This window comes from Alosa alosa, chromosome 1 (assembly GCF_017589495.1).
Source record: "Alosa alosa isolate M-15738 ecotype Scorff River chromosome 1, AALO_Geno_1.1, whole genome shotgun sequence".
NCBI lineage: Eukaryota > Metazoa > Chordata > Actinopteri > Clupeiformes > Clupeidae > Alosa > Alosa alosa.
Window position 1 is genome coordinate 47,611,581 of NC_063189.1, and position 221,590 is coordinate 47,833,170.

At 42.4% G+C, this 221,590-nt stretch overlaps 10 protein-coding genes and 2 pseudogenes across 20 annotated transcripts; 5 read left to right on the forward strand and 7 right to left on the reverse strand.

The window, feature by feature from the left end:
• The first annotated feature begins 8,237 nt into the window (after positions 1-8,237).
• Positions 8,238-24,417, forward strand: wnt3a (wingless-type MMTV integration site family, member 3A). Its single transcript, XM_048264719.1, has 4 exons — positions 8,238-8,311; positions 13,912-14,153; positions 20,725-20,990; positions 21,191-24,417. The coding sequence occupies exons 1-4, from the start codon at positions 8,241-8,243 to the stop codon at positions 21,668-21,670; spliced, it is 1,059 nt and encodes a 352-aa protein (XP_048120676.1). The 5' UTR covers positions 8,238-8,240; the 3' UTR covers positions 21,671-24,417.
• Positions 24,418-40,301: 15,884 nt separating this feature from the next.
• arf1 (ADP-ribosylation factor 1) lies at positions 40,302-44,482 on the forward strand. 2 transcript variants are annotated; one of them, XM_048263234.1, is made up of 5 exons: positions 40,302-40,437; positions 41,403-41,583; positions 42,365-42,475; positions 42,571-42,695; positions 42,808-44,482. In XM_048263234.1, exons 2-5 carry the CDS (start codon positions 41,439-41,441, stop codon positions 42,967-42,969), a joined length of 543 nt encoding a protein of 180 aa, XP_048119191.1. In that variant the 5' UTR covers positions 40,302-40,437; positions 41,403-41,438; the 3' UTR covers positions 42,970-44,482. The 2 variants fall into 2 exon arrangements, with proteins under 2 accessions (XP_048119191.1, XP_048119200.1); XM_048263243.1 differs by lacking the exon at positions 40,302-40,437 and adding an exon at positions 40,468-40,617.
• A 2,325-nt stretch (positions 44,483-46,807) lies between these two features.
• On the reverse strand, positions 46,808-52,161 carry c1h1orf35 (chromosome 1 C1orf35 homolog). The gene is made up of 8 exons (XM_048263184.1): positions 51,781-52,161; positions 49,751-49,901; positions 49,573-49,618; positions 49,393-49,475; positions 48,614-48,686; positions 48,348-48,430; positions 48,084-48,206; positions 46,808-47,548 (listed from the first exon to the last, which is right to left on the reverse strand). The coding sequence occupies exons 1-8, from the start codon at positions 51,875-51,877 to the stop codon at positions 47,284-47,286; spliced, it is 921 nt and encodes a 306-aa protein (XP_048119141.1). The 5' UTR covers positions 51,878-52,161; the 3' UTR covers positions 46,808-47,283.
• Positions 48,473-60,924, forward strand: guk1a (guanylate kinase 1a). Of its 4 annotated transcripts, none has more exons than XM_048263195.1 (8): positions 48,473-48,493; positions 55,493-55,606; positions 55,707-55,748; positions 57,461-57,557; positions 58,108-58,246; positions 58,341-58,425; positions 58,591-58,676; positions 58,849-60,924. In XM_048263195.1, the coding sequence occupies exons 2-8, from the start codon at positions 55,495-55,497 to the stop codon at positions 58,882-58,884; spliced, it is 597 nt and encodes a 198-aa protein (XP_048119152.1). In that variant the 5' UTR covers positions 48,473-48,493; positions 55,493-55,494; the 3' UTR covers positions 58,885-60,924. The 4 variants fall into 4 exon arrangements, with proteins under 4 accessions (XP_048119152.1, XP_048119169.1, XP_048119161.1 ...); XM_048263212.1 differs by lacking the exon at positions 48,473-48,493 and adding an exon at positions 51,003-51,234; XM_048263204.1 differs by lacking the exon at positions 48,473-48,493 and adding an exon at positions 52,164-52,364.
• An 85-nt stretch (positions 60,925-61,009) lies between these two features.
• On the reverse strand, positions 61,010-68,529 carry LOC125307276 (intracisternal A particle-promoted polypeptide). 2 transcript variants are annotated; one of them, XM_048263162.1, is made up of 10 exons: positions 68,465-68,529; positions 67,445-67,896; positions 67,106-67,317; positions 66,314-66,533; positions 65,735-65,890; positions 65,204-65,371; positions 64,871-65,008; positions 64,640-64,762; positions 63,189-63,409; positions 61,010-62,108 (listed from the first exon to the last, which is right to left on the reverse strand). In XM_048263162.1, exons 2-10 carry the CDS (start codon positions 67,809-67,811, stop codon positions 61,884-61,886), a joined length of 1,830 nt encoding a protein of 609 aa, XP_048119119.1. In that variant the 5' UTR covers positions 67,812-67,896; positions 68,465-68,529; the 3' UTR covers positions 61,010-61,883. The 2 variants fall into 2 exon arrangements, with proteins under 2 accessions (XP_048119119.1, XP_048119129.1); XM_048263172.1 differs by lacking the exon at positions 63,189-63,409.
• A 1,405-nt stretch (positions 68,530-69,934) lies between these two features.
• On the reverse strand, positions 69,935-70,819 carry LOC125294417 (annotated as a pseudogene).
• An 8,659-nt stretch (positions 70,820-79,478) lies between these two features.
• On the forward strand, positions 79,479-89,725 carry trnau1apb (tRNA selenocysteine 1 associated protein 1b). 2 transcript variants are annotated; one of them, XM_048251640.1, is made up of 9 exons: positions 79,479-79,649; positions 80,708-80,805; positions 81,137-81,236; positions 81,637-81,689; positions 82,039-82,170; positions 82,662-82,781; positions 85,219-85,456; positions 88,758-88,803; positions 88,893-89,725. In XM_048251640.1, the coding sequence occupies exons 1-9, from the start codon at positions 79,614-79,616 to the stop codon at positions 89,030-89,032; spliced, it is 963 nt and encodes a 320-aa protein (XP_048107597.1). In that variant the 5' UTR covers positions 79,479-79,613; the 3' UTR covers positions 89,033-89,725. The 2 variants fall into 2 exon arrangements, with proteins under 2 accessions (XP_048107597.1, XP_048107608.1); XM_048251651.1 differs by having other exon boundaries at positions 88,761-88,803.
• Positions 89,726-90,163: 438 nt separating this feature from the next.
• Positions 90,164-92,093, reverse strand: fitm1l (fat storage inducing transmembrane protein 1, like). Its single transcript, XM_048251662.1, has 3 exons — positions 91,829-92,093; positions 91,248-91,426; positions 90,164-90,949 (listed from the first exon to the last, which is right to left on the reverse strand). Exons 2-3 carry the CDS (start codon positions 91,424-91,426, stop codon positions 90,241-90,243), a joined length of 888 nt encoding a protein of 295 aa, XP_048107619.1. The 5' UTR covers positions 91,829-92,093; the 3' UTR covers positions 90,164-90,240.
• Positions 92,094-104,062: 11,969 nt separating this feature from the next.
• On the forward strand, positions 104,063-115,987 carry LOC125300106 (annotated as a pseudogene).
• A 6,180-nt stretch (positions 115,988-122,167) lies between these two features.
• On the reverse strand, positions 122,168-160,029 carry LOC125300090 (microtubule-associated protein 4-like). Its single transcript, XM_048251626.1, is given in 18 exon segments — positions 122,168-122,198; positions 122,863-123,052; positions 123,823-123,929; positions 124,017-124,098; positions 124,500-124,592; positions 127,134-127,205; positions 128,448-128,600; positions 128,602-128,690; positions 129,259-129,321; positions 129,807-129,933; positions 130,390-130,584; positions 130,811-131,229; positions 140,728-141,510; positions 143,428-143,622; positions 144,099-144,188; positions 144,339-144,449; positions 153,375-153,559; positions 159,913-160,029. Coding segments are annotated over 17 exon segments (2,955 nt in total). The 5' UTR covers positions 153,556-153,559; positions 159,913-160,029; the 3' UTR covers positions 122,168-122,193.
• Positions 160,030-162,062: 2,033 nt separating this feature from the next.
• Positions 162,063-195,296, reverse strand: kcnh2a (potassium voltage-gated channel, subfamily H (eag-related), member 2a). 5 transcript variants are annotated; one of them, XM_048257662.1, is made up of 12 exons: positions 195,173-195,296; positions 193,957-194,156; positions 168,371-168,793; positions 167,769-168,165; positions 167,185-167,384; positions 166,680-166,932; positions 165,888-166,081; positions 165,682-165,787; positions 165,234-165,512; positions 164,719-164,911; positions 163,970-164,147; positions 162,063-163,429 (listed from the first exon to the last, which is right to left on the reverse strand). In XM_048257662.1, the coding sequence occupies exons 1-12, from the start codon at positions 195,231-195,233 to the stop codon at positions 162,992-162,994; spliced, it is 2,922 nt and encodes a 973-aa protein (XP_048113619.1). In that variant the 5' UTR covers positions 195,234-195,296; the 3' UTR covers positions 162,063-162,991. The 5 variants fall into 5 exon arrangements, with proteins under 5 accessions (XP_048113619.1, XP_048113642.1, XP_048113634.1 ...); XM_048257677.1 differs by having other exon boundaries at positions 162,064-163,429; positions 195,166-195,204; XM_048257669.1 differs by lacking the exon at positions 195,173-195,296 and adding an exon at positions 194,353-194,375 and having other exon boundaries at positions 162,064-163,429.
• A 45-nt stretch (positions 195,297-195,341) lies between these two features.
• Positions 195,342-219,906, reverse strand: LOC125303397 (potassium voltage-gated channel subfamily H member 2; the record flags this gene model as incomplete). Its single annotated transcript, XM_048257188.1, has 4 exons — positions 219,666-219,906; positions 218,862-219,092; positions 195,906-196,073; positions 195,342-195,676 (listed from the first exon to the last, which is right to left on the reverse strand). Coding segments are annotated over exons 1-4 (810 nt in total), but the record flags the coding sequence as incomplete, so codon positions are not given.
• Positions 219,907-221,590: the final 1,684 nt, after the last annotated feature.

A 221,590-nucleotide genomic window follows, 5' to 3' on the forward strand; every position in this document is an offset into this window, starting at 1 on the left:
ATGCTGCTCACGCTTTCAAGTGATACAAATGTCTGATCTTGCCTCTATGCTCTAAAGGTGTTTGTGGAATGCATTCCATCTCCAAATAGGTATTGTGATCATTGGAAATATCTGGTTGACAGATATCATTCCATTTCATTTGGGATTAAATAGATAGTTTAAAGGGGAACACCCCAGGTATGAGGAAGGGACAGCTCTGAATGAGAGGATTTGGAGTCTAAGGACTAGTTCAGACCAAGCTGGTAAGCTATTGTTGTTGCACATTTCTCAGGAAAATGCAGAGGAATTCTTCAGCTAATATGCACTTGCGTGTTGTGACACGTCTGCCCCACTATGACCGTGTCGGTATGCCATGGAAATAGCACCAATTTTTTGGTTAAATGCCTCAAGGGATGATAAAGCAGGGGAGGTTGGTAGGTTGTTGGTAGGTTGTTAGGTTGTCTCAAGAAAGAGATGTATCTCAAGGTGATAGGTCTTAATGAGCTAACCTTGTCATAAGCTGCTGTTTAAGATTGGATTTGTGAAGGATTCTCTGAAGCTCTTGAGTTACAGATTAAATATTTAAATATTATACAAAAATATTTAATGGCTCACAGGTTTTCTGGTAAAAGTACTAAACTTTTTCCTTTCTGTTTAAGGTCCTTTCCCAGCATTTGGAGCTGTTCTTTAAACTGTCAGTTTCTTGTTTATGATGTCTTAGTCTTGTAGATGGAACACAAGGGGAATGCCTTAAGTCTGTCCACGTATGCCTTGTCTTCCGCTTTTCCTTGAATTTTCCAGAACTCATCAGAATAGTTAATGAATGTTGGCTTTGTGCTTCAGCCACAAGATTGGAGCAGTTCACAGGTTTCGAGATCGAGAGCCCCACTGTTGGGCGATGTACACAGACTGACACATCTCCAGCCGCCAGTGTTTGCCTTTCGGTCTAAGAACTCCCCCAGGTATTTAAGCACACATTGTGTTTCACACATGCGGCATCACCGCAGACATGCCACAGTGACCTGCCAATAACAACAGGGCGCTTCGCTCACTCTCTCTCTCGCTCACAGCACATCGCAGCAGTGTGACTGGAACACAAACACCTGAGCACAGGTCGCTTTTTGCACAGGAAGCCCGCAGTGGAAACATGGACAAAAATGCTTAACGCTTGGGATCAATTGCTCATGACTTGTGCCACACAGCGGCCAGCGCTGACCTAGACTGACCCAGCAATAGAGAGAACGCGGACTGGGGGGCTGGGAGGGGAGGGCTGGGCTCTCTGTCAGGAGTGTGACTGATGAAAGTCTGTGGGTGGTGAGGACATACCCTGTGGTCTCTCCACCCTCCACTAAGGGCAACCCCTTCCCCTAGGGTTCCATCTCTGAGCTACTCTTTGCCCTGTCCCCCCCCCCTCCCTCCCCTTCTCCTCTCCTCCCTTCCCCTCCTTGCCTTTCTCCGGTACCTTATCAGAGAAGTGACAGCTTAGGGAAAGTCCTTGTGAGGAAGAACGTCCTGATCAAAGGCCGGACTCAGATAAGCCCTGGTCATCTATGGGAGGAATGGCAGCATCCCACCCTTCCTGACTTCTGTTCCCTCTCCATGGATAATGTGAATTGACGAGGGAGAGGTGGGGGTGGGGGGGCTGCTGCAAATTGCCTTGGTCGTTCCCGATATGCTTTACCGAAACGTACAGTCCACCCTATTTCATCAGATATCCTGTGCCATGTGAGCTCAGTGGAGAGGGGAGGGGGATGGCAAATGAGGTTAATGACAATGCACAGCCTCTGGAAATGACAGCACGACACCAGGCTCTGTGCGCAGGCTGTGAGGCAGATTTGCGGGGAAGTGATGAGTCGATTTCTAGGTGTGTGCTCCAAGGGGTGTGTCTCATCTTACACCACTTATCAAGACCAAGTTCCCCTCCCTTTCCTTTGGAAACCTTTCAATGGCAAACAGGGCACAGCAAGAGGAGAAATATCACTGTTTAAACAGCAGGTTGTGCTCCTTTGTCACACATAATATTGTTTACCAGCACATAATGTTGCTGGAGAGTTTTCAAAAAAGAACATGCTGGCCACATTTCAGCAAACACAATAAAGTGTCGTGAAACATGAAAATGGAAAGTCATCTTATTCAAAATATGTCAAGAGGAAAACTGTGACTCTAAACTTTCATTAGTTTGAGGGTAGGCACTGATAAACCAACCAAAGAGTAAAGGAAAGCACTGTGTCTGGACAAATGAACTGTTTTGTTTGTCACAGTACTTCACAATGCAGATCCAACAATAGGTCACTAAACCCAATCACATTTAATCAAATATTGATTTAAGCTTCCTTTGAAAATCGCCGGCACATATAAGTAATGAGTAATCTGCAGTACACAGAGCACTTCACCATCCCTTGAGTCACTTCCTCTGCATGTTGTTAAACACTTAACAAACATTCAGAACAAGGCTGACATCTAGTGGCTGAAAATAAAGGTTTTTTGCCACACAGCACTAACACATAGTACTTTAAAGAAACACAACACAAAGTAGGAGTTCTTTCAGTTTAAAATGACAGATTCAAATTCATTTTCAATGCAACACTGATTTACAATATAGAAAATGGTGTCTGACTTTGCCGATTGGAAGCAAGTATGTTGAAAACTGACAAAAAGGTGAGTTCCTTCCTACATTGTGTTACTTTTAAAAGTCTTAATCCTGAACATAATTTAAATGACCTTGTAGTCCTTCCAAGCTTGGAGATAACACACTGTTAGTGATGGCATTTTCATTATTTGACACTCTTTCTCACATTCGTTTCGTACAGTTCCTCATTATCAGTCCTTTTGAATAACAGAGACATGGATTAAAAAAAAGAACTACCCCAGTGTCTGCATGCTATAGCAGTTATAAAAGCTATACGACATGCAAGAATACTGGAGGAATGAACAGTATCAGTTGGGTGCAAGAGGGTAAGATTTTTAGGTTTTATTGCAGAGCGCTGGTGCTGGTGTGCAGCTGATGTGAAGGGTGGTCTCACTTAGGAAGCTGGGCTGGATATGGCCATGCCTTTACATCATGCCCGGGTGACATCATGGTCCCGGTGAGGTCAGTATAGGCAAGAGGGCGCATGGACGCGCCATAATATTGACACAACGTCTGTCTGTTGCCCTCAGGAAAAAGTGAATGGCGAAGTGTGTTGAAAGAATGAAGATTTAAAGTCAACTAGGAGTTTGATGGAACACAGCTCACAGCCCTGACTCCTGCTTTTTCACTACTTTCCCGTTTTCCTGCATGATTGGTCATGTAAAACATGCCAAATAAAAGCACAATGAGCATTCTGACATCATGAAGGAATTCTAAATGTAATATCAGACAGTGGTATGCAAATTGTGCAAACACAATGTGTTTCTGATGGTTGCCATGTGAATGACCTTATGAGGAAAAACAAAATTGGCCCAGTCCTCCCTTCCTCAGCAATCACCATCCACCATTCAAGAATGAACCTCTCTCTCTCTCTCTCTCTCTCTCTCACACACACACACACACACACACACACACACACACACACACACACACACACACACACCTGCATTCATTTCTTTCTTTCAGGGGTGGTTGTTCCAGGCCACAGAAATCCTTGCAGTTGAGGTCACGTAGACTAATCAGGAAGCTGCAGTCCCGCGTAGCGCCGGGGGTCATCGGGTGCACACACACCTGCAGGCTACAGGTATTACATTCCTGCAGCTTAGCTCTGCTGCTGTGGAAGGCAGGTGAGCCACACAGGGCCAGCTAACCTTCACAGCAACGGGCTTGTTTGAAAAAGAACACTTGGCTTTCTTAATGTTGTTTAGCTGTTGCTGTTTAACACATGGTTTTCATCACTGAATAAAACCTAACTTACTTTGGCTACAGTGCCAAAGGTGACGGCAGGTGGAAAAAAGCCATGCATCACACTTTGACCAACCACCCACTTGCTCAAAGTATAAAATGTATGTTGCATGAGAGCCTTTTCTTCTCTAAGCCAAGCGCAAACATTTCTGTGGACATTAACCATGGTGAATTCACTGCAGTGAATGGGACTCGTTGTGAAAAACAGTCTGATTTCCTCAAGACCACCTCTAAGAGCTTATCCAGTTGCTGGTGGTTGGGAATGGTCATTTCCAGGTCTCTCGGTGAGAAGGGGTAAACAGAGGCCCTGTGATGATATGTTACTGCAAATGAACAACTCATGTGAGCATCTTCCAGTGCCAACATCTATGCCAACATCTCCAAAGGCAAATAGGGCATGAGAAAAGGAGACAAAAAACAGACTTAAAAATATGTAACACTTTTATTTGCTTTCATTTTTTCATTAATTGAAGCGAAATATGTAAAGGTCCTTCTGTACACAAAAGTTGTATTTCTCTCAAATATTCTTCACATACTTTATCAAAATCTGTTTTAGTGAGAATCTTATATTACTGGTGGTCCGATTGCTTGATTAATAGGTGGTCTGATTACTTGATCAGTAGCCAATGAGTTACCAGATCACTTGGTCAGTAGCCAATGAGTTACTAGATCCCACCCTCCAGCATCCGGCAATACACCCCGCCCTCCTGCTTTCAAATTCATTCCAAAACTAAAGCGGAATCTTTCAGAACTGAGAGCCAGACTAAGAGAACCAAACCTAAAAAAGACTTCTCGAAGAGGGAAAGAGGTTGACTTACTTTGTAAAATACAAAATTAAACAGTTACACATTTTAAATTATGTTTGTAAAACACTTTTATAAGGTCTTGACATAGATAAGAGTGCACTTGTTTGCAGAATTGTATGTCTTGGTTACAATTTCTTGGTTAAAAGGTTTTTGTTCTCAAATCCTGGGTTTTGATTCTCGATACATTAGGCATTAAATTGATGCCATAGGAACCTTTGCCCAGATAAGTCATCTATCTGGCAGGTGTGGTATATCAAACAATGAACAATGCTGGTTTCAAAACATTATTCCACAAGTGTGCCTTGGACTGCTCACTAAAAGTGTGTGTGTGTGTGGGGCTCTTCCCTTATCATGCTCTTCCCTCTTCAACCACCTTCTTCTTCTGCACATTCTCCTCTTGACAAGTACTTATGCCTTCTGCACTCTCATCCTCTAGTAATAGTATTTATTGATTGATTGATTGATGTGATATTAATTCATGGTCTCCTCTCCACTGTAGCTTGGATGTTGTTCTTCACAAGAAAATAAAATGCAAAACTCAAACTGCTGCTCTTGTAAATACGGACTCCAGCACATGATGATTATTTTCGCCCGGAGAGAAGAAATAATCTTTTCTGTTTGGCTGGTGGGGTGGCTATTAATTCTGAATAACGGCACACCTATAAAGTAGATCTGGAAAACAAATTTAATCACTGTTCCATATCAATGAATGGTAACTATAACAACCATTCATTCCATAACAGGACACCTCGGTGGCCGGTATCCGACGTGACAGACATTAACTCACAGTGTAAGCCTGGAGAAGATGTAGGCACCAGATGGGTGATGCACCCTCAGGAGCATGAATACAGGTTAGAGTTTTGTACCTTTAAACCAAAAATGGCACAGGACATTTGGTTTGGCCAGTCATTCAATCTTGCCTTATCTTATCGGAGGCCAGAAATATGTTAAGTCATTAAATCCCACATGTCTGACTAAACCGGTAGGCTAGTTTTATAAAATCATAAAACTAATTTATGATTCCATCCAGTAATTTATTATAGAGCAACATTTTAATCCTGTCCATGCAAACTATAGTTCACATTTTTGAATGTGTCAATGACACACAGCTTCTGAATTAAAAATGGTTTGAGGTTGTCAGAGATTTACAACTTCTTTTTTATTTGTAGGCCACCATCCTCAGTTTGATTTCATGATGTGATCCATCTCGCGACTCCTTCTAAGTAGCCTAGGCCCGCTACCTATGGTTGTTATGATATGCTGCAATTGCTGGATTTAACTACCTTTTCCACCTGTCTGCTCTAGCAACAGAAACATCACATCAAGCGACCAATTTGAGAAACTAGGATTCTCACAACTTTGGTAGCAGCCTTTCCTTTGTCAAGCAACAGAATAAAATCACCTTTCCCAATCTGTGAATAAAGGCATAACTTGCCTTTCAGCTCCAGAACATGAGAATGAACACCCAACTGTAATAGCCTATAATGTGTGTGACAATCATCCTAATCAGTAACCATAAGTCTGTGTTCCTTGGCCTAATTGACCTTTGGTGTTCCTCAGCCCCAAAACTGTTGAGAACCTCTATAGATACATGTAACTGTTATGTGTACCACTAGATGGTAGTGCAAGCAAAAACTACTTAAGGATGACCTTACACAAGATGTGAATGTGAGTGAGTGAATGAATGAATGAATAAATAAATAAATAATTGCATTCCTAATTATGACAATATGTGACAAAATTCTGTCCTTTGTGTAGGCCTACCATGGACATTTTATAAGGGTAAAGGCAAAGCTAGTGAAATTAAAGAATGCTTCTACTGATGTCAAAGATGGTTTTGACAACATAAACCTAAAATTTCATTTGAAGCGATATAGCGAAATTTGGGAAACGCTCATCTCGTCAGTAAAAACGAAAGAGCGTAGGCCTATTGTAAATTTAATCAACACCGCCGCCAGTTAGATCGTCTTCCAGTTCCACCTATCTAGGCTATTTGTTTGTTTTCTTGTAGTCATTACAATATCTATTATCAACTAAATGATCTAGGAAATGGTTTAGGCTACTCGGGAGTCGTTTGGTTGGGAAACCATACACCTGTTCTGCTACTTTCAAAGAGGAGATCTTAGATATGCATCAGTGTCATCGATGACAGAGACACCTCCACTTCCGTTTCTCACCTAACAGCCTCTTGACACTGAAAACTATTAGAAACACGGAACAAACTGAATCTTTCCTTAAACAGAAGCGAAAGGTGATATTGTTTCCCTTGAAATTCAGGAATATGACGGAGTCTCCTGTCATTCGGCTGTTTACAATGACGGAGAAAGTCGCTATACCTTTCAGCAGCCCAAAGGTAAACGAGATCTGCGATTCCAGTCCAAATATCCTAAATAAAAACGCACAACCTACACACACCCCAAATATCAAAGGGACATGTAATATTTCACACATCGACCGATCAGGAGTTTGGCATAGCCTAATGTACAAAACCCATTGTAAAACCATATAATTACACATTACATGCAAGCAATAATATAATAGTATAAATTATATTATTTTATATTATATTATATTATATTAAATAACATAATAGCCTATAATATAAACACCCATTCAACAGGCAAATTGACAAATGCAGGCTATTCTTTTTCAACTTTTTTTGTTTAACTGTTTAAAAATTAACTGAGTAAAATTTGGTAAAGAAGTGTGGAAGGGTGGAGCTTAGCTGCCACTCACAGCAGTCAGCTTTAATGTAAAAAAAAAAAAAAATCAGTTATGAACAAATACAAAACAATCACCAATAATGTAATCTGTGCTAATGATTTTTATTATAAAACCCAAACCGTTTTAAATATGAATATTCATTTAAATACGCATCTTAATTTGCTATGAAACTCTCTACTAAATCGTTTTGACACATGACATTTACATGGTCGTGGCTGTAACGATACTGCTCCTGAAAATAGAAATTGCGTTTTAGAGTGCTTTAAATCTACAATTTCTTAATGAAAACATCACAAACTAAGGGGAAACTAGAAGATGCCAGCAAGATTGAGAAATTCTCTAGCACTTCACAGATTTTTATTTTTGCATTTTAGCAGCTTCAAACCAGGGAGTGAAATCCGGAGAGGTTGTTATAGCTACCCAATCCACAGGGGTTCTGCTGTCTATTTAAACCCAACTGACCCCCCCCCCCCTTCCTTTAAACAACATTATATATCACACAGAGCATGCCAATGCCCACACGTCCCAATGAGTACTAAAACACTATCTTCTGAAAATTAGCTCATTCTTGTGTCTATGATCAGCCTGACTGACTCAGGGAAAGAGAGCGCAAAGGAACAGTATCATCAGAATTTCCCCTTTGGCAATACGTGCTGATTGGGTCGCAAAACCTACCCGCTTTTAACTTTTAATATTTGCTTGCTCTGTTCTGCCATGACTGGTCGCAGCACACTATTTGTCTGAATTGTCCTTGGGAATTAGACGAGAAGTATTGGTCAGCGCTAAACTTTTTTTGCCCCCTCTCATCGAAAACGTGTGTGCGCGCGTGTGTGCGTCTTTTGCGAAACTTTTTAAGGATGATATACCTTGGATGTTTCCTTTTTCTCTTTGGGATTACGCATGTCATGGCAAGTTATCCAATCTGGTGGTAAGTTTTAACACCATTTTTACTCCAAGATATTAATTAAATTACAATAGCTTGACACAAATGTTGGACTATTTTATCTCCACATTACACTGAAATTTGCGATATATTTCGTTTGTCCCTCCACGACTTCGTTAAACAAATGTGGTTTGTACACATGTGGATAGCACAACGAATCACATTGGGGATGCCATAGGCTACATTATCCAAGAAGAGTTTCTTAATAATCTCTTATTTCTGTACTGTGAGCTGAACCCATCAAATCGAATCTAGGTGAGACGGAAAGACAACATGTCAGCTACTGGCGTGATTGTCATCAAAGTCTGCTCACAGTAGGAGCGTGGTGATGCTGGGTTTTGTAAATATGATTCACACTATATATGCAAATATTTTACCTGAGGAAGTGTATCGCAAACTGTTTGCTTTCGATATTTTGTACACACAGCAACAGGTGCTGAACCTGAGGACCTCCTAACCACACCGCCCTCACTCCTGGTTTCGTTTCTCAAACATTTGTTTGTCCCGAGATTACTTGGTCAGATTTCATAATTAACTGTTCATATAATCATTGAAACTGGCTGGTCCCACTTTGCTGTCCCTTTTGCAGAAATCACAGTTTAAGTGCATTCAAATATTTCAAATAGACCTCCAACACTCTTAAAACGAATGTGTTGAAAACAACACAACTTGCGTTGTTTTTAACATATCTCTAGGGACAACACAGTTTGTGTTGTTTCCTTTTTTTATCTGTTACACAATATATGTTGAAAACAGATAAGGACAACACATTTGTTTTAAGAATGTAGTAAATACAAAACCTGATATAGCCTACCATTTCTTTAGAAAATAAGGGCTCAATAAGGTCAATGATATAGCTGCTGGTGTTTCACAATTGTGAATTATGCCTATACGCAAATCCTGTGGTAAACCACAACCCATCACAAACATGTAGTAGGCTAGCCTATCATGAAATATGACTGGTGTCTATTTGTGCTTAATAATTGAAATTGACGTTTGCATTTGGACATGGAACAAATAATTACAATTTATAAAAAGGCCTTGCAAGGTACAGTTGCAAGCTGAAACTGTACCGTCATTGATATTATGGACACTTTTTATGAATTACAGACAAGACATACTGCAGCCAAGTTCACTTAGCTCAATTTTAAGTGTGTGTGTGTGTGTGTGTGTGTGTGTGTGTGTGTGTGTGTGTGTGTGTGTTGCATGCATGTTGAGAAAACAGGCATGCTAGGATGAGACAATGGGCTTCTAGCTCCATTTTAAAACACTGTAATTGACCACATCATTAGTCACTGAACCAGTCATCCCAAGCTCTTTAATTGTTGCTTAGCTTTTGCTCATGGGGGGTTCAAGGGGACTGCTCTCTCTTTCTCCCTTCCAGCTTCTCCTCTGAGCTTTTTCCTCTCATAAACGGCTTAATCTGCTCCGGTAGAGACAGAAGAATCAGCAGCACACCACGGTCTACAGCAGTCGGTTATCTTTGAACCCTCCAATCTCCCATTGATGAAAGAGTATTGACAGCACATACTTTGATGCACATGCAAGTAGAATTTTGGAGGGGTTGAAAGTTAAAACAAGTTATTTAAGACTAATTTGTTTTTTCTTATTTTGTGACAAAAAGATGTCAATGTTTGGATCTGGGTAACCAGCGGTGCAGTTCTTATTTTCTCGTTCAAAGCCTTTGCCTCAGAGTTACTCAAAGAGCTTTTTTGTCCCTGACTACATCAAAACCCACCCACACAAGTGACAAGCAAGTTGGCAGAATTCCATTTAGTCAAAGTATCCAGCCTCTGGCAAAGGAATAAAGTCATCAAGTTTGTTTATGATTGGCGGTTGGGTCACAGCACTGATCCAATCTCAAGTGCAACATGGATGGCAAGAAAAGGGAAATTTCACTGGAAGAAACTCTGGCACATTCACTATTGCAGCCTCAGTTCGGGCACACAAATCCCCAACGGCTCAAGCTGTCTCCCTCCTGAGATAAGAGCTGGAACCCTTGGGGATTTGTCATCTCATCTTTGCACCTTTTTATCTAGTAGATATCACTTACAATTACATTTTCCTCCACCTCTGTTGACGGTGTTTGTTTGTTTGTGTGTACAAAACGATGTTCTTCTTTACCACGTGATGACCTCTGCCTGTCTCTGTTAGATTCCAGGCTGATTTAGCACTAACTCCAGAGGGCCGATTATTGATCAGTAGTGGTGAGCTACTCGAGAGTGTGGGTTTTCAACAAAGCAGGATCATGGCTGATGCTTTACCAACCCCCCCACACACACACACACACACACACACACACATACACACATGCACACACAGACACACACACACACACACACACAGACACACACAGACACACAGCTCCCTTCCTCCGAGCACCCCACCTCAAAAGATAAATACCTGGAGGTGAACGCTTGCCGCACATTCCTTCTCCCAAACATGCTCTCTTGATGTCAAAGTCGGCTCTGTGGCCGCAGGGCCCAAGAGTAAAGTGGTAATTCTGAGGCACTCCTGCTTGGGCATGCTGAAGTATGCATTAAACCTGGGCTGGATACACTTGAGATGGGGAAGGAACAAATAGAACAGAGACTAGAAAACAGCAGGATCCCTCAGCTTCTCCCTTTGTTTTTAATTACAAGGGCTTAGGAGTCTTATAGAGATGACATAAAATAAGACTCCTCCACATGGAAAATGGCAGCCAATATGGTCTTTGTCTGGCTTCAGAGTAGTTTTCCTCAGACAAAACATTGCTCTTAATAACGCTCCAACACTATCATAATAACGCTCCAACAATACTCAAGACTAAGCATGGATATACATGAACATGGGTGTGTGTGTGTGTGTGTGTGTGTGTGTGTGTGTACAGACAAAACCAAAGACAAGTTGATGTAGAGTATGTAGAGTGTGTGTGTGTGTGTGGGGGGTGTGTGTGTGTGTACATAAGTGTGTGAAGTCACAGGCACAGTGTCAACTGATCATGGCTGAGAGTGATGCTCTGTTGTTGCATTCTGTAATACTGAGGCATGGCACGCATTCAGACTTGTACTGTTTCTGTAACACAACACTAGTTTTAGATGCAGGCCTGGCGTCCCCTTAAATGATCATCTCAATTTTTATCGGGCATGACAGATGAGCGAGGCGGCACGCCGCGGCCTGGCGCGGGACAGCACGTGCCCTAGACAGCTTCCGCCACCGCCGTCAGCCTCAGCCATCCACCTGAGCGTCTCACTCAGCAGCACGCGTGACGACTCCAATTCATCAGGCCCTGGCAGGGCCGCGGACGCAGAGGAGTGGTGACTCCAGCAGTCAGCACTGCCGATTAATTATGCCGTTTGTCTTGGCTGAAATGTGCCTGGAAACCATCCACGACTGAAGTCACGCTACACTATGCCACACCACACTACTTCACACCACGCTAGTTTGTTCTCGCTAAAAGGGCAGATTGCAAATAATTGATATTTAATGCAGGATTTTTTCTTATTTTTTAGAAAAAAGGCAGTCTTTGTTTAAGTTCAGAGAACGGGTCACCTAGTCGCAGGAGGGAGTTTCATACCACTGATCTGGAGGTTTTGCAGCAGTCGAAGTTGCTTGAGGCAGTGGACTGTCAAGGGCCAGAGAAAGGTCAATTCGTAATAGAGTTACTTAGTGAACAAATCTTCATACTTTCAGCTGCACCCTGTCAGAGAGCAGCGAGGAGAGAGAGAGAAGAAAGAGGGAGAGAGAGAAAGAGGGAGAGAGAGAGAGAGAGAGGGAGAGAGAGAAAGGGGGAGGGAGGGAAAGGGAGAGACAGAGAGCTATTTCAAAGACTTTTGGTGCCTGTTCCTTCTTGTCCCATCTGTATTTCATAGATGATAAACTGAAAAGCTTGTTAAGCTCAGTGATTGAGAAACTCTGCGTAGCACACCTGACTCACTGTTCATTCATTTGCTCAGCGGATGTATACGAAGCTCCACCAAGTGGAAATAGTCAGATAGTTAGAGCATGGTTATGCATTAGTATACTCAAGTAGCTGAAAATCAAGGAACTGTTATTGCCTAACCATGATTATAAATATGCATGGCCATCCGTCTAACAGGTGAACGATTTTACAGTGGGTCTCACATTTAGCAAACAATGAGTCATATGTCAGTGAGTCAGGTGAAGGTCTCCGGAGCCACAGACAGTAGCCTTGCTGCCGTGGAGACCTCCGTAGGGGCAGGCCTTGGCCAGGTCATGCCTGAGGGCCAGGTAGAGCGCATGTTGTAATTAGTGATCAGTCTAGAGCAGAGCTGCCGGGGTCAAGACTCATTGAGCTTAATTGAGATGCTCAGGACTGCTCACACCTGTCGAGGCAGCAGGGTCCGGCTGGCGGCAGCGTCAGGAGTGATTGAATGAACCAGTGGCTCTGACTCATATCCTCCCAAGAAATCCCCAGGAGTTACGCTGATGGATTTGAGGTTAAGTGGAGTCCTAGGCCACATCTGGAAAAGAAAATGCTACTTGTTTTTTAATGAAACTGTAAAAGTTGTCAACAATTATGCTATACAATTATATTATACATACATACAGTAAATTTGAGAGATGGCATCAGTTTGCATTTATTTATACACTGGTATGTGCATTATATCTGTTAAACTGTCAAATTTTGGGGTATACAACAGAATAACATAACAACAGAACAAGTCTTTCAAGTTGTAGTCGAGTGGCCACACACAATTGCCTTAACTCATATTGAACAGGTTTGCTTGGTTATGTTTTTAGATTTAATATTGATTGATGAGGTCTCAACTGTATGAGTTTCGTAATTTTGTCTTTTCTCTCCTTAGAGTTAAATATGTTGTCACCTTTACAGCTCCCTGCATGTCTTTGATGTATGTTTGAGTACTACATGAGCGGTTCTTTCTTTAGTTATGTTAAGGCAATCATAGACTCAGCATGACTTATCATGGACCGTTTGTTTGCATTTGACACAATGCAAGCAACACATCACACCTGACAAAAGTCTGATGATGACATACCAGAGTCAGCGAGCGAGAGGCCTCCTCTTACCTCCAGTGAGCCTCACTCTGTCAGAATGCAACCAAGCAGAGGCACAACAGTATAATTGGAAACCAACACAAAACGTGTTTCCACTTGCTCCATCCCTGCTTAGAGCCATCAAAGGGCAGCCAGGTTCAGAATGATATAACTCAAGCATCCTCTGATGCTAAGCCAGGCTAATGTTCACCGTCTCATTACTCAAAGCCCAGCGGCCCGCTGCTCGTGTGGACACTGAGACGATGGCGGTGGCCTGTAATAACAAGGTGCCTTCCCCACACACTGTGAACCTTTGGTCTATAAATTGCTTGTGGTTCACCTGGGTCTTTCATGTCAGCCAGTGGGACAGCTTAACCGGAGGAGTGAGGAGGGCTGCATTTGAAATCCACACATCAAAATGACAGCAGACAGAGAGAGAGAGAGAGACAGAGACAGAGAAACAGAGAGATATAGAAAGAGGGAAATGGAGAGAGAGAGAGAGAGAGATGTTTAGATGTACCATGACACACCTGTTACTAACCCTCGTCGCCCCTCTGTGCCCCCCTCTACCTGTCCTGTCCACCCAGGTCCCTGGCGGTGGGCCACCAGTACTCGTCGCTGGGCACTCAGCCCATCCTGTGCGGCAGTATCCCCGGCCTGGTGCCCAAGCAACTGCGCTTCTGCCGCAACTACGTGGAGATCATGCCCAGCGTGGCCGAGGGCGTGAAGATGGGCATCCAGGAGTGCCAGCATCAGTTCCGCGGCCGGCGCTGGAACTGCACCACCATCAACGACAACCTGGCCATCTTTGGACCGGTGCTGGACAAAGGTAGCCAAGCTGTGTGGCAACGACGAATGTGTGGTGGAGAAAGAATGTTTGAATAAGGTCCCTAGCAGCTGTTCATAGAATATAACATTACCACAAGACACATCGAACATTCTGGAGGTTTTTTTCCTAAGATGAACATCAACTGCATGGCAAAGTACAGCATTATGCCCAAATGTGTGGTATGTCTACATAGTATTTGACACATCACTGAAAATAACCAGCCCGTACTATCAAAGATTGGCTTCTGCAGCCTCCAAGTTATGACATGTAATTTCTTCTAACAGCCTTAAACATTTCACACCAAGCATTTGGCACACTCAAATACACACTCAAATAAACACACTCTGACAGATACACTGATCTATGACCTCCTTGAGTTAATGAGGTGATGTATGTACATAGCAAGGGCGGAGGCCCTTGGTCTCTCCGAAAGGGAATTCCCAGCTATTGTTCCTCTTCCATTGGAAATACCTCCCGAGTCGTTCAGGCACCACCAGTTCCCCATCCCAAAAGTTTCTCTCACCCGTGAAGATTTGGTTTGGGGTGAATATCAGAATGAGCCATGCTTGACTTTAATCAATTGCAGATTTTTTGGTAATTGTTCATAATGCAAGCCTGAGCAGGGACTAGGATCAGAGTAAGGAGGGGCTGAAATTGTTTCTTCTTTTTTTCTCTCTCTCTACAGAGACTCATTTCTTAAACCTTTGTGTAAAATGTCATCTGATTGCAATACACACCCTGAAAGTGGAAGGGTAGCTAGGTGTCTAATCAACATCGTCCCTGTCTGGTTTCAGGTCTGTCCTTGTCACCTGAAAAAAGGACCTTTCTCTGTTGTAAATACCAGTGTGTTTGTCACTGTGCCTCTGGCATGTGACGACTGCATGCCCCCTTTGCAATGAGTAACCAGCAAGGGAAAAGAGGGATGCAAAGAAGGAAGAGGGGGGCCTAAACCTGTCAAGCGGTCTGGGGGGAGACTGATGTTTACTGTGGCGGGAGGTGGGGTTAGTTGGGGCAATTGCTTTTAATAAACTCTTGAGCAATTGTTACATTGATGGAGAAGGCTTGAGCTCAAGTAGGTGGGTAATGATAGGGGTTCACAGCCCCGGCCCATTGTGGTGCAAATAGCCTTGCCTCTCCCCCACCGCTTCCCTCCAGCCCAGATTGCAGGAGCCAAGAGTGGAAGGAGGAGGAACGGAGCCCATCTCTGGGGTCCAGGCAGCTTTAGTAAATCATTTTGATTGGATTAAGGTCACTGAGGCCCTTAATAGTGGGAGAGGTCAAAGCGGCCGGATTAAGTGCCTTTGTCAAGGGGTGGTGAGTGTGACTGTGGCCCTCAGATCATTTGGAGAGGGCTTAGAAGGAGTAACTCTTATTGAATTCCATTTCGTTTGATGGGCGCTCCAGCTCGGGCCCCGACATATCAGCAATTGTCCCGCCGGCCGTGTCTGTTTGTCTGTCGCCGCAGACGGATGTGTGTTTGTTTCCTCACGACCTTTTTGTTGGGCCCTGAAAAGGGACAGTGGACTTAACGCCTGTCTGTGGGCCCATTACTGCCAATCTCTTGGCTTAAGTTATGTGAAGGACGTTCCTCCAGAAGAGGAAGCAGTGGCTCTGGCCTGTCGCAGGCCTGAGGCCCTCGGGGCAGCGCAGTCCTGTGCGGAGGTCCCGTGAGAGAGCCGCTGTTGCTTACTTAGCGGGAGATCAAAGATGCTGAATCTGCTGAAGTGTCAAGGAGTGCTCTGAGCGGCAGACAGTGAAGGGTGGAATCGTATCTCGCGGTATGTTAATTATAATGCGGTCATTTTCAGAAAAAAAAAACCTTGTGTGGAAACTATGCATCATGAAAACATGACAGCATTTTAAGTCATATTTTTGGTGCAGGTTCTGACAAATATCCAATTGATCACGCCCTTTTTTTCACCTCCTACCTCTCTCACTCTTTCTCTCGTTCTTATTCAGAATTTCACATACTTTAGCAAGAGGCTTTAGCCATCATTTGCCATTTGTGATTTTTTTAAGAGAAATAATGGACAGGTGAATAGAAGAAACAGAATCTGTCCATTGCGATGAGTTATTTTCAATGGTGTCCCAAGTTAGTGCGGGTCCCTTATCTGAATGCTGACACCAACAGGCATAAGCCACACACAAAACCTGACCAACAGGAGTAGGATAGTGTGGGCACAGCCGGGCCAAGGAAGCAAGGCAGTAGTATCTTTGGTTTTGTTTGAAGCTGGCAGGTTCTTCCCTGCCTCATCCCGCTTCTCCCTGTCTGTCTGTTCCACAAGGCAGCCCGCGGCAGTGTCTGCGTCAGCGTTCATTAATTTACATTAACCAAAGTGTCAAAACACAGCCCTTTGGAATCCGCACAGGATGAAAGGGGAGCCTGTGCAGGTGTTCTCTAGGTGCCAGTGGATTCTGAGGGCCTACTGAGTACAACAGAAGACACTTAGAAAGGCCTTAGAGTTAGAATTGTTACTTATCTTTTGTTTCCCTTATAACTTATTACTTTCTTTGCAACTCACATAAGTGGTAAAAAAAAAAAAACATGCATTCCAAGAAGATTTCTATTTCACATCATTTGAGTGGCAACTAAAAATGAATCCCTGGTACACTAGGGGAAACGTAAATATCAAACTAAAATTAAACTTTGTTAAACTATTTAGTGAACATAGATTTAGAAAGTGTGGGTCTGGCCCGGTCACAGCTAGCAAATGGATCTGGACGCAGGCCCAGGTCTGAGAGAAAGTGCTGAGCAGCTCCATTTCAAGGCCCTCACTGCTGAGTTAAACTCACCCAGCAAAGGTCACGGAGCCAATGACCTCCGACCTGGAGAGGAGAAACTGTTACAATTTAGGATGTGCTAAGAGCTCCTTGCTTTTCATAAAATGCATGTTTCTTCATGCTGGGGGGAGGCCAGCACATCGGTATATCATTAACTCTGCTGAAGAAAGAAAGAGGGGGTGTGGTAAATGGAGTTGATGGGGGGACCTTAGCCCCACTCCCTGCTGGGCTCTGCTCGGAGCACAATATCTCCGCAACCATGAGATTAAGCCAGAGAGAAAGCGCCTTTCACCATTCACACGCCCTTTAGATTGTTTTATTAAAGCATCTGAATAGGGATTTCCCCGTCTGCCGACAAGCAAGGTCCAACCAATGCATAGTTCTCTGTTGCTATGACTTAACTTGGTCCTCACTAATCACTGGTGAGGGCAAATTTCATATAAAATATCTGGGGCCTTTGTGGGGCTAACGCGCCGTGACAGTGGCTGCACAATGGGGGATTCAAGCCCTCAGCAGGTAATATGGGCGACTCGCCATGCAAGGGTCCGGCTAAGAGCGTCAGAGGGTGGGTGAGGGGTCAGAAGGGAGGTGCGAGTTAGTGTCACAAGCAATCAGACCAATCAGGCTCCCTGTTGCATTCCTTTCTCAGGTATGCCTCGTCCTGTCCCAAGGTGGCATCTCGTTTTTTTTTTTTTTTTTTTGGGTCTTTCTGTCCCTCTCTTTCTTCTCATCTGCCCCGATAATCTGCTTTTCCTCCCTGCGCCCCCACTGGTCCCTTCTTAGCCGTCCCTCCGCTGTGCAGCGTCATTGTCGGCCGGCCACAAGGAACTGACCCACACTTTATTGGCTTCCTGATAATAAAAAGTGAGTGACTGAGTGGTTTTAAATTGAAGTTGAATGGTGGCCTTTCAGACAATTCACACCCCATAGTGACCACAAGACCAGGGCTGGGAAAGACAGAACCTTACCCCAAAGGATATGTGCTATCAGAACAACAAAGAAAAATACAGTTTTTCATTATTTCCTCTTTTATTGTATTGAATCGACCAGTTCAATAATGCTTTGACCTTGATTGTTTTAATCATATGCTTAAATATAATCATTGGCCTCCATTCAAAAGAACACAAATCCATAATGTTGACTGTTTAGGAACAGACTTGTAAGACAAATATCCATAGAGCTTGGATGAACTGTGAAAGCGCTGGGGTTTGGGGGTGGAAGATGCCAGTAGTCAGTCTGCCTCACCTCACCTCCCTCTGTGCCCCTGATTTCTACTACTAGTTGAAACCTGCTATAAAGGAAGCTTTAGGGAGCTCTCTCTCTCTCCCTCCTTCTCCCTCTCTCGCTCCCTCTCTCTCTCTCTCCCTCTCCGTCTCCTTCTTTCTCTCCCTCTCCCTCCCTCGCTCTTGCACTCCCTCTTTCGCTCCCTCTCCCTCTCCCTCTCTGTCTCCCTCTCTCTCTCTCTCCATCTCCCTCTCCATCTCCAGTGGGTCCTCTAGCTGCTCTCTCTCCCTTTCACTGTGCAAGACTGCACAAGATCCAGAAGTTTACATCGTCAAAACCTCGCCAATCTCTGCCATGTCATCATAGAAAATGTTGGCGGCAAACAATAGCATTTGGATTGAAATTAAATAAAAGCGAATAGTGAATCATAGTGAATAACTTTGATTGATGCAACTTAGAATTAATTATCACCTTATGACTAAACACCATTTCACTATCCACAAAAAACCTCAGGAAAGGTATGTCTTAGTCATGGGTAATGAGGCTATTACCCAACACTTGAAAAGTTTTCATTTGAACTGCAAAATGACTGGTAGTTGAGCTGCGGCACAAGCGGTTGCAGTACCCATACCACATCTGAATCCAGGTGCGCATGGAGACCCAGGTCCAAATCCAACCCACAATCATTTCCCAATCCCATCTCTCTCTCCCATTTGCGTCCTGTCACTATTCACTGTCCTATCTCAATAAATGCAAAAAAGCCCAAAAACAGATCCATCATTAACCTGCCCGTGCTGTCATCTCTTTGGATATGCCTGAGCCCCACTGACTCATATGTCAGCTATTCCATACAGAGCCATAGCTCTCCTAATTTAGTCAAAATGACAGCCTCTACATACAAAGCTGTGAGCCAGGGCAAAAATATCTAACCAGCTTATGGGACAGAACAAGTCATGGTTTACGCCTTCTAAGTTTGTATATATTTATAAGTAGGGCATTTTTACACTGTGGTGGTAGAACATAATGGCGTAAGAGGAGAAAACAGGTGATGAGACAGGTTAACAAGTCATGGCATCATGACCAGACATCAAAGGAACAAAGAGAGGGGTTGCTTGGCATGATATATGGGAGGTCTTCAGAAGAATAGGCCTCAGGCTGCCTTACTCAGGGATGATTTACGCTGAACCAACACCACTATGAGGGCACGGAGCTGACACCGCCAAACCACAACTTAGCGAGGCTAACACGGCAAAGAGCAAATAGCAAAGACAGGCCTTCCCAACATGGAACATTACCTGACAGTAATGTTAGATGCTATCTTAACATTGACAATTCACTTAAAGGATTAGTGTGACCAGCCAGTGTGCTTTACAGATATTTAGGGTCGACATTCATCTCAGTTTTTATCTTAGTTAAGGAACACGAAGTCTTGTCATAACAGGCTTAGCCAAGCTAGATGTACAGTATATTTTACTAGATTTTATAGATAAGTAACTGGTTGTCATCTGCATTGCAACAAATTGAAAATCTTGTTGATTTTCATTTCTTTGTGGAAAAGCATTAGGTCTTCTCAAGGATTTTTTCGAAATTGGATGAGGATATTCATTTGCCAAAGTTGTAATACTTTTGAAAAGGCATATAATGACTGCTATTTTAAGGCATTCAGCATCACCAAATAGTTTCACATGTGTAATTGTCACTTGTCAAAGAAGAGTGAAGAATGGGTGCCATAGATGATATGATCAAGGAACTAAATTCAGAAGTAAAGTTATGCATCAATATGTACCAGTTTTTGGGGGCATATAAGGCAACTTTATTTAGTGTGGTGACAGGAGAGAGTAAGGTGAAGGCTTCTGTCTCATTGCTAGCAGGTCATAAGGCCATGGGGGTCAAAAGTATGGTAGCTGTCATTTTAAAACAATATCAAGGAGATTTGCATTAAGTGCCATTTTCTTTCTAGTTTTTCCAGACTTTGTTTGAGCATGTAAGTTTGGGCACTGTAACACTGCGCTGATCTTCTCTGAAAATCTCCCGCCCCCAGACCTAATGAATTAGAAAGCTAAAATGAGCAGGCAAGGGCGTTCCAAGCTTTATGGGATTTTATCAGTATATCTAGTGGTCTAGGCCAACCTTTTTACCAGGTATTAGTTGCTATTCTAAAGGTCAGAACTTCTAAGGTTCTTGGCTTACTGTAAGAGGGTTGACTGCACTTGAACACCTTGACCTAGATTCAACAGAACTTGTGCAAACAAAGCGGCAGTGAACAGACACATGTCAGTGCTACTGTTTGGTACTTTTTCCCTCATAATTCTCTTGATGTTTGTGCCCATGGATGGTTACATATCTACAAGTTGTTGTCTCAGTCCACATTCCACGTTTGGTATGCATGGTATACAGGCCCACTCACTTGTAAAAAATGGGCACAACTCATGATGATGACAGACTAATCTTGTAGATTATGTTATTTGTTTACTGTGCTTTCGGTTTGTAAATGTGGTGTAACTGGAGGTTCATGCATGCACTTAATTGACCTTATTGTTTTTCCTGTGCCTTTCTACCAATCCAGCAACCAGAGAGTCTGCCTTTGTGCATGCCATCGCCTCTGCTGGTGTGGCCTTCGCCGTGACGCGCGCCTGCGCCGAGGGGTCGGCCACCATCTGCGGCTGTGACACGCGGCACAAGGGCCCGCCCGGGGAGGGCTGGAAGTGGGGAGGCTGCAGCGAGGACGTGGAGTTTGGCAGTATGGTGTCCCGAGAGTTCGCCGACGCCCGGGAGAACCGGCCAGACGCACGCTCGGCCATGAACCGGCAAAACAACGAAGCTGGACGGGTGGTGAGCTTCAGATCAATTGTGGGATGGGACTTTAGACAGTGTGTCTTTTTGAGATTGTTTCATTCAAATGTTTTTCCTTCCGTATTACTGTTATTGCTCAAAAAATGCAAGACGTTGTGAGATGTGTATTCTGCATTCGGTCACAGGTTATCAGCATTTCTAGCCTTTTGACCTTTGCCTCATCTCTCTGCCCCCCTCAGTCCATCACTGACCACATGTACCTGAAGTGCAAGTGTCACGGCCTGTCGGGGAGCTGTGAGGTGAAGACGTGCTGGTGGTCCCAGCCTGACTTCCGGGTGATCGGCGACTACATGAAGGACAAGTATGACAGCGCCTCGGAGATGGTGGTGGAGAAGCACCGGGAGTCGCGCGGTTGGGTGGAGACCCTGCGGCCCAAGTACACCTTTTTCAAGCCGCCCACCGACCGTGACCTGGTCTACTATGAGAACTCGCCTAACTTCTGCGAGCCCAACCCAGAGACAGGCTCCTTCGGCACCAGGGACCGCGTCTGCAACCTGACCTCACACGGCATCGACGGCTGCGACCTGCTCTGCTGTGGCCGGGGCCACAACACCCGGACAGAGAAGCGCAAGGAGAAGTGCCACTGTGTGTTCCACTGGTGCTGCTACGTCAGCTGCCAGGAGTGTGTGCGCGTGTATGACGTCCACACCTGTAAATAATGAGCCGTAAAAAGGCATAGCCTGGCAAGGCACAGCGCGGCCCTCCCTACTACTGACCAAAACCAAACTTCATTGTCCACCAAAACAGCGAGGGCGTCAAACACCCAGGGGACATTAGGATGAGATTTGTGTGGATAAAAAGAAAGACAGACAAACACTGGTCAAGTTAAGCTTACTACTCCATGGAGTCACCCACCAAGGACCAGGCACTCACCTCCATGGTCCTGTTGGTCATGTGATGCTGAAACATCATGGAAGGACATGACTTTCTGAAGGCTTTGCAACTTTCTCTCTGAGAACAAGGCATGGCTTCATTCTAACCATACCATGTTTGAGTAAATGAAACGTGAATAAGGATAATAAGGGTGTTGTACTCCTCGGACAAGTAGAAGTCACCTGGACAGAATGGGCCTCGAACACAGGGAGACATATTACAATTGTCGCATAGCCTCTGTGATCTAAAAACTGTTGATGAAAAATGCACTGACAACGTGACATCTCTTGTCAAAACCATCAGTGACAGTTTAAGTTCCATTTCAATACTGAAAGGTACTCAAAGCACATATGCTTTTTTTTCTGTATGAAATATTTTTTGTGAGTACAAGGTAGTTCTCGACAGGTGCAACTATATTAGAGTTAGCTTAAAGACTACACAGAAAGCATAATGTACTCATTTTACCTATGTGAGTGTTATCAAACATGTTGACTGAGTGAGTGAGTGTCTCTGTGTCGAGAATAGTGTTAGCTTTTTACTAACCTTTTGGTAAGAATGCACTTGCACCTGAGCGAATGTAGTGTTATTGCATTGTTTCTCTCTCTGTATGTGTGTGTGTGTGTGTCTGTCTGTCTGTCAGTCTGTGTGCATGCATTTGTATATGTCTTTCTCTGTGTCTGTCTCTGTGTCTGCTGTATGTACAGTATATATTTACTTTAACTGCATGACTCCATGCACATGTGTCATATGTGATGGCTTTTGTTGTGTCTTTGTTTTTACGTTACCTTAGCTTAGCTAAGTCTTACTGATAAGTACAACAACCAACAAACAATCTCCTCCTTATGAGATTATTTGGACCCTTTATTTTAACAGCTTGGTTCAGATGCATAAAAATACTTTTGCCTAATGCCCAATACTAAATTGATCCTGTATTAAGTAGGCTACTTTACTTTGGCTGCTGTCCAGGCAAGTGTCCTGACATTCAGGTTGAATGAAAGCCCATCAAGGAATTATAATGATCTGAGGGAAGGACTGGCACTTCATGAGAGGGAGAAAAGACAACCTCTTTGTGGTTGTGAAATGTAATCAGTATTAGTGGTGTTCCAAAATCCACTGTGTTTTACTAAATTTGTGGAATAGTGACAATGATGCTACACTAATAACTTCAAACTTTTATCAAGCAAATGTTTTTATGTAATGTATTTCTGAACCATTGCTGTACCCATTTCATACGTATCAATCAATAACCAACATTAGAATTCTGGACTTGTTAGACTGCTCAGGAAAGCATTAACAATCCTCATGCACCCAAATTATCAATGGCAGCACCATTGAAATTCCAACCATGAAATGCTGCTAATGAATTAACTGTGTGTGTGTGTGTGTGTGTGTGTGTGTGTGTGTGTGTGTGTGTGTGTGTGTGTGTGTGTACTTTGTGTTTGTGCATTTTCTTCTTTCTATGAAAGATGCTGTGTAGCTATAGTTTTGAACTAAAATGTGAAGTTTTCTACTAATTCAATTTTCATATAGCTATATGATATCCAAATAGGCATAACATACATGTAATGACACTGTCACTATCACTCAAATCTAGTGTCACTATTACACAATGTTTGGGAAATACATGTTCTTCAGATGTACTGGGTAAGCATTTTGGAAGGCTTTTGAAAACTACTGATTGCTTTGACAAATCAGGATTCTCATTTGATTAAGCATCCTTCCATATGCTACTTTAAATTATTCTAAGAAATATCCCTTTTAAGTATTAGCATTATACTGTTCTTTTATGGCAATTGATCAAGAGAAAATCTCTGTAAAATTACTCAGTTAACTTTGTATTACAAATGAGAGGTGCACTAGAAACAAAGAATCCTCTCATGGTGTATGTCATTCATAACAGGAACCTTAAACTTTCCAGACATTGGTGTATATACATCCAGCACTAAATAAAATGTAACAGTATTGTCAACTGTGTGAGACTGTTGTGTAACCATAGGTATACTACATGCCATATCCATGGGCCTAATGCATGTCTGAAACATTTAGAGCCCACAACAATTATCTATTCATTCGTTTGTCAGACCCAATCCCACTACTACTAATTGTAAGATGTTGTTTTACATCCTTATTTACCGACTTTGAACAAACTACTGAACAGACATTAACTCTTGACATTATGAAATATCATATCAGACCATATGTGCTCTATGTTGTCTCCATATGCCTAGCCATTGCTTGTGTTATGTTTTATGTGTTCTGAACATCGATTTGCATTATGTGCATGGTCGTTAAATCCAAAGTTTTGTATGAATTACTTGTGTGTTTCTATGGATTTTTAAAGTCTGATTTTGTATTATTTATTTTACCAGAAATGTATATATTAGGAAGATTATATATTTGCTGACAAAGATCCTTTTCTGGACAGTGTTTTTCCTGTGTAGCACTGTAACAGTTTTACCTCAATGCAGTTTTTGTTTGTGCATATTTTTGTTTAATTTGTTTTCTTAACTGACAATAAACAGACCACACTGTGTGTCTCACTGTCTTCAATAGAGCTATAGATGTTAACTTTATAACAAAATAAAAACAAAAAACAAATATATTTGCCTGGACTTTTTATCATCGCTTTCTTTTTTTCATGTAATACTTCAACACCAGGTAAGAACAACACCAAAAGAGAAGGATGTGAAATAGAGGGTGAGAAAGTCATCTGTTGTTTGTCTTGCACAGTTCTGATTGATGAAAATCTATGAAACTCACTCAGGCTTATTTCCATCAATTGCTCATAAATATGGCAACTGGATCAGGGCTGTAGTAGGTCCCTCGAATCCAGCCTTCAGTTTTTTTCTGATCTCTGGCTGGCTTCCAAAATATAGGTTGTTGTTAAGTGGCTCTTAACAACATGACTGCATTAGATCATCATGAGACACCTTCATGTGAGTAATAGTAATAGTTATTGTTACTCCAAAAACAATTGTTTGGCTCTACCATTGAGTAATACTGCTTTTTATTCCATTTCATTCAGTCGATTCCATGTCCATTTGCACTTAAACGTCCATTTGTACCACATTAATTGTAAGAATTAGTTTTTCAGAATGGTATATTCTCTTACATTTAATTCCAAAATCAGTGAGATCACAATTTATTTATTTATTTATTTATTTATTTATATAAATTCTACAGGCAGTCTCATGTTTCATTTTTTTTTTTGGAAAACAATTCTCCTTAGAGGTCACTGCATCTATGTGTCTATCAATAACAACACTATTATAAAGGATGTAAAAATGCAATTCTTCTCCTCACTAAAATTATGCACTTGAACATGTTGGTTTCCATAGACATACAACTTATATCTTATATCTATACCCTTTATGGGAATGGAAACAAGCAACATCAATTACTTTCAGAACTCTGTCCCCACTAAAGGCCACAAAAGTTCAATTGACACTGAATAAACATAATCTCTAGTCTTTTGAGATCTCGAAAGTCACTATTGTGACTGGCCTTTATAGGTTCTCACCCCTGCTGACCAGGGATAAGACAGGGGACCAGACAGATTCTAGAGCCCAGGAAAACATAAAGAATGGGCCAGATTAAAATCTGGAAAAGACATCAGTCATTACATTTAAAAGCTGGGAACAGTCCACATATGGGACAATGCTGTCATTCTCTGTGGATTTCCAAAAAAAAAAAAAAAAGAGTCCATGTTCCTAATAATAATTTGATTCTTTTGAGAGGCCGCAGAGGGGCTTCTGAGCCCTTAAAAAGATGAGAGGGCGCTGCCCAAGTGAGTGTAGGCTAGTAGCGAAAGAACGCTAAGCAGAGCAGAGTTGACTGCACTACATTATTGGTCTGACATGAATAGGGCCCACCAACACTACAGCTGAGCCGGGACCCCTGATAACTCATTCATCCCCTTACAATGTCCCAACCAGTGGCCTGGGATGAACTATCTAACAGCAGCATCCTAAAATATATTGACACACAACCCCCTCCTGGGGGTTCCCATTTATGCCTGCAGCCCAGTCATGCCGTTGGCATTCATACGCTGAGCTTTTGGGAGCAGCAGTTGGGACACCCATTGACACAAATGGCTGGCAAAGTCTATACACTATGGTGGTCCATCAGAATGCATACGAATAAAAAAAAAACTGGATTATGCTAAAGGAGAAACAAATCCATTCCTATATAGATTTGTCAATGGAGAAAAAAAGAGATTTTAGATGTTTTTTTATGAAAGAGAAATTATGGCATGAATGTTTGGAATGGTGTGGCTGCAACCAGGCCCTGTAGGTTGATGCTATCCTAGTATCACCCCAGCACACGACCTGTAGAAAAAGTCTGGCACTACCAGCCCCAGAGGAAGAAGATGTGTGGTGGTTCTCGGGTTGAAGGGCTTCCTGTCACCAACTGACAATAACCTCAGCAACCTTACCCCTTTCACACAGACGGAGGGAGAAACCGACGCACAAAAAAAAGCACAAGGCAATTCACAGGGTGAACAGAAACCCGGCCCAACAGCCTCCGCTGTCCTTGGGCTGAAGGAAATTGTCCCCCTTCCATCCAGCAAACCCACCAAACAAGCCTGTCACCAATGTGAGATACGCATTGTTAGCAGATAGTTGCTATAGGAGGCAACCCCAGCCAGTGTGGGAGATGGCACCAGGAGTGTGAGAACTTTGACACAGTCAGCCAGCCAAGAGGCACCACCCAATAACCATATAAATAGGAGACAATGGGCCTAATAGCAATCAGTGTCCTCCGCCTCCTTTTTATGTCTTGAATTTGCTCCTGTTGGAGAGGGAGAGGAGTCCACCGGGTTGTTACAATGGAGTCTCTGTGCATTTCAATAAACCTGTCTCCCCTCTAAGGAAGAGACAGAGCCCAAATACAAAGCGCTTCTTACGCAATGTGGAATGGCCAAAGAAACAGCAACAACAACAGAAAAAAAATACTCAAGTCACACTTCTGCTCAAACAGTTCTTTTGTGTTGCTCAACCAGAGGCTTTTGATCTCTCAGTTTCAAAGTTAGCTCCTACATATTCACATCATGACTGGATTCCTAGAAATGCACCATAAAACTTTTGGTGTATAATTGTGACAAACATTTTTGTACATTCATATATACTTTTTTCCTAAAGTTGTCAAATAATTTGTACATCAAGGAGCACATTTCACTTCAATGGCAAAGAAAGAAGAGCATATTCTGGTGGGTAGCACTGGAACTGTTTGAAATCAACAGCGTTACATGTACATGTTTTTAGATGCTAAGCTGTCTCTCTTATGTGGAAAGCACCTCACGAATGCAATGTTTTGACTGTATGGTCTGTTTTGATGGCTCATCAATTTAGATATGTTTGTATAAAAGCACATGGCTCTAACACGTAGAGTTAGGATTAACTGAAAACAACTAGATATAATAACTACAGGAGAGGTCATTTGCCACCATTCAGCTATGTGTTTTTAGCAATTTTATTTGTCTTTTTAGACACCTCACCTATGGTGGCAACGTGAACAGCTTGCACGTCATTTCTAAGGCAATAAAAAAATGACACATAATCAGTCAAAAGCACCTGTCAGTGTGATATTTAACACACCTTTGAGGGCTTCTGTTGCCACACATAAAGATGTTTCCACATCAGTGATACCAGATTCCCAAAAGAAACATTAAATTATAACATTACATTAAATGTAATCCTCTGTATCCCTGTATATTTATAAAGTGTAAACCCATCATTGAGGATCTGAAAGCACTGCATTCTGCAGATTGCTCCATTACACACAGAGCTCCGACTGGATATGCATGTAGAACAGACACATAATTATGACTGGTATGATGCATACAAATAAATGTCTCAAAAGACATTACCAGAATATGAAGTATTAGGTGTGCCTGCAGAAGTGCACACATTAAAATGATTCTCTTTCAAGACTAGCGCACTGAACTGTGTGAAAGATTTCTAGACGATTTGGTGCAGCTCGGGTCAAAGTGTTGCTGCTTTACAGGGCGGTGGATGGCCAGGACTCTGAGAGTGGCCTCTGTAGTGTGAGGTTTTTTTTTTTTTTGTGAGGAAGACTTTGAAGTGAGTGTTTTGATGTGCGTGTGCATGTCAGTTCAGAGCCAAGGGCTTTCTCTGACCTAGCAGAAGCAGGTTCTCCACTTCTCCACACAACACTTTACACCACAACCCCATTACCCACTGTGCTTCTGAAACTTTATGGACTGTCCTGATGTAAACATTAGTTAAAAGAAAAGGACTTTTAACTACAAATGGTGTTCTATATAATATATTGCTGTGCCCAACATCAAAGCAGAAATGTACATGTTTACTTTATTGCCCTGTGAAATTAACTGATAATAATTCTAGTTATAATCTGTAAAAATAGGACACTTTGCAATACCTTCTGTGACATACTAAATAGAGACAACCACATTCTTGGATGGCCTGTCATGGAAACACACAGCATAAAAAGTCTCTGCCACACAGCTATCATTTAAAGGCTCTCCCTCCCCTCTAGTCTGCGACAGCTGGGAGAGTCCCAAATACGTAAGCCTTGCGCAGCTCAGCCACCTGTGCTGGTGTCACCTGCAGGTACTGAGGCAGGTCATCAGCCTGCCTCTCCCGAGGGGAGACCCATCATCATGAGCGCGTGACGGCACCTGTGAAGTACTCTTACTTTGTTTGAAGTGCTTGTTTGTATTGTTGGGGCGAACAAAAGAATTTTGCCACCTTTGTGCTTACAAGGGGACATTAGTCAGAGATAGAGAGGGAGAGAGAGAGAGAGGGAGGGAGGGAGAGAGAGAAAGATAGAGAGAGGGAGAGGGAGAGAGAAGATGAGAGCAAGGGTGGCTGCTCACACCAAAGCAAAAGGATGGAGGGAGGGCAGAGGTGTGCGTTCCTTCCCTCAAGGTACAAATGAACAGAATATCCACAGAGCCACTCACCTGACTAATAAGGCCAAACGACAAGGCAAGAGATCACAAGGAGGGTGACTCGCTGTCAACAGTTCAGGTTACACAGTAGAACAAGGGGGGACGCCATGTCTCACTTCACAGACATATGTATCAATACAGCCAAAGATAATCAAGCATCATCAAACAGCTTCCCCCATGAAGGCAAGCACAACAGTTTGCATAGTAGATCACCATGGCGATTAGAACACTGACAGCTGTCATTGCAGTCATTCCAATCTCAATAATGTATTTGAAATTCTGTAATATTTCACTGGTTCTCACACACCACAGTTCTCTGTGAAGTCACTCTGCAAGCTACATGTCTACAATCTCCAGAACAAAACATGCAGAAATGTGACTCCAAAACGAGTAGGAAAATACTTGGAGAGATGATATAACCAGAGTGCTGATGAGCACATTTTGAGAACAATAACGAGATATAACCATATCACCATACAGTATCCTTCACGGACACTTGTGTTGTTATTCGCATTCAGATTTGCTTTCATGCCTTTTTGCCTTTTTCATGCCAGAAGAAGAACCTTTTCATGAGCGTGGTAGACAGTGGCCTGTCGTGTCATTGCCTAGGAGGAGCAGCTCCAGACCCTGAGCCGTAATCACTGCTCCACAGCAAGACCGTACCTACCTGCCCAGATGACACTGATAACGGGCCTGACACAGACAGGTGAGCTGCACTTAGAGAAGCTCGCTTCAGCTGAAGGGAGGGGAGGAAGGGCAGAGGTTGCCTAGAGGTCATACCGACAAGAGGGAAGAGGGGGAAGGGGCAGGGTGTGTGTGTGTGGGGGTCACCATTTCACCTCATGCTGTGTTGGGCAGGCTCTTTCAGTAATGACAATCCTCAGATCCCCCTCGGTCCTAAAATCTTTGGTGTAGTGTAGGAACGAAAATAGCCCAACAGCATTTAGGAGCCCTTTTCCTTACAGTTCCCTACAGTTGAAAATTCTGTTGTCGGTGTGAATACAGTAACTATTGCTAATATTACACATTAAAAAAAGGTTTAAAGTAAATAATGATGAGAGAGTCCTACATTAATATAAACTGTGTGTGCACGTATGTGTATGTGTGTGTGTGGCTGGCTGCGTGTTGGAGGGTGCATCAATTTCAAGGTGGCTAGCAGAGGGAGAGGAGGAGTGGGGTTATCATTAGTGGGGACTGGAGCTGTCCTCCGCTAGTTCCAGTAATTACTTCACAAAGGGTGGTGCCTGCCTTCCCACTGGTTTTCCCACACTGTTGGGCAAGCAGAGAATTCCAAGCCCCCCAGACCTGCAATCTCCTCAGTTTTACCCAGCAAATTACTAAGTAGTCCCATTCTTCACAGCACTGTAATTGCATTTTAGTGCTGTTTTTATTGATGCTGGCCAGGTCGGCCCCCCTCTCATGCTGAGAGGAATGAACCAGCCTTTTAGAGGAGCATGTAGGCTAAATGAATGCTAGCGTTTGTTTAATGAAAACAGGGGGAGACATCTCTTTCTTCTCACTCGCCTACCTGCTGTATGTAGTTACTCAGTTATTACAAGGGTAATTACAAATACATGTTGACACAATTACAAATCTATCAACAACTGGCTTCATTCTTAGTGAAAGTCGTGCCTACAGGGAACAAAATCAACAACAAACAGCTTTATTTGGTAACATGACCAAACCTGTTCATCATTTGTTTATCAGCATTACCTACACAGAAGTAATTTAACTTCAAAAGATTAGGTCTGTGTGATATTGAGCAGTTCACTGAAACCTTATTCATTTGACTATTTGACTATTGCACTCCACACAGCCACTGAAGAGCCAGCAAAAACAGTCAGTTATTCTCCACTCAACAGGCCATGGCACACACGTATTTGGTAATGTTATCTTACAGGATTGCATGCAGGCTTTGAAACAGGAGACAAAATGAACCAAATGCAGTGCAAATAAGTGTCTGTTGCTGATACCATGTTATTCATCCAGACTGTTTTTATTCTGCGCAAACTTGAATGTTTTTAAAAGATGCAGCATGAAGTAAATATATATAAAGCCCTAATGATTAATTCGGTTTATTTGATGAAAGTTCACAATTGGCTTCCTCTGTTTTGCAAATGAACTTAAAATGTCCCCACTCAAGTGCTCTTTCCCACCCAAACACAATATTTCTCTATGTCCTCTTGTAGAATTCATTAGTATCTATGTCCACGTAAAATTGGTCCAGATCCGCTCACTAAACATCTCATTACTGGATTTAAAGACACTCGGTTGCATTCTTGGCTCCATCAAGCTGTTCTTCATGTCTTAGATATAGTTGCTTTCTTTTCACTGAGCCCACAAATTCTCAACGTTCCTCTGCCGGACAACCACACAGTTGCTGTTTGAGATGAGAAAAGGAGAGAAGGAGAAAAAGAAGGAAAATGGCCTCGGGATTAGTGGATCTGAACAGGATAAAAGGATAATGGATTCTTGGTGTGATCCAGTTTAGTTTGAAAGATGGAGGGTCTTAACCAGGATTGGAGACTTCACACTGCTTTGTGCCATTATTTCCATCCAATGGCATTTGTTCTGAATTGCTAGATTTTGGTGGTCCCACAATTGCTGACAACCATAATATAAAATCACACACGTTCACCAGGAACACAAACACACACACACACACACACACACACACACACACACACACACACACACACACACACACACACACACACACACACACACACAGGCGCCCTCCCTCACACAAACCCAATGTGTCATCATGAAGAGTTCTTTCTTAGTAGGCCTCATACAGAGAGCATTGTGCCTACACTTTAGTCTATCATAGAATTAGCCTTGGTTGTCATTTGGGCAAATGTAGCAATGGTCCAATCAATGCAAAGGGCTCAGTGATCATCACAAAGAGGAGGTCTCCATGACAGAACCATCCTCTGTAATTACGACGGTCCTCCTTTCCATTCATCTTCCACATAATCTGTAAATCCCACTTTCACTAGTATCTCCGACACCTGTCGTGACATCAGGAGTGTCAGCCGGCCTGTCAGCGAGGTTCAGCAAAGCGAAAAGACAAGCTCCCCAAGCTACCGCTGCCGCTGCCACCACCACCACCGAGTGCATCAGCCAGAAAAAGGAGAGGCCACAGCAGCCCTGGCAGCTACTGAGGTATTTTATTTTGCCCTGAGGTAGACAGGTGCGCTTAAAAACAACACCGGGAAATATGCGCAAGGCCTCCGCAACAGAGGCTCAGATGTTGGATTAGAGACAAAACACTAATTTCAAGTGACACTGAGAGATCACTGGGACTCATCAATTACAAGAAGTTTGTTGGATTGAAAGGGTAAGGAACAAAATAAGCATTTGAGTTTATGTAATCATCATGTGACATTTAGGTTTAGTGCTCATGTAGAATGTGGGTTTACGTTCCCTCTCAAGGAGTTTACTTCCAGGTCAACAGCTCTAACCACAGACTGAACAATAGGAGTCGAGCGGAAATCTTATGCCAAAAAGGAACGATTAGTATCCTGTTCAAACCTTGTGGATAGAGGTGTCACTCACTAAGTAATAGTTCCTGGAGAGGAGTCAACTTCAGAACTAAAACAGCACCCACACCCAGACCACCGGGATCTGTCCCAATGACAGGTCCGAATGAAAGCATCATCAGTGCCCCTGCTCGCTCTCTCTCTCGCTCTCTCTCTCTCTCTCTCTCTCTCTCTCTCTCTCTCTCTCTCTCTCTCTCTCTCTCTCTCAAATCCCACATGGGGGAATCCAGAAGCAGCCTGTCAGTCTCCTGGACGCTTCAACTGTGACTGGAAATAAATAAATGGAATGAGGGTGGGCTACAAATCACCTACCATCAAAGTGACAATGGAGGCCACCATGCCAAGTGGAGAGGCCTTTGATTTCCGCCGGTCTAATCAGAGCCAGGCCTCCGCAGAGTCTGCTGCAGCAGGCTGTAAATACCAGGCCATTAGGCAGCCCAGGGACGGGATACGATTGCACTCTCCTTGGCTCCAATGAGTTTGTTTAATCAAGGTATAAACATGGCTGAGGCACGCAAATCCACTATTTAGTGCCTTTGTCAGGGCACACAGTATGTGGAATGTGCAAAGGGGTATATTTCTTAATAGTATATTTATCGAGTGTGTTGTATCTCTGTGAATTCATTGTGAGATTTCTGTCTAGCTGGTCATGGAGAACTAGCATCATGCCCAAATTTCCATATTACTGTTGGAATGATACTTTTTGTTATGCACTTACAAAACGACGATCTGGTTAAATAGTAAAACATAATAAATAAATAAAAATCCAAAGTGAAACTTACAAACTTACAACCTTCAACCTACAATCACTGTTCAGCAGTCAGTCAGCCATATCTGACATTTAGGTACAAAAAATAGGTACTATTATTTATTGCATAACCCATCTCATAGCAAAATGAAAAGCATATCTTAAGGAAAAGCAACCCCTAATATTTTAGATCTACTACTTTTCTAATGTAGAACAATTTTGTTATTTGGAGATAGTATCACAATTAAGAATACAGAACAGCCCTTCTTAGGGCTGATGGATTTGGGGTAGTTATTTAATTGGAATTTTTCTGACTGATATTGAGAATGTGATTTGATTTTTGATATAAGTTAATAAAAAATGACGTTAGTCCGCACACTGAAAACTCCTTATAAAAAAGATTTTAATCACCACATGTGACGTTTCGGGCTGAATGCCCTTCTTCAGACATGAAGACAGCAAGAAGACAAGGCACATACACACCAATCAAAAAGTCACCTGACAAATCACCTGTTACAGGTTATTATCTTAAAGTGCAAAGTGTCCATTAAAGTGCACAGTGTCCATTAAAGTGCAAGTGCAGACAAAGTCACATGACAATACTGTGTACTGTACATAGTGCCACAGACAATCTTAAAGTGGTGATAAACTACAGGCACAGTTAAGCAAAAAAGCCACAGCTTATATCACAGTAACATGACCTAGTTTAAGAAGTCACAGTAACATGGCCTATCTTAACAGAGTAATAAAATACGTCCAGATACGTAAAAATAAGTCCAGAAGAGCAAAAAACAAGCAAACAGGCCACAGCTTATACATCACAGTGATGTGACCTAGCTTAGGAAATCACAGTAACAGCTTGAGAGAGCAATGATCTGATACACTTAGACACAATCAATGACATACAAACAATAAAGTACAGAGAGTATCTGATAAATATTAGGCCTAGTTGAGCCTACAAAAAAGGTCGCAGATCAAATTCCTCATTCATTCCTTTGGGGGCTAGAGTGTCAAGCGTATATATCCAGAAGGCCTCCCTTTTTAGTAGTAGCGTATTGATGTCACCCCCCCTAGTGGGTGATTTGACTACTTCGATTCCCCAGTAGCGAAGTGTGGACAGATTGTGGGAGTTGAGGGTGAAATGAACTTCTACAGGGCTTTTGCAGTCATGATTTCTTATGTTGGATCTATGTTCAGATATTCTGATTTTCAATGGCCGCGAGTGGTCTTGCCATATCTCAGGTCAAGATTCACTATATGATACATTTAAAACATGCGATGAAGCATTAGGCTACCAATAAGATATCATAGAAATATGAACTACTCACACCCATTCACACACACATACACCGATGGCTGAGGCTGCCATGCAATGCATCAACCTGCACATTGGATCCAAGGATGAAAATGGAAATATACAAATTACATCTAATAGCTTATATCTGATTAGCTTGCATGCGGAGCATGGTACCTCTGATTGATGAGCATGACTGTCTGTCACATAAGGACAACATGAATTTAAAAATGCATATTGATACTCCTCATCCCCATACTCCGCCTAGAAAATTCTGCGTTCCAAGAGGCATGCCAGGAAGTTCATGATCTGACTACATGGTCCACATGGAGAATTAGCGTGGGGCGAAGCCCATTTCCTTATGTGACCAAGGACGGATGCAAAATGTTATGTAAATCCCCTTAACGACCTTTTCAGGCCACCAACAATCGCTACACTAAAGTGATTGGCAGCCGACACCGTGGGGTTCATTTATCCGGTGCCCCAACCCGTCTCGCTCCACATCGCCCCCTGCTGAGAGAGGCGTGGGGTAAAGTGCCCAGCGACTCTGTTTGCCAATGGGTAGAGCCAGCATGGACCCTCTCATGGCAGCCACAGGGGTTGTCGTCATAATGTTCCGTTTGTTTCCTGCCCCGCACCACCTCAGAACTTGGCCCTGGGCATCTTCGGGCAGATCGGGTGCCGAAGGGGAGGCGTCCACGCCTGTCCCTCTGGTTTCCCATGCGGCCCGGCCTCCCCTGGGCCCATTGTGCTCTTCACAGACGCACTGTTGTCTCGAGTGCCCCTCCTGGTGCTCACAATGGAAGCGCATGATATGGGCATTGCCATTGTTCGGCTCAGGATTGTTATGATGGATGCCCCTCGCCTTCTGAGGAGGGTTTGCTATGGATCCACACTCCACTTACCATTGGCCTCGCCTCAGAAGGGCCATCTTTTGCTTATGAGGCCATAATATCCTTTTGACAAGCACAAGCAGACACACACACACACACACACACACACACACACACACACACACAGGACCCTCACGCCAAGAGCCCGCTGTTCTCAAGCCCCTCACTGGGAGGTTTTCTCATTTCTAAGCTACATCTCCAGGGGGGGTGCTCTGGTTCCCTACTGAGCTGCAAGCCCCACTTCCTACTGCGAGGCCTGTTTTGTCCCTTGGCGGTCTTCCTCCATTCAAGTTCACCCTGACCAGCCTAACTCCCCAGTGAGGCCACGAGAGAAATCCAAGGATTTTCCTCCATTTGTCTTTGGATGACCAGACGAATAAGTAACTGTGAGATTGATGACTTACACCACAGTTCTGTGCCAGCTCATTTGAATAGATGCTGATTCTCATATCTATTCTTAGGCACTTTCTAAGGCAGTGATTTCACTTGCTTGCTTGATATGAAACATGATCTCAAAGAGAGACTTGTGAATGTGTGTGTATGTGTGTGTGTGTGTGTGTGTGTGTGTGTGTGCATGATTGCTATCTCTCTCTGTGTGTGTGTGTGTGTGTGTGTGTGTGTGTGTATAAATGTGTGTGTGTGTGTGTGTGTGTGTGTGTGTGTGTGTGTCTGTGTGTGTGTGTCTGTGTGTGTTTGTGTGTGTTATTTGGGGGGTATTTCTGTAGATGCTCTCCTCTGTTGTAAGACCTACATGGGCAGACCTGTATCATTAGGTTTTACAGAGGACAAGGAACAGTCATTGATGTGAAGAATTGGATTACTAAATACCACAGCTCGAGACTTACAGCTGCCATGGACAGAATCTACGCCTGATTACAGGCCATGGTATGTGGACTTGACTGATGGTTATCAACTGTGCAAATGATTGTATGACTTTGGCACCAAGGCATCCATTACATTATTGATTGATTGCATAATGGCTGCTAGTTAGTAATACAAAAATGCATTTTAGATTTTCCTACATGTATTTATTTTATATTTGTTATATGCATACCGGTAATCAATAAATTTGTTGGTATGGCACACAGTGAATAGTGATGGTATTACTTCTAGAACAAATACTTACAGGCTGAAATTAAACAACTTGAAGAATTTGAAACTTTACAACTAATGCTGTCTCTTCTTGATAACTGAGGCTAGGTTGGCAGGTGAACAAAAATGATGATAAAATGGAACATGCAACAAAGTTGAAAGCATGCCATGCAGGTGTGCCTCTGCAGTGGTCTGCAATTGTATTTTCCAACTTCATGAGCCATGTAACTGACTGTCTTATGGAAACACATTCTCTTTTTTTAAGTTCTTTACTGAATCAGTACAGCTTCAATGTACGAGCTTGTAAGATCATAATTAGTAAGATACCAGAGCTGTCCACATGGAAGTAAATTATTTTAGATTAGATTTAGTATTAGATTTTGAGAGAGGATTCAGTGCAATTCCACAGGCTAATAAGTAGACTCATACAAATATAAGTAATGCTTAAAGTTTGTACTTCTCAGGTGTTACTGCACCAACAACAACAAACTGCTAATCACTGTGTGATATGAGGCCACTATAACTTCCACCAGACCAGGTTTTAACATGAGGCTTTTGCACATGTTTCACGACTGAACAAAAGTATTGTTGTTTACGTGTAAGGGTATTTTCAAGAAATCACCCAAATATATGCAGGATGTTTGCATGTCCTTTGGATAGTCCACTTAGTATTCCATCAGTTTTCTTTATGGTTTTCTTGATTTGTGAAAATGCTGTTAAATTAAAGGTTCCTTATATTCTATCAGTTTGTTTTCAAGATCACTACTGTAACGGTCATGGTCCAAGATCCATAATTCAGATCTACTATATTTCAACTGAATATGACCAGATATATTTTCTCATTGATGTGATAGATCAGGAGTGGCTAACCAGTCCAGCCTGAAGAGCCAAAAAACATTCCACACTACTCACACACTACATCAGCAACAGTGAGTTATAGGCCTACGCCTAATAACATAATAACAGGGTTACAGTTTAAATAGCTCTTCTCTTTTTCATTAAAACTGAATGCTACAAATGATCATTTTCAGGAATGAGTAACAAGTAACAAAAATATCTGAAATACATCACAAATCCCCCCTCAGTCAATGACTTATTAGCATGACCAATGCTCCAATGTAAGAACTGGTGCCAATGTGACCTTTGAGGGTGTCGAGTGTTCCGTTAATTTTCTAAAAAGAAAATGAACAAAAAGACAACGAATCTGCTTCTCTGACAGACGTTTTAAAAAGCCTACCTTTACCTTGTACTTGCAAAGGTCATTGCCTTTGGGTAAACTCTTTTTCAGGTTTGAAGCTTTATAGGTCAGTTAAGTCATGGCATACCAAGTACCAAACTAACGTGTAGAACACGTTTTTTATACGGTGTTATTACAAAAAGACAAATCCTCCTTTTAAATGTCCTTCTATCTGCGCTTAGCTACGTTTTCCTGATTGCAACAGTAGCAGTAAACCAGGCAGACAAATATGCGTCTGCTTATGTTTCTTTTGAGGCTAGATTGATATCCATCGCATGACGGTAAAATTATTTTAATTACTGTAAAAATAATGAAATGCATTTTGATTTATCAGAAATATATTTCAAAAATAAAAAACCTCTTAAGTCCAAGGAGAAGTGAGAACATCAGGAGGATGCACAAGAGGAGGCAAAGAGCCATATGTGGCTTGCGAGCCACAGGGTCGCCATCCCTGTGATAGATCATTAGGTTCCATCTCATTACTTATTAATATCAAAAAGAGAACATAATTGTGCCGCAAAACTGCATGGTACTAGAAAAAAACTATTATTCAACTACACAAATGATTTATTCAATCTGACATGTCAAAATTTGATGTTGGATGTTATGTGCCTCTTTGGCCTATGGGAGGCGACAGGTCACCTCTAGTCAACAAGGTGAAACTCAAAAGTCTATCCACAATGTTAATATTCCACTTTTAGTCTGGATTTGGTGCTTTGAATCCGCTTTCTAAAGGTCGCGTTCGATGGATTAGAGTTCTGTTTTGGAAATCCTACTCCACATCTGATGAGCCCTCATTTCTCATGACACTATAGTTTTAGGATTTTGTAATTCTCTATTCAGTCCCATGTAGCAAACTACAAAATCATAGCACAAAAATTAAACCAAAAATGGAAATAAGATGAACACAACAAGACCTCTTCTTAACTGCACCCATTGTCATGAGTATTCTCAGGCTATAGCTGACCAAATTAAAGTGCCATTGCGGGTTTGTTATGTAAACACAGTCATGTCAACAGCCGTGTTTTTCAACTGGATAAAGTACATATCAGTCTCAAATAATTACAGGTTTAAATTGCTACAAGGACATGGTTGGCAAAGGCATCAACTGTAGCCATAAGATACAGAAAATATACCACTTGTGATTTGACCTTCATCCTCAATTGGTGGTGTATAGGCAAGGCAGGATTAATAATGCTAAAACTGATCATGCCTCAGATTCAGATCCTGTAATGTAAACACAAATGACCATGCAAACACAATCAACAGTGACCCTTCTGTTATATTTCCACACACACACAAAAATAATAATAATATTTTGAGTAATTGCATTGTAGTGCAGGTACTGAGAAAGATAAGAACCTTATAGGCTACAATACATACTGTCCTTTAAATAGGCCTAATGGTCAATGAACAATTGCAAATGAGCCATCAGGAATAGGCAAGACTTACCAGGAAGTTGACAAATCAAAGGACTGTATGTTCTGAGGAGGAAAATAACATATATTTATGTATTATATTTATTTTTTCCAAAAATGTCTGCTTGACGCTTTTAATCAAAATTACACTGTATTCTAACCAGAAGGGTGAAATTTGTGCACCTCTGTCACAGTAAGACTTTGCATCAGTTAACACCTGGCTTCTCAGCATACAAGGCCACTGTGTGCGAGTTTGGTCTGAGGGTGTGATTCCTGTGCCAGGGGAGACTCAAGGTTGGGTCGGTGGCCTCCACCCCCAGAATGGCAACAGCTGCTTTCCTTAGACCGTGAGAATACATCATAAAAAGCCAACTATCTGAGAGATCCATGTCCCTTGCCCTCAATTTATTCTGATGGTGTGGTCCACCAACATGAATATGTGCCTTTGTATGCAAAGAAGGAATAGCAGCAATATCATGTCCAAGCAGTTCATTAAACCACTAAAAGCACCTGGCAAGACCCACAAGGCAAGACCCGTCATGCAAAGAGACAAGGTGGTTGTGAAATGACAGGCTCAATTCATAACCAATTCAAGTTTGAATGAAAGATTCAAACATCTATGGCAGGTGCTGTTGTTTCACTGACTTGTTGTGCTTGACACTCAGTCAGTAGACCTCTTAGCCAACTGTAACTTGTGTGTTGTGCTTGACACTCAGTCAGTAGACCTCTTAGCCAACTGTAACTTGTGTGTGAGCTGAAACCTTCCATCAAGCTTAGGCCATACCTCCATCAGCATTGGAGTAGTCTGCAGTGCCCACCCAGACCCTACTCCATACCTCCATCAGCATTGGAGTAGTCTGCAGTGCCCACCCAGACCCTACTCATTGACGGATTATGAACTTTTGGGCCCCTGCCTAGATGTATTAATCCTGATTTGTTGATATTGAGGCAATGATTCCATGCAAATGCTTGGGTTTCAGGACCTCTTGGGCCCCTCGGTAGGCCCGTGCAGTAATCCATCCCTGACCCTGCTGTAGCTGAACCTGGAAATAAAGTAAAATTATCCCATCTTAAATAGGCGTCCTAAGTCAAAACATATTTGAAATGAAAAAAAAAAAAAAAAAAAAAAACTTTAGTGTAGTCTGGCGTGAGCACATACAGCTTAAGCTGATGCATGTTGCATTTGCATCCTTAGGCTACTCTACCGATAAGTGGAGCAGCCAACCCTAATGCATGAAGCTGGATATGAGAATTGGTCCTCCACCCCACAGAGGTAGCCTACTAGTGATGCTCTTATGCTTAACTGCTTACGGACGTGTTGACGTGGCCGACAAATCGCCATTTTGAGGAAGGGAACGCCTTGAAATCCGTTCAAACAGGGGAAACAAGCAAATAGTAAGAGAAGAAATTATTTGTAAAATAATTTACAGTGGTTTTGTTGTAGCTGATACACCATTTTAGAAATGTATATACTAATGGATATGAAGAGTCTTAGCTTGGTATTTACTAGCCTAGCCTACTTGGCGTTAAGCTCGCGACTCGTGACACTCGACTGAGATTTGTTGTCTGCAAGCGGTCAGTAAACTAGTTATGCTAGCGCGCTAGCTAACTCTTTGACAATGTCGAAAAGGCTACATTTAGGAACCAATGTCTGTCACTGCGTATTCATTTTCAGTATTGATTAATCGGATTTGGTCATCAGCTATATGTATTATGACCTCAATACACTGGCTAACGATAGTTAACCTGCTCTGCTATAAAGATTCAGTGGCAACATTGTCCCGCAAGCGCAAACGATGTTGCTACCTCTCGTTAACGTTACCTTGCTAGCTTAAAGATGAGAATGTTTTGGTCGCTGACGCTGACAGCAACATAGTCGCACTGAAATATGAAACATTCAAGGTGTAACGTTTGCGGTATTTGGTATCAAGCACCTTGCATTCATAACGTTAAAAGTAATAGCAAGCTAAAGTTAAGCTGCTGATGACTGAACTCTTTCAAGGCTGCAATGGTTGTTTGGATAAAACAAAAATAAGTAGACAAACGGATTAAGATAGCTTGTCCTCATTGTTTTCGTTTGTTGGTGTGAATTTACAAGTAATTTAACTCCACGCAAATCTCTTACACTCTGGCCAGATAACAATAGCTAACGTCAACAGATCTGACAAACTGTAACAAGTCGAGCAGCGAGGTCATGCAAATTCACGAGTTGTAGCAGAGTAGGCCTAGGCTATGTGTAAAAACATTGCGGAGATGTTAATTTCCCCTCACCTTATGCTACCTCACGATTAATGGGGTGGGTAAGGCGCTCCTGAAATTGGGGGATTTAAATGATTAATTTATGTCTCTCCATTTGGCAGATTTCCGAGGAACAATTCCATCCTTCAACCTGAACCATGGGTAACCTCTTTGCTAACTTGTTCAAAGTTTTTGGCAAAAAGGAGATGCGAATTCTCATGGTTGGTCTTGATGCTGCTGGCAAAACGACTATTTTGTACAAGCTCAAACTTGGTGAAATTGTTACCACTATTCCAACTATCGGTGAGTCACTTGGAATTATAAGTAGCCTATTGAAACAGTAGATTGTTATTATATAAGTATCTTTTGATCCCGTAAGGTAAATTTGGTCTCTGCATTTATCCCAATCTGTGAATTAGTGAAACACACTCAGCACACAGTGAACAGAAGCACACACTAATCCCGACGCAGTGAGCTGCCTACCACAACAGCGGCGCTTGGGGAGCAGTGAGGGGTTAGGTGCCTTGCTCAAGGGCACTTAAGCCGTTTCTACTGGTCGGGGTTCGAACCGGCAACCCTCCCTTTAGAAGTCCAAAGCGCTAACTAGTAGGCCACAGCTGCCCCTAATCATTATTTGCACGCATAAGTATATATACTCTTTTGATCCCATGAGGGAAATTTGGTCTCTGCATTTATCCCAATCCGTGAATTAGTGAAACAGACTCAGCACTCCGTGAACACACAGTGAGGTGAAGCACACTAATCCCGGCACAGTGAGCTGCCTGCTACAACAGTGGCGCTCGGGGAGCAGTGAGGGGTTAGGTGCCTTGCTCAAGGGCACTTCAGCTGTTCCTACTGGTCAGTGTTTGAACCGGCAACTCTCCGGTTACAGGTCCGAAGCGCTTACCAGTAGGCCACGGCTGCCCCCAACGTGTATGACCTTCAATAAAGTTTACCTCAAAGCTAATGAAACCATCTATGTAAAGTGCACAGGCAGAACAATGATGAAGGCCAGAGTTTCCCACTCCTGTAAAATAACTAATACTCTCTAGTGTGTAATTGTACCGTTTTCTCTGCCCAACAGGCTTCAATGTAGAAACTGTGGAATACAAGAACATAAGTTTCACAGTTTGGGATGTGGGTGGTCAAGATAAAATTCGACCGTTGTGGCGCCATTATTTCCAGAACACACAGGGTAAGCTTTGCCAACACTTTTTATGTTTTTTTGTTTTGTTTGTTTGTTTTCAGGAGAAAAGTTCAGATGACTGTATCATATACTTCTCTCATCAGGTCTCATCTTCGTTGTGGACAGTAATGATAGAGAGCGTGTCAACGAAGCCCGAGAGGAACTTATGAGAATGTTAGCTGAGGATGAGCTCAGAGAAGCAGTTTTATTAGTATTCGCCAACAAACAGGTATCTGATTCCCACCTCTTTGCACTGTATTCATCTCGAAAGAATGATATGTTCTGTGACATTCTGTTCTGTGCTGCTAGCTTGTTTGAGACAACTGTGCCTTTTTCCTCAGGACCTCCCTAATGCCATGAACGCTGCTGAGATCACGGATAAGCTGGGACTGCACTCCTTGCGCCACAGAAACTGGTACATCCAGGCAACTTGTGCCACCAGTGGTGATGGCCTGTATGAAGGACTAGATTGGCTTTCCAATCAGCTGCGGAACCAGAAATGATGACCGCATGTCCCATCTCTCCGTTGCTCTGTCTCCTCTCCATCGCTTTTACTCCTCGTGTTGAAAATCAAGCTACTTTGGGGTTGAAAACATAAGGGTGGCGGATGCCGCCCTCATCTCATGTCTGGTCACAGCAATATTTTACTAGTGGGAGGATAAACGAGTTGTAGCCATCAGGTCTCTTATTTAATGTAAATAGTCTTGTTTTGGTATGGGGCTGCCTGATGCACTCTTATGCAATATGTAACGTACTCAATATTTCCTTACGATGTTATTTAATAACCCTTTAACAGGCGTTTGATGGAACATGTTTAGGGAGTGAAAAAGGGAGAACAGGAGCAACCTCTAAAGGAATCAGTCTTCTTAAGCACTCCTGTCTCAGTTAGTAGATGCCTTTATGGATAAAATCTCCTCTAACACTTGTGTAAGATTGCACATGTACTGAAAAGTGGGGGAGCAGTTCTAATCATTAAAACTAAATGCCAGATGCCAGTGGATACTGTACAGATACACTACCTGCTACCTTTCCTTTCCTTAATTAATGACTATCATATAAAATGAATGAATTATGAAACAGTTGTTGATACCATAGTTACACTGTATCCTATTGAAAGCAAATGGTCTGTTAATGATCCAGCTTCAAACAGGACTTCTAGTCAGAACCTATCAGTTGTTGAGCTTTATCTGTCATTGGATGCTATTGAAAGGTGTTTTGGAGCGATTTCTATGCATTTTACGTGTGGGCTGTCAAGGTTGGGTGTGATGGCCTTTGCTTTCACCTGCTTTCGTGTAGGAGAACATCATTGTGTCTCAGGTTAATCATGTTCTGCCTTGTTTAAGAACCTGAATGAGCAAAACCGCATGGTAGTGATGGAATGAGTGAGGCTCCGATTGTTTACATTTTTGGCCTACTCAATGCACATCACCCTTGATAACTGGTGCCTAAGGCTTATGGGGGCCCTGTAAGATTAGTTGGTAAACACGTCACTGTCATTGAGCATTGCAATGAAATAACTTCTCATACATGTTGTTCAGTGTGATCTGAGTTCTCCAGGCCTCCATGGCTCTCCTCATGCCTTCTCTCATGTCAAAATCAGCACATGGCCCTCCATTGAATGTGGCATGTTTATAGCAATATGAAATCTATCAGATTTATTCTACACATACAGTGCCAGGGTGTACTTGTTAAGCTACTGGCTATGGTCTCCAAGTCAACTGTTAAAGTGTACTGTTTGATAGCTTTAGATACCTATTGAATGATTTACCACCTTACTATACAAGATCGTGTGATACGGAAAACTTGAAGCAACAAATCTATTTGTGTTATTTTGGTTTGCTTTAAAGTGCTTGACTTGGAGTTCAAAACGGTGTTAATCTTGTAGATTGGTTATTAGTGTGATTCCTTAACATGAATGTTTTATTTTTTACATGTCAATTTTTCTCAGCTTTGATTTTGACAGAAAAGCACTGTAATTAAAGCAGTTAGAAGAATGGTGTGCTGCTGGTGTTTTAAGGATGTTGCCATGTTTCTTTTTTATTTCCATGCAACTTTCTATATTAGTTTAAACCACTAGTTTACATTCAGCTGGCTCCTGTGGTTCATAGCTACCTGAACTTAGAGCCACTTTTGAAATAGGCAGACAGAAGACATGCATTGCTCATTAACTGATTGATCATTATCAATAGATAGTCATCAATGAAATATTTGATTTATTATTAGTTTTTTTTAATGGTCAGATCCTTTAAGAAGGTTAGGTCCCTAAGACTAAGGTTAACTTTCTCATTTAAAATCACTATGAAAAAAATGGTATGGCGCAAGCATTATTTTAGCTGGAGGGGATAGATTCCAGTACAATAAATTCACAAAGCAACACAATGAATGGAAGTAGTGTCTCACAATGTGATACAATGTTTTTAAAAATATTATTATTAACTGTAATATTGTCTTTTGTGCTGAAGACAGATTAACCTGAAAAAAACTAAATGACTATGCTAATGGTGGCAAAGAACAGTCAGTTCACTTGGAATAAACAAGATATCATTAGTCAAAGAGCAATCTCAATGGTGTCACTGAGCCATTTTAGAATGGCCTGGTTGAAAATAATCCAAAGATCTTTTCAAAAAGCTAAAGTTTACTGGAAATATTTATTGGACCTTTTGACCTCATTTGAGGGAAAGGGGTGCTGAAAATTATCAGGCCAGCAACATTCAATGTGTGTGTGTGTGTGATTGCCCAATTAGCTCTACAATGATCTCACTTGCAATAAAGGCAATGTGGAACAGCTTGCAGTGGTTCTGTCTATTACAAAGGCCAGATGCAATTTGCTTATCACATACTTGTATCAAATAGATATCTAAAATCCAGATCCAAATATTTCTAATAACATAAACATCTTATAAATTACTATGACAAGTATAATTTCTGACATTGCTTACATCAGAATAGAATTAAGAATTAATACAGCATCTGCTGCCATTCCATGTGGTCACATAACCCCATCAATTCTATGGGAAATAGTTGGGACTTCACACTGGGGATCTGAAAACGACTGCCATCCTCTGATCCTAATTATCTGGACTTGGGCTTTGTAGAAAAAATATTTTTGAGGCTAATGTTTTCTCCCACTGGCTGTGCCCTGCCATCGCTGGGCTCAACCTCCATTGTGGCTGCCTTCCCCCTTGTTCTCATGGGGGCTTTTCTTCTGAATGACTCTTCATGTAAGCTCCGCTGCGCTGCGTCGTGTCATGGAGCCCTCCACCTCCCGCTGGCTCCCATCCTCACTCACACACCCTGTCGCCCACCGGCCGGCTCCTAAACAACCTCCGGCGACAGACACCTCCCTGCTCACAGAGGCTTTTTTAATAAGTGACAAATGGAAATGGCTGGGCTCTGTGTGGTCAGCGGGGCCGGCCCAGTCGCCAGGGGTGTGCTGGGAGGACAAGAGGGAGGGAAACCAATCTAGGACAACGTTCCTTTGGCCTGATTAGGGTGCCATGGATAATGCAGCCAAGCCCGTAACGCATGGCAGGAGAGTATGATGGTGGGAAAAGGAGGGGTGCGCTCCTTCTCTTTCTCTCTCTCTTACAGGGTGTCTTTGTCTCGCCCACTCCCGCTGCTCCATCAGCTTGGGTTTGTGTGTGGCGCTCCTGTGCTACTGGGGCTGTATAAAGGGACCGGCCTGGTTTTTTGCACCCTCTCTTTTGTCTGTGCTTTGCTCTTTTTTAGTGCAACCCCAGGTGCCAGCCAGCAGAATGCCCCCTTTCACAGTGACTCAATGCAAATGCAAACACTACACTCTATTATGACCATTGGAGTGCATTCCAGTGCCGCCTCACCAGCCAGGGAGCGGCACTCTGGCCTGGACAAAGGGACAACTCTCACTAGATTGATTAAATAAGGGGAGGGCCAGTAGGTAGGTAGAGTAGCCCAATTAACACATTTCCACCCAGATGCCATGATAGCATCTCTTAATACTTTGCAAAAGTTTTTTCCACTTCATCCTACATTAGAATCCATGAAAGTAAAGTGACAAATTAGATTTTTTTTATGATACTGTCTGATTTGAACTTGAGTTCATAGGTCATGTTTTGCATTGTGCCCCACAGTGCAGTCTGTCAGAGCCTGTAGAACCTAGTAAGTCAATGGAGATGGTGACCTAGTCATCACAGAATCCAGTGTGAAAGGACACTGCTACAACTACCTTAATATAACATAGTTACTAATAAACAAATGTATACTCTTCATGCCAGTTTGTCATTTGGGACGGGTGCTAACTGTAGCAACTCAACTGTCCACCTGCAGACTGGTACAGACTGGAATGACAAACTAAAACTGGTGCATGCTTCCAACCTTCCGATTTTAATACACATCTACAATTTTGGTATAACAATTGTTTTATGAGGTCAAAAAAAAAAAAAAAAAAAAAAAAAATTGTACTTCCTATTCAATCTGTGGTAGTCCTACATAAAAACATTACACAATTAAAAATTCCCAGAGGCTTGCATTTACTGGCTTTCATCCTTTTTTGCTCAACTTTACTGCCACAGTGAAGACCTCATCAGCAGCCACAATGAGGCAGAGCTCGGTCACTGTGACATCTGATAACTACACACCTGACCATAGCCGTTTCCACAGTGTCTGTATGTTGACATGATGGGTAGTAGATCTTTGAGTAGAGCCAACTTGCCCGACTTGCTGTATGTCTCTGAGAAAGAGCATAGTTAAAAGCATCTTGTTGCAGTCTTTCTCTCTGCATTTCTATATTGGTGAGTAGAGTACGGAGGGTGTGTGTGTGTGTAAAGTTGACAGGGGCATTAGTCGTCTGAGTCCGTATCATGGCGCCACCGAAGGCATTGTGCTTGGGATGCTGGGGGGGACCTGCGCTTGGCACTGCGGTGAGGGTGGCAAGACCCCCCGTCAGACGAGGACTCGGAGTCATGCCGCCGCTGGCGTCGCCGGCTGGGAGGGGAGTGGGGGGGGCACTCGCCCTTTGCCCCCCTTCCTAAATGGCTGTCATGGGGCCTGGCTCCACTCTGACTGCTCCATGATGGATTATGACTATGGTGGTCCTTTCTCCGCCTGTGAGGCACAAAACACACCCAGACAATCAATGATTGGGAAAGGGGAGGAGGCTGGCTTGTGTGTGGCAATGTGAATGTGTGTGTGTGTGTGTGTTTGGGGGGGGTCGTTGGGTGCAGCACATGCTACTACTAACAAACATAAATGATCAGCAACATAATTTACTGAATATACAAGATCTGCAATACAGATGGCAATTTGTCCTCTCTAGCCCTTTTCACAGGTGCAGCTTGAATATTTCACCATCAAATTTCATTGTATTTTTGTGTACAATGACAAAAAAAGCTATTCTATATTGTTATTTGTTGGACATATGTCTACTTCTTTATCACTGTAAAAATGTATTGTCAAGTGTCAAAAACAAGAACCAATTTCTTTCCATCTTTCTGTGTACTTCAAATGAGTCATCAATTTCAGCACTAGCCCTTTACACAACTGTGCTTTGGCGCCCTCTAGTGTTGAATCCAATTGGTTACTCATTTTGGTATCCAGTCACCATCTCAGTCCAGTGGAGCATAAGGTACGGACTGGTTACCTCTTATAGTCATCGTCTGAGTTGGAGATAGAGGAGGATGAGTCTCGTCTGTGGCGCTTCTTCTTCTCTTTTTTCTTCTTCTTCTCCTTTTTCTTCTTTTTCTCCTTTTTTCGACTCTCATGCCTTCAGGTCATTTGAAAGACAAGATTATGATTACCAGACATGGAAGAGAGATGCTGCATTGTATCGACAACAACCACATGATGATAAATTATATAAACGATTATTTTACTTTTTAATTCAACAAAAGAGTAGCACTATTACCTTTGTTCTGAATCGTCTCGATCCTGAGTTCCGTCTGTAGTCTTTTTTGAAGAGGCTACTTGAGGTCCATCAGATTTTTGATGCTATAAAAATGCTCTTGATTATTTTCCTTGCATTACAACAAATACCAGCTTGCTGCAGTAAAGGTATGTATATTACAATGATATGGGTATTTGATTCCCAACCATTCATTTGATATACTAATGAATTCATACTACTTATCCCCAACATTCATAAACAATATGCAGACACAAATAAATGTTTACCGTGAAGACAGAGAGTCCCAGCTTTGCTGCCTCTTTCTCTTGTTGGGAGAATACCATATTTCTTGACCCGACACTAAAGACAGTGAAAAGTAACAAACTACAAAGTCATTCCTGCTTCTTGATAAAATGAGCATTTCGTTATGTTTAAGTCAGACCTCTTGTCTCCATAACAGCTTTAAATGAATGGTGCTGGGCACTGTTTATCCATGACATGTGACATGACTCGGCACCAAACATGTTTAATTCCAAACAATGTTGCAATAAATAATTGCTTCCCTCAAACAGGGGTTATCAGTACAAATCCTGGGACTTCCCTGCCTTGTAGGTAGATATAGACTCCATTATAGGAGGTACTGTAGGTAGGTAGGTACTCCATTCATCCCAAGGGAAATTATGGCATCCATTAGTGTATGTTATATGTATGCATGTACTATGTAGTTGTATTTGCTCCAACTCCCACCAGCAGACTGAACTCAACCATGGACTGAACTTCTGAATAGCTGGACAAGTGAATCCAGAGCCTTAGTGATGGAGTGTCAGTGTGCTAAAGGAGGACACAGAAGCAGGTCTGAGAACCCCTACGCTGGAGCATGGCAACCAGGTCTCTATGATCTAGGCCAGGCAGATCTAGTCCACGCCACAGATCTAGGCAACCCTTGATGGTTAATATTAATGATAATTCAAACAAAATAAATTCAAACAGCTGAATAGCAAGCATACAAATTACACAACCATTGGAGAATCTGGGGGACGGGATTGTAAAAGACAAAAGCCCTCACCTGGAGCTCCCAAGCCCAGAGACTCGATCCACATCCTTCTCATCTCCATCTCCCCCCTCTCTTTTGCACACGTCTGCCAAGTCCTGTTGGTCACATGACAGTATAGATATAGTATGAACATTGCTATAAATGGAATGTTGGAAATAAAAAATGACCTGTTCATTGATGTCTGGCACAAACCTCTTTAGTAAGACCAGTTGGTTGTTTCTTCACAACCTTGTGCCCCCTAAAAAAGTAATAAAAGTTAACTGCATTCAATGCTCAATTTAGACCTGGATGTTGTCTCGGTTAATAAGAAATCTGACAATAGAAAACAATATACACAACATGATGGAAAACATTAGAATGATTTCCTTACAATGCTGCCATCATTGCCTCCTTTTCAGCCTCCCTTACAGCAGCAAGTTCCTGTTCTTTGGTTAGAGGGGCCCCACTCTTTTTATCTTTAGCATACCATGTCAGGTCTTTTCCTTTCTGCCATCGACCAACAGGTGCCATAAGAGAATTCCCTGGAAAAATAAATGGGATAATTATACTGTAATCCTGCCCAGATTTGACCACAATTAAAAGAAAATATTCCTGACAATGAGTAGCCTATATTGTAATGGAAATACAAACAGTGTTTACAAAATATTAGACATGAGTACATGTAACCACAAAGATATGCAAAATATAAATATAAAAAAGAAACACACAGGTAACAAGGTCAGCAGTGAGTAACAGTGTGGACAGCATGTAAAACGCCTGAACAACAATAGCACCCAGTGTTGACAGTAACAAGGGTAACAATGTGTTATGTTAAGCACTAAGTCGGCCATTATTACTCATGTAATGAACAACAGGTGATCATAGTGACTGGACAGGAACATATTTTTAACATACTAATTAACCATATTTTGAAAAAAAAAAACTCAAAAAAAAAAATAATCATTTCCACTATAATTAAACATACCGGGGGACATTGCATGCTTCACCCCATCAGTAAGGGGCCATTCAGAGTGACACTTTTTTCGCCTCCAGGCAGAAATGATGCAACTGACCGTTACAACACACCTCACATTAAAATAATCAAGGCGCAAGCATAAAAAAGTGAGACTTCTAAAAACACCAGGGGCTCAAAGTTAAAAATAGTCATATTTTTATTAAGCTAAATATAACATATCATAGCAACAACATGTACACAATCAATGTACAGGGGGGTGTCCATTTTCATCAGAGTAACAGGGGGACAGAGTAACAGGTGGGACGGATATATTTTTATTTGAACAAATAACATGTGGTGGTGAGATGTATTATAAATAGTTATTTGCAATAATAGTTTAAAACTGAATTTGTTTGATTTGTATTACTTATGTTTGCTACTTAGGTTGACAAAACATGACCTAGGACATTACAGTTTGAATTGCTTGAGTCAGAGTAATTATTTTAAAGTGAATTAACCCTGAGTACATCCACCTTGTTTTATACAGTGTGTAGGGAATCAAATGGCACCATTTGTCAAGATTAAACCATGTGATGAAAATAGGCAAATACTTCTTGAGCAGTGACGTTATCACTCTAACGTTGCTGTACAGTCGACCCTACAAGATAAGACAGAAGCCTACTACAGGCGCTCCATAGGCAATCTGTAGTGGCTTCAGCGTGCCAAATTGCGTAAATCGACCACCCCTCTTCAGAGAGCCTCCTCGTATTGGCACCGCACATGAGAGCGAGACTTGCTGCTAACAGTACACTTGCTAGCACTTTCGACGTAACTGTTGGTAAAAGCACAGCGGAAACCTAGGGGGAAACAACCCATTAACCCCACAGGAAATGTAATGAGACACTGCATTTATGAAAAGGGTAAGTTGGCATAATTGATCATGTTTTTAGACCGTATTTCTAGTAAAACCATTCTGAGAGACTGATCCAGTTGGCACTACTGCCTTGCGACCTATCAGCTAACGTTAACGTGGCGAGGACCAAGGTTAGTGTCCAAACTCGTCACTTTCTCTGATCAATCTTGCGGTATTAGCTCGTGAGTGACCTTTTCTACTGACCTTTTCTACTAGTGACTCTCAACTTACCCAACGTTACATACATGTACTAATAACTTTTAAGGATAGCAGCTACATCGAAAGGTTAATGTTAATGTGAGGTGGTGCCACCAATATCTGATTCAGCTTAATGATAACGTTAGACTTATTACGCAGTGTTAACGTATTAGATGGTATTTAAATGCTAGCTGATGTGGTTTGGTCTCAATTTACCGTGTGCTAATCATTGATTATTTGCATGTAAAGCACACAGATCAACTGGCATTGTCAAACGTTACCCGCGAGAAAACAATAGCATGGGACATGGGATAATGTTATATCGTTAGCTAGCGAGCTAACGTTAGCCACTTACCCAAGTAGTTCTCTCTGTGTTTATCGGTTTTAACATCATCCCAATTGAATTGGTCTTGGCCACCTCTGACACCCCCAGATCTCGAAGAACCAAACATGGCTTGTTTAATCTTAGTTATTAGCTAGGTATAGAAGCTAGTAGAGTGCTTTTACACGTGGAAGTTGACATCTGCTGAAGGCCTTGTCGTTATCATCCGGGGAGTTTCTGGTTCTTTCTGCATAGACGGTAAAAGGTTATCTGTGGTCACCACTAGAGCGGCAATGTTTCAAGATGTCATCCGATACTTGTTCTCAAAGAAGGAAAACTTCACTTTTGTTAGCGCTGTTGGTATGTGACGACGCGTCCGTCTTCTTTAGCGAGATATTGTAGTAAATCCGGAGCTTTGGTAGATCACCTTTGTGTATCGTCACACCAACCAACGAGTTTATTTTGGCCCGCCGTGATGACGTAGATCATTCTCTAATGGCTTTCATACGGAAGGCTGTTACTTGACTGCAGTAAGAGGTGGTGGTGAAGACATTCTTCGTTTTCTGGAATACACATTTGCCTGATGTATATGAGATTTTTCTCCCGTATTGCTTCAGGTAGGTTGTTTGAAATTGCCTTCACTGTACTGCAGTCGTAGTAGACCTTATGGACTAGCCCGGTTTCATCACCGTAGACTGAATGCTAACGTTACTTGCTCTGTTCACCTCGGTACATTATCTCTTGCAATGTCTCTCGCAGGACTTACATGTCAGTTGACATAAACATTAGCGATGGAAATGCATACTTGACTCTGTTTATGTGGGTAATGTTAATTAAGTCATGTAGTGTTTGATCCCCAGGGTCTGATGATTGTCTTGAATTGCATCAGGCTATACTTATCATGAATATAATCTTACGTATTTTAAAAGTTGGCAACACAAAATAATACTTTTTTTTTGTAGATTGCAGAATAGCCTACTCCTAAAACTAATGAATTGGTTTCACATGTCAAAAGTCATGTGAATCATGTGCTGAATGGTCTACTATTCATTAAGATTTAATTACAGATGTTTTGGAACCAATTAAAAGAAATTGCATTAGTTTAAGTTCTGCTTTCAAAGCGTGATATACCATCAATGTAGTCTCACTTGAAATGTTTTAGAATATTCTATTTTGATACTATTTGAAGTAGACTACACAGTTTTAGTCTATCCTGCAGAAGTCCATGTTGAATTATGTTAAAGATGTCAGATGATTGCCTAAAATGCTGATTTAACTGAAAATAATCCTGAAATGAATGTAGGCCTGTATACACAAATGTCAAGTTTGTGTCAGATGCCAGTTTGTTCTTCAATAACATTAAATTGGGGTCTGTACCCAGGCAATACTACTTGATAGTCTTATTTTGAATAATGTAAAGTTGTCTATTGCTTCCAACCAAGCCACTGAACCCTAGCTCTGATTTTGACATGGCATGACATGACAGCCACCTTGAGCTGTAGAGAATGCTTCTGTCATCCGCAGCTGCAAAGGCGTAGGGTCATGCTGGCCCTGCTACTGCACAAAGACAAGAGAGCTTGTCTTGCAGCTATGTGTTGTTACCATGGGGTTTCAGTTAAGGTTTTAAAAGCAATGAAGTAGTGACTTAAGCCAGGACGCAGACCTGATGTAAGTTTTTGTAGAACTGCATAATTTTATCATTAAATTGCAACTATTAATGCTCTATTTTTTTCTCTCTCTCATATGCTGTCTCGATGTATTTTGTTGACAAAATAGTAAACATTGCCAAATGGATTATATTTTCTTTGATTAATTTACACATTACGCTTGATTTACTTTGACCCAGTCAGGCTGTGGTAGAGAAATCAATAGCTGGGTTTACAATGGTAAATACCCAGGGAGACAGTATAGCTTTTTTGATAATGATTAATTTCACCAGTTTCTGTGACAGGAGAAGCAAATAGTTGAAGCCATTTTAAGCATCCTTTGAGTTCCAAGGAGTCCTAGGAGTTTAAGTATCCTTCAAAATTGCTGGGCTACCCTAATCAGTGCTGTCCTGATATCGTAGGACCGTTGTCTAATTGACTAGTGCAAAAGACAGACACACAGCGACATTTCACTCCCACACAATGAAATACTTATGCCATAGAGGAAGACAAAGCACATGGTTTTGTTGAATTCCTCTAGTTTGAGTAAAACTCATAAGGACAAAAGCTATAGAACTAGACCTAAAACATCAACACACTAGTCTCATTTGCTATTTTCAAAAATAGAAATCCATTCACAGATGCACTGGTAGTATAGTATAGAGTCTTTATTGTCCTATAAGGATATTCTTTTTCACACACATCATTGTTACATTCCATGCAGGATGTACACAGCCTCATACATATAACATATAGCATATAACATGCAAATCATTACATGTTGGAAATGCAGGAAATGCAAATCATTACATGGGCAGGAAATGCAAATCATTACATGGGCAGCATCCTGATTTCTTCTAATGGTTCTGCAGTTCTACAAGTCAGTAGGCTGGTTTTCCTGGATAGTGATTGGAGGTTTGCTGGTACTTGCCTACGTATCAAGACGCATAACCACTCCTCTGTAATGTAGTACTGTAAGTCATTCAGGGGTTTGTTCCACCCTCACTCACTTTCAGTTCTTCCTCTACAGGTAAGAGATTCTTCAACTTAACCAGTGCTTCTCTAGTTAGGAAAAGTCTTAAAGGTAGTCTTTCGGCATTATTTTAGCAAAGAATTCTATATTAAACTCTTATGAGTAGGATGAGTCCTGTTATGAGTAGCTGGAGTTCTGTGTCTTTGCTATGAACAGCCTGTTACCAAAATTGTTGTTTGTACCTTAAAGTAATGTTTCCGTGGTTCATCAACTCGTAACAGGGTGAACGGCACTTCTGCATTCGCTTCGCGGCCCTCTATCGACACTATGTAAGTTTGCCAGATCGGGTAGCGGATCTAGTTCGATGGAATGAGACATAAGAAACTACAAATTTGACATGCATGATGTCGCAATACATCGTAGCCTACTTTCATAAAATCATGCAACATATTCTACCTTGTCTATGGACATAGTTATTTACAAAGCCGTTGGATAAACAAATAGCGTGCGTGTGACAGAGGAAAAGTTCTTTGGTGTTGCTTTAATGGGAACAGTGTCAAACTGGGCAGAGCGGAGTAGTTTTGCCAGGATTGCCTAAGTTCACATGGTGGTGCCATTTCCTATTTAAACAGGCTTCCTTAAAAATATCCCGCAGTTGTGGTACTGTTAGTTTGACTTGGTACACAAATCTGCTTTTTTAATTTTAAGCTGCTGTTTGTGTGTGATGCTGGCAGTTTCTGAGTGGAATATGATCAGTGATGATGTTTGTAATAATTTCCAGACCCCAGCTGAAGAGGCTTTAATTAATTGATTGTTGATTGTATTCACCTTGACAACAAGACTTCTTGCCATGGACCCTTACGTGCTGATTGGTGCTTGGTTGAACGTGTTGTGCCTGTTAATTGTGCTGTGTACCCATGAGTGTGACTAGCTGAGTGATTCATCCTCTTCCGTACTTCCGAGTGTTTGGGCACTGCCTCATCTTTTCTGTTGACAATTTGCCTGACACACCAAAAACGTTCAAACTGGTTCGGTTGCATTTTTTTATCTATCTTTTTTTGAAAAGACCCATCAGCCAATGTCCTTTCCCTCTTTATGGTCTAACTGGTCTCTCCTCCCTCTGCAGCAATGGCAGGACCGAGGCCAGTGGTGTTGAGTGGACCGTCAGGGGCTGGGAAAAGCACACTGCTTAAGAAGCTCCTCAACGAGTTTGATGGAGTCTTTGGCTTCAGCGTTTCCCGTAAGCATGAACCCTCTTGACTCTCTCCGCACACACTCTATTTGGGCAATGTGTCAGCGTTGAATTGAGTGTCTCAACTCATTTAACTTTCTTCCTCCAGATACAACAAGGAATCCCCGCCCAGGAGAAGTGAATGGCAAAGGTAATGTTTTTTAAATTTACCTTTGGTAAAGTTGACTAAAAACAGGTATAAAAAATAATCCGTTGGTGATTTATTGTAATCTTACAATGAAAACAATGAGGAAAAATCCACCCTTGAAGGGAAGCAAATGTATTCTGAGAAATAGGAAAATCTCATAAAGAAATAAATATTTTGAACAAAAACACGTTGCTCACAAATATTGGCACCCCTAGAAAAATCTTATATACAAAATTTAACAGAAGCATTTTCCTATCTAATTTCAACTTATTTAAGTTAACCACTGTTTAAAAGTTACAGAAAAAGGTATCATCATGGGGTCACCAAGTCCCCCAAAAAATCTTAGAGGGCATGCCAGGTAAAGACCTGTCCAGTCATTTAATTAACAATGTAAACGGCAGGAGTTACTGAATGGTACAGTGTCTTTGTCTGGAAGTGTGGTCTATTGTCAGATGAAATAATAATTGCGCTCTTTAGCTAGAAACACTTTAGGTGTGTTTGGCGTACATAGAAGAACGACTATACTGAAAAGAACCCCATACCTAATGAGAATTATGGTGGAGGGGCTGTGCTATTGTGGGACTGTTTTTATTTCCAAAGGTCTTAGGAACCTAATTACGGTGCATGGTATCATGAACACCAAAAAAACCTGGACATTTTCAAAGGAAATCTGTCAATCTCTGCCAAGACATTACAAGTTGGTCATGATTGGATCATTCATCAGGTCAATGAACCAAAGCAAATGTCCAGATCAAAACAAATATGGTTTACTGAACACAAAATCAAGCTTCGGCCATTGCCATCTCAGTCCCCTGATCTAAACTCCACAGAAAAACAGTGAGGTGAGTCTAGTGTGGACCTAGGAATCTGGACGATCTGTGGAGATTTGGTAAAGACGAATGGCCTTAAATCCCTTGCTTTGTATTCTCCAACTTTTTCGGATGTCATAGGAGAATATAACAAGCTGTTTTATTGGCAAAGGGAGGCTTAAGAAGGTATTACAAGCAGGGTTGCCAATAATTGTGAGCGACGTGATTTTGTTAAAAATCTTTATTTCTTTATGAGATTTTACTTATTCTCAGAATAAATTTGCTTCCCTTCAAGGTTGGATTTTTCCTATTTTTTTCATTGTAAGATTACAATAAATCACCAACAGATTATGTATGATACAGGTTTTTAGTCAACTTTAGCAGAGGTGCCAATAATTCTGGAGGGTACTGTATTTTATCACTCTTGAATCCTGATTCCTAGAAATGATGCTCAAAACAGACCAGAGAATAGGATGACTTGAATAGGATGAAGTATTGCATGGCTTGAGTCCTTTTAGACAAGTCCCTCCACTTGGCAGCCATATTTTAACACATTTTGGACACTTATTGGGCATTTATTTCAGGCAGAACAGCATTGGCACGATGTATTCACATGTCAACTTTTGGCGACGGAATATGTGTGATTGCCATGTGACTGCCATGTTTGCGTTACGAACTCAACTAACCCCATACATTTCAATGGGAGATTTTTTGCATGCTCTGTCTCCTAATTAGAACATCTCTGGAATACTTCCCTGACACCTGAGACATGCTAGCACCCATGGGTCTCAGCCCCCCCCTTCCAATTTCTGAGGTTGTGAGTCCAATCTGGTGCGGGGCTCATCTACACAAAGCAAGTTACATTTGCACATACATGTCTGTTTATGGCTTTTGCCTTTCCTGCAGATTACCATTATGTGACCAGGGAAGTGATGCAGGCAAGCATTGACAATGGAGAATTCATCGAGAATGCTGAATTTTCTGGGAACATGTACGGAACAAGGTAAAGATAACTTCTTATCACACAAAAAAGCACAATGTTGTAAAAAATTGTATTTTAATGTAATATATAGGAAAAACAAGGAATTCATTTAAGCCCTGTTTCTATTAAAGGGGAACTATGCAGTTTTTTTAGCTTAATTTACCTTAACTGAACAGCTTAGGAGTCATTGGAATAGTTATATGACTTTATTCGGGTTGAATGGCGGCCGCCTCACTTCCCTTAACGCCTGTGAGCAGAAAAGCAGAGTAGCGATGGAGTTTCTCAGGCATGCGTCATGGCAGCGCTGGGGAAACAAGCAGAACGCGAGTAAACCGTTGTCAGAGGAACAGGGAAAGGGGAAACAGCAGACTGACCAAGCAAGGTGTGTCGTAAAATGTATACTCTGAAGCTATAGGGGGAGCTCTGTAGCGGAAACTGTGAGCAAAAAGTGAGGGAACAGTAAAGAAATGGCCAAAATTGCATAGGGCCCCCTCAATATTGTTTGGCAAGGTATGGTCAGTGCTTTGGTTCTATATGCTCATGTACACTGTATATTCCACCCCAACCCCAGCAAAGCTGCCGTGCAGGCTGTGCAGGCAAAGAACCTGATTTGCATACTGGACATTGACATGCAGGGAGTGAAAAACATAAAGAGAACAGATCTGAACCCAATCTATATCTCCATCCAGCCCCCATCAATGCAGGAGCTGGTGAGTAGACAATAACCACAGCGCTGTGGCTGTTTTCATCTGCCTCGCTATTTAATGTCCCACCATACTAAAACATGATTTGTTTTTGCTGTAGGAGAAACGTTTAAGGGATCGAAAAACGGAATCGGAGGAAAGTCTACAAAAGCGTTTGAAAGCAGCATTTGTTGATATGGAGCTGAGTGAGTTGTTTTTTTTTTCATAGTTATTCCAAAATTATTTACAAATTCACAGTAGTTGTTTTTTTTTTCATAGTTATTCCAAAATTATTTACAAATTCACAGTAATTGTTTTTTTTTATTATTATGCTTACTAAAACAAAATGTTCAAATGTTTGCACCCTCAAGGTAAAGAAGATGGACTATTTGATGTTGTCATTGTAAACAATGATCTTAATGAAGCATATGGGAATTTGAAAGACACTCTTCTTGAGGTAAGAGTCCTATTAATAACATTGCCATTAACATTGCCAGGGCCACCAGTCTGCATACAATTGAAAGGAAATAAACATGAACAGGAAAGGAAATAAACATGCTTTAAACTAAACATGTCACTGTCACCCTTTTGATCAAATATCTTTTTTTTTCTAATCTTATTTTCCTCAGGAAATTGAAAAAGTAAAAAATACGTCCAAGGCCTAAGATACCACACAAGCCTCCATACTCCTCACCTCTCCACTCCAGGCTACAGCTACAGGGCTTCTCACATAAACATTCCGGCACTAGACTTCCAATCCCAGCCAGACTCTCTGGGCAGAATGCTCTGAATGAAAAGCAAGTTTGAAATCATGTACAGTGATAGTATGATGGTCAATAATCCCATATAATGATTTGTTTCTTTCCTGAACTAGTATAGCCTCTAACCCCTGATAAACCTATCTTTGTGGTGTCTATGCAGGGGCTGGTGTTCATTTATGCAGTTTTGGAATATTTGGGCTGTAAGTGTTGGCGTAGTTTACACATTCCAGGTATGCCTAGCATTTCTGTCTCTCATTTATCCCAGTAGGTGTCACAGATGATTTGTGGCTCTCCGTTTACCTGTCAGAATGCATTAGCACTAGCAAGAGTGTGAGGGAGGTGTTGACACACAAACAGCCATGTTTAAGTGTAAATATTGTTAAGACTTAGTGCTTCTTTAATTCCATTGTCATCTTTTCTTTTGATACCACCATGATTTTATTTGTTATCTATTATTTGCCTTTTAGTGTTTTCAACAAAACTAGATTCCTCATTAATGCAACAATCTGTTTTCATTATCATTATAATCAATGCAATACTTTCCTTAAAAGAAAACAACCATTTCTGACTCTGATTGCTGCGGCCTGATGTTGTTTCTTTAATGGATCAGTGTGCTGCCCTTTTGTCCAGCATTTTGTCTGAGGACGGTCATCGGTCCCAAGTTGATTGTTGATTGCTGTACTGTAAAAAATCCTGGTGTTTACCACTTGTCAGTAATGGGACATCAACAAAGCGTGCATTTCAGTTGCATGCCTACGGCAGCTACAGTATGAAACACAACCAGAAGTCATGCTATTCCACACCAAGAAGCCGACTTCCTTCACTTTCAGCAATCAGGTTATGGATCCTGGCTGTGCTCTGCTGCTCATGAACCCATGCAAGCCTGTTGATATGAAGCTTGTCTATTACTAGACACAGATGTCCTGCCAAGTGTCATGGACTTCTTAGTCTTCAGAGAAGACCCAACACCACATGGAAAGAGAGATCTGAATGGTAAACACATGACCAACATGCTGTTTTTAAAAGGATGTAAAATGTGTGTGGCTATTTATTGGGAAAGCCGTTATAATAATTGGGTTGTGTAAGGATATTGGAAATGGTCTACGTTTATGAGCGGAAGATGTTTTTTCTTGTTTGCTTTCTCCTAAATCTTAATAATGATCAGGTCTCCCAGGTATTTCCACAGTTCAAAGTCTACCTGTTCCAACAATTGCTTAACTTAAATATTTATGGATGTGATTTTCAGTTGTTTTTGGTTTTGTTTATTTATTGGACCTGAGGTTGTATTTTGTCATCAAAATGAATTGTGGTGTCATTATGTAATGTGATGCACCTTGTAAAGAAAGTGTATACATTAATCATGCATCATAGGCAGTTGATTCAGGAATGTAGTAAGAACATTTAATGTTATCAGAAAGGAGAATTCAAATGGATAAAAACTTAGCACATTTGGAATCCACAATACTTGAAAAGTGGTTCAACAAAATTCCACAAAGTTGTTTTTTTTTTTATTATTATTATTGTTGTAGCCATTGTCCTAACACTTTTTATACCTTTAGCTGTTTTTTTTTTTTTACGAAATGTTTGCTATTAAGAGCTTTAGTGATATGGAGTGCATTAGTAACTAATATTTAGAATGAATTAACCTAGTATTCATCGCTTGAGGCCAGAACATGCCTTTTATAACAGTGCTTTCACAGGGTCAAATGCATTCCTCTTTACACACTTAAGTCCTGTATTGTTTCTTGTGTATAAAAGCCATGCTGGCCACTGACACTTTGACATTGTAAAGGCCTCTAGTAGAATGGAATTTCAGTCATACAAAAGTCTCTATAACAGGATGAAAACTAACTCAACTACCCCCTCTGTCTACATATGTCTTAGTTGTGTTTGTTATTATTTACATTCACTGTACAATTCCAATTAAAGTCCAAGTTCTGAAAAGGTTTTGTGAGAATTCCACATTTTTATTTTCTCTTCATGTCCTTACCTTATCACAGCAGAGTGGTTTCCTCAAATAGATCCTGTGCTTCACATGGATTATGTATGAACATTTTCAATATAAATTAACAAGTGGGAAAACTTTTTTTTTTTTTTTTTTAACTTTGTGCAGAACAGAGCAAAAACAATGTCTTCAGCAGTACCATCAGACCAGGGAGACCACAGGTGGTCCCAAAGTGGCCCCAGAGAAATAAATATATACACAGAACAATGAGGTGGTTCAAAATATTATTTTAAATTCATGTTTGTCTGACAGGTGTTCCACTGCACACAGCTTCATCAGTTGTAACATTCAACACATTCACAGAGTCTTCACTATGTGAAAAGATATATTACTCTTTGAATCTAAATGAGCTGAAATGCTTTGAAAGGTTAGATTCTGTTCCCATTCAACATTTTGTAAGGTTGATGATGTGCTGCCATGTGTTCCACAAGACAACCTAAACTATGTTGTGTGATGGTGCTAAACTGAAATGGGGAGGCCTTCTTCATTCCAGGATCTGAGATTAGAGACAGGAAAAACCTGTCTCAGTGAGACAACACATACAATGTGCTAAAACAAGTAGAAAGTGAGATATGAAGTTTAAATAGTCTGGCAGCGAGAATGAGATGAAGGTTTACAGTCTCATGTAAACGCCCATCACAGACGGACGTGATGGCAACACTAGAGTTCGTTGGAGATTCTGTTGAAGGCAATGTACTCTGAAATGAAATGTTTGATCGTAAAGTTCTCCAAGTCTCTGATAATGATGGTGTATCAAAGTCATGAAGGACTGATTTTGTCTGCTGGTTTTTCACAAGGGCCCATCCACTGAAACAACACACATCCTTCACATTCCTTTGTTGTGTGCAAAGCGTCGGTCCATCTCGGGCCTTAAATTCACATTAGGCTCGAGGGCTCCTCAGAGCACAGCCACACCCCCATCACATCTGCTGGTGATCATGTTGCCGATCTCTGTCCAGGTGTCCAAGTGGGGGTCATAGATCTCCACCGAGTCCACGGTCACCGGGGCGGAGAAGTCTCTGCTGGACACGCGTCCTCCGACTGCATACAGCAGTCCGTTTACCGCCGCCACCGTAACTCCAGCACGTGCCACCGACATTGGCGCCACCTCTACCCACTTCTCCTGCAGAGAAGAGAGACATAATGCTCTGTAGTTCAATAGGCCATCATAAACAATCACACACACTTAATTAATGGGGGGTGTCATCGGCATCTGTCTCCATCATAAAATGACTTTAGTAAAACAAAGTGCAGTGCAATGCTGTTCTTTGTCTGATGTTATGTATGATAGTGTTTCAGCATGTGTAGTAGAGGGCACGTGGTGTGAGTATGTCCTCACCTCCTCATAGCAGGACTTCTCCAGGGAACCCTGGGTCTCGTTCCAGCCCCCCCACCCCCACCGTGTAGATGTGATTGCTTATCCTTATTTGTATTGTATCTTGTATTTTTTATTTCTTATAGTGTGTGTGTGCGTATCTCTGTGTGCCTGTATGTGTGTGTGGGAGTGCATTATCATGTGTAACATACTATATGTGATCCGTATCATCTGCCTGTTTAGTCTAGCCTAGAAATCTAGACGCACCCTAGCGGCAGCAAATGTCATTTGCTGCCAGGGTAGTTTAGCAACTCTCCGTTGGCTTGCGAGCTGGGAAAATTAAACTTCGATCAGGCCAATCACAATGTGTATAGGGTCGGTAGGCGGGCTTAATATAATGATGACAGAGTTGCGACGGTTCGGCATGAATTCCCTGCTACTTGAAAACAAAGAAGATGGATGTTGCTTTTGGCGAACAGCGTGACACGAGTTCAGCTTTTTTTAAGTTGGCAAAAGTTTGAACAACTAGCCAACTATCTCCGCTGGTGGGAAAACGCATGGAACTCATGAGTTGTAGCGCTATCCTATTGCGTGCAGACGAAATTTGAAAGACAACCATTTATCCCGCCCCTCTGACTGAGCACTGTGAATGGTGAGTCCCCAGACCCTACATCTTGATGTGGGTCTGGCTTGTCAGGCTATGTTTAGTCATTTGTTAAATGTTGTCAGGTGTCTATTGGATTCTGATCTATGCCCTGCCAGGGACTGGAGATGTAAATCAGACTGATGACGGAAATCTGGTACAATATATCAACACTGGAAACATTTATGTTTAAAATTGTACTTGGTACCTTAAAAATAGAAAATCCATTTTATATACGAGCTCACCTCCTCAGGGCAGTACTTCTCGACCGTCTCCAGGGAGCCCAGAGCCTCGTTCCAGCCCCCCACCGCGTAGATGCAGTTGTTGAGACTTGCCACGCCTACATAGGCACGCCGGGTCACCATGACAGGCAGGGCGCTCCAGCGGCACGAGATAGGGTCGTACACCTCGGCTGAGCGCAGCTCAGTGCCCTCGTCGCTGATGCCACCGATTACATAGATGAAGCCTGACCGCGGTCACAAGAGCAGTGTGGAGAACAACCATCATAAGGAATGGAGTTTATAGGACTGTCAATGAGGATAGGAGCAGGCTTCACTCAATTTGTCTACTTTTAAACTTTAAGAGTGCTAGCCTGGATAGTTATACATAAAGGACAGTAGGAGAGAGGCCGCACTATACATATACTCTTTTGTGCACACTGAAGAAGGCACACGCCGAAACGCGTATGCGCAAATAAAAGAGTTTATAGGACTGGACATGGGGACATTCAGAGACTGCACATTTACAATCCATTCTTTACACCTACCTTTTGAACAGAAACAGCAGTTTTAAAGAAGCCCTATGCAACAATTTTAGCAAAAATGACCTTAATTATACAGGTTGAGAGTCGTTCTGATGGTTCTACAACACTTTCTGGGTTGTTTGGTGGGTGCTTCGTCTCCCTCTATCGCTACGGAAAAAACGAATATGCAACTTTCTGAACCCGGACCGGGTAAATCCGGATGTAACTCGGCGGAAGTATCCAATCGCGCCTCGAAAATGTAGTCAGATTGTAGTTTCTAAAAAGACTGCAAAACGGACACCGACTTGGCTTTGTTGCTGTTGAAATTGTAAGTAGCCTACCCTTGGGTGAACTTCGTTTTTGTAATGTAGTTTGATAGTCTCTTGAGCAATGTGTTTGCTCGACCGTTTTATTGTGAGCCCTGTATGTATGTGTTTAGCTTGGTTTCTTGATGGCTAGCTTGCCAGCTAGTGGGGGTTTAGCGTAGCACGAAGCTGCAGGGGGAGCTATGTCATGAAAAATGTGAGCCCAAATCCGGCGAAAAAAAACAGAAACAGCGAAGGAATAACCAGACCTGCATAGGGCTTCTTTAAGAGTACTTCCCGAGATGCTTTATATGTGTCTGTATTATTTTATCTGACCACCAGATGGCGACAGAGACCAATTTCATCCAGAGCCATAATATATCTAGGGCTAAGATTTCATCTGGGTTTTTATGCAACAGCCTTAAACTGCACTCAAGGTGGTAGTACTTAAGTTATCTCAATCACAGGACTACTCTTGGTCTGTTCCATTTCAGTCAACTAAACAGAAGTGAATGGAAAGCAGGATTGTTGTATACAACCTTATTCAGTACCCAAATTCCCCTCCTGTACTGACTTAAAATAGTGTTACATTAGAGCATCAGAAGCTCACTGTTCTTAGTTGCATAACTGAATAATTTTATGTACTTACCCTGCAGCTCACAGCAGCCAAAATAGTAGCGAGGCACAGCCATGGTTCCTATGACCTCCCACTTATTCTCTGCAGGATCATACCGCTCCATGGTCTTCCCAATTTCTGAGCCAATCCAACCACCTTATTGAAAAATAATAGGTCGTATGAAGCTTTCCTTACTGATGCAACTGCTAAAGAAATAAAAAGTGTTTTGGGCATAAATATGCCAGTGTCTGCAGAGGAAGTTACCTAATGCATACAGAGCTCCGTGACACGGGCACACACCCACTCCACAACGCGGGAAAGTCAGTGAGGCCACTGCAGCCCACTGTTTGGTCACTGGGTCGTACCTCTCGGTGCAGTCAAATATCATTGAGTCCTTCTCACCTGTTAAACACAAACAATTAAATCTGACAGGCCATCCAATCTGCCACCGTGATAGGCATCTCTCGTAAGGGAAACAAACACTTTGCCAGGTATTTTCTAATCATAATATAATGTCACACATTCAAACACATTCATCTTGAAACAATTACTCCAACTCAAATAGCGCATGTCGGTCACCCACACATACACACACACCTCCCACCACGTAGATCATTCCCTCCAGCACGGCCACCCCCAGTCCACTGCGTGCCTGGTGGAGAGAAGAGACGGTGGTCCAGTACTGACTGAAGGAGTCAAAGCGCTCCACACAGCTCAGAGCCCGGCTGTCGCTCCAGCGTCCACCCTGCAGACGCGTGTACCCTCCTGCCAGCCAGCGCAGAAACACCAAATAAGGGAAGAACAGCAACAGACAGACACATAGATTATTTAATGTAGCCAGGGGATAATCATCCTCACACATCTTTCCATGTTCCATAGCAAAAGAAGGATGGGTGTAGCACCGCACAAAAGGCAGAAGCAGAAGTGTCAGTTAGCCGTTTCTGATTTCAAATTCCTCAGGATTGACTCAATTGACTCTGACCACCGGTCATTCCCCGGCCCCATCACTCTCTCTTATTCACTTCCTGTTTATCTCCACTGTCCTCCGCATGAAAGAAATATATCTTTCTATCTATCTATATATTTATCTATAATATATATATTCAGACTTGACACTCAAACACATACCAATAGCATAAAGGTACTTTCGGGCTTTTCTCCTGGGTCTGGTTTTGGCTGGCTGCAAAAGGCTGCAGATCTTGTTCTCCTTTGGGGATTTGGAGACCTCTGTGTAATCTTTCAGGAGTGTCTGCAGCGCCACTCGCAGGCTGAAGTCAGTAACACCTTGAGGAAAGCAATTCAAATCTTTAAAATACTTGCAGTTAATTAGTGTTTTACAATACAATTGTATTGCTAATGAGTAAAAGGTATACTTACATATCAAATGAAAAATAATTTCTAACTTTGAAAGAGAAAGACGTATATATATATATATATATATATATATATATATATATATATATATATATATATATTATATTTATATATTATATTTATATTTTATAGTGTATATTTCGGCACTATCAGAAAAGGCTAACTAAATGTATGCTGCCTCTCTCTACTGCATCTCTACAGTGTGATGGGAAACTCAGACAGCTTTAATGTGCTCAAAGAGACCATTTGCACGGCTCTATGTACAGCACAGAATATACAGAACAAACAATGCACATCAAGGCAAGGAGCGAGGTGCGTCAAAGACGCTCTCACCTTCAATGTATTTTAACAGCCTCTGTGGGGACAGCAGGGGGAAGCGCACTGCGTCCAGGACCTCCACCACATGCTTCTTCCTGCGGGCCACGTCCTGTAACACCCAGTCCATGGCAGCCGTGAACACCTGGTACTCGTCCTCGATCCGCAGCTCCTCACTGCGCAGGAGCTTCACCAGCTGGTCCTTGGTCAGGTTGGGGAACTCCTCGGCTGCACACACCTGAAGTGGAAGCAGATGGTCAGTGTGTTACGGCTCAGCATCCAATTGGATAGACCTAACCAATCAGGGCAATGAAATGGGTGAATCCTGTAGGGAGAACAGCCATAAACATCATTCTTATCGCTATTATCTGTTTGATTTTTTTTTTTTTTTTTAAGTTATTGTGCAGTCAATATCTAAACATTGTGCTTCTGTAGCAACACCCTTTTTGATGTAAACAAAATCAACTAAGGTGAATGATTAGGCACTGTTGCTCATCTGTCCATCCTCTTAGAAAGCACGCCCTAGCGATATGATTGGCCCGAACACCTCTAGTTCAGGCATAGAGACTTGCTAATGGAAGGACTTCAGACTGAATTTCCTGAACTCAAATGTTATGGGCTGGGTAAATTCAGGCTGGCCTCCAGGCTACCTTTTTTTCCTACTGCATGAGAAATTCATGTATAATACATACCGCAAGGCACGGCAAGTTTATTAAATATAGTGCACTGCATACACAGGGATAGAGAGAGAGAGAGAGAGAGAGACAGAAAGAGAGAAAGAGAGACAGAAAGTCACAACTCACATCTCACCTCAAGAAAGTGAACATGAATGAAGTTTTCTGTGAACTCGAGCAGGTCCATGCAGGCGATCTGCTCCAGGAACTGATAGATCCCGACACAGTTGGTCGCATCCATCTGCCCACGGAGGAATTCCCCACAGATAGCCACCACCTCGCTCAGCTGCAGCATGTCTGCTGCCACCATTAGCGCCTGCACGTTGTCCACTGTCACATCTATGGAGCCTATAAAGTATTTCAAGTTAACCATCATGAAGGACAGTATTTTTTAATTGATAGGCTACATCTTCTTAAATCCAGTCTCAGGAGATCAAAAAGCACAGGACAGAAAGACTGATGATCACATGTGTACCTGTATATATAAACTCCAGCAGCTTCTCAAACACCTCGGCCTCCACCCCTTCAATGCGCACCTCTTCCTCGTGGGCCTCACTCATGGCCCCTGAGAAGAGTGCAGCGAAATAGGGCCCGCTGGCAGCCAGCACCAGCCTGTGTACCCCAAAGAAACGGCCGCCCACACACAGCCGCACATCACAGAAGTCTGCGCGGAGGCGCATCTTGTTCATCTGAGCCAACAGCAGACGCGCATGCTGCTCTGCGGCGTAGAGAGCCCGCTCTGAAGTGTGGCCGGACATGACAACGCCCGATGTGTCACCCATAGAGTGGGACGCAGAGGCTGCCGTGGTGGGAGAAGTCTTGGGCCTGCAGCCCGAGGACATTGACCTGCTGACAATGACAGCAGCTGCAGGCTATCTCTCCTACCACTCCACAGTGCAGACACAGGTACACCATCCAACACTAGACCTGACAAAATATGTTTAGTACATTTCAAAATTAATTAGGGAAACATCATATGAAACAGTAATGAATCATATGAAAACTATATTCTACCAATGCAGTTTCATTTTCAGAAGTTACATCCTATATTGCAAAAAAACCTGCAAAAAAACCTGCATAAAACCTGCATAGTGCATCACCCTTTATTTTCATTCAGAAGTCATCGCTGTAGTTAGATGTCAATGCATTCTGCAGCAGGTCAAATATGGTGCATGCAGACGGGTGCACTTCTCTCAGTGCTATGCTTTATTCTTGGCGATTGAGTTTTCTTTATGAAACATTCTTACTTATCCATTAACGTGACGTTATCTTACTTATCTATTAACATGATGTTATCTTACTTATCCATTAACGTGACGTTAGCGTCCCTTTCCCTTCCCTTCCCCTCCTCCTCCCTTTTTCTACTCAACAACAACCGTATAGTTGGGGACTCCAGCTAAGACATACAGCTTTACCATAACATTTCATACCGGTGCGTTATTGCACATATTCTTCAATAATTTAGTGATGTATATACGTGTGACAATGAACTGACCAGTAAATTACAACTCTTATGACTCCTCCATCAGTAACAGCGCCTCCGTTGCGGCAACTTCCGTGTTTACAATCTATTGCTCCAGTCTCAGCAGCCCAAACGTATTGCTAGGCTAGACATATCGAGCGCAGAGTAACGCAATGATGGCCTGTTTAGTCTACTCAGAGAATGTCTAATAAGGGGAGAACTGCCACTCTCGGAAAACTTCCGGTTTCTGAACTGGTTGCAGTTCCTTCTGTGGTTCCACATGAGGGCGCTCGTCCACGAGTGCAGAATGCATGGAGGTCTATGGAGCTGTACCCCTCAAAATCCACTTTTCTCGGGATATAATTTTTTTCCAAGTAATTTGAGTATTGTATTCGAAAGGGGAGGCAAAGAAAATACACTTGGTTGAGTATTATATTTTTTAAAGTCACTTAATTGTTCTTAAAAGCCTTTCAAATGTGTCAATGACGTCATTCATTAGCACAATGCTAGCGTGTTATGTGCAACAACGACCCAACCTGTAAGAAATCAAAAGGACATAAGTACTCGTTCATTCAACTTTTGACCTATAACCCATGTTGAAGTTATACAAACTACAATCAAATCTAAGATTTGTCAACGACAATCAGGTGAAAGAGACAATTTTAGCCGTCTAGCTCCATTGACTCCCATTCATTCTGCACTCATGGCGATCGCCCCCAGTGGAACTCTGGTGGAACTGCATCCAAAATTCGGTACAATGGGACTTAATACGGAGTGGCAAGGCTCTATGCAGACGGGCTCTGGTCTACTGTAAACTAATAATTGTGGGGAACAAAACGAGGGTGGGTGGGGTTGCATGGTTTCTTATTATGACCGCCGATAGGTTTAGTCAGATTTTTTTTTTTTTTTTTTTTTTTTTTTTTTTTCATGCCCAAATTTCTGTCAATGATTCCCGGGACACTGAAAGACCGGGGTACAAGAAACTTGGTGGGCATGTAACCCCACATGGATAGCATGGAACCATCATTTTTCGTTTTGATCTGTAGCCCCCCCGCTGGACTGGACCCCCGAAAGGAGGGTAGGGCAGACACAGTTTTCTGTGAATATCTCGAAAACCGTAATAATAATAATAATAATAAAGCTTTATTTGTATAGCACCTTTCATACACAGAATGCAGCTCAAAGTGCTTTACATTTGAAGCATGTAACACAATAATAGTCAGTCAGTCATTATCAATCACTTTTCTTTGCTGTTTATGTTTTACTCAGCAACATATCAAAAATATAGAAAATGACGTCCATAAGACTGGCAGCCTTAACCCTCTTACCCCCACAAGCACGCCATATGGCAACTGTGGCAAGGAAAAACTCCCATATTCCAGGAAGAAACCTTGAGCAGAACCTGACTTAATAGGGGGAGCCCATCTGCTTCTGGCAGGCTGCGCCCTCCAATAGTAGCAGATGTAGAATAATCTGAAAATGTAGTCTACAGGATAAGATGAGTTAACTAAAAGCTTTCCTGTACAGGTATGTTTTCAGATCTTTTTAAAATATTTACTGAACTTCGCCTGCTTGATGTACAGAGGCAGGGTGTTCCATAGTTTGGGGGCATAATGGATAAACGCAGCTTCTCCACTTTGTTTGTGGAGCACTTTGGGTAATGATTAAAAGATTAGAATTAGATGATCTAAGTTTCCTTTGTGGTTGATAAGATATTAAAAGCTCAGAGATATATGAAGGTGCTATGCCATTCAGAGCTTTGTAAGTAATTAACATAACCTTAAAATCAATTCTATAGGAAATAGGGAGCCAGTGCAGTTCAGCCAACACAGGGGTGATGTGTTCTCTCTTCTTAGTCTTAGTTAAAAGTCTAGCCGCAGAGTTCTGTATGAGTGCCAATTTCTTTAGATGTTTTTGGGAAGACCAGTGAAAAGTGCATTGCAGTAGTCTAACCTGCTAGTGATAAAGGCGTGAATTAGTTTTTCTGCATCTTGTTGAGTTAAAAGGGCCGCACTTTGGCAATGTTTCTCAAGTGGAAATAGGCTGTCTGAGTAACTTTACTGATATGGGGCTTAAAACTTAACTCTGTATCTAAGATGACACCGAGGCTTGTTACTTTTGGTTTGACCTGGTGTGCCAAGTTCCCCAGATTACTAAGAATAATATCTCGCTTTAGTTTTGGTCCAACCAGAAGTACCTCTGTTTTGTCATCATTTAGTTTCAAAAAGTTTTGCTCATCCACTGATTAATGGAGGTTAGGCATGCAGTGAGGGAGCAAAGGCCATCTAGGTTAGTTGGCTCCACAGAAAGATACAATTGGGTATCATCTGCGTAGCTGTGGAAGTTTACATTATGCTGACTTATGACGTTTCCCAATGGAAGCAGATATAGAGAAAATAGCAGGGGACCAAGGCAGCTCCCTGGGCCACACCAAAAGGCAAGTCATGTTTTCAGATACATGATCTCCTAGACTGATATAAAAATCTCTGCCAGTAATGTAGGTTTGAAACCAGTTTAGAGCATTATCAGAGAGACCCACCCACTTCAGAAGCGTGAATTAGGATGCTATGATCAATGGTGTCAAATGCCGCACTCAAATCCAGAAGAATAAGGATTGAGACTTTGTTTGAGTCGGTAGCTAGTCTGAGATCATTGACTATCTTTACTAGAGCCGTTTCTGTGCTGTGATTTGATCTAAAACCTGATTGGAATTTTTCAAGGATACTGTAGGGTTTAGGAGGACCATTTTTTTTTTGTATGTTGATCTCAAGGGGCCATGTCAACCCATTCCATAACCACTCATTTCATGTATAGCCCACCTAGTTAAACACAAAAAGTAAAATGAGGTGTTGTAATTGAAGGTATCTGTGACCTAACATAGTCAAAACTGCACGAAATTGGAATTGTAGGATCATTATGACACCCTCTGTATGCACGCCAAGTTTTGTGGAATTCCGTTCATGGGGGCCACACAATAAATTAATTTATGTTACTATACACCAACTGGCCTGTAGGTGGCCGGAGACAGTTTTCTGTGAATATCTCGAGAACCGTGGGGCCTAGGAGGTCCACCTTTTTTATGTATGTTGGTCTTAAGGGGCATGTCAACCCATCCCATTACCACTTATTTCATGTATAGCGCCACCTACTTAAAAATTAAAAGCAAAAAAATTAGGTGTTTTCATCACAATATCTCTGGCTGACAAGGTCAAAACTGCACGAAATTAAAAGTGTAGGATCATTATGACACCCTCAAATGCATGCCAAGTTTTGTGTACTTTCGTTCATGGGGGGCCTTACAATAAAATAATTTATGTGTACATTTAGTGGCGATACACCAACAAGGATTCCCGGACACTGAAAGACCGGGTACACAAAACTTGGTGGGCATGTACCCCCACATGGATAGCATGGAACCGTCATTCTTCGTTTTGATCTGTAGCCCCCGCTGGACTGGACCCCCTGAAAGGAGGGTAGGGCGAACCACAGTTCTCTGTGAATATCTTGAGAACTGTAGGGCCTAGGATGACCAATTTTTTCCATATGTTTTGCCTCCAGGGTCATGTTAACCCATTCCATGTGCACACATGTGCATAAACAGATACACACACACACACATACATTTACAGTAATCATCATTATGACACATACTCACACAGTAGACATATATGCATGCATGCACATGCACAAACACACATATCATGGCAAACACACAAGCACGCAACATACACACACACACACACCCACACACATAAACATAAATTTGTACACGACATGCACATGAATTCAAGAATTTTTCCCGTCATGTACTCCCTGAATTTTTGGTCATTGATACCGGGACACCGAACCACGGGTACATGAAATTTGGTGGGTATGTAGCCCCACTAGACTTTTACGAAAATTTAATTTAGCACCGGGGACCACCACCAGCCCCCCCCCCACCCCGGGCTGGCCCCTCGAACCGCAAAAAAAAAAACTGTTTTCCTAAATAACTACCTGAACCGTGGCACTGAGGATGAAGAATCTTTTATGGTATGTTGGTCTCAAGGGCCCACATCAACCTGGCTCATAATCACTCATTTTGTGATTTGCACCCCCACCTCGGTAAAAAATGAAAATGCAATATTATTCTGCTTTAATTGCCCCTATCTTCAGTTAAGATATTCAGAACTGCACCAAATTGTATGTGTATGATTGACCTGGCATTCTCTGGGGGGTATGCCAAGTTTAAATGAATTTCATCCATGGGGGTCTAAAAATTAGGTTATGTGTACATTTAGTGGCGATACACACCAACAAGGATTCCGGGACACTGAAGACCGGGGTACACAAAACTTGGTGGGCATGTACCCCACATGGATAGCATGGAACCGTCATTCTTCGTTTTGATCTGTAGCCCCCCCCCCCGCTGGACTGGACCCCCCGAAAGGAGGGTAGGGCAGACACAGTTCTCTGTGAATATCTTGAGAACTGTAGGGCCTAGGATGACCAATTTTTTCCATATGTTTGCCTCCAGGGGTCATGTTAACCCATTCCATGTGCACACATGTGCATAAACAGATACACACACACACACATATTTTACAGTAATCATATCGGTATGACACATACTCACACAGTAGACATATGCGCATGCATGCACGTACAAACACATATCATGAGGCAAACACACAAGCACGCATTTATACACACACACACACACCCACACACATAAACATAAATTTGTACGCACACATGCACATAATTCAAAATTTTTTCCCGTCATGTACTCCCTGAATTTTTGGTCATTGATACCGGGACGCGAACCACGGGGGTACATGAAATTTGGTGGGTATGTAGCCCCACTAGACTTTACGGAAAATTTAATTTCATTGCCGGGGACCACCACCAGCCCCCCCACCCCCCCCACTGGACCCCGAACCCAAAAAAAAAAAAAACTTTTCCTAAATAACTACCTGAACCGTGGCACTGAGGATGAAGAATCTTTTTATGGTATGTTGGTCTCAAGGGCCCACATCAACCTGGCTCATAATCACTCATTTGTGATTTGCACCCCCACCCGGTAAAAAAATGAAAATGCAATATTATTCTGCTTTAATTGCCCCTATCTTCAGTTAAGATATTCAGAACTGCACCAAATTGTATGTGTATGATTGACCTGGCATTCTCTGGGGGTATGCCAAGTTTAAATAGAATTTCATCCATGGGGGGTCTAAAAATTAGGTTATGTGTACATTTAGTGACTGTACACTCATTGGCCTGTAAATGGCGATGCACACATATACACATGCACACACACAGGCACCCACATACTATCGGGTATTAGAGCGGCCGATACATAATTACAAATTTAGTAGGATTAAAAGAAAGCCAAAATAAATATTCATCATCATCATCATGGCTGCATTTTCAGTATTGGCGATAAGTAGTCGTTTGTCCACTAGATGGCGCGCATAGTTGCAGTGAGGCGTAATTTTGTTGGAAGTTAAAAGTGGGTTGGAAAAACAATGGGCGCTTCCTACAAGGACTGTAATTTACCGCAGCGGACATCTAATAAGGATAGGGGCGATGTTCACATGAAGTGTAATTCCCATTTCTTCTTGAAGCCCGAAATAAATCTGAGGATGTTTATCGGACATGCTTGGTTTTACTGCAGATACGTTAATCTTGTAATATCAATAAGGACCTAGGTAATGTTACCGTTAAGCGTTAGTTGAGTGATGGAGGCATTTGATTGATTGCATTTGTAGAAAACTATAAATGCGGTTATACCAAACAAATTGATAGCAGCACTGTTTGTATCTTTCGACTGTCATTTATTGCGTGCTACAAAATCATTCTGTGCAATGGAAGATTTACCAACGTTACACCCGGTCTGATAGTTTTGCCTATACATGCATGAGACTGAGACGCCTGTTTATTTTGTTTTAAGTGCGTGCATGGTGTGAGAGGGGAATCGATGTGCGTTGATTACAGCTTGGTAGTTGTAGTCTTGTGAAATTAAAAGCACGTGTGTGTGAAGTATCCAAACAATGACCCTTCATTTCATTATGGCTGCTTTAGCAACACACCTTAAGCTACTGTGTAGTGGGTCCCATCTAGAAGTGGCTACTTCATTCGCGCTTTCCTTGACTCATGGAGCTGCTTGAATGTTATTACAATTTTTAATGCGATATGGCAGTTTAAGTCCGCTTGATACTGTAAAGTAAAAGTAAGCCATTGGTTTCAAAGGAGATTTAATTTGTGTAAGCCAGCATAGCCTATTGACAATTTATGTTGTAAAATAGGCCTACCTTATAATCCTACCTGTAGCTTAGGGAAGCTAACAGCTTTCTATTAGGATCTAGTTTGTTAGTTACCGTTTTGTCATAAACTCCCTGATGCATTTTTGCATTTAGAATAGCCAGAGCGTGTATATCTCAATCGGAAAATTAAACAATATCGGTGCCTATGGACTAGGCTGGGTGAACCCAGCCTGATCTGCCTCGCTATTTATTTTTTTTTTTTGATTTCTTAAAAGATTGAGCTTGGTCTGATGAAAGCCAGACTAGCCATGGACCTCAGTTACACAATGCAAGGGAACATGAATCAGCCTATATTTGCACGAACAATAACGGACAAAAGCTCTTCAACTTTGGCCCGTTAAAATGTGTATGAACAGTCTAGCGACGCATTTCATCAAGGCCCATTTGGACATGTCAGTTATTTGCACCACTGGTTAGATGTAAAACAGCATTTCGTTTCAGACTAGGCTACTGTTACTTAATTTGTGCATTAACAATAACGTTTCAGACTACTGTTACTTAATTTGTGCATTGACAATAATAAAGTATTACATGAACTAAAGATGACTAAAATCTTATGTAGAAGAAGAAACATTCACAAAAAATCCATCCATCCAAAAATGACCTTTTGTTTTTGATAGCTGTTGAAAACGGCATGGAACTGACAGAGATGTTTTTGTTTATAAATACACAATAAATAAATAAATAAATAAATAACATTATGCTGATACCTTTTGCTTTTCCCAAATACAATGTAGCCTACAGGTGTAAGTGACCTTTCATCAATCCAGTTGCAATGGATGAACTGTAATGAACTGCCCTACTTGTGATTGTTTAGAGATTTTAAAGGTTACATCTTCTTTGGCTATTCTACAATCTATTCACCTTTTCAGCACCAGTAGGCTACTTTCTGTGCAGCCGCACACACACACTCAGGCATGCCAAACAAGCATACACAAAAGTTTCAAGAGTGGGGGATGGAGTAAAATATGGAGACAAATTGAAGTGTGATTTATTTTTGCGGAACGGATGTACAGGACTGAGCGGCGGTCATATTTTGTACCGCTATGCGGTACATCTAGTTATGGTTGTGGGTGGCATAGCTTTATGGTTTAGTGCATGGAGGTATTATATAAGGTTTAGTGTACGTTGAAGTGGTCTGCAGTGCCTTCAGGGGTTGTGTGCGCCATTATTGGCCGTGTGCTTCAACTTGATGTGATTCAATTTAATGAAGTTGTTCTGATATTGTTTGTTGCCCTTTCCCCTCATATCCCCTGCAAATTTGAAAGTAAGAAGTATATGACTATGACTTAGTTAATATAGATGTCTGCTTTTCTAGGCTACTGCTGGTTGTACTCATTTACAGTGCCTGCCAGATATTTATTAAGCTACAGATATTTCTATTTATAAAGTTTACATATTAAGTCATGTAAACTTTATAATTGTGTTTGCATTAGCACTGGCTATAGTTTATCGTATAAAAGCCATTTTTTTTAAATAATCAGTGTTTTAACATGTAAGCAGCAAATAATTGTGCTGTTTTTTTCTGGGCAGCCGTGGCCTACTGGTTAACACTTCGGACCTGTAACCGGAGGATTGCCGGTTCGAACCCCGACCAGAAGGCACGGCTGAAGTGCCCTTGAGCAAGGCACCTAACCCCTCACTCACCCCAAGCCAACCAAATTTAGCCCTGCCCACAACATTTGAGGTCGGGAAGTTCAGTCTGAAATTGTACCGTTAAGGAGCAACTATGCCCGAACCAGAGCTGTTCAGACCAATCAAATTTTCGAGATGGTCGGTCACCGGTACAATGATGGGCCGATCAGCATCAGTGCCTCATCTATCGCGTCATCTGATATGATAAAAGTATCACATTTGGTAAAGAAACTCACAAAGGAGGTCTGATCAGATTTAGAATCATAGACACCTCAGATTTGGCCCCTGGGGGCCATGGCAGCTATTTTTCAAAATGACAGATAAATATGTATTTTATTAGGTGGAAAATAATAGAAAACAGAATCTAACAACTAATACAGTTGCATATTTTACCGTAAATCTATGTAATTCTTCACACATACTCATGAACAAGGCCTTTTAATATTTTAATAATAAAAAATAAAAAAAGGTAGTATGTATTACGATGTCCCCTCTTGTAGCCTGCAGTAGGTGGCAGTATAGCCTGCCCTGGCCTACACAAAGACTGGTAGGCTACTCATACAGCGTCCTAAAATAATGGTATAAGTATAAGGTTTTTCAGAAGAACCAAAAATTGAATGATGATGATTTAGGCAACAAAAAAGGCTACCTACAGACAAATTATGCATACATATCTACCCACACCCCCTTTTTTATTACTATTTTTTATATATATGCACAAATTGTTGTTTTCAGTCACACAAATTGAAGACCACCAGTATGTGATATGGCGCCCCCCCTCCCCTTTAAATATGCTCAACATGTTTTCGCAGCCACACATTTTGAAGTCCCAGCCTAGCCTATGTGATAATGATAGCCTAGGTTGTATGTGACTCGGTTGAGACTTAGCATGAGCTGGTGCCTTCAAATGCAAATTATACATTTGTATGGTTTGAAAAAAAATGCTGTGAGGATTACATTTCACCCCCATTTTAAATTGTCTTGTTTTTACAGCCACAGAATTTGTAGTTCAAGAGTAGGCCTATGCAGGACCTATTACTGTCTCTCTGACACTGTGATCAGCAGCACCGGAGCGCCACAGGGAACTGTGCTCTCTCCAGTCCTGTTCACCTTGTACACATCTGACTTCTGCTACAACACTGAGTCATGCCACATGCAGAAGTTTTCTGATGATACTGCAATTGTGGGGTGTATCAGGAACGGGCAGGAGGAGGAATATAGGAGCCTGGTGGAGGACTTTGTGCAATGGTGCAAACTCAATCCTCTCCAACTCAACACTTCAAAGATGGTGTTGAGATGGTGGTGGATTTCCGCAGGTCTAAGCCCACTCTGCTACCAGTCTCCATTGAAGGGGTCAATGTCAAGGTGGTAAGCACCTACAAGTACCTGGGTCTTCACCTGGACAATAAACTGGACTGGTCAGCCAACACTGACGCACTCTAAAAGAAAGGGCAGAGCAGGCTGTACTTCCTGAGGAGGCTGCGCTCCTTCAATGTGTGCAGCAAGCTCCTCAGGATGTTCTACCAGTCTGTTGTTGCCAGCGTCCTCTTTTATGCAGTGGTATGTTGGGGAGGAAGCACAAAGAAGAAGGATGCGGGGCGACTTGACAGGCTGGTAAGGAAAGCTGGCTCTGTAGTGGGAGCTGAACTGGAGTGCATCACTTAATATCTGACAAAAGGACCCTGAACAAACTGATCAACATCTTGGACAATGAGTGTCATCCACTCCACAGCACTATTGTTAAGCAGAAGAGCCTGTTCAGCTGGAGACTTCGCTCACAGCCTTGCACAACAGACAGACTGAGGAAGTCATTCATCCCCAGGGCCATTGAACTGTTCAATGCATCACTTAAGGGAAGAGGAGAAATAGACTTATTTGCATAGTCTGTCTGCCTCTTCACCACCTCCATGTCTTGAACTGTCTGTCCACTAGCCACTTTACCATTGTCTTCTGCCTCACTGTTTGCGTGCTTTATTAGCACATATGCACAACCCCTCCCTCCATGCCACAGCCGAACTGTGACCACACTTATACCTGTCTTAATATATAGTTATTTATACATAGATATATAGACTTTATTCTTGCACTGTTGCACTGTTTGACTTACTTGTTTGACTTACTCATTTGCACCATCACCATGACACTCATTCATAAAGAGCACCTTACCTTACCTTATGCACAGAGGACCACAGGCTCAGTCCCTGCTTCAGTCATTGCAAGCGCACCTGATTGATTAAGTATATTAGTATATTCTTTATCTTCTACAGTCCTTATTGCTTAGTTATGTTTTTTTATATTTTATACTTTTAATTACTTTTTCTGCTGTTAGTGAATGTGTGTGTGTATGTTGTCTGTATGCTACTGTGATCTTGAATTTCCCCTAGGGATCAATAAAGTATCTATCTATCTATCTATCTATCTATCTGAAGGGGCAGCCGTGGCCCACTAGAGGGTTGCCGGTTCGAGCCCCGACCAGTGGGCCGCGGCTGAAGTGCCCTTGAGCAAGGCACCTAACCCCTCACTGCTCCCCAAGCGCTGCCGTTGAAGCAGGCAGCTCACTGCGCCGGGATTAGTGTGTGCTTCACCTCACTGTGTGTTCACTGTGTGCTGTTTGTGTTTCACTAATTCACCGATTGGGTTAAATGCAGAGACCAAATTTCCCTCACGGGATCAAAAAAGTATATATACTTATATATACTATACTATCTATCTATCTACTTATCATGCACTGGTACCCCCAAAGGTGGATTAGGCATCAATATCTAGCCTATGTCTTGTGTGAAAGTTGGCTAGGCCTACATGTAAGGATTCCATTTCACCCCCTTTTAAATAGGCCAATGCACAACTTGTTTTCGCAGCCACACATTTTGAAGTCCATCAGTTGGTCCTATGCAATTATTGTGTATGTTCTTAGAAATAAGATAGCATTTTAAGGTATTTTTTCATTTCTATTTATTTATTTATTTACAAAGTTTAATTTACCTTTGGTAACGCATTACAGTTTAAAATTAGTATTGTTCTTTATTATGAATTGAAAAACGAATAAATTCCGACTTTTATTTTGAAGGATTGTGGAATGGCTGGATTTATCGTCTCTGGCTCCACCCAGACTTGCAGTAGGGAGTCGAGGAAGTAACGTGAACAAGGCTAGGCCAGGTGGCGTTGTGGCGTGTGTATTGCAAGTGTGCCGGGCAAAAAAACTGAATAACTCGTAATTTGTCGAGTCCACAGTCAGTACCACGATGTTTAATCGGATGACAAGTCTTTGGATGGGTGATGTAAGTTCATAAATATCAAACGTTACTGATTCGAAATCAAAACATTTGGCAAGGTAGCTATCAGTCATGTCGTTATGTAGCTTCTAGGGCCTATCAGTAACTTTAACAGCTTGTAGAAGTAGATGTTAATTCTCAATATCGTTTCATGTGCCATGCTTATGTTATGCATTTCCAGTGTATTATTATTATTATTATTATTATTATTATTATTATTATTATTAAAACTCCATTTAAGACGTATGATGTATCTATAACACGTTAGCACGACCGTGCTTTGCTTGTATTGGTAGCAGCTAAATGGCTTCTCACTGCTAACGTTGGCTAACGTTGGCTAACGTTAGCCGCCAGAAGTAAGTTACTGCAAGTTTAGGCCGCGGGGTTAGCCATAGAGACTGACAGTAGAGAGTTAGCACTTAAATAGTGTGTGCAAATTTACGAGCTAACCACCTAGGTTAAAGAAGCTATTCTTCTTACAGAAGTACAAAGTATGCTTTACTCTAGGTTCACGTTAAGTTACCTGTCGATTTGGAGACATTAATCGATGGTAGGTTATTAGCACCATTAGCTATTTTTCCTTTTCTTTTTAGAGTTTTAGAGATACATTTTATGATAAAGTTAGGAAGTTAACGTTGTTCAAAAGAGCCGATATAGCACTTTTCTGGAGAAGATTAACGTTAGTCGCCTTCTTGCTACCAAGGATGGCATAGGTCAGGGGTTGCCAAGTAGTTTGGTCCAAGGGCCAAATTATGTCAAGCATGCCAAACCAAGGGCTAAAGCATCCAGGGTTAAACACGCATACACCCGCAAACATTAAAAAATGGAAGAATAATCATCTTATCTCAAATTTGTTTATCTGACTCTTGACCAAAACATTTGTTTACTGCACCTCGAAGCAAATTAACAACACCGTGACAATATGATACCTGCCCAATTATCTTGATACTGGTACTATAAGATTCTAGTATAGGGCAAAAGACAAAACATCAGCAAATGTACAGGAATGACCAACATGATGGAAAATATTTTGCCAATTGTAATCCTTTTTTTCTCTCTTACAGTTAGACCCATACATGGATGAAAATTTCATCAAGCAGGCATTCAGTAACATGGGAGAGACAGCATATGGGGTCAAAATTATAACACACAGGGTCACTGGGTAAGTGTAATTACTATTGTGTTCAGAGTGGATTTGTGTTACAAGCAATGTGTTTGATGTAGCAACAACCTATTACATATAATATTATTATTATTATTATTATTATTATATACATTTCCACTACCTTAGCCATGACGGCACCATGATTTTTGTTCTCCTCTTCCAGCATAGCTAGTTGAATTTCAAACTACATACTTACGTATGCATACAGGTATACTATTTGCAGTTTGTCAGTGTAAATATTAAATAACTGCTTCTGAGTGAGTGCCTCTCATGTGCGAAGATATCCATATTAGATTATCCATATATGACCATATTTTGTTATTCACAGAGGATCAGCAGGATACTGCTTTGTGGAGCTTGCAGATGAAGCAAGTGTAGACCGCTGTGTACACAGACTCAACGGGAAGCTGGTTCCTGGTTCGAATCCTGTAAGTGCAACTAGACCTAAACTAATTCCAGGGTACTTCAGAACAAAACAGTGAATATGTTTGAACATAGCTATTGGTACATACAGTGTAATCAGGATGACCTTCACCATTAACTTTTATCATCTGACAAGCTCTATAGCTCTCGTTGGTTCCATTGTTCTTCTTACTTCCCTTGTGGTGGTTGAGGCTGTTTAAAAAAAAAAATGATTCTTGTTTGAAGCTGCTGAAAAAACTGTTAGGAACTAAGTGAGAAATTGGATAAAGATAAGGTGAAGGTATGTATGTATGAGAATGTTTAATCACACTAGTTTTTGTTGTTGTCATTTTGGCAATGTGGTTATAGTACTGCATCGTCGTTCTGAATGGTGGTAAACAACTCTCTTCTCTCATTTTTGTGCAGCCCAGAAAGTTTAAGCTGAACTATGCTACCTATGGGAAGAGGCCAGAGCCAGGGTGAGTAGTCAGTGCTGTTGCTTGATATTTGTTTTTGTACAGTCATCTGAAAATGAGAGGGAACTACTAGAAATGTACTTCTGGTGACCTATTCTTGCTGTCAGTGTATTTCTCAAGCTCTCATCAGATTTTTGTGTAAGCCATAAATCAGTAGTATGATTTTTCTTTATATGTGTATGTACATACTTGAGGTCACTGGATCATGTACTTGATGAACTGTAGTATGGGTTGTTATGCCTGTATGGCAGAGGTTTCTCAACGGTTTCTCAAAATCAGTATAGCTTCACATGCATAAACATGACATTGTAATGAAGATGGTTTTATTGATTTGCTTTTTCTGTTCCTCTAGCCCTGAATTCTCAGTGTTTGTTGGGGACCTCACCTCCGAAGTCGACGACTACCAGCTTCACCAGTTTTTCTTGAAGAAGTACACATCATGCAAAGGGGCCAAAGTCGTCACTGACCCGTATGGGAACTCGAGGTATGCCAGGTCCCTTTCTCCACTGACACATCTGCCCATAGACTTTTCTGGTCCATCCCGTGATTGTGACCAAGACAGTCAGTTTTGGTGACTGCACTATGACATGGATCAAGGATTGGGAGCCCCAGCAATATCTTGAAATATTGTCTCATTCTCAAGTCTCATGTCTGCTGCCATGTTTAATTATGGTTTTCTTTCATTTCAACTCCTGTTTTATTCCCTCCTTTTGGAAAACGAGGACAGAGAATTACATGGTTGTGGTGTCACAGTTATGACAAATCTGCTAAAACTATTGTTTTCCCCATATAGGGTAAGCAAGAGCAACTCACAATTGAAGTGATGCTACTTCATATTAAAAGTAAAAAAAAAGTTTCAGTTCTACCATATAATTAATTTTTATTTCTTACAAATTACGTATTTATTTTGCATGATACGGCATGCTGTGAGGGGGAAGCGAGGCTGATGGCTCAGTGCTGTGTTTGATCCTCTAGAGGCTACGGTTTTGTGAAGTTTGGCGATGAGAGCGAGCAGAAGAAAGCCCTGGAGGAGTTTCAGAATGCCTCTGGACTGGGAGGAAAGCCCATCAGGATAAGCATCGCTGTCAACAAGAGGTATGATGTGACTTCTCTAAATCAAGTCAAAGAAGCTTCTTAAACTTGCCGTTTAGTAGGTAAATGACTTGGTCAAGCTCTCTTTATTGACTCTCTTTATCTCTGTTAAATCATGTTGGCACATTATATCCTATACCGTCTGTGAACTTTTGATTCTTGGTTCTGTCGCTATTGCATGTGAAATTCTCCAATCGAGCAGTGATATCACCGACTGCAACCCACTGAATACTCCTCTCACCCTAGCTTTCCAAGCACATAGTACAACCTATGGTACTCTTATAAGCCAAGCTTTTAAGATCATGTATCTACCACTCCTGACAATATTCAATACACAAACCCAAGTATGAACAATGAGATATTCAAGACCAATATAATAGCCTACGCACATGTCACGTCATTACAAAGTAATTCCTGATACACTGAAAGTGTTTCTTCATGCAACATAAACGAAACAGCAGCGAATTTGGAAGGGACATCACACCATATTCTGTTTCAGTTTCTAAGTTTGGATGCTGTGTAAAATGTGAATAAAAGTAGAATGTGATAATCACAAAAAGGACATCATATCAAATGTTGAAAGTGCCAATTTTGAGTCTTTCATGGAAAATATAAGCTCATTTTGAATTTGATGTCATCAAAAAAGATGGAAGGGGGGTGTAACAAAAGGTTGTGAAAGTTGTGTAACGATAAAGAAAGGGAAAAAACAATCTAAGAATAGTGCCACTCAATCTGAAATCGAAAATATAGGGATATGGGGATTTCATTGTCTGTAATACATAGCATGATTGAGATATTCTGAGAATCCAGAGATCTGGTGGAGTTCCAAACAAGAAGTGTGCATTCACAAACCACTCTGCCTTGATGACTCACCTGTGGAGATAGTCGACAGTTTCCGGTTCTTGGGAATACAGATCACTTCCTCCCTATCATGGTCTTTCGACACAACCTGCATTCTTAAGAAAACCCAACAGAGACTGTTCTTTCTTAGGAGACTTAAAAGCTTTGGGGTGGGTACAACATCTCTTATAAACTTTTACAGATGCACCATTGAAAGTATACTGACTGGTTGTATCACAGTGTGGTTAGGTAATCTGTCTGCCCAGGATCTCAAACTCTTAACAAGGACAATCCGGTCTGCCTCCAGAATCATTGGGGCCGACCTTCCTCTACTACAAAACATTTACCCTGTACGCTGCAGGAGTAGAGCAGAGTCTATCATCAAGGATGTCAATCATCCAGCCCATCCCCTCTTTTCATTACTCCCCTCTGGTAAACGCTACCGGAGCATTACCTCACACACAACACGTCTTAAGGACAGCTACCGGAGCATTACCTCACACACAACACGTCTTAAGGACAGCTTCTTTCCCCAGGCTATTGGAATATTAAATGGACAGTAACTTGAAATCATGAACATTCTTAATATAATTGCTTGTGTCATCAATATGGTACCTTATGTATCACAGAAATTTTATATATATATATTTATAATGCCTCAGTGCATTTCTTTCTTTTTTTTTTAAATCAGGTCTGCAGGTCATTAGGGGCCTGCAGGTCAGTGTAGGTCTATGGTCTTACATGTATGTATGTTGTCTTTTACATGTATGCAGTCTTTATGTAGGTATGTGGTCCATATGTCTGTGGTCTATATGTTTGCACAGAAGCTCTATGTAGGCTTTCTAATGGGTGCATCTCGACTGGTGTGTTTGGGTGTCTGTGCATGCTTAGCAGCACATATGTCTCGTTCTTTTTATGGTGCCCCCCACCCCTATACTGTTTATTGCCTATATGGCACCATTGTGCTTCTTAGACCTCCCTTTTTACCCTCCAACTTGTGGCACAAGCATTTCACTGTATTGCAAAGTATATGTGACAATTAAACTTTTTAACTTGAAGAACCAAACTAGATTTTGTTCAAATCTACACACCTATGGCTACTGAAAAAGTTAAGGTTCATTTAGCAAATGTTACTTTGAAGTATTAAAAAACATTGTTGTTTTAGAATTTTTGAACGAGATTGTTGATAATTAGCACGTTTACGATAAGCACCTTCATCTGTAGTTTCTAAGACTTTTCGCACTGTAGGGACTTAATGTAGTTCCTATATAACTTTTTGTGTTAGGGTTGTGGGTAAGGTGTTTTCCCTGCACATAGACACCACGAGCAACATACTTTCATGTTGATTGGTTAAGCACAGCCAACATAGACTTTTTCATTTTGCATTGATATGGCAGATTCATATGGCAAATTAAGCTTCATTTACTTTCCCACTCACCAGACCTGAAGGAGTAGTCTTATTGTACAATGTATTGTGATGCATTTAGAATGCAATAAACCGATTTAAAAGGCCTGAAGATTAAAAGCACTGAAATCTGTCACTGAAGCACTTGACAATTCTTGACAACCAAACTAATTCAGCCCTCATATTTTCCTCTAGCAACAAGTCCAGCAACTATCACAATCAAAATCATAACTACAACAACTACCAGCAACAGTACTATCAGCAGCCCTACCAGAACTACTACCCACAGTGGGGCTACGATCAGTACAACAGCTATGGAAACTATGGCTACAACCCTTATGGCAACCCTCCACCAATGCCACCGCATGGGATGATGCCTCCTCCGCCCATGGGAATGCCCCCTATGCCCCCAGACATGCAGCCTCCCACAGAGGTAAGAACTGCTCATCTGCTATAGTCGTGCAACAGACTGTGCATTGTAGTAGTGATAGTGTTGATATCCTGCTTTTTCCCCTGTACAGTTTTAAACCTGCGGTTTAAATCACTTACCATATCAGCATATCACTTACATTTCAGGACTCTAAAGTGAAGAAGTTTTCTTGTCTGGTGACTGGTGTGGCTTTAACAGTACTGTTATGTTTGTATTTTGTCCCCCTGTGCTGCTAAAAGATCTTCTAGGTCCTGTTATGCTAAGCAGAGGTGGAAAAAGTATGAAAATATTGTACTCAAATAAAAGTACCAATACTTTGATTAAATATTACTCAAGTACAAGTTAAAATACCGAACTGAAACTGTAATCAAGTAAAAGTAAAAAGTAGTTCATTTAAAATGTACTTTAAGTAAAAGTTACTTAGTTACTTTTTTTTTGGGGTTTACCAGAGACTTTCTAATGGGGAGATATAGCACTCAAAAAATCCTCCATAGTAATGCATGGGGTTAGTTTGTAACGCCAATATGGCAGTTGTCTACACATCACAACCCTTCCACGGCAAAATGTCGACATGTGAATACATTGAGCCAATCATGTGGTGTGCTGTGAAGACATCGTGCCAATCATGATTTGTGATCTTGCCGCTGGAGCAAGATTGGTGTCGTGAAGCCTTACGCACACGCATTTCTGCTGAAATAGATGCACGATAAGTGCCCAAAAAGCGTTGCAATATGGCCTGCCGAGTGGAGGGACTTGCCTAAAAGGACTTTGGTCCTAGCTCGGGTTGCTGCAGCCAGCAGCTAAGGCAGCAATATTCATGCTCCCAGTGTGTAGCGCTGTAGCTGGAGCAACTCGAGCTAGGTAAAACCGATTGTTTTAGTTTTGTTCATACCGACAGTACTCAGTGACGTTGAGAAATGGAGATCTATGTGAAAAAATGTGAGTTCTCCTTTAAGTTTGAGCAGTAGTTGATTTTCAAAGTTAGTTGCACTCATCCTTGATCGCTTTGCAGTGAACAGTAATCCAGCACAACTGAAATGCCTCTCACAGGCAGCTGAGGCAGGCAGGCCAATGTTGAGTTGCAGAGTTTTTTTAGATTTGGAAACGAGCAGAAGGTTCAGCACATTAAAGGGCGTCAGACTGGGGAAAGTGGGAAATATAGGGCCCCAATGGAGGAGAGGGCCCTTGAAAAGTGGAATACGGGGGGCACAACATTTTCACCAGGCATTAGCAATAACTTAGGTAATCCACACACAAAAAATCCAAACAACTCCATAAGTAGAGTCATGTGGAATAACACAGGGAAAAAGTATTGAACACGTTAAGAAAAAGCACTAAGGAAAGGGAAGGAACGAGCTGGAATCTGTAAGTAGTTAGAGAGTAGTTATCCTTTCTATCTGTGCAAATTAATATAAGCTTTGTTAGTAGCCTACATATTGATGGGCTATAAAAAGGTTTTTCATTACCAAGGTGTCACACAAGAAACATTTCATGATGGATAAAAGCAAAAAGCTCTCCCAAGACCTTTGCAACCTTATTGTTGCAAAACATATCAATGAAACTGGTTACAGATGCATTTCAAAACTTCAGAATCTTCTAGTAAGCAGCATGAGAGCCATTATCTGCAAGTTGAAGAAACATCACTGCATCATCAACCGGCCATGCACAGGATCTCCTCGCAATATTTCTGACCAGGGAGTCAGAAGGATAGTCAATTCCAAGGGCAAGGACCACTCTGAGAAAGCTCCAGAAAGACTTGAAGGCAGCCAATTCAATTAAATTAAACCGTTCTTGAGATCAGGATTCACAAGAGGGACCCCTGGAATCTGTTTAGAACAATGGGCCAAAATCGCACCTGATACTGCGACTAATAAGTTTTGTCATACAGGAAATGTCTTGAAGCTGTCATTACAAACAAAGGCTTTTCCACCAAGTATTGAAGAAATTTCAGTAGGCACGTTCAATACTTTTTTCCTGTGTCATTCCACTTTATTACACATAACTGTTATGTTTGGATTTTTTATATGTGTTAATATAATGTGTAGTGAAAAATGAATTGAATTGAATAGACTCACTAACCCTAACCCTATGAAGTTCAGGCTAATTACTGAAAAAAAAATTAAGTGTTCAATACTTATTTCCACCATATATTTATTTTACCTGAATATTTTAACTTCCAAATTAAATGTCAAAATGACAGGACTGACGATTTTGTATACAAAACATAGTGAAAACTGTCTAAGGTCACTCTCACTCTCCCTTGATAAAGAGCTAAATGGTTTAGTCCGCCTGCACGATAGTCTATCTTTTGTTTATTTAGTTTAGCATCGCTAGTAGTGGACTGCTAATTGTTGTGCTGCTGGTGCAATGTCTTTCTCCAATAAAGCCAAGTCAGGTTACCAAAAACAAAGGCAGAAACAGGAAAAATAGACATCAAAATGAGGGGAAACGACTAATAAACTTCTTTCCAAAGAAAGGTGAGCACAAACGTCAAAACACGAAATCCCATGGTGTTTGCTTGAATAGGCTATCTCCGCAATCATTAGTGCTAAAACGAACTGAGACAACCCATTGAAATAGCGGAAAATACTGTACACTTTCATAGGTTAGGCCATCACTTTCCATCACAGTCACTCCATCACTTTCAGAAAGACTGCATGGCGCCAGCTTGATTCATGTCCTGTTGTAGGGCGATTTTTTTCTCTCCCTTTCTGTTTTCAAGTTACTCTTAACTTTTTTTTACTCAAGTAACGGATGGGATTTTTGATGTAGCCGGCACAATACTTCACTCAAAATGTAATCAAGTAAAATTTAAAATACCAATTTTATAAACTACTTAAAAAATACAAAATACACAGAAAAACTACTCAATACAGTAACGTGAGTAAATGTATTTCGATACTTTCCACCTCTGATGCTAAGGGTGTGGTTTATTATTATTATTTACATGGTGTTTATTTGCTATTAGGGATGGTTAACCGTTTCATCTTAAGATTCCCTAAGAGTTTAACAAGAAATGACCAAAAACAAATGGTCTGTAAATAATGAATATAACTGAAATATGACGTAACAAGAATTATTGCCATGAGTCCACTCATGATGCAAACCAGCAGTTGGTTTGTGCAGGCTTATTTTACCATCTTTGCTCTTTTTTCAACTTGGGAACTGGAGGCAAGCCAGATTTAGAACCTCTACATTTAATAACAGCTGATGTATAACACTGGGAAGAACTTACACTGTATGTGCTGTGCACATCAGAAAATGTAAGTGCAAATCCTGTTTGTGTTCCATCCTTTTGCTGCAGCAGTCACAGGAATCCATAGACGAAGGTGAAGAGGATAATGCTGAGGGTAAGCCTGCCCTCATGTTGCCACTAATAATAGCCCATGTAATGTCCGCTAGGTCTGTTGTCCTCTAACAGAGTGTCTGTCCTTTCCAGACCCCAACCCCCAGATGGATGTGGACACTCTGAATCGGCAGTTCATGGAGCGCAGCGAGGAGCTCTATGACTCTCTGATGAGCTGCCACTGGCAGCCCCTGGACAACATCACGTCCGAGATCCCGGCAGCCAGCTCATGATGTGTCCCCTGTACTATAGCCTCTGTCCTGAAACCGGTGCCGCTCTTTTTATCAATCATCCCTTTTTAAATGCAACCGAGCACGGCACGCTTTCCAAACAATATCCAGTTTTTTTTTAAATTATTATTATTATTATTATTATTATTATTATTTGGATTGAGCATCAAACATCAACATGTTTGTGAGCATATTCTAGCCCTGAGTAATGTATGTAAAGTTTTCTTGATTCTTTTTCTTGATGTAGATCAGAAATGGCCTGATTTTGGTTGCCCCCAATGCAGTGCAAACATCAGTGGTTTATCTTTTTTTCTGTGTGTAATATTTTTTATTTCCTTCAGAGAAGACAAATATGGTAATTTGATGTAATTTGAGATACACAAGCATGTCTTTTGTGACTGGAGTATTGTGATAGACATACAGTGGATTTAGCTTTAAAGACATTCTTTGCCTTTCATGATGTAAGTGGTAATGTCTGGCTGATATTTTATATTTATACGACCAACATTTGGACATAAATGTGAAATGTCAGACAGCCCAAATCTTGCTTATGTGTTCCCTCCCCCTTAAAACATCCTTTTTTCCTCATGAAGTCATGCTGTTTTGTGTTATTTTTATTGCATTTTGAAGATATTTTTGTAATAAAATTCAAACATTGATTGGTGAATAACATTATTAAAAACACTTTCATATTCATTTATTTGTAGCTTTTTTGTTCCTTTATTGAAAATATATCTCCATAATGGCTGTTCATTTCCTTAGCATGCATACGGATCAAAATTGAACCAAGAGAAATTAGTGAAGTGACATGGCTATGCACTCTTTACAAAGCAACTCTGTGCTTATTTGATAGGGGCTGTAGTGATTAGCTAGGCTGTTCAGGCACAATAGATTGTAGGTTGTAAGCTGTAAAACCCTCAGCATATGTACAGTTTCAGCTGTTGATCACTCGGTGATGCTGCAGACATGCCATTTTGCTGAGTCGCTGTCATCTGAATACATTGCCCTTCTTCCTAATGTCAAAAGACCATGGCATATTAATTTACTGTTGGTACATCCTAGGTGTTGATAGTCGTATCGCTTTCATTACCAAGCATTTACCCAAGACCAACAACGGAACAAACCAGTTCAAAATACAGTGGACATAGCAGCTTTATTGTACCACTGGCTTGACAATTGAAGTGGGCCATCAGTTAATAAGTTGTACAGTTCTATTTGAGCGTTGCATTGTTTGCTTGGTCTGGCTCCACAGGCTTCCCATCCTCATCTTTCTTCTCAGTGGTCAGCAGTCCCACGCCTGGCCTTCCTGGGCAGTACCAACTGGGCCCGAGCCGATACCAGCCCTGGTAGAGTGCCCGCCAGCTCAGGCACCCCAGGGCCCCTCCCAGCAGCTGGGTGGGGAACAGGGGGAAGTAGGCCAGCAGGCATAGGAGCAAGAAGATCCAGAGGCTGAGCAGCAGCACGCAGAGGAGAAAGATGATGCGCATCGGCCCGCCCGAGGGTCCGCCCAGTCTCAGGTAGGGCCCGAACACGGCCGTCTCCTCGGCCAGCAGCAGGCAGCACAGGCACAGCAGGAAGGTGTCCTCCGAGACCTCGTAGCCGCGCCACAGCATGCCCGCGTTCAGGCAGGCCGCCTTGCTCTCCCCCTCCCGCAGCAGCAGCAGAGGTTGGGCGCTGTCCCCCGGCGCCGCTGCCGTCTTACCCTCCAGGGGCTCGCTGAGGAGCTCGTAGCAGCTACCAGTGGTGTTCTCCAGCACGCTCAGAACTCTCCGGAAGCCCTGCCACAGGCCTCCAGCCACGGCCAGCCGTGAGAGGTGGCGCAGGGAGAGGGTGAGGGAGCGGCGGACGGAGAAGGAGAGGAGGAAGACGAAGGAACCCACAAACACACAGGTCCATCCCAATGCTGACCGCAGAAACATTCTTTACAGAAAAGAAAAAGAGATGCAAGGCAGGCCTCATTAGCTCTCAACATTCATGTTACAGAGTATCTAGCTTTGAATATGACAGGCCTACCAAAATTTGGCGTAAGCTGAGTCAGTCTGAGTCAAACCTCTGTTAATTGGAAGAGCTCACTCGTTTCATTCATGCAGTGTGGCTGGCTGTTGCCAAGTCCAATAGTTTAATGACCATACAACTATACATTTGGTCTTCATAATAGCCCTGTGTAGCTAAGGATATTGACACCAATAATGGACTGCATGTGTTATGTTGTCCTCACCTGTATAGGAAATGTGTCTTCTTTGCAAAAACACTATATGGGGAGACCCACATGCTCAGTGCAGGTCCAAATATGACAAGGCCCGACATCAACAAATGAAAATGGCGGCGAATTGAGGCATGACCAAGGAGACCAGCTGCCAGGTCAGTTATGACCACCAGGAAAGAGTTCAGAAACATCTGTATTTCAGAAATGAAAACAACCTTTGATACTCTGAAATACTCTGAGAAGGTTGCTATACCCTAACTTCCACCAAAGGTTTTCACACAAAAAGTGCAGACAGTGATGGAATTCAATGGCCGTGTGAATCCACAAAATAAACAATCTCCCAAATGTGTGTTACAAGGAAACAGAAGCAGTCATAGAATCAGAATTTAGTATGGCATTAAGAAGTTACGATCCAGTAGCTTATGGAAAAGGACCATACACTGACATAAATCTTTTTGAACGCTTCACATTTCACAGTCTGTTCTCAGCATCAAGGGTATTTTTCATTCCGCAGGCAAACTTGGGACAAGTACTTCCTGGTTATTTCAAGTGTTTTTTGTCTCTGTTTCCAGATCTCAGATGTCTGTGCTGACCTTCACACACGCACTGCTCACTTTCCACCTCGGTTCCTCTTCTTAGCCACAAGTTTGTCCTCCCAGTGGTCACCTCCCACGGTCAATCCACTTGCTGTTTAATATTCCAGTTTACCATAGAGGCGGGGATCACAAATCCAACATGCTTCAGCTCCTCGAACAATTCCTTTACCCTCATTCACAGCCCCTGGACTCTCTGCACAGTTAGGGCATATCGCTCACTACGGCCATCCTACTACAGACCTCTAACCACCCCCAGAGCCCACTCTCGGGCAGTAACAGAAAAAGACACATGTTCGCGCCTCCAGTGTAGCCCCACACTGCAGGTGTCACATTCTGTCTCCAAAGGTCAGAGGTCATACAGTGACTGACATTTCCTGCCATTTTCTGTGTGTTGAGATGCATATCTTACACAAGCACATAAATGTCCTTAATAATTGCTGAATAATAAGACTTGAAGCAAAGGCGTGGTTTACAAATCCAGTGAAAACAGAAAAACATGTTCAAATGCTTTTGGTCAGAATACATTTATACTCCTACAGTAGAGCAGAAAATGAATGGGAAATCTTCATTCGGAAAATACTAGAAAGATGTTACACTGCTCATAACATGAGTAGTGGCATGAGGAATATAAATATCGGATGACTGACATACAGTAAATGGGGCTCTATCTAAATTTAGATCTAACCTCTGTACAGTATCTGTGTGAAGCTCTGTCACTGAAGCTTCTCTCCATTCTTAGACGCAGCTGTTGATGTCCAGGCCTGTTTCTGCCAATCACTGGAGCCTCCCTGGTGCCTTATGCCTTTATCCACCCTAACAGTTGTCCTAAACAATGCCTTCCCTCTGTTCCACCCAATCACATGCGACTCACCCAGCCCAGACCTACTACTTTGCAAGCGCAAATGCAAAAGTCGTCCAGGCACTAACAGCAGCAGCAAAACACAAAAGCTTGTTTTCATAGTTCTCTCATTTTGCACAATTTTTGTGTGAATGCAGTTTTCATCTGCAAACAAACCTGCTAATTATATTCATGTATAAGGGCATAGTCTTGTCTATTGTTAGTTTTTTTTTTATGTGGAAATGAACCATTTGTTTTTTTACCCACTTACCCAAAGTGATACCTTTGCATTTGTTTTTTGTTTTGGTATCGTATGGTATCAATCAATACTACTACAATACTACTACATATATTAATATACAAAATACATAGCTGTGTTTCTTTTCAACACACTGTCATCAGATTTTTGTCATGGCTGATGACTGAAGTGACTTTCCACTTCTGTTTTTACATAACTGCAGAGTTATTTGAAGACTAATCTTACTAGCTATTATGTTGACATACTCGCTGATTTCCTCTCAGTCATCATTCCCCTACCAGCCCTTGCTATTGCTGACATCTGTTGGAAAATTGATGTACAGCAGCAGGTGGGAAAACAGAATAGTTTTTAAATGTGATATCATATATAGATCACATTTTAATCAGATAAAAATAAGTTTTGATATTTTGTCCTTCAGAATCAGCTGTGTATTTTTGCAACTGATCTGGGACAGTAACCTATATATATATATATATATATACAAAGTTTCTTGGTAGGATAGAAAAACAGAAAAACGTAACGTTGTCATTAGTGGCTTTTATCTCCCAGTCATAGTATTGCACTTGTTGGAACCTGAAACATCTTCTGTCTTCCTAAAGGCTGATGCCCCCTACTGGGCATAATACGCCACTGCACAGAATTCAGAGTGCTGAGACACATTGCCTCCTTATTTTACCTAAACAAAGAAAACATAGCAAAGAGGAGAGGCCATGGCAAATGTGAAGTACAGTCACTGGAGATCCATCCAACTAGAATTTTTTAATCGAATTTATCAGCCAGTAGCTCATGGACTGGCTGCCTCAGCTGACTAGAACATGGCGGCATCATGTGAATGTGGATAATACAGTGATTTTTGAATGTTAAAAGTTCCAATTGGTGAATAAACTCTTTTGAAAGGTGGAGAAACTTTAATAAGAGGTGGATAAACTCTGTTTCTGAAATCTCAGAGGTGGATAAACTGTGTTTACTTGCGTTTAGCCTCCACTACACCCCTGATCATAACATAGCTAAGCTTTAGTGTTTTTTGACATGGACAGACATCAAAGCCAGATTCTTATTCATCAGTGTTTACATTCAGGTTTCTGGTAATTCTACATGGCGGCATTGAACCCCATGAGACATGTGGAGTGTGTTGAGAAATGGTTGCTCAAAAAGAATGCAGAGCCTCTCTCAGCTGTTGTCCTTGAGGCTGTACATATCTAACAACTGTCAGTTTCATCTGTCTTCAAAACCGAGTGTTAAAAAAAAACTGACCGTTCAAACAATGAGCTTAAAAACCTACTTATCATCCCTTTTCCCTGCTCCACTTTTTACACAATTGTGATGTACTTTGTGCCCTTCATTCCACCACCATCAACATATTAAATAATCTTTTGGGGTATGACAATATTGTTTTTATTTATTGAATGGTTTAACTTGGAAAAAGCATTCAGTCAATATTTTTTAACAGCAAAAATCAGGCTTCAAAGAATTCTCTGAATGTATACTCAATCACACTGTGCGTTTCACTTGTAGTCCTTGAGCAAGAGGGGTTGGTTGGTACCATCTGAGGGAAAATCTCATAGTGATTTTTGGCAAAGTATACCACCTAGAGTTAGAAAATACAGGGTACCCGCGGAGTCTTAAAAGTCGTAAAAAGTATTAAATTTCATTTTTCTAAATTAAGGCCTTAAAAAGTATTGAATTTCACCTCAAAGTCTGGAATTTTTCACGGAGGTCTTATTTTTTCAGATGATCAGTAGATTTAGTCTAATATCCTCACGTAGCGTGACAAGTTAAAGTTCTCCGTCGTACGACGGATTTCCGTCAATTTGATTTTACGAAATGTCATATTTGAGATCGATGCAGATCCGGTGAGAAAAAAAAAATAGGAGGGGGGGGGGGTCTATCACCTTTTCTTTTCCTTTTTTAAGGCAACTACAAATATTAGGTCCGATGAATGAATGTGTGTGATGGTAAATGTTTAAAGACCTAATAGTGTTCTTGAGAACTTTCTGTGTCTCAATCAGAGATCGCTCAAGAAGATACGTCAGCCATGAGTTTCGCTTTGTTTATGTTGTAGCTACACGCTTGTCTCATTGACCTGGGGCGGTTGCTAAAAAAAAAAAAAGAACACGTCTGGAGGACGGTCTGACACAATCGAGACGGCTGACGAGGTTGCCCAATCCGTTTAACTTTTTTGAATACACTATTGTGAGCTCTATGTGCGAATTCGGAGGCTGTGTTCTTTCCATGCATCAATGTAGACAATTTCTTACTATCGCGAACTCTTGTCAGGGGAGGTCATTCATTTTGGGTGTCACCTATGACTTGCACAGATAGCCTGCTATGCCACCCGATGTACTATTATTGTTACAGTTTTTAATCAATGCAACTAACATTATGTGTAAAGTGACGCAATATAAACCTATGCCTTCCGTCTGTTTTGACATGTTGGCTACAACAATGTTTTTCACAATTTGCGACGGAAGGTTTTGACTGAGCGTGTTAACAGTTCGCGACATTATTATTTTATGTTGAGTAAGGGGATCAGTCGTGTTTATGACGCGCAGACAGCCTTGTAGCCTATTTTGCTTAGGCCTCACTTTTAACGACAGTAGGTTGTGAGCGTATGTTGACAAAAAATAACCATGCAATTAAAATAGTCAACTTAAAACTTTGCTATTACTAATGTATAGCACAAAACCATAACCAGTAGGCTACCAGAACCTCGCATATTAGCGTCATGATTTGTGTAGCCTACGTTTATCTATGGCTGACCGTTTTTGCGCTAAGTAGCCTAGGCTACGCATGTTCTTTCATAGCGCAACACGACCTGTCCCTCACCATATCGCAACCTCTTGTCAACCTTATACAATCTGTTGCTGAAGACAAAAGCGCCTCTCTCCAGATTGTCGTTATCAGATGCGCAGACCTCCTGCATGAGCACACACAGTATTGCTGCTCATTGGAAAACTGAGTTGTCTGTAAAACTCAAAATTACCATGTTTTCATTAGATGCGGATGAGGCAACAAATGGAAATATGAACAATATCTAGACTGTTCTGATTCGTTACTTTGATGAGGAAATGTGAAGTCTTGCAAACTTGATTTTATAGATTTTACATGGTGTTGAATTGCATATTAACAAGAAAAAAAATCTCCCCTTTAAATACTTTTGGCCTGAAGTAATTAAATAAGAGTGTAAGTTAAAACCTTGCTACAATATTGCTGCAGTAGAAAAGAACAGCAATGGCTAATCAGCAATGGTCAGGGATGGTATTGAAATATTGTTTTGTTCATCAGGAAAACTCAATCTCAATCAAGAACACTCTCAATTCGCCTTATTCACATGGCGGCCATTGGCGGCTAAAACGAGGCTACAGGGTACACAAACCATATTGTTATGTTCTATGCATTCACCTGTAGGTGGCATCAATTATATAGTAACTTAAGAGTACCCTGTAGCCTCGTTTTGGTGTTTATTTGGTGCTTTACTTTGCTGTTTGCATCTTTTTGTAGGCCTACATTAAAAACCAATAGGTCGCGACCGCAAAAGGGGTGCTATCTCTATAGGTAGATATGAACAACGTATGACTTATGGCCTGAAAAAAGTTTTTTTTTTTCACTTTAATCCCTGAAATTAACTAGGTTCTATTCCGTGTAAATTTGTCCATGAAGCAGGACATTCAGTCACGTTAATACCACGACAAATCTTTGCGTTGCCACTGCACTGCTGTCATGTTCATGTTGGCATGTTCAAACACTTAAATAGTAATTATTTGAGGTTTAATCTTACCTTTGATATTATTTATTCAATCCGAATGGGTGCGATGTAGGTATTAAATTTCATCTGAAGTGGTATTAAAAAGGTCTTAAAAAGTCTTAAATTTAGGTCTGACAATTCTGGGGGTACCCTGAAATAAGTGATAGCATTACATTTGTAGTATCTTTTTGTGTGTTATCACCCTTTTTATGTCTATTATGTTGATTATTTGTATTATGTCAATATGTTTTTGTATTGTAAGTTTTCTGAAATATGATGTATGTATGTAAATGAGCCATTATCTAATGAAATGTAACTTATTATTAGATAAATGTAACTTAATATTAGATAAAGTCAGGTTAAAAATTCTTATGACATATTAGTGAAATATTATTCCCGAAATTCCTAAACTCTCCATTTGTGAGAATATCCTCATAAATTTGTTCAAAATTCATGTTATAGTTAGCCTCATATACGTTTTTGAACCCATGCTAAAGTTGACTAAAAATAGGATATAAAATCATCTTTTGGAAATTGATCTTAATGGTTTAAGTTAAACATGAGGAAGTATCCAACCTTTAAGGACACCAGTTTTCTTTGTGAATGAATAATGTATCATAAACAAATAAATGTTCTTCCTTAAAATACAGGAGTCATAAGTATTCACACCCCTGTGTTAAATTCCCATAGAGGCTGGCAGATTTTTATTTTTAAAGGTAAGTTATTTTATGGATCCAGGATACTATACATCCTGATAAAGTTCCCTTGGCCTTTGGAAATAAAATAGCCCCACATCATCACATACCCTTCACCATATCTCATGATTGGCATAGGGTATTTCCAGGGATGGATTACTGCACGGGCCTACCGGGCCCAGGCCCAGGGGCCCAAGGGGTCAGGGGGCCCTGAAGCCCAAGCCTTTGCATGGAATCATTGCCTCAATATCAACAAATCAGGATGTAGGCTATAAATCTGATTGAATTTAGTATTGGCCTTCCCCAAAATGCACCAGAATACAGGAAATCACATAAAACAAATTAAAAAATTTCTGGGGGAGGACCCCCAAATCCCCCCTCCCACATATACGACAATAAGTGGGGGGCCCTTAATACATCTGGGCCCAGGGGCCCGAAAGTTCATAATCCGCCCATGGGTATTTCAGAAGATCATCTCTCAATGCAAATCAAACCAGCTATTAGGCTAACTGAAATAAAACCATGCCAATCTCTCAAAGTACATTCAAAACACCCACTGCAATAACATTTCACTCTAATATGTTCAAAAAAAAAAAGAATAATTTTGAACCTGACCTTATCCAGTGTTTAGTTTTCTGTACTTAAAATGTATGCAAATTATTGCAAATTTCAGTAGATGATGGCTTTGAAGATTTGAAGACAAAAAAATATTGACTTAATATAAATGATCAGCTGTGGAAGTTTTGTGGGGATATCTATTAGTTATAAGTTTTAGCCTATTCACCTGTAAGATATCCCAATATACTGTAGACATATAGCCTACAATGGACATAAAGCGCCTGATAAAACACAAAAAGCTACCCCAAATGCAATGCTAAAACATCTTTTCTAGGGGTTTACCTTAAAACACATTCCTTAAAACATTTTAGTTTGCATTAAAGCTGTAAGGGAGTATACTAAACACCACAAAACGTGTTAATGAGTGGTCATTACTATGTATAAGACTTGCATCAATTAAGGCATTACATAAAACACTTTAGAAAGGTATAAATAAGGTGAATATGGTCTTTTTACATTTGTTAAAAACAAAATGTTTCTATTTTCATGTAATTCTGAAATGTAAAAATGCAATATTCACAGAATTCCAGTCTGTTCTGATCATTTTAATGCCATCAATTACAATTTATAAATTACATTTGGTAAAATGACAAATATAACCATACACTCACAACAAATACATACAATCAGGAAACAAAAAACAAGGATGTATAAAACACACTGTAATATTATGGAAATAAAATACTATTATTTCCATATACCCTTATAACTGCATCTTCAAGAAAAATGATAAACATTCACAGCAACATGGCACCTTTAAAACATCCAAAAAGACCTATAGTTCTACGGCGCTGAGCTAATGTTTCCCTTTGAACAACCATCCCGAGACTTTACCTCTAATCTTTTGCTGGTCCTCTGATGGACATTTTGGACAGCTGCACAGCCAGGCACACTCCACACTGTCCATATGCTGAAATAACTGTGCCTGCCCTCTCATGTGGTAATAAAATATGCACCAATGATATGCCTGGGGCTATTCTACCCAACAGTTCCATTTCAAACATACTTCCTGTATGATTGCTAAAAAAAAACCGAAAATCTTAAAATGCTTTCTGTAATAAAATTATTAGAATTTCTGAAGTTACATAATACATAATTGACTTGTGCTTACATAAATAAAAACAACATTAAGTTATGAAGGTATTCTAAGAAAATGTTTTTTTGAAATAATGATTTAATTAATATCTTAAAGCAAGAGCCCCTTGTGAAAATGATGAGATGCAAGTGAATGGCTGAGTGCTTTATATGCTCAAGCAAATAGATAGACAGACATTAGATTCTGCTAAGACATCTCACCATTCAAAAGACTTAGCCTACCACCATCACTAGCACTATTTGAGTGACACCACCCTGTTTAGCCATAAGCCACCAGTAATAACTTGGCCTTGTTGTACATTGTTTAAAAATACTAGACATGGCATGAGGGACTAAGGATCTCTGGTGCCAGGACCCATATACCCACGAGAGAAATATGAGAATGCACAGGAGCAGTGCTGCTCAATGTCTGGACTCCCTCAAGTGGATCCCGTATTCACTTCCACTATGGATAGTACAGATAGCCATTAATTGCTCAACACCTCCCCACGGGTTGTTTCCCCTACCTGGCACTATGTCCAGTCTCTGTGGTGGGACTGCAGATTTAATAGGCTGTAAGTCAAAATGACAACAACACAGGACAACATGGCTGAGAGACAGCCATGGTGAGAATTTACCAATCAGACAGGTTGCTGGAGACACGGATTGACACGTTCAAGAGAGATGCAGCTCATAAAACTACCTCACCTGTGTGTCGGACCACACTGCTCTCCAATGAACTCCAGGTTATTGTACAAACAAGGAGAGGTTAGAGGCACTGGCAGGCACTTGACCCTATCAAGCTAATCACCAAAGGAAGTGCCACTGATATGGCTGGGGCTACTCGGTGACAGGCTAGTGACAGGTCTGTGAAAAGCCTCTTCAGGGAGCAGACAGTGTTGGCTCCAACTTTGCAGAGGCCCTGGCCATTTCCTGATAACTAGATGAGAACTATCAACACACTGAGCTGTGATCACTTCCATACTCAACATACTGGTGTAGGACCTTTATGGAAAATGACTCCATGCTTAAAAATACACTCTAATTACATGCCACATACCATCATTACATTTCTCTTGAGTGCATAATTGTTTAATAAATATATATAAGCTGATCAGATGGGGTTTTTTGTTTCTTTTCAGCAACGTTCTTGCTCAAATTCAGAAAATCGGATTGGAGATGTATTACTGACTAGTGGATACCAGCTAAGGACGTCTATGCATACGGAACATAGTGGATATAAAACATTCAGTTTAATGTTTAACTCTAAACAGTAAAACCATTAGAATGTTGCATTTTCTATTAATAATACAATAATAAAACAGGATATGTTGACATGCTGACGTATCATTCAGGGCACCACCTGAAGCATGTCACGTTTCTCAGAGGCCATGGTAAGTCCACATGAAATATTGCATGCATTCACTATTGAGTGGCAGGCACTCAAAACATCTGGTAATGAGAGAGTGCCAGTATGAAGTTATGAGTTGACCACTTAGCCCCAACACAGGTGTCAATCAGCCAGTACATCCCAGTATGCTCCAGGGAAACATGGAGGAATGTGTCCATTTTGTGTGTGCGTATGTGTATGTGTGAGAGAGGTATAAATAAACCTCCAGACAAAGCATGATAAAAATGGCCACACTGAAAAGGTGCTCAGGCTCTCCACTGCACAAAGGGACAACAAATGTGACCTTGGTGCTCCCAGGAGAAAAGACCAGACGAGTCAAGTGGAGTATAATAGCCACGGAGGAGAGCGGGGGGGTGGGATCTGACCGGCAAATTAATAAACGTAAATGTAAATCTGAGAGAAGGGGAAATAAAGACATACAATAGGGAGTGGGAGTGGCGGGGAAGTCTACTGTGCTGATGTACAGTGGCGTCATGCCCATTGAAATAAAGGGGGCACGTGCCCCCTCGGATTTTTCCTCCCTGATAATTTTTTTGGTCGTAACTTTGTTCCTATTATGCTCCATAATAAGCCAGAGCCTATAACGACTCAAATGCATTCTTCTGGATGTGTAATAAACCGTACCAAAATAGCTGAAGACCGGTCAACATTAGCCCTTTTCCTAAAATTGGTGTCTGTGTATGTTCCCCTAACAACTCACAAGCGCATTGAGCTCGCAATGTTTTGCTTGTGTGAACTGTTACAGTTAACGCTACAGTTTGAACAGTTGAACTGTTTCAGTTACAGTTTAAACAGATACTACAGTCAATGGTGTTGAAGTGGTAAATAGTCTAGCTAAGTAATACAAAGTAGTGGAATTATTTGTGGTTGACCAGGAAATTTTGACTTGGCGATCAGTTAGAACTATGGATTTGATGTTGGCCGCGAACTCAGAGCATTAGTTAACGTTAGCCTACATGGTGTCAGTGTAACGTAGCATAAGCTACTCTTACACATATTACAAATATTTGGCACAGTCTCCTGTTTCAATTGTTTCCAGTATCATAGAAACGAGGGTGTTAAATTTGCAGTGACTACCAAATCCAACCTATTAACATTAGGCCTACCAAGGCATTGCGTTGGATGTTTCTCAATCTCCACTTGTTCTCTTCACGTATGTGGCAGCTAATCCATGTAGTGAAAAGGGAGACCCTTTTAAAAGGAGGCCTAAAGTTGTTTTATATAGGATCGCTATGACCGTGATGTAGAGGGCAAGAAAGTATAATAGTCTCTCTCATGTGCTCATATCTCAGGTTATCAGGTCACTTGCTCATGATGTGCAGGTAGCAACTTACGGGCCTAGCCTATTGCTTGCCATAATGGTAATGAAAAATATATTACTAGTAAAATATTCAAATATTTAGTGTTAACCTTACTCAGCAGCACTGAAACCTGTCAAACTTCGTTCAAAGTCCTTCATCACATGAATTAAGATTAAACTAATTTAATTTCTGAGCGCCACAAAGTCAAACCTCAGCAACTTTTTTAATGTAAGATTTTTCTTAGGTCACATATCAATCAAATCATAACAACTGCAATGGTACTGTTTTTAAAATCATGTGTAGGCCTAGTACGCCTAAATGTTTGTGTCTAAACATGCTTTAATGAGCTTACACTTTAATAAGCTGAATTTGAGCTAAGGCCTACAGTTCTTTCACCAACCTATGTGTTTTACATTAACTTACAAAATAGATACTTTAGCTTAGTCCTCAGATAGATGAGGGTTGCTGTTTGCTCTGTTAAGGTATTTCTGTCCCTTCCAAGGTATGTTTAGCCAGAATTTCAAAATTTCCAGGGGGAGAAATCTCCGGCCCCCCTCTAACATGACCCCCCCCCCCAAAAAAAATGCCTGATTGTGCCCCCTCTGAATTTTGGCCTGCATGACGCCCCTGCTGATGTGATAGACACATGTTAGTGGAACATATACAATCTGAATTCAGGACAAGTTGGGACGCTTTGTAAAATGTGAATAAAAAATGCTATGATATACAAATCATGTGAACCCTATTTAATTGAGAATAGTTCAAAGACAACATATCACCTGTTGACGGAGAAACTATTAATGGAAAATATGAGCACATTTTGAATTTGATGACAGCAACACGTCTCAAAAAGCTGGGATGGGGGGAAACAAAAGGCTGGAAAAGTTGTGCAATGAAAAAGACAACAAAAGGAGAAAAATGTTACAACTAATTAGGTGAATTGAATGGGGATAAAAAAACAGCATCCCAAAGAGACAAAGTCTCTTAGAAGTAAAGATATGGAGTCATTCATCACTCTGTGTAAATCTGTGTGCAAATTACGAAACAATATGAGAATAATGTTTCTTATTGAAACTGCGAAGGATTTGAGGATTTTATCATCAACAGCACATAATATCATTAATATTCAGAGAATCCAGAGAAAAAGGACACAGGGCTAAACAACATATTGGATGACCAGGGTATCTTGGACCTCAGATGGCCCACTAAAAGCAGACCTGTTTCTGTGAAGAAAATCATTGTATGGGCTCAGGAAAACTTCTGATAACCATTGTCTATGAGCACAGTTTAATGGTCCATTCACAAAACTGGAAAAAGTGGAAACTCTACCATGCAAAGAAGAAATTTTATTTAGACATGATACAGAAATACTACCATCCTATTGGAGCCTGAGCTCATGAAAAATGGACAGATTTAAAGTAAGAAAGAGGACTATTCAACTATCCAACATATCCAAATTGTTATTGTGGAGGTGCATTAGTGCCTATGGCATGGACATTTTACACATCTGGTAAGACACAATCAATTCTGAGTGATATACACAGGTTTTGAGCAACACACACTGTCATCCAGACAATATCTTTTCAGGGAAGACCTTGAATAATTCAGGAAATTGGCGAAATTAATTTTCCACATACAGTATTTAAACAGTATTTCTCCATATAGGAAGAGTCCAGGTACTAAAATTACCTATCTGCAGTCCAGACCTGTCTAATTGGGAGCATAATGGAATGGAAAAAAATATTAAGAAGTCGCCAGACTGTTGAGCAGCTGAAATCCTATATCGGGGAGGAATGGGTAGAGGTGAAGCAACACAGTGGTGAAAATGTCCCTTTCCCAACTTTTTGAGACGTGTTGATGGCATGATGAACATATATTTTCCAAAAAAAAATACAATTTCTCTTCTTCAACAGTTGATATGTTGTCTTTGAACTATTCTCAATAAGGTTCACATGATTTGTAATTTTTTATTCACATTTTACATAGCGTTCCAACTTCTTCCAAATTCAGGTTGTAGACTGTGGGAGAGATGGAACACACAGGAGGGAAGAATGCCATGTAAAGTACTGTTGTATCAGAGAGCTAATACACACATCACTGACTCAGAGGAGAGATATGCAGCATTCCTGACTGTGGACCACAGCAGCCCTGCTGAAGTAGGGGAGAGGGAGAATGTGAGGGAGTGTGTATCTGTCTATCGGGGGGGGGGGGATGCTGAGTGCTACAACACCTATGGGTGATATGGGTGCCAAGGAGAGGGGACCTCCACATGGCTCTGTCCTTGGCCTTATAGGGCAGGGGCAGCACAGCGGGGGTTATATATTTGATGCCCTTCATCACAGGAGACCTTACTGGACCCAACACAGTACAGTCGTCGCTCTTGTCCTTGCGTAGAGTGAGTCCTACTAAAGTGCATTTTCATGATAACATTATTTTGTGTGCAGTCTTGGTTTAAGACAAATCTGTTGTAATGTGATGCTGCACTGCAATTGTAATTAAAAGATGCTGTCTATCTTGAATGTGACCTTGACATGTCATTTTCAGGTAAAGCAACAAGCCTCAGCAGTCTCCTTTCATCTTTGGTGGGCTTTGAGCCAGCAGGTAAAGTCTTAATTTGTTTTCAGCAAGTTATTAACCATACTTTTTCTGAAATGTCACACTACTGAGATTAAAAAAACAAAACATGACAAACATACAAAACATAATAATATTTCTGCCAGAGCCAGAGCAAGATATAGATGAAAAGAGTTTAGGACGCATTTGAAGTCTTTGTTTTTCAAACCTCTTCCCAGACTAATCATGGGGGATGCAGAGATGTCAGTGTTCGGAGAAGCGGCTTCGTTCCTACGTAAGTCCGACAAGGAGCGACTGGAGGCCCAGACAAAGCTCTTCGACATGAAGAAGGAATGTTTCGTGCCAGACCCAGTGGAGGAGTTTGTCAAAGCTTCAGTCGTGAGCCGGGAGGGAGACAAGGTCACTGTGGACACTGCGAATGGGAAGGTCAGTGTTGAGGAGAAATCAGAAATCTAGATCACCATCTTTGTGTCAACTGAGGATTGCATTCACAAGGCAAACCACATGTGAATTAATGTTGCAATGTTTTTTACCTTGTCTCATAAATTGGAACACAGACTCTACAAAGAGCAAGCCAACAGATTTTCAATAAAACCATAAAGGGCATTGATTGTTAGCTTGAAAGGCATACTTCTTAAGCATTAAAAGAAATAATAAACCCCAATATCAAATGCCAGTTGAATTTCGCCACAGCTCAAGAACTGAGCTTACTTTAGCCTCTGAAAGACTGTACTGATTAATTGTATTATGTTGCATATTGCATTATGTATTGTGTGTATGTGTGTTTGTGTGTGTGTCATCAGTATTCAGTGTATCAGAACCTCTCAGACACTAATATATGAGCCAATACATTCTTCTGTTTCATTAAAAATCAGACTGTCACATTCAAAGAAGACCAGATTATGCAACAGAATCCCCCAAAGTTTGACAAGATTGAGGACATGGCCATGTTAACTTTCCTTCATGAGCCTGCTGTGCTGTTTAACCTCAAAGAGCGTTATGCAGCATGGATGATATACGTGAGTCTAAAAACATACATACTTTCAGGGCTTGCGTATTCTGTCACATCATGGTAAATGGTAAAACAAGGTAACTTTATTTAGTCGTTCCTCTACAGACCTACTCTGGGTTGTTCTGTGTCACTGTCAACCCCTACAAGTGGCTGCCAGTGTACGACAAGCAGGTGGTCACTGCCTACAGAGGCAAGAAGAGGAGTGAAGCTCCCCCTCACATCTTCTCCATCTCTGATAACGCCTACCAGTACATGTTGGCAGGTACATTGGCAATACCATGTAAGCTGTTGGAGCAATGTTGGAATCTAAATTTTTAATTCAAATAACCTTGTGGCTATGATTTATCTGCAGATCGAGAGAACCAGTCAATCCTGATTACGTGAGTTCAGCACCTTTCACAACTTGAAGCAGAGTTCAGTTATTCAGTTCAACAAACAACTTTCATTTCTTCACCTGTGTGTGTCCATTTTAACAGTAGTTACTATGTCTAATTGTTAAAGTTTTCAAGTTGCCATTCTGAAAGCATATTTCAGATTTGTAGATATTGATGGATTTCACTAAATTCAAACCTTGTGCATTTCACCATCCAGTGGAGAATCTGGTGCAGGAAAGACTGTCAACACAAAGAGAGTCATCCAGTACTTTGCCAGCATTGCAGCCAGTGGTGCAAAGAAGGATCAATCTAAGGTTCCTATTTTTAAGCTCTTGTATCTTTGTAGAGTGGTAAAAAACAAGATGTAAAAATACTATAAAGTCCCCATATGGCTTCAAAATCCATAACACTGATTTCATTATTTTGCCAGGGCACCCTGGAGGATCAAATCATCCAGGCTAACCCAGCTCTTGAGGCCTTTGGCAATGCCAAAACTATCAGAAATGACAACTCCTCAAGATTTGTAAGTCATTTAGTATTTGTTAACTTAAAATATATACATTCAATGTTTAAATACAACTCACAGTCCTCCTACCTTTTTAGGGTAAATTCATCCGAATTCACTTTGACACCAGAGGAAAGCTGGCTTCTGCTGACATTGAAACATGTATGTTTTTCTTTGAGTTCTCATCACATACACAACACCATATGGAAGCATGAGCTAAAGTAGAGCATTAGCTAGTATTAATGTTTATTCTATCAAAGTTGATGGTATGTCCCCAAAGAGTTTACTAATAGTAAATTACCGTTGGTTATGGGAACCTTCATGTAAAGTGTTTCTTGTGAAATGGTTACTAGGATAACTGTTTTGTATGTTTTAGATCTCCTTGCACCATATATAAAGATTGAACTTTTTTTTTTTTTTTTTAGGAAGCTTTTGATGTCCTGGGCTTCACTGTGGAAGAGAAGAACAGCATTTACAAGCTGACTGGTGCCATAATGCACTATGGCAACATGAAGTTCAAGCAGAAGCAGCGTGAGGAGCAGGCAGAGGCCGATGGCACTGAGGGTGAGTTTGACTCACTGACTGGTACTGTACCTCATGAGTTTAAAGGTTCCAATCAGTTCCAAAGACGTTAAAGGTTCACGGTCTATAAAAGTTTCCTTTTCAAATCCACAGATTGCGACAAATCAGCATACCTGATGGGCCTGAACTCTGCTGACCTCATCAAGGGTTTGTGTCACCCGAGGGTCAAAGTAGGCAACGAGTGGGTCACTAAGGGCCAGAATGTCCAACAGGTGAGCAGCATGAAATAAAGGCACCCTGAATGACCATTTTGTTCTATTTATATTGGAATTATGTTCATGTGAAACCTGCATTTTAGTTTGCTTTTATTGGTGTATTATGCCATTGGTGCACTCCTAAAGCAAACCTTGAAAAGATGTTAAATGAATGATGAACATTGGTCTGAGAATCATGCCAGTCTTCTGGAGGTGAAACAACCATTGGTGCAGTAAGTCATGTATGAAAAGATGTTCCTATGGATGGTGGTGAGAATCAATCATGTCCCTTTTACTAAACAACCATAAGAGCATTTCAAAAGTGCTGGAATATAGATTTTTGAGATCTTTAATTCACATAAGTGTACATAAGAATCCCCACACTTTATCTTTACAAATGTGCTGTATACATCTCTTTTGATTCATTTTAAATTGACCAAGTTATTTATGTTCAACACTTTTGAATGCTATAAACACTCTCATTGTTCTCATTCAGATTGTGCTCAATCGTTTCTTCATTAGCATAGTGACCTACTGACCAAACCATTTATGTTGCAGTTCAACACGTTTGAGCAACTATGCATCAACTTCACCAATGAGAAGCTGCAACAGTTTTTCAATCATCACATGTTTGTGCTGGAGCAAGAAGAGTATAAGAAAGAAGGAATTGAGTGGACATTTATAGATTTTGGAATGGACTTGCAAGCTTGCATTGACCTCATTGAAAAGGTTTGTGCCAACAATAGATCAACACATCAAAAAGTCAATTCTCACTGTAATAAGACCAACTTTGGGATCTGGTTATACTTACCGGTAACTGTCAGGGACGTAAAGTTAACTTACTAATACTGTTTTTTTTTTCAGCCTATGGGTATCATGTCCATCCTTGAAGAGGAGTGCATGTTCCCTAAGGCCAGTGATGCTACATTTAAAGCAAAGCTTTATGACAACCACCTGGGGAAATCCAACAACTTCCAGAAGCCACGAGTAGTGAAAGGAAAACCAGAGGCCCATTTCTCCCTGGTTCACTATGCTGGCACTGTGGACTACAACATCTGCAACTGGCTGGTGAAGAACAAGGACCCTCTGAATGAGACGGTTGTTGGACTTTACCAAAAGTCTACCGTGAAACTCCTGTCAATGCTCTTTGCAAACTATGCTGGAGCTGAGTCAGGTAATAGTGAAAGTGTAATGGCCTTAGTCCAAACTTTACAACAGTATGTAGACTGGAACAGAGATAGTTAAAGCAAAGCTTTTTTTTTTAGTAATCAAGGATCTTTGACTGTAATACAGGTTTTTGTTAATATTTGTCTCTGTATTACATTTCAGATTCTGGTGGAAAGGGCAAAAGTGGTGGAGGAGCAAAGAAGAAGGGCTCCTCTTTCCAAACGGTGTCTGCTTTGCACAGGGTACGAAAGCTGTCCATAATCAAACAGCATCTGCTGCCTTTCAAATGTGAGAAGCTCAGATTCAGTTTTGACATGGAGTCTAATCTGTTACAGGAAAACCTGAACAAGTTGATGACGAACCTGAGGTCCACTCACCCCCACTTTGTGCGCTGCCTCATCCCCAATGAGACCAAGACTCCTGGGGCGATGGACAACCCCTTGGTGATGCACCAGCTGCGCTGTAACGGTGTGCTGGAAGGCATCAGGATCTGCAGGAAGGGCTTTCCCAACAGGATTCTGTACGGGGACTTCAAACAGAGGTGACAATATTAAGTCTATTATAAACCATTTCCCATAAAAATAGTTCCATACTCTGTTTTGGGGACATAATTTTGTTTACATAGTGCATGAAACTGTGCTTTATTAATAATGAAATAACTTGTCACCACAATCCTGTTTCGGGAATTTGTATAAGATGTAAATGTATAATTGTGTACACATTACAGATACCGGATTCTAAATCCATCTTCAATCCCAGAGGGGCAATTCATAGACAGCAAAAAGGCTGCAGAGAAACTACTGGGTTCTCTGGATATTGACCATAACCAGTATAAATTAGGCCATACCAAGGTAAAAATATGGAATTTTAAAATGGTTCATGTATTACATGAAAATGTAAAAAAATTCATAAACAGGTTGCACAAATTTGCTAGAACTGATTTTTTGTAACATACAGGTGTTTTTTAAAGCTGGCCTGCTTGGTCAACTGGAGGAGATGAGAGATGACAGACTGGCTCTGATCATCACAGCAATACAGGCCAGATCCAGAGGTTTTCTGGCAAGAGCTGAATTCCAAAAGATCCTTGAGCGCAGGTTGGAGAAATCAAAAAGTTTAAGTTTTAAAATGTTCATGTTAAATATATCTTCAGTGTTAACTTTCATATGCTAATAACAGGGATTCTCTATTGGTGATTCAATGGAATGTCCGTGCCTTTATGGGTGTCAAGAATTGGCTTTGGATGAGGCTTTCTTTCAAGATCAAGCCCTTGCTGAGGTCAGCTGAAACTGAGAAGGAGATGGCCAACATGAAGGAAGAATTCCTAAAGCTCAAAGAGGCCTTTGCTAAATCTGAAGCTCGTAGAAAAGGAGTTAGAGGAAAAAATGGTCTCACTTCTCCAAGAGAAGAATGACCTTCAGCTACACATTCAGGCTGTGAGTTTGTAATCACCTATCAAATGTGTTCAATCAAATGTGAGAATTCTCGCTCTTAGATCTCTGTTTCCAAAGGTACTGTTGGGAAAAAAATGAAAATCAGTTCTATGCTACATGACTACAGTGCTACAAAGCCTCCGTATTCATGTCCCCAGAGTGTAATGCCTTTGAGAAACAGAGAGCAAAAATCACCGGACCTTCAGATAGCTTAAATTGTTTTTTGAACTGACAGGAACAAGATAATCTCTGTGATGCTGAGGAGAGGTGTGAGGGGCTGATCAAGAGCAAGATCAGTCTTGAGGCCAAAATCAAAGAGCTGACTGAGAGGCTGGAGGACGAGGAGGAGATGAATGCTGAGCTGACTGCTAAGAAGAGGAAGCTGGAGGATGAGTCCTCTGAGCTAAAGAAGGACATTGATGACCTGGAACTCACCTTGGCTAAAGTGGAGAAAGAAAAGCATGCCACTGAGAACAAGGTTTGTTTGTGTGTGTTTTTGGTGGAAGGGTGTGTGGGCATAGCTGTTTTTTTTTAATCACAATGTCTGGTATCATTTTCTAATTTCTGGCACTAAATTTACTTTTACCTTCAGGTGAAAAATCTGACTGAAGAAATGGCAGGCCTTGATGAAATCATTGCCAAGCTTACCAAGGAAAAGAAAGCTCTGCAAGAGGCACATCAGCAGACTCTAGATGATCTGCAAAGTGAGGAGGACAAAGTCAACACCCTCACCAAGGCCAAAGCCAAGCTGGAGCAGCAAGTGGATGGATGTAAATACACCAATATAGTCATACATTTTGTTTTGTTTTTGTTGTGGGGGTGTAAGACATTGTTTTGATGTTTTGTTATTCCCCAACAGCTTGAAGGCTCTCTAGAACAAGAAAAGAAGCTGAGGATGGACTTTGAAAGAGTCAAGAGGAAGTTGGAGGGTGACTTAAAGTTGACCCAGGAGAGTGTCATGGACTTGGAAAATGACAAACAACAACTGGAAGAGCGGCTGAAGAAGTAACCATAGAAATGGAATTGTATTTGTACTGATTTATTTAAAGATTGAGCCCAGCTTAACCTTCAGTTGTCCTCACTGACACAAATTATAACCAATTGCTACATCCACAGAAAAGACTTTGAAATGAGTCAACTCAACAGCAAGATTGAGGATGAACAGACAATGGTCATTCAGATCCAGAAAAAAATTAAGGAGCTACAGGTAATATTTTCAACTTACAGACTTATAAGAATGATTCAAAGCCATTTAATCCAAACAAACTCTAGGTTCTGAGACGATCATATAATGTATCTCAAACATAGGCCCGTATAGAGGAGCTGGAAGAAGAGCTTGAGGCAGAGCGAGCTGCCAGGGCTAAAGTGGAGAAACAGAGAGCAGACCTGGCCAGAGAGCTGGAGGAGATCAGTGAGAGGCTGGAGGAGGCTGGCGGAGCCACTGCTGCCCAGATTGAGATGAACAAGAAGAGGGAGGCTGAGTTCCAGAAGCTCCGCAGAGACCTTGAAGAGGCCACTTTGCATCACGAAGCTACGGCCGCCACCCTGAGGAAGAAACAAGCCGACAGCGTGGCTGACCTGGGAGAGCAGATAGACAACCTGCAGAGAGTCAAGCAGAAGCTGGAGAAGGAGAAGAGTGAACTCAGGCTGGAGCTGGATGATGTGGTCTCCAACATGGAACAGGTTGTGAAGGCCAAGGTAAGTCTAAAACGAGTCTAAACATAACGTTTATAAAGTGCAGGAATGCATTTAATGCATGTGCAGAATATATTAAAAACACTGAACTAAATAAAACAAAGGCAAATCACTTCCACACCTCAGGCAAACCTAGAAAAGATGAGCAGAACCCTAGAGGACCAGATGAATGAATACCGAACCAAGGCAGAAGAAGGCCAGCGCAGCATCAGTGATTTTACAATGCAAAGAGCCAAGCTTCAGACTGAAAATGGTACTGTATTATACATATTACTTCATGTCTTCTAAATGATCTGGATCATCCTGTGGTCGTCCTCTAAAAAATGTTTTTTTTACTTGCTTAGCTGAGTTTTCCAGGCGACTTGAGGAGAAAGACTCTTTAGTCTCTCAGCTGACCAGAGGCAAGCAGTCCTACACCCAACAAATTGAGGATCTAAAAAGACAGCTGGAGGAAGAAGTCAAGGTATGAAAAAGAGTTTGACACATCCGGGAATTAATGTTATAACAGTTTGTTATAGCTTATTTAGATACAGCAATGTCTGGATAATAAACAATGCAGATGCATAGGCTAAAGAGGCGCTAACAATGTAAGCTTGGCTGCTGATTGTGTAAAGTTTTTTTTGTTTTTGTTTTTATTTCCAGGCCAAGAATGCTCTTGCTCATGCAGTGCAGTCTGCTCGCCATGACTGTGACCTGCTCAGAGAGCAGTATGAGGAAGAGCAGGAGGCCAAGGCTGAGCTGCAGAGATCCATGTCCAAGGCCAACTCTGAAGTGGCTCAGTGGAGAACCAAGTACGAAACTGATGCCATCCAGAGAACTGAGGAACTGGAGGAGGCAAAGTAAGGATTTGAAGTTTTTCTTACACACATGCATCTGATAAGTAGCCTAAGTCAACAACCTTAGTGGCACACTTAATATTTAAATATTTACATATTTGATGCTGACTGTAACACAGGAAGAAACTGGCTCAGCGCTTGCAAGATGCTGAGGAAGCTGTGGAGGCTATGAATGCTAAATGCTCTTCCCTGGAGAAGACCAAACACAGGCTCCAGAATGAGACTGAAGATCTCATGGTGGATGTTGAACGATCCAATGCTGCAGCTGCTGCCTTAGACAAAAAGCAAAGGAACTTTGACAAGGTACATAGGACACAGCCTTTTGTAAGCTGAACATGAACTTAAGGAGGGTAGACTATGGCAAGTATTACAAAGGGCTATTTCCAATTTAGGTCTTGGCAGAGTGGAAGCAGAAGTATGAGGAGTCCCAGACAGAGCTGGAGAGCTCCCAGAAGGAGGCCAGGGCTTTGAGCACGGAACTCTTCAAACTAAAAAACTCCTATGAAGAATCTCTGGATCACTTGGAGACAATGAAGAGAGAGAACAAGAACCTCCAAGGTAGGCTAGGCTAGGCCTACCAAGAATTGTAAGCCTAACAACAGGAACACCACGTGAATCATCCTAGCACAACCTAATAAACACACTTCATGAACTTGACATTTTTCTAATTCTGCAAACAAAATGTAACATGTTAATAGGCTATTTTAAATCTTTATCTTCGATTTTTAGTTAGCCTAGGGGTAGAGGGAATTCATGCTATGCATGATAATTAGCCTACTATAGCTTTTTAGTTCATTGTATTTTATTGTAGCCTACATACATTTCGGAATACCCCTGCTTGTTGAATCCACTCATTTTATTTATTTATTTTTTCCATATTATATTTTTTGAGTCACTTATTTGTTCTAAAAAGCCTTTCAAACACGTCAATGACTTCATTCATTAGCAGAAAGCTAGTGTGTTGTGGGCAACAACGACCCAACCTGTAAGAAATCGAAAGGACGTAAGTACTCGTTCATTCAACTTTTGACCTATAATCCATATTGATCTTGCAGAAACCACAATCCAATCTTCGATTTTTCAACGACAAAAGGTGATAGAGACATATTTAGCCGTCTAGCTCCATAGACCCCCATTGTTTTTGCACTTATTCGTGATCGCCCCTAGCGGAACTGTAGCAGATTGCAGGTACAATGGAGTTAATAGGGAGTGATCCGGCTCTCCGTAAACGGGCTCTGACTCAACTGCTATAACGAAAGTGCAGGTCGGGTCCTTCTAATGCATTTATTACAGACGGGAAACCCTTTTGAAATTAGAATAATTAACTCAGAGCCGTATAGAATGACGCCCCCTGATGGCATGGCTGCCTGCACTGAACAACTAACTCCACTGTCTGGAACCTTCCAACCGTCAACCGTTTCCACAGGCAGGTCCAAATGTATGTAAGCCCTGTCAAATCGAAAAAAGGCCAAATCCCACCGGTAAAAGAAAGAAATAAAGAAGATAATAGGCTATGTATATAGGCTATAGGCTATGTTTTTTAAGGCATTTATAATGAAATTGAATTGGCGCAATAGAGAAAAACCTTTTTACATTTACTAAATTAAACCATGCACAGGGAGATGGCATAAACCTTATCTTATAATCTTCTGTTTGTTCACTCTATCCACAAAACATCTGAAGGAACAAATTCAGTGTAGAAATATTCATGTTGTGTAAAGCTAATTTGATAAAGATCCTTATCCCTGATAATATTAGGCTGCTCAATGTGATCAAACTATTTCTAATTGATATTTCTTTCAGAGGAGATTTCTGATATCAGTGAACAACTTGGTGAGAGTGGCAAGAGCATCCATGAGTTGGAAAAGATCCGTAAACAGCTGGATCAAGAGAAATCTGAGATTCAAGGGGCTTTGGAAGAAGCAGAGGTACAGTATTTTATCCCCAGCAATATGATTGGAAGATGGTTGGATGGATGGATTGTTTGATTGATTGATTGATTGATTGATTGATTGATTGATTGATTGATTGATTGACTGATTGATTTCCATCTTTGAAAAAATCTCACCAGACTTCCTTGGAGCATGAGGAAGGTAAGATTCTAAGGGCCCAGCTTGAGTTCAACCAAGTGAAGGCTGAAATTGAGCGCAAACTTACTGAGAAAGAGGAAGAGATGGAGCAGGCCAGGAGAAATCAGCAGAGAGTCGTAGACACTCTGCAGAGTTCTCTGGAGTCCGAGACCCGCAGTAGGAACGAGGCCCTCAGGATTAAGAAAAAGATGGAGGGCGACCTCAATGAGATGGAGATCCAGCTGAGTCAGGCCAACAGACAGGCAGCAGAGGCCCAGAAGCAACTTCGAGGTCTCCACATGAGTCTGAAGGTAAACCCCTTCTGGATAGAACACATCACACAAAACACGACAATAAGGGCAAAAGACAACAGCAAACTCTTAACTTTTGTCTTTCAGGATGCCCAGCTGCAGTTGGATGAGTCTTTTCGTGCCAATGATGATCTGAAGGAGAACATTGCTATCGTGGAGAGACGCAACAACCTCCAGCAGGCCGAGCTGGAGGAGCTGAGGGGTGTGGTGGAGCAGACTGAGAGAGGCCGCAAGCTGGCAGAGCAGGAGCTGATGAATGTCAGTGAGAGGGTGCAGCTGCTCCACTCACAGGTAAACCAAGCGCTCGAATTCCTGAACTTTAACAACATTATGTCAGTCATTGTCAGTCTTTGTCAGTACATTGTCAGTCTTTTCATCCAAATTCATCTTTTCAAAGAACACCAGTCTCCTGAACCAGAAGAAGAAGCTGGAGAATGATACAACCCAGCTTCAGACCGAGGTGGAAGAGGCTGTTCAGGAGTGCAGGAATGCTGAGGAGAAAGCCAAGAAGGCCATCACTGATGCTGCCATGATGGCAGAAGAGCTGAAGAAGGAGCAGGACACCAGTGCTCACCTGGAGCGCATGAAGAAGAACATGGAGCAGACCATTAAGGACCTACAGCACCGCCTTGATGAGGCAGAGCAAATCGCCATGAAGGGGGGCAAGAAGCAAGTGCAGAAGCTGGAGGCTAGGTAAGTTTTGATGCAACAAAATCATTCAAACTATATTAGGTTTTGCTTCATAATTTAATGTGAACTTTTTGCTTGTCTGATATACTGTAGGTGAGAGAACTGGAGAATGAAGTTGAGTTGGAGCAAAGGAAGTGTAGCGATGCTGTAAAGGGTATTCGGAAATATGAACGCCGTGTCAAAGAGCTCACTTACCAGGTATAAGGGTTTTTGTTCTCCTCTGAATAATTGAAAGTTCTTTCAAACCACCAAGCAATCTCCATTCAATTGCATACATTGAAGTGCATTTATCTTTACTTCTAGACTGAAGAGGACAAGAAGAATCTCACCCAGCTGCAAGACCTGGTGGACAAGCTGCAGTTGAAGGTCAAAGCCTACAAGAGAACAGCAGAGGAGGCTGTAAGTATCATCCCCATCCACTTTCAGACTCTCTGTGTGTGTACCAGAATATTGTCTTCAGGTCAGCAGTCAATGTTAATTCATTACTGATGTTATGTGGCACATCACAGGAGGAACAGGCCAACACCAACATGGGCAAGTTCCGCAAAATGCAGCATGAGCTGGATGAGGCTGAGGAGAGAGCTGATATTGCTGAATCTCAGGTCAACAAGCTGCGTGCCAAGAGCCGAGATGTTGGTCCCAAGGTTAGGAGCGCCCGCATAGAATACCTATTTCATTTTTATTCTCTTACTTATATGTTGAAATATTTTTTTTTTTTCATTTACATTTTTCTGTTACAGATAGGACACGATGAAGAATGAAGACATGAGATGACTCATATTACTTTGTGTTTTAAAGTAAAGTAAAGATTTAACAAACTTTGTGTAAAGTCGGTTGACTTAACTCTTCATTATGGTGGGATAACAAAACATTTACCTCTCTAATGTTAATGTCTTCAACTCTTATCTAGTGTTACTCCTCCCTGCATGCAATTTAGTAGAATAAAATACTGGAGAGAAATACAGCTTGATACCTTTCTTTGCATTCAGCTCTGTCCTCTGAAGTGTTGCATTTCAGTAGCTGCAGAGCTGCTCTGTTTTGGTTCTAAGTTGCTCATAATAAACAACCGGAGTTAGAGTCATAAAATGCAAATGTCAAGACTTTTTTTAACGTTTTTGTTATAAGACACATATCACAAAGATCAGCATCAACATTGCGACTATTACCGACTAAGAAGAGAAACTGCCAAGATATCTCACAGGATAAGGCATCAGCCATGATATATTATCATATAAGTATTATATGTGGGGAGTTTCAGTCTGTTTAGCCTGTGCATATTGGCCAAATTAACTGAATGGAATGAAAGGGTAATACTATTAGTGACTGCAACAGCTAAAAATGGGCTCCCCTCACCATTACACTGCTATGGTTATTGTATGAGCCAGACACATGCTATTTCTAAAAATCTGTTGATGTTCATTTCATGCAAATAACCCCCTAATATTTTAGGTATCCTTTTTAAAGTTAATGCACACCATCACTTGCAATACACCATTAGGCCACACAGAGGCAGCACATATCTGCACTGAAGCACAGCCCCCAGCAACTGCACAAATGTGATGTAGGAAACTAGGAGACAGAATATCTCTTTGAAATAGCACATTATGAAAGGTGCATACTGTATTTTGGAGGATGAGAAAACTCAGCACAAGCACAAATCTTGGCTACTCTCTCTCTCTCTGCCTCTGTTTAATTTACTGATTTGTTAATAAAATACAAATGTCTAACCTGTTATTTCAGATGTTTTAACTTTTAAGGTCAACTTCTCCACAAATAAATATTTGTCAGATTCTCAACTGCTATTATACTTTGCTGCATACATTTTTATTATCTTATCTTAAATAACACACCATGCATATCGCATCATCAAGGCTCATCCCAGGTTTTATCATGAAATATATCTTTCTTTATCATGTGGCAGTGGTCTGAGTGATAGAAATGTTCATTAGACTTTTTTAGAAATTGAGATCTAGTGAATACCAATAACCATTACAAAGACACGTAGCTACAGTAGCAGTTGTTGGCTTTCAGTTGTACATTAATATGTAATCATTTTGTGTTATTCTTGTGTTATTCAATGTAGACTTACTTAAACATTACTCACAGTGGTTAAATTAATAATTAAATCAACAATGGAAGGGGTTAAGTTCATTTTAGCATGATAAGATAAACAACCCTTACCTCTTGATATCCTGAAAAGCGAGCGGACTCTGTGGGAGCTGTGCCATGCAGCTCATTTCTTTCCCATCCCATCATCCCGTCTTCAGTGAGGTACAGGACTAGGAGTGCCCTCAGAAATGGGATGTCTATTACAGATAGCTGATGATATAAATCCTCACAGCCCTCTTGTATGTCATAGCCCCTTGGGATGTGTCTGGCTTCATTTCCGTCTTTCATTGACACTATCCATAGCTGTCGGGATGATGAGAATGTAGATTTAAATATGTATGTTTTTCTTTCAGAGAGAGTGATATCGCAGAGCTTGATGGTAGACCAGACAAGACTTTGCTCTGGCGTGTGGAGTCCATAGTCAGCCTCAGTCCCAAGTACAGTGGGGGTGTGTGCATCTTCTCTTGAAAACATAAGCTAAGGGCTGGGAATGAAGACTTCAAGAGATGTGATGAGCTCAGAATAGAACTTTTAACTATTGGATGAAAAGTGCTCATGGCCTGTCACTCAGGTGACCCCCAGCATTCTAATCTGTTATAGATACTGATGTATGTACACTACAGAAAACAGGAATTGTATAGAGCTATGTCGTTTTGGCATGTGGGTTAAATGTCACAATGAAAACAAAAACAATATTATAAAATTGTTTTAAAGTAATATTATTTTTTTCTTTTGCCAACTAAAAAAAATAATGTTATGTTTGATATATAAAGTAGTCTATGGATTTATGTATACACAACAGGTAAGTTATCAGTATGTATGTCCACCTTTGTCTCCTCCCACCTGTTGCTGTTAAGAGTGTAGCAACTATTGCCCTTCCTACTGAATGAGAGACATCAGGAATTTGACAGGGTTATCTTTATCGTCAAGCATGAAAGGAAGGAGCTTGTGTTGCATCAGGGAGCTGTAATGGAGAGCACACATGGCACATAAGCATGACTTCCTTATCATAGTAGAGAACAGTGAATCAAGTTGCCCTCTTGGAAGCTTCACTCATCAGCTTTCCCCCAGCACCAGGGTGTTGCCCATAGTGCAAATGCTTCATAAATGTGTCCCTTGCTTTTCTCTTTGGTCTTCCTAACACAACTCTACATGCAATGGATTAACAGTGCTACACAGATTTTGTACTGTGATTTCTGTATGTATTTTACCAATCCACTGATTGCTCTATTTTATGTAATAACAATGAAACAAATACCATTTTTGTTTGATTTTTATTTTATGATTAATATTCACATCACTAGTTAACAATTAAACACAATGAACATCTCTCAGAAAGAAAAATACATCTCAAAATAAAAGGGGAGACAATGAATCCAGTCTACCTAGACTGATGTCTACAGTCCATTGTCCACTGCATGCTCTTATGGTGTGTTAAATAGCAAGTACACACTTATTGTGCCTTTCGAGTAGATGCACAACTAGAGGGGCTCCTTGCTGGTTTCCAGGAGCAGGCTACCTACTGTAACACATGCCACAAGACAACTATAATTAGTCTCATATAGAGGTGGGAAATGGACATCTCAGCATTCACATTCACTGACTGTGTGTGTCGGGTGCAGCAGGTGCGGAATCACTGTTCCAGGGGGTTACTGATGACCTTTAACCTTTCTCGTGCACTTCCTGAATGCTGTCTGTTCCACACGGCCAGTTACAGGTGTTGTGACGTTTAAAAGCTCTCTCTACATAACACACAACAGAGTCAGGAATGCTTGTGGTGTGAACTTGAAGTAGAATTTGACTACACTTATGCGCAGTTGTTTGAGAAGTAGTTACTCTTCATGCAAATTTAATTTGAAACCCTAAGTAGGATGGGGTATATAAAAGAGCAATGTGCACAAGGCAGATTGTTAGCAAGGTGGTAACCCTGAAAGTCAGCACCTTTAAATCAGCTGTCCCTTAACTAAACAAAAGGATACCTCTAGCTATCTAGTAATTTATTTAGTGAGTGACTCATTGTTATCTTAATAACAGACTGAAAAAAATCCTGTATACATATACTGTATATTCCTTGCATCTTACTTAATACATTGCATTTTTAAAAACATTCTTGTTCATCAGCCCTTTTTAACAAAAAAGGCAGACACGCTTAAGAATAAAACACTGTCCAGAGAAAGTTATGTAAGAATCCACAGCTTTTCTTTCATCACATAAGTTAACATCCAATCAAGATTTGATTTTTTACCCTCGTTCCCTGTCGTGATTACTGTAACACTGTGTGTGTTGTCTATTTAACAGTGGGGACCTGTTGGAAGGGTGCAAGCAGTGACTGAGCATCCGAAAGGTGAAACACCCGGCAGACACGGAGAGAGAGAGAAGAACTGACTGACCGTCTGCCTAACTGACCGGCCGACTGACTGACTAACTGACTGGCTGGCTGGCTGGCTGGCTGATGAGTGACTGAGTGACTGAGTGATCAAAGCAGATAGAAGGTACTTTAAGCACAACAACCAAAGACAGATGCAAGCACTGCTAGGTGCACACTCACCACCAAAGGGACAAAAGACAGGTCAGCGGAGCACACTCACTCACTACTACACTCACGGGCAAACAACCTGGAGTTCTCACAGCTATCACACACACGCCACCTACGCACTACTCCATGGCTATACCGTTGCTGTGACTCCTTTCAATCATTTCACTCTTTTTTTTTTAAATCGATTCAAATCTAAAGAGAAGTCTGGGGTATTTTCTCACTGAATACACAAATTATAATAAGGTGCTTTTCAAATGATTGCTTTACTCCTACTGAAGTGGTTACTGAAAGCTTTCTACTTGGCCAACATACAGTATGCTACATTTGTTTCACTGATAATTAAATGACCACAATGGAATTGACCAGAGGAAAGTTTCAAAGTACTTTCTGTTGAATAGTAATACTTTTTGAGGGGTATAATATACCTAATGCTCGAATGCTAGCGTACTTGACAAGCATTACTGGTACACGGTCAGCAGCACTGTTATAAGAGGGCTCCTCGTCATCCAACCCTCCAAAACTTGGATCACTAGAGGATTTTAAAGTGTACAAAGCGCTCACACTGTGCCATTTAAATGTCCATACTCATCACAAATAAAACACAAGAAAAGCTCAATAAAATACTGTCCAGTACAATAGTAATTGCAAATAGTCAAAATAAAAATTCACAATCTTATATCTTGACATTTTGGGATAGGAATTGGTCTTACATCCTGTGTAGACCATGGTTCCCAATATTACCCTTTAGCACTTGACAAAAAACTGGTTGTCACCAGTCAGGCAAATATTATCCAATTTCTCATTTTGGTGATGCTTGTCAACATGTCTCCACCAACGAACTTACAAGTTAAACAGTGCTTTTTGACTAGCTCCCAAACCATGTCATTCCAGAGACAGGTAACATAGGTGGTTTATCTATTACACTGTGTGCCATTTTTAGAATATGCCTCCATCATTTGTGGTGTAAACAAAACCCCCTGCTCACTACCAGCAGGTTTGCTCTTACATCTTCCCCTCTCTCCTCCTACCTCATCCTGCCTGTACACCCTAAGTGGGGATGCATGTGCTGATCTTGCTGTACCATGGTGTAGCTTTTATGTACCTGTGCACTTGAGCTTTTTTTTTTGTGCCCCATCAGCCAAGACCACAATATTGCTTCGAGAGAAACGGTACAATGAGAGAAAGAAGTAGGCTGATGATGAAACAACATATGATACAGCTCATTTGTTACAGTAAATTCTTACGCAAACACGATACAGAGAAGTAAATATCCTACTGTTCAAAGAGCCTACAAGTTTCTAATAGTTCAGAGTGCTGTTTAGAGGGCGACCACGGGGTTATAATCTAAGTGAAGAATCAAGACCAAGACATGGGAAGAGGACAATGGGGAGAGACTGAGTGAATGTTGGCTGGTTAGTCCTATTTTATTAGGATTCAAAGACAGCCCCACATGCTCACGATAAAGGCTTCACTAATTGCCATAGTATGATGTAAGAAGCTACATCTCAAGTGAATTCTGGGGTTTCATTGGGGGGGGGGGGTGCTGGCCGTCAGGCGTGCTCAGATACGGCAGTAGCTGGTGTGTAGCATGTGCTTGGGTCAGTCAAAGGGAAAGCACTGGCTCACACCAGTCAAAAGGGCAGCAGTGAGAAGACACTAAATGCCCACAGGAAATCAGGGATAAGTGGTCTTAAGAAAGCAGCATGGACACAGGAAGTTCTGTGCCAGGACTTGTAGGAGAAGGTAGGATAACTACACTCGTTTCACTGACTAACCTAGCGTGACCTCATCCAGAAGGGCTCGATCTCAAACTTTTACCAAACACCTTATCCCGTAGATTTGAGAAAAAAAGCCTGCACAATCCCAGAGGAACCCATGTGTTTGAAACCGTTGTCTTTTCAATCTGTGCTGAGCTTCAGCAAGACATCAGAGCTTATGGAGATAAGTCCTAGAGGACAGAGAGAATGACAGTGATGGTAGAGGATAAATAAAGCTGAGTAAAAGGTGTATGTGTGTGTGTGTTCTTTTCTGTAAATGCCTGGAGTGTGTGGTAAAAAAATAAACAGTTGCTGTCCTGCTAGTGTGTGTTTTCTGTGTGTGTCTGTGTGCGTAGTGCCCGTCTGTCTCTGTGGAGACAGGTGACAGGTCAGGCGGACTCGGGTGAGGGTGGGCGGAAGATGGCGGACCCCAGAGAGACACTGAGAGAGGTGCTGCAATGTGGGTAGGGGAGGGGGTCGGGGCGGCTGCCACTCGGGTGGGGGAGGGCCAGGAGATGATGATGACGGCTGTGGTCCGTAAGGAGTCGCTCAGCCTCCCGCCAAAAGCTCATGGTAAGACTCAATCTGAGAGAGAAAGAGAGAGAAAAAGAGAGGGATGAGCAGTGGATAAAGAGAGAGAAAAGAGAGGGATGAGCAGTGGATAAAGGAAAGGCATGGATTGTTAAAGACCCCCTCTGTTGAAAATCAAGTTTTAACCTTGTTAACATGTCCGTTTGATGTCAGCTATTTTTACAAGACGTATGAGCGTAATAAGCAGTCAGTGTCATGGCTGAGGATTTCTGTTTTGGATGTACATTTCGACCAATCACAGCCAAGGTGGGCCAATTCAGGCATCAGTCCATGAGTGCATCATAAGAATAGAACCAATCCTGAGTACCTGAGGGTGGGACAATTCTTCATGAAGACACAAACAAGCTAACTAATGTGTCAGCTGCAGCAGCCACTAGCAGGTGAACAGTGTAAAGCCATTTAAGACCATGAAGGGATTTTTTCATGAAAACAACTTCTGAATGTACACTTTGGAGGAATAGATGAGTGATTTAGGGGTGTAATGAACTGCTGGAGTATAATAAATTATGTACAGATGTTCAGTGAAAAGGATTAAGTCTACACCCTGTTCTTTTTAGCAGTGATATCTGTAAGGTAGATTTAAATATATTCTCACACCACTGACAGCCAAAGTGTGTGGGTAGAGACAGAGCTCATGCTGTAGCTATGGGCCACCTACTTGTCCCAGTGATGTGCTTGTCCATCCCCTGTGGAGGGTCTCGGAGCCCCTCGCCCACAGATGGCACTGGCATGGGCATGGCGGCGCTGTCCTTCACCCCATTCTCCTTTGCCATGCTAGCTGACGCAGCTGTCTGGTTGGTACCAGGGGGGGATGGGCTCTCTCCTGCCTTCTCTTTAGCCCCTTCAGCCTGAGGACAGACGACATGCAGACGGATGAGCAGCTCAGTCAGTAGTAACCAGATAGAAACCAGGATGTGGAAATTTAGAGAGGGGCTCTGACTGGAAAATATGGGGACTATTTTCCTAACATTGTTTTATATGAATCACTCTGGTTAAAAAAAAAAAAAAAAAACTGGATAATGTAGGTAAAACATGACGAAAATGCAAGAAAAGGTCTGAAATGTAATTTAGCAAATCACATCTATGACTGGCCTCTGACTCACACCTATACAAAAGCCCCAAGCACCTCTGTGTTCAGCTTGCAATTTTGCTGAATCACTGAGGCCTTGTGTATTTAAAACAAGAGATGTCTGCCCTCTTGTGGCCAAAAATATGGCAAATGTAGAACAGACAGCAGGGTCTGGCTTATGCAAAGCATGTTATAATATTGCATTTGTGGCAAAGAAGACTATAGCCTATTCCACAAGCAAAATTAGCGGAAATCTGAAAGAATACAGTAGGTCAGACCTTCATCTATGTCCCAACATGAAAGAGATTCTGTCACAGGCCTGCCATCATTTCATTTTATGTGTGTGCCATGGGTGCGTCTTTGTGACAGCATCTTTGTGACAACATCTTTGTTTGCATCCACCAAATTTTCTCTTTCGTCAGAGGGATTTATTTGTACAGTTGAGATTCACCCTTTGAGGCTAATTTTATGAGGACTTATTTCAGAGTATACTGTCTGTATGCTGGTATGCTGGTATATTATGCGAGTGGGGAAAATGATGGTTTTTACCTTGCCATTGTCAACTCCTGATTCATGGCCAAGATTGTCCATGGATCCTATTTTAGACTTGGCCTTGATGTTCACCTTGTGGGATTCTATCTTCACATCACCACCTCCTGCCATGTGCAAAGCATTGCAGTTACAAGAGGAAAGTAATCTCCCATGCTATCCTCTAACCATACCATGCATCCATGCTTTCCCACCTGGTTTGTACTTAATATTGTCCTTGGAGCCACACTTGGCTGTCACTTTGCTTACATCCACCTTTTTAGTGAGAATCTGAACCTGTAGATAAAGATCACAAAAGGAAATGCTGATGACTTACAGTATATCATGTCTGTACTGGTGGCTCAGCCACTTCCTGAATGCCCACAGATTTTACTGTAAAAGCTTGCCATGATTTTGCACATTTCAGCGTTCAATTTCAACAACAATTCTAGTACTGTATGTGTAAAAAAATACAAATTAGTTTAAGAAACATTAGTATACAGTGGTGTATAAAGCATGCACATGCTAGGGGTTAAAATAGTGTTTCTTTTGTTTCATGCAACACACACACTCACACACACTCACACATCCAGAACCCAAATGCAGTGCACACAGCTGCAATCTGTTGCTATGTATTATATAGGGGTATATGCTGTACCCGACATCTGGGTCTGGGCAGTGAGACACAGTGCACTTACATTCCCTCCACCAGGGACATGCTTGATATTGTCCTTGGAGCCACAGCGGGAGGTGACGTGGCTGAAGTCCAGCTTTTTGTGAACTATCTGAACCTAAACACAGCACAACACCACAGAGGACACAGGGTCATTGGGGGCAGCCCAGCAGGAGCAAGGACATGAGGAAGGTGGTCGTGGAGGTCAAGGGCTCTACATACATAAGCCATAGTCATCCTCACTACGGAGGGATTCACTCATAATCATCATGTAATGGAATCATCATGTCACTGTCAGGGGGAGACGCAAATGGACTGAGAAGTATGTTCATGGAGATGCACAGCCAGTGGGGAGGTCATTTAAGCAAAGCACTCTGAAGACTAAGATGTGCCTACAGTAGGTGTGCGCCACAGGTATGAATTTATAGTCATGACTACCTGTGCATGTCAGCAGATAGGGTTGTCAATGTGCCACTGCTTTGAATTCTACAGGTATGTGTGACGATTACATGTGAATGGTTATAAAAGGATTCAATGATTCAAGGATTTTTTATTTGTCACATACATAGAGATATAGTTGTAAAACATGTAGTGAACTTTAATGTGCAGAGGTGTCTATTTATAAGGGTAAAGAAAAAGATTTAGAAGAATTTAATAAATAGATTGAGAGAGAAGGGGGTAAAAGTGCAGTGTGTGTAAGTGCAGTATGGCAAGTCCATATACTAATGTAGCTTAAAGAGTTTTATGTGTTAAGGATGCAGAAGGTTTGAGGAAAGAGACTCCTCCTCAGTCTTTCTGTTTGAGCCCTATGGGAACATGCTGTATGCCTGTTATTTTCCCTTAACATATTCTGTATGGTTTGTAAACAGCATAATAATCAATCTTTGAGAATATGATACTAATAGGGAGACTGAATGGTACTCTCTGATTGTTTGTCTCAGGGGAGTCCGTTCAAAAATAAGCAGTTGCATTTTCTTCCCAACATGGCTAAACTCCTCTTGGACACTAGGTTTCACACCCTCAATGAAGGTGTGTGTTGTGTGCTCAACAGTCACAAGTGTCGTTTTTCAGATTACTAAGAGTCATCTTCTTGAAAGGTACCTCTTAAGAAAGATATTACTGTCTACTACAGCTGGTGCTCTCAGCACGGAGGTTAGAGAAACTCAGTGGAGTGAACGCTCAGGTCTTCAACACACAGTGTGTTTCACGATGAGCGTGAGAGCTGAACAGGGGCAAAAGGGCACCATCATGATGATTATCCCACCATGGCTACTCTGACAGTGGCGGAGCACTGCTAAAGTATCTCTGGAGGCTGAAGCAGTGGAGTTAGGTGTAGCACCACAGTGAGACGTGCATTTATAAAACCCACAACATCAGAGCAATCAAAACATCCTGGGTCAACATGAGGAAGGGTTCCTATTGAGATATATAACCACATATACATCCACACATGCACACAACACACACACACATATACATCAAAACATATCTTAAAATATACAGTAAAAAGGATAATCTATAGTATAGTATTGTTAAGGCTGTGAGGCTGTATGTGTGATCCTGGGAATGTATGAACAGTAATTTCATTTTGATTGATTGGTTAAATCCAATCCAATTTCTATGTCAACAAATGTATTCCACAACAAGTTATTGATTGTGAATGGTAAAAATGTGAATCAGCTGATGTGAAATAAATCCATGTGAGATAACTATTCACCAGTTGTTCCCAGGGACAGTCACAGCCTCCTAACAGAGTGCAAGAGTTAAAGAGAGAAGACCAGCAGAGGAAATGTCTATAGAAATGAATTGATTATAAATCAAGCATTTTAAGTTAATCGCTTTAGATAAGGATAATTTCACATTGAAAAGTCATCACAATTGAGCACAGCTGTGTCAAGGCACACAGCTTTCACTTACACATAAAAGGTTATCACATCATCTACTTACTTTGTGTTTGTTGATGAACCACAGTGAGTATTTTGGTGTGTGTAAATCAATATATTTTTCAGTTTAAATTCTATATCCGGAAGATCACTGAAAGTGACACAATGTCTAGTATTTTGATAGCAAACGTGAAATAAATAGCATGAGAATCAAGCCATCACCCCTTGCCTAACCAGGCAGTGACAGAAATTGCTTTCTTCATAGCACACTGCACTAAGTAATGATTGTCTGGTAAAATGCTCATATAAAAGTATTGGTAATGTTGTCTGTATATCTATGTAAGTGTGTGTAACATCAGGGAGACAAAGCAGGGAGGTAACGGACAGTGCAGGCTAAGTGAACAAGTTAGAGAATGTGTGTGAAAGTGAGTGAGTAAGTTGTTAGTGATTGGGCAAGTGAACAATAAGCCAATCCAGGGGTGAAAGTTAGTGAGAGGGTGAATAGATGTGTGAGACGGAGTGAGTGAGTGAGTGAGTGAGTGAGTGAGCAAGAGAGAATATGAGAGTGTATTTGTGAGAGAGTCAGTCAGTGATTGAGGGAAGAAAGTGAATGACAGATTGTCTGAGTGAGAGAGTGAAGAATTGAGTGAATGTGTACATCTATGAGTGAGAGAGTGAGTAAGTGAGAGAGAGAGAAAGAGAGAGAGAGAGAGAGAGGGAGGAAGGGGCGAATGATAGAGTGAATACAAAAGGGAGATGGCGATGGGCGGACTCACTTTGCTCTGGCTGGTCTCTTTGGAGAGGGAGCCCTTTGCCAGAGCATCGCTCCTGCCCTGGGATGCGGACACCTGAGGAGACAACCACCCACGGGTCAGAAGGAAAAGCGGCCCCAGGATGGTGAACAGCAGGTGTGCATGGAGAGGAAGTGGGGAGGGCTGCCCCTTGCCAAGGCCGCTGGTAGAGCAAACTGCCAGCTTTTATTATTTATTTATTTTTTGGCACGCGGACATCCGCCACCGTACAGGTCATCACACAGGACTCAGGTGTTTTTTGAGAGAACATGAGGTGCAGGTATGTCAGCTGTATGGAGCCCCTGAATTCCATGGAGGGCAAAGTCAGTGCGGCAAGGAAAGGGTCAAAAACACACAGACAAGGGTCAAAAACACACAGACGAGAGAGCAGCCATTTTGGAGAGGGCAGGACAAACATGGAGGAGGTGTAGCCTGAGCTGAGATGCCCTCCCTGGCTGTCACCAGAGATGGGCTCTCTCTCCGTCGGAGTGGTGGCACTGCCAGTGACCTTTCTTACTCGCGAAGCCTCATGAACTCTGAATGCTGCGCTAGCGCATCCGAGCACACTGCATGCAACACGGTCTTGTTGGCTTTGAGTGCAGATGTGGCGCCAGATTTGTCGACGGTCATTGAACAGCGAGGAGGAAAAGCATGTGAGCTGAAATCCGCCCTGAGGGGTGAGACTGATTTACACATTAAAACTGCCACTGCTGTGCTTTGACAGTGATGGTGATTGATCAAGAAGAGAAAACAGCTTGTGGCAGGCTCTCTTATGGTGGCATAAACAATGCGGGTGAAATTTGGCATGATGCACTCGAGTATAATAAACATGGTCCTTCCTGCTAATACAAACATGATATTCCTACAGAATAAGCTCATGGGCACGGGCTGTTATTGTCAGATCAGCCGTAGAGACAGCTCACAGACAGACGAGTAAAAGCCCAAGCAATGTAAACATGATATTCCTACGTAATAAACTCATGGCCACAGGCTGTTATTATTATATGTCAAAATGTGCCCTCTTAAGCAATGTTAACTTAAATTGATATTCTTGTCTACCGTGGGATAGTGAGAAACTCATGGTCTGGAACATGTGAAGAAATTGACAATAAAGCTGACTTTGACTTTTGACTTATTGTACTGTATGTCAGATGAGCCGCTGAGGCAGCTCACAGCCAGACAGAAATAAAAGCCCAAGCAATTCAATTAATACAAGGTCATATTGAAAGTGGGATGAAACTTTATATACAACATGACAATTTTTGTATCGAAAACCAACTTTTGTCTTGGCGTACTCACCCTTCCACCACCAGGCTGGTATTTCATGTTGTCCGTCGAGCCGATTTTGGAGCGGACGTTCTTGAGGTCAGGCATGGGTGCGGAGAGGGGCTTCCTTGGGGCCCGTGGGACGGGCGGCTTCTTCTCGGGCACTGTCTGTTTGGGCACGGGGGGGCTTGGTGATACGAGAGCGGCGAGGGGTGCCATTGGTGGTTGCTGGTGTGGCAGAGTCAGGGGTCGGTGTCTGGCTCGTCTTGGGGCGAGCTGAGTTTAAGATGGAGAGAGAGAGGGGTAAGAAGAGGGGTAAGATAGAGAGGGAGTGAGCGAGGGAGAGAGAGAGGGAGAAAGGTGGATACAAACACAAAGAAATGAATGATGATATGTATGCACAATCAATGAGGAAAAATATAAAGCAGAAATAATCTGCCCAAATGCCTTATCTATATCTATTCCAGGGAAAAGAATAAATAATGAAAGTTGAGATGATTCCACCTGTTTCATATAGTCATCAGCATCTAAACTGATGACTAACAAACACTTCAGCAGCTAGCCCAGAGCTCCTGGCGGCTGGGTTCTATTTCCACTGCAGGGAGACATTCCCTTTTCCTCCTGACTCTTAACATCTGTCTCTGTCCTCCGCTTCTCTTAACCATGGAAAATACTGCTACGCAGACTTCAAAATGCCTGAAGCTGGTACTGTGCTGAGGTCAACCTTCGAACGCAGGGCTGTCTCTGCGGTCTGGCTCTCAGACTAATGGTCTCTGAGGTTGCTAGGTGCTTTTTTTGGGTGATTCTGCTGTGGGCGCTCAGTCAGATGCATGGCCATGCTTACCTGCTGTCGTCTTGGCTGTGCTGGGCTTCTTCGCCTCGCCTGGTTTACTCTCGGCCTTTGAGGCTGCAAGGCAGGGTACATTTGGATCACTTAGACTCAAATTCACCACCATCACATGCTAGTAAGGACTACAATGTGTGCGTGTGTGTGTGTGTGTGTGTGAGTGTGTGTGTGTGTGTGTGTGTGTGTGTGTGTGTGTGTGTGTGTGTGTGTGTGTGTGTGTGTGTGTGTATGTGCAATTGTATATCACAAAGAATTGTATCATTGACCTCTGCAGATATTCCTGGCAGATAAATGGCCACGGCTATATTGGAACATGCTGATCTGTTCAAATAGGATGTGATTTGTTTTTTTGTTTGTAAAATGTCATGTCATCAAATTGCATACACATCTACACACAGTTTGAATGTCTAGATTTCTTAAAGAATATATTTTGGGAAGTGTACAACAAATAGGCATCTCAATGGCTAATTCTTATGGAGAAACCCTTTAGGCCAGTCTCTTCTAGATCCGTGCTCTTAGAAGTATGGGAGCAGACTCATGACTACCTGAGGAGCGGCGGGCGGTGTGTGTGCCGGCTGGAGCCCCATTTTTGGGGGTGGTGGTGCGAGACGCAGGGGCACCATTGGCCTTGGACACTGAGGGTCGCTTCTGGGCAGTGCCATTGTCAGGTGTCTGATGAGATACACAGGCTATTACAGAGGGTCGAGGATATCCTTCAATCCTCATCACTCTTTCTCAACATCTTTCGACACTCACTCAATCACACACACACCAACTCATACACAATTATCCAAGAATAAAACACTGGTTGAAAATGAGACAAAGAGGTATGTATGGCAGAAAGACACATTTCAACAGAGGAAAAAATAACAACAAAATCGACTGGCAATTAAGGACTGATCGACAAATTGGACAAAACTGTGCTGCAGTTCTGTGAAGGAAAAGATGGAGAAAACAGAGAACTGTGTAGAACCATTTCAGAGAGAGAGAGAGAGAGTAGTAGAGAAATAGTCAGGAGGCAGGTCAAGAGCGTCAATGGCCATTACAGACCCTTCCTCCTGGACGCTGTCCCTGTAGATGAGACAGAGTCTGGCGTGGGACCACAAAGATGGGGTGGACCTGACTCACCTTCGCCTTAGCCTCACTGGGAGTGGTTCGCTTCGGGCCACTAGACGGGGTGCTGGCCTTGGGGGCCGGGCATTTTTTATCAGCAGCAGGCTTGACCGCAGAGGACGTGCGATTTTGGGCGGCAGCACTTTCTGCCGTAGACAGCGAGTTTGGTCTTGTTTTGGATGCACTTGTTTTGGTTGACCCTACAGTTATCTGTCAGTGTGACGTTTACACACGAGAGAAAGAAAACAAAACAGTTGCAAAGATGGTGAAAATGAAATCATGGAAAGCAGAAAAAAAAACCCAGCATGAATCTAATCAAAGTAAACAATGATATTAACAAAAAAAACCGCATAAATGATAAGCAGCCATTATCAAAATCAACAGCGCTAAGTGAGATGAACTGGAGCAAGTGCATGGCGTGTGCTCTGAGGTTTACCTTGGCCTTGTCTGGGCTGACCAGGTCTTTATTGCCATTAGCGGTCGGAGACTTGGCGGTGCCCTTTCCAGCCTTCTCGTTCTTTTCTGCTTTGGCTGCCTTGTCTGTCTTCTCGGTGTTGGCCTTCTCCTCCTTCTCCTTGTTGGTCTTCTCAGGCTTGTCCACCTTCTCGCTCTTCTCCGCTTTGTTGTCGTGTTTCTCCATCTTGTCGTGTTTATCCTCGTCTTTGATGATCTTCTCACTCTTCTGAGTCTTGTCCACGTTTTCTATCTTTTTAGTTGTGTCCTCTTTCTCCTTCTTCTCAAAGGTATCCATCTTCTCCACCTTCTCTGGTTTGTCTGTCTTCTCGAACATGTTGAAATTGTCTCCCTTGCTAAAGGGATCTGCTTTCTCCTGCTTGAACATCTTCTCATCCTTTGCTGTAAAGGGACAGAGGAAACATCTTTCACTTCTTACAGCATATAAAATATCACTCTATGAGCACCGCTGTCTTACAGCTCACATGAGAGGAGAGGATATATTCAGAGACAGCAGAATAACTCCTGGAAACATTTACATGCACTGTATTCACTTAGCTGACGCTGAATAACCACCTCATGCATTTCAGGACAGGTATAATGGACTGCTTGGTTGTTCAGCTATCCTCCCATAGCATCTTTGAAATGGTGCACACACCCCTACCTCTGAATAATGTTTTACTGATTCCCATATGTTACTGACTTTACTGAAGTGGGAACTCTCAAACGTTTCATGACACTTCTGAAGCCCCTTCTGAAGTTGGTTTTCGGTGCTGGGGCATCCGAGTGAGGTCACCGAGCGAGACTGAGAGGTTGGACTGACAGGAAAGCAGAGTGTGGAGGAGCACAGAGTGCACAAAAAAGCACATTGTTGGCACGGGTGCCTTACATAACCTGGCACTGCTCACCCCACAGAGACAGAGAGAGAGTGAGGAAGAGAATGAGGGGGGGGAGATAGAGAAAGAGAAGGGGAGAGAGGGAGAGAGAGATCAATGAGTGGCACAGACTAGAGGACAAAGTGGCACTAAGAGAGAAGAGAGGAAGAGGGCAGGATGAGAGATGACAAGGAGTGTCTCTTGCATCTTGCATCGTGAATCCTGTGTTTGTCTTTGACATTTTAACAAAGACAATACAGGATGGCCTCAGCTATTTTATTTAAAACAACTATGCTGCAGATGTAGAATGAGACATGGAGGGGAATACACATTTGTCCCCATACTCTTTATTGAGCCTTTTAGGCAAATGGCAGTCAAATGAATCCTTTCTGCTTTGATGACACATATGGTCTGCTTAGAGATGAAGCCAATCAAAATGAGAAAAAAAAAAAAAAAAAAAAGACTGAGCATGATATTCCCATGGAAACACCATGAGACACTGATATGTTCTAATTGGAATTATTATTTGATTTGTTTTGATGGTATATTATTGAATGAAATCCTTAAACACTGGGCGACAACTAGAGCTATCTTATTATTATCACCTCTAAACCTAGATACAAACACAATGACAGGGACCAAATGACTTAAATGACCTTCTAAACCACAAAATATGACACACCCCCAGTCACACATAAAGATACAGTACAGTACACATAATCATCATCCCCAATCACACACACACTCACACATACACGCACACATTCACACCCACACACACGCCTGCACAAATATTAGGAAAGCCTTGGGGGTAGAGCCAGAGGTGTTGGCAGCTGCGCGACCCCATGCCTGCCCTGTCTCTCTGCTGGCTGAGCCGCAGCATCTGGGCACACAGCAGAGGGCACCTTGAGCACCATCTCGCCGCTTCACTTCACTCAAAGGGGCTGTCATCCCCAGAGACGCTAGGTCTGCCCCAGCCATTTTACCACACAGATGCAAAAACAGCACTCCATCTCTTCGTCACCCCTACACCACAACGCACACACACACACACACACACACACACACACACACACACACACACACACAGCCTTCTACACACAACATCCAGCCAACCAGACAGTAAGCCACCTCGAGTCACCACCGGCTAGCTGCAGACAGGTCAGGGCGCTTTCACAACAACAACAACAACAACAATCCCCCCCCCCCCTGACACCCTGGGTGGCGTCCGTTTGCTGAGTCATTCCCTGTGATGCAACGGTAACAAGGTGGCTCTCGTTTCCTCTCTTCTCGTCTCATCTCATCTCCTGCCCAGTGGCCCCGGGTGCGTCACCTACCATTCATGGCTGCTTTGGCGTGATGGCTGCTGGTGGAGGCGTCGGGGGACACAGCTGCCGCGGGCGCTGCCTGGCCTGGCTCAGGTGTGGCCGTGCTGCAGGTGGGCTGTGGCTGCGGGGAGCTGCAGGTGGTCCGGCCGGGGCTCAGCGACGGGGCAGCCGCAGGCAGGAAGGGCTTCTGCTCCACGGTGGGGGAGCGTTTGGGGGCAGACTGCTGCTGCTTCTGCTGCTGCTGCTCGTGCGTGGCGGCGGGTTTGCCGGGGTACTTGTCCGGCAGCTGGGGGCTGGTGGGCACGGCGAGGCGGGAGGAGTCTGAAGTGGTGCGCGTCACCGTGTGGCGCTGTTGTGGCACATCTCTCGCAGCGCCACCTGCTGGCCACGCAACGCTCCTATCGTCATCATCGCTGCTCACATCCACATGGCTGTCGGCCACCACATCAATAACGCAGTAGTTGGGGCCCAGAGGCGAAGGCACTAGAGAGGGAGCCGAGCCGCTCGTCACAGCCCCGGAGGACACGCCCCCGGGCTTGGGATGGCCGGAGGTTGGTGGGGGCAGGTGCAGGGCGGTAGGGTGGAGAGAGATGGAGGCTCCCGGGGCGAGGCCAGCGCTGCTGCTTCCGTTGCTCGGGTGCGGTCTCCCGGGTGACGCCGCCGGAGACAGCGAGGAGGACGACAGCGGGCTGGTGGGGCTCTCCCCCACGCTGCCCAGAGACGCCCTGTTTCCCTGACAACCCGACACCTTGAGCTCCCCCTGCACTTTGCCATGGAGACCCTGTCCGTGCTGTTCCCCTGCCGGGGCGGTTGCCCGCGGGCTGCCAGCCTGCCCCTGGTGCCAATCCCAGCCCTGGGTAGAGGGCACTGGGCACAGCTCACTGTAGTCCGAGCGCTGAGAAGACATCCTCCCTCCTCTACGCACGTCTTCTGTCCTGATTTTGTTTTTTGGCTGCTGTCGTTACTGTTCCTAAAATCTATTTGTTTACCCTGTTTCTTAAGATGCAATTGTGAATGTGAGGTGAGCGTGTGTGTGTGTGCGTGTGTGTGTGTGTGTGTATGTGTATGTGTATGATATTTCCCTTTTCTGTACCTCCCTGCTCTGAACAACAGTGAGACTGGACTGCTCTCCTTGCGCTCTCACTCCCTCACACAAACACTCTCTCTCTCTCTCTCCCCCCTCTAATCTCTCTCGGCAGTCTCTCTCATTCTCTCTCTCATCCTGCTCTGACATCACGGCTCTGCCCGAGACTCATCACATGGCTGCCCTGATCTGGCTCTCATTGGCTGCCGAGGAGTTGCAAGCAATGCCAGCAGCCAGCAGCCCGCACACTCAGATACGCACACACACTCACTTACCACATCTTTCATTCAGGCATGGCTGATGATTTCTTCCAGAAGGATCTAAGCCCTCCAAACATATGCAAACACACACACACACACATACACACACACTTACAGACATAAAGTCATATTTAATATGGCATTTTAAGCTGCAAAACCAAAATTATGACTATTGTCTGCTATATTTTTTGCTGCTTTTCACAAAAGGCACCTCTAAAAGGTATACTGAATTTGAATTGGAGCATGTTGTTAGATGTCAAACATGTTAGATGAGAGTGAAAGTGACGACATCCGTGTGGACATCCATATCGCATGACTAGCAAGATGGACTGTCAGACTGATTGACTGAACATAAACTATAAGGGCATTTGGAAAGAGCAGACCTTTGTCAATGCCTAATGCACTGTCTAACAATGTTTACAAAAGTGAACTACAAATTGTGGATCCATCCCATGATCCAGATCCACTCCAAAATGTAATGAACTCTTCCTGAGCCCTTTCCGCCGAGTGCATTTTAAACAATCCTGATGACAGCTAGTTAGTCAGTCAGACGAACAAACCAACTGAACTGAAAACACCACCTCCTTGGCTGAGGAAAACTAACAGTTGTTCAACAAACTGGCTGACTTGGTAATTGATGTATGTCACTGTCATTTACATTACAATTACAGAGATGAGCTGCATTGCCATCTTAATTCAACACAGAAATCCACTAGCACCAGTACAGAAACACAAACGCACACACACACGCTGCAGTGCCACTCAGAAGCATCAGGGTCACATTACAGTAAGTAAAAAAGTAATTAACAGTGACATGATCGATAGATGCCAAGCTGAGTTATCTGCACACTGTTGAAGTTACAGTCATAGCCACTAATGGATTTCTATTCTGCGTTAGCAATCAGTCATTAAATATAATCCTGCCATGATCCTGCCATGATCTTCAAAACATGTCCCTGCACCAGTGCTCATCATTGCCAGTCATATTCCCTCCTACACACACACACACACACACACACACACACACACACACACACACACACACACACACACAAACACCAAACCAAGCAAAGCAAAGTATGACACAACTCTTTCATAGACCAAAGCCTCTCCATCCAATTACCCCAACACACACATAACAGCTCTACCCCCGTCTCAGATGGATGCCTGCCTGCACTGGGGCTCCACCCTCTTGTACTGGTCCAACACGTGACTCCGCTTTGTCACCACTGGCACCCTCCACCAGTCACAGCAACGCAATTACTGAGCGCATTCTCATCAAACATAAATGAGTGAGCATTATGTAATCTCTAAAATAGTCTGCCGTTTACAGTACAGGGGCTAAACAAAAGTGTGAGGGGGGTTGCATTATGCAAGTGGTACAAGTGGAGTGAAGCATTCTGGGATTCCATAGATTCTACGGCCCGCAGCTGACCTCCGGGATCTGGCAGGATCCCCTAGTTAGTTCTCATGCCGTCACAAATCATTTTTTTCCCCTTGGCCGAGCCAATAATTGCAATACGTAATGTGTCACTGCGCTGACAAAACATCTCATTCAGTCACAATCAGCCACGGTCTTAGTCTCAGCCATTATAGGAACGTGAAGGCAAGCCATTTCCAACTGTTCCCAAGCAGCACTGCCTCAGAATCCAGTAAAGTTAACCAACGAGGCATTACATACAGTCTGCTGCCCATCTACAGTCACCCTCCAGGCAGAGTGTTTCTACATGAACCGCATGTGCAGCTGGTGTGAGGGGCAGACGCATGTGAGCACCATAATTGGGGTGCAACTCACATGTACTACAATGCATCTGCTACAAAGCAACCTCATTCCAGCTCGGTGACAGAGCTCCCCTCCCCCCAAAAAAGAGACTCTTCTATCTGATTGTTTCATCACTATAATAGCTCTGACTCCTGTGAATGGACATTGTTACATAAGTTTGATGCCTGATGTATTCCTCTGTTTACATCCCCCAAAGACAGAACATTCCAGCGAGCCGCATGGCCCAGGCCCTTCAGCTTCTCTCTTTTCTGTGTGCCGGATGGAGACTATGTGCATCATCACATTTGGATAACATGTTCAGTCTCTCCTTTGATTACTGAGTTTTACTCATTACAATGAAAATATCAGGATTTCGTCACTTTGCCGTCTTAAAGGTCAGTGGCATCATTCTCGGCTATGTGTCATTCGGGCAATAACGCACAGATGGATGCATAAGAGCCTTGCTGAGCATTTTGGATGAGGGATAAAAGGCTCAATAGTTTACAAACCGCTTAATGTTCCCAATCATGCATGCTATTAGCATTCTAAAGCCAAGCTCAAAACGATTTCGGAAAAGAATGGTTAAAAAAATACTTAAGCCGAGGGAATGTGTTAAGAGAGTTGGTGATGAAGGAGGAGGTGGGGGAGGGGACTGGTGTCTGTCACTGAGTTTCTATTTCTGGACTCCATCCTCCAGTCACACCCCATTTCGTTCCTCAGCAGATCCTACCCACTGCATCTCCAAGGAAACCGCCTCCCATATCCATGGCAACAGGCTACCAGTCAAAGCAGTGATGGGGGGCTGTGTCATGACGGCAGTGCGGGAGAGGATGACATAGGAGGGGAGCGGGCATTAGGGAAGGGATGAAGGAGAACGCCAGGGAGTCGAGGTGACCCCCAGATGAGTAATTTATCATTACTATGTCGTCCCATGGACATCAAAAGATTCTGTCATTACCCGAGAGAAACAAAGCTAAAATAAAAAAGCAAAATCTCTTTTCCTCCAAAGTACTATTATGTTAGCTGATCATTTTAAGCTGTTTTGCTGCTATTATATACTGTACGTGGTATGTTTATATGCTGAGTGTTTATGTTTTTAGTTTGATTAGGAGCTGGCTTCAATTTGACATGTCCTTCTTAGTGGTGTGAGTTTAGCTGGAACAGGCCCAGGCATACGGAATTAAGCCCACTAAATCTCCCTGATGGCCTGATAAAGCTCCCCGTTTGGGTGATGGAGACTAGGCAAGGGGGAGAGTCAACCAATGTGTCAGATTTGATGAACTCACAGAGACCCATATTTGGATACCAAAGGGTCCAGGAAACCATGAAAACCACACAGTCTCCTGCAGTGGGGGATTTAACCACCCAAAGAGACATAACATTTTCTTTGAAACAGCCAGAATTGGGATTGTGGTGAAACATTGAGGGATAAGTCTGAGTAGTAATCAATAAATTAAACTGACAAGTCTGATGTGAATAGGATGACATATCTCCTCCTCAAGGATTTGGGATATTACTGTCAGAGTCAGATGAGCATCCAAATGCATTTTTTTTCCTGACCGCCTGGAGCAGACATTCATCCATCAATAATTAAATCACATTTGCCAGTGCTGAACACCCACCCCCATCTTCCTACAGCAGCCATCCTCTGACAACACCAACCACCAGCGGCATGTTGGGATGCATCCACTGACTTGCAGCCATGAAACACAGACACACACAGCCCTTCGACAGGCTCGAACAGTCTGGACACAGCCTGGCCAGAGGAACACGGAGCGCTGTGGGCCTGATCTGTGTCCGTCTTTGTTCTGGAAAGGTCACGAGGGGCTACTGAGGGGCTTTGTTGACCATACTGAGGAGGACCACAGTGCTGAGGGGGTTGTGGATACCAGGCACCAGGGCGGGTGGTCAGGTCACCACCCCCCTGCCAAGGCGCCACCCAGTGGGCATCTCGGCATGAGGCGATGACGCCCCCGTCCAACACTTGGCGTGGCAACTAGCAGAGACTGCGGCAGCACACCCTCCGACCGGCTGCTATAAAAAGACTTGCGTGTCTTACGTAAGCGTGAAAAAGGCCCTGACATCAATATTGCATTAGGCACAGGAAGAGGGGAGCAGAGGAGCAAGATGATGGGGTGGAGAAACACGGAGAGTATGGGGATGGAAACAGGCATCTAAATTTCTCCATCTATACATCCCTGTCATTTCCCATATACACAATGCCTGTGCCATATACAGCAACCCGCTATGCAATCATGATGTGTGATGTTGGGAGTAGGCGACAGACAGTGATGGATAAGGATCCTCCTCAGGCAAAGACAAACACTCGGCAATCCTCTGAAATGACCCTTACATTTCCTACGGCCAATTAACAAGAGTGGCTCTTCACTACAGAGAGTGTAAGAAACTACCGTATGTCATTAATTCCATACGAGTGAATGGAAGGGATGAATGAGAGACATAAAAGTCTCCTTCTTATTCAAAAGACTGCAAACAATTTCTGGAGCAGTATTGTTATCATGCAGGCATTTACTTCAAGACCATTTTGCCATCATTTTACCACAACTATCATTTCTGCAAAGACCAACAAATATAGAATAGGAAAATTGGCTTACCTACTCAATGTCCAGAGGTGCAGATTGTTGTGAACATTTGAGAGAAAACAGAAGAGAAAACAAAACAAACAAGAGATATTTAATGAGGACTGACATCTTTGGAAGTAATACACTGAATGCAAGAAATGAAATGGAATTTATGACAAATACTGCATACCATACTTTCATGAAAGAAGACATACCATATCATAAAATAATTAAAGACATTCAGCATTAGGCCTAGTTTGTGCACACACACACACGCATCAGAAAGGGTTATGCAATGACAGTACAGAGCAAGGCCAGAGCTACAGCAGAGACAGAAGAAGATCATTTAGAATAGCAGGGGTTAAGGAAAATCACTCAGTACACCCATGATTAGTAAGCATTTTGCCCCACATAAACAGCTACTGTCAAAACTGGTGCATTCTGGGGGATTCTGCAACAGAGGGGTGAGTCTAGCAATATCCCAAAAGACAGTCAAGAGCGATCTCGAACTAACACACAGCCGGGCGAGTAAAACGCACAGCGATCAGTGTGTTGTGACAGCACTGACAGATTTGGCTATCACATCCTTGCTACAAACATGGCATGCAGGAATCAAAGGTCCAAGCTATTTAAGATGGAAACATGGTGAGAGAAAGAGAGGTAAAGAGACAGAGAGAGCGCAGCGGAGAATTTAGTGCATTATTACAAAGTAACTATAGAGAGAGAGAGAGAGAGAGAGAGAAAGAGAGAGAGAGAGCTAGGCAGGATAGAGGGCCCACTCCATTGAGCCATGCACTACTTCAAGCATCCCACATACAATTACTGATTGTCCCCTCTTCTGTGTCACCAACCTTCCAGTAGGGGGGGCTCTGCCGGCAAGGGGTCCTGGTTCTCTGAGAAAGATGGGATGAAGGGTGGGGCCGCTGGGTTAAGGCTCGAGCTCACGGCGGGGCTGGGGGTGGCAGGCAGGGAGGGGTGACTAGGACCCGGGAGGACCTGGGACGTGGAGCTGGAGCTGGAGCTGGAGCTGGGTGCTGGAGTGGCCTGGGAGCTAGTGCTAAACACCACGGTGGTGCGGGGGGAGGAGGGGCGAGCTGCTGTGAGCTCCAGTATGGAGGTGCTGGAGGTGTCGGATGCTGTGGTGGTAGTGGTGCTGCTGGTGGTGGTCTGTGGAGAGGAGCTAGCAGCAGTGGAGGCCTGGGTGGTGGAGCTCAGCACGGCTGGGGCTTCGGGAGTGGAGCTACTGACCACAACGGTCTGCAGGGGGGCTATGCTGACGGGTGGTGTGGACATTGGGAAAGGGCTAACAGCTGAGGTGACCTGGGAGGGGGAGCTGAACTCCACAGTGACGTGGGAGGAGGTGCTTTGAGCTGCTGTGGACACTGCTGTGGCTGTGGGAGGGGGGGTCACTGCTGGGACAGATGGGAGTGTGGCGCTAACGCTTGAGGGGGTGGTGGTGAGGGTAGCGCTAAGGGCCGGAGTCATCTGGGACGTGGGACATGTGACTGGGGTGGACTGGGAGGGGGTGCTGGTGTCGGAGGACGTCTGCAGGACAGAGTCCAGAAACATGACCGTCTGGGAAGTGGGGCTGAGGATTGGGCTGGCGCCTTGGTCAAACTGGGAAGGAGGAGGCTTTGAGGAGGAGGACAGAGGGCAAGGCTGCTCTTTGAACTCTTTAGCGGAGTCCACAGGCAATGCAGGGGATACTGTGAGGGCCGACGGGCGAAAACCGGGGAACATGGAGTCATGGATGTCTCGGTCAGTGTAAGGCTCACCCGTGGAGGGATCGGTGCCCTCATTACAGGTCAGTGGGTCAGTGCTCAGGATGTCAGAGAAGGGAGAAGCCGACTCCGACTTGTAATCTACTGTCAAGGGGCACTGCGGGGGAGCACAGGCAGGGGACTCTTTGGAGAAGGGGGTCATGGGAACTACGCCTTCTGGGGGAGCCTCTCTACTACCACTGCTGTCGGGGAGGGCTTGTATGGGGGCAGTATGCTTGTCTTCTTTACCTGAGAAAGCATTTGTCCCGAGGAGACCAAAGGGTGCATGGTCCTTCTCCCCAGACCCCTCCTTCTTGCCAGCAGAGTCACCAGCGGAGAGGGCACTGGTGTCCTTCTGGTCAGAGAGTGCAGTGGTGTTTGCCTGACTGCCTGGCATGAGGGTGGATGTGGATGTGGATGGTGGTGGAGGTGGCACAGAGGCTGCTGCTGCTACAGAAGCAGGTTTGGGGCCGCTGTCCTGCTCTGCACCGAGGAAGCCCATGGAGGCCTGAGTCAGGGAGCCTGAGTCGGGGTCAGAGGGAGAGACGGCGCCCATGCCCTGCTTCACAGGTGCGCCCCACTCCTCGGGGAGCTTCTTCCTGCTTTTATTCCTCCTGGCCCTGATCCTGCCCCCCCCCCCCCCACCCCCACCCCCTCCCCTGCCCCGTATGTCACTCTCCCAGCTCTCCTCCTCCTCCACGCTGGGGGGCGAGGAGCAACCCTTCGGGGAGCCCTCGGCCGGGGCCTCCTCCGACTCGGGGGAACCCAGGCTCTCCAGGAGGTCATACACCTCCTCCCTATGCCTTCGCTTCTTCTTCTTCCTTTTCTGCTGTTTGCTGCCACTGGCCCCTTCGCTCCCCTTCTCCTCGCCAGAGGCGGGGTCTTGGGACAAAGACCCCTGGGGGGTGGAGGGCTCTGAGGGGCTCTGTTCCATCCTGTCGGCATGGTGACTGGTTCCCGTGGTGACGGAGGGGGCACTGGGTAGGGCCGTGTCATGCTTGTCCTCACCTGCCCAAGGGTTCCCCCAAACTTCTTGGTGTACAGAGAGGGAGAGGAAGTGTCACCACCAACATACACACACTATCTGTCAACAATCCCAGAGGACCTCCCACCATTAGAAAGGAAGACTATAAATCTGTCCAAACAACTGACCCCTGACAATTACCATACTAGCATAACTTAAGAATAAGCCTTTCAACTCCCCCCTCCCCTTTCATACCAACAAATCCATGAACGTAAAATCATCCAAAGAATGTCCTAGATAATCCCTTCTGATGTGCTTCTTTATAATGGATTATATCACAGCTCATTGCATCCAGTAAAAACATGCTGTTAGGTGGTATACAGATTGAGGCCCTTCAAATGTACTGACCAATCACACCATGACTAAAGGCAATTCAGCTTCATATATATTCTCAAAAAGGGAAAAAAACACAGGACTGTCCTGAGTCATGTAACACTGCAGAGAGCTGAGAGAAAATGTCTCAGACAGAGATGTGTTGGCGGGAGGAGCTCTGCGAATGGGCAAATGAGCAAATGAACTCATGGAGACATAACAGGCAGACTGCAGTGCAGCAGCAGCAGTGGCAGTGGCAGGCCGCGGAGGCGCACAGACACAAACAATGGAGGTAGAGGGAGCAGAGAGAGGGGTCATATGACATGGTCTGTCCCGCACCACTGATGCGGTAATGGCTGAGAGAAGGTTTAACACAGACTTGACACAAACAGCATCAAATATGAAGACCGACAATACAAAAACCACATTCAAATACAGTACAAATAGGACACACAGAAAATGTTATACACTAACTGCATTGAATGGGCACAGTAAATAACACAAATTTTACAAACGGTTGCTTTCCAATATTTTCGAAGCATGTAGCACAGCTGAGAACTCAGTTGGAGTCAAATTACTCAGAGCTATCATGGTCTTTGTGTTAATTCCGACTCTCTTTTCTCCAGTCCAGAGAGAGGGAGCACGGCCAAGATGTAACAAGGCAGAGCTGAGTGGCCCTGTGGCCCTCAATTGATTATGGGGCTATTTATAGTCATAAGGGTAAGGACTGCACTAACGGTCATTTATATTTCAAATTATATTGCTGTTTAAGAGCTGAAGAGTTCCTTCTGATCCACATCCTGGATCACTGCCAGAAGGTGCATTACTTTCTCAACCTCAGCACTGGGCAAAGCAACGGCTGATGAATCATTGAAATGGCTCTAAAAACACCTGCAGGGCTTCAACACAAACTGTGCAATGGGCCATAGCATAATTCTAGGAACAATTCAATAATTTCTTTCTTTATCTCTTACTGATTGAACTGTCATAGGTGGCCATGAATAGTTAAGACCAAATTGTAAGTTGCTTCAGTAAAGCTGAAATAGTAATATCGAATTGCAATGCTTTCTTATCGTATCTGCTATCATATTGGTGGATATGACTAATCATCAAAAAAACTCTAACCAGCATGAGGAAAGAAAGTCTATTCAATTAGTCTGCATTCTGCCTTTGGTTTTACCTACAGGCTTAGAGATGATGAAAGCACTAAGAAAGGTTCTGAGAGGGATCTGAAAGCAGTATAAAATGGCAGAGTTTTTGCTCTCCTCCAAAACAGCATAGATACAACTGTTTCATAACAACCTGCACTCCCTGGCTTCTAGCTGCCTGGTGGCAGCATAGGCTACTGCAAGTGAACTGGGGTAGTGACCCTAGCACTGCAAAGAAGCCCTCTACTGCAAGACATCAGCCACTACAACAACACAGCCCTTTATCTCGCTCCAAAAATCACCGCAGTATCTGAGGATTACTCAAATCCAAGCTGACTTTCCTTTAATGTAGCCTACGGTGGTTCTTATTCATGATAGCTAAAATAAACAGCAGTATAGGGCATGTTGTTACCTACTGCATGTAGGTACTTTAGTGTCACCTGCAGACCGAGCGACTGGTCTTACCTACAGAATTGTCCTGGATGTTGAAGGGGTTGGAGTCGTTGGGTTTGCCCAGCATCTGCGTTGACTTCGGGGGCTCTGTGCCAAACAGAGGCGAGGTCTTTGGAGGCTCGGCCATGCCAGAGGGCTTGCCTGACTGGACAGCAGTGACCCCGAGGCCCGTACTCATACCCATGCCCATGCCTGTCTGAGGGAAACCTGAGAGGAGAAACAGGAAAATATTATGAATTGATTTTTAAAGGGAAACTTGGCAGGATTTCCCCCTCTGCTGGAGAAATTGTGCATTATGCTATTTCAAACTGTGGGAAAAGGTAACGATAAAGCACATGGATTTGTTTACAAGCTAGCGAACGGTTAGCATAAGTTTGGCAGAACTGTGTGGATGTTACAAGGTAAGAAACACGATTTAAAACGAGTTTCTTGTTTCTCACTTCTCTTTCCGGGACGGTAGTCTTAATGTTGCAAGGTTGGTTTTCCGCCTGGGGATGCTAGGGGCAGCGGGGAAAGTCACCATTTTCACTGGAACAGGTCATTTAACCATCCGAATGATTTCTAAACGGGTTTATTACGTTGAAATAGTTGCCAAGTGTCCCTTTAAATAAAAAATATTATTATTGACTGATTTCTGCACTAGTGAATACCTACAATATCAGTTCCATTATAGCATTACAAACCCATAAAGGAGTCCATGCTGTTGTCCTTCATCTTGGAGCCCATCTGCTGGCTTCCCCACTGGTCAGGCATTCCCATCATCGAAACTGGACCTGGACAGGCAGTACCAAAATGCACACAAAGTCAGACATATGTGAGTGGTATTTTTTCTGACACACATAAACTGACTTGCTCGACTTGATCGAAAATCTGCTTAACTTTCTTTCTTTTTTAATGTAACCTGGCAGTGCAGCTGTTCTTACCTGACAGGAAGTCAGCGCTGTAGTTCTGTTGCACTGTGGAGATGGGGCCCTTCTCTCCCTGGGGCTCGAGCCTCATCCCCCCCATGTGCACTCCAGACATGAAGCTGGACTCTGTCTCAGAGGAGAACAACAAAGCCATCAAACAACAAACAATAACACCCCACAACTCAGAATGGTACACTCACACACATGCATTCCCATTCAGGGGCATTGACCTTTACTTCTTAAAAAATACAGCAGTACCCATTACATCACATCCAATCAGTGGCAGATGGACACACAGTCCTAATGAGGGCTGTGGCTGCAGTGACATCCCTTTGCAATCCAACAGGCGTGCCACTGCCTCCAGTGTGCTGACAGGTCTCATGGAATCCTGTTGACACGTCTGATCTAACAAGTGCCTGGTCAATGCAGATGCAGGCGACAGCAGAGGCAGCCCCTAAACCCAGACCAGCCAACACGCCACCACACACACCCTCCCACCACCCCTGCAGACGTCATGTGAGGATCGGTGCAGTGCTGGCCACAGACTGGTGATATTGAGATGAGGGGACAGGACGGGATGGACCATGGGCTTGTTTCTATGGTTACACAACCAGATGTGGCTGTCCGAGGTCCCCGAGGCAGCACTCTCTCTCTCTCTGTCTGCATGCAGACTGACTGACATGAAAACCCTGCTCTCGCTCAGATGTCAGCGAGCACATGAATGGTGCCCGCTGCCTCCTGAAGGCCTGGCTGTACCAGCTCCTGTTAACTGTGTGCTGATTGGTATAGGCTACATATATCTGCTCAAATGTCAAATTACATCAGCTTCTGTCAGGCAGCATTTTGTGTGTGTGTGTGTGTGTTCAGCGATGACAGCACAGTAGAGCATCTTAACAAATGCAGGAGGGCAGTGTGGTTGCAAAGTGAGTGATTACCACAGGAGAACACAGTAATTTAGCAGTTACCAATGCACAGTCTGACTGCACACACCCACACATCGTCGCTCAGACACAGTGATGATGAATATTCATGGAAGACTGGATGCACTGATGCTGGTGTTGCTGTCTGTGGTACAGAGGGTTGCCCAGGACAGCCATGGCCTAAAGGTGCTGTGTGTGTCTCACACGGCACACCCAGCATGTCCTGTCATTTGCATCTCCCTCTCTCTCTCTCTCCCTCTCTCTTTTCTTTCAGTCAGTACAGTTCTGTCAGTGCTACTTAAACATGAGAGCAGTGTTGCTGATGCCTATCTTGTCTAGCTAAAACACATCTCACACATCCACACACAGAGCCTGCAGCATAAACACCTCCTTTAAACACGTTGCAGAGTAGACACAATAAAACAAGCTATTATTCACTAGGAATCCCATTAGTCAAAATAGTTTCAAAAAACCTGGACGGAAGGACACTTGTAAGCAGTGCCCTTTCATAACCCATGATGCAACATTCTGCAGAGCATCCTTAAGAGACGTCTCAAAGAGGAAGAACAACTACGGGCTATGAATCATCTCTTATGCTGACATAGGCAGCCAAGGGTGGTGGGGGTGAAAAATGACTTGCACAAAGACATGAGAGGATGTGGCAGGCTCTCTGGGCGCAGACATCTATGTCAATTTTTAAGTTGTGCGATCCTTAAGGCCTTGCCTTCACTGTTATATAGAATTATAAAGAACATCTACTGAGTGAATTTTGTTTTGGACATGGTCAGTTTTTCGATATTACTGTAACATGCATTGCAATACATATCATACTGTGGCATTGTGATACATATTGTATCGTGAGGTTGAAGGCATTACATCCCTTGTAGAGACAGACATGTGTTGGTAGAGAAGGCATTAGTCCATTAGTATTATCTTGGTATTATGTTGCCATTTGTTGGTAGAGAGCTCATCATAAGTGTGGAGAGGGGTCTGGAACTCCACACAGCACTGTTGAGCCTTCTGGAAGTGTTGTGGGCCTAATTCTATAAAACATTGATGAAGGAAGGTGCCTGCTTGATAACCCCAGTGAAATGTTCTCGAAGGCTGCTCTGTTAGCGATTTGCACAAATAGATGAGAGGATGTGGCAGGCTCCCTGGGCGCAGACGTCTGTGTCACGTCAGGTAAGAAGGCCCTCTGGTCAGAGCCAGCCCGCTGAACATCAGACATTACATAATGCAATATTGACAAAAAGAGTTGCATCCCTGGTGGAGACACAGGGGGTATAAAACACAGGGTACTCTCTGAGGGCACATGTTTATGGCGTAGTTTAAGGTCAATATGAACATTTGTGGAAGAGGAAGATAAATGCATCAGCAATGTCTGCAGCAGGAGACGGAGTAAGAGCCTCGTTTTAAACAAAATTGAGGTGGTGGATATTTAAAATGTGTATAAACACAAGCATACACTATTCATGGGTTTCATCAGGTCCCTTTCCACAGGTGTATACAATCAAGCGCCTAGATTATGAATGGAAACTGCATGGTGCTTGATTAATACACCTGTGGAAAGAAACCTGATGAAACCCATCAATAGGAAACTTGCTGGTGAAAAATAATGCAGGGATGTGCAAAGCAGAAGGATGCCTTTGGAAAATGTTTATTTGAAAAATAATGACCATTGACAAATCCTGAATGTAAGATTTACAGTAAATTTGAGAGGGACTAAAGACAAAGATCGATAAGTGATATGGTCAGTTTATAAATAGCCAGACCAAACCAGGCCAACAAATATAAGGCCAAGAATAGAAGCCACATTTATAACCACAGGCTCATTATATATTATACATGCACAAAACATTACCAATTCAAGATGCTCCTGCATATGCTATAGGGCCTTCCACGCCCACCTCTAAAGTTGCTTAAGATGTTTTCAGGCAACAACATTAGTCTCAATTCTAGTGCTAGGTGTAGCATTAAGATTCTCTTTCTATGAAAAGATTCATCAGGGTAATGTCTGACTAGTGAAAAGTAGATAGGAGAATTGGATGAATAACAACATTCTGAAGATGTTAAGAAGTGAATCTGATCAAGACAAAATTTTCAAAAGCAAATTCAAAAGGCAGATTGTCAGGCATATAGTCCAGCCTCCAGCATGTCCTGGTAAAACATAAGCCCGTCATTAGCTCTGTATAACAATGCAAATGCATGAGGCTGCATCCAGGCCCCATCTGACCTTCCAATGAGCCACATATTGCAGCTCCTGACATCTTCACTGTGCAACAAAAACATCCATCATATTCACATGCTGACAGATGCCTTGGAGTCAGTTCACACAACCACACACACGCGCACACACACACACACACACACACACACACACACACACACACACACACACACACACACACACACAGACACACATTCCTACACCATTCATTGATTAATTCAATCAAGCAACATTATGAAGCGATTGAGGTTGTGCACAGAAAAAAGCAAAGAGCATAAGAAAGAGACAGCAGACAATTTTACTGTAAGATCTCTGTGGGCGACTTTTACAGTTTTTGCCCATTGCTTGAACACTATAGACACATGCTTAGACCAAAGTAACACAACTTGAAGCTTTTGTTACTACACCTTAAACACAGTGTAACCATACCTTAAACAAAAGCGCTGCTTTGCACTTTAGTTGCAATTCTGTAACACACTTGCTCCTTTCTGCAACACACTTGCTCCTGCACACTACACAATATTTCATACATAAGACACTTTGTTCATAAATGAAATCTCATGGGTAATATTGGGACAACACATCTATTCAAAACACAAAACACATTGGGTGATTGAAAACACTTAAACACACACCTGAAATACCAATCAGCCAGCCACAAATAGGCCTCAGTTGAGCCATTTTGAGGACTTTGTAAGCATGGAAGCAGGGAGAGCAAGAGGTAGAGGAAGAGGAATACAAAGAGAGAGAGGAGTAGGAGGTGGTCGAATGAAACTGTATGTATGAAATAGTGTGTAGTGTGCAGGAGCAAGTGTGCTGCAGAATTGCAACTAAAGTGCAAAGCAGCACTTTTGTTTAAGGTATGGTTACACTGTGTTTAAGGTATGGATACACTGTGTTTAAGGTATGGATACACTGTGTTTAAGGTATGGATACACTGTGTTTAAGGTATGGATACACTGTGTTTAACTGGATACACTGTGTTTACACTGTGTTTAAGGTATGGATACACTGTGTTTAAATGTGTTTAAGGTATGGATACACTGTGTTTAAGGTATGGATACACTGTGTTTAAGGTATGACACTGTGTTTAAGGTATGGATACACTGTGTTTAAGGTATGGATACACTGTGTTTAAGGTATGGTTATGTGTTTAAGGTACAGGTATGATAACTGTGTTTCCAAAAATATGTGGAAATGCATGGATTCACTGCTGTACTGGAAGAAACTGGAATCCATACATTTCCACTAGTCCAATTATTTATGAATCTGATCCCTATCATACCTGTTCATTAAGGTATGGATACACTGTGTTTAAGGTATGGCACTGTGTTTAAGGTATGGATACACTGTGTTTAAGGTATGGCACGTTGTTTAAGGTATGGATACACTGTGTTTAAGGTATGGATACACTGTGTTTAAGGTATGGTTACACTGTGTTTAAGGTATGGATACACTGTGTTTAAGGTATGGTTACACTGTGTTTAAGGTATGGATACACTGTGTTTGAGGTATGTGTTTAAGGTATGGATACACTGTGTTTAAGGTATGGATACACTGTGTTTAAGGTATGGATACACTGTGTTTAAGGTATGGATACACTGTGTTTAAGGTATGGATACACTGTGTTTAAGGTATGTGTTTAAGGTATGGATACACTGTGTTTAAGGTATGTGTTTAAGGTATGGATACACTGTGTTTGAGGTATGTGTTTAAGGTATGGATACACTGTGTTTAAGGTATGGTTACACTGTGTTTAAGGTATGGATACACTGTGTTTAAGGTATGGTTACACTGTGTTTAAGGTATGGATACTGTGTTTAAGGTATGGATACACTGTGTTTAAGGTATGGATACACTGTGTTTAAGGTATGGATACACTGTGTTTAAGGTATGGATACACTGTGTTTAAGGTATGGATACACTGTGTTTAAGGTACTGTATGCAGGCCCGTCGCTAGAAGGCAAGCAAACCAAGCAATTGCTTGGGGCCCCCCCAAGACAACGACTGGTTAAAAATAAAATGCAACGACAAACTGTGAGCGCCCCTTTGATAGTCAATGCAGTAAAGTGCAACGACACTGTTACCGGCAATACCGGGATCCCCCTCAAGGGGGCCCCTCTCAGTAGTCGCTGACAGCAGCCAGCCAGCCAGGTTTGTGGTCTCTGCTGCTGCCGTGAAAATATAAAACCTCGGCAGTCATAATGAAGCGGAGTTATGCGTCCGGAAGCCAGAAGAGAAAGGAAGAGGATGACAATAAAAAAACAAGATAGTGGTAAGTGATAAATTACACTGGATAAAATAGTTCTACTTGTCTTGTACAAATGGTGTAATGTCGCAGCAGGAAGGCTAGCCTAGCAAAAAATGTTTATGTTAACTACCTGCCTGACGACCCATGCTGCTTGTAACAAACTAGTTAGCGCAACTTTTTTTTTTCCGAACAGGACGGGATATGGTTACATACTGTAATATGTTTATTAACGGGATAAGGAAGACGCAGATCTGTTCCAGAATCACTGTTTATCGAATAACATTGCTATAGCTTTGTAATAGGTTTTGATGAAAGGGGCATAGCTTCTCTGCTATACTAACTATTCGACCATGATAATCTATTTACCAAATGGGGGTTAGGAAAACCACACGATAAATTCCGTGCGTCAAAGCAGACTGGAACATTCATGTCTAGTAGTATTCATGCACGCCAGCTGTTTACTGTCTTTAAAGCACCAGGTGCGTCTGTCTAATTCTCAAACAGCAGAATGCTTAAATGCTATGTTAAGCTACAAGTACAGTAGGCCTAGGTCAATGTATAACATTAGCTTGGGATGTTTTTACAGTAAGCATTGGTAGTTGTGAAAGCAGCTGCATATCCCTTCTCAATATCAAAATATGGAAATGCTAACATATCTTTTCTTTCTCCCTCAAGGTGCTTTGCTTAAATTTCTCAGCCCTCAGGCTCTTCCTAAGGATACCTCCACTGATGAAGATGGCCTGAAAGGTTAATCTTATGTGTGTGTGTGTGTATGTGTGTGTGTGTGTGTGTGTGTGTGTACTTGTATTTATGTTGGATTTTTAAATTGCTATACAACCTGCACTCTATAGTTTGAACAATGCATCCTTTTTCTGCATAAGATGGCAGTGTTTTATTTTCTCACTTTGTGAGAACTGAAAAATGTTAATGTGAGTGTGTGTGTGTGTGTGTGTGTGTTTAAGTATGTTGGATTTAGTTATTGTGCACTTTTTTACATTTATATTGGATTTTATGGTATGTTGGTGTTTTTGCAAATGTTCAAAACTAATGCACAGTATATATATGCAACTGCAGTATTTGCACTGTCAAAATGTTGTATTTATATAAACTGTGGGTGAACTTAAACTGTATGGCTATGCGGTGGTTCCTGTAGGCTTTGCGTGCGGTGGGGGGGGGCTCCATGTCCATTTTGCTTAGGGCCCCCAAATTCCTTGAAACGGCCCTGACTGTATGGATACACTGTGTTTAAGGTATGGATACACTGTGTTTAAGGTATGGTTACACTGTGTTTAAGCAGAGGCTTTCTAATGAGGAGACACAGCACTCAAAAAATCCTCCATAGAAATGCATGGGGCTAGTTTGTAATGTCAATATGGCCGTTACTACACATATCACACCCCTTCCTCGGCAAAACGTCGACATGTGAATACATTGAGCTAATCATGTGGTGTGATGTGAATACATTGAGCCAATCATATGGTGTGTTGTGAAGACATCGTGCCAATCATGTGTTGTGATCTCGCCGCTGGAGCAAGATTGGTGCCGTGAAGCCTTGCGCACGCGCATTTCTGCCGAAATGGATGCCCGACGAGTGCCCAAAAAGCGTTGCCATATGGCCGCTGAGTGGAGGGACTTGCCTAAAAGGACTTTGGTTTAAGGTATAGTAACAAAAGCTTCAAGTTTTGTTACTTTGGTCTAAGCATGTGTCTATAGTGTTCAAGCTATGGGCAAAAACTGTATATAGAATTATAAAAATCTGTTGAGTGAATTTTGTTTTGGACATGGTCAGTCCAACCAGTGTAACATGAATTGCAATACATATCATACTGTGGCATTGTGATACATATTGTATCGTGAGGTTGAAGGCATTACAGTACATCCCTTGTAGAGACAGACATGTGTTGGTAGAGAAGGCATTAGTCCATTAGTATTATCTTGGTATTATGTTGCCATTTGTTGGTAGAGAGCTCATCATAAGTGTGGAGAGGGGTCTGGAACTCCACACAGCACTGTTGAACCTTCTGGAAGTGTTGTGGGCCTAATTCAATAAAACATTCATGAAGGAAGGTGCCTGCTTGATAACCCCAGTGAAATGCTCTTGAAGACTGCTCTGTTAGTGATATTTTTTGCCCAGCAAGGTTGCTTTATTATGATTTTGTTTTTGTTGATAAATAGGCTTTGTTGTTGATTGGCTGTTGTGGGAAATCCCCTATCTACAGCAAAATGAATTTAACATCTCTGACTGTTGTGTATACTGCATCTAAAAAAAAAGCAATATCTAATAGCAATATTTAAAAAAAAAATATCCCCAAGACCTTCACAACTAGCCTGCAATTAGTCAAGTCAGTCATGTGACCATACCAGGGTCATTAGACTGTACTGCATGTGGCATGTAGTTAACACTTCTGAGATGTAAACACTGAAGTACATGTGATGAAAAATTACCGACATATTTATGCAACGTGAGGGTGAAAAAGTTTGCTGTCAGCCCGATTCAGCATTTTTCTAGGGTATGTTAGGTTTGAAACGGCTAGGGCACATGTCAGTTGACTGCTAGCATTGCCAATTTTTGCCACAAGTGGTTGATTCAACTGTGAAAATATGCCTCTGTGCACAATAAACAATTAATTTTGAGTGTAAACAAAACTGATGGCTATAGCTCCGGGACAAAAAGTGTGTACATGTCCACAGTGTGAGGGCCCAGCTTTCATGACACATTAGGCCCTTCCATTGTAGACAAAAGCTAAATAAAAGGCAGTTTGAAAGAGGCCAGAGGTTTTTTTTTAGGGAAAATCCTCTGATAAAGTCAGGGAAGTTGCCACCCAAGATCAAGTTCACATTCAGGAAAAGTCAGCCACAATAACAGCATGGTGGAATCACAATAACATTATTACCCAGTCATTCAGAAGAGACCAAGTCCTGAATCAAATATTTTTTTTCACACGAAGGAAAACACTTCTACAGTTGCCTCAAATCAACAGGGAAAAAAACCTCCAACCAGCACAGACAAAACAACTAGGAAGCGTTCAAATAACCGCAATGCATATAAATACATTATGGTGCTAAGTCCAGTGGGAAAGTCAGATTGTCAGCCCAGATAGCCCCGTGGTGAGGAAGGAAGACAGCACAATAAATAACAGAAGTGAAATGGTGGGTGGGCCTGTTCCTCAACATTGTCCTGCTTGGCTTCTCCGTTCCTTCGGGACCACCCTTTTAATTATTTAGCCCTATGTGTGCATGGTGTGCTGCTCCCGCTATGATACATTTCACTGTAAACACAGCATGCTTACTCACTCGTGCACACACACACACACACACACACACACACAAATGTAAACAAACATCTTTATAAGGTTTCACTGCAGGATATCCTGATGGTAGCTGCCAAAAACTAATGAGCATTTAGCAGCCTTCCTAAATGAATTAGTGGCTTTTTGTGGGTCTTAGGCTTCACTGACCTTTCCAAATGGACATTCTCCAAACCATTTTTAATAATTTATCTGGAGTTGTCAGGATGGGGACATAAAACTGATAGAAATCGGAGTCATTGCATTATTTAGATACAGCGTTAATGCCATTGGCCCATTACAGCAAACAGTTTGGAGGCAAGAGAGACAGATATGAAGTGATGTCCAAAGTACACGCTGCCTCACCTTCCTTCTTCCCATCCATGCGGTCCATCAGAGGCCGGTACTCGGCCTTGCCCACTTTCTCTCCTACTTTGTCGTCAAACGTTTCTGCTTCCAGTCCCGCCACAAAGTCCCTCTTCAGCAGAGACTCTGAGCCCATCTGAGGCTTCCCGTCAGTGAGAGCGTCACGCAAGCTCAAGTCCATACTCCTACGGGAGAGGGTGATGGTGTTAGAAGGGTTATGGATTACTACATACACACATACACTATTCACACATACTGCACAGAGAGCTGTTAATGGGATCCTATAGCAGAAACTAAACTCTCTCTCTCTCACTTTACAGTTGATTTCAAAATGCAGGTAGCTTGTGTTTTTTTGCGTGTCTGTCTGTGTTTGTGTGTGTCTTTGTCTGTGTGTGTGAAAAATAGACATTTCTGTTATTCATGACATAAAGGAAAAACAATGACGCACAACATTTAATGCCAATCCAGCATGCACTGTGCCCTGGCTTTTGTTCTTATCATTCCACACTGTGGCTTCCAGCCATCCTCGCCATTAGAGATGTAACACCAAAGGCCTGGAACGTGCTGTCTGGAGGGAGCCGTGCCAGATGTTCCCACACTGTTAGCATGCAATGCACAGAGCACTGTGGTTTTCTGAACCAATGGCACAGGCTGAAAATAGTGAGTGCCCTCAAGTGAATTGGATCTGTAGGGGGCCCGAGCTGCCGACTATAGTTACTAGCACGCACGCATCTCCTCTCTGTCTTTACGCACTTGGGTTCCTCCTCAAACAATGAACACATAGCTGGGTGCCATGTTAGCCCCTCACAGGAGCCCACACTATCCTACACACAGGCCTGCTGTTGTAGTAATGAGCTACAATCAAATACAGTGCATGTATTGCTCGAGGTGAGAGTATCTGGGAGGTAGCGGATCATGAAAGGGAGGGTGTGATTGTAGGGGAGTCGTAGGTAGCACCCCACAGCCGCACACCAAAGTGGCAGATGCACACCTGTGTCTAATGAGGCTTTTAACCGGGGCTTCAGGTGCGGCAGCAGGTGTTACCCGCTTCTCATGTCGCCATGTAGCACTTACCCAACTCACCACTTCGCAGCTGTGACCGCAGCCAACCATTTCAGATGGACGCATTAACTCACATCACCTCACAGAGAGAGAGAGATGGAAAGGGGGAAGTGCTCTTCAGACTAGGAACTGCCACAGTGGCACCACAGCGATACTATTATTTGGGTCATGATGCAATATTATTGTGATTCACATTTTACAATACAGCAAGTATAGCCATTCAATTCTGAGATACATTGTTAGTTATTTTCCCCCATACATTTTGCTTTCATACTGGGAGTCTCTGTTGCCATTTTGATCTAGTAAATTTGTTCTTGACAGACATCCCTTCCAGTTTCCACTGTGACACAAGAACAAGGAAGCACAAGAACAATAAAATAATAAATTAAACCATACTAAACTAGATGTACTGCAAAGTGGTACAAAGTATGACCGCCACTCAGTCCTGCACATTCTCTCCGCAAAAATAAATCACACTTGTGAACGAGTGTGTGTGTGTGTGTGTTTGCTTTTGTGTATATGTGTGCTTCTCTGTGTGTGTTTTCGCTTTTTTCGTGGAGGGTGTCATAATGATCCTACGCTTCAAATTCTGTGCAGTTTTGAACCTGTCAGCCAAAGATACTGTACCTGCTATTACAATGCCTTGGTTTTTGCTTTTTCATTTTTAACTACAGTAGGTGGCGCTATCCATCAAATGGTTATAGAATGGGTTGACATGGCCCCTTGAGACCAACATACAAAAAATGTGGTCCTCCTAGGCCCTACGGTTCTCGAGATATTCACAGAAAACTGTGTCTGCCCTACCCTCCTTTCCGGAGGTCCAGTCCAGCGGAGGGGCCACAGATCAAAGCGAAAAAGCGATGGTTCCATGTCATCCTTGTGGGCTACATGCCCAACACGTTTCTTCCCGAAAAAAAATCCGGAAGAAAAAAATATTGCTGCTCGGCGGTCATAATAAATAAATATCATGATACTTTATGCCATGGATTAGTTATAAGCTTACCAAAAAATCTCGATCTACCATGTGTCAACATCAATTGCTTTGTCCTTACTCTCATCCAGATACTGCACATGGCTGGACTCTGTCATCAGCTCAGCCCGCCAGCCACTCACAGTGCAGCCTGGTTGGGCCATCTTCCAAGCGCTTAGCTGTAAATTGCTGCTGCATTTGTCCAAGCTGCTGACAGTCAGTTCAGTGAGCAGCAATCCAGTGTGGGGTTTCTGTGTTTCCCCTTTGTTTATGTGGAGTGCGTAATCGTGGGTATCCATCCTCCCCCACACTGACACATTCACAAACAAATAAACCTCTCTCTCTGTCTTTCTCTCTTTATCCCTATCCATCTCTCATCATCTATTTCCCTTCACACACAAAACAATTGTTCATTGTACCAACTACACACACACACACACACACACACATTCAAACATCCCCATTTACACATGCAAATTGCAAAAATATATTTACACACACACACACACACACACACACACAAACACATACACACAGACGCACAAACAAACACACACACACACACACACACACACACACACACACACAAACCTACACTCAGTAAGAGTATGCAGAGAGGGGCCATCTTCACCCAGGCACTGTCCACAGGGTCAGGAATGGAGTGCAGTGAGGTTGCTTCCCATGAAGGGAACTCTGTGTCTCATTGTTTGATCAGTGACCACACGACGTACAGTAGGACAGGGCCGAGCATAACACACACTGGACGGCACACTGCATCGCTCCAAAAACAAACAAAAAATGAGTGAGACCCACACACAAACACACATACAAACAGAAAAGCCCCCCATCAAAACACACCCGGCCATAACCTCACCAAACAAGCATGCATTTAGGCTGGTTTAGGGGGCTGCGGACCCAGCCTTAAATCACAAATAACTGGCCATCTTAGACCCCTCGAAGGGCTTCTGAGCACACTCCGAAAGATAGATAGATCAGCAAAGAAGGGCAGAGAGAGGGGTAGAGAGAGAGAGATGAAGGGGAAGAGGGGCATTAATATGATTATGCAAGTCCATTCGTGAGCAAAAACACAGGATTAAAAACGCCTCTCAACCCATCCCCATCGACTGATGCCAATCCCTCCCCGGTTGATCCTGTATCCTCTCTCTCTCTCTCTCTCTCTCTCTCTCTCTCTGCTCTCTGCCTCTGTGCTCCAGTCCTGGCCCTGACGCTGTGCTGCCTCTGCTGCGCGCGCGTGGCAGCCAGTGGAGTAATGTGAGATGCTTTTTGATATGGTGCAATTCTACTGATGCCCTGACTGACGGATGGTAAGGGGGCAGGGGCCCAGCTGGTGCAGGGCTGTCGGAGGGATTAGAGAAGAGGAGAGCTCCCTTCTCTTCCCTCTGCTCTCAACAGGCACTCAACACCCAGCCCCCCCCCAACCCTTCCTCCAGCATCACAGCCATCATCCCCCAAAACACACACACACACACACACATCGCTGCACTGTATTTTACTGTACTGTACATGCTGTTTGAGTGAGTGTGGCACAGGGAATCACTCAGCAACAGCTGTTTGACCGTATGTATTGAGGTGTATCCAAGATTATTTGTCCAGAGTATCAAACTACTCCAAACAATAGTGTCAAACTGCTGTAAACAATACTGTTGTTTTAGGAATGCCATCTGGTTTTACTCTCTGACAGCAGTCACCAAAACTAGTGTGTGTGTGACTCTAGGGGCGATCTGTAATCTTCAACCACAGTGCGGCAAAGTCCACCTGTATAAACCTATCAGGAAGCTTCTAGTGAGACCTCCAATGAGTCTGCACATACACCATACTCTAGAGGGAGGGGGTGGACTCTTACCATGGATAAGTCGGGCAATGAGTTTGCATCAAATGCAAGACCACTTATAGCAGCTTTACACTGATGCTGATTCAAAATTTAGTTAGATAACATCATAGAACCACCAACAGCTGGACATCTAGTCTTTGGACTCACTTTACCTTTAGGACTTTTTCTGTCGTTTCCAGTTTTCTGTCCTGTGAAAGGCATATTCCAGTGGTTAACACTATATGACAAATCGGTCATCTCTATCACCAGGCAGGCTGCAAACCCCTTGGTGTCTTGGACGGACATAAAGGGTCAGCACTTTTCCACTTGAACGCATGACACAAGCAGTTCCTGTCTTAGGCTGACATCAGGTGTTATCTGGTCCTCTCCAGAGACACAAGAGGTGAATCTGGTTGCATCCAGTCTCAGTCCTACAGAGCTACAAACTGCTTTGGACTTCCTGTCTCCTGTGAGGTTGAGCTTGGATGTGCACATACAGCAAGCAGAGATCAATACAGAGACTATTGTTTCATGATGTAATATGATGCTGCAGATGTTTCAATAACATTACAAGCAGAGTATGGCACCCAAATCTACATTGATTAAAAAGCAAAGTGTGTAAACTCCCCAGCTGAAGTGATCTGCATTTGTGCCATCCCAAACTCTATTGTCTAAAGTTGGCACGGATGAGCAGAGAAGGCCGGTGCTTAGGTCAGTGGTAAGGGGAGGCCAATGTTTTGAAGTATTTGTGAACTTGAGGGGATCCCTTTGTCATTTGTGTCGCTACACAAACTCCCTGTTCTAACATTCCAGTATGAATTCACATAGGATGTGGGCTGGGAGAACTGAGCCAATGCATTCCATTGTGAATGAAAAGCTATTGAGCATGCGTTACTGACTGTCACTCATTGTGGTGGGCTTTAAGTCTCTGTGTCCCACTCTCTTTCAGCTATTCTGAGTAAGCACAAGGCCCCCCAAACACATCACCAGCTTCAGTACTAGCAGATGATTAGATAAAGGCTTTCTTTTAGTGAATAAATCAACGGTCGTCCAACCTCCTAGTCAAAGGAAATGCTCCAATCTTTCATGAATTTCACTGTTACTGTCATCAGGCACATGGTCCTCCATAAGACATTCTCTCCATCTAGTCATTTGTTTTCACCATGTTAATGAACAGCCTCTTGTGAGGATTTCACACTTTTCCAACGATAAAATAATCCCATGAGCGAGCATCCACTGATGAACACACTGGACCTGGGTCGCTGCAAAAAGGAAAGGGGCAAACGTCGACTAGGATTATATTCAGACGTCGTCGCTTTGTAAAAGGGAAATCGTCCATGACAGTACGCCGGGCATCACAACAGCACGGCAGGCCCCGACCTGACACGCCGACAGAGCACTGGCCAGCCTGATGCACACCACCGTTTCTATTGCAACAAACATATGATGTCACTGTGGATTTTGCTCAACTCGTAATGAGAGAGTAGAGTTAGGTGAAAATAAAGTCTTTCATTCCAAATAAACGGTTTGTTTTGTTTGGAGCCAATGCCTGGCAGGATGCAAACTTGGGTTTTGTTTTCACTTCAGACTCACAATCGGCAAGAATGGCCAATTTGTGCCACTAACCTAAAGTCGTCTTGCCCGCCCACCGTATCTATTTAAAACTATTTGTATCAGCAAATATTTACGTTTTAGAGGGCACGGCTATAGGCCTATGCCTTGAGCACAGAAGCAACCCACAAATCCAGATGCCAATACGCAGTAAGCTACACTACATCAACTGAGTTTCATGACAGACCTTAAAGACAAGGAGGAAATCATTACAGCATGGCATAACTCCACATTATCGTTCGATCCAAACACGTCTCCATAAGTTATGATTTGACGCAAAGTTGATCAGTTTTACCCAAAGGCTACCCAAAGGCTTTAGGCCAAGAGTCTGGAACACACCGATGAGGGTACAAAATGTGACAGCACAACATCCTTGCTTATCACAGGAGTGTCTATCACATACTGCCTAAAGAAAACAATGCAGTCAAATTGTTCATCTATAGGCTACGTAAATACATAGTTTACCAGAATAAAGAAACATCCAAAGCTATCAGCAGTCTAGATCAATGGGACGGGTGCACGTCTAAACCCATTTATTAGGCTTTTGTTAAGCTATCATATCCACATTTAAGCATATTCCCCTCTATTGACATTCGGTGGCCATAGGTACAAGTTTTTGGTGAATTGACGCGTTAGTCTACACTGGTTATGTAACAATAACAATATCAGATGAGCTCGCATGCTCTCGGAGTGCTGCGGTGGACACCTGTCCTCAGCCAGAGCATCTCCGCTGAACTGCGGCACCGCGGCAACAAAGGAAAATAGCTGCATTGCATAATCGCCAGAGTAGATTGAATTAAACGCAAATATATTTCCTCTAAGCCACCCTGGAGCAATGCTACAGCAAAGAAAGAGCAGGCTCGACAACAAATAACTGCGACTGTCACCAAGATTGCGACTGCACCCTGCATCGACGGACTGTGCCTCTAACAAACCCTCCCTCATCAATAATTTAATTTAATCACTGGATATGTCATCCAGTAAGAAGACATATATCTAGCATTTGTCGATTCAAATTGAAGGCAGCTGATAATTACAGAGTTTAGTTTTAAAGGGGCACTCACCCGTTGCTGTTTTACAAATCAGTTATCTGTCGTGGATGTCGTTGTAAAGAATCAGAACCGCCCTCTCGTACAGTGCGCCTGAATGACTGCAAAGCAACACCCCACCTCTTTGCAGAAGCAACCAATCTGAATTTAAGGAATCTGCTGACTTGTGTGTGATCCAATCACGATGGACTATTGTGATCGCTAAGGAAGGCAGCCTTCGCTAGGATTAAAATTGTAGCGTTGCTAGCAAATGGATGGTGCTCTCCTAGATATGGAAGGACAGATCACTTGCTCAATGAGCGTTGTTTCCTGAAGCTGAGAGACAATGACTACACCCAATCGACCCGAGAGAACAGTTTGTTCTGCTAAACTCAAATAAAGAATGACATAACATCCACCAGAAACCAGCATCAAACATCCCAGAAGTTAGTGGGGAAGAATATAGAACCTGCAGGGGCGTGGTGCCTGGCATCAAGTCAGCTACTGTATGCATCCGTTTTGTAGGCCAATGTAATAGCTACAGTAGCACAACAGTCACCTAATTGCAAAATATAAAAATTACCATGACATTTGACCCTAATCCTAGCACATTGGAACAAACTTTGCTTGGGTATATTGATGGATAATCTGTTGAGAAAGTCTGCAGATTCAATATGAGGCCAATCATAGCTTTCAGCAAATGAACAACCATTTATTATTTCCTTATTCAAGGCTGCATGGTTTCTCTTTCTCTCTCTCTCTCTCTCTCACACACACACACACACACACACACACACACACACACACACATACACACACACACTTTGGACTTATAGTCTCAGTCAAAACAGTTATTATCAACATAGTAAATGTGTAACAGGGCAATCAGCATTTTTATTATTGGTCACATATTATGTTATAACCGGACATGCTTCTTTTTTTTACTATGTGAATTTATGTGTCGTTTTCCAATATTAACAGAATAATGTCAGAACTGTTCTGTGCTCAGCACAATGATCATTGCTACAGTATTATAAAGGCAATGACAAAGCAGGGGTTTATTTTCACCTCGTAAGGGTGAGCCACAGTCTAAACTCTCTCAGGACCTTGATGGGATTGCCTTACCTTAATCAAGCAGTCACATGACCAGTGGTGTCAGCATACATGCACTCCAGACAGTTCAGATGAGCACATCAGAAGTTAGACACTTCATAGAGAGTAACTTTAGAAAACTGATTGTATCAGCATAACCTTCTCAGCCTACTCATGCTACCACCAGTTTTAGAAATAACCTGTCGAGCCAGACCAGTTTCCATATATTGTGTCTGAAAAATTGATGTTGATACACTGTTGGTCTTGGGAGTTGTAGTCTTTTAGGGACAACATGACTTTGGACCTAAGGATTATGGTGTAATGCTGATTTAACCTTGGGCATAGTGCCTAATCCTCAATAACATGAAAGAAAAAAAAAACACTTTAGCTCGCTGTAAAGTCATGAGCATCTACATGTGCTTCAAGTATGACATGGTGGGTCACTTCTATTGGTAAAAGATGAGCCTGTGGAGACATGCTATTCTTCAGGGTGAGATTCTGGCGCTATGTTGTGGCTTATACACGATTAGAGGATTACCGGTCTCATTTGATTCGCTACATATTATCTCTGGAAGATCAACCTAGTGGGGACACACTACTGGAAAACTCTAAGTGGCTGGAAGTCTTGGGTTTCTCCATATGTCTTCTTATTTGTTAATAGCTCAAATTATGCTGTATCCTGTTTATGTAAGGTTAATTGTATGTGACTTATCTGTCAGTAGTTTCATTATGTGTTTATATAATTCTAATAGACATGTGAATTAAACATGTGTACATCCATTACATAATTTGGCTATACTTGAGCTATGGTAATCCCTGTGGTCAAAAGTAAACCCTGACTTATTAGATTAATGGCAACAACAGGACTTAATTACTATCCCATCAATAAACAAACACACTATCTAAAAGTGCAAGCAGATTATACACATAAATCAAAACCAATGATATTGCTAAACATATCACCAAATAATGATGTAATAACAAATAAAGAGTAGGTAAATAAGGAAGGGAGGCTTTGATAGAAAATTATTTGCCCAAATCACAATATCTGACAATAACAAGATATTTATTTTGGAATCAGGATAATTTATAAAATCATACATATTACAAGAAAATCATGTTCATAAATTCATTTATTTCAAGGATGCAAATAAGTTATTTTCAGGTATTTAAATTTGTTACCTACATTTTATTTAATCAATAAATACTCTACTTATACTGTATATTGCATAACATTCTATGACACATGTACAACTATATTATAACAGTAATTATTCTCAAGAAAGTTTATGCTTGCAATGTTAGAGTGCCCTCTAAACATGCTATAGCTGAGTATCATATTATACTATATATTTAGCTTTGGTCAAATGTACAATTCAATTATTCTAATTGTGGCCTTTCAGTCAGAATGCATATCTACATATTATTTTCTGACAGCAACTTTTTTGTCAACAAGTGAATCATAAGAGAATTATAAGAGAGTTTGCTGTCTAAATCAGACACATGTTAAGTAATTTCCACTTTACTCACATTTCTCATTTTAAACTGATGGAAAATGCAGTGTGAATGTACCCTCTGATACTTTGAAGGGCAAATGATAGAACTTTCTGTGCGGCATACCGGTAAAAGTTATCACATTAGTTTTCAGAGAGAATGGAAGAGTTCACAAGGTGCTGGCCTTGTGGCTTGTTGCATTGATCCATTCACAGGACAAAATGTGAATGGGATATGTTCTTCATACAGCATCAAAACACCCAACTAAATAATGACAATTAAAACATAGCTATCATGAGAATTACATCACAGAGCACAACACAGTGATTGTGTTAGACCTGCTAACACCTACATCTGACACCACAAGACTAGCTCCACTCACACAGGGCCATCAGTGTCAGCAGTGACTCTGTCCTGCTTTCATTACAACTTATGGCTAACGTACATTGTGATCAGTGAACACTCTTGTTGATGGCTTTAGTTTCCACAGATATGCCCAAAATAGTGAGTTGCCCAGCAGATCCACGTCCTAACTCCCTGGGTCCGAGGCATGCCTCTGAGGGCCACTGGGGTCATCCAGGACAGACTGCTGACCTGGCAAAGAGAGCCGCCTTTGATATCCGGACAGGCTTGAGCAGGCTGACCTTGTCTCTGACCCCAATTCTGCCTGGGGGCCAAAAGGGTAGCAGTCCATGGGTATATGCTCCGAGTCATTAGCTAGGCTTTGGGCTTGACTCTCTATAGGGTCGTATACATTTATTGATATACTCTCTGAATTGATGTCCGGTGTTACATCCAGGCGGTTCAAGTTAATATCACTTTCTTGGTGGATTCCAAAGATACTGTGGTTCAGGGCCTGATTCTTTGGTAGATCTTGAGGAGGAAGTACAGACGTCTGTAGTTGCATAGCCGCACCAACATCAGAAGGATTAGAAGACCCCCCATGGAGTTCTTGCTGTGCTAAAACCTAAAGTGGAGATACGCAAGGCATGAAGTATCAAAAGAAACATTTAGAAAGGCAAATGTTTATCCGGAGCAGGAGGAAATCAGAGTGAAAAGGAATCAGTCACATGGTTCATAGACACCCATACAGACAGTAACTAATGAAAACATATTTGATATTTCACAAAAAAATGCTGATACAGCTATCCCTTAAGCAGTTCCAAAAGAAGGGTACCGCACATCCAAAAAAGACTTTATCAGGTGTCAGGTCTGAAGTGTCAACAGTGAAAGGAGGATAGAGGCCTGCACACTGTTTTAAAAGCTCCCAGACAACTTTATTTTAGCAACATTTCGACCCATGAGGGTATTCTTCACGTTGCTAAAATAAAGTTGATAAAGTTGTCTGGGAGCTTTTAAAACAGTGTGCAGGCCTCTATCCTCCTTTCGATACAGCTATCCCTAACCATGTGCCCTAACCAATCCTGACACTATTAAACATTTTTAGGTATAATTGGTGCGTTGGAAAAAACATTTGGCAAAAGAAGCGTAGGATTCCCCTTATTACCTGTCTCTCTGTGTCCCGCACAGGGACAAAATGCATCATACTCTGGTCCAGTGTGGGAGGGGTGGCCAGGATCTGAGATGGTGATGACACTGAGCTGTATGAGGGGGGAACTACAGCCATCTGTCTCTGCAGCAGCTGCATGATGGCCCCAATGTCTGTTGACATGCGCGTTTCCAGCCTGGAACAGACACATACACGCACACGCACACACAACACACGCACCCACGCACGCACGCACACACACACACACACACACACACACACACACACACACACACACACACACACACACACACACACACACACACACGTTAACAGGAGCAGTCAAAGTCCCACATTAGCACTTCTTCAGAGGTTCCAGGAGCTTGGCAAGGTAGTGGCAGAGATGTACACGTTTGTTTTAAAGGAAGTGAATGTTCCACTATGTATGGTTTGTGCCATGAATTTGCATGCCAAAAGTGGCGCAACAACACACAGATGAAATCTAACCCATAATACAACCTCTGGCAAGAGACTGGGATTGGGGTTACTGTTAATTAAACATTGAAGGGAAGAGAAAAGTTGGTTGAGGGCTGGAACTGTTGCTCTGCTTTGTGTTTGTGGTAAGATGCCTTCTCTTCCCCACTAGGGGGCAGTGAGCCCGTGCCGAGCCCGTGCTGCTGAGCCGTGTTGATAAACAGCGAGGTCCTGCACCAGTCTGGCTCAAAGTCATGCAGCCCTGTGATCAGCTGGACAGCCGTGTCACTAACCTGTTGAGCTGACGCTGCAACAGCTCCAGCCGGTTCTCTACTTGGCTGCGCTGGCGGCGTGTGTAGCCGTGCAGGAGGGCGCTGGACGGAGGGGCAGGGGGCGCAGTCAGGCTGCGGCTGGGAACCTCCTGGTACTGAGGGCTGCGGTTCTCCCCCCAGAAGCTGAAGATGTTGGACACCCCTGAGAAAGCCCCTACAGTGCGGTAGTGGCACCACGTTAATGCAATGTGGACATGACAGAAAAAAAACTTCACATCGTCACAGAGATGTTTTGGGAATATATATGAGTACATATTGTGCATTCTAATCCTCAAGACCGTAATCGGAAACATATTACAATGAGTAGATGGTGAATTAAACAAAAACATTGTGAATACAAACAAAACCATCACTATGACAAAATATTAACCAGGAAGTTATCATATATGAAGTACTAAGTAGACTACTACGTTTTGATATAATGATTAGCAATGATAAGCTTAACAAAGATGGAAAAAATACCCAGTCCTCCTCACCTGACAGGGCGTTACAGCTGTTGCTGCTATTCTCCTTCTCCAGCTCCGCAGGGTCACTCATGGTCAGCGGAGTGGACTGGCTCTGGGAGGGGAACGTCAACACGGACTCCTCTTCCTCCTCGTCATCGCTACTGGAGCCATGAGGAAAAGAGCTGGGCCCACCGTGCCCTTTGACCTGGGACTTGGGCTGGTCTCCGGGGCACTGGCTGCTTTGATGGGCCGCGTGGCGAGCGTTTCTCTGGGAGTGTGGAGAAGCCCCCGGGCTGCTTGGATCTGATGCTGAAGGCATGAATAACATCTACTATTAAGAGGCTTGCAGTTGTGATGGAATTACAGGAAATTATTTGCATCAATTTGAGATTGTTTGCATAAATAGGTAAGACTTTCAGAAGTAATCTGAAAGTCTGGTTCATAAATACTCTACATGTAAAACTGAGGTAGACCTTACCTTTGCGATTCTTGCAATATAAGGAATACTTATTCCTGCTATAGTTGTGAGTGGGACTATTGCTGTCTGAGTCATCACTGCTTCCTGAACTCACAACCATGTTGGTCTGAAACATGAGGACACATGATCAATTTCCTGGGAGCTGAAATTGCATCCACTTACTCAACACTCGTCAGATGAATTCAGTGGTGCAGTGAGGGACTCACATCACGCAAGTTAAAAGTGATTTCCAGGTTGCTCCAGAAACAGTCTGAAAACTCTGGGTACATGTTCAGAACATCCTGGACATCCTCCCTCTGGATCTTGTGCAGGTCGCAGTAGGTCAGCGCTCGGACATCTGCAGTGGACTTCCCCGGTCTGGTGTACAAGTTTATGGGCTCCCCAAAGATGTCATTCTTCCCTAAAAAGTAAAAAAAAAAAACACCTACAGTATAGCTTTTTCAAACCATACTGAGCATTTCACCACTAGATGTATATTTTAAGGCCAGTAGAGGGTGCTAAGAGCATTACAAATACGGTTGCACTCTTATCATTAGCAATGATACGGTTACACTGGTGGATGTCAACAAGGGCAACTGGTTTCCAAATTCTGCTATAAAGGAAAGCTCTTCTCTGCTACTTTAATCTAAGCAATCTGCAAAAGCACAGGTAAACATACATTTGGTATGCAATATTTACAGCCATGTAAGAGGTTTCCATACATGTAGCACCATGATGAACCACAAAAAGCCTCAGCAGCAAAAAGCCACTGCACATTTTTCTGATGCCAACCTATGGTTGCTGAGTGACATTCAAATGAGTTGACGGTCATACTCAAATTTTGCAGTGGTCTCTTTATTTTGAGTATGACCGTCAACTCATTCAAATGTCACTCAGCAAACGTAGGATGACATCAGCAAAATGTGCAGTGATCTCTTTTTACAGAACTGTATATGTGCCCCAGCAGAATTATATACCAGCAGAAAAACCTTCATCTGACCCCCACACAGATGTCTCACCCAGAATGGCCACCACCACGTCGTCACGGAGGATTTCGATGGAGCCGCGCGAGATGAAGTAGAGCGCGGAGATGACGTCGCCGGCGTGGACCAGCGTGTCCCCTGGAGGAGCGTGGGTGGTCTTGAACCTCATGGCCAGAGCACGCAGGCAGCCCTGGGTGGAGCCCTTGAAAGCCTTGCAGCTCTGCAGCAGGGTGCGGTTCAGGTGCAGGCAGATGTCGGCCTGGAGGCATTCAGGGAAGCCCTTCAGCACCTGTCAATGCAAAAGAGAGCCGTCCAGGTTTCCAAATATGTTTAGTGATATATGTGATACTCAATGTTTTTTTTTGTTTGTTTTATTTATTTTATCTAGTTTTAATTTACTTATGCATTTTATTGATGTTTTTATCCAATGTGACTTACAGATACCAATTGCAAAAGGGGGATTCGATGTGCATTTTAAAGGTGTGCTGTGTTATTGCTTAGCAGTACTTTCATCTTCAGTGTGTGCAATGTTGATACTCACTGCATTCATGTCTATGCCATTGGTGTAGGACCAGGCGTGCTGGAAGTATTCCTCCAGTCTCTGGCGCAGTGGGTTGGGGATCTGGTGGAAGCGGATGAACTCTCGCACCCTCATCATCTGGGCGTGGTACCGCGCGGTTCCAGAGTAAAGCCGCTGGATGATGGCTGAAACGTTCCCGAAAATGCTGGCATACATCAACGCTGATGGGACACAAACAGAAACAGCTTTAGTTCTTTTTGTTCTTACAGTGCACAGTAATAAGCTTTATTTGTATAGCACCTTTCATACACAGAATGCAGCTCAAAGTGCTTTACATTTGGAGCATGTAACACAATAATACTCAGTCAGTCATTATCAATCACTTTCACTTTTCTTCATTGCTGTGGCCATTTATGATCCAATCAGCAACATATCAGAAATATAGACAGTGCAGCAGAGGGCTGTGCCACTATTGATGAGGTGTTGTTGACCATCTTAACTGGACATGAATAAGCTGACAGGAACCCTGATCAATGCTGTAATGTACTAGGCCTTGTTCCATTTCTGAATGAATATTAATAGGTAAAACACGTCATGATCCTCACAGCCAATGAGCATGACACAGATGGAAAAGATCTTCTCGGAGTTGGTGTTGGGCGAGACGTTGCCGAAGCCCACACTGGTCAGGCTGCTGAAGGTGAAGTAGAGCGCTGTCACATACTTGTCCTTGATGGACGGGCCCGAGCCGGGAATACTGTGGTTGTAGGGCTTCCCCAGCGAATCGCCCAGCGTGTCCAACCAGCCAATGCGGGCGGCGCCATTACGCTCCACGTTGCCAATGGCGTACCAGATGCAGGCCAGCCAGTGGGCGATCAGCGCGAAGGTGCACATGAGCAGGAAAAGGACGGCCGCGCCGTACTCGGAGTAACGGTCCAGCTTACGGGCCACTCGCACCAGCCGCAGCAACCGGGCAGTTTTCAGTAGCCCGATAAGGGTTGTTGTCTGGAGGACATGATAAGGTGCATGAGTATTTGCGATTTATTAACATGTATGCTTTTGCAACTTCTTCTCGAGTCGCCTTATCAACAAAAACTATATCCGTATAACATGGAAGAAAAGTCAACACATGCACCCTTGGTCTTGACTGTTTCTACTGTCTAGTGTTTAAAGTGCCTGTATAGGTGCATGCACAAGCCCCAACCCTTACCTCTTCCCCTGACCGGTAGATGAGCAGGTCGAAGGGGATGGCTGCCACCAGGTCGATAAGGAACCAGCCCTTGAAGTAGTGCACAGCAATGCGAACCGGGTGGCTCACCACCTCATCATTGCTGTTGACATACGTTGTGCGGAAGTTGATGATGATGTCCAGGATGAAGAGAATGTCCACGATGAGGTCCACCACATTGAGCGGGCTGCAGGAGTAGCCACAGTGCTGCATGGCGGCCTCCTCCGCATCGCTCAGGAGGAAGGCCGCCGAGTAGGGCGTGAAGATGGCCGTGTAGATGACCAGCAGCAGGATGACCCAGTCCCACACCGCCTTGAAGGGGCTGTAGTGCAGGATGGTCCATTTGTGGATCCGTGGGGCCTGGAGCTTGTATTCAGGTAGCACGTCAGCACCGAGGGAGAGGACCTGGGAAGACAGTTTAAAGATCATTGGATATCTGTGATTAATGAGATACACATTGAATGAATATGTTTCAATTGTCACAAGTTGAATGAATGTGTTTTAAGTGCCTGTGAAAGTAGCTAAATAAAAATAATTTTAAAGGTTACATGGTATGAAAATGTCACCCTTTCAGTGCTTTTTACGCATGGATATCTGGGATGGCTACCAATGCTAAAAAGTTCATTAAATACAACCACCTCAATTTTACCTTTCTGGACCAAGTCTCTACTCACGACTGAAGAACAAAAGTGCAAAAGTTTGATTTTATTCCTTAAGCTTGGACCTGGACCTGTTACTAAAATGTCAAAGCAAAGCTATCGTGTAAAAATGCTTGTGCTTGTCAAGGAACAGGCACACAAATGGGGCACTCTGAACAAGGTTCTTCAGACAGGGATGAACAGCGCTGAAAATACCAAAAGATGTTTTATTAAGACCTCAAGAAACTATTTAAAATTGTGGAAAAATGGGTAAAATGTGTTTAAACTTTTTACATACATACATTTACATACATAGGGCGATATATAAGCAATGCCCTTTTTCACTGCAAGCTCAAATGATATATGGCAGTATTGGCAGTGTAGTGCTGCGTTCACTGCCAGGCTCTCTGGCGACAGTGTTGTGGATTTCCATTACCACACAATATGTGTCACACGCAAGCCCACAGGCTAAACAGTCTGTCCACAGTGTCACACACGCCATCCTTACATGGTGGCACAAAACTTACCTCTGATCAGCATTCTCTGACACACATACAACACAAATGCACGTGCACACAAATACACAAGTGACTGTTAAAAAACAGCACTCACTGATGCACTTATTGTACTCTACCTTTTTTAAATTGTCCTAGAAATGTTGAGAGAATTGCTTTAAAAAGCTTAAAGCTTAAACTGTTTACCATGTTGTTAGTCGCATTGGCTAAAAATGTGTCAGCCATATGTAATGTAAATGTAAAATGTAATGTAAATAGTAATGTAAATATACTGAATATGAAAATACTTAGATCATTCTTCAATAGATTTAAAGGGGTCATGCCACAGGAAACCATTTTTTCTGGCTGGCTTTGAAATAAGACTAAGATAAGATGTCGATTTGACTAGGGGGAATACTGGGCTGTTTAAAGTGGATTGTTCTTTTCCCTGCCTCCATAGAAATTCTCCACCACAGCAGCGGCCTACTAACCCTTGACAACACTGATTCGCACGGTGGCACGTCATGGCTCATTGAGAGACATACTTACACCAAAGCCAATATAAAGTTTTTCGAGCATGAATTACTAAGGTAAGAGTACACTCATAGCTGCAGTCCCAAGTGACTGAGTTTTAATTACTACAAGGCCATCCACTAATGCCTGTGCACAAAGCCTAATTTTTCACCAGCCCTCTGAAACGTCAAAATCTGGTATACTTACACATGTACAGTACACACATGGTTTGCTGTTCTGCCTACTCCAATCCAAACTTCTTTTTAAGTCACAAGATGATATATAATGAGGTCATTTTTTACTACACAGAGAAGGTATAGCTTGTTTCAACGCATGCATCAGAGTGATGCCCAATGCAATCATGTGCCCCAAGCGAGGCTGTTCCTGCATCATGTGTCAGCTATATGAATTCCCTCCATTCATTTGATGCACTGACACATGTTCATAATTCATTCACACTAATCTAATGTTTCTCTTGCTCATTACCCCCCATTAGAGCGGTGAAACACATCCGCAACAGGCCCCTAGGAGCAGAAGTCCTCTTAATCTATTTACACAGGGACAGCTCTCTATTCCCAGACATTCTGCATTCAAAAACCAATTATATTTTGGGAAAAAATACCCTCTGATTTTATCACCTACTTTCATTGGCCATGAGATGCTTATGAAACCCGCATCCTAGTTAGTGAGTAGATTTAGAATATTTAATTGATGCTTCTATTTCTGTATCTGGGTTAGAGTTAACAGGCCGCTGTGTATAATCTATTCACATGCCAAAGTTTATTTGACTGTATGAAGAGACAATATAGTCAGATGTCACAAATATTGACATTTCATTGAATATAGGTTATTAGTGTGACACTTGTCATGTTATAACTGCAACAGGAATAGCTAGTCGAAAAGACCTATTGATCAAGTTGTGTAGCAACGTTACAATATTCCCCCAAAATGAAATGACTGCATGTGCTAAGGTCTGCCTTGGTATCAAATTCACTGTCTGTCTCTTGTTTAGTGATATCACCTCACACTGGTAATACTAAGCTTCCCCAGTGTCTACAATGTCCCTGCCAAGACAACTCAATAAAGATTAGATACCAGCAACAATCAAGTTGGTCAACAGTCAAGCGACTATATTTACAACAAAACAAGCATGCGTGATAATCATGCTATACAATACACATGTATTATCTATGCTCTTTGGCTTGAGGAGCCCTTTCACCTTCACAATTACACCTTCACTTTCAAAGGGAATCCTTCATGCTAGAGCACTTCTCACTTCCTTACTGGTTCTGCTGTGCCCCCTTACCTTTCCATCCTCTGGGGACAGGTGTGGGCTCGTCGTTCCCCAACACCTCAGCTTGAGAGAACAGGGCACGTCACAGGGCATGGGGGCAGAGGAGCGCACAGGATGAGCCAGCAGAGAGGGAGAACCGGAGCGAAGGAGAGCGTTCAACAGCTTCAGGACCAGGGTCAAAATCATGGTCCCCGGCAGCAACAGCGCGCAGCGGAGCAACCCACCAAGATGAATACCAGGCTGGGGCACCCGGGTACCTCTGCCTCGGCCCCGAGCCAAAGCACCATCCCAGTGGCACGAGCGAAAAGCCCTGTCCTGCTCCCAGCGCTCGCTTGACACCTGTCAAACGCCACCTGAGGTGTCACAACTCCGCTGTCTGGTGCGTGCAAGAGTCCACACAGCACAGTCCTAGGACGTCGAGTGATAAGACTCCACTCCCTGTCTTGCGACTACACTGGTGGTCTGGACCTCTAATTACATCACTTCCTCCCTTGGCTTATCTGTTTACTTAGACTTGCTCCGTCCTCAGGCAAGAGGACATCTAAATGCTGTCTATACAAATAAAACTGAGCAAACAGCACAAGAGAATGTTTTAAAGGAAGAATTCATCTGAACACCAGAATTCAGCTGTGGTTGTGTTCCAGGATGCACAACCTAATTTTGATGCAAAATAGCACTCAAGGAGAGAGAGAGAGAGAGAGAGAGAGAGAGAGAGAGAGGGGAGATAGAGAGAAAGAGAGAGAGAGAGAGAGAAAGTGGATGAAGGAGGGGCAACTGAGGAATGAGAGTAACTTTACCATCCCATTGGGATTACTTATTGAAATATGTATTGTGTGGATTCTTGAGGCTACGGTATAATGATGACATCTTTCCTTCAACAATTCATCCTGTCTTTTGTTGTATACTTTCAATGAATACATAGCATTTCTTAATGTAGTTTAATGATCACTGTCAAAGCAAGGGACCCTGTATATTGTAAAGGAAGCACTGCTAAGCTGACTTGATGTGTGACATTATCCACTCACATCCACTCTGTGCCCATCACATGTCCACATGTTTTTTAAAACAGACACTACTGATCCAAACACCACTGTGCTCTCACCGGGAGTTAGCAAAGGCCACACTGATAACAATAAGATATCGTGCTTATTTACTAGTACATACTGCAGGGTATCAAGGTCTGGGAATTCTAACGCTCAAATGGGTGAATCACTGGGTCATAGACGATTAGACTTCCTGTGGCGACAAATAACATGTGCTTCATCTAGGTTCTTATAGTCACAGCACACCTCATGCTTTAGTGTATGAATCAGCTTGTATTAATAGCATGTGTATTTATGTCTATATCAGTATATTATAACAGGCTTCTTAGGTTCAACTACTTTCATACTTGAAACAAGCAGCAGATTTGCTTTAATTGCGAATGAGTCATCAGTTTTCATCCCAATATCCCACTGTGCATACCCTTCACCACCTCTGTGTCTGACCCCACCCCCAGCCCCACAACACCAGAATAATCCCCTATCTGCCTCTCATACTCTGCTCAGCTCTGCTTGTTTTATAAGGCCAACATTATAACCACAGACTTTCTAATGAGGAGACACAACACTCAAAAAATCCTCCATAGAAATGCATGGGGTTAGTTTGTAACAACAATATGGCAATTGTCTATGCATATTCCGCCCCTTCCGCGGCAAAAAAATTGAAATGTGAATACATTGTGCCAATCATGTGGTGTGTTGTGAATACATCATGCCAATCATGTGTTTTGATCTCGCCGCTAGAGCAAGGTTGATGTTGTGAAGCCTTGCGCACACTCATTTCTGCCTGAATAGATGCCCGATAAGTGCCCAAAAAGCGCTGCAATATGGCCGCCAAGTAGAGGGACTTGCCTAAAAGGACTTTGGTATAACCTTCAGCAGAAGTTTGGGATTGCACCTGACCACACACACACACACCGTAAGGTTTGGTCCTTCAACTGTCCCTGTCAAGTGGCCTGCAGCTCTCCCCTGCACAGCTGGTGTGTGGTCAGCAGAGAAAGAGCGAGGGAGACAGAGAGAGACAGAGAGTCAGGAAAAGAGAGTTCGGTAAACCCTCTCCAACTATGACTGTGTTTAAGTCCCCCAAATGCTCTCAGGTGCTAGAAGGCTGCACAGCATTTTCAAACAGCCTGTTCTTTCTCTGAGGGGTCATGTCACCTTCCAAGCAAGAAGACTGACCCAACTGGGCTGCATGGTGGAAGTAGACTTCTCTATTAATATCGACCATCATTATTGCATACGGGCAGCAAGCTATGTAAAGTAGCTAACGTATTAAAAACATGTACATATACTGTATGTAGCATTCATTTGGCAATGGTTCTGTGACATTGCTTTAGATAGTGAATACACATCATTACAGAACCCAATTCCTGAACTTGGATTGCTATAAGCTTACAGCACTTTGACATTTGGATCTAGAACTGGAGAAATGGTTACTCTGTCCTTGAAGTGTTCATCAGGGTACAGCCATACTAAACACTCAAAGGGACAAACAGACACAAGTGACAGATTTACTGCACTCATGTGATTGATGGAGAGGTGGAGAAATTACACTGGCCTCGAGACGTCTGAGTTTTCAGTAATTGCTGTCAATAGATGACAGCCTGGCTGTGCAACTGAACTCACAAGCAGCAAGCTTAACAATGCAGTGAACTCAGGTAAGCAGAAGCTAATACTGTCAATAGATGCCTATATTAAAATACAGTATATGTTGCCTAATGAAGTCATGTAATATGGAAAAGTTAAACATTATGGAAACATCTCATTCTCACCCACTTGAAAATGGGACCAATTCTAACATTTGTCCAGAGGGAGGCAATGCTTGCCTGGTAATACCCACTCACGGTTTCCATGATAACATATAAACAATCATATACAACAGGAAAATGAAACTCTCATACAATCGCACAAGTAGCACTACAGTAAAGTGAGTTATCCCTGTTGTATAACATGAGGTAATGTCCCAGTTGCATAATGTGGCAGAATCACTGAGTTGCCTTTCAGTGTGGAATGGAACTCCACAGAAGAAAAGGCCATGGCAGTGGTGTATGAATGACCGCAGCAGAGCGATGTTTCTTTCCACTTCTCAATTCATTCATGCTGGATAAAATAACATAGAAATCATGTCTACACAAGTATCTAAACTGATCAGTTCATCACTCAATAAATTCAATATCCTCAGGGTGAAAATTCAACATCTCACTGTAAAGCACCACCAAGACAAAGGTAGCTAAAGAAAACATTATTGCGTGCATTTTGCTGCATGGGTACCAGTTCCCAGGTGTGATTCTTGGCTATAGCCATGCCTGTGAGATTAAGTGAATCACATGGGTTCACACACAGGAACTGTAGGGTCTGCCATCCGTCTGCGAAGTGTAAAGGCCTCGGGGATGTGCAGTGCAGAGCAACACAAGATGGACTCCGAGCCTCAAGGCAGGGGAGCCGCACCATTCAAGGTCAGCATTTCACAGAGATGGATGTTAGAAGCCTGACCTGTGGACCACGACTGCTGTGAACACGGGGTTCGAAAGCGACGTGAGCATAAGGGCCGTGAAGGAGAGAATCTACTTTAGGCACCGGTCACTTACTCATTGTTTCAAAGGCAGCAGAAAAAAACAGCTACAAGCTATAGCTACAGCTACTGAGGCAGAGTGAGGAGAACCTTATGCATCACATTAAGAACCACGAAGCATTTAAGTCTCAGAAGAAGCTTGGAAAAAAAATGTTATCTGCAGAATGTGTGCTGTAAACACAGGAACTTCATGGACAAACAGCAGGAGTATACAGAGCAAAACTACAATACTATCAAAGTGAATCATATGTTCCACAATCTATGGGGGCTTTGATTAAATTCTGCTATCATCGATTCTTAACTCAAAATATCACAAAACCCTGTTCTCAACATGATCCTCATTAACAGGAACCTGCTCTCCCCCCTAAAGCATGTTTACTATCTATCTAACTAACTATTACAAACTGTCCTGAATTGATGAGATGCCAAGAATACAAAACTGGTATCTCTCTAGGGTGACGCAGTACATAGTTTCTGCTGCCTGGACTAACCCTTTTGGACCATCTGTGGGTGCCTTTCACAACTGGTCCTCCCTCATTAAATATAGAGCTCATTCTTCATTAAACAGACTGATTGTCATCCATTAAACGCGATTTATTCACATTAGTCTGACTGGGCTCCACAAACAGATGGTGCAAGTCCCAGTTTAGAGGCAGCCTACAGCAACAACAACACTCAAGTTTTCTTATTTCACTTCATTACCATATTTCATATCCTAAGGTTGGAAAGCAGTTTTCATGTCCTCAAACTGTCCAAGATGTTCATAATAATTAGATGTAGCCAACATACTCCTAATGGAAATGTGTGTCGTGACAACACAAAAAAATGTTCAGACATCACTTTCAGAGCATTTTTTTAATCAAAATGTTTTGTCTGTTTCTTCTATTCCTACTTGAACATATAATAACAAACAGAGTGCCTATTTCTTTCACTTGTGGCCATATAAAACCACTGCATCTCTAAAGCTTCATATTGCCTAATTCTCTATACAACTTCTTGGAAGTACAGCACATTCACCTGCTAAACTAATTTTATCTACAGTATATACTCAGTGTTGCGTGCCAATTCTTGACTAATTACTTTTCTTTTCTCTTCTGTCCTCACACCCAAGTGATGTTCCTAAGATGAAAACACTTGCCATTGTTCCAGTGTTGCCTCCTAAAATATTTTTTTTTGTCTCATGCATTTGTGAGCTGACTAAATGATCTCAGTACAGACATGGTCACTGGGTATACTGCAGGTGTATGAGTGAGGAGGTGTATATGAACTTCAAATAACGTTTAACACAGTTTGCTCAAATTATATTGCAATATAAAATACTCTTACTAACAATAGAGAAAAGAGTGCCATAGGACATTGTACAAATATCTATAAAATAATACTGGAGTTCCGGTGCTTATTCAGACCCTGACAGTGACAGCCCACCTGCGTTTCCTGCTGCTTACCCCTGTACGTTCACCTAATGGAGGGGCACTCACCTCCTGGGCGACTATGCTGGAGATGCGGACGGCCCTCTTGACGCGCGTGTTCCTGCGCTCAGCACTCGCCAGCGTCCCCTCCTGGGGAAGGCTCCCTCTCTCGCTGAGCGACATCTCTCTCCGCTCTCGTCTTCACCTCCGCCACACACCTCCACTCATGCCAGAGTTGGGGGTGGGGGGCACACGCTGTGCCATGGACAACTACCCGCTCTGGCTGCAGTATGTATCGAGCAGAGTAAAGCGACTGCAGGGCTCCCCAGGTCTCATGTGATCCTCTCGCTCGTCTGGGAATCCCCCTCCCCCCTCCCCCCTGGTGTGGGCTTGTGCGTGTGCCTACGCCTTCGGAGTCAAGTCACAATCAGAGTGGAGTTTGTCACATTCCGTTTCTTCAGCCTTGGTTCTTGTGGGTTCGTTTATCACTGTGAGAGTCCTGCCTGGAGCTCCGCACTTGAAGTTATCTTGAGTTCTTCGTGGGTAAGCGTCATCTCCCTCGGTGTCTCTGTGAGTCAGATATCATGATCTCGGCTTACTCGTTTCCAGTTGACGAAGAATGGTCTACATTTTGATACAGGGTGTTGAATAAGCATTGAATATTTGCTGTTTAGGTTCACAGTATAACTTCCTCTTTGTGTGATATAGTTTCACAAGTAAATCTTCACTTCACTCAATCTTCACATCCAAAAGTGCATGCTGCAGTAATGTCTCACTCATGTCTTCACTTTTCTGCCTTTTCGCCCACTGGTGAGAGAGGAGCAGAGACATCTGTGATCTCTGGATCACCCCGCTGTGAACCTGCTTGGGCAGCTGTGCCACTTTTCATGAGCTTTTCAAACAGAGTAAACTGCCTCTACGGTCCACTCTCTCCAGCACTCTCGCTCTCTTCCTCTCTCTCTCTCACTCCCTCTGCTCTTCAGTGTTCCCTCCTTCCTCTCTGCCGCTTCAGTGGCAGTCCCACTCTGAAAGAGCAGTAATTACAGTTGGCTGCTGGATCCTCCTCCTTCCTTCCAACACCAGTCCAACGGTGGAGGCAGATTGATGAGCCTCTTTCCCCTCAGTAAACACAAACAGGCTTACATTGAGCATCCTCTGACAGTGCTCTCTCTCTCTCAGCTGCAGGTGTGTATGTGTACTATATTCCTTCATGCTTACTTATTCATTAGGTAAGTAGTCAACACTACACAGGACACTGTTTTTGTTTTGCTAACTGTGTAACTGTGCTATTGCTCTCTCCCAGAGTATAAAGTTGTATTGATCAAAACAATTGACTGATAGCGTGGATGGATGCACTCACTCCCAATATACACAGAGCCTCCAGGAGTTGATGATAAATGACCTGTATAAGCAACCCAGCCAACCTCTTATTGAAACGTCACCTCACCTGCTCAAACTTGACCTCTTGTGTGTGTGTGTGCGTGTGTGAGCTCGCCTTTCATCTGCGTCAGATGGGCTCAATGGACACTTTCGCCTATGGGTTTGGTCAGTTGATCTGGATGTCTGCTGTCACAGTACAGTAGGTGGTTTAGAGCCCTGAAATGTATTATGAGTCTCGCCGGACTTTAGGGGATTAAAGGCGCAGTCAGCGATTGCGCAGGAAGTCACGTTTGTTTATTTCTGTATTTTCCTAAAATTATTAGGAAACATTTTTTGTCCAAAACAATGTACATCAGGACCAAGCAAAACACACCAGGGGCCGGTTTCCCGATAACGTTCACTCTTAGCAAGCTATGAATACTTCAAAGGTAAACCTTACCAAAGCTTTAGCTTTACAGTCGTGGTTCCTAAACTGTTCCTTAGGAGTCTTCTTACGAAAAGCTCCTTACGTCCGATATACAAGGTACTGTCCACCCTGAAGAGGCTGAATTGGTTGACACTGAAGGTTCAGAAATCGATTTTTCACTTCACACGGACAGCATGACAGTGTTATGGAAGACAGTGCATTCTTTGCACACACAAAAAAAAAGCAAAAAAAAACATTGCTCAAATATCGCCTCCAGTAACATTTAAGCTACTTCAACATGGATAAACTAATTAATAGCATACGATGAGTAAAAAGTAGAAATTAAATGATCTACCCTTAATTGACACAAAGTCTGGAGGGGGAAGCGACCCGCAATCTGTCGGTATGACAACTATAACCCCCTAACACCTTTACCTGTTACGCCTTCATCACTCCATATCAAGTAAATATTTGAATAATAGTATTTTTTTTTAATCACAGCTGATTGACCAGCAGCCTCATTTAATTCAGTATTTTGTGTCATTGGTTAACATTATCAATAAAAACATCCCCTCACCTTAAACATTGTAGAAGATGGCAGGGGGAAGCAAGAAATAAGAGAATAAAGCTTTTAATTATGTTCAAATGCATGCACATTTTATTATTTGTGTGAAAACATTTCCAGAAACTCTTTTCTTAATTAGCCTAATTAAAATCATTGGTGAACCAAAACAGAATTCTAAGAGTGCTCCACACCACTCTTACCAACGAACGACATACGAAAGACATAGGTAACAAAGTACCTTTCGGGAAATACGTGAAAATGTTAAGGTAGAGCTTAAGTTAGAGGTTACTATCTATGCATTAAAAAGGTTTTGGGAAACCAATCCCAGAAAGGTAGCTCAGTATTCCCAGAGGAAATCAACACAGAGTTTCATTTTTGTTTGGGGTGCATGCTGCCCCCACTTTGTTTCCAGTTTTTAGACCCTGGGCTGCCTACAAAGACCAGGGTTTTTTTACAGTGTACTCACGGAATGCGCAGCTAGCAGATCGTGAGGAAAAGATTGAATGTGATAAAAAATGTCATGGGCTTGAAATATCGCTGACTGCACCTTTAACAGCAGAAGTAGTTTTTTTGTTTTGTTTGGGGGGTAGTAATAAGCCACAAAGTAAACACCCAATCACTGACATCTACAGATGTACACACAATTTCCCTTAGGAATATAAGGGTATTATACTGTGGGCCAGATGTACGTACATTTGCGAACGTAGCGTTATCAGCGTCATGGACACACCGCAGATTGCGAACGCTGTCAGACCCAAGTTTCCGTCATATTTATCAATCGTTCAATCCTTAGTGTAAACTGCGCCTTTCTCTGCCTTTCTCCGCCCATAAACGCAATTTACAAATGTCCACAACTGAATGGCAGCGCCTACATACAAGCGCAGTTGAATAAAGTTAACTGATGACAACATTAAAAAGAATCAAACGTTTAGCGATCATGAAATAATACCATACATGATAAGATGTAAACAAGCAGGGAGATAATGAAGATCAGTAGTTCTACTCAAACTACTTGTGCACATAGGCTATGGAAGATTGGTCAAATCTAGCAAGTAGGAAAGTTTAAGTGAATGACGTGAAAGTGAAAGTAAGACAATCGAAAGGCCAACGAAAGTTAAGGTTGTTTTTGGTAGTACAAATACTTTCACCACAAAAACTGGTGCTCTAAATAGCAATGTTGTCTTTGAAAGGTTCTCTTATTGACACATTGAACTGCATGGATGCATTTGGATTAACACCTGCTTTTACAAGGCGGAAGTATTTAGGCGCAGAATAGACGTGCGCTTTCAGGAGCAGTCTTTGTACATACCGCAGAATACATAATTAGGTGCTCTTTACTCTTCCCCTCCCATCTTTTTACGCTAAACTCCCACTTTCCCCTGGATCCTCCCATGAATGCATATGCATGACATGACAAACGCAATCTGCCACTTTCAGCTCCCGCGACAGGCAGTTTGCTTTTTAATATCATTGCGGCCTGTTTGTACATACCTCGCAATGATTTTACACGCACATTGCGAAACAAATACGCCTGAAGTGGGCGCAAAGCATTAGTACATCTGGCCCTGTGAGTGTAATTCAAGTCAATTGCTTTTGATGTGAAAAATCAGCAAACAATACAACACAAGAAGTGGAAAATGTTTTTAAAAAACATCCCCTCATATTGTTAAGAACTTCTTTGGCTCAGACTCAGACACTCGGGAGAGTCATAACCACAATACTGCTACACTGTTTTCATTACAGGAAGCAAATGAAACAGTGCGTTCACACAGTGTTCTTCCTCATTGTACAAAGATGATAGGGAGGTTTTACAAGAGCGGCAAACATGCACACTCAACTACAAGTAACAACTACATCAGATAGATACTGCTATTATAGCCACTGCATGTGTCAACAGGGGTATTATTAGGACTTACACCTCTTGACATGTACCACTCTCATGCATGCAATACATCAGACTATTCTGATAAAGACTAAGTATGACACTGACCTAATGGATAAACAAAGCTAGACTGCAGCAGTGCCATGAAATTCTATCACAGTGCGAGTGTGGCTGTCTGCACAACGAAAAATGCAAGCGTGGTTGCTGTTCTCTAAAACCATAAAACAGCATCCAATATATTTCAGATTTCTAAACGTTTCATTTGAGCCTAAAGCAAACATATTTGAATAAAGACACTCCCACGGTGGAACAGTGTATGCATATTGTGCATGCAGCATTCCTCTTCCTTCGGCATCATGATAGCTTAAGTGGAATGTCTAAGCGGAGAGAGTTTTAGTGTGGAAGGGAGCAGACCGTATTTCTGAGGTCTTTTCTGCCTCTTGTGTGGGGGAGCATAGCATCAGTGTCTGAGCCATTTAATATGTTTCCTGAGAGAAACAGGTCCCTTTTAACCCAGGTGTGAGTTGCTCTGTTTGACAACCCTTGCTTTGTAAACTGAGAGGGACACTATCATCAAAATTCTATTTATTTTCAGCCAGGTGTTTGGTTATTATTAAACATAGCTCAACCAGTGGTTTGGTTATTATTAAACAATTCCAGTAGACTATACCCATAAGCTGTCTCTTTGTGATGTCAAAACAACTGGCTTTTTCATGGAGCTGACTCTGTAGGCTGCCAGGGTGATTAAATGCGAGTTTGGTGAAGGACAGAAAAGCATTTCCCATATGAAACATTAGCAGTGGTTCACCTTGCTGGGGATCGCTGAAGGCACAATGGATATACTGACAAATAACTGACTTTGAGCATACAGCAGTTATGGTGGCTTTACTGCACACCATCCTATGTGGTATCACATTTGCCCCTCCACTTAAGACCTAGTATTAGTGTTGTCATCATCTGTATCAAGGGAAGCCAATCATCAAACGTGACAAAAGTGCATGAGTCATTCTAACTTCATCTTGACATGTTGATGAAACTAAAAATATGGAAGTAAAATAAGTCTGGACCTCGCTCGTCATCTCTTGGAATAACTGAGAAGTTATGGAATGATAACACTCCCCATAAAAAAAGGCAATTATCTCAACAGTGATTCCAAAGGCCATTAAGTGTAATCTCCATCATCTGCGCCTTTTTTGCGCCTGAAATGACTTCAATAAGAAGTAAAATAACGATGGGAATGAGCTCATTTAACATCTCACCACGCTGAGCACAGGATAAGAATTAAAATGCTTGGAAGCTGAAATAGAAGTGTCACCATGGTATATGTCGATGCTGGTGTTGGAAACCAGTTTGAGATTTTCTGAGCCACTGTAAAATTTTTAATATGCAGTTACCACAGAGATCTATCTGAAGCCTTCTGCACAGGACATAATAATAAATACAGCGACAGCATATTCTAAATGTTAATCAGTAATAACTTTAAACCTAATACCCTAATAAAGATCGTGCTCCTACTGTAGTTTGAAAACACAACTCCCTGTCTTGATGAACTGCTGTTCAGGCAGATCAGACAACACATTAAACCTCTGGTGCATCTCTGATATTATCAGACTGTTCTGGGAGATGTGTCATTCGCGTTGCCTCCCTCAGTGCTATCAGAGCGTTCGTTCTGAAATTGCCTTGGGCTTCAATTTAACACGGGCAGGATGTACATAGGGTCAAGTTTTAAAAGGTACTTTCTGCACAAAAGGGAGAAAGCTTTCATCACTGGGAGAATGCAGCCATTATTATTCAAACTGCTGCACTCATGTTGTCCTGCCCACGCCCATGGAAAACATGCTAATTCTTTGTTTTTTCAAAAATGTCATGGCCCTATAAAATAATGGGGGGCAGACACACTGGTCTGTAATGATATGCTAATAAGCACTGTATGATTCATTGCCACTATATAACTTGAGGCTCTTTTGCAGGATATGGTATGGATGGCCACTGTATTTTGTTAAAAATGAGGCTCTCGCCAAAGCCGCAGAATATATATTGTACTAAAAGAATATACAAAAATCTCACTACATAATAACAATTAAAAATACAATGCATTCTCATAGCACAAAATTATACTATTATAGTATAATTAATAAGTATTATTAGTATTATTCCATGTCTACCATGAATGGATCTGGGTCACATAGTGGAGTTTTAATTCAGCTTCTGTTCTCACCTGTTTACACAATGGCCACAAAGTGCATTCATAAGCAGTATACCTCCACTCCACACTTTACAAACACACACGCACAGAGACACAAAGACACAGACACACACGCACTCACACACTACGAAGAGATGGATTTGACTGTCCCCTCCCTCTGTATGCCTCATCTATGACTACACATTGGTTCCTTTGACTAATAACACAGCAGAGTTACGATAATAAGGTGAACACTGAATGAGGATGAGTTCACGTTGACCAAGTATCCATCATTCACTGAGTGGCCTACACTGGAAGAGGAAGCCTCTATTGGCCTTGGTTGTTACTAATGAAGATAGATTCATGCTCATGAGTCAGTGGAACGCCCAAGCTGATCATATTTGGATTAGTTCAAATCTGGATCAGATACAAAACATTTGGAACAGTTTAAGGCAGAATTCATATTGTTTGTTTGCGTGGTAAAATATAATATAGATGAGTTGTTTGCAATATTGAACCAACTTGTACTGTATGTAAATCCAAACAGTTCTGCAACACTGTCTATGTAAGATATGCCAGTTAAATCATATGAATCCTCTGACACAATAAGCAAAGTGCAAAGACAATAAGCAAGGTGGTACAGTGAGTAGGCCTATTGTGTAGGCTAATATACTGTTGAAGTAGGTCTAGTCTTTTTTTTTTTTTAGCTAGGTGGTCCGTGCGTTTCTTTTTTATTGGTTAGTTAAGTGGTCCTTCGTCTGAAAAAGTTTGAGAAACTGTCGTAGACCCAAGTATTAATGTTTTACTCCGCCACGCTAGATGGCGATATGCGCAACACATTCCCCAAACTTTCCATCTCAGCAGAGAATGTGATCTTAGCTAACTTGCTAGCAAACTTTCCATATTAGCTTATTTGCTAGCAAACTTTGCATCATCAGTGTAACTAGTTAAATAGTTGACATTCCTTGCTAAAAATTTTCGTATGGATATTCTGGGGGATGTTAATTTGTATATGTATGAGAGAAGCTTCAACTTCTGGGTATGTAGCATTGTGGCATAAATCTTTAGTTAGCTTGCTAACTCTGACAGAAATCTCCGGTGTTATTGTTCCATGTAGTTTCGTGTTGCAGCCACAGGGTTGCAGCAACAGCACAGTCGCACAGTAGACTAGCCTACAGGAAAGCTGCTGCGCATGAACTCATTTGGAATATTTTGAAAACTTAACAGCTAGATATTCTGTCTTCTCATTTTGTAGACGAAATGAAGAGATATTTTATCTTAGTTTTTATTTCATGCAAAACATTTTAGTCTCGTCTTTTTTCGTCAACAATAATGAATCTTAAAGGAATACGCCACCCCTAGGTGAAATTGGGTCACTCCCCGCAGTCCCTAGAGTTGGACGAGTGAGCCAAAGCGTTTTATAGCCGACCCAGCCATTGTCCTAATCTAGAAACGGCCCGGTTAGCTTTAGCTTAGCGTAGTCGCTGTAATCCGGCGATTCCAGCTAGCATGTCGTTGCAAAAGTGAATCAAATAACTCAAGATTTTTTATAATTATTTCTCGTAACCTGTACATTCACATCGAGTACAAATATCAATGCAAATTAACATGAAGGGATTTACTAGACCAATTTAGATTTGGAACTATTTTTGGGCATAGCACCCGGCAAAGCACTGCTGCCAGAGCAAGGACATCAGACGCAGCATCTGAAAACCCTCAACTTCTGGCAATACACCAGCGTGACTACCAAGTTCTCTGCTACTAGGCTAACACTGACAGGTGGGCTTTCTCTAACAGTTCTAATGCCGATGAATATGGAAGATTACACGATAGACGAAGATGATGACTTACCAAGATCCAAGACCCTACCTTTTCGAACCTGAGTTCACTGAAGAGGAGTTGCGAGCTTTGGATCTGGGAAGAGAGGACGTTCGCGACTAGTCAAAGGCGAGTCGGATGAGAGAGCGAGCAAACACGAACTGGTGGTGTGAGTGTGGAGTGTGCCAACCCATGCCGACTGAAATGGAGTGTTTGTGCTGTGCAGAGTGGGATAAAATACTGCCATCGATGGTGGGCTGCGTGATGTCTTTGGTGCTTTGCCGGTGCTATGCCCGAAAATAGTTCCAAATCTAAATTGGTCTAGTAAATCCCTTCGTGTTAATTTGCATTGATATTTGTACTCGATGTGAATACAGGTTACGAGAATTAATTATAAAAAATCTTGAATTATTTGATTCACTTTTGCAACGACATGCTACAGTAGCTGGAATCGCCGGATTACAGCGACTACGCTAAGCTAAAGCTAACCGGGCCGTTTCTAGATTAGGACAATGGCTGGGTCGGCTATAAAATGCTTTGGCTCACTCATCCAACTCTAGGGACTGCGGGGAGTGACCCAATTTCACCTAGGGGTGGCATATTCCTTTAAGACAGTCTTAGTCAGTGTTTCAGGACATTAGTGCAGTCTCGTCATCGTCTCGTCTTAGTCATGAAAAAAAAGGTAGTTGACGAATATATTTCCTCTCGTCTCGTCTGACTAAATTAACACTACTCTGGTCGGGTAGCCACATTCTAAACCGTAGGGGCTTGGAGGACCACATTTTTTGTATGTTGGCCTCACTGGGACTGAGTCGGCCACAGACTCTGATGAGTCCTGTAGCTGGGTCAAATTCAGGGGCCAGCTCAGTCAGTCAGTCGAGTTTGAGGGGAAACTTCTCAGCCACTTTTTAAGGAATTAGTACTCGTCAATGAAGTTGAGAGGTCCAAAGGCAGATTCTCAGCAGTGGCGTCAAGCAGCTCTGACCAGGTGTTAAACTGGGAGTAGTCAGGTTTGGAAGGGCTGTCAGGAACTTGGACATGTCCACAGAATAAAGATTTCCCTACTTCTGACATGTCTTCATTAGAGAATGAGACTGGGAGGCTTGGCAACTGGGATGAGGGTAAGCACAAGAAAGGTGGACCGATTGTGTTTGGTTCGTGCACTATCCATCCCAGGTGAGTGTGCAGGGCAGCTGGGCTTCCCGTATGTCTAAATCTCACTCGTTCTGTAGAGCTCAAGAGATGAGGATGATCTGCACCCACCAGAAGCGTCGGCTGGATCTTGAGGAACTCCTGAAGCGGAGGATTTCAGAGGTGCTGGTAACCTCTGGAGTGTGACAACAGGGTAGGTCTGCTCAGGTAGGTCCAGTTGTTTGGCAGTGAAGGAAAGGAAAAGGAAACTGCTCTCCATAGAGGAAACGGCTCTAGGAAGGAAAAGGAAACTGCTCAACGGCTCTATTTGCTCTATGCCTTGTTGGAAGGTCCGCAGGACTAACGATTCAGCCGCCTGTTAAGGCCTAAACTCTCTGCAGCAGAAGACAGAAGCAAAGTTCTCTCTGAACCGTCATCCAAGATAGCATAGGTCTCCAGAGACCTCCCTTTATGACTCAGGACAACTTTCACCAGCTTCAAGAGAACAGAATTTAAGCCACTCGACCTACTTAGATAAAATATCCCTGAATCACGCTTACCGGTATTCACCTCATGCAGGACTCCTAGGTGACGACCCGTGCAGTGGGGGCAACCTCTCTTCAAATCACATCTAGACGAATGGTGGGACCGCCCATATCTCCAGCAGCGGTCATTGTCCAAGATCCACTTTCTCTTGGTCTCCACATCAAACTGCTGAAAATCAGGACACTGACTGAGATGATGAGCTTGACTGTTACAGAAGGCACAAGATGAGAATTTCACCCGCGAGTAAGTGCTCTTATTCTGGGCTTTATCTTTAGCACTCTCTTCCTGACTTACACTCTGAAGGAAAGTGGTGATGGGGAATGGTGGCTTTGAAGGTCTTGCCTTTGCTACTGCAGACTCACTTACTTGAACAGCTAAGCTTTGGTATTCTGCTTCTTCCTCAAACCAGTTTGAGAAATCTATTAAATTATAAGGAACATCTAGTCTAAGAGTTCTAGCATGTCTAGCAAAGCTGGCAACATGCTCAGCTCGGAGCTTACTGAGTAACTGATGGACATGGGATGCGCACGCCAGCTCTGTTTCACCCTCGTCACGGCCCCAGGACTGAAGCATGCCGACCAAAACTATTTACGGCAAACTGGCTGAACTAACGAGAATCTCCAGGACGAATAGTTGGGAGGCTCTGAATGGAAGCAATTTCTCTTAACACCAGATGATGAGGTTGGCCATACTTCCTCTGAGCATGTAGCTTCTATTGCAAAATCATGTCGTTTTATGCTTTACAACATTAGGAAGATCAGACCTTATCTGACACAAGATTCCACACAACTTCTTGTTCAGACCATGGTCATCTCTAAGCTGGACTATTGTAATTCACTATTAGCTGGCTTACCGCTTGTGTAATAAGATCATTACAGCTGATTCAGAATGCTGGAGCACACCTGGTCTTCAATCAGGCAAAGAGAACACATGTAACTTAATTAACTTAACAAAGAGAACACATGTCACTTAATCTTTTAAGGAATGGGATTGAGGGCTTTTCAACACATGCTGACCTCGAGGACTCAGTAAGTGGGTACGCTATGTTGGGCAAAGGCCACAGGAGGCCACATATTTCTAGAGGATTGCTTCAGCCTTTCATGGTTATCTTCAGTCATCATTCCAGCAGCCTCTCTGGCTCGAAGGACTATGTAAAATATTAGGGGGTTTTGGCTGGTTTGGGATTGGTGCTGCCAGCATGAGGTGTCAATTAAAACATGGGAATCCAGTTTTCCAGTTAACTTTGATTTCATTTCCCAGACTGATTTCTTTGAGTGATATTGTTGGTGTCTATAAACAAACAACCAATAAAGCAATCATAGTCTACACAATCATAAATGAAATACACCTATATGCAATAGCTATTATTAAACAAAGAAACATAAATAAGATCAATCACATCACAAACTAAATAAATCCACATTGCTCCTATGAACTGAAATGGTGAACAGTGAAGCAATCAAACAATGCTGGAAACACATGGCGTTCACATTAAAGTTCCAAACGGATATTCAAGGAACAGTCAAAGGAGCTTCGAGGATACTTTACAAATACTACATTTCAACAACAACAAACACGATAGAATATAAACTTACATGTCACAATATAAACTTACTGTACATGTCACAAACGCAACAATCCACTCAAGCTGAATGAGAAGGCAGCCACTGCAAACTGGAGCCATCTACAACAAAACTGACACACTGGAGACTCAGGTTAACTACCTAAAGAACTGCAGGGGGCGTGTCTCTTAGTGTTGCAGAGGGAAATGACACGGATATATTTCGAACAAAGGTTTTTGAATATTTGCTACTTTGGCCACAATATCCACAGATGTATTATTATATTTATGGTTGTCATTTATTCAACCCTCAAAAGCATACGTCTTCAAATTCAGGACCATTATGCTCGTTTCAATTTGGAATTTTGTAGTCGGACTTGTTTGTTTATTCAAAGCCTAAAAAAGTAGCCTGGGCTTTTTGAAGTGTCAGTTTATTACACATAATTTTTTACGTTGTTTTGAATAGCCATTGCATACCCGTGTTTGTTGGCGTGTTGTTGCAAAGTCCGCGGAATCATTTTATGCAAGCAAACCGCAAGGGAGTCTTTATTGTTGAGGTCCGACATGATAATCATCCACACATCGTGATCGTACACTCGCTTAACTTTTTACCTGTCTACACTGATTCGGTTCTGCCAAAGCTCTGCCTCAATCCTCTCTGGTAGCCTACAGTGCTGTGTGAGAGGGAGAGTGGCTATAGTAGAGCGGGTAAAGCCAATGTGTGCTTCTTTTACTGATATATTTACCGATATATTTTGCATTTCTTATCCAAACAATGTCCAACTTGGCACTGCACTTACTCATGCCTTTAGCAAGACACCTGCCATGTTTGAAATCAATTAGATGAACGGTTCGACAGATATGTGAATAACACACAAATACACAAGCACACACACAGACAGACATTTCTGTCATTTATAGATAGATTTTCTGTACAGCGTAGTTTTATTGTATAGATGTTTTTCAATATTGTATCATGCTTTATCCCATGTCACAAGAATGACATAATTAAGCTAGGTAATATAATTTAACACAACACAACATATTACTATGTCATGTTTCATAATTCTGTCTTCTTTGGACAAAATACAAAACACACAAACAAATCTGGCAAAAACAAAATGGCTGGAATACACGCTTAGCTTTGTTGTCAAATCATTATATCACAACATCAACAGCTTTCACCGAACAGCCCAGCAGGTGCTACAGCTTCATCCAGCTAGGCGTCCAGGAGCCATCTACTCCTACTGGCAGGTACAGTCTTCAGTAGAGAAGAGTGTGCAGAACATGTATTTTTAAAGCCTGGTTGTCAGGGCGCTCGCCTGTATCTGATAGATCTATTTGTGCTGGAGCCAGACCCTCTGGGGAGGAGAGGTGCAAAGGGCATGAGCCAAGCTAGCGGAGCTGTTATGAGTAATATAGACCAGGAGCAGTTTCCCTAGCCTCAGCAGAAGTTGAGCAATAAAAACACAGAGTGAGAGAGAGAGCAAGAGAGTGAGTGAGAGAGTACAAGAGAGCGATAACGAGTGGGAGGCTTTTATCACAGCCAGGGGCTTCTCTGAGGTAACTTGGGCTTCCCCACTTAATTCATCCCACATATTGTGGCAACTCAAGACACTTCCTCATATGCACTGGTGGTTGAACTGTATAATCTACATTAATGGGTAGATTTCAAATAAGATTTTACATGGCAGCCATTTTGGGGGTAAAAAAAACCCAGCTGAAGGCCCTTCCTTGCTTGCTGACCTGACAAAACATCCTCACCAGAATGAAAATGGCGTCAAACAAACAAACTCTACCTGGCAGCCCTGTGAATAAATGTCCATCACTACCACCAGGGCTGGGAAGCCAGGCCATATGGCTCAGCGAGCCGCAGATGATCCATCAAAGCCGCACACTCCTCGAGGAGTCCTTGATGGTATCATCATGGTTCTGTCATCCCTGCCAGCTACGCAGGTGGATCAGGAGGGAGGAGGGAAACATCTAAGCCCACCGAGTGTTTACAAGAAACTTCATCAACGCAACCGGCAAGCTCTACCCATCACACAGGCTCTGCACGCACACACACACGCACACACACACACACACACACACACACACACACACACACACACACACACAAAAGTCTGGACACACAATTATGTCCACGACAGTCCCTGTCGGCACCTCTCTGTCCAGTCCCTGCATAATGGATTTTGTCCTTGGCAACAGCATACAGGCACAATGCAGTGCGTGCAGTATACCAACAAACAAATATGCACAGTGTAAAGACTTTACATGTTGACACAAACAACAGATATGGAGATAAACAAAAGGCCAGTGAGGGACCGACAACTGATAACTCCACCCAACACACACACACACACACACACACACACACACACACACACACACACACACACACATAAGGGCATGTTGACACGCGTGCACTCCAGTCCTTTGGGACTGACAGGGTGATTAATGAGGTGATGTGGGGCTGAACTGGGTCAGGGCCCTGGAGAGGAGAGGAGCAGAGCGGAGGGTAGAGGGTGGTGGTGGGGTGGGGTCTGCAGGTGGCTATGGTGGTGCTGCAGGACCGTGACAGGACTATCGGGGCACATCAGACACACGGGGGAGGGGGGGTGACGGTTCCCTGTCTTTCCCCCAAGCATCACAGTCACTGGATGTCCCATCAATTCTCATTTAGAGAATAGCATGGTCCCTTCACGTACCCAATAGGACAGGCATCAGCTCGCACTACAGCCCGGGACCTGTACGCTCTCCACCGCCTGGCAATGATGCACACACCTAATCGTCTAGCTGCTAGTCCACAACACACACAGGCTCAAACACTGAAGAGGAACTACAGGTAGGAGGTCATCATGAGGAAGAGTCGCCATTTTTCATACTTTCCGCCTCCATTAGATTAGATGTATAACTTGGAGAAAATGAGCAGCCATGGAGCCTTGCGATCATGCTTTATTAAAAAACCTGGAGATAAACAGCAAAATCAGCACATTCTCATTTTTATCTTCTACTATATAATATCCTGTGAGGGCCCCCTGTCTTGGTTGTACTGTAGCCTCAACTGGAAACACCTGACTCAGCCATTCAGACCATTTAGGACCAATAAAACCATGTGTGCTCTATTGGAATTGCAAATGAAGAAGATGTCGACTACATTATCAGAAGAAGCCTAGACACTCATTTATTGCTTAATATTTACAGAAATTATTAATTTATTAAATGAATTAGGCTCTCACTCTTTTTTTTCCTCACAGTTCTCACAGTAGGCTCTCACAGTTTTTATTTTCACCGACGAGATCATTAATGCTTTATTGCCAAAAATATGTAAATAAGGCTTGCTTAGCAGAAATAAGAAAATTGCAGTCTTACCAAAACTCAAAAGGGACAAAGTGAAATGGAAACAGCAAGCCACTAACAGGATCATGGACGAAAGCCAAGCTTTGCGTCAGCTTTGGAAGATGCTACTTTAACATGTGACCTGAGATGATGTACTCAAGGTCGTGGTGTGTCGAGGGAAGGATGAGTGTGTGCATGCCTCTCAAGGACATGCTGGTAACTCCGCAGGTCGATCCTGCGTCACGCTCCCTCTCCTCTGCACAGCTGTGCAGCGGCCCTTGGGGAATCAGTCAAAGGCCCTAGGCCTCCAAGCTGCACCTCAGTCAATCACACTCACTTAAACGCTCACAGGCAGCCACAGCTCAACACAGGCACACTGCAGGTACAGCTGGAGAGGGGACGTCTTTGTAAAAGACCGTTTACATAATCACGTACTGTATGTGGAAATGTAATGTGTATACACTGTTTCCATAATTTTTAATCTCATTGTACCTAAAATGTTTCTGATTCTAATTCTGAATGTTTATGCACATTAGGATATTGCATACAAATTTCAAGTGTTTCCAGTCAGGATTTCTAATTTAGAATGATCAAAATGCAAATTAAGAAGGTGAATGGAAACCCAGAAATATCTCAGTGCAAAGTATGATGCATTTCTGAAGATGTATCTTTAACAGTTAACATATCTTATTTCAGACAGCAATGAAAGTCATTGATTAGAAAGCTCTATTTTTGGCAGGTTGATTCCTTTGTGATCTTTCTCATATTCTGCTGGTCTTACTGTCAGGAGTTGTTACAAATTGAATTTCCTCTTGGGGATCAATAAAGGATCTATCTATCTATCTATCTATCTATCTATCTATCTATCTATCTAAATTACGTAGATGTAAAAAGTGTGAGACAGCACAGCATGTCACACCAAGGCTATAGGCACATAACTGAAAAAGTAGACATATATACAGTACAATATATTATATATTCTATTAAAGATAAAAGATCAAAATATTATATATTATTATATATATTTATTCCACTGCTTGGTTGAATTTTCCATTGTCCTACGTAATTTAGAACGACCATTAACTGTACGTAATTCGCTGAACTCGAGTCGTTGTGAAGTTTAAATAAACCGTCACGTTGCATCCGTGCTGTAAAATGCAGACGTTCAGAACATAGTAACATTGTAGCATATGACGGAGGTGGCTTTTAGCTAGATGGATGACAGCAGGCTAAGTAAAATAGCGATGTTTCAAAGCTAAAGTTCATCAGAATCTTGGGATACGCCCACTTGACAACGGGAGAGATAGAACTAACGACTGGCCTTTGGTCGTAGCAACCATCCATTTAGAACTATTAACGGCAGTTTGTCCTGCAAGTTAGTTAGAAATTAGTTGATATGTGTCGGAAGAAAGTAGTTCTACAAACAAGACAGTTTTAGCGATTAAAACGTTTAAATTGTAACAGGAAATGAACACAATGCAAGTGGCAACAGTGGAATAAGCGGGATAATGGACTCCACGGTGGTCTGTTCACAGAAATTAATGCACTTACGAGGTTTCGTTCCTCCACTTCGCGCCGGGGCCGTTTTACAACCTCGACCGTGCATTAACTTCTGTGAACAGACCACCGTGTCGTCCATTATCCCTTACATATTATTTTGATCTTTTATCTTTCATAGACACTAAAGTTAATATTATTTTAATAGTAAATGTAATCATTCACATGATTATATTCTTGCGTGTTTTGTTTTTATCTTCTGTGCCTGTGTGCACTCTGCAATGTCTATGCTTGCTCACACAGTGTGTCCATATGTTATATATGAGGTCTGACATTGTTCAAGTTGAATTTTTCCAATTTTTCAATCTATCCATCAATATATCTATCCATCTATGCATCTGTCTATCTATCTATCCATCCATCTATGCATCTATCTATCTATCTATCTATCTATCTATCTACCTATCTACCTACCTACTAATAAGGTTGACGTATGCCACTACATGCCGATATTCCATGTGAATACTGCTATGGTCACTCAGCACAGTAGGTAGGATGACCGGCATTCGAATGTCCTGCATATTTTCCCTGTAAACCCCGAGGGAAGCGCAGCTGGCCCCTGTAATGGTGGGTTAATTCTGCAGCAGTAATGATAAATGGGTTGTGGCTATGGATCACTCTGTCATAATGTTGCGACTCGCGTGTAATAGTCCACTCAGTGCAGGGAAGACATTGAGCTGCCATGTGACCTCCTGACACGAGTGAGCCCTACTGGGACTAATCTGACTCTGAAGGGGCCCACACCCACTGGCTGGACTGGACCCAATTGGCAAGCAGCACTGTTGGCCCACCAGGCACTGCGTTCGAGCTTGTAGTCCGACAACCTTGACCTAGTATTGTGGTGAACACACAGTAACAAAAAAAAGCCATGACCAGAACAGCTGGCCCACAGTTTGGCACAGTGGCAGGATTTGTGAAAGAAGTACTGTTGCTGACTTTGGTTAGTGAAACTGTGACATTTCTGAGTCAAACTGTAAAAATAGGTTGACGGTTGAAGAGAGCGGTCAATGAGAAAAGTCAGAATTTTCTCTTTCTGCGCCTGGACAGACCTGCCAGTAAAAGCTCAAACAGATATAAAAAGTGCAACAGTCAGCATCACCATCACCTCACAAACAACCAACTCATTTTTCACAGCCAAGCCACTGCTTACCCCATCTCCAGCTAATTCAAACCACACAGATAAATAGAGCACACATTTGTTTGCAGCCAATCATGCGCTTTAGTTTCTGACTTACCTGGGTGACCTTGTCGGTCACGTTGTGGGTGCGGTCTATGAGTTTGCAGGGGGCAATGATGTCGATCTCGCCGGGCGGGTGGGTGACATAGGGGTCCGTCTTAGAGTCGCCAAAGCTCTGGCTCCTGCTGAAGGAGCGTCGGCGGATCAGGTCGGAGTCTGAGGTGGAGTTCTGCATGCCCACTTTATTGGTCACAGCACCTGAAGGAGCAAGAGAGAGAGAGAGAGAGAGAGAGAGAGAGAAAGACAGAGTGTGTGTGTGAGAGAGAAAGAGGAGAGAGGGAGAGAGAGAGAGAGCAAAAGAGCTGTTTCTGCGAGGAGAGTATGTGATTATGTGGTATCTCTAAATCACCACAAGAAACAAACTCAACTAGTGTGTCCAACTTGTGTGTCCTACCTCATCTACTTTCCCCTCTCCCTGTGTGTGAGTCTATCACTAGTGCTATCACTAAACATGCCGCTTTGCTCTCGGTCTCTCAGGGTCTGCGTCATCTACACGGGCTGTGTGTGTGTGGGAGGCGTTTTGCACTTCCACTGGAAAACACTGGCATGCAAAAGAAGAGAAGGACTCTCCTGCGTAGGGCAGAGATCTCAGGGGGTGGATTCAAATTTCAAAGTTAACTCTCGCTCAATTTCTGACTCTCTCCCTCTTTTACTCTTTCTCTCTTTCTCTCTCTCTTTCTCTCTCTCTTTTAGCAGTCCCATCTCTGCAGACAGCACCCCTGTTATCCTCCCACTCACCTCCACATCTCTAGAACTCTTCCAGTTCCGTACGAGGAGTGAACACTATGCTTGCCTGCGTGTATTGCCCTCTACAGCTCTACACATAAGTATAAGTATAAGTATAAGTATATATACTCTTTTGATCCCGTGAGGGAAATTTGGTCTCTGCATTTATCCCAATCCGTGAATTAGTGAAACACACTCAGCACACAGTGAGGTGAAGCACACACTAATCCCGGCTCAGTGAGCTGCCTGCAACAACAGCGGCGCTCGGGGAGCAGCGAGAGGTTAGGTGCCTTGCTCAAGGGCACTTCAGCCGTGCCTACTGGTCAGGGTTCGAACTGGCAACCCTCCGGTTACAAGTCCAAGTGCTCACCAGTAGGCCACGGCTGCCCCACACATTAATTGTGTGTTGAGATGTATGAATACGGAGGAACCAGCAAGGAGTGGTGGTGAGGTTCATGGTTTTGGTGGTGGTGGTGATCACCTCTGACCTGTGCTGCTGGGCCGTGTGGTCAGCCTGCCGTCCCAGGTGAAGTGGCGGGGCGAGCGCATGGGCTGCAGGCTGCACAGGCTCTCGCAGCTGGACGGCAGGTCCGCAGGTCGCGTTGTGTCCAGCCGCGGGGAGGACTGGGAGAGGCCCTGGGAAAGGGGGCCCCGCAGGGCTGGCGACTGGGGCTGCCGCTGCTGTTGATGATGTTGATGCCGCTGTTGATGTTGATGCCGCTGTTGATGTTGATGCTGCTGTTCATGCCGCTGATGCTGCTGCCGCTGCTGGGGGGCTCTGGAGGCGCTTTGGGAAGCCTCTTCCCATTGGAGCAGAGGTGGCTGTGGGGCCACCAGCTCCTGGTGGTCTTGGAGGGACATGAGCTTGTCCAGGGCTACCGATTCACGACCCATGGAAGGCAGGCCAAACTCGGTGTCGCCCTGCAGCGAGTGCTTACTGCCACTCATGGAGTGCAGCAGAGGCAAACGCAGCCGGAACCCGCCGCGCCGACCTGAAAGAATGAAGAAAAGAAACACACACCAAATGAACAAAAAGAAGGAAGCATAAAACAGCTGAAATATATGAAAGGTGGTTCAAATTACACATCCATTGATGATGACTTGTTATACGTGCTCTATACTCTCTCTCTCTCCTGATTCATGTAAATAATATTTTCAAGTCAAATAGGGCAGCACAGCAGCCATGACAACCACACATTTTAAGCAGCAGACATGCCATACCAATGGAGAGCCATGGAATGGGCAGCTTGTGGTTGAGCTCTGTGCTGGGGGAAGAGTTCACTGGGGGGTCAGGCTGGTCAGCAAGCTCAAAGTTCAAGATAAACATGATCACCAGGCCTTCTTCGTTCTTGACCGGGACCACATCCACGAAGCAGGGAAAGCAGACACCTGTTTGGAGAGGGCACACAAATATACACCTGCGTTAAGGCAGGACATTTAAATCTTTTACTTCAATCAATGTACTGGCGTGGACAGAATATTTCCATAGAGGTATCACAGAATTTGCCTAAATGCCACAGTGGATCTGGCAGAGGGAACATGGCTGTGCTCACAATCAACACTGCACACTTCTCTAATTTCCACTAGAGGGAGCCATACAACAGCAAGCAGCACATCCAACTCAATGAACAAGTTACATGTTACAAGTTAGAACTTACACAATCTCTTACCGTAATTTCTGATTTCATCCATCCGATGTATAAAGTCAAAGTTCATGTTTGGAATAACCACAAATGTACTGATAAACCGAACTGTCATTGTAATTTGTATTATTCATTCACAATATAGGAAAACTATAGTGACATTCATTCCATGTAGGCTTTTAAGATTAGCCATGTTAGATCTGGCTGTGCACTGTGAATGTTAAAACTTCCCCACCTCCTGACCTGTCTTATGCCTGCCCAGCCAGCAGTACCCCTGGGCCTGCGCCACCCTGAAGGCCAGAGAGGATGTGCGCGAGACAGAACGCACTCTGCATTGTCTCTGGGATTAGTGTGCTGGATGCTGTTTTAATACAGTTCCCTGATATCAGCAAGGTCTGCCTCGGTGCCAGGGAACGCCAGGGTATGCCCAGGAATGGCTGTACCATCTGCCGCTGGACGTCCCCTGACCCCTACTGGTGTCGGCCCTGTGCCTGTGGCATCCCTCACCCCACACTCATCACACTGGAGGAGATCCTCTAACCTTATTGGCTACACAGGCCATCAAACCAATTCAGAGTTTGTATTGGGTGCTAACTTGAAAAGGAATGTTTCCAACCCAAGTAATTTGAACTTTTTGGCTTGTTCTGGTAATGTGAACCTCACAACAGTAGCGATGTGAACCTTAAAAGAATAATTATTAAGTAATATTATTCATTATGTATTAACTATAGTCATAATGAGAATTTGATTATACTGGAGAGCTATGTTATGACTTTAGTACACTTTAGCAGGGTTTTGCTGCATCTCACCCCAACACCAAAAGGAGAGCCGATATCACCCCACTCAGAGAGCTCAGAGCACACTACCTTAGATATAATAGGCCATGCCTAAATGTTGAAATGCTTACAATGCAGCCCTCTGTTTCAGCGAACCATGCTTCTCCTCTAATCTGCATGGTAATTCATTCTCCCACTCTGTCATAGAATGATATATTGCACTTGAAAATGAAAATGAAAATTCAACAAATTATGTAATGCATGCATGCATGTAAAGCCTAGAAAAAATGTATGAGAATATCTTTATTTAATATTTCAATTTAATTTACTGTAACTTATCTGAATTGGCTTCCTGTTTTAGACAATAACATTTTGATGTCTTACACTATTGATATGGAATAGCCCAAAATTATGCTGTGGAACGTTTTTGACCATGGGTCCATATCAAAAATATTTAATTAAGCAGAGTAATGTAGCCTATTTTTTGTATTTAAATTTCCCCTCAAAATAAGGTAAGACTCCATGAATATACTGTAACTAAGAAGGACTAAATGTGGTATCAACATCTTTAATTTGTACAGAACGCAGGAAAGAAATGAAATATCAAGTGCAGCACTACCACACGTCCCAACTAGAGGAACACGAAATATTCAACATATTTATTCCATACAACAAAATAACAGACACTGCCATTATCATTTGTTAAAAGTCACAGTCACATTGTTAACACCTGTTGGAGGGGTGATAAAATTTAAAATAGATTTATGACTTAGCCTATGACTCCTGAGATTACAGCCTGTCACAGTAGGGACCATACTCAGTATCTAAATAATTTAAAAAAAAAAAAAAAAAGATGGAGCTCAATGCAAATTAGGTCATGTCAGCATATGATGACCTCACAAGTGCATGTGCATTTAGTGCATGTACAGCATGATCATAATGTTTGGAACAGTTTTTTATTCCTTTTTTCCCCAGAGATTTTTGGTTGGGAATTCCTTGGGAGACTGACACAGATGAGACTTGGTGTGCATGTAGCCCCCCTGGGCCAATAAGAAGTAAGAGAATGTTTTGGTCTGCAGGGGCCAACCCTTCGTCACAGACATAGAGCCAAAGGGGTGTCCGGAAATCCCTGAAATCTGATTTGACAGCCCAGGTGCCACCCCATATTTCATTTGCTATTTCTGGCAGTGTACTGATGATTGACATCTCATTACGCGTCTTGTTGAAAGAAGCTTGTTTTTTAAGTGTAGGCTATAAGGAAGTAATAAGGAAGAGGGGATTTCCTAATAAGTCCCTGTTTAAAAGTACTGACCATTTTTAAAGTATATTTTTGGGCTTTTATGAGGTAGCCTACAGTAAGCGATTATTTGCGATTTCAAGCCCATAACATTTTTTGTCATACTCATCTCTTCACGACTGCTAGCTGGGGAAAAAAACGGTTTCTGTAGGCAGCACAGGCTCCGAAAACGGGAAACAAGTTGGGGCAGCCTGTTTCCCAAACAAAAACGAAACCATGCATGGAGTTTCTCTGGGAATGCTGAAAGTAGGGGTGAGCTAGCCTACGTCCGCTTGGTAGGCCTACTTGGTTAGAATACAATGTACATTGTTTTGGACAAAAATATCTGTTAATAAATGTAAATATAATTACAAACATAAACAAACGCAACTTCCTGTGCAATCACTGACTCAGACATGACAGAGGGACCGGAAGTGAATAGGAGAGAGAGAGAGAGAGAGAGAGAGAGATAGGGTGGGATCGGGAAATTATCCAGTTCAGACTCGAAACCAGAAACCATATCCTTTAAAAAATGGTTTGTATAAGTCTGACTGACTTTACAGCTCATTATTTATAAATAGCATCATTGCAATAATAGCCAATAACCTAACCTGTGACTTTTTAACCAATTCAACCAATACCACTCTATGACACATTTACAATTCTGCCCCCACTTGTGGGTGTATCAATGACATGGTCTAGCCAGCTACATTAGAGAAGATAAACAGGCCTAACAGTTTCCCAAGAGAAAGTCTGAAGCTGAAGTTCCTTTCAAAGCTTTACTTAGGATTCAAAACTAAGCAGACCAACAGAGTACATCCAGACATGGGGGACTCGAGTCACATGACTTGACTCGTGTCAGACTCGAGTCACATTTTTTAAGACTTGAGACTTGCTTGATCAACATGTATAAAAGACTCGACTTGACTTGCTATTCATGACTTGAGACTTGACTTAGACTTGAGACACATGACTTGAAATTACTTGACTTTTTATTTTTTTAATAGATATTAAGGAGTTAACTTTACGATTTTAGAAAATCTGCTTAGGTGCTGTTGCATGCGTCACGCGAGCGAACCTGTCATTGTAGGCTACCAAGTGACGCGACGCGACAGACCAACAGCAAGTGCCAGATCAAATGAGACAGACTGAGGTAGGCTAACTTGCAAATATGGAAGGCTCTACGTTTATACCAAAACATAATAATGTTTGGCTTCACAGATGATGTATCTGACAAGTCAAAGGAGAAATGAACAGCAGTCTGCAAGTGTGCAAAATAGCGACATAACCACCACCACGTTGATTTTCATCCAAAGTCTTGTTAGAAACCTAACGTCAAATTTGAGGCATGGTAAGAGTTGGCTTTGAATCTATTATGCTTTTTAGTTAACGCCATATTAGGTTAAAATGTGTGAAATGGCAAAGTGAAACATTTTCTTGTCTAAGTTTAATCTTGATATATAGTGAAAATGTTGCCAATGTAACCTAAAGTAAGCGCCTCAAAAAAATTTCACTTTTGTAAACTTTATACTTTTTGAGATATTAACAAAAAACAAGCTTATTTTCCCCATAGACTTTGCATTGGCACTATGACATCACAATGGGCTAATTAACTTGATTTGCACCTGTATCAACTTCCAGCTGCTCAACTAGGCCCCATCAAAAAGCCAGTTAAACTGATTGCACCTGTATCAACTGCTTTCTGCTCAACTAGGCCAACTCTGTCTGTGTATCCCCATTCTAGATAGATAGATAGATAGATAGATAGATACTTTATTGATCCCCAGGGGAAATTCAAGGTCTCAGCAGCATACAGACAACACAAACCCATTCTTTAAGAGTAATTAAAGTATATAATATAAAAACACAACTAAGCAATAAGGACAGTAAAAGATAAAGAATATGCTAAATATACTAAAATACAAATTATACTAACACTTAATCTAAATCAATTCTAAAAACAGTATCCACATAGTGGTGATTAATCAATCAAAGGCGCTTGCAATGACTGAGGCAGGGACTGAGCCTGTGATTCTCTATGCATAGTAAGGTAAGGTAAGGTGCTCTGTGTGAGTGAGTGTCATGGTGATAGTGCAAATGAGTGAGTCCAACAGTGCAACAATGCAGAAATAAAGTAAAGTCTATATATCTATATATTTAACTATTTTAAGAAAAGGTATAAGTGTGGCCACAGTTCGGCTGTGGCATGGAGGGAGGGGTTATGCATATGTGCTAATGTGCTAATATAGCACGCAAACAGTGAGGCAGAAGACAGTAGTAAAAGTGGCTAGTGGACAGACAGTATCCAAACATGGAGGGGGTGAAGAGGCAGACAGACTATGCAGAGAAGTCTATCTCTCCTCTTCCCTTAAGTGAAGCATTGAACAGTTCAGTGGCCCTGGGGACAAATGACTTTCTCAGTCTGTCTGTTGTGCTAGGCAGTGAGCGAAGTCTCCAGCTGATCATCAGGCTCTTTTGCTTAACAATAGTCCTGTGGAGTGGGTGACACTCATTGTCCAAGATGTTGATCAGTTTGTTCAGGGTCCTTTTGTCAGATAGTGAAGTGATGCACTCCAGTTCAGCTCCCACTACAGAGCCAGCTTTCCTTACCAGCCCGCCAATTAAGTAACGATCCTTCTTCCTTGTGCTTCCTCCCCAACATACTACTGCATAGAAGAGGACGCTGGCAACAACAGACTGGTAGAACATCCTGAGGAGCTTGCTGCACACATTAAAGGACAGCAGCCTCCTCAGGAAGTACAGCCTGCTCTGCCCTTTCTTGTAGAGTGCATCAGTATTGGCTGACCAGTCCAGTTTATTGTCCAGGTGGAGACCCAGATACTTGTAGGTGCTAACCACCTCCACATTGACCCCATCAATGTGGACTGGTAGCAGAGTGGGCTTAGACCTGCGGAAATCCACCACCATCTCCTTGGTCTTTGAAGTGTTGAGTTGAAGATGATTGAGTTTGCACCATTGCACAAAGTCCTTCACCAGGCTCCTGTATTCCTCCTCCTGCCCGTTCCTGATACACCCCACAATTGCAGTATCATCAGAAAACTTCTGCATGTGGCATGACTTGGTGTTGTAGCAGAAGTCAGATGTGTACAGGGTGAACAGGACTGGAGACTGGACTGGACAGTTCCCTGTGGCGCTCCGGTGCTGCTGATCACGGTGTCAGAGAGACAGTTCTTCAGTCTGACGAACTGTGGTCGCTCGGTCAGGTAATCTGTAATCCAGATTACCAGGTGATACAGGCTACAAGGATATAAGGCACATTCCATCCAACTGTCTATCCATTCATCCTCTTCAAACCATTCCTCATCCACCCATTAAACTATCCATCAATATCCATTAAACAATCTGCCTATCAACATCCATTCAACTTTCTGTCTATCAACATCCATTACACTATCTGCAGTCAACTTTTAAACTATCTCAGGCTTTAAGGATACAATCTGGCTCTCTTAAGACTACAGATTCTGTTCAACTATTTCCTCCGCTCACAACTGTTTCAAAATAAATGTCCTCACTACAATAATTCACCATTAAATAATTTAACTATTTAAACTACTCAACTATTTAACTGTTCAGCCATTTCAACTGTCAGTTGTTATGAACTATGACTCCTGCCAACTGTTTCCAAATAAAAATTTGTTTTGCATTTTATGTTACTATACAGTGTGTTTTGCATTTTCATGCATTTTCTAGTTATTCTTCCCACCAAATTTCTGCGTCTAATTCAGCTTCAACCGTTTAACGTAGAAACTTCGTTCAAACTTTGTAACGTAGGTCTTGAAAAGGACACTTGAGGAATGTATTTTTCACTTTTGTAAACTTTATACTTTTTGAGATATTAATAAAAAACAATCTTATTTTTCCCCATAGACAATGGGCTAATTAACTTGATTTGCACCTGTATCAACTTCCAGCTGCTCAACTAGGCCCCATCAAAAAGCCAGTTAAACTGATTGCACCTGTATCAACTGCTTTCTGCTGAACTAGGCCAACTCTCTCTGTGTCTATCCATTCTACAAGGATAAGACACATTCCATCCAACATTCATCCTCTTCAAACCATTCACTCATCCACCCATTAAACAATCTGCCTATCAACATCCATTCAACTTTCTGTCTTTTCAACATCCATTACACTATCTACATTTAACTTTTAAACTATATACTCTGTCTTAGGCTTTAAGCATACAATCTGGCTCTCTTAAAGGTGCCATGTGTAAGAATTGAGGTAAAAATATCTAAAAAATGAGCTACACGTATCAAAAGAATGAGAAGAAATAAGGGCGATGATGTCATTAAAAAAATGACAAGGTATAGTGCAACAGAGATATCAACCTGAATTAGCATGCTAAATTACTAGCCACAGCCCGACAGATGTCATAGTACCAGTTTCGGCCAGGGAGGCGGTATGCGGGCAACATAACCGCCAGCCAAACTGCAATACACGTGTCTCGGTTGTTACTCTAGGGTAGACCAACTCACTTTCTGGAGGTATACTGCCCCCATCTTTTATGGAATGTGAAGTATGAATTGATTTTTTGCCGGACAGTACACATGGCACCTTTAAAGGAACCATATGTAAAAATGTATTTCAATTAATCATAAAATGGCCCTGAAATGTCACTAGACATTAAGAAATCATGTTCATTTCAAATACTTATATCACTGACAACAGTAGTCCGGCCAGGATATTGTCATTTAAAAAGTGAAGTTGCAGCCCTCAACTGATGTTGATGTTGTGTTTTGTCATGTCATGTTGTGTTTTGGCCTGATGCGCCACCCTCCACCTATCTACTAATCACAAAGTCAGTAGTGTTTCGGCATCTGGGTTGGCAATCTCGTGTCAGGGGCGAGGGGGAGGGGATAAACCAGTCTACAGTAATTTGAAAGTGATTGCAGTACCAGTTTTGCCCACAATCTTACATATGGTTCCTTTAAGTTAAGACTACAGATCCTGTTCAACTATTTCCTCTGGCCACAACGGTTTCAAAATAAATGTCCTCACTACAATAATTTACTGTTAAATAATTTAACTATTTAAACTACTCAACTAATATACAGTATGTTTTGCATTTTCATGCACTGGTAATTTCCTCAAAATTAAATTTTCTAGTTTCCCTCGATGTTTTGTTTAAGACCAATCATGTAAGGCTAGCATTCCAAGTTACAGAATAGAAACTAATGCGTTAGCTTATGGCTAATGTATATGAGAAATCCCATAGAGACGCTAACGGTTATCATATATTGATAAATGTAGATAATAGATCGAACTTCAGTCCATTTACAAAGGGTTACATGAGAAGAGTTCTTTGTTTACAACTGACTATTAAAATACTCAAAGGCTAATGTTTTCTCTCCATATAATACCGTGTAGGAAAAAACGTGACTGTCTCATCAATGCTACTTGAACAGAAGTAGCCTAGCTAGCCGCACAAAATCCCAAGTAGGCCTACTTCTGCTCAAGCTTCTGCTGCATAAAATAAACATTAGGCGTGCGTGTGACAATGTGAACCCACTAGCGATCATGTAACGCATGCTCTGCTGCAGCCAGGGGCTTCTCCCGCATACACCTCTTGGATTTAGTGAATGTATGGGGTTTCAATGCGTGATTTCAAGTGTTTTTCCCCATATGTAATGATAATGTCAATTTGCACATTGTTAAAACAACAATCACGATATTATCGCAGACGATCGCCCACCCCTAGATATTGGTATAGGAAATTACAGCTATTTTACTTACACTCTAAGTTACCCTAAGGCTTGCCATGATCTAACAAAATGTTTCATTGGCTGGTAGTTGATTTTAAAGTAGCCTACAGAATGAGAAGGGGGATTTGAAGCTTAGTTAAATTTGTGAGTAACTGTGAGTAACTAAATTCTGGGTAATGTGCTACTGTAGATACCTGGCTGTCTTATTTTTGCATAGGGTCAGTTAAAACAATAAAAAAGAGGAGAGAGATTAAAAACTTTAATTAAAGAAGAACAAATCAAATCACTCATACATCAAAATGACAAATCAGACTTGTTTGAACATAATTCTTGGGCTAAGACAAAAGGATGGCTATTTCAGAGCTGAGAAAAGAGGAGAACCCTTTTCTCTCCCATAAGTAAGGTGTGTGTGCTTGGACCCTGTGCATGTGTGTGTAACGGAGGCGAACTGAGCTAGCGTGCTAGTTGCCCTAACCTTAAGAACGCTTCTAACCGCTGTGTTGGAAGCCTGGGCTTTTAGCTCAGTGGTTAGAGCGTTTGTCTCCCATGCCGGTGTGTGTCGAGGTGGCGGGTTCGAGGGCCGTGAGCGGCGGACGAATTACAACCTCTGTTACATGTGCATTAAATCTGTTTGGGAGCAGCATGTATTGTGCAGACTCTAGTCTATAGAGTATACTTGAGTCTATATCGCCGATCTCACTTATAATTGTGTCCAGTGCCTAGGACTTACGAGGGCAGCCGTGGCCCACTGGTTAGCACTCTGGACTTGTAACCGGAGGGTTGCACCTAACCTCACTGCTCCCCGAGCGCCGCCGTTGTAGCAGGCAGCTCACTGTGCCGGGATTAGTGTGTGCTTCACCTCACTGTGTGTACACTGTGTGCTGTTTGTGTTTCACTAATTCACCGATTGGGTTAAATGCAGAGACCAAATTTCCCTCACGGGATCAAAAAATTGTATATACTTATATACTTATACTTATACTTATTTATGCCTGGACCTGTGGGGCTTTTTGATGTTTACACACACACACACACAAAAAAAAACAGACACACAAACAAACACTAGCACACAGACAAACACACACACTGTGGTACAGTTTTGTACATTTATCATTCCATGTGGTGATGCTATTCATTAACTGGATGTACCGCAGAGCGGTACAAAATATGACTGCCGCCCAGTCCAGCACATTTTTTCCACAAAAATAAATCACGCTGAAAGGCCTATATGATTCTGTCTCACTAAATTGCATTATCCACACTCAATTCTCACTGGTATCTGCTAGACAACAAGTACCAAAACATGATTAGTTCATAGATTTCACATGTAAAATTAATTTTATACAACCCCACCTCCATCTTGCCTGTTCATAATTCTGAGAAATTCTTGAATTGTGTGCATGTGTGCATGTACATGTTTATGTTATGTGTGTGTGTGTGTGTGTGTGTGTGTGTGTGTGCATGCTTGTGTGTGTGCCTGCGTATGTGCCTGTGCATGCATGCGTACCTATGTCTACTGTGTGAGTATGTGTCATACGTATGATTACTGTGAATGTATGTGTGTGCGTGTGTATCTGTTTGTGCACATGTGTGCACATGAAATGGGTTAACATGAAATGGGTTAACATGACAGAGAACTGTGTCTGCCCTACCCTCCTTTCGGGGGGTCCAGTCCAGCGGGGGGGCTACAGATCAAAATGAATAACATAAATTATTTTACTGTAAGGCCCCCCATGAACGAAAGTACACAAAACTTGGCATACATTTGGAGGGTGTCATAATGATCCTACACTTTTAATTTCATGCAGTTTTGACCTTGTCAGCCAGAGATATTGTGATGAAAACACCTCATTTTTTGCTTTTTAATTTTTAACTAGGTGGCGCTATACATGAAATAAGTGGTAATGGGATGGATTGACATGCCAACATACATAAAAAAGGTGGACCTCCTAGGCCCTATGGTTCTCGAGATATTCACAGAAAACTGTCTCCGGCCACCTACAGGCCAGTTGGTGTATAGTAACATAAATTAATTTATTGTGTGGCCCCCCATGAACGGAATTCCACAAAACTTGGTGTGCATACAGAGAGTGTCATAATGATCCTACACTTCCAATTGCGTGCAGTTTTGACTATGTTAGGTCACAGATACCTGCGATTACAACACCTCATTTTTACTTTTTTGTGTTTAACTAGGTGGCGCTATAAATGAAATGAGTGGTTATGGAATGGGTTGACATGGCCCCTTGAGATCAACATACAAAAAAAATGGTCCTCCTAAACCCTACGGTTCTTGAAATATTCACAGAAAACTGTGTCTGCCCTACCTTCCTTTCGGGGGGTCTAGTCCAGCGGGGGGGCTACAGATCAAAACAAAAAACGATGGTTCCATACTATCCATGTGGGGTTACATGCCCACCAAGTTTCGTGTACCCCGGTCTTTCAGTGTCCCGGGAATCCTTGACGGAAATTTGGGCATGTGAAAAAAGAAAAAAAAAAAAAAAAATCTGACTAAACCTATATGAGCGCCGCTTCACTGCGCGGCGGTCATAATGATGAGCTGTAAAGTAAGTCAGACTTTTACAAACGATTTTTAAAGGATATCGACTAGTTATCGTTATCGTCAAAATCACAAAAAATATCGAGATATTATTTTTTGTCCATATCGCCCACCCCTACTCTACCCTACACAGGAAAACCACTGGTGTAACTGGTCCCCGCCGTGTCTCCTACTCTGGCTGGCTGACTGACCAATGTCACGTATGCTTTTGGTTTGTAGCCTATAGCCTTCACGTATGCTTTTGGTTTGCACGTAGCCTTCACGTATGCTTTTGGTTTGCACATAGTCTGTTGCCCCATAAAGTGTAGGCTAACGGATCTTGTGGTCCCTGCATCTCAGTCTTTTACCTACTCTGGCTGACTGTCTGACCAATGTCACGTAGCCTGTATGCTTTAAAGCTGAAAGTAGCCTACACCAGAGGCGATTGCTCTAAGACTACAGGGGAAGCTCAGCCTCCTTTAAAATATCACGGAAAATCGCATCAAATAACACTATTACATTAGCTTCTAGCCTACTATTCCAACTAGAACATGCTGAAAACATGTTCATCTTCATGGCTAGTTTGTTCAGCAATAAGGTTTTGCCGGTCATTTATCGTGATTTCGCACCCGTAATACATTGCTGTGACGACACAATCCATCAAAAAACCATGCAAAAAACCCATAGACGCTCGGCTTCACTGGACTTTCAATGGCACTACAGAGTGGGCTGATCTCAGTGCAGAAAAGCTACAGTGCAGTGGGGTGCAAAGAATAGCTTTTGTTGTGGAATTGCTTTTCACCTTGAGGAGGAGCTACTCGCTCGTCTACAGATCCACTCATGACAACGTAGCCGGCTGATTCGAATTGACTCGTACTCAATGTAGTCTAACCGGCCGGCTGATCCGACTATCCCGGATTGCTACTCAGCAGCTCCTCAGTCCCATGGTCTGCGAGTCTGCAATGTTTCCGGCTCTGCGGGAAGTTAACCAGTTATCTCGGACTGCCTGCTCACTCAGTCTCTAGTTGATTTGTGGAGTTGTGGTTGCTGACGAAATTGTTACATTTTTGGCAGCTACGATGGCTAGTAGGCTAGCTAATGTTGCAAGAGGTTTGTGTGTGGCGCTGTTTATCGTTTTAGATTGAATAGCAGTAGGACTCAACTGATCCGAGTTAATGATACTAGAGACTCGCAACTCATGGGTTAATTTAAAGATACGGGTGAAAGATCCGAGTGAATCACGACTAAAACAGGCTTAGTGACAAGGTGGACCCACTAGCGATCATGTAACACATGCTCTGCTGCAGCCAGGGGCTTCTCTCAAATCTGCCTTGTTTGAACATAAATCTTGGGCTAAGACAAAAGGATGGCTATTTCAGAGCTGAGAAAAGACAAGAACCCTTTTCTCTCCCATAAGTAAGTGTGTGTGCTTGGACCCTGTGCATGTGTGCATTAAATCTGTTTAGGATCAGCATGTATTATGCAGACTACTGAATCTATATCACCTGTCTCACTTATAATTGTGTCCAGTGCCTAGGACTTTTTGTGATTTATGCCTGGACCTGTGGGGCTTTTTGATACACACACACACACACACACAAAACACACACTCACACAAACAAACACTAGCACACACACACACACAAACACACACACTGTGGTACAGTTTTGTACATTTATCATTCCATGTAATTTTGTTTTGCAGTTCAAGTTGCTATTACTGTGTAACCAACATAACAAGTTACTTACTGACTATGCCATCACATCTAGCTATTTGGTGGAGCATGTGTTATTTGCAAGGGACATCTGAGAACAAGTTATAATTGACAAAACGTTATATCTCAATATTAATAATGTCCAATTTGATAATCATTCAGTAAAATTGATTTTGTCCCATTTCCCCAACACTGTGCTTGTGACAACCCTTGTGAACTGTGGAGGCAAAGAATTAGCATAGAGGTTGAAATTTGCAGTCACATTTCCATTCTCTGTTAACCCTACAGTAGGTTGCATAACTAGATGTACCGCATAGCGGTACAAAATATGACCGCCGCTCAGTCCTGTACATCCATTCCACGAAAATAAATCACACTTCAATTTGTCTCCATATTTTACTCCATCCCCCACTCTTGAAACTTTTGTGTATGCTTGTTTGGCATGCCTGAGTGTGTGCAAAGCGGCTGCACAGAAAGTAGCCTACTGGTGCTGAAAAGGTGAATAGATTGTAGAATAGCCAAAGAAGATGTAGCATTGTTATAAAACCTTTAAAATCTCTAAACAATCACAAGTAGGGCAGGTCATCACAGTTCATCCATTGCAACTGGATTGATGAAAGGTCACTTACACCTGTAGGCTACATTGTATTTGGGAAAAGCAAAAGGTATCAGCATAATGTTATTTATTTATTTATTTATTTTTATGTATTTATAAACAAAAACATCTCTGTCAGTTCCATGCCGTTTTCAACAGCTATCAAAAACAAAGGTCATTTTGGATGGATGGATTTTTGTGAATGTTTCTTCTTCTACATAAGATTTTAGTCATCTTTAGTTCATGTAATACTTTTATTGTCAATGCACAAATTAAGTAACAGTAGTCTGAAACGTTATTGTTAATGCACAAATTAAGTAACAGTAGTCTGAAACGAAATGCTGTTTTACATCTAACCAGTGGTGCAAATAACTGACGTGTCCAAATGGGCCTTGATGAAATGCGTCGCTAGACTGTTCATACACATTTTAACGGGCCAAAGTTAAGGAGCTTTTGTCCGTTATTGTTCGTGCAAATATAGGCTGATTCATGTTCCCTTGCATTGTGTAACTGAGGTCCATGGCTAGTCTGGCTTTCATCAGACCAAGCTCAATCTTTTAAGAAATCAAAAAATAAATAGCGGGCAGATCAGGCTGGGTTCACCCAGCCTAGTCCATAGGCACCCGATATTGTTTAATTTTCAGATTGAGATATACACGCTCTGGCTATTCTAAATGCAAAAATGCATTAGGGAGTTATGACAAAACTGTAACTAACAAACTAGATCCTAATAGAAAGCTGTTAGCTTCCCTAAGCTACAGGTAGGATTATAAGGTAGGCCTATTTACAACATAAATTGTCAATAGGCTATGCTGGCGACACAAATAAAAAAATCTCCTTTGGAAACCAATGGCTTACTTACTTACAGTATCAAGCGGACTTAAACTGCCATATCGTGGCGAAAAGTTGTAATAACATTCACGCAGCTCCATGAGTCAAGGAAAGCGAAATGAAGTAGCCACTTCTAAATGGGACCCACTACACAGTAGCTTAAGGTGTGTTGCTAAAGCAGCCATAATGAAATGAAGGTGTCATTGTTTGGATACTTCACACACACGTGCTTTTTAATTTCACAGACTACAATTACCAAGCTGGAATCAAAGCACATCGATTCCCCTCTCACACCCTGCACACACTTAAAACAAAATAAACAGGCGTCTCAGTCTCACGCATGTATAGGCAAAACTGTATCAGACCGTGTAACGTTGGTAAATCTTCCATTGCACAGAATGATTTTGTAGCACGCAAGCAATAAATGACAGTCGAAAAGATACAAACAGTGCTGCTATCAATTTGCTTGGTATAACCGCATTTATAGTTTTCTACAAATGCAATCAATCAAATGGGCCTCCATCACTCAACCAACACTAATGGTAACATTACCTAGGTCCTTATTGATATTACAAGATTAACGTACCTGCAGTAAAAACCAAGCATGTCCGATAAACATCCTCAGATTTATTTCGGCTTCAAGAAGAAATGGGAATTACACTTCATGTGAACATCGTCCTGTCCTTATTAGATGTTCGCTGCAGTAAATTACAGTCCTTGTAGGAAGTGTCCATTGTTTTTCCAACCCACTTTTAACTTCCAACAAAATTACGTCTCACTGCAACTATGCGCCATCTAGTGGACAAACGATTTATTTTGGCTTTCTTTTGATCCGAATTTGTAATTATGTATCGGCCGTTCTAATACCGATAGTATGTGGGTGCCTGTGTGTGTGCATGTTTATATGTGTGCACCGCCATTTACAGGCCAATGAGTGTACAGTCACTAAATGTACACATAACCTAATTTTTTTAGACCCCCCCATGGATGAAATTCTACGAAACTTGGCATACCCCCAGACCCCCAGAGAATGCCAGGTCAATCACATCAAATTTGGTGCAGTTCTGAACATCTTAACTGAAGATAGGGGCGATTAAAGCAGAATAATATTGCATTTTCATTTTTTACCGGGGGGGTGTGCAAATCACAAATGAGTGATTATGAGCCAAGTTGATGTGGGCCCTTGAGACCAACATACCATAAAAGATTCACAGAGAACTGTGTCTGCCCTACCCTCCTTTCGGGGTCCAGTCCAGTGGGGGCTGCAGATCAAAAACGAAAAAATGACGGTTCCATGCTATCCATGTGGGGTACATGCCCACCAAGTTTTGTGTACCCCGGTCTTTCAGTGTCCCGAATCCTTGTTAGTGTACGTCACTAAATGTACACATAAATTATTTTATTGTAAGGCCCCCATGACCGAAAAGTACACAAAACTTGGCATGCATTCGAGGTTGTCATAATGATCCTACACTTTTAATTTCGTGCAGTTTTGACCTTGTCAGCCAGAGATATTGTGATGAAAACACCTAATTTTTGCTTTTTTTAATTTTTAACTAGGTGGCGCTATACATGAAATAAGTGGTAATGGGATGGGTTGACATGCCCCCTTAAGACCAACATACAAAAAAAAAGGTGGACCTCGGTTGTGAATATCTCCGGCCCTACGGTTCTCGAGATATTCACAGAAAACTGTCTCCGGCCACCTACAGGCCAGTTGGTGTATAGTAACATAAATTAATTTAGTGTGTGGCCCCCATGAACGGAATTCCACAAAACTTGGCGTGCATACAGAGGGTGTCATAATGATCCTACACTTCCAATTTCGTGCAGTTTTGACTATGTTAGGTCACAGATACCTTCAATTACACCACCTCATTTTTACTTTTTTGTGTTTAACTAGGTGGCGCTATACATGAAATGAGTGGTTATGGAATGGGTTGACATGGCCCCTTGAGATCAACATACAAAAAAAAATGGTCCTCCTAAACCCCTACGGTTTTGAGATATTCACAGAAAACTGTGTCTGCCCTACCCTCCTTTCGGGGGGTCCAATTCAGCGGGGGGGCTACAGATCAAAACGAAAAACGATGGTTCCATGCTATCCATGTGGGGTCGCTGCGCGGCGGTCATAATAATATGCCTCCCCACAGACACTATTGCTCATCGCTCTTTCCTCAAAAGTGGAAAGAGGACATTTACAATTAACATTTACAATTAACACTTCTCAACACACTGTTTTTCACAAATTTCTTGAATTTCCCCTTGGGGATCAATAAAGTACTGTATCTATCTATCTGTGCTATACACTCGGTTCTGAAAAATTGGAACATGGAATGCACTATGATATTGGGATTATTGTTTTTATTATAGAAAGTTTGAGGTGCTGTCTGACTTATCTGTACATTTGTCATATATTGGTGGGCTTGCAGCTTTCGAAACCAAGGACAGAACTAGATGTAAGTACCATTGCAGATTAAGCCCATGGAAGGGATTACATCTTTTATAACATACGCATATAAACTGATATTAATGATGGGATTTAAAGTCACTTCATTGAACCTACCTGTTTTATGCTTTCCTCCAAATTCCTTTACATCCTGAAAATAAAACAAATACAGTAGGCCTACTATCACAAAATATATCACGAGGCAACAAGTCAATCTATTGGCCTGCCACAAACTAACAGAAAGAGGAAACAGTCATGGTGATGTGTTTGACTCAACTGCATTAGCAGCTCGAGGAGCCAATGACTTATCAACGCCCTGGGAAACAGACACTAATCAGTCAGCACTAGCTATTGACTGAATTCATAATACACTCAGCCCACACACACGTCAATATAAAGGCAAATTTCCCTAGGTGTGTCTAAAGAACCCCTCCTGCATTAAGATGCTTATTGGTGCTTGAATAAGCAAACTGTTAAAAGAAGTATGGCTGTGATATAAGGCTACCTAGAGATCCATTCAGTGGTGTTGCTTTTAGACATTGTCTTTTATTGACCATTTTTGTACATTTGTCTTTCCTTCGGACACTGGTCTCTGCTGTGATCGATTAAGCCAAGGTTGGTCATCACAGAGAACAATTCCCTAGCCTGACGAGCCAGACCCACATTAAAATGTAGGGTCTGGGCACTCACCGTTCGCAGTGCTCAGTCCGAGGGGCGGGATAATCAGTTGTCTTTCAAATTCCCTCTGCACGCAATAGGACAGCGCTATGAGTCCCATGCGTTTTCCCACCAGCGGAGCTAGTTGGCTAGTTCAAACTTTTGCCAACTTAAAAAAAGCTTAACTCGTGTCACGCTGTTCGCCAACAGCCACATCCATCTTCTTTGTTTTCAAGTAGCAGGGAATTCAAGCCAAACCGTTGCAACTCTCCCATCAATCATTATGTTAAGCCCGCCTAACGACTCTATACACGATTTGATTGGCCTGATAGAAGTTTAATTTTTCGAGCTCACAAGCCAACGGAGAGTTGCTAGACTCCCCTGGCTGTAAATGTAATAACGAGTCTCTAAGGACATAGCTGAATAATGCCATCTACACTAATATCTGATCAAGGGTTACCCATGCAGGACCCACCCTATAGCCTTTTTACAGTAATTTCCTGTGTATTAGCCCCATTGTGTATAAGCAGCAGGACAGTGCTTCATGCAAGTTAAAAGAAACAAAACCATATTAATGCCATATTAACTGCCCCCGTGTATTAACCTCGAAATTTAGCAAAATCAATGTAAGCTGCGGCTAATAGTTGGGAAATTACGGTAAATGTCCATTATTCCCCGACCTGGAAAAACACTAGCATTGGGTTCCCATTCAGAGTCTCTCATGAATATTATGTGTGATTGCGTAGCCCTGGTGAGTGGTCAGGGAAGAAAAACGGACGGTTAAATGATTAACTCCCCAAAAATGACTCCAGTCATTACTCTGTCTAATTATAGCCAAGGAGGCCATTTACAGATTATTATGACGGATGATGAGGGTCATCCTCTATGCTCTAGAATCCTCAGTGTACTGGAACCTCACAAAGGTCAAAGAGATTCTACTCTGCATTCTCCCCTTTTCCTACAAACCTAAGGATTAGGTGACGGACACATCTCAAAGATAGTCAATCTGCAAGAACTCTAAAGAGGACAGCCATCGCAAAGAGGTCTCCAGGTTGGCTTGGATAAGCATTGTGGAGTACCTCATTATACAATATGAAAAATAATCTACCCCTGTGTGTACATTTTTGTTTTAGTGTTGCTTTAGACCATGGTTCTTTTATACAAAAAATGTTACTTCATGAAAGTATGTTACTTAAAAAAAATGTCAAAAATGTTCATGAAAGATGCCATGAAGTTCTTCATGAAGTCTTTATATCCATTGTACATATACAAGTTTAAGTGGGAACTATCTAACTATCACTCAAAGGTGTGCTCATTTTTTGTGATGCTCGATCTAAGTGAAGTTGCCTAATTTCTTTTCACATTTAATGACATATCTATGTGCTCATTAAGTACATATTTAACATCTAAAATTAGTGTTTAAATGAATACTGCAATTTATCATTGAAAAATAGATTTTGAAAAATGTATTCAAAATTTACGAGATACATACTCCTTTATGCTGTATACTGTTGTGCTAAAGGTGGATGACTCTAAATTCAGAGAAGCCCAGACAAGTTGAGTTTGGTGTAGCAGAGCAGGGATGGATGGGGCATCCTCTGTGAGCTGGTGTATAGGCTTTAGATTGTGTCAGCCCGCAAAGGTACTGAGGTGAATTGTTTGTATCTTTGCTGCCCACACCAATAAATAAAAAATGTCTGTGATAGTGCTATAGTTGTTATTGCAGGAATTTCTGTATTGACTTTTTGGAGTTTTTACATTCAAACACACCAAAGATAATCAAGACTTCAGGCTGAGAATAAAGACTGACTCTTTTCTTTCATCAACATATGAAAGTGGTTGACCTTAGTGAGTCCATGAATAATGCCTCAGGGGGAAATAAAGCTGGCATAAGTCTAGAGGAAGAACAAGGGCATTATAATGAAATTTCAAAAATAATCTCTTTAACGGGTGCTGTCTGTGGATCATGCGCTGTGTCGCCCCTCTCATGTTATTCTAGCAGTGGGAATTTACTGTGATGTTTATCTCAAATGCTTGTGATTTGATATCGGAAAGTCTTTTCCTATGTCTAATAAAAACCTAAACGGTATTCCTCTAAACTATGCCAGCACATGGGTGTGCATTGCTATCATAACTCTCCTATGCTATCCATAGCATCTATAATCTATGGATGGATAATTTCAAGTTAAATCCCAATGTGTCCCATGTGAATTATGAAGGTGACCGTCAGCCCCTCATCGCTTGCAGTAGGCTAATACCTCACTGATCGTGCCTGATCTTGTCAATCGAATGGTTTGTTCAATGACTTTTCTATGGCTTGTAAGTTTAGATAAGAGCTCCACCTATCCAAATTGGTGGAGCTCTTATCTAAACTTACAAGCCATAGAAAAGTCAACAGTAATAGTTGAATTGACCATTTTCAAAAATCCATTGCATTCAGTTGCCTTGATATGTTCAGTTTTGTCTTCTTTTGTACAGCATTTTCTTCTACCCTCAGGTACCGTATTTACTGTGCAAGGTGTCTCACTGCCCAAGCATGGGGTCTCTGACAGCCCTGAAGATCATTATGCCTGCCCTTCTCCATTCCATGGAGACAACTTCATTACAGGCTGTTAGACTAGTGGTTGGGTGGGACGGGGGGAGGGTGGGTCACTCCCATTAAGCCAGGGCTCCTGGAGATTTATTGCACAACCCCCCAGTGTCTCAGCATCACTCATAAATCACATCAATGATACCTCAGCAAAACCTCACAAGTTGTGTTCAGTCACATTCAGTCACATTATTAGAACACAGATATCAGCTAAAAGATAAGACCAAATATTCTGTAGCCTCAAGGTTCAGAGTAAATCACGCCTGTGGCTTGTAAATTATTCCTGGGTGGCGCAGTAAAACTTGCATTAGGTTCATAAGTAAACAACAGATCATTACTCTTAAATACAAATCCACACAAAAGGGTGCCTGCCAAAGTTGACTTATATTCATTAATTCTTAATGAAATTGTGTGCCTCTACAGTGTGGATAAATCTGCTTTCAGTTGCTCTGGTGCTCTGTGAATCATTTCTACCATGTGATGCCGTCATACCCCAGAGGCCACCGCATATTGGTTGTCCATGGGTGAATATCTGGCTTATAAATAATATATCGTCAATAAAAGACAGAAGAGGTTGGGAGAGGCAAAGCTATACAAAGAATTATTAAAGTGTAGTCTCCAGTATTCTAATACTAGAGTTATAAAAACTGTCAGAAGATTTTCACAAGGACAAACACCAAAATCATCTGAATATATGAGTTGAAGTTCACCTTAAAGTATTGATGGCATTCTACATTACATTTTACTTCCCCATTTTTTTGTATTAAAGAGAGTGACTTTATTCATGAAAAATATCTTAAATACAGTATAAAATTGGAAGATAATATTTGTGGTTTATTTAGGGATTTAATTAAACAGAGATCTCCACGGGTGGTGAAATACATATGGCTGAAGTGAATACATGCAGTTATGTGTGGCTGAGGTTGGGGGAGTGAGTACAAGTCAGATATTGCCTTTCCTACAAATGCACTGAAATTCAATTCATTCGTTTGACACTCTTATTATCGAATCAATCTGAAAATGTGATCAGTCAATTAATACTCATCACCATGACAGCATACTGTGATAGAACACACTAAAAACACTACTACAGTCTGTTTAACTGCTGTGAAATAATGAAGGGCAGTATGCCAAGGCCAGCAGATGGCGCCAAGGCTGGAAGATGTTAAAAAATGCCCTATCTAACAACGTTAAAGAAAGTGGAAAAACCTCTTGGATCTGGTCCTTGATATGATCTACTCTAAAATGTAATACATTTTTCCTTGGCCCACGCTAGACTTCCACCAGGGTTTGTGAAAATCAACCTGGATGTTTTGTATAATCCTCCTGACAGACAGACAAACAGCCTAACAGGAGACATAACCTTCTTGGCTGAGGTAATAAGTACCATAAACATCCACAACTAGAAAACACACACACACACACACACACACACACACACACACACTCACTCACACAAAAGGATAATAAAGTGGAAATAAGGAATATTATTTTACCCCAATCTGATTGAAAGCCTTAAACCTTCATTGCAAATTCTTCTAAATATTTTAGTCTTTTCCCTACTTAAGGATAATTCTTTACAGTAATTTGATACAAAAGCATTAGATTTCATGAATCAGCTGAGTGGGTGCATACCCATGTGTAAGCTTACAGCAGCTGGGTTTGGTGTCTGTATGCTCCTCAGGACTTGCAGTACACAATCAATACAAAGCCTCTAACCCCAAGCTGGCCTCCTCTCAGAGAGATGCATACAAATGTCAGCTTCATTACTCGCATGCTTTAGGTTCTCAATATCATTACAAAAATAAATATTGATTGAAAGAGCAATTATTCTCTCAAGCTTTGTTTTTTTCTGTGTACTCTTTTTAAGACCTCCTCTGGGGATCAATGGAAGAGGTCACTCTGTCACTTTGACTTCTGGCTGTACAACCCTCTCTGGGCCTGGGATCATAAAAAGCAAGAGTGCCTCTACTGCAAACAATGCTGCATGGAGAGGCTGTGGAGAGGAGGGGGGGATTATGGGCTGTTTAATTACTGCTACTCTTTGCTCTCCAGCTTACCAGATAAACCTTGCCCTTGAAGTCATTTGTATATTCGTGCTACTTTTAATTCCCAATCTTCCCCCTTCAAAAAAATACAATTCTGTGCTCGTCCCTAAAGAATAGTCCAAAAAGGTTCTCCTTTACGGTCTCTGATGAGGGATTCTTTGAAAAATGTGAAATCTTGTTAGTTACTTTGGAACACATCTATGAAGAACTTTTTCTTATGCCAGCATATTTGTCCAACTCCTGTCAAGGCAGGTTGCTATAGCTACATGGAGCACAAACCATTTAAGAGCTGGCAAACGAGATTCTGGGTACAAGCTCTAGTACAGAATCTTCCTTTTAAGTGTACTGCAATGCCAATTCCATCTATCGTTTTCTCAGTGAGGTATTTCCTCACATTAATTTCCCTCAGGGTCTATGTTTTGTACTCTATGCATATTCTATGTTAAAGGACACTGTGTCAGTTCTTATGCAACCATAGGAAAATCGAGTGGTTAGCTCTGGGATTTGAGCCGTGTTATGAGTAATCGTCCTTCAAGCGATCACGACTCTGTGTCTTCTGCTTCTATTGTTCTTATTCTCACTCTCCCACCTGTCCTAAAAAATCAATACATCATCCAGACAAGCTGATTCTTTAAATAGGGAACAGCAGGGGTAGCCATAATTAGGATAGCACCTGGTCTGGTCTGTAATCCCCCATATCTATGGACAGCCTCGTTAGAAAGGGCATATGGGAAAGTGAGGCACAGGAAACAGAAGCAACAAGAAGGGCTATCCTCTGACACCATGACATCACATGAGAAGAGCCTGAGGTCACAGAGTTTCAAATTCTGCCCATAGGCACGGATCAGGCAAACCACATGCTTTGTGTAAGGAACACCATTGATAGCAATGGAACATGAGAAAACTGTCAGACAAAACAACACACAAGACCACCAAAACAAAACAGTAGAGGATCACATCAAATCCGATGAACTGAAGCATTGAAGCCAGTATAGCTTTGAAAACATATCACTTTGACAGACAGTTGACTGCACAGCACAGCTTAATCAAAACATAATAACAAAGAATGCTCCACTGAAACTCTCCCCCTTACATCTGTCTAAGAATTTATTCTTGTTAGCCAGTTGCTTTATAATGTGTTTAAACACAACCTACCAAAAAGTTTCTAGCTACTTAATTATTACGACAGGAAAAAGCACTACAGACTTGTATGCACCACTGCCTACCGAATATGTATGACACTGCCTACTGACAACCTTGCAGTTGCCTGTCCACTGATGCCATGATGCAAAGAAACTTACTATAGTACTCTGTAAACAGACAGCGTCTCACCATCTTTCCTGTATAGTGCGATCTCCACCTTTCTCTCCTCTGAGCCCAAAAGAGCTTTGGCCATTTGCGCCACGGCTGGGCGCCCTGTGTGAGGGCCATATAGGAAGCTGCAGGTGCAGGGCTTCTGCGTCACCTCGGCACGGGTGTAGCCCCACATGTCACAGAAGCCGTCATTGCAGAAGATGATAGCGCAGTTCTCCACCCGAGCGTTGGCAATGACGAATTTGCGATCTAGGGAGAAACACAAGGCCAGAGCAATGTTAGGAAGACAACACCTGGCTCCCAAACACATCCATATATCTTTGCAAGATAGTACCTGTGATTCCGACAGTGATGGGTGCAGGGTGTGTTTTTACAGAAGTATAGCCTATAAGCCCATATGCACATGTCTAACTTTAACAGTAGGCCTATTGTTTCATGTAATATGGGCTGTTGCTTTTCATTAATGTAGAACTGCTAAACTGTAAAATACTGTTTTCATTCAAATAACCTTTTCGGCATAGCCTAGAGCGTGAAACAGGTAGGTAGGCTATATGAATTCTAGGCTACCATACGGCTGCTGCTTTATATAGCAAACTATTCATACATGATCAGATATTCATCAGATTTACCTTTAAAGAAAAAAAGTACTTTTCACACATTTGCCGACATTACCACAAGAATTAGGCTAGGCTGACTGACTGTCTGTTTCTTTGAACGTACATTAAAGTAGGCTTTTATTAATCTAGGCTATACAATGCGCAAACTTTGTCCGAGACTTTGTTTTTCTGTAAGTTCATTAAGATACATAAGTTGACTACTCACTTTGGCCATCGAATTTTCGGATGATGGTGTCCAGAAATGTATTTTGAGGTGCAACGTGTCCACGTCGAACAGGCATCCTTCCCCAATAAACGTTTAAAAGTAGCCTAACTTTCAGCTGTCTAAGGTGTCCTTAAGATGGGCTATATGCCTATATTGCATTGATTAATTCTGTATCAGATGTCATATCCTTAGCCTACTCGTCTAATTGGTTTTAAAACAACAAGCGTTATCCATAACTACAACGCTCGGAGTGCCGAAAGTTCCAGTTCTCCAATCGGAAGCAAGGTGTAACCTAAACTTGAGTGGAGAAGAGTGATGCAGAGCGACCCGTTGTCATGTCAAGCGGCGTGAAGTTGTGCGTAGAAGCCACGAAACATTTTCAAATGCATCTGGTGACGAGGGGGATCCGAAGAAGTGCGGAGAGGTTAGCAAGCGCGTGTGAAGATAGTAGAACGACATGGGGCGAAGCGACGAGCTCGAGAGAGAGGAGGGTGTGTGAGAGAGAGTGTGTGTGTGAGAGAGAGAGAGACCTAAGTCTCATCAATGAAATCAAACAGCGTCAAAAGCAGTCGTTTTCGAATGCCTTTATACAAGTTCATCATTGGTGGAATAATTTCGGCTATGTTCAATTAGCTTTTTAAAACTTTGTTTTGAAATATCATCTTACTTTTACATTGTTCATATACCCTAAGAAATCTGTCCTCCAGGGAGACTCTTTTGGATGTGACTGTCCCGTTTTCATCCTTGGCCTAGATAGAAAATGTGCTCTGATTTTAATGTAACAGTGCTCTGCCCTAATGTCAGCAGTCAGCCAACATCTTTTGTCATGTGCATTTTGCGTTTTATGTGCATTACCAACATTTCTGTTTCCTATTCTGGTCATTGACATTTGGGGTAGGCCTAATTCAGATTTACTGGAGACCTACCTTTCCCTTTCCATGGTTCAAAGGACCAAAAATAGTTTGTGTTCCAAGTTTGTAAGGAGTTGCTTGCATATAGTCTATGTCGACTATTGCCTACCTCTGAGCATGTATGGTTGTCTTCCTGAACACCAGTCATTCAATAGCATGAACTTAGTATAAACCTTAACCTTTTTTTTTCAGCTTTATTCAGTTGGTAATAAGTGTTTGTTTTTAACTGTTGTCTGTCTGCAGGCTGTTACATGTATGACATGCTTATTTTAGGCAAATATTATTTTAAAGGAATATCAGGAATATCTTCATCATGCCCTTGGATCACTTTGGAGAAAAATTATAAAGACGTATTTGAACAACCCTGTGGTTTTCCACGAATCATCAATCACACGTGTTTGTATTGGAAATAGCTTGACCTCTGCTCTATGGCGACACAACATATCTGTGATGCTCTGGGTCTGTCCACAGCTCGTCAGTCACAGTGTCTGCCATCTAGTGGCCACAAAAATTACTCGACTGGCCGTGGTGGTGTGATTCCACTGTAGGCTACTCAATAATAATTTGTATTTCACCCCAAAGGTCAAAGATGGAAGGGTATTGTGGAAATCATTGAGGAAATAACCGGATGCTCTATTCCCCGTATTTTATTCCTGTTATCTTTCCAAGTAGCCTAAGTCTCACTTAATGTTGTGATTGTTTTGCCATACCGCCCAAAGCCTGAGGGAGGCAGCACTGATGCTATTTTACTGTAGTATAAGGATAAGGAAATGTCCCTAGAGGTCACTCAAAGTGTGGTGCAATGCATAGAGGGATCTTTACGTGAATATCATGTCACTCCTCCCATCCCATGACATGTTTAAGTGGAAGTTATTCATTGCATGAGTTTTAGGAACTTTTAATCTGTTCTATTTTTTCTTTGAGGTATTTGAGTTTATTATGTTCTATTTCCTTGTGGCTTTCCTTGAACTTGCACAGGGTGCTTCTGTTATAAATGTCTACTGGAGGCATTTT

Excerpts from the sequence above, each read along its gene's own strand:
- arf1 (XM_048263234.1), top strand. The coding sequence starts at position 41,439 with ATGGGTAACCTCTTTGCTAACTTGTTCAAAGTTTTTGGCAAAAAGGAG. Across the intron at positions 41,584-42,364 it reads TACCACTATTCCAACTATCG|GCTTCAATGTAGAAACTGTG; the intron begins GTGAGTCACTTG and ends TCTGCCCAACAG. Across the intron at positions 42,696-42,807 it reads TAGTATTCGCCAACAAACAG|GACCTCCCTAATGCCATGAA; the intron begins GTATCTGATTCC and ends CTTTTTCCTCAG.
- wnt3a (XM_048264719.1), top strand. The coding sequence starts at position 8,241 with ATGATATACCTTGGATGTTTCCTTTTTCTCTTTGGGATTACGCATGTC. Across the intron at positions 8,312-13,911 it reads GCAAGTTATCCAATCTGGTG|GTCCCTGGCGGTGGGCCACC; the intron begins GTAAGTTTTAAC and ends CTGTCCACCCAG. Across the intron at positions 14,154-20,724 it reads TGGACCGGTGCTGGACAAAG|CAACCAGAGAGTCTGCCTTT; the intron begins GTAGCCAAGCTG and ends CTACCAATCCAG.
- kcnh2a (XM_048257662.1), bottom strand. The coding sequence starts at position 195,233 with ATGCGCTCGCCCCGCCACTTCACCTGGGACGGCAGGCTGACCACACGG. Across the intron at positions 168,166-168,370 it reads TCTACCGGTCAGGGGAAGAG|ACAACAACCCTTATCGGGCT; the intron begins GTAAGGGTTGGG and ends CATGTCCTCCAG. Across the intron at positions 167,385-167,768 it reads CTGTGTCATGCTCATTGGCT|CGTTGATGTATGCCAGCATT; the intron begins GTGAGGATCATG and ends GTGTCCCATCAG.
- trnau1apb (XM_048251640.1), top strand. The coding sequence starts at position 79,614 with ATGTTTAATCGGATGACAAGTCTTTGGATGGGTGAT. Across the intron at positions 80,806-81,136 it reads ATAACACACAGGGTCACTGG|AGGATCAGCAGGATACTGCT; the intron begins GTAAGTGTAATT and ends TGTTATTCACAG. Across the intron at positions 85,457-88,757 it reads ACATGCAGCCTCCCACAGAG|CAGTCACAGGAATCCATAGA; the intron begins GTAAGAACTGCT and ends CTTTTGCTGCAG.
- fitm1l (XM_048251662.1), bottom strand. The coding sequence starts at position 91,426 with ATGTTTCTGAACTCTTTCCTGGTGGTCATAACTGACCTGGCAGCTGGT. Across the intron at positions 90,950-91,247 it reads AAGACACATTTCCTATACAG|AATGTTTCTGCGGTCAGCAT; the intron begins GTGAGGACAACA and ends TTTTCTGTAAAG.
- guk1a (XM_048263204.1), top strand. The coding sequence starts at position 52,331 with ATGTATATGAGATTTTTCTCCCGTATTGCTTCAG. Across the intron at positions 55,607-55,706 it reads CTTTGGCTTCAGCGTTTCCC|ATACAACAAGGAATCCCCGC; the intron begins GTAAGCATGAAC and ends TTCTTCCTCCAG. Across the intron at positions 58,426-58,590 it reads ATTTGTTGATATGGAGCTGA|GTAAAGAAGATGGACTATTT; the intron begins GTGAGTTGTTTT and ends TGCACCCTCAAG.
- LOC125307276 (XM_048263162.1), bottom strand. The coding sequence starts at position 67,811 with ATGTCCTCGGGCTGCAGGCCCAAGACTTCTCCCACCACGGCAGCCTCT. Across the intron at positions 66,534-67,105 it reads TTCATGTTCACTTTCTTGAG|GTGTGTGCAGCCGAGGAGTT; the intron begins GTGAGATGTGAG and ends CTTCCACTTCAG. Across the intron at positions 63,410-64,639 it reads TGGCTGCTGTGAGCTGCAGG|GCTTCATCTATGTAATCGGT; the intron begins GTAAGTACATAA and ends GACCGCGGTCAG.
- c1h1orf35 (XM_048263184.1), bottom strand. The coding sequence starts at position 51,877 with ATGTTTGGTTCTTCGAGATCTGGGGGTGTCAGAGGTGGCCAAGACCAA. Across the intron at positions 48,687-49,392 it reads TCTGGGCTTGGGAGCTCCAG|TGTCGGGTCAAGAAATATGG; the intron begins GTGAGGGCTTTT and ends CACTGTCTTTAG. Across the intron at positions 48,207-48,347 it reads CGAGACGATTCAGAACAAAG|GCATGAGAGTCGAAAAAAGG; the intron begins GTAATAGTGCTA and ends AATGACCTGAAG.